Source organism: Pseudochaenichthys georgianus, chromosome 9 (genome assembly GCF_902827115.2).
Source record: "Pseudochaenichthys georgianus chromosome 9, fPseGeo1.2, whole genome shotgun sequence".
Lineage (NCBI taxonomy): Eukaryota > Metazoa > Chordata > Actinopteri > Perciformes > Channichthyidae > Pseudochaenichthys > Pseudochaenichthys georgianus.
Window position 1 is genome coordinate 17,543,036 of NC_047511.1, and position 248,724 is coordinate 17,791,759.

The 248,724-nt window shown below is 40.4% G+C and overlaps 16 protein-coding genes and 1 pseudogene across 27 annotated transcripts; 11 read left to right on the forward strand and 6 right to left on the reverse strand.

Moving 5' to 3' along the window:
- Positions 1–21,598: 21,598 nt before the first annotated feature.
- On the reverse strand, positions 21,599–28,579 carry ptgs1 (prostaglandin-endoperoxide synthase 1). Its single transcript, XM_034091701.2, has 11 exons — positions 28,493–28,579; positions 28,332–28,409; positions 27,417–27,533; positions 26,343–26,483; positions 26,052–26,195; positions 25,800–25,981; positions 25,599–25,682; positions 24,440–24,686; positions 23,880–24,166; positions 23,406–23,553; positions 21,599–22,586 (listed from the first exon to the last, which is right to left on the reverse strand). Exons 1-11 carry the CDS (start codon positions 28,497–28,499, stop codon positions 22,237–22,239), a joined length of 1,785 nt encoding a protein of 594 aa, XP_033947592.1. The 5' UTR covers positions 28,500–28,579; the 3' UTR covers positions 21,599–22,236.
- A 23,402-nt stretch (positions 28,580–51,981) lies between these two features.
- Positions 51,982–53,436, reverse strand: LOC139434458 (MAGE-like protein 2). The gene has a single exon (XM_071204291.1). It carries the CDS (start codon positions 53,434–53,436, stop codon positions 51,982–51,984), a length of 1,455 nt encoding a protein of 484 aa, XP_071060392.1.
- Positions 53,437–55,678: 2,242 nt separating this feature from the next.
- lhx6b (LIM homeobox 6b) lies at positions 55,679–65,550 on the forward strand. The gene is made up of 8 exons (XM_034091723.1): positions 55,679–55,804; positions 56,424–56,555; positions 56,927–57,048; positions 58,487–58,707; positions 62,326–62,426; positions 62,515–62,610; positions 63,480–63,651; positions 64,933–65,550. The coding sequence occupies exons 1-8, from the start codon at positions 55,802–55,804 to the stop codon at positions 65,013–65,015; spliced, it is 930 nt and encodes a 309-aa protein (XP_033947614.1). The 5' UTR covers positions 55,679–55,801; the 3' UTR covers positions 65,016–65,550.
- Positions 65,551–71,993: 6,443 nt separating this feature from the next.
- Positions 71,994–79,736, forward strand: krt1-c5 (keratin, type 1, gene c5). The gene is made up of 9 exons (XM_034091748.1): positions 71,994–72,039; positions 73,756–74,150; positions 74,713–74,795; positions 75,855–76,011; positions 76,805–76,969; positions 77,062–77,187; positions 78,191–78,408; positions 78,889–78,911; positions 79,621–79,736. The coding sequence occupies exons 2-9, from the start codon at positions 73,764–73,766 to the stop codon at positions 79,734–79,736; spliced, it is 1,275 nt and encodes a 424-aa protein (XP_033947639.1). The 5' UTR covers positions 71,994–72,039; positions 73,756–73,763.
- A 13,353-nt stretch (positions 79,737–93,089) lies between these two features.
- LOC117452023 (protein shortage in chiasmata 1 ortholog) lies at positions 93,090–124,525 on the forward strand. Of its 2 annotated transcripts, XM_034090437.1 has the most exons (28): positions 93,090–93,138; positions 93,484–93,559; positions 93,648–93,777; positions 94,193–94,283; positions 94,366–94,556; positions 94,642–94,804; positions 95,458–95,563; positions 95,641–95,782; positions 95,860–95,964; positions 97,727–97,856; positions 99,851–99,945; positions 101,817–102,035; positions 102,459–102,896; positions 103,590–103,805; positions 103,905–104,099; positions 104,302–104,394; positions 104,867–105,048; positions 105,129–105,201; positions 105,425–105,494; positions 105,837–106,012; positions 106,167–106,275; positions 106,819–106,930; positions 107,353–107,474; positions 107,590–107,677; positions 108,302–108,433; positions 122,189–122,338; positions 122,864–123,620; positions 123,963–124,525. In XM_034090437.1, coding segments are annotated over exons 1-28 (4,449 nt in total). In that variant the 5' UTR covers positions 93,090–93,136; the 3' UTR covers positions 124,049–124,525. The 2 variants fall into 2 exon arrangements, with proteins under 2 accessions (XP_033946328.1, XP_071060363.1); XM_071204262.1 differs by lacking the exons at positions 93,090–93,138; positions 93,484–93,559; positions 93,648–93,777; ... (1 more) ...; positions 94,366–94,556; positions 94,642–94,804 and adding an exon at positions 95,277–95,337.
- Positions 124,526–127,544: 3,019 nt separating this feature from the next.
- tal2 (T-cell acute lymphocytic leukemia 2) lies at positions 127,545–129,903 on the forward strand. Its single transcript, XM_034091807.1, has 2 exons — positions 127,545–127,715; positions 128,704–129,903. Exon 2 carries the CDS (start codon positions 128,718–128,720, stop codon positions 129,054–129,056), a length of 339 nt encoding a protein of 112 aa, XP_033947698.1. The 5' UTR covers positions 127,545–127,715; positions 128,704–128,717; the 3' UTR covers positions 129,057–129,903.
- A 4,591-nt stretch (positions 129,904–134,494) lies between these two features.
- LOC117451950 (UDP-glucuronosyltransferase 2A1-like) lies at positions 134,495–143,246 on the forward strand. Of its 2 annotated transcripts, none has more exons than XM_034090335.2 (7): positions 134,495–134,552; positions 135,898–136,626; positions 136,808–136,956; positions 138,156–138,287; positions 140,882–140,969; positions 141,793–142,012; positions 142,790–143,246. In XM_034090335.2, exons 2-7 carry the CDS (start codon positions 135,903–135,905, stop codon positions 143,073–143,075), a joined length of 1,599 nt encoding a protein of 532 aa, XP_033946226.1. In that variant the 5' UTR covers positions 134,495–134,552; positions 135,898–135,902; the 3' UTR covers positions 143,076–143,246. The 2 variants fall into 2 exon arrangements, with proteins under 2 accessions (XP_033946226.1, XP_033946225.1); XM_034090334.1 differs by lacking the exon at positions 134,495–134,552 and adding an exon at positions 135,645–135,805.
- Positions 143,247–143,968: 722 nt separating this feature from the next.
- On the forward strand, positions 143,969–150,986 carry LOC117451948 (UDP-glucuronosyltransferase 2A1-like; annotated as a pseudogene).
- Positions 150,987–158,568: 7,582 nt separating this feature from the next.
- Positions 158,569–167,768, forward strand: LOC117452582 (UDP-glucuronosyltransferase 2A1). The gene is given in 8 exon segments (XM_071204345.1): positions 158,569–158,587; positions 158,849–158,936; positions 158,938–158,992; positions 164,480–164,631; positions 164,718–164,794; positions 166,999–167,218; positions 167,529–167,643; positions 167,646–167,768. Coding segments are annotated over 7 exon segments (804 nt in total). The 5' UTR covers positions 158,569–158,587; positions 158,849–158,874.
- Positions 158,974–161,760, forward strand: LOC117451951 (uncharacterized). Its single transcript, XM_034090336.2, has 4 exons — positions 158,974–159,214; positions 160,060–160,299; positions 160,390–160,465; positions 160,580–161,760. The coding sequence occupies exons 2-4, from the start codon at positions 160,278–160,280 to the stop codon at positions 161,553–161,555; spliced, it is 1,074 nt and encodes a 357-aa protein (XP_033946227.1). The 5' UTR covers positions 158,974–159,214; positions 160,060–160,277; the 3' UTR covers positions 161,556–161,760.
- LOC117451946 (RNA exonuclease 1 homolog) lies at positions 161,848–179,177 on the reverse strand. 7 transcript variants are annotated; one of them, XR_011643830.1, is made up of 17 exons: positions 178,929–179,177; positions 177,041–178,527; positions 176,857–176,952; positions 176,244–176,499; positions 172,534–172,874; positions 172,289–172,426; positions 172,098–172,212; positions 171,933–172,001; positions 171,715–171,855; positions 171,456–171,569; positions 171,287–171,360; positions 171,075–171,179; positions 170,768–170,883; positions 167,678–167,779; positions 163,658–164,043; positions 162,916–163,051; positions 161,848–162,707 (listed from the first exon to the last, which is right to left on the reverse strand). XR_011643830.1 is itself a non-coding variant. In XM_034090331.2 (17 exons), the coding sequence occupies exons 1-17, from the start codon at positions 179,086–179,088 to the stop codon at positions 169,096–169,098; spliced, it is 2,691 nt and encodes an 896-aa protein (XP_033946222.1). In that variant the 5' UTR covers positions 179,089–179,177; the 3' UTR covers positions 168,822–169,095. The 7 variants fall into 7 exon arrangements, 5 of the variants coding, with proteins under 5 accessions (XP_033946222.1, XP_033946221.1, XP_033946219.1 ...); XR_004552748.2 differs by lacking the exons at positions 161,848–162,707; positions 162,916–163,051; positions 163,658–164,043 and adding exons at positions 169,029–169,184; positions 169,445–169,565; positions 170,268–170,406 and having other exon boundaries at positions 167,693–167,779; XM_034090331.2 differs by lacking the exons at positions 161,848–162,707; positions 162,916–163,051; positions 163,658–164,043; positions 167,678–167,779 and adding exons at positions 168,822–169,184; positions 169,445–169,565; positions 170,268–170,406 and having other exon boundaries at positions 177,041–177,456; positions 178,327–178,527.
- Positions 179,178–179,487: 310 nt separating this feature from the next.
- Positions 179,488–185,558, forward strand: poli (polymerase (DNA directed) iota). The gene is made up of 10 exons (XM_034090332.2): positions 179,488–179,764; positions 179,906–180,031; positions 180,117–180,281; positions 180,608–180,754; positions 181,076–181,312; positions 181,743–181,921; positions 182,009–182,100; positions 182,178–182,311; positions 183,063–183,286; positions 183,644–185,558. Exons 1-10 carry the CDS (start codon positions 179,569–179,571, stop codon positions 184,385–184,387), a joined length of 2,244 nt encoding a protein of 747 aa, XP_033946223.1. The 5' UTR covers positions 179,488–179,568; the 3' UTR covers positions 184,388–185,558.
- LOC117451953 (ras-related protein Rab-27B-like) lies at positions 185,163–196,285 on the forward strand. The gene is made up of 6 exons (XM_034090339.2): positions 185,163–185,243; positions 185,977–186,179; positions 186,275–186,360; positions 187,497–187,600; positions 187,760–187,883; positions 192,698–196,285. The coding sequence occupies exons 2-6, from the start codon at positions 186,027–186,029 to the stop codon at positions 192,885–192,887; spliced, it is 657 nt and encodes a 218-aa protein (XP_033946230.1). The 5' UTR covers positions 185,163–185,243; positions 185,977–186,026; the 3' UTR covers positions 192,888–196,285.
- A 40-nt stretch (positions 196,286–196,325) lies between these two features.
- On the reverse strand, positions 196,326–200,691 carry LOC117452726 (alpha-N-acetylneuraminate alpha-2,8-sialyltransferase ST8SIA3-like). Its single transcript, XM_034091462.2, has 4 exons — positions 200,127–200,691; positions 198,203–198,325; positions 197,466–198,023; positions 196,326–197,264 (listed from the first exon to the last, which is right to left on the reverse strand). Exons 1-4 carry the CDS (start codon positions 200,279–200,281, stop codon positions 196,982–196,984), a joined length of 1,119 nt encoding a protein of 372 aa, XP_033947353.1. The 5' UTR covers positions 200,282–200,691; the 3' UTR covers positions 196,326–196,981.
- Positions 200,692–207,124: 6,433 nt separating this feature from the next.
- Positions 207,125–212,572, reverse strand: LOC117452722 (cyclin-G2-like). Its single transcript, XM_034091458.2, has 8 exons — positions 212,404–212,572; positions 211,451–211,574; positions 211,201–211,338; positions 210,630–210,880; positions 210,411–210,489; positions 210,220–210,318; positions 209,387–209,589; positions 207,125–208,711 (listed from the first exon to the last, which is right to left on the reverse strand). Exons 2-8 carry the CDS (start codon positions 211,571–211,573, stop codon positions 208,600–208,602), a joined length of 1,005 nt encoding a protein of 334 aa, XP_033947349.1. The 5' UTR covers position 211,574; positions 212,404–212,572; the 3' UTR covers positions 207,125–208,599.
- A 57-nt stretch (positions 212,573–212,629) lies between these two features.
- LOC117452721 (coiled-coil domain-containing protein 158-like) lies at positions 212,630–231,433 on the forward strand. Of its 3 annotated transcripts, XM_034091455.2 has the most exons (23): positions 212,630–213,036; positions 213,162–213,219; positions 214,569–214,717; positions 215,049–215,158; positions 215,270–215,379; positions 215,458–215,767; positions 215,874–215,929; positions 216,035–216,145; positions 221,454–221,535; positions 221,735–221,830; positions 222,159–222,299; positions 222,411–222,626; positions 222,776–222,944; positions 223,147–223,299; positions 223,626–223,738; positions 225,804–225,962; positions 227,990–228,082; positions 228,476–228,586; positions 228,998–229,125; positions 229,875–229,937; positions 230,145–230,212; positions 230,442–230,584; positions 231,317–231,433. In XM_034091455.2, exons 1-22 carry the CDS (start codon positions 212,937–212,939, stop codon positions 230,534–230,536), a joined length of 2,691 nt encoding a protein of 896 aa, XP_033947346.1. In that variant the 5' UTR covers positions 212,630–212,936; the 3' UTR covers positions 230,537–230,584; positions 231,317–231,433. The 3 variants fall into 3 exon arrangements, with proteins under 3 accessions (XP_033947346.1, XP_033947345.1, XP_033947347.1); XM_034091454.2 differs by having other exon boundaries at positions 230,442–231,433; XM_034091456.2 differs by having other exon boundaries at positions 229,001–229,125; positions 230,442–231,433.
- A 2,895-nt stretch (positions 231,434–234,328) lies between these two features.
- LOC117453036 (uncharacterized) lies at positions 234,329–237,429 on the reverse strand. Of its 2 annotated transcripts, none has more exons than XM_034091879.2 (5): positions 237,269–237,429; positions 235,321–235,672; positions 234,904–235,073; positions 234,631–234,787; positions 234,329–234,505 (listed from the first exon to the last, which is right to left on the reverse strand). In XM_034091879.2, exons 1-5 carry the CDS (start codon positions 237,301–237,303, stop codon positions 234,467–234,469), a joined length of 753 nt encoding a protein of 250 aa, XP_033947770.1. In that variant the 5' UTR covers positions 237,304–237,429; the 3' UTR covers positions 234,329–234,466. The 2 variants fall into 2 exon arrangements, with proteins under 2 accessions (XP_033947770.1, XP_033947769.1); XM_034091878.2 differs by having other exon boundaries at positions 234,631–234,790.
- Between the last annotated feature and the right edge of the window lie 11,295 nt (positions 237,430–248,724).

Consider the following 248,724-nt stretch of genomic DNA (forward strand, 5'->3'; position numbering starts at 1 on the left):
ACAATGAAGGATCAGGCCTTACATGGCATTATTGAGGATCATGAAAGCCTATGTGATCAGACGGGTAGCTCTCCTTGCAGAGGGCCAATAACTGATCTTCATAGTACAAAGCTCGGCAGCCTCTTTTCATGTCACTTTCATTGAGTGAAGGGCCACAGTGCGAGCTCTATAAAGTGGCTGGGCCCATTCAAGGGACTAAAGAGGACAAAGCTGAGCTTGCTGCAGTGCAACAGACTCACAGCCAAAATAGGAATTAAGCCAAAGGGAAAAAGAGGGAGGGGGATTTAAGAACTAGAGAGACAGAGAGAGAGACATTTTAAATATATCTGTTGAATTAATTTGCTAGAAGATGATCAAAAGTGAATCTATGCAAACGGCATCTTCAGTGGTGTTGAAGGGCAGCTTTTGTGTAGGAAGTGGTAGTAGTGCAGTGAAAAATGTGAGATGTCATATTAATGAAGAATATATCCATCCTATATTCCTATAACGCTGCTGACTTAAAATCGCTGGGTTGAAACTGTTGGATTATCTCCCCCAGACTCAAATATGTTATGGTGGCTTCGTCTCATGCTATTTTTAAATATACATGACACTGTTTTTCACTTTTTTTAATAAGTATAATAATAAGTGTCCTTTAGCATTTTACACTATGCATAAATAACAATTTATTTCTAAAACTATTAGCTTTTTCTGTCTAATTAAAATAACCTTTGGGGTAGATATTTAGCAATACCTGATTAACGCTAGACACAGAGTTGTTACATACATGTTACATACTGTAGCAGCCAGTCTACATCAAAGTCCATGACAGCAGAGTTTCAACAGAGTTCAAATGTAACACATCTACAATACGCCCCAGCTGCCACCATGGATGAAGCTGTGTGGAGGTTTCCTCATGCCTCTCCGAGAGATCTGCAGTAGGATGCAGATCTGTGTCTCCATCTGGACGCTCCCACAGATGACTTCCCACCTCTGCTTACTCATCCTGTCCAGCTTTGCTGTCTCCTCTGAACTGGGTGAGTCTTTGTCCTTTTTTATTTTAAGACAGTCCAACATCACACATTTATTCATGCTCATATGTTAACATTATAATTTATCCTGTGTGTTCTAGGTTTGGAGGATGTTTTCTTCAGTCCGCAGGTCCAGACGGTCAGAGAAGGAGAGGGAGTTTTCTTCCAGTGTGTGTCAGGAGAAAGTTCTCCTCCTGCCAGCATCACCTGGCTCAAAGACGGGACATTAGTCACAAAAGGGAGACACATTCAGGTGAGCACTGATTTGAAGAGCACCGAATAACACTTATCTGTAGTTTTATTGAAACTTCTGACCCAAATGTATCATAACTGTACATGTTTAGGGGGAATATGGAGGTGGTAATCAGAAGAAGACCTCAGGCACTCTGCATATTTTCAACGTCACATTAGAGGATGAAGGGATATACATTTGTGTAACGCACAATCCTTTACTGAACATCAGCAAGAAGAGCAAGCCGGCTCAACTAACTGTGCAGGGTGAGTCCTTTATATTTACATGTTTTAGTTTTTATACACATTTATTTATTTATTTAACAGGGACAGTGCACATTAATGAACATTTCTGTAAACGTGCCAGAGTTAGCCAAGAGGCTATTTTTCATCTGTAGTCCCTGAACATGTACATGTTCTACAATTGAAAATATCTCTTAAAACTATTAGGAAACCTGACAAATGATCTGTTCCCAATTTAAAGATTTGTATTATATTTTTAAAAAGTATTTCATACAATCATTCAAACTTTATTTACTTGAGAAAAATCAAGAAGGGTGACCTTCATTTACAATGCCATAATGTCAATTACAAAAAAAACGAAGACAAAAGGTTTAAGATACATTTTTTAAATGTCCAAATAGTAGCCTACAAGTAAATCGATTTCACGGAGGTGCTGTATTCTGTTATTCCGTGTTCAAGCTCGTGAAACATGAAGTAAGAGTGTGTCTGGTGTTGACGGAGCAATTCTGAACAGTTATACGGTGTTCTTCCATATGAGTCACATCTCTCTTGGACAGAAGACCATCCAACTCTATCACATAACATACAATGATGCTTACAAAAGAGATCACTGGTAATACATCTCATGACAGGGTGATTGACTGAGTCTCGATGTTTAAAGATGGAGAGGTTGTGTGCCGAACAACCTTTTTCCTACAAACCAAACTATGGGCAGCATCTTCACACCTGGTGCTACATTAAATGAGATATTTGAATATATTATCTGTTATCTCAAAGCATTGTAACTCTACCTTGCAGGGGTCCCTAGAAGGCTGCAGTTCATCCACGGCCCAGACAGCATCACCGTTGTTATGGGAACAGAGGACTCCATGCACTGCGCTGTCCGCGGCTTCCCTGTTCCCATGGTGCACTGGTTCAAAGACGGCTGCCTCCTGTCCAACTGCTCGTCCTCGTTCACCCTGCAGAACAATGGACAGCTGCTCACATTCAGGTCCAGCACTGCACGGGACGAGAGGAATATTCATTTTTTATTGTGAAATTGTAATGATGAGAAAAGAACCATGCACTATAAAAATGTAGCATGAATATGTTTAATATAAAACCTATAGTTTTCATCCACACTGTGTGGAGCTTTTGTACTGCTGACTGAATTTATTCTGTGTTGTGTGCAGTAACGTGACCCGGGAGCACGAGGGCTCGTATCACTGTGAAGTGTCAAACCACAAAGAGACCATCAAGTCGCAGCCTGCCTTCCTGCTGACCGCCGGTACTGTGCACCACATCTGTAGTAAACTGTTTCATTTTTAATTCACTATTTTTATTACGAGTGAATAATATTTACTGCTCGAACGTGAACTGCCGTGTCAAGTCAAATAACATTGTAGCTGATTTAACTTCTAAATCTAAAACTACACTTAATTGTTCATCTATTATCTGAGAATTAACGTAATGTAAACATTTCCTGTATTAGCCTTGGCTTTTGTGTAATAGCCAAGTAGAAAAAGAACACACATCTGAAACAATAAAAACACTACATGGTTAAATGGTTTTACAGAAATATAAAAGTATCTATTATAGTATAATATATTCCATGTTTTTTTCAACTGTTTACTGATTGTTTTACCTATTTTACAATATGGCTCTTAGACTCTTTTGTTATATCAAACAACTACTCACGAAACATGACTCTTGATGCCTTAGTTGTAACGGCAAAACAGGGATTAGTACATACTCGGCAGGATTGAAACACTCATTTCTAAGTGACACACATGTTGTGTTTCTAGATATGGAATGGAGTTTCGTCCAGCAGCCTGTAAACCAGACGGTGAAGAGGGGAGAAAATGTTACAGTCACCTGCAGACCCCCATACAGCCGACCAGCAGCACAGGTGGCCTGGTTCAAAAACAGCCAGCTTCTCTCTCCCAAAGGCCATCAGACCATGCTGCCCAGTGGAGACCTCTTCTTCTACAGGTGTGTGTGTGCGTGTGCGTGTGCGTGTGTGTACTTATAGTGTTTTTAAAGACATGCCTTATGCACTGAAAAGACTGAAACGTTGACTTTAATTAAATGTATTAAGTCAACACATTTCACATAACCGTATTAGGCTCGTTGAAAGCAATAATATATGATTGCGTCAACTAACCTAATACAGTGACATTTGTTGACATAATACCTTTAATGAAAGTCATAGTTTACGTGTTTTCAGTGCGTGCAGTTTATGTCTGTACATAACCGTATGCAATATTTATGCTCATATTATATAACTAAATGTCAGGCTTGAAACGTTTCTAAAAGTGTATGTCTTGATATTTTTTCTCTGTAGTGTCCAGGAGGATGACAGTGGGAGCTACTTCTGCAGAGCCTCCAACATCCACCTTCAAAGATTTCTCACCTCCAGAAGAGCGACCCTGTCTGTGCTGGGTGGGTAATTTCAAAAAAGCCCCCAAACTGTGCATCTGGAAGCTGAACTTGTTGTGTGTGTAATAACAATCATTCTTTTCTGTTCCTGGCAGCCCCTCCATCAGTGAAACTGCGCCCCCAGGTGTTGACGGTGCCTGTGGGGGCTCGCGTGGTGCTGGCGTGTGAGGTGTCCGGTCATCCTCCACCCTCCATCAGCTGGGTGAAGAGAGGCCACTCCAAGCAGACTGGAGGGAAAATCGTTTTTGGGTACGTCATTGTGTTTTTGTTGAAAAGCAAAAAATGGTTCATAATATTTTCGGTATTTTATAATTTGAGGATGAAGAACTCAGATGTTCATCTTTTTGTGTTGCAAGCTTTACATTTTTTTTTTTTGCTGTGGTACAATTAATTTAAAGTGCTTGGGTTTGATCAGCAACCATTTAGAAATATAGTTGATTGAAGGTACAGTATAAAGTACTTTAAATTACATATACTTAAAGGGATACTTCACTCGCAAATGTATACTATTTGTACATCAATCACCCATTGTTACCTTTGATTATTGAGGAAACTGTGTTATTCTTGCATACCATCATTAACAAAGAATCAAAAATACTTAGAAAAGTCTAAATGAAGTGAAATAAATGACTATTGACATATTTCTCATACAGATTGAGAAATGCCACACTGTACATCAATTCAGCGCGGAGCTACGATGAAGGAGCGTATGTGTGCGAGGCCTCCAACACTCTGGGCCACAGCCGCAACACAGCAATGCTGAAAGTGGCTGGTAATCTTAATATAAACTGAAATGCAATGTATTGTGTCGACTACTCCTCAAAATCAATAGCTGAAGTCCAGGTCAAGTCACTGAGGACCATGTCAAAACTTACTTTTTTTGCATAAATGTTCCAAAATGTCCTAAAACTCTTGAGGTAGGATTGAAAAAAAAACTTGAATACAGACTCCAATAAAGTTATCACTTTAAATCTTGTAGTCAATTTGGTCAATTCAAAGTTGTATGCACAATTCACAGTATAGAGCCCATTGCTACTGAGTAAAGTCTGTTTTTTTTTCTCTAATTGTATTAGTCTTTTAGGGGGTCAAATTCAAATACATTACATTTCTCAACATTATATTATATTCACAATATTCTTAAGAAAAATATTTGATATTGCTTCATGTGTAAAAAAGTGTATTGTATTACATTTGTCTCATCCCAGTGAGTCCCATCATAGTGACCTTCGTAGATCGGGTGAGCTGCAGGATCGGGGGGGCAGTGGACCTGCCCTGCATGGCTGTTGGGCTTCAGCCCATCAAATACAGCTGGACCCAGGGCAGAGCAGAGACATATTCAGCCATCAGCCCCACTGAGGACAGACACATTGATGGTGAGTGAAAGTAAAGGTTAGAGGCACTTTGCCATTATTTCCATCAGGTCTTTCAGTGCAAGCTTTTTCGGAAGCAAACATCCTTGGAATAATCTTATATTTCTTAAATGGATTTGACTTTGTTTGAGCTCTCTGTGATTCATTTTACTTTATATCTTGTGGTCCAAGCAGAAGAGGGAACTCTGCATATTTCAAATGTGCAGTATTCTGACGTCGGGGAATATTTCTGTACTGCTGAGAACCGAGCCGGACGACATCAGAGACGCAGCATCCTCGCTGTCACAGGTGTGTCAACAGAATGTCACTGTTTCTTCTTCAATTGCAGTGTGAAAATACCTCATACAACTAAAAACACAACTTAGATATTTTAACTTTGAAGTACCTACTCTCTATATAGTTATACGACAATGTTGCTTTCTTACTTTGTCATTTTAAAGTACTAAAGTACCTTTAGTTGCCAAGGCATTGGATATGAATTTCTTTTTTTATTGTAAGAAACAGTGCATATGAAATACTTAATTCTCCATGCTGTCTTTAATGCTGTCCTCTGTCTTAAGCTGAACATCGTCCAGCTGATAGAGGCAAACAGACAAGACTGGTTTTGTCTGCTGTGAGTAACCAGGAAATTGTCAAATCTCTGCTCTGGATTGTGTGTGACACTGTTTGGCTCCAAAATGAATGTGAGAACTCTATGTCCAGTTTTCATTCGTGCTCTTTGCAACTTAACATTTTGTGAATTTTCATCACTTCTCTGATATTTGTGTCATGATACATGCTAATTCGTTTTTTCGTTGCTCAGTTCATGTCTGATAGTATCAATGTGTTGTACCAGTCCTGAAACTAAGAGTCTTTCATATTTTCTAGAGCACCAAAACAAGCGAAGATCTGCCAGTGTCCCAATCCAGTGACTCTATGGCTGAGCAACATCTTGGAACAACCCATAATCCACATGTGCAGGCACAGCAACATGAGGCCGCATGTATGGAAACATACTTCTATGGGTTATGACAACATTGTTATAGTCAGGAAATTGCTGAGATCTTGCACAGGATAAAATAAAGGCCAATATTGAAATGGCCACCCAGGGTAGCCAAGCAAATATTATGTTTGTATGTGAAACTTGATTTAGTTACAGCGTTGATGCTAAATATTGCTAACAATTGATTGTAGTTAATAGAAATGTAGAAGTATAGAATGTATTAGTGATAGTTCTGGTCTTTTGGCAGTTTTACATATCTTTAAAGGCATTTTTCTTTTGTTTTTCAAATTTTAGTAAAACATGTTTTTCCTGTCAACTTTTTTGTTCTATTTCCAGGCTCCTTACCCCACTGTGATGCTACAACAAACAGAGCACCTTCTTCGCCTCCACTCTTAAAGGGAGCAGTGGCCGAGCTAAAGATGCCATCCCGACCACTTGGCTGGTTTTTACAGCACAACCCAAATCATCCAACAACCAGTCCAACTCAGTCGTTAGTCACACAGATGCAGCCTCCTATGTTGCTACCCCCTCCACATCCCAAATTCCAGTCAATGGATATCTACTCACCCCTGCAGCATACTAGAGCTCCTCTTATGATTTCAAAAAGTGAACCACCGATAACACTCAGCCAGACATCAGTTGCCACCAACAAAGCTTTGGGTACAACCTTGAAATATCTACTTACTGAAAGTCAGTTCCATTTGAGAGTAACATCACCACATACACAATTTCAGCAGCAAGTCAGTGACAAATTGTTGATAAAACCTGATCCTCAGGGCTCTAACATCCATGCTGTGTCTGTAGCCAGTCATATCATACAGCCCTTTACTGAGACGTCCAACCTTTCATTGGGTGAACCCTTTGGCTTTCTCAAAAAGGATTCATATTCATCGACTACAACAGAGAGTCCTGGAACCCCAGCTAAGATGACCCATTCTGGTTCAGTTACTCAGTCTTCTGCTTCAAAAGCTGAGTTGCGCCAAACAAAAACACACAAACTGACTACCAAAAGTAAAATATACTCACTCTACCATGAGCCAACCTCAACTCACATTTCTCAAACCAAACCCCAGCGCCACAGTCTACTTTTACACCAGAAAACAGATCTGCAGCCATCACCAGCCATCTCACAAATATCTGAATCCGACACACGGCAAACATTTACTCCAAGTCTTTTTCCGAAGTACCATCTTGAGCTATGGACTATCCCACATGATCTGCCTGCCTCACAACCTCCAACTTCTCCGTTCACAAAGCCTCAACAAAACCCAATTCACACTCAGTCAACTTCAACCATGTCTCTGCTTGCTCATTCGTCTCCAACACAACATCCACTGCTCCACTCACAAACTCCTCTGGCACAGACTGAAACTTTTACACTCCAAAACAAAAACCACACTTCAATCTCAACCATCCGTCAAACCTCAGATCCATCAACGCTGGAAACTAAGATTCCTGTTGTCCATCAGGTCAACATGTCTGACCAGGTACAGCGGAATACCAGCCAGCAAGGTGACCCAGTTCAGTCAACTAAATCTGGCAATAACTCAGAACTTACAGAGTGGCTGAAGAGGAACACCTCCCAATCACCCATGACCAGCAATGACCCCAGGTAGATCAACGTGTGTGAGCTATGTGTGAGGCGTGATGGGTGTAGTGAAGATGAAGCTGTACAAAGTGTTTCTTTTTAAAAACGTGAAGACATCATGATGTTTCTGTTTTTTTACACTCCAGAGTAACACAGCAGTCTCCATCATGGCTGCCAGTGCTGGAGAAACATGACATCCCCATTGTGGTGGGAGTGGGTGTATCTCTAGCCTTCATCTTCATCACTGTTACCTTCTATGCAGTGGTACAGAAGAATGAAGCTGCACCAACTGTCCGAGCAGGTCAGAGATCCTCAGATGCATCAAATGTCAGCACACCTAATTCACATTCTGATCATGGTAAACTTCAGAAAAAATCTTTATTCTTCAAAAGACAGTATCACATTTTGGGAAATATGCTTATTTGCTTTAGGGTGGAGAATAAGATATAACATTGATACCACTATCATGTCTTTTAATAAGGTGAATTATATTACCGATAACGACTGTTTACAGGTTTTGGGATATATATCTAAAAAGAAAGTTGTATAAGTATTTCTTTGTGCCAGATAAATAATAATGTGCAACTTTGATAATTAAACTGTATGTTACCCTCCTTATCTCTTATATCTCTGCCTGTGGCTAACAACTCGAAGCTACATTAGCCATTTAGAACTCCAGATCTTTTTAGAACTGTTGGCTGTCCAGTTGCATTGTTGGTAATGTTGACAGCAGGTTACTGTTGAATAGAGAGTCTTGCATAGTATATTAGCTGCTTTTCTAAATGTGTGGAATGCTCAGCAGCCTGGAAACTTAGCTGAGTTTTGCACAAAGACTGAAAACAGGAGGAAACAGCCTGACTCTGTCTCAAAGTAAAAATTCTGAGTGGTGTCAATTTTCTCTCCACCAAAAAGCAAATAAAACATATTGGCCAAAATGCCAAACTATTCCTTTACATTTTGAATGTCTTTGGCAGCTCAGAGGAATCTAGGTATCCCCATAAGACACACTGAATGTCGTGCTGAAGGACGTTCGTATGAAAACAGGTATCTGCATTATTTCCCAGGAATAGAAATACATGAGCGTGGCCTTGCAAGTGATCTCTTTGACTGTTTGTAAGAATGTTGTTTTTATGCTCAGAGCTTTTGAAGATGATGACTGTGTGACAGTGATTGAGCAGAGCCCTAACACATCAGACACCCGAGCCCTTCCTCCAGGCCTGAGCCTGGTCACGGTGAAGATGGAGCCCACATTTGAGGATCTTCAGGAGGACACACAGCCTGCCCTGGATGATTACTCAGTCACTGTAGAAACTTACCCTGAGCCCATTCTCGACACAAAGGTTTGATTAATAGAAACACATGAAAACCTGTCCAGGGAAATTCTTTCTCCGACTTGAAATTTAGGATGACTTGGCATTCACAGATTGAACAAATAATGTAGCGCTGTGGTAGTTCAGAAAATAAAGTGTGAAAAATCTCCTTAAGGTTAAAAAATAAATAAAAACAAAGGGATTCAAAAGAAGTGAGTTTACCAGACCTATAATAGCCCATTGGCCATTTTGCATGCAAATATATTAGATTAGCATACCACATCCAAATCTCAGACTAACCTCTAAGCAACCAAGTTGCATTGTGGGTAATGTAAGCATAATATTAGGAAGTACATGAAGACTTTATGTAATACAAAATATGATGTCTGCAAACTATTTTGAACTGAAATGATTTTTTCTCTTAACTGTCCATCATGACATTGTTGAAGAAATGAAAAGCTAAATTCATTTCAAGATAACCACTGCAGTGACCTTCTCTTGTTCTACATTTGCCTCTCAACTGGCAACGATTTGAAAACTGCATAGCTTTCGACATCTCATGGTGCCAAACTGTTACCTTATAGTTAATTCAATTAGTTAAATGTGCATTATTGTCATTATACTATTTCAGATTGATCCCTCTCTGGAGGAGGAGAAGCGCAGCAGTTTGTCCCAGCCCAGCATCCAGCTGCAGTGTGCTGAGGACTGGACGAGTAGCAGAGGAGATAACCGCTGCAGCCCATGCCACAATGTCCTGCCTCCCCCATCATCTTTACCCTCCCATTCACCTTCCCCCTCTCCACCATCAAGGCATCAGGAGGGCCTGCGCTCCTCATTAACCCTTCAAAGTGCTGAGGCAGGTGGAGCGCCCATCCACCACAGCCTCAGCATCTCACATGGCAACCATCCCCTGCTTCTTTCTCACCAAGTCTCCCTGGGCCTCACTACAGTGGCAGTAGATGTCCATTTTTACCCAGCAGCCACTGCTTCCGTGGCAGTAGGCACTAGCACTCATATCAATTCAGTCTCAAACTCCACTTCAGTGGCTGCACCACCACTGTTCACTTCTCCGTTTGTAAGCAGTCAGGAGAATGACCAAACAGCTGCCAGAATTCAGCAGTTTAAGTAGCAATTAGAACTTAGAAAATACTTTTCTCTTGTTCAAGAGGAGTTTACAGGACCCAGGAGGTGCATAACTATGTTTAGCAAAAAGACTGGATGCTACAAGAAAAACCTACCACTCTGTCAGGGTTTATAATGCACTTACTAACCCATATTAAAACATGATGCAACTCCTTTGTTGGATGTGTTCAACTAAGCGAGTAAGGGAGTCGTAGCTTCACAATTTATTGTGCAAAAATGTATTTATGTTTATCCATTAACCTGACAAATCTGTACAGTGCCTCTACTGCTCCTGACTGTTTACCAAGAGATGTGTTAAGATTGCAAAATCCTCTATTAAAAAAAACAGTGCTTGTTTTCTGTTTTTGTACAGATTAAGTTAAAATCTGGATCCATCATGTCACATTCTTACCACTAGCTGTTTTCTACCTGCCTTTAGTCTTTATGCTTACTGGCTCCCGGCTTTAGCTTTAGGCTAGTGGTATGAATTTTCTCATCTACAACTGAAATGTTTCTCAAAATGTTAAACTCTTCCTAGTCTAACTAGTATAACATTGTCTGTATAGAAATTTGAATATTTCTGTAAATATGTTTTTCATATCTTTAGCACAGCACCTTCTGCTTTACTCCTGTGGTTACAATATTTATTATGGGACTGTGGAGCAGGTGACTTCTGAAAACAGCTACTAGTTGCTTTTATTTTACTTTTTGAGAAAAATCTCAATGTTAAGTAATGATTTTAATATTAGCTGTGTAGGAATCACATGTTTATTCTGATTTATAGAGGGTTATTGGTTATGGTTTACAAACAGTAAGGCCTAAATGTGTGGACAGTATTGACTTATTCAGTGAAACAGCCAAGGATACTTTGTTACAAAATATATGTTTCTTGTTTCAGTGACCTGCTTATTTTTAACTTGACTGTTAAGACCTTTTTGAAACCAAAGCAGCATGGGGCTGTATCAATAAACATTTAAAATATACAACTAAAGTATTTTGTGATATTATTGCTTGTACCTCAAGCATGGCCCGTGGACCTTATATTTGACATTCAGGTCTTTATCGAAAATAATGTCAGTTGCTGCTCTTTAATCTAAATAGAGCAAGATTAAACTTTCTGAGACTATGAATACACTTTCATAAAGGCTGTATGAAAAGTAATTTGTTTCCTGATTGCTTCAACGGATCAGTCAGTGCATACATTTAGAAACTCACTAAACACTGACTAAACTCTATCTAAATGATAGTTAGTAGTTTAGTTCATACTTTTGAAGTTTATTTTTATATAAGATGAAATCATACTGTTGTTGCCATCTAGCAGCTGGAATACTAAAATGAAGTGAGCACACTACACATGCAACAATCTTAAAATGTCACCCAAAGAGGTCAGTGCAACCATACTTTCAATGAATTACTGGTTCAGCTAGACATGCAATACATATTATATCATACTGTAAAAAATGATCTAGCCCTATATAACTTTATGACAATTCACAAAATACAGTATATATTTAAGTTAGATTTGTCTTCACAAAACGTAAAGGACAGTTATCTGTTGTTTGTTACTGTACCAGAAATACATGCTCTACAGTACAGGGTGTTCAGCATGGCTGCCAGCATGACATGGCAGTTTTGCTTCCCTGCATTTCCACTGCAGCGCGTAGCACGGTTTAAGCGTGCCGTGCCAAACCAGACCCGTTTTTTGTTGCGTTTCCACTAGGGGTAGTTTCGGCTAACGGGTACTGTTTCACAGTTTTTCTGGCCCTCCAAATTCCAGGTTCTTTCCGGGCACACAACCGGGCTGAATATGCTAAACTAGAGAGCGAATCGCTGGCATGGGGGCTGCCTACAACTACAACAAAATGAACATATTTTACCGTGATTTAATTGTAATACACGTTTCAAAATGATGCCAAAGTAACAACATACTGATACCGGTTAGTAAAATCCATGAATTAATGCTTTGACAAGTCTGCAGACAGACGGCAGGCAAAAACCTTTTAAAATCCGTGTTTTCTGAATGGAGATCGGCTAAGCTAACGCAGTATATGCTCCGACTGTCCACACTCACACAACGGCCTCTACAGACATAAATAAACCAGTGACTGTATTCACCATTACACAGACAGTCTGTGGTTTGTACTTGTTTAACTTTTGTCTAGTTTTTGAACAGATATGAGGTATAGTATAGTTTACTTTTCATTCATGAAGTATGACGCTGCGTTGTCACTCAGTAGGCTACGCTTGTCCATGTTTGTGATTGGTCAAATGTTGCTCACCCCGTCCCTTTCACGTGAACGTGCTGTCGGCCGGACAGAGAAACCCTGGGTTGATTTACCGAGTTGATAACCAGCGTCGTAGGCATACTTGCCAACCCTCCCGATTTACGCGGGAGACTCTCGATTTCATTGCCATCTCCCGGTTTCCTCCCGGGGTCATATTTCTCCCGCATTTCTCCCGATTTCTGACAAAATCAGATTTACTCACGACTGTTTCCACTCAGACTTTAATACAGGTACACCATTGTTTGGTTTCCATGGTAGCGCGTCTCTTTAATAACACACGCAACTGAAAGTCTGAGAGGGTGTTCAGCATGGTGAGGAAGATACACAGAAAACAGAACAAGAATGGACAACTCTACCCTCTGCTCACTCCTTTCCTGTAAAATACAGGTCCAGCCCACACATATGCTCCATCAAGGATGGTGCTACAGGCAAGCATGTGTCGATGTTCTTTTCATCTTTAAAAGTATGTTTCCTCGCTGCGAGGCTCCGGCGCTAACAGTTCTAACAGCTTGAAATGCTCCCAATTTCTGAGGTCTCAAGGTTGGCAAGTATGGTCGTAGGACCGCTTAGCGAGTTAAGCCAGATAACTCAGAGATATCCAGGGTCTGTTGAACTGGCTTCGTAGTACAGGCCACTGATCGATTAGGCTAAGCTAACCTGTAGCTGCTCCCTTCACACTCACAACAACTGCATACAGACATAAATAAAGCAAATGTATTCGCCATACAGGAAACACACATTCAAAACGGTTTTGCCTGCCGTTTTTGTGTACACAAGCATTCATCAATGGTTCGGAAAGTGGCGCTGTATCTTAATAATATAAAAGATTGTATTTGAGTGCATTTCCTGTTCGGAAAGTGGAAAAGTAGTACTGAGAGTGGAGGTGTCCTGAGATTAGCTCCATGGACCTGTCAGCTCCGGACAGCGCAAATGCATACATGAAGCGCTATGTCATAGAAATCATACCCTCGTTGGGGCGCGCTCATGTGATTGGCTTAGAAGGGAGGAGACATCTGATTGGCTATTAGATAAAAAAAATTACAAGTATGAATCGGCTGACCATCAGGGGAGTCTAAAAAAAAAACACACGAATGCACAGCGATCCGTGCACAGAAAGCGGTTTGTGTTTGCAGGTGCAGAGGTTTTAAACGGAAAACAAATATGTGAGGATCAAAAATACATATGTAAAACTTTTTTCTGTATTTGGATTTTATTTACATGTATATGAAACGGAACACATTTGTGTGTGCATTGAAAAACACAAGTGTGGATCCGGAAATACAAGTGTGAATCCTTCTGTGTGCATTATCAACCCAGTCCCACGGCATTTCGTGTTCACCAACACGATTTTTAATCTATTGATTCGTGTTCACCAACACGATTTGCCCCTTTTTTTCGTGTTGCACAGCACGATTTTAAAAGCAATGTATTTCTACTGCCTGTAGCACGTCTTTTTCTCCGGTCGGGTCGTGGGAGACCGGAAGCTGTGTGGTTCATAAAAACATGTTCTTACTCAATATCAAGCCACAATTATTGCTTTTATTTTAAATCGTATAATTTTGGACTTTTGTTGCCGTCTGTGAGGAAAATAAATGGGGCTCAGACAATAAATGGGGCTCAGAGCCTCAGAATACGGAAATCTGTATTTTTAAATATTTCTTTATGTCAGCTAGACAAGCAGAGATGCATGCGACGACCTGGGTCTCTGAGCGGGGAAAGGACAGAATTAATTGGGTGTCGTCAGCGTAGCAGTGGTATGAAAAACCATGCGGGCTAATGACTGATCCGAGCGAGTTTGTGTACAAGGAGAAGAGGAGGGGACCAAGAACAGAGCCCTGAGGGACCCCTGTAGTTAATTGACAAGGGTCGGACTCCGACCCTCTCCAAGTAACCCTGTAGGTACTGTCTTTGAGGTATGAGGTGATGAGGGAAAGTGCAGAGCCTGAAACTCCAAGTTCTTGGAGAGTGCGAAGGAGGATCTGATGATTCACCGTGTCGAATGCAGCAGACAGGTCCAACAGGATGATGACAGAGGATAGGGAGGCTGCTTTAGCAGTGTGCAGTTCCTCAGTGACAGCAAGGAGGGCAGTTTCTGTGGAGTGACCTGCCTTGAAACCAGACTGGTGCGGATCCAGAAGGTTGTTCTGATGGAGATAACAGGAGAGTTGTTTAAAGACAGCGCGTTCAAGTGTTTTAGACAGGAACGGGAGGAGAGAGAGAGGCCTGTAGTTTATAACATCAGACGGGTTGAGAGTGGGTTTCTTTAGGAGAGGGTTTACTCTTGCCTCCTTGAGACTGTTTGGAAAGTGACCAGAAGTTAGAGAAGTGTTGATGAAATGGGTGAGAAACGGTAGAATATCAGGAGCGATAGTCTGAAGGAGGTTTGAAGGGATAAGGTCCAGAGGGCAGGTGGTAGGGCGGGCAGAGGTAATGAGGGTAATAATCTCACTTGGAGAGAGAGGAGGTTAGTGTGTGGGTGAAAGGTGGGTCTGGTGACCCAACGGTGACTAAAGGTGAGTCAGAAAAAGAAGAGCGAATATCATCAACCTTTTTTTCAAAGTGGTTAACAAAGTCGCTTGACAGAAGGGAGGAGGGGGAAGGGGCTTTGGGAGGGTCCAAGAGGGTGGAGAAGATGGAAAATATTTTTTGGGATTGGAATAGGAAGATTGGATCTTATCTTGAAAGAAAGTGCTTTTTGCCTGAGAGATCGAAGCAGAGAAAGAGGATAGGAGAGCCTGATAAGTTAGGAGGTCGTCATGGTGTTTGGATTTCCACCGTTTCCGCTCTGCTGCCCGAAGGACGGTTCTATTAGCAAGCAGTGCGTCATTTAGCCAGGGAGCAGGAGGGGACTGATGAGCCTGCCGAGATGTGAGAGGACAGAGAGAGTCCAGAGAGGATAAGAGAGTAGAGAGGAGAGTTTCTGCAGCAGAGTTTGGAGGCAGGAGTTGGAACGAGTCAGAGGAAGGGAGGGCTGAGAGCACAGATGAGGCAAAGGTAGAGGGGGAGAGGGAACGAAGGTTACGGCGGACAGGTGCAGGATGAGAAGAGATTAGTGTGTTATGTTTGGAAAGGGGTAGAGAGAATGAAATGAAGAAGTGATCGGATGTGTGGAGCGGGTTTACAGAGAGGTTAGAAGTACTGTGACGGCATGGAATTCAAAGGTGGAAGGAGTGAAGTTAGGTAGCTTGAAGAGGGAAAAGCTCCAGTTGGGAGAGAGCAGGAGACCAGTGCCACCTCCTCTGCCAGTGGGTCTGGGAGAAGGAATATGCTGTGGAGAGAGCTGCTGGGGTGGATGTGTTGGATGGAGTAATCCAGGTCTCAGTGAGAGCAAGGAAATCCAGAGACTGCAGGGAGGCGTAGCCAGAGATGAAGTCAGCCTTAGGCAGGGTCGGCTCTAGAACAAATCGAATGGGGGGGCAATCATTTACCAAGGGGGGGCACACACTGCCGTCAACAAGCAACACGCAAACACCAACGTAACTTCTAAAAACATGCTATAAAGTCTATTGTCTTTCACACACATTGCAGGGTGTAGTGCTATTTTCTAGCACACCTATGACTTGTGCATACATGCACGGTTGTGGCACGACCACCAAAACAGAAACATATGGACATAGGCCACCATATAAAAAGTGTGCAAATGTATTTAGTATCCTATCCATGTGAACATGTTTTAGATGGGGGTGGACCTAACCTCCTCTAGGAGGGTCTGGGGGCATGCTCCCCCGGGAAGATTATTTTTAAAATATTGAAGTTAAATGCATCAATCTGGTGCACTTTGAGAGCAAAATGAAGAGATCTATGGTTAGCCTACATCTCTCAACATCCATATGAAACAGAACTGTAAACAGATTTACTTTTTCTTTATGGATATTTTACTAATCACTCCCCTTTTAAACTGTATTCTTGTGTTACTGTCCTATAGTATTTCATACCAGTTTTTCATTTATTCTCTTATTCTTTAATAACTATAATGATCATATAAAAAGGGTATTCGTCGCAAATACTTGTTTACATAAATGGTGACCAAACAGTTTGAGACCCACTGAGATAAGTTAACCTACACTAAAGTTAACAACCTACACTAAAGTTAACTATCTAAACACAGAGAGTCCTTACCTCACTGAGCTGACGTTATAAGAGCCTCTCAGTCTGACAGGAGAGGACTCTCCTCCACCTTGGTGTAGAAACAGCCCTTTATATCCGTTAGCATAGCTAGCTAACCAGATGCTAACAACAACATTTCACGTTACCACTCGCGCACTCACAAAATGCGCTCCTGCCACACACACACAGAGCCGAGCTTGAATGAAACACAGAGACCCAGAAGTAGGCTACTTGTACTGTACTGTATATCATATTATTTTTCGATGGCTTTACTGTATAATCAGTGTAACAGATGAACAGATTGCCACCGGCTTTCATCTAAACACACAGCCACGTAATGATAACAAAACAAAGGTCGGGGGTCATTGGTCAAGCAACACACCAATCAGAGAGCAGCAGTGAGCACACCTCAGGCTGTGTTTTATATTTGTATTATTTATTTCTAATGTATTTCACACAACACTTTATTGGAAACGTTTTCACTTATATGATTTAAAAATAAAAATAAACGGCAAAGTGGCAAGGCTTGCCCACCCTGCGTTGGGGGGGCACAGTGACTCATTTGGGGGGGCATGGCCCGCGAATGACCCCCCATGACGCCGACCCTGGCCTTAGGAACAGCTGACTGGCAGTTCCACAGGCCACCTGCTGGATCTCAGTGGAGCATGTGGGATAGACGAGAGCAGGCCGGTTATATATCGATTACGAAATACACAGGGCCAGTAATAATTGCGAGAAGACACATAAACAGGAATGGAGAAAATACACATGATTATAGCCTGAGGGGCTAAAAAACTAAAGAAAATAGAACACCAGCGATACTTAGCTCAATCAAAGTAGGATTTGCCTCCTCTTTGCCTCCCTCGTGACTCCCGCAGGACTCTAATGTCTTTGTCAGTCTTACTCCCGCAGGACTCTAATGTCTTTGTCAGTCTTCGTCTGACGCTCCAGGAAAGTGCTACCTAAAATGGACACCTGATTGCTGAGTTCTCACAGCTGTGGGGCCACCTCCCTTTAATTAGTTAACTCTCTGCAGCTGGTGGCCCTCAAAAGGAAATCTAGACTGGCTCCCTCCTGAGTAGTTATTGTCTTTTCAGTGGCCCAATGGTTTTACAATTACATTAAACCCTAAGTTATAAAGTTATGAGTTTAACCCTTAATACAGTTACACCTACTCAATAAAGCTCTTAGTAGTGATGGCGAGATGAAGCCTTATGAAGCTTTGAAGTTTCCAGCCAATTGGTTCGCAAAAGAGTTCATCTCATGAGGCTTCATCATGGGCTTCATTTGAACACAAACCCCCTGTTGGTCAAAGTGTGTAAAACAGGCAGATTGGACATCTCAACAGTGTGCTCTATCTCATACCGAGTTCCCATTGAGTAAAGCCTTAGAATACATCTAAACAACGAACATAAAATCATATTTTCATGTTAACAATATTGTATTTATTCCAGTTTAATGATTGTGATTGAAAGCCTAAGGAGGCTGGTAAACATTGCAAAGAGGGATTTGTATTTCTTAATAATATTCATAAACTTAACCATGTTGTAGCCTGAGAAAGGCTAAACCATATCAAAGAATACATTTGTTAACTACATTATCTCATTTAGCTGTAGCTTTTATAAACAACAAAAAATACGTATTGTTCAGTCGTCGAACCAGGGACCCTGTGGTCATGAGTCAACTGCTTTCCAGCTGAGCCACAGCACACACACTAAAGCTCCCTGAAAACATATGCAACATATTTATTCCTGTAGTTATTGATGTTTTTATTCCTACATTTATTTATGCTTGTATCTATTTATACTTATGACATGTTCCGACCTCTATATAAGTGAGGGTCTGAGCTCTCTTGATTCCATCGTGTCACCGGGCCCGGGTACAGGAGGGGTAATATGGTTCTTATTATACATCCATGGGTATTATGAGCGTTGTGGTTCACCGGTTCAACCGATCTGAATCGCTTCGTGAAGCAGTCACGTGGTATCGACAGGCAGCGAGGCTTCGTTTGTCATCGATGACGTCACTGGCCCAAAACGATACAAGCCTCGATACATGCTTCACAAAAAGCTTCAGGGATTACTCGACACACGCTCCGAAGCCTCGGCGCAATACGTAACATCACTAGCTCTTAGTATTCTAAAAATGTTTAAATCAAAGTTAACCCTAGCAGTCAGTTAGTTCAGTTTTAAGGTTTCAGTCAAATTACTTGTCCCAAGTTTCTGCCTGACAGATACTGTAGCGGTTTTGAGATTTTAAAATCACAATTTCAGTCAGATAAACTACACAGCACACACACTGAAACAGAGAAGTCTAAAAACAGAATGTTACTCACACAATTCTAGAAGTCACCAGTTGTTATCCTTTCAAAAACGAGTTGCACATCCTCCTATTAATATCTTTGTACATCCGGCACTAAACTGTTTTATTGTAGAGATCACTTACAATATCTTCTTGATTTTTTTATATTCTATATTTCTATCATTGACCTTCTACTTTCCCCCTATGAAAGTATGTACTCTTAATATTTTTTTCATGAAATATAACATATTTAAAAAATAATTCAATAACATGCTTTAACCACTAGGCGGTGCACACAAGGTACACACAGCATACAATGCCATAATAACTTTGTATTATTAGTGTAGGACACTTATGTATAACATCTGAAGATGTGTAGTTTTATTCATGTTTTCACATAATTTTAATATATATATATTGCTATATTATTTCACATGTTTTACTTCTACACATTAATATCTGATTTGTAAAACATAGACAGAAAGGTATATCCGTCATTTAATTGTAAGCTAATAAAATTCTGATTCCATAGATGTGTCTCCCATCACCCAAAACCCCTGACTATTCTCTCAATTCAGTATTGACATTCTTATATTCAAAAAAATCAGTAATATCTTTAAAAACTACAAGTCCCTTTCTATCAGCTGTGCACCGTTATGGTGTAAATATAACCTATCTACCAATTGGATCAAATATAAAAGTCAGCCGAATTAATGTTGATACTGCGGAGGAGGAAATTGAAGATGTTGTTTAATTGCTGATATATTTATGATCCACGTCACATATTCAGTTTCGGTGGCAGTTCTTCCAGTTTGTCCAAAGGTCTGCTAATCAGGGCTCTATAAATAGAGAACTACGGCAGATGTCTAATATTTAAAGCAGCCAAACCATGTATTACAATGCCGTTATGTGATGACTTTCAAAGACAAAAGCAAACACCCTCTGATTAAAGTATTATTTTTTGTATTTGTTTATGTGTTTCGGATTTCATATCGCATAAACCCCATATACCAACGTGCATTGCAGCTAAAACATCCAATCACCGAGCTTAAACCATAGCTGAGGATCTTGGGCAATCAGTTCAGTGGGTGTGTATCGCCTACATCTGTTTCCGGTTATTTTATTTTGAAATTCAGTTCCTAACGGATGTCAAAAAAGCCTGAGATTATGGAATTAAACAAATAAATAAAAACAAGGATAATTGTGTGTTATTGGTGAGTAAATAACAGTGTGTTATTTTGAAAAGAATAACAAATTAGAAGGAAAAAAAGATTTAAAAAATACATATTTCAGTATTCTGAGGCTCTGAGCCCCATTTATTTTCCTCATTGACGGCAAAAAAAGTCCGACATTATACGATTTAAAATAAAAACAATAATTGTGGCTTGATATTGAGTAAGAACATGTTTTTATGAACCACACAGCTTCCGGTCTTCCAAGACCCGATCGGACAAAAAGACGTGTTGCAGGCACGAAACATACTACCAATAGAAATGCATTGCTTTTAAAATCGTTCTGTGTGACACGAATCAATAGATTCAATGTTGTGACTATAACACGAAATGCCGTGAGACTGGGTTGAAATGCGCCTCCTTGCATTCAATGGTTGTATGAAATTGGTAAGAGCTGCCACTGAAGTTCATCTTTGATGGAAAGAGATGAGGTTCAAATTCAGATTATATGGTTAAAATATGTTCAGCAAAAATATTTACTAGCTTTTCTGCAAATGTCAGAGCGTGGGATTTAAGGTGAATAAATAGGATTTAAGAATAGAATAGTAGCAACAACTTTGACTTTTGAAAAGTCTTGTTAATCTATAATATTAAGAGGATATTGAGTTGGGGTTTTGTGCTCTATGAAGACAAGTTACTGACAAGTTGTAACCGCTACGTTTAAACGTGAAACAGAGAAGTAAACCTGTGGTTCCCTTTTGGGACATCAACAAAACCACAGTAAAGTGTGATCACTTTTCTCACACATTCAAGGCGATACAACATCCTCTTCCTGTCATTAAGTTGGTGTGAGAACTCAAACTAAGACATCACATCTAGCGACATAGTTTTGTGATTGTATGTTTTTTCTCTATATTCCAATTGTGTAGAAACTCATTAAACAGCTGGAAAAAAAGTAACAATACTAAGAGTCTGTAGACATTATACAGTAGTGCCTGTGTGAGGCTGCTCAGCACAAGCTAGATGGTAATGTCAGCATATTAACGTGCTAATGGTAAGCATCACCTTTACCATCTTAATATCAATCAATCAATCAATGTTTATTTATATAGCCCAATATCACAAATGTTACATTTGTCTCAGTGGTCTTCACAGTGTGTACAGAATATCAGTAGGACAATACGACACCCTCTGTCCTTAGACCCTCACATCGTACAAGGAAAAACTTCCGAAGAAAACCCACAGTTTAAAGGGAAAAATGGGAGAAACCTCAGGGAGAGCAACAGAGGAGGGATCCCTCTCCCAGGACGGACAGACTTATGCATAAAGCACATGCATAGACTCAAAACATCTAAAAGACATAAAAAGAGATGAAGACGTGTTAAAGATCAGTTGCTCAGCCAGAAGTGTTTTGCTCAAACTCCAAATTGCCAAGTGGGTTATCTAAATAGTGACTATATTTAGAAATTCATAATTTATTTTCTCACAGATTATTAACATTCATGTCAATTTAACCAAGATGAATTAATACATTTTTATTCTTTGGACTATTTTATTTTTATAAAAATGTATCTCTTGTAATTGAGGAACAAGTGACCTACATTTTTCATGAATTGCATAACTTCACCGTAGCATATGACATGACAATATATCTTTGAATCTTCAAATCTTGAGTTATGTTTCCATTAACAGGCAACAAGAATGTCTGCAAAATATTTATCATATTTTGTAGAAATGTTTTACTATGACTATTTTAGTTACGTTACATTTTTCAAGAAGATATGGTGATGTTATACCCTCACTGAAAGAAAAGAGAAAATACACCAAAAAAAATTACCATTACCAAATAAAAAACATTTCCAAGATAGTGCAAATATTTTTTCCTGCTCCAGAAACTATGGCATTTGTCACCTGTGTTTTCAGAGGAGGTAGACCTGCTTGGATTCAGAGTATGTCTCTCTCTCTGCAGGCAGGATTGAAACCACTAAATGTCATGTAGAATTAAAATATCCCTAAAGAGAACAATTTGCAACACATTGGCAGCTAAAGGATGTCCCCTGCAGTCAGCATAGTAATAAACTGATTGAGATGAATTGATTAAAGTTCAGAATTTGATTTCCTTGATTTCAGCTCCTCGTCATTTCTTGGAACATGGAAGTCCACGTATGGACACCATTTGGTGTTTAGGCACACCAGTTTCTTCAAGGTGGAAGTTTTGACGATATTGAAGCCCTTCTCTCCCCCAAAGCTGCTGGGCTTCCAGTACTCAGGGGAGCAGATGGGGTTTCCAAGCAGGCCTTTCAGGGAGAAGGGAGCCCCCATCTCCACCATGCTCTCCCCAAATAGACTGTTAGGTCGTGCTTTCTCAAGCAGGACACCGGGGTAGAGCTCCAGAGCATCAATGTCACCATAGAGCTCCTCTAAACCTTCGGCCATTTCAATGTCATCTGTTTGGAAAAATAAAACAGCTGTTAAACCAGCGCTATCAGTCAATACTTTAGTTTAGCTAATATTCGAATATCTGCAAAATGACTGACATTACCGCAATACTCTGCTATATTTTCTATACCGTTTAGCGCTAATTATGAACTTTTGGCATGCTAACCAGCCAAACAGTGGCAAACATGCTAACAATCAACATGTTAACCTATGTCGTGAGCAAGTAAGCATGAAGATGTTAGCATTTAGCTAAAAAAACGCTGTGACAAAGCACTTCACTATTGCGTGTATTTGAGATAACATCAGTTGCTACATTTGACTGCAAACCACTTCAGCCCCAGTTTCCTCCTAAAACAACTTGCAATTTGGGGGAAGTGGCTGAGAAAAGAGACATTTATGAAAAGGGAGAAAGGTTGTGTCTGCTCTCAGTGTGATGTCGACAGAAAATGAATGAAAGAATGTGCCAAAATGAGAACAAAATATGAGAGGCAGCTCAGTTATTCAGGTTTTTGCAACAACCAAGGTGTTGAGTGTATTATGTTACTTTATGTGATAACGAAAAGTGAGTTTTAGTCGTCCTATTTTGCTTACAGAATTGGCAAGAGTTGCTACAGGGTAAAGAAATACTGAGTGATAATATTCTTTTTCACGTTTCTCCTGAATACATTTTATGTTGGGGGAAAAATATAACAAATGAAGACAAAAGTAAATGTGCTGTATTACCCCATAAACATAAAAGAGATTACAACAATTGAAATAAAGGGGGCAGAGCGGTGGTTCAAAAAGTTTCAGAAGCAGGTTGTACTTTGAAAAATATTTCTGCTTACCAGTAAATTCATAAAAAGAGGTGTACGGCTTTAGGTTAAACCTCTTCCTGTATTCATTAAAGGGCTGCACTCGTGTTGCTCGTGACTCTTTGATGACCTTTTCTGTCACCTGAAGCACAACTACATGCGAGTTGTGACCTCCTCCTATCTGAAACGCAGACAAAAAGTTACTTTCATTATGAGTTGTTAGTAATACCATAAGTCAGAACACAATACTAACGTGTTCAGCTTGGCAGGCTACAACATCTAACACCTATTCATCTCATTAAACAGAAATAAAGTGTTGCGTGCACATGATGCTGATGAACGATATCTGAGAAGGTTGCCTCATTTAGATTTAGGAAGCATTTGTAAGGGGAAGTTAACTTTGATGTGGATGACTTAAAAAAGAAAGAGAACCAACTTCACATCTAAAAAGTGTTATGCAGATGGCAGATGATTCCTGTTAACAGTCAGTGGATTGTGCTTATCTACCTGGCCTGCAGGTTGTTTGGAGAAGGCATCCACCATCTTCTCCACCCCGTAGTGCATGAGTAGGGATGTGTTGAACATAAACTGAGGGTATGGGATGTCATCGCCGTCGATGAGGAAGCTGTCAGGCATCAGCGGGTGCCAGTGGTAGATGTGGCAGAACTCCAGAGCGATGCGGTTGCTGTACTGGAAACGTGCGTTGAAGAGCAGAGTGGGATCGAACTTCAGGTCCAACAGGTAGCCACTCAGGTGCTGCACGTACTCTTCTATTATGATGTTGATTGTCTCTCCTGTGGGATACAAAACACTCAAATATCATTGATTGATACACTGAGGCAAACTCATTTTAAGAAGCATAAAGATGGACATTTTAACTTGTACTGTTCAAACAATTAACAATTTGCCAACGAATAGATTAGTCTATTGACTGAAATGTATGGGGCAACCACTAATTTGGGAATCATGTCACTCATTTTGCCACCAAAAAATGTTGGTAGTTCCAGGTTTTTTTTGCTGCCTTTTGGTCTTGAATTATTGTAAGAGTTTGCTCCTGACACGCTCACCAATGATGATGAGTCTGGCGGTCTGAAAGAGCTGCTCATCGTCCCAGGTGGGGTGATCCGCCTTCAGGACGTCACAGACTCTGTTGTGCTCCCTCAGCCATATGGTGGCGTACATGGTGAGGCCCGGCAGGAGGCCAAACACCTCCTGACCGGTGACCAGACGCTTCTCTGGAGGGAAGTGTTCAGGGTAAACCATGTGCACAGGGACCTCTGATACTGTTGGGGGGTACATCTCACCGTTTACTAACTGTAACAAACACAAAAAGTAATCCACATATGAGAGAGAAGCCTTGATTCTGTGTTATTTAAACGTTCTTGTCTTGCATTTTTCTTAATAAAATAATGTAATTCTTGCCAAACGTTTTTGTGCATGTCATTATAGACTTGAGCATAGCTGCTGGTGGTAAAAGTAATACCCAAAAAACTAAAAACATGGTTTGAGGAAGTTTCCTATCAAACCCTGATCACAAGATAAAAGTGTGATGTGCCTTTGAGTGTTCTCTCTCTTTAACCACTTTATGATTATCACTACTATAATATCTGGAAATGTACTACACAATTCTTAGTTATCATGAAACAGGAAGTTAAAGTTATTAAGGGCTGATCTTTAGATATAGACTTCCTTAAAGATGGGGTATGTAATTTATTTCAGAAACACTTTTTGCTATATTCCATGGAATGCTCTTAACATCCCGATAGCAATGAATATATTAAATGCTTTGACAATAAATACATTTAAAAAAAGTCATCTGTGGAAGAGCCGTAGTACTGTAAAAAGCACGACCAATCATTTTAGCCGACCCGGCTAAAATAACTGGATGGCCTACCTGCCTGTCAGCCTTCCATCTGTGCGCTAACTTATCTCGTGACCTCATTGGTCATGTGCGCGTTTGTGTGTGTTGGAGGAGGGGCTCTGTAAGGAAGTCTGAAGGAAGAGGCAGATTTTTTCCGGTTGTGTATTTTCAAAATCTAGTGCACTCGAGCTGGTTTCTCCAAAATTACATACCCCACCTTTAAATGATATGACAACAAAAATACATTTTGGCAAACAACGTTGTTTGCCTTGTCGTGAGTTAGATGAGCAGATTAATACCCCACATTTGAGTAGTATTAATCCTCTTACTCTGCACTCCCAAAATGTCATAAATGTATTTAATACCTGATATTTCATCTTTCCATCTTTATGAAGCCGTAGGTGAAGCTGTCGTATGAGGCTGTCTCCGTAGATATTGCTCGCATCTACCTGGGAATATGGAAATACATACATCTCTTAATAAATTAAAAAGTCAAACACATTCAAAATCAAGAAATAATGAAAGGGTCATATAGTGATTAGCACATAATGTCAGTTTAATCTCACCCCATGTCCTAAAGCCTTGGTGAAGCCACCTTGAACTTCCTGGTTTGTCTTGAAGAACTGGTGAGTGAAGTGTTGCGCCATAAAGGCAAACATCATGTTGGTTCCCTGAGGGTCTGGCCTGAATGTCTTTCTCTTAAAAAACCTCTCGGCCAACACTTTGGGATCAGGAAGCTGAGGTTTACCTGTAGTGAAAGAATTGTTTAAAGTTTTTCTCAGAGCTCAGCCGGCTGTGTGTAGTTTTGCAGGTCTCACCTTTAGCTCCCATGGGCAAAGGGCAGTCCTCAGGAACAGGAGGGAGGAGACGGGTGTAGTAGGACATGTTGGAGTAAGACTCCCAGCTGAGGTATCCATATTTAGTATTGTAGGTTGGAGGGCTTGGAATAAGGTCGCTTCTGACTTTGGGAGAATGGGACAATGTGAAGTTTACATCATATAATTAACGAAGTATCACTAAATAAAATGCTGAGGAATGTTAGCTGCAAGTGAGGTTTGTTGATGTACCTACTGTGGCACTTTATCTTTACCATGAGACTTTTCACCTACCGGTTAGCACTAATCTCATGAACGTGTCTCGCAGGAAAGAGTTGTTTACGAGGTCCCAGAACCAGTGGAAGTGTGTGAGGAAGTAGTGAACCGCCGTAGGCTTCGGCTTCAGCATGAGACGAACTCTGCTCCAGAGCTCCGCTAAACACAAAGATCAAGAAAAAGTTATTTTTATAGCAATTCAAATTAAGCATCCTGTGTAAGGGATTGTGACAAATCCTAATTAATAATGTATTAATGCTTTACAAATGACTAAATGATGCTGTGATTAAATGCCATATCATGTTCCAAACCACATCAAGCATTATTTCTGAAACAGTATGGAGCTCAAATGCTTTTCCTCTTGCAGGTTTACTACAAGGTGAGTACCTTTTTATATCCTGCTTTTTTACACATACTCTCTCCAGAACAGGTTCTAGCATACTCTCTGAGCTAAAAAATTAGCTCTGAGTGTTAGTGATGCTTGCTAATGTAAACAAAGACCATATTACGTCCAAGACACGTCTCGCATTGTTTCTGATAGCGACATTTCTGATAGGGCCGTGGGTGTAAAGCCAGCCCACATTTAGCATATTACGTCATATCAGACACCAATCTGGATCAGCTCCGTTGTACCCCCGTTTTTAGAGATGTGGGTACGGAGGAAAAGAGAGAGGGTTGTATTTTCTGACACTTTGTGAGTTCCCTGACACGGCAGGGACACATATTTATGTATAAAAGATATCAAAAAGTGCATTCTGCATGATAGGACATCTTTAAGGCTTAATGCATTTCTGAACGTAGGAATGAAAACCAAAATAAACACATACCGTAAGTGCAAAACGAATATTCCTTTAGCTACTCGCTATTGAGCACTTCCGTTATGTTTTTTTTTTTTTATTAAAGTTTCTAAATGCACATTACCACAAGCATAAAAATAGATAGATTGGGGATAAGTGTGTACATTAAAGTAGCAATGGAGTTAAAAGGGGTAGATGAGAGGTTGAACAGATATCCACTGTTTTTCAAATAAACCCACACCCAGATGTTGACATGCAGATTTATGTCTCACATAAAAAACGTAGCAGTACTCACGAACAGTGCAGTTGACTCCATAAAAGCCAGTTCGAGTGCAGTCACATTCGTAGCGTTCTGTACCAAATCTCACACACACTCCTGAGTTCTGACAGGGGTAGGAACAACAGGGATTCACTGAAACCGAAGAAAGAAATCATATTACACTTTGAGAATGAATAGATCCCTCAGTGTAGGCCCTGCTTTACGAAATGACTGATAGTTCAGATAATGTATTGATTCTGAACAATATGGAAACGAGAGTCGGACACAGACAACCTGAAAATGTTAAACTAATTCATGGTACTGTGTGTTAAACATTGTGTGTTATGCTATTGAATCTTACACAAAATATACTTTTTTATGCTTCCCCATAAAACTACAAAGTGGTGGTCTAATGATGAGACCTGTGAAACCAGGATAAATGAAGGTTCAAAAGTGGTGCATATTGCTTTGTCTTCACTGAAACTAGTGTACTAAATTAACACTTCATTTCCCGCCCCGCCCCCCCGTATCTTTAACACTATCTGCAGGCTTCCTGTCCTCCGTTCATACTTGCAGAAGTTCAATGAGATAATTGACCACGGCAGCTTTCTCCCTTATTTAACTGTGAATAAGACGAGAGATAAGAGTGGTACTAATAACACATATATTTGTATTTACTATTTACATTTTATTACTTCCAGCATTAGTCTTAAGTAACACTGTACCAAAGGAGCAACAATGGTACATTGGTAAAATAAAGGTCACTTAAGGCCTTAAGAAATTGTAATTTTACAAAAATATGCAACTTTTTTGAAACTGAAACATGTTTATAGCATACGCGCAACAGCACTTTCACAGAGACTGAATCGTAACGTGACATGGGATGAAATATATCCGTTTCGTACTTCAAGTTTTATAAGAAAATAAGATTCATAAAGATGAACTGCTTACCAACACTTGAGTCACCAGCACACGATGAGCTCTCCAGCAGCAACAGGTTGATGAAGCAGATCAAGAAGATACAAAACTCTATAAAAATAATAACGTATATTATCTTGGTGTGAAAACATCATATAACATCCAGCAGGTGTTTCATAATTTGAAGGACTCACCTTTCATGATTCCCACGTGTGGATCGTTCTAGTGTTCCTAGAAAGTCATTTAAGAGATGGGTGTGCTTCTCTCTACCTAAAAGCCCATAGGCCTCTACATGGGCTTTTATGTAGAGATGGCTTTATAACATTAACCATAGAGAATGGGCGGTAACACAGTTTCCTCTACTTCCTCTTTTTAGTCTGCATTATATTTGGAAGAAAGTCTACTGTAACTTGCTCCAAATAATTTGGATTTGTTCCTTTTGAACAATAACTGCTAGGCAATTGTTCTCAGGGTTGTATTTTTAACCTTCTGGGTTCTAAAAAGGTCTGCCTTTAAATGATGAGCATTTTTGGTTTAATGTGTCAATAACATCCTAAGGGTGAAGGGAAACATGACAGGATGCTTTAGGAAGTGCTTTATCTCCACCTGCTGGCAAATACATAAGTCACCCAAGGCTTTACTTGTTAGATGAAACCCCTTCAATATGACATTTAATTCATAACAAATTAACTATTGTTTATCAAATTGACCCTCATACATGTCCATGCTGAATATTCAGATAAAATAATAATCTGTTGAGCTTTTCTCCAAATGCGTGGATCTACTATTGATGTAATAATCCATGATAATATGTTTTGATGAAAGCTGTAATCTTCACCAAGAGGTCAATTTAGAAGCTGTTGTGGAGGTTTTGAAAATGACAGAGTTTTAACTTATTGTCTGGGTAGAGTACCCTTTTTGCACTAGTTTTAGTACTTAAACATTTTTAAAAGAGAACTTTTGCTTTTAACAGAGTATGTAAACTGTGAAATGACTGTGACATTTGATTACATTACCACCACTTCTGTTTACTCGCAGATTATCTTTCTTAGTTATTCTTATAGAAGCAGGGACGCTCCCCTGCAGGAGTAAGCTGAATATGGAAAAACAAAAAGGAACCAAACAGTGCAGTGGAGTTGCCAGGTTTTGATCTATGATACCTTCCCTTGGAGACATTATCTGAGCCAAACCTATGTGAGATGTTTGTCTGTTGGAGTAATTTCCTGCATACTGTAACCATTTTAAGAATAGCTTGTCCATGTGGAGATCAAATCTTGATAATATAATATTTTAAACGTTGCAGACCTCAACTCAGCTCTGTCTACAGACACATGTTACTGAATTAATTGTTTATATTACAGTACATGTTGAAAAATAAAAGATGCTATTCCAAAAAGTTCATGTAAGAAATATAATATCAGATTAAACATCAGCAGATGATCCATCTTGCCTAAACGCAAACACAACAGTTTTATTTTCCACAACCTGTCTTCACTGCTTGCACTAATTAAAAGTGTAGACAAATTTAACATGTTATTGAAATGTATTATACATTTCTCTGTATGTATATTTCCTTAATCCTTAATTCTTTGTTATCTTCCTGTTAGAATCGTACATCTTATGTAATTTACAGTTGTGTTAATAGTCTTGTTCAGAGCCGTATAATAGAAGAGTTACGACAACGGAAGTCCAAAAACGGTTATCGTCACGTGGTTCATGGAGACGAGGATCGTTCCCCGGAAGTTCATGGCGGGCAATGTGAATGCATTGATAACAGGAGATAGAACTACGATTTTTGGTAATTATTAGTGAATAAAGGTTTTGATTTGCAATATGTATACAACAAATCGATATGTGTATGTATTTACATCAATATGTTTTAAAAAATTAAATTAAATTTGCTAATATTAAGTGATAATATTAGGATTAGTGTGAACAACTAGTTTACATGTTACTAACAGTGCCTTGGTTAAAGAGCCTGTTGCTGTTTATTTATAGCTTTGAATTCTTTCAAACCAATATTATCTTCTTAAACTTGTATGGTAGTCAGGAGGATCACTTTCTAATGTTTATTGATACATTTAGAGGGAGGGGATCTAAAGTAATGCTTTAAAATTCAGATTAGATTAATTTCTACCATTTTCTTAAATTCATGGTAGTTTCAGTAATCCCCTGGTAATTGAGGACACAAGTTATCTAAATGACTAATGTCGTCTTTATGGCTTTCAGAAAGGACAGGAGACCGACAGGTGACTATCAAAGGACTAGCAGCAGCAGCAGCAGCAGCAGCAGCATATGATGATGATGATGTTAAATGTGTTGTTTTAGGAACATCCATTGCAAATACATGGAATTCAATAAACATTGAATAGCATATCATGCAGTTTGTCTGTGCCTTTTCCTCCATGTTGTCCTGGTTTGCTGTGCTGCCTCCTAGTAGCCACCATGGTTTGATGTGCTGCCTGGGGATGCTCAAATCGCTCAGAGAAAGGAGTACGAATGTACGGCTTCCCCACTGACACAGAGCGGAGGAAAAAATGGCTGGCTCAAGTCAGCAGGAGCAATTTCACGACCAACAGCAACAAAATATGTGATGTAATTATATACAAACACTGCATTTGCACTTTTTCACAAAACGAAAACCACACCATTGGGAAAGCTTAATGTTTTGTTTAATACAAAAAAACAGGGAAAGGCGTGAAAAACACTGAGAGTTGAGACTCAGGGTGCAGGGTGAGGGTCTCAGTGCAGGTATTCAGGTTCCATCAAATCCCCCTCTGGTTCTTGTGCTGAAAGAGGGAGCAACAGACAGGAGGAAGGGTTATACACACAGCACACCTATTGGATGGGAAATGCCTTGGGGAGATAAGGTGTTTACTTATATAAAACAGTAGTATTAAACTTACCTTGTGTTTTCACTCTCACTTAAGTCCCTCTCCCTTTGCCATCAATTCAGAATCAGCTGGGCTGCAACATTATACAGACAGGTAATAATCAACATAATCACAAGGACACAATATGGCTCTGCTAAAAACACTCACTCTTACACGCACCAAAGTTATATTTATCTAATATTTAACTCCCTCCACCCCCGCATACAATCCCGTTTAGAAGCCCCTCTTCTCTAATTCAACAACGTTGGACGAAATGACATTAAGAGAACGGAATTTACAATTAAAAGGCTGTTCAACGTGTGTTGCTAACTTGCTTCGGTATGCTAGCTTAACCTGTTATCTGTAAACGTTCCCTAAATCTACTAATTTAGGGATAATCCACTGACATCCTTTAATACACATGTTCATTTGAATCAGATGTACTGATAATATCCGCAATATAAATCTTTAAACTTCTTCTTACCTTTAAAAGTCCGTCACGAACGGTGTATTATGCTGCAAGTCTACAGCTCTGCCAGCCTTAGCGCTAACTTCCGGGGAACAATTGAGAGGCTCCACGATCCGCCATTGCTGTAAAAAAGTGGTCCATTGGAGTGAACGGAGATGTCATAACTCTTCTATTATATGGCTCTGGTCTTGTTAACATTTGGTGAAGGGACAAGCATGGAAAAGTGTCCTTTTGACACGTGTGTTTTTTAATGTGCTTGTCCCTGTTTTATCTGCGTCACAATTGTGACAATTTAAGTCTGCGTTTATAAAAATATTCCAGCAGGACCATCAATTCTGAGAGTGTTTTTTGTCTTTTCAGTGCGGTTTTCTAGTGTTTAGTCTTGAAGTTGTACACTGGAAAACCTAGTGTACACAGGGCATACATCACTCTTCAATAGACGTTTAGTATACCAACCAATCTCTCCAGCTTCAAACTGTATTTGAATTGCATTCTGTTTCCTAGACATGATTGATATGAAAAAGAATAGGAGGCATCAGGAACTAATTATCGAATCATCATTTCCCGCCTTACTAGGGCCTGAAAAGGCCTCTATCTGCGCGGGGCTCGTCGACGTGCTGCTGGTTGCCATGGTGCTGTTGGCTCAGGCTGCAGGCCGAGCCTCACTGCTTCCTATAGCACTCCTGCTAATTGAGATCAGATGCTCCTCTGTGTGGAACCTGGACTGGGAGTAACCTGGAAGCATTTATTTTATGGAGAAGATGTTTAGTTAAGCCGTGCTCCCGCTCTAAACCAGCCTCGGCTCGGCTTTGGTGATGAATACGATTGGTGAAAGCACTGAAGGCTGGTTCCTGACTTCTTCCTTCCCCCCGGCTCTGGTTACAGATTAGCAGACTTCCTGTCCAGTTGTTGAACAAGCCGAGCAAACTGACGGAGAGGCGATAGGCGTACAGGCAAAGGCATCATGTGTTATCTCAGATCAAGTTTCCGTCAAAACCACACGGTGGTGGGTCCTTAAACAGCCAGCCAGGTATCATTTGTTAAACCTTGAGAAGAAGCTGATTGTAAAGGACTACAGACCTCCTCTGGAGTCCGCTGGTGGTCCACTGTAAGAAGCCAGGGAAAGTAACATTAACTCAGCTGTACTTAAAGCTGCTCTAGTGGATATTTTCTTCATAAACAATGTATTACATGACCTTTTGTAAAGTGAAAGGTGACAAATCAACAGAGAATAATCATCTGAGCCTGCAGTCTACCTGTGTATGGAGCTTTTTAGTAACATTTAATTCATTGTTTTAGCTATCCGGCATAACATTCTTACATGCCAGCAGTAGCATATTATCATGATGATTATCTAATCTGCAACCTCCGGGTCTGAAAAGTGAAGCCAATGAAGAAATGCCTTAAACCTGCATTCTCTCTAATGGTCAGCAGAGGGCGACTTGAGTCGTTCTGAAAAATAAGTCACATTTTAAAGGGGCCGTATTATGTTCACTTTAAGGTTTTATAATTGTATGTTGTGCCTCTAGTCTACTGTGACATATCTCCATGCTTTAATGTTTAAAAAGCTCTTTATTTTTCTCATACTGCCTGTGCTGCAGCACCTCTTTTCACCCAGATCCCAGCCTGCTCTGATTGGTTAGCTGACCGCCTCTGTTGTGATTGGTCAACTGCTAAGAGCCAACCAGCCCTTAGGGAGGGAAACTCTCTCTGGAGGGAACTTTGGGATTTTAGCCTTTGCATATCATTTACTTGCACAAAAACATGTTTAATACACTACAGGAAATGGAAAACCCATAAAAGCAAAATAAGGCCCCATTTGAGAAAATGATTTTACTTCTGACTTTATTGATTACGTTAGTAAACATGTTCCAGATGATGACAGGTTGCTACCACAGTGTTGTCTATAGTTTAAGTGTTTTTTTCATTTTACAGTTTTAACACTTAGTTAGTCTATTGTTACATTTTTGGTTTCCTCACAATTACTCCACCCTCTAATGTCCGTATTGTTATAGATGCAGCTACAGTAGTAAAGGTGCAGCTACTATCAACATATCCATACAAATACTTCATACATTGATTGTATTTTGCATTAATAATCTGATTCAGTAAATTAGCAAGTAACAAACCTGTCAACAATAAATGACATGGAAAGAGAACAAAATGTACTCCAAAACAGTGGCGTAGCCAAGAATTATTGTGTGGGTGGCCCTGGAGAGATGTAGGTGGGCCAGGGGGAGACATATTAAGCGTGGGGTCTGAGCTGAAACTTCATTAATGATTTTAATGATTTTTTAATGCACTAATAGAACATAAGCATTAATTAGCAGTGAAAACAAAAAACATAGGCACGGCGGCCTCAGAATGTGTGTAAAACTGACATCCACATAGGGATGGGTATCGTTAAGGTTTTAACGGTACTACTACTGTTATCGATACCGCTTATCGATCCGGTCCTTTAACAGTACTTTTATCCGTTCTTTTGGAGAAAAAAATAAGGTAAACAAATTGTGAACAAAACTAACATTGCTTTTTATTTAAATTAAATACATAATATTTCACATAAAAAACAACAATGTTTTAACAAATCGTATTAAATAATCTGATGACAGAACTGTAAACAGAATAGCTGAAACTTTAACAAACTAAATAACTCTGTTACCTCTAATCATTAACCCATGTTTGTATAATGTAGTTAACTCCGTGTGTTGCTGCTAGCATACATAACACCTAACGTGGAAACGTTACTCGTGGACGGGGCTACAGAGCTGCTAGAAAGACAGTCCAACCTGGTGCATTCCTCCGTCTGGATGTGGAGCACTTTTGCAAGATGTTTTGACAAATTGCTCGTGTTACCGCTTACATGCTAAACTCTTATTCCACTTTTGGTAACGAGCATTGTCCACATCGACACGGCTATAGTTTAACCACACCTCGGAGCGCGTTCTCGCCGCCATCTCCTCCGTGTGTGTGTGTTGCTGCATGTAGCAGCTGCGTGTGTGTAAACTGCCCCGCCCCCTCACACACAGACGGGGGAGAGATCTCTTGTCTGGATTGGAAAGATCTAAAATACTAAAAATAATCAGACGCATTTTGCAGTCTTTTTGCATATTTGAAACGGAGTTGGCGACACTTAAACTGCAATGTAATGTTTGTGTAGCAATAATACATACGACATATATCGGGACCACATGTTGTTTATCCTTGACAGTCGCACAGTGGGCACACACTGAGTGTTTTCACATTCAGCAAATGTGTACACGCTAATCTGCAGACCTCAAGAAGAAATAATACTTTCATTCACTCACGGCAAAAGTTACTTTACTTACTATAAAAACTCACGGTAAAAAAATGCACTCTCTATTCCATTGTCATGAAGGTAGAATCTAACTATATCCAGAATAAGTTGTATTGGATCCAGACTAGAAACATGTTTATTTCTGCTGTAAAGTTGGGCATTTTAACATGGGGGTCTATGGGAATTGCTCCTTTTTGCATCCATCCCCTGTCGGCCACTAGATGAACTGCAGTTTGTGGCACTTCCTTCTGGGCTTCCTGGCTCTGCGCTATGAAGCGCTGATTGGCTGTGGGTGGGCCGGACGTGCATGTGGGTGGGCCCAGGCCCACCCGGGCCCACCCACAGCTACGCCACTGCTCCAAAATGTAATGAAGCACAAGAATGAAAACATAAAACGAATATTCAAATAGTAAATGTACTAAGTCACATCCCACCACTGATAAGAGTCTGTTTTGCTGTTATTTCACTTGAATTCTCTCTTATATTGTAAATTATTATTGGTCCCTGAGACTGCATATTGTACTCAGTCCTCAGACCTTTTTAAACTACTCTTGGCAAATAATCTGAGAGCATAGAGCGAGACATTCATCATCTGTCAGAGATTTGGCACAGTTCCCCATAGGAAAAGAGTCCCCTCACTGTAATGTAGTCACTCTGCACACACACCACATCTTAAGTGCTCATGGATTCAAGCGCCCTCAAAAGTTAAGGGTACATGATGAAACACACATTTGTAGCTGAGCATCCATCACGTTTCACTTGACCAGAACCTACCATAAAAATGAATAATGTGCCACAATGTGCAGTCTCTGCTTTATCACGCGTACTCCTGCTGCATGACCAGGGTCATTTCTATCAAAATAAACAGTGGGGGAAACCTGGTTGTGCTCCAGGTTATAGATCCTTTCCAGTGCTCTGTTTCCTGTTCCACCTTCCACACTTCCCCCGGCGGATCAGAGTGCGAGCGTGCCTGACGCAGGCCACCTCTACTTGACACGGCCTGACTACCAAGCTCTGCTCGGATCAACAGAGTGGAAGGATATTGCACTTAGCATCAAACTAAACAAACAATGCGTCCTGCGCAAGAAATCTCAACGTTTGAGCCTATTTGATGTGACAGTTGAAACACTTGAACTCAGAGCTGGCCTTGTCTGGGGGAGGTGGTTTTGCAGGAGGCTGGGTGGTGCCGAGTGTGGGGTGTGCATGTACTGACCTAAAGGGGTCTCCGTGATTAGGAGCCCTGTTCACCTCTGATTGCTCCGGGTCACTGCAGGTGAGTGCAAGTGGTCGGAAGAAGGTAATTTTCCTTCTGGAGCTAGTTACCTGATTGGGTAAGTAGCTGATCTTTGACACTGACCCGAGTCCTCAAACATATCTAGAGTGGAGGTAAAGAGCTGGATCCTGATCAGAGGCAACAAGCTGAGCTAAATCAAAATCACACCAATACGTTTTGCTCATGATATTGAACCATTTGAGTAATATTGTCATATTGTTGCTGCTACATTGAGTGCTGCCCATTGAATTATATTACATGTCATTGCTTATGTAGTATCACAACTATTTCCAATGAGCATTATAAACCTCCATGTTCAAACAGTTCAATGTTTTGTCATGTAAAACTAATATAAAAGCTCAAAGAAATTCTCCTCTGAGATTGAGGGGTCAAATGCACTTCAGCTGTATTAAAGGAGGTTAGAGGTCAGATTCAGCAAAAGATCGGAGATCCTGAATCTGGGAGAGGTTCAGCAACTTGCTAATGGATGTCTAACTTTTTGGCTAGTGAGAAACAGATTGAAAAAAGACAGTCAAGAAATCAAGGGCGTCAGAGGCAGAGATGTCAGGCATTTAGTCCCAAATTCCACACCCCTAACTGAGGATTTATGTTATAAATGTAAAGCCAAAACGATGATGATATTGCTAAGGTTGTTTTCTTAGAATAGATCATAAGAATTAGAAAAGGCTATGTTAGTACATTTTGTATTAACAGTTTATTTTTTCACACATTATAAAATCAAAAATATGGTATACAAGCATTGTTTTTCAGTTGTGACTAAATGAGCCACCTCAATGCTGGTTGTTTCCCAACATCCAGCACATTAAATAAAGATTAAATTAAAACCAGTTAAAACCAAAATATAGCAGTAAAAATAAGAAAAGAAAATCTATAAATTCATTATCATTTTATGTTATCAGTATAATAACAAATAACTGAAGTTTTCATTCAATTTACCATTGATCAATTAAAGTTATTATAGCGGGTTACTGATAGTGAATATAGGACTCTCGTTCATCACGTGGACAGTGACGTGACATGGTGTGTAAATAAGCTATATTTGCTAACAGGTTTGCCAAATGAACCTAACAAGTTAGTGTCAGTGTTGTGTTCATATCTTGTTTCCTGTGCCCCGAAGAGCCAAAGAAAATCAGTTATTGCAGGCCTACTCACATGTGTTAACTTGCACTATAACATTGGTTCTTTGTAAAAATCAGTTTCACCATGAACCAATATCTGTGTGGGTTTGGGATTATCATGACACATCTGCATCTCTAGATACACATCTCTTTTGGTGTGGTGGGTCAAACAAGATGCAGAGGATACACCTAATTCCAGTGCTCACTTGCCACTCGAGGGGTTTTTACTTTCTCCCCTCTGTTAGTGGACTTGATCAGCTGCTTCCTGGCTGTAAATAGGGAGGCATACTGTAATCCACTTGATACATATCAAGCAGAATACAGCAATCAGCTGAAAGCAATTTGCGTGTCTGTGCTCAAGCCAGCGGCTCGTGATTTTCTCTCCTGTCATCTATCATAGACCACACGCTTGGGCCAAAGTACACAATACCTCTAAATTGCTGTCATATGGAGTGCAAGTCCTGAAAAAAATCCCTTCATTTTTCCTTGTCTGTACTTCAAATAAACTTGCATTTGTTAAATAACTTCAGAGGTTTTTTCTTCTCTCCAATGCAACTTTTCAGAGAGAGGGATGGTGTAATGTGCCATTTCCTTTGTTTGTTGAAAGCTTGGCTTCAAGACTGTAATCTAGATGGGTTTGACTTCAGAGTAGATGCAGCCTGTTGAATGTTGGACGATGGGGAGTCTTCAATGTCAAACTGAATCTGCAACAAGCTCCCATAGGCAAACATACACTGGCTGTGTCAATTTTCTTGTATTTATCATTTGCTTCTTCACATCCTCAGCAGTTACTCCCTCTGAAAATTATAAATCTTCTTGCACATATCAACAAAAACGTTTTAGATAAACATTTGGTGAACACACCCTCAGTGTTTACCTCGGTCATGTTTGCTTGCTTAGGCCTACTACTAGGCTTCCACTTTCATTTCAACCATTCATTCATCAGTTTTCAACTATTTAAACAGTTTATTATTGTTAAACTAAACAGTTTGGTAATTTTTAAATGTTTTAACTAGTTCAGTGTTCATCTACACTTTTAGCTATCTGTTTGAACTGTTTGTCTGTTGCTTTTCAAGCTAACCATTTCAAATGTTATCCGTTACTTTTAAGCTAAGTATTTGAAATGCTTATCCGTTACTTCTAGCCATCTGCTTTAACTATTTATCCGTTGCTTTTAGCTAACTATGTTAGCTGTTTATTCATTTGAGGATACCTATTTTAACTGTTTATTCATAGGAACTTAGACCATCCCTTACTGTTTAAACCCTTTTCCATTAGCTTTGGCAAACTTTAACTTCTACTATTGTTTGCTAACCATAGTTGTTGCAGCAAATCGTTTTTTCAAGCCCTGTTCTCACACAGACTGGCCTCAGATCTAACTCTTATCTAAAAACATCTAACAATATTATAGTCTTCATTGGCAAAACCTCTACAAAAACAAGATAAGACCTTGGTGTTGCATTTAGGTCTTGCTCCACCCTTCTCCAAACATTTTCTTTCAGCCAACATGCCAAGCAGAGCATCAGTCATCCCTGCTACGTGGCTTTCTGTCGGTTCTGTAACATGCAATCATTGGAGAAAAGAGTATGAACCCTGCACATCTTGTCTGCACCTCGATTTAGAGAATTACAGAATACTCAGAGCTGGACAAAATCATGAACTGCAGGTAACTGGCAGGCTCTGTTTGTTTGTGCTTTTTCAAATGGGGTTCAACAACTAGACAAACATAAGAATATACTGTATAAAAGCAACAGAACAGATCAAACAAAAATGTGCATGTGTTTGAATATGAATATGTCTACTGTATGTGTCGGCGGGGGGGTTAATTATTTAGGTAAACTATTACTTATTAGGATTATTAGGATTTGAACACTCAAAAACTAATCCAATCTGCACCTTCACGATCATCATGTTTTCATCACCTCTAATTAGATGAGTCATCATCAGTCTGATATTTTAGGATACCAAGATGAATATAGCATGAAAATGTAACATTTCCTCCCATATGCTCTTTGCTGTTATACTGCTAATACAAAATGCTGCAGGTGATTCTCCAAGTACCCAAGCCGAAATCATATTTGGATTAAACGTGCACAAACTCAGGCTGCAACCGTAAGAAAGACTAATACAAAGTACATATTATACTTTATTTAAAAATTGCATTAGGCTTTGTTTTTTAATGAAGGGTTTACCTGCTTTTGTAAACATTTATTTTTGTATATTTTGTAAGACGTCATTAGTACACATTATGTCAATGAGAAATGATAACAAAATAATTATTCAAACTGCTTCCAAAACCCATATAGAGAGCCTTGTTGCTTTCAACAATACAAAGCTAAAAAAAACATTCCTAACTTTATGGAGATTTCAGATGACGTCTTTTGGCTGTTCACATGCTATTCCAAATTAATCCCATGGAAAGGATTTACAGTAGTAGCCAATATTATATTTAAGATTGAATTGAGTGAAGGCCAATATGTTATACAAGCATTGTTTTCAGTTGGGACAAAAGGAGCCACCTTAATGCCGGTTGTTTCCCAACATCCGGCACATTAAACAAAGATTTTGCCCTCATTTTGAACACAGTGAGCGGAGGTCTCACGTCATACATTGTTGTCATACCAGCCATCAAGCTGTCCACTGGGGCCCATTGGATGAGTCTAATATCTTAAGCATGTGTTACAGTTTTTTTTTATTGTGGCAGTGTGCTGGTGGCTCATTGTTTGTGCAGATCGCAGACAAGGGCCGGGGCTGCAGGACTGAGTACTCACACACACACACACACACACACACACACACACACACACACACACACACACACACACACACACACACACACACACACACACACACACACATTTACAGAGCTGTTTATGATGCAACAAGTGACCAATCACTATTGTCAGGTCTTCGAGGAGGAATTGTAAGGGTGAAGTACAGGAAGCATAATGCATATTTCTTTCTAGTGTTACGTTTCCATGCAGCGGGGATACACATCTCATCAGTCTAGGGTTTACTTTCATTTTCCCTCTTGCCACATTTTTTTAAGCTTTTGATTACATCCAATGCAACCGAGTGCATGTACTCAAATACTGTACTATAATGTTGGTACTTCCATTATGTGCTACTTTATACTTTCCCAACATATTGGATGCAAATGTTGTACTTTTACTTCGCTATCATTATTTGATAGCTTTAATTACTCTACTCATTCAGTTAATTAATACAAAGTATAAATCAACTGATTTATGATATATTATTATTAATTCAGGGAACCCAGGTATATAAAGTATTGACAATCAGTACCTGTACAAGCTGCAATAATAAAGTTATGTGTTCACACATTAATGCTCTAAGTATATTTGGATTCTGAAAACGTGTCCACTTTTAATTATGATACATGTTTTATATGCCAAACTTTCACTCAGTCAGAAAGCATCTGACTTTTCTGAACACTGTCTTCATCAGAAAACTGTTCATTGTCATGAAATTGTAAATGTTCCAATTAGCTATTTTCATTATTCAAAAATGTTATGCTAAAAATTGTTATACTTCATATAGAATAATAGACTAATGACAACTGAGTAAAAAATACTGTGATAATGTTTGTGTTATGGTTAAAAACAACATTTGGTTAGCGTGAATATAGTGGAGACTGTTTTGTTTATATTGTAAGACTGAAGGTGTTTTCGAGGATGTGGGTGTCTTGATGAAAATGGTATTCATACTGTAAATGACGTAACAAAGTTGCCTTAATTAAAAAGAATAACACAATTAATTTCATAGTTAAATTCGATAAATAAATAGCTTACTTTATTTCATGTAATATTATAATCGTTAAATATGGCATGATTTAATACAGTTTGTTTTATATGTTAAACCAATATGCGTATGTGTTGTTGTTTGTTGTGCCTAGGAACTAATGTTTGTTCATGTAGCCTACTGGTACTGCGTGTTTTGTTGATACACTGGACAACTCAATGTGGGTTGACGTCTTTATTTGAAGCTCTGCAGAAGTCTGTGACAAAGTTATAATTCTTTAAAAGGTTATATCGGAAAAGTAACTTTTAAGATCTCCTTTCACGACAAGCGGCCAACGAGGTATTTGTTTTATGTTTTCATGTGTAGGCTACTATTTTCATTTATATATTTTCATTCATAGGTATAGGCTATGTGTAGCACAATATGCTAATATATTTGGCTATGTATATGTAATTCGTTGTTGTAGTTCTCACGGTGTAACGGAAGAGGGGAGGCTACAAGATGAAAACTCCAAGAAATAAACACCCGTTTTAAAGAACCGACCCCTGTGTCGTGAAGAGAGCTACAGTGAGAACTCGCCTGCTCAGCGCGGGTGGGAAAGACAACGAGACTGCAGCGAGAGACGACGCTGCGTTCGAGGACCGTCCAGTACATCAAAAAAGCAACGCCAGCGGTGCATTGTCGGCATGACGACCGCAAGCTACGGTGATTAGACTTTGTCAAAGATGCGACATTTCAGGATAAAGCCAGGAAGTGCTCTACCGCATCCTTCAAGTTAAAGGTGGTGTGAGAAGTGGTTAATCAGGAAATTGCAAATAAGAGGCGGAGTACTTTTCCCCGTACTTTTCCCTTTTAGTTCCGATAGTTCCTGGGATTTTGCGTTCACACCAAAAAGAGAACTTAGTTCATGAGATCTTTTACCCACTTTTTAGTGCCTGCTAGAGAGGTGGTACTTTCCTGGGGAGAAAAAAGTACCAATTTCTGATTGGCTGGGCGAATTGAAAACCACGCCCCGTAAAACTCGGAAAAGTTTTGTCAAGCCGCCATTGTATTTGCTGGCATTAGCATTATTAGCATTAGCCCAGCGCACCAACGGAGAGAGAATAACTTATGGCAACACAAAAAAAAACATGGGAGCGGTGGAGATGAGGAGGTGTCGGCGTTCTGGCGATTTACTCGGAAGGTTTCAGTAGAAGCGGCTGGGAGTCCCAGCAGCTTCTACTGAAGCCAGTCTCCAACTCCGGGGACTTCCGACCGGGGACTTCGGATGGCAGTATACGCCGTGAAGTTGTTTGCGGCCTGCCAGTAAACCCAAAGCAGAAGAAGAAGAAGTGACTTCAGCGGCTTCATTTGCGTAATCTTCCCTCAGGGACTTTTTCCGGTGTGAATGTGATCTGCTCTTTAGTTACATGGGGGAACTTAGGCTGCGGCCACACGAGGACGAAAACGGCTAAACGCATAGGATTAACGCAAACGCAATCGCAAACAAGCTTCCGTCCACACGCAATAGTTATCCGGATAGTGTCTGTCCACACGAGACCGCTCCGTTTAGCTCCAACCGCTGGAGAAGCTGCAGTACATATGCAGGAGCCTGTACGTGGCGCTGTAACTTCCTCCACAAAAGCAGCGAAGAAGCATGGTTGTCATGGTTGCCCTTCTGTTTATTCTCCGCGGTGGGGGCCCGAGGGAACCAGGCAGAGTTTTTCGCCGGTCAACGTGTATTAAAGTTTAAATCTTCCGGACAAAATTATAAAAGTGCCGGTCAAAGGTCTTCTTTGTTATTTATTGAGCTTTAAAACAAACGAATAACGAATCTATATAATATAATAATAAAACACGGAGCCTCTCTTTTTCCTCCCTCTCTTCGGACAGCGTCAGTGTCTGTCTCATGCAGCAGCTGATCCAGTAATGAGTGACCCGGCCGACTGTAAAAATAAACATATTTATAACTAGTTTAGGTAGTTTGAGAGGTAATTAAAATAGCTAAGGGTGATGATCTGACTTGAAGTGTGTGTTTTGCTGCAGCGGGAGGAGCTGCAGGTGAGCAGAGCTGCGTGTCTCCGTCCTGTCAGATTAGACTTCACTCGCGTTTAGGTCCATATCGAGAGAAAGATAAATAATCTGAATTCAGTGTGCAGTTTACTTTGACGCGGGGGTGAGCAGCAGAGGTGGGGAGAGGCGGGGCTATTGCCTCATCATTATCAGAAAATGATCGTATAGGGCGTACACACGGAGCCGTTGGACCCCCCAGAGCGTTGCGTATGCCGTTCTATCCACCTTGGGACCTGTTATCGTTTCCTCAGTCGTTTAGTGCCGTATTCGGTCGTCCTCGTGTGGCCGAACGGTCTATATGACACTAAACAGTAACGCAAACGACCGTTTTCGTCCTCGTGTGGCCGCAGCCTAAGTGCTGGGAACTAAGTACGGCAAAGTACTTGGTGTGAAAGCGGCTAAGGACTCAGGTCTATCATCTATGCCAGGGGTGTCAAACTCAAATACACAATGGGCCAACATTTAAAAAACGGTACTAGTCGAGGGCCGAACTGGTTCAATGTTTATTGCAACGTATTGAAATGAACTTATTGTACATATTAAACCTGGAACGAACAAAGCTTAAATTATTGCCTATAAAAACAACATGAAACATTAAATAATCAGTTGCATTCATTTCTTATGGCTCTATCTGCAGCTTTTCTGGAGTCATTTCTTATTACATTTTTCCACAGGCCAACAACAGCTTCAAAAAAACAATTTCCCTTAAAGAAAAAAACAAACATGCCCTGTTGTCACAAGAACAAAAGTGCAGAAGGAAACATCCATTGAAACTCAGTTTGCTGCTCTGTGATGCTAGTTCAAGCCAGATACTTGGCATCTCATCTTGGGTGCAGGTTCATTAATGTTTGGGCTCAGGCTCTGAGCTGAGGAAACCCTCAGGATGGAGTGAAGGTGTGCGTGCAATATACCGGCGGGCCAGATCTAATAGTAATTAGAAATTATCCTGCGGGCCAAAATTAAATCCACCAAGGGCCTGATTTGGCCCCCGGGCCTTGAGTTTGACACTTGTGTTCTATGCTAAGCCTATATGCTGGTGATGAAGCTAATGTGTTGGTGTTCATGAATGTTACATGTCAAAGGGTTTAAAGACGAATATTAATCATAGAAGAAAGTAAAGAAGTTATAAGTTAATAATAAGAAAGAAGATATTATTTATAAGTTCAAGTTAAAAAAGAAGGACATTTTCACATTGTATGAAAGGTATTAAACTTAAAGGACAATTTGCTTAAGCTTTAAAGGGTTATTCCACTGATGAAAAAGACATTTTATTTGGTAAAGTATTTGTGATTTAATGCCTTTCTAAGCATATTTCACTGCATTTAAAGTTTATTAGTACCAAGCTAAATCTTATTCTTGTTATTTTGTTGTAAGCTGAGGTCAAGTTAAACTTGTTAAGGAGTGCATACATTTGATAACCTCACTGATTACTCACATTTATGCCTACTGTAGCTTACATTTATACATTCAGAGATCCAATACAAGCTTAGTAGTTACATATGCTCTATTACAGTAGGTTATAACTTATTAAGTCATCTCAAAATGTCAGAAGCAGGGACTGATACCTGCCTCAAAAATGCCAAATCATCTGTTCAACTTGAAACAACAGAAACAGAGTTGGCAGAAGAAGTGGAAATGCCACGAAGAAGTGAAAGAACTCGAACACTAACAGAAAAGGGAAAATAACTCCAAGCTGAAAAGTTGAAAAGTGTACAACGTCGCTACAGAATCGTCTATGAAAAATGGAGGTACCATGTGAGAATAGGCAAAGAATACTGAATGACGACGCCTCCAAAGATGAATTGAGAGAGCTTATTGCAAATATAGAAAGCACTTGCTCAGATGTAAAAGTCATGTATGAAGAGTTACGTCTCATACATACTCCTGAACCAATCCTGCAATGCAGAGTTGATTTATGCATGTCACTTTCAGGATTCATTATTCGAAAGGCAGAGAGACAGCTTGAAGAGAATACAGCAGACTCAGAGGAAGAATCTTGGCCCGATGTTGGATCTGTTCTAAACTTAACTGACTCTTCATCATCTCCACTGTCTCGTTGATCGAAATGGAGCTCCGCTCATTCTAGTCTTCTCTCCGTCAAAGGATTTGATGCTGCAGCTGAAGCCGCTGCATCTCAGGAAGTCCTAGCAGTTTTAGGTGAACAAGAAAAGGAAGCAACAGAACTTCAAAGGCTGGAGAGTGAAGATAAAAAACAGATGGCACAATTTGAGTTCGAAAAGCAAGCCAGACTTCAGGCAATGCAAGAGAAGCGCAGAAAGCTTGAACCAACCTGATCTCACCAGAATGCGTGACTCCACCACGACTCCTTAACACCACAATGCGTGGTGGAGTCACGAACTTTGTTACATTTGCGTGTCGGCACCACGCAAACAACCCTAATGTAAAGTGAATGAGGCTCCTTTGTCGTGGTGCACACACGCATTTCTACAACGTGCATTGTGTGTAATGCAACTGTTATTTTTATTAAATTAGTTAGTTTTTAAGGAAGGCCAGAGCTTCAGCTGTGTCAAATAGATTGTTCCCTTCAGTTAACGTTATTTAAAAGATAATGATCATGTCCCCTGTATTGTATTACGAGCGTCCATTCCCATTGGATAACGGAGAATTTTACACCCGGAAGTAAGTAGCCTATTCTCCTTACTGTCGATTGATTTTACAGTGATATCTGCACTACTCATCGACTAAAAAACACCAAATTGTCCTTGTTAATTACACAACATTGATTGGTTTGAATTGTGTACAATGCTTTTGTATTTTCCCCCTTCGATTCGGAGAAACAAATATTTTTTCGGAGTTTTGGGACGGCAGAAGACACTACACTACCCAGAATCCTCAGCTATCGTTTGGGACTACACCATGTGCTTAGCTTGACAAACCCCGTGATCAGTCCTCAACCTCTGTGATTGGATGCGCGACGTTTATACAGAGCGTCCAAAAGGACTTTGAAATGGAATGAAACCCATCGACGGCACACTATTCAAAACAGGAATCGAACGTGTCCTACCCCCCTCCCCCCTTAGGTCACAGGCTCCTCCAACAGTGCTACGCAATAAAACAGATACACAGAAAAAATAGTGAAATAGTGCAATAAGAGTCTATATACAAGTGATTGGAATATGATATATTAGATAAATAATTTCTAAGTAGCAGCCAGATGAATGTTATTTCTAAGTTCAGGTGTTTAATAATCGTATAGCCTGTGGGATGAAGCTGTCTCTGTGTCTGGTGGTTTTAGTCCGAATACTGTGGTACCGCCTGCCAGACTGCAGCAGACAGAACCGTTTGTGGCTGGGGTGATGGTGGTCTTTTATAATCCTGAGGGCTTTCTTTAAGGTTAACCTGGTATTTTTAATCCACTACATTTATTTTAGTTACTTTACAGATTTGGATTAATGATGTGAAATATAAACAACCCTTAAATCAGACTTTAGTTACACCTGAGTGAAATTCAGTGAAGGTGATTGTCAAGTGCCAACAATCAGGAGATATTTGATAGTTGGTGCTTGAGAAGACTAAATATTTATCTGCAGATCCGTTTAAAGCATATTCATTACTCGTTATTCTCTAATAGTTCATTAAATACTGTATATAATTGCTATTTTGCACATCCCTTTCAAGATTTCAAGATTTTCTAAGGTTTATTGACATATCATATACACAACAGTGTAGTTGTGCAATGAATGAACAACTTGGGTCACAGGTTCATCAACAGTGCATTACAAGACATCTATCAATGTGTGTATACTTCCACCATTACACTGTCGTATTCTGCACATTTCTTTAATTAAAGCCTTATTAGTTAGCACATCCTCCTATCAGGCACTAAACTGTTTTACTCTAGATATCATTTGAGTATCTTCTTGATATTTTCTATTATATATTTATATAATTGACCTTCTACTTTCCCACTATTTTGTATGTACTCTTAATATTTGAATGTTTTCATAAAATATAACACATTCAAAAGTGCGTTACAAAAATGAAAGACATTAAGAAAAAGGCATTTTAAACAGTCATTAAAAAGCAACACAATCTTCCTGCATTGCAATTACTCTAAACGTGTAATAACGTGCTTTAACCAGAAGGTGGTTTGGGTTAAAAGGCTGTCAAGTTTACAGTGTTAACAAAATAAAATATACTGCTGTTTCCGGTTTAGTTTACGACGAATATTATTTTGTTATTGTTTTGATATTTGTAACACAAAAGCGATGGAAAAAACCCATAGCAACCAAAAAAAGATGGTCTTAACATGACCCAGTCGTCTAGTAGTTAATAAAAAACAATAATATCAAAACAAAATATTACTACTAACTTTATTGTGAAATTAAAACAGAACGGTAAAAGAATAGTTTCCGGTGTATTCTGATGCCCGATCTCTGTAGATAAATAAAGAACTAAGACAGATGTGTAATATTTAATGCAGCCAAACCATTTATTACAATGCATTCATGTGATGACTATCAAAGAGTAAAGCAAGCACTGCTGAATAAAGTATGATTTTCTCTTTTACGAAACGTTTTTTTTCATATGGAATGCAGTTGGAGGTCAACCAATCAAAGAACTTGAGGACTGATCACGGGGTTCATGGTGTAGTCCCAAACGATAGCTGAGGATTCTGGGTAGTGTAGTGTCTTCTGCCGTCCAAAAACTCCGAAAAAATATTTGTTTCTCCGAATTGAAGGGGGGAAATACAAAAGCATTGTAGGCTACACAATTCAAACCAATCAATGTTGTGTAATTAACAAGGACAATTTGGTGTTTTTTAGTCGATGAGTAGTGCAGATATCACTGTAAAATCAATCGACAGTAAGGAGAATAGGCTACTTACTTCCGGGTGTAAAATTCTCCGTTATCCAATGGGAATGGACGCTCGTAATACAAGACATGATCATTATCTTTTAAATAACGTTAACTAAAGGGAACAATCTATTTGACACAGCTGAAGCTCTGGCCTTCCTTAAAAACAAACTAATTTAATAAAATTAACAGTTGCATTACACACAATGCACGTTGTAGAAATGAGTGTGTGCACCACGACAAAAAGGAGCGTCATTCACTTTACATTGGGGTTGTTTGCGTGGTGCCGACACGCAAATGTAACAAAGTTCGTGACTCCACCACGCATTGTGGTGTTAAGGAGTCGTGGTGGAGTCACGCATTCTGGTGAGATCAGGTTGGCTTGAACGCCTAGAAGAGGTTAAAAAGCTGAAAGCCGCAAGAGCTCGAGTCAAGGTGTACAATCGAATAGAAGAAAATTGTGAAGCAATCGATTCACTGTATGATGTTGAATCAGCTAGAGAAACCCAAGCTCTGTACTCGACAACTCCAACATTCGTTTATCAGTCTCAGCCATTAACAGCACAAGTCCTCAATGCTTCAAGTCCTCCATTCATAACTCAACCTCTACAACCTACAAGTCAAGCTTATAGTCTCCACAGTCCACAGCAAGTACCACAAGCTCTACCAACCTCAATACCCTTAGCTCAGATGCAGAATAGTGCTGACTTGGTTAAAATACTAGCAGAACCAATAAGTGCAAATTACCTTCCAACACCAGAGCCTGCATTATTCACTGGAGATCCCTTGAAATTCAAAGACTGGTAACTATCCTTTGCAACTTTAAACATTCCAAAGAATTAAAAACTGTATTACCTAAGAAAGTACATAGGAGGTACTGCAAAGAAAGCAGTAGAAGGATTCTTCCTGTTAGGCACCGAAGCAGCATATGACTCTGCCTGGCAGCTGTTAGAAAAACGTTTCGGAAACCCATTTATTATTGGGAAGTCCTTCAGAGACAAGCTACATGGATGGCCAAAGATAAGCTCTAAAGATGGCTGCGAACTAAGAGAATTTGCAGACTTCCTTAAGAGCTGTGATGCTGCAATGCCCCACATTAAGACTTTGGAAGTACTGAATGACTGCAACAAGAGTAAAAAAATCCTGATGAAACTGCCAGATTGGTTGGTATCCGGCTGGAACCGAAAAGCAATGGAAGCCAGACATGCAGACGCTGGTTACCCACCATTCAAAGTGTTTGTAGACTTCATATCAAAGGAAGCAGATCTCGCATGTGATCCCATATCCTCGATACAAGCTATCAGGAGTGTCGAAAGTGAAAAAACAAAGAATCCAAGAAGCCAAACTATTCAAGCAAAGACACTGTCCACAAACACAACACAAAGTTGCATCCCAACATGCATCTTCTGCAAAGGAACAGGACATGTCCTCCCAAACTGTAGAAGGTTTGTAGAAAAGACAGTTGAAGATCGCATCAAGTGTGTGCATGCAGAAAGGCTATGCTTTGGATGTTTGAATACCGGTCATCAGTCAAAGGCGTGCAATGACAAAGGCACATGTGAAAAGTGTCAGAGGAGAGATCCAACGTGTTTGCATGATGACAAGTTCAAAGGCAAAAGGTCAACAACCTTTAATGGAGACGACATCTCAAAGGACAAAACAGACACCAAAGAAATCGCAGCAACCACCAACAGAGTCATAGGCCCAAGCACACAAACGTCCGCAATCATTCCAGTCTGGGTCTCATCCACAAAACAGCCAGAACAAGAAGTTCTTGTTTACGCACTCTTGGGCACACAGAGTGATACGACTTTCATTCTAGATGAAGTGGCCCAAAATCTCGACACAAACAAAGAAAATGTTCGTTTGCGGCTATCTACAATGTCAACAAAGTCAACCGTCATACCCTGTCAGAAACTGACAGATCTTCAAGTAAGGGGATACGACCTCGAAAAAAGGATTCCTTTGCCACCTCTTTTCAAAAGAGAGTTCATTCAGAGACGGCTCTAAAATGGCCACATTTGGAACAGTTGGCAGACAAGAAAGAAAGGGGAGTGATTTGTAAAATATCCATAAAGAAAATGAAAATCTGTTTACAGTTCTGTTTCATATCGTGCTGAGAGAGGTATCCATAGATCTCTTCATGTTGCTCTCAAAGTGCACCAGATTGATGCTTTCAACTTCAATATTTAAAAAAAAATCTTCCCGGGGGAGGTGAGGACCCTCCTAGAGGAGGTGAGGTCCGCCCCCCACTCATAAAAAACAGCACTTTACCCCTGCCTACATGCCGTGAGCTGATTATGGAGCCAGTAATTCAGATGCAATTAGCCTATAAAAGGCCTCAAATTGGAAGCACTGTCTGGGCCGTCTTTCTCACTCAATTCTGCAATAGGTAGATCTCGCCTTTCACCTAGGCCGAGGTCGGTGAACTTGGGCTTAAAAAGGATGGTGACCACTGCATTAGAGTATAGTCATACACACAGAAAACACTTGACTGTTTTTTTAATGAAAATCCCACATTTGAGTTCATGAGTGATTTGGTGGGAGTGTAAATTATGTAACAAAGTTGCCTTAATTAAAAAGAATAACACAATTAATTTCATATTTAAATTCGATAAATAAATACTTTATTTCATGTAATATTATATAATCGTTAAATATGGCATGATTTAATAGTTTGTTTTATATGTTAAACCAATATGCGTATGTGTTTCTTGTTTTTGTGCCTAGGAACTAATGTTTGTTCATGTACTGGTACTGCGTGTTTTACACTGGACAACTCAACGTGGGTTGACGTCTTTATTTGAAGCCCTGCTGAAGTCTGTGACAAAGTTATAATTTTGACAAGGTTATTCGGAAAAGGAACTTTTAAGACAAGCGGCCAACAAGGTATTTGTTTTATGTTTTCATGTGTCCTATTTTCTTTTATATAATTTCATTAATATTACTTGTTAGACGCTTTTATCCAAAGCGACTTACATACTCAACACTGTGGGCAATCCCCACAGGAGCAATTTGGGGTGAAGTGTCTCAGGGACACAACGACATGCTGGCTGCAGGTCCTGTGACCTCCTGATCCGAACACCAACGCACTAATCCACTGCACCAAAGCTGGGGAACAATGGTCTTGCAAGGGGGGGGGGGGAGAAAGGAGAAGAAGGGGGAAGAAGAAAAAAGAGGGAAAAATAGAAAAAGAGGAGACAAAAACGATTCTCTTGCTCCCTGTTTCCCTTCTGTGGCATTTAAAAGTATTTATATACAGAAGTACTTTAATAAAGATCAACAACATATGCGTTTGTTGACTAATAACACTTGTGTTATGCACAATTCACACATTTCTATTAAATATTAGATATTTCTAATAAATATTAAGTAAAACGTATCTACTTCTTTCAAGTTTATTACATACAATTATTATTATTTTCTTTATCAGGGATAGTTTTGAAGTACCCAATATGGACCTGCTCATGGTTTGTGTGCTGTGGATAAACACTTAAATGTAACCATTACATTTAATATGAACTAAGAAGGTATTGGTGTTATAATGTATTTCTTTTAACAAACAAAAAGAAAACCTATAGAAATTCTAAACATAACACTCCACTCAATTATTGGACAGTCACGAACTTGATAGAACCAAATCTTTATTTTAAAGTAGTTCAACTTAATAAAATGTAAAACAACCCATACAAGTAAGTAAGGTGCAGTATAACAAAATAACACTCTAAATGAGTTTTAACATCAAATAAACATTATCATAAACTAAATAAAATATATACATATCATATATAAATAAATATCAAACTATACACCGAACTATATACATAAATAAGTGTCCAGTGTCCATGCCTCTGGTGGGGGGGATATACATTTTGTTATGTCCTCCAACCACTGCTCCTTTGGCACAATGTAGTTCACTACTCCCTGTACTGGCTGTGTCCAGTGTCCGCTGTCCCAAACCTCCCACACCTCCACACGTGTTGGGCAGTACTTTGCAGGTCAGTGTTTGGCTGTATGGAGCAGGAGCAGGACTAGGAGCAGGAAAAGCAGAGAGAGGCTGGCATTCAGAGCCTGTGGAGCAGCGACCAGGACAGGAACCTGTGAGCTCACTGGAGTAAATATCATGGAGCCCAAAGGTGGAGCAGGGAAGCGCTGCATCACCACCTGAGGGCCAGAGGGTGGAGCAGGGAAGAGCTGCATCTCCACCTGAGGACCTGAGGGTGGAGCAGGGAAGAGCTGCATCTCCACCTGAGGGCCAGAGGGTGGAGCAGGGAAGAGCTGCATCTCCACCTGAGGCCCAGAGGGTGGAGCAGGGAACAGCTGCATCTCCACCTGAGGACCTGAGGGTGGAGCAGGGAAGAGCTGCATCTCCACCTGAGGGTGGAGCAGGGAAGAGCTGCATCTCCACCTGAGGGCCAGAGGGTGGAGCAGGGAAGAGCTGCATCTCCACCTGAGGGTGGAGCAGGGAAGAGCTGCATCTCCATCTGAGGGTGGAGCAGGGAAGAGCTGCATCTCCACCTGAGGGCCAGAGGGTGGAGCAGGGAAGAGCTGCATCTCCACCTGAGGACCTGAGGGTGGAGCAGGGAAGAGCTGCATCTCCACCTGAGGGCCAGAGGGTGGAGCAGGGAAGAGCTGCATCTCCACCTGAGGGTGGAGCAGGGAAGAGCTGCATCTCCATCTGAGGGTGGAGCAGGGAAGAGCTGCATCTCCACCTGAGGGCCAGAGGGTGGAGCAGGGAGGAGCTGCATCTCCACCTGAGGGTGGAGCAGGGAAGAGCTGCATCTCCACCTGAGGGCCAGAGGGTGGAGCAGGGAAGAGCTGCATCTCCACCTGAGGGCCAGAGGGTGGAGCAGGGAAGAGCTGCATCTCCACCTGAGGCCCAGAGGGTGGAGCAGGGAAGAGCTGCATCTCCACCTGAGGGCCAGAGGGTGGAGCAGGGAAGAGCTGCATCTCCACCTGAGGCCCAGAGGGTGGAGCAGGGAAGAGCTGCATCTCCACCTGAGGCCCAGAGGGTGGAGCAGGGAAGAGCTGCATCTCCACCTGAGGGCCAGAGGGTGGAGCAGGGAAGAGCTGCATCTCCACCTGAGGACCTGAGGGTGGAGCAGGGAATAGCTGCATCTCCACCTGAGGACCTGAGGGTGGAGCAGGGAATAGCTGCATCTCCACCTGAGGCCCTGAGGGTGGAGCAGGGAAGAGCTGCATCTCCACCTGAGGGCCAGAGGGTGGAGCAGGGAAGAGCTGCATCTCCACCTGAGGACCTGAGGGTGGAGCAGGGAATAGCTGCATCTCCACCTGAGGACCTGAGGGTGGAGCAGGGAATAGCTGCATCTCCACCTGAGGCCCTGAGGGTGGAGCAGGGAAGAGCTGCATCTCCACCTGAGGGCCAGAGGGTGGAGCAGGGAAGAGCTGCATCTCCACCTGAGGACCTGAGGGTGGAGCAGGGAATAGCTGCATCTCCACCTGAGGGCCATAGCCTCATGTGTAGCACACTATGCTAATGTGTGTTGGCTATGTATATGTGTAATTTGTTGTTGTAGTTCTCACGCCGTAACGGAAGAGGGGAGGCTACAAGATGAAAACTCCCGAGAAATAAACTCCCGTTTTAAAGAACCGACCTGTGTCTGCGTCGTGAAGAGAGCTACACGTACATCAGGCTGATTTATTATTTGTAAACGACCACAATCTGTTCTCACTATATTTTTTACTATCTGCGATTATCTTTCTAAACTTAATCTTGACAAAACCCTTGCCTTAGTTAATGGTGAGATAAAAACATGTTTGCAGGTTTCACAACAGTAACATTTGTGGTAAGGCAAAAAGTAAGGCTTTTTGATATACGTGTGCAGTTTTAAGGATGAAAATGCCATCAAACCCCAGCTTTATTGCTTTATATCTACCCAGGTCCAAACTTCAAAAATGCACATTCTCTGGAAAGGCCTACACTGGGAAGAAAATAGATCAAAACTAACATTCTAAACTGCTCAAAACCCTTCACACGTGCACATCATTATCACTGAAGACTGATGATGATGGAGGTGAAATAACACTCTTTCCTCCTTTAAGCCCTCCTTCATCTTGACCAGCCCACTTCCAGTTGACCCTTCTCCATCTGGTAATTACAGTTAATGCACCTAGCCGCCAAAGTGTGTTACTCTCGCACAATGCAATTCTGCAGTAAGAGATGCTTTTTAAGTGATCAATAAAAATTAAAGTGTCATTGATTTCATGGAAACCTTTACTTTAAGTATATCTGTTCCCACTTAGAAGGTGTGGGGAGTTTCATAATTATAGTGGCTTTAGTGTAAGACCTTTAACACAAAAGAAAAGCAACTTAAAGTTGTTACGAAGAAATCTCTGAAATGTCAACTGTTTCGCTTTCCGTGAAACACAACCTAACTTCTCTATGAATCAGACGAGCTCAAGCTAAAAACGGCACTTAAATCCTCATGAAAGTGAAAGGGACTTATTTGCAAATCCCACGAGATAACAAAAGTATGTGCATTATGTGACACTTTTCCAAACTGAACAGAAAAAAAGTAGATAAGAGTGCTTAAAATCATGTCAAAAATAATTATAGGATAGATAAGCAGCTATAGCTCTCATCATTAACACCACTCACCCTCCATCACTGCAATCAGCAGATAAGTGATTTCAATACACTTGCTCTTCATCTGCAACCATCATGTCAGAAAAAGAATACATTTATATGATGAAAAGTGGGCGTTTCCAGACAGATTTTCCCCCATTATTTTCGTTTTTATTTATTTTATAAATGCAGGTCCCAAATGTGCATGTGTATGGCCCTTCAGTAAAGAATGGTAAACCTGCGGGTCTGGTCCAATGGGCAGCATCACATCCTGTCTGACTGAACTGGGTGTACACTTTGAGTCGAGGCGGGGAGAGGGAACCACAGCAGACACGACAGCTCACACTGGTTTGATCCCCACGAAGTTTATGGAGAACAATGTCTCGCGGAATTATTTGGATCTTTTACCTGTGATGTTCTGGAGAAACTTTTATTGGACGATGTTTTCGCTGCTTTTGGGAGGTTTTCCATGTATGAAGTAGAGGTTTTTGTCTTCCCATATAGGCCACCTCTTCTTATCTCACTGCCTCCAATATTTATACCGTAGCTGGTAATTAACATAATATTGCATTCCTGTTAATTTCAACTGAAGGAAGGACAACACGGACTCCGGATTGCCACCCAAACGCATTTTTTTTTTGGCATTTTGTGAATGCAGCTGTAATCACCAAGGGGAGCCTCAAGTGTTTAAATGGGTCCATCAAGAGAACGAGACAATCAAGCTCCTTTATTCCTCGAGATCAGCTGCAGTTTCTGCACATTGTCTGTTATGAATAGACCGATCTCCAATTGAGCCTCTTCACTTTGGAGATTTTTCGATTTTCGATTATACAGCTATTGAAATTAGGATGTGCCGCTTTTTCTCCTCCCTTAGCTTGGTGGCTCGGTTGCCTTTTCTTGATTGCCAGATGAAATTGACACTCGGGTTGCCACTTATCACGCGAAGCATTTCAATCCACCGCTAATTGCAGATATAGTGCCATCCTTTCTTTTCACTGCGTTTGATTGCATGGGAATACAGCCTCCTTTTGCGCACGAGAGGAATGATCGATCACATATAGGTTTTTTCTTCTTCTAATTGCTTCAAAATCTTTTTTGTTGCCAGGGTTTAAATGCAGGAGAAACTGTTATTCGTTGTTTTGGACCGGATATAGTGTGGGTTGGGGCAGAGATGCGTAATGCGCAGAGCAAGCTCCATCTTCTCTCCAAATAGGCAGCGTTCAAGACCCGAAAATGGTGAGTCACAAACATCTGGACGAGTTTGATTTGCAGCTTTTCACTTATTTGTCTTTCAATCTGTGTAAGGTTCTTTCATTCCTCTAACCTTTTTACACGCGGTTACCTTCCGCAGGACTTTGGATTTGGCAGAGGTTCAGGTTGAATCATGTTAGACTAAAGGCTGCATGCTTGCATTATCGGGAAAGTGGCCACTGAAAATCAATGTATTCACTCCAATTTGCGGATTAGGGTTCACATAATGCAACATTTTAAGAATAAATATTGTTGGCATAATATATATTTTAAACTTCAACATATTGATTTCTCCAAGCGCATGCGTGCATGTGTGCACAAATAATTTAACAGAAAACGCTTAATACATATTTATAATATTCATTGGATAAAAAAGACCTGTAACCTGTGGAAATACAATAATTATTTTTGTATTAGGCTATACTATAGTGTATTTTTTTCCACCACTTGGTCTTTATGCTATTAGGTCTGAAATAGTTAATGTTATTTATTGCAGGGACACTAATGTTAAATATATTAGCCCATCAGGCCTAATATAATATATTTGTTTTAGTTTTCAAGAGACGATAAAATGTGCTCGTCTCTTTCGTCTTTTTTGACTCAGTCTAAATCGGAGGTGAAGAAGGAGTCCGGGGAGTGCAGTCCGTCGGAGGCCGCCTGCCTCTGCTCTCCTCCGGCGGCCAAGAACCAGTGCGCCAGCTGCGGCATGGAGATCCATGACCGGTACCTGCTGAAGGTGAAATAAGAGAAGAATTAGAAGAAAAAATGTATGTGTGAACTAGCTTTGTGAGATTCAAGCTAAATGTTCCTCTCTTAATTTTATTTGTAGCTTTTCTTTTATTCTTTCTTTCATTCTTTACTCAGGTTGATCTCAACAAAAGCGCAACAATAGGCTACACTCAAAATATGCAAATGACTCGATAATTTTACTCAAGCGTTACAATGCATTTCTTTCATCTGAGGTCACTTGCTTTCTTTTGTAAATCTGTGAACGAAACCCACAGTTTTGTTTTTATCAAATAAAATGTATGGTACGATTATCGGCATCACACACACAGGCAGGCGTGCATAACTCTGTTAGTTATTGTTTTTAATCTCCACATGCAGGTCGACAACCTGAACTGGCACTTGGGATGTTTGGAGTGTTCCGTGTGCAGAGCGTCTCTGCGCCAACACAACAGCTGCTACGTTAAAAACAAAGAAATCTACTGCAAACTGGATTATCTCAGGTAGCCTATACAATAAAATGTGTTTACTGATTGTATTTATAGCGCGAGCTTTATGTAAAAATTACGATTTTACAGGCTTTTATTGTAAGATAATCGGTAACGTTCATTTTTAATCAAATGCCATGGCAAACTGTTGAGTGTAATAATAACTTAATTAACTGAAGTCACTGCATATAAAGAAATGTATCATATTATTGTAATAGGCCTCAATATATTCTTATTCAATTTATTTTTAACGTGGTTCAATTCATTAGTGCTTTTGATTTATTCAGTTTTTTTCCGTTCGATTTTTTAACAATGTGTTTTTAACGTATCCTCGAAAATGTAGCTATTAGCTATCGTTCATAGGTGTCGTTTCGAAGCATTTTTTCCCCCGGCAGATGTCTTAAATGTATATTGATATTAGAAAATTAAATAAAATAACGATCTCTGATAGCCTACTGAGTTTTTGTACCTTAGAACAACTTCCATCGAATCCTCACACATCTGTAAAAGCTCTCTGTGACCAATTGGTTTTAGTAGGCCTGCGATGTCTGAAGATCGTCCTTACTTTTGTTTTCATATTGATAAAAAGCTATAGACAAAACAAATGTGCATATAAACACATCATGATTTTGGAAACGATAATCTTTTCTATGCAGGATTGTATTTAAGTGCTCCTATACCTTGGTGTTTATAAAAACGTTTTTTTTTAACTGATACATTTGATCTAATTTGTTTTATTATTCTGGGTGTTTTTACAGCTGATCTTTATAAACATCAACTTTTGGAATCAAGTATAACACACACTGGGTCATGACAAATATGTTCTGCATGGCTATAGGTTTTTGGTTGATAAGATCTTACATAATATATCCCAGAAAACCAAGATCATAGTTTTAACACTGTTTGTCAGACTCTAATATCAAGAAAGACAACCATCCATTTAAATACATTACCAACTAAGCAGAGTGGACTTCCTGTCCTTGAGTTTTGATAATTTGATAGTAGCAAAATGGTATATTTGTATGACCTTTATGTTCTGCACGTTGCATATTCTTTAATTAAGTTGACTTCAATCACATATCACAAACGACATGTGACTGAACTGAGTGCCATACTTGAATACTCAGTCCTCTTCATAGAACTACAAAAATAGTGACTATAGGGAGAATGAATGCATGATTGCAGACAAAGAAACCTAATTTATTAAGAAGTAGACTACGGACAGATTGAGAGGCATATCTAGAAACTGAAAAGGGTTTGTTTTTTTGCAGATTTGTTTGCAATTAGTTTGCAGGATTTAACATTTTCATTGCCATATCTACACTGTAGCATCTGTGCATATGACAATAAAGCGCTTGAACCTTGAACCTTGAGATACTCAACATCCGTACTTTAAGCTGAGCTCTGTAACCTATAGCCGACCTTCACCTGTCTGTTTCCTTCTTCCTCACAGTAGGTTCGGCACTAAGTGTTCCCAGTGTGGTCGGCAGGTGTTTGCCAGTGACTGGGTGCGGAGGGCCCGGGGCAGCGTGTACCACCTTGCCTGTTTTGCATGTTTCTCCTGCAAGAGGCAGCTGTCGACAGGGGAGGAGTTTGGCCTGGTGGAGGGCAGGGTGCTCTGCCGCAGCCACTACGACGTCATGCTGGAAAACCTGCGGAGGGCTGCAGAAAACGGTAACAATCATATTAAACAACATGCTCATGTATTTCTGATGGCCTCAGTCTGGATTACCCGAACAATATTTAGGAGTCAAGAAAGGGAACAAAATAATAACTCTTGATCTCTTGAGCTCCGAGGTTTCTACTCAATAAGCCTTTTTCCACCCTGGATGACATCATCACAAATATTTTAACACAACCAATTTTAGATTATAGATTCAAAATGGTCTCATTTTCAACACAACATACCTGTTTGGTCTTTGTTAAAGGGAAATGGAAACACTTTTCAAACTGCTTTCCATGCGACAATATTCCCATTAGGAAATGTATTTATCTAGTCTATTTCCAATGTAAACGATCGAGATACGCGAATTTACTTTTTGAAATACGTGCCTAATGACCATGGGCGCTTCCATTGCTCCGGGACTTTTCCAGTGACGTCACTGATTGGGTGCGGCTTTCTGGGCCAAAGCTCAATAACAAACAACATGGCGTGCAATGCACCAGTAGTTTACATTACAAGAAAACGGTCGTCGTCAGGAGTTTATTGTATTGCCCCAGGCTGCACAAATGGATTTTATACAAAGAAGGAAGAAGTACATTTCCATAGGCTGCCACTAAAGGATGAGAAGCTGCTCAAAGTCCAGTCTGGATGCCTGGTTCAATACAAAACATTGGATTTGAAGCCAGGATCTGTTCCCACAATATTCGATTTCTCAACGTATGCAGTCGGGAACACCGACCGTCCCAGCACGTCGGCCGCGCAAGACAATGACAGTGTCAACAAACGTGAAGTTCGAGCCACCAAACGAGTTGCTTCAGCTGCCGAGAGAGAGGTAAATATTGCAGCACTACCAGATTACTAGCTCACACATGTATTTACTGACACAGTGTGACCTTATTAATTAACGCAATCGCGTCCAAACTAAATGGTAGCTATTATTATGACGCACAATAGAGAATTGGGGGTGTTCTATAGCTCAACTAATTAAACTGGCATACACACGCTCATCTGTCGAAAACAGCCCTAAAAAGGCTAGTATTGCTATTGATGGACCCAGAGCGCACGGAGCACAGAGCGGACAGCAGATAACGGAATTGCAGTTGTATTGCTTATAGATTATCAGAACATTTCAAAGGGGACACAGCCCCATTGTATATTAACCTATGGATTAACTACATCATCGTTTTTATCGTTGTAATGCCATTGAAGACCAGTTTAGACCAGACAATGAGGAAGGTAAGCCGTTAGCCTGGCGTATGTTAGTACCTAGCGCCACTTGTTTTGATGTACGTTTTTGTGGGTAACCTCGCGAGTTTGTATCTTTCAGTGTTGAGGTGGGCACCGTTAGATTCTGTGTCTCCTTGCGATCATAAACGATGTGTTGGATGTGCGGCTAGGATAAGTAATAAGGGAGCTATCGGTGCAGTAATAGGTTAGCATTTTCGCTCGGGGCTAATTCAGAGGCTCACTGTTAGCATTGTGTTTTTTTAATTTTTTTATTCCGGATCGTATGCCACTCTATTCGACCGAATCGGTTCATAAGCATAGGCCATGGGATGCCTGGTAACTGTAGATGCTTCCACATCAATGTCATCTCCCGACGAATAGTCAAATTCATCGTTCAAAACGTCGATCTCATTGCAAAATTCCTCCATCGCTGCCATATCTGCTACCTTGTGTTGACTTCAGGTGGAGCGAAAACACAGCCAGTGACGTCACCATTTGGGACTCCCCTAATGGCTGCGGCCTGGTCCCGGAATTCCCCACCCGGCCGGCGGATAATTAATTTTCTTTTGGCGAGTAATATCATATACAATAAATATTACGATCAATATCCATTGTAAAATGAATAAACTACCGGAATATTATAACTGTAATTGGTGTTTCCTTTCCCCTTTAACTGAAAGATAAAGTGTCATTCCAACATGAGATGAAATGGTTGAGGTTAACTTAGCTTTGAAAAGAGGAAAGATTTAAGAATGTTTTCCAAAAGTAATCACAGTCAGAAGATAATAATACGCTTTTAGAGAGGAGTATGTGGGCGTAATGGTGTAAATTATTTGGACTGTGCGGTGGTTGGCAAGAAAACATCTTAATTGTGTTGCATTGTTTGTGGCTGTGGTTCAGTGGATAGAGTGCTGGACTTCGACTCAGGGGGTACCAAGTTCAAGTCCCACTGCATGTTGTTGTGTCCCTGGGCAAGACACTTCACCCCAAATTGCTCCTGTGGGGATTGTTCACAGTACTATGTATGTAAGTCGCTTTCGATAAAAGCGTCTAACAAGTGACATGTAATCAGGGTTGGGTTGTAACGGAATACATTTAACGGCGTTACGTAATCAGAATACAAAAATCAAGTAACTGTATTCAGTTCGCGTTACATTTGAAAAACGAGTAATCTGATTACAGTTACTTTCGTAAACCTGAAGTGAATACATTTTGGATTACTTATTGGAATTATTGGTGGAAAGATTTCCTCACAACATTTAATATTCATTACTAAAGGTACAGCGGAATCATCACAGCGCACAAAACCTATTACCGCCGCAGATAGGCCAAAAATGCGTTTGAAAAAAAATCGCGGGTCCGCTCGCTCAGTGAAACAATAACAACGAAACATGGAGGAACACAAGTCTGCGTTTAAATTGTGTGTGTGTGTGTGTGTGTGTGTGTGTGTGTGTGTGTGTGTGTGTGTGTGTGTGTGTGTGTGTGTGTGTGTGTGTGTGTGTGTGTGTGTGTGTGTGTGTGTGTGTGTGTGTGTGTGTGTGTGTGTGTGTGTGGTTAAAACACATCAGCCTGCGGTCGCTCTTTAGCCTTACTAATGATTATTTCTGAAGGTAAACACAGTGAAGGCGGTGCGTGAAAGGCACTGCGAGCTCGTCTTCTCAGAGGCTGAGTTAACCCTCCCGCTGCCTCCTGGTGCTGCAGAGATTTCATGAAGTGAACGAGGTGTTCCTTCTATAAAACAGCTGTGGGCAGCAGATACTGTGAGTGTCACAGATATGAATACATAGATCAAGGCAGACTGGTGCACACTCTCCTGTCCTGTTTTGCCGATCCGGTGCTTAAACAAATATAGCTCTACACCCCTGGCCGAAATGTCCTTAAAATGATGTGCGAGTTCGACATTTTAATTAATGTCCTCCCAACACTGGCAGGACAGAAGGCGACAGGCCCGTTCTAAGCCGTGTCCCTCACTCCTCACATCCCAAGCTGCATCCCCAAAAAGTGTATTATGTTGTTACATCGTTTCAGATGTGATGTTTCAGTTGTGCTCTTGATAAGCCATTAAAACAGTAAAACACGTTCAGTTTCCTTTTGCTTTTTGTGTCTCCTGTTCACCAAAACATACCCGGGAAAAGTAATCTGATTACGTTACTTTTTAAAGACACGTAACTGTATTCGGATTACTTTCAGAGCCATGTAATCAGTAATCAGTAACTGATTACATTTACAAAGTAACCCTCCCAACCCTGCATGTAATGTAATGTATTGTTTAAATAAAGCTCCTGCCTGCAACACGTTCGGCCTGTGAAAGGTATCACTCTGCTGTTTTGTGTAACCTCACGATGACTGAAATGTACTTGTGGGTAAAGTGACAGACCTGTGTTGATTGTGATCTCTTAAAGGCACAGGACTGACTCTGGAGGGAGCGCTGCCCTCTGACCAGGACTGCCAACCAAAGCCAGCCAAGAGGGCGCGGACATCCTTCACTGCTGAGCAGCTGCAGGTGTGTGTGTTTAGTAACTGTCAGTGAAACGCCTGTATGTATGTATGTATGTGTGTGTGGGGGGCATCATGACTGTGTGTCCTTTCAGGTGATGCAGTCTCAGTTTGCTCAGGACAACAACCCTGATGCTCAGACTCTACAGAAACTTGCAGAAATGACGGGACTGAGTAGACGAGTCATACAGGTAGGAAACATTTAACATAAACATACACCATAATGATATTTCAATCGTTTTTAGAGCAATGGTTCCAACCCGTGGGAAAAGGACTAGACTGGTTGTGAGAATTGAATAGGTTGAGAATGAAGAACAGTACAGGATTATCTCTTCAGGACTGAAATCTTTTCAAACTAAACCTTTTGAAAAGGGAAAAATCACTCAGATTATCACAGTTTGTACACACACAAACCATTGTGAGGTTTCCCAATACTCTAAACATTGCTTTGAACACTCAATGCATAACATTATATCTATGCATTATCTGCCACTCACATACTTATTTTTTAAAGCAGATAAAGATGACGACATTTCTTTTTCTAAACGGATGTTCACACTCTTTGAAAATCATTTGAGATTTCAGACAAATACCCACAGAAATGTAGACTTCCCCCAGAGTTCATAATCTTTCAAATCTCGACGAGCGGTTCCCAAATGTTCTCACTTTAATGAACGGATGTTTATCTGTGATTGAGTTCACTTCTGAAACTGCTTGATTTAAAGGGTTTTTAGAATCCAACTGGGTAAAGTATCCAATATTTCATAAGAAAAGTACTCAGATGTGGATGGAAACCAATGATTTTGGCCATTTTAAAAATGTTTAATGAAACCCTGACCAATTATATTGTTTTGTTCTTTGTACATCAAAGTAAGGCAGGTTTCATTTTACGCTTTAAAATATCAAACCATTAATCTGATGGGTAAAGTCCTCTACCACAGACAAACAAAGCAAATGGGGTCTTGTGAGAAGACTCAAACCCTGTTTTGATACTGTTTGTTGCTGGGTTTATTTCCCTTCTGCTTGCTTCTTGTTTACATTGTCTGTATCATTTCACCAGGTGTGGTTTCAGAACTGCCGTGCACGACACAAAAAGCTGCCGCCTCTGAGTGGCTTCTGTCAGGGCGCTCCGATGACCCGGATGCCTCCATCGCTGCCGGACGACATCCACTACTCACCGTTCAGCAGCCCGGACCGACCACATCTACTCGCTCTGCATGGATACCTGGACGGTGAGTTAGGGACTCTATGTCAGTGCCACTTGTGAAGTTTGTTATTGTTGAGGAAAGAAGACAATCATTTGTTTAAAAAAAACAGTACATTCTGCAATATCTTTAAATTAATAATCTGCTGTTCTTCGTACAAATTTGAGGTCCTTTTATCTGTTTTTCATGCAATTTCCTATTGCAATACATTTCTGATTGAAACATCGTCCTTATTAACTCACCCTGCATTTAGATGTTTGCTGTAGTTACAAATAACAGATTTGAATCTTATTTAAGAGACACATGATTAGTTTATAATACCCAGTTAAACATTTAATTACCCTTCCACATACGTGTTTATTATAATTGAATAAAATATCATGGAGCGGTAAAACAATCACTGGAACCATTTTTCTTCATCATGAGTCATTTTGCTTTAATACATTTTACATATCACTTGTAATGTTAATGTTAATGTTGTTGGATTTATAATTGTTTTTCATTTTTATTTGTTCCGCTCATGGTACGCAAAACCCAATGTACAATAATTGCCAACAAAACATGTCTCTACAAGCGCACCATTGAGCGAAAAGGAGCAGGGAGAAGAACAAAAATCTTATATGACCCGCCCCTTTCTACAAAAAAAAATAGAAATAGAAATAGATGGTCTGCCCTTCATATTTTCTTATTCACAGCCAAACGTATTCACAGCCAATCATAACAGTATCTTAGGATACTAAGAGAAACACAAAAAATACTTATTTCCCACTTGACTGTTAACGGAAAGAAACAAAACAACAATAAAAAACAACAACAAAAAACTAAAAACAACAAAACCAAAACATCACATGTATACAGAAAAGGAAAAGTGCAACACCCTCATCCGAGTCCTACTGGAGAAGAAGGTGGAAAGCAGCACATAATAACAATAATAACAATAATAATAATAATAATAATGAAGAATCTTATGCATTATCGTTACTTTTTCTATTGTAAAATATCTCAATGCTTCTACCAACGTTGACAATATGTTTATTAAAGCTGTGATTAAAAGGTTAGAATTCAATAAAGATCACTAGAAATGTAAATAGTTTTTTTATTGGGAGAGTTGAAAGAATTTCCACAAGACATTTTGGACCTGTTGAAGGCCCAAGTTGGAAACACAGCATTATAGTTTTAAAAATGTGCATTCTGAATATATGAATGACTTAGAATTCAAATGTGCCCCTGTTTCTTCACTTGTCATGTAGAGTGTTTTAACCCGTGGCTCCACAAACTAATGTTGCTCCTCTGGTCTTCTCCTTGCAGCTCATCCGTTCTCCGTCCTCGCTGCACCGGGCCACCTGAGCCATCCCTCCATGTCTTTACCACAGCTCCCCATCAGCCGCTAGCCTTCAGCATCTCCTTTTTTGTGTTGCGTCGTCACCACTCTATTGTTGTGAAAAGAATCCTTTGGGACGTCCTGTCAGTAATCTGCTCTGATCCCCCCGGGCATGCAGGACCTCGGCGTTCTGTTCTCAATCATTTGGATTCTTCTTTGCTGTGAGACTGCTGACATGAACTTTGAAGTCTTGGAAAGACAGCAGACTGTGGAGAAATGTTCAGCCTGAATGTCAACATGGGAGTTTTTTTAATTTTGAGAAGACCACTTTTTTTTTTCCTCTTTTTGATGGGACACAAAACATTGCATCAGGTCAGGATTGTTTTCCTTTTGTTTACCTACTCGTACAAAGTATTTTTATTTTGTTGCTGCAATATGAAAAGAGTGTTGTAGTATTACAGTAAAACCTCAGCATTTGTTTTGTGTATTGGTGATGAGCACATTTGCAGCTTTATTGTTGTTTGTTGTTGTAGTGTTGTCAAAAAAACTCTTATTTATTCAGAACAAAACCTTTTTTTAAAAAGCACTTTTTAAATGTGTCTTGAAATGGAATAATTCAGTGATTGTACATTGTAAATACTGCCACAGTTTAATAAAAGGTGTATCCGAGCTGTAAGGAAATGAATAATTGAGGATACATTTACATTTACTCGTGCGTGATTGCGAGCGTGGGTGGCTGAAAATGTCAGGACAAACACACATTTCCACAGACAGATATGCAATTACATATCCATACTATTTTAGACTAAAAGCTACACAAATCTAAAGGTCGCCTGTCAGGGGCCAAGCACCTCCAGTAACCTATAATTAAGAGCAATATCCTGCGACGAACCTGCACATAATCTCCAATTGACATGCTGTACTTGTGATGGAAATGTGATCAATCATATTGTGAAAGCGTGGCCATTGATCGGGCAGCTCGTTGGCTTTCCCAGGGCCTTTTAACACAGATTACCTACAGTTGTTACATTGATTGACAGCACTTAAGTGGCTGCGACGTGAAGAATGAGTGGGATACTTTAAGTTAAAGGATATCATTACATCTGGATTTTTAAACTGGATCAATTCCCCCTTTTTTTTTTTCCACTAATGTAAATTCAAGAGTGGCACACCCCCGTGCACTTCCAGTGTTTAAATCCTGAGAGCAACCCTTAACCGGCATTGATACCGGACCTCTAAGTGAAGCTGTGGCTATGGCCTATTGAGCATACTAGTGTAATTTCAACATGTTGAGCTATTGCTTTAAAAAAACCTAAACTCATCCTTTATGTATTTTGTGTTTTTATGTTTATACAAATCTGACACAGCATCATCAGTTGTTTTCTTAATCTGTCAAGGATCAACATCTGGCTCATCCTCAATTTATCAAAAACACAAATCAGGGGGGAAAAGCTAACCTGGCTCTGGCCAAAGGCACAATGGACAAATCTGCAACCCACCGACTCGAAAGCTCCCAAATCTATCTAACAGGCTTCTGACTCGAGCTTCATATATAATGTATACACATAATAAATATATTGATCCTGTCTTCTGACGCTACATAAAAGTGAAAAGTGTAATTCCTTCTGCAGTGTGCACATATTGTTATTGTGCTACTGTTTAAATCACCCTAGAAACACATTTGTGTGCCTCTACAGATTATTTATAAATGTTTCTCCAATGATAAAACCTTGCAATAGGTTTTGCTTGTGATCTGTAAATCCCCATCTGCTGGCTGCTGAGACAGTCATGAAATGAATTGGCTTACCATTAGCTTGGCAGAAAAGTTGCTTTTGTTGTTATTATTTAGGTTATGATACCTGGGCAAGAACATAATTGAAAGCATCATTCATGAAGATCACGTTACATTTTGATTAGTTTTGAAAACACTGTCTCGAACCCAAAAGTCAGACAGATCACATCTGCATTTTTACAGTTTCAAGTGACAGCAGTGTTTCTCCTGTTGCTTGTGAAGGAGGAAACACGACTGTTTGACCCAGCGATGCCTTCACAGTCACAGCAGAACTACAGGAGAAAAAAACATGCACACAATGGTTCCCTTATACCCCTGGGAGATTTAATTTAAGATACTCACACTGGACCAGGTGTGTTAGTGTGTGTCTGCATGTATCATTGTGTATGTGTTTCTTTCTTTCTGCATGGAAGTTGTGTTTGGAAAGAGAGCATCACTCTAACGTAAGAGGACTCTCAATCTTTCCTAAACTTTAAACCAAACTTTTTTTCCTCCAATCAATCACTTCCAATCAATTCAATCTCCTCCTAGAGAAATCTAAGAACAAAAGCTGTATATACGCTGAGCGGAGAGATGATTATCAGGCTGACACAGTTTGGGCCACCTGCCAGCACTACACTGTGAAAACGCACATTTCTTCCCCATTAAAGTCCCTCTTAGATACAAGCACACAGGCAGCGTTTAGGCATGTCTTCTCTCCATGCACAAGCATCCCTGAGCGTTTAAGCCGCCCCGTTTTGTCATCATGTCATGCGTCCGCCTCGTTGATTGACAGCTTCAAGTGGTTGCAGATGAAAGCGGGCCCCCCATGCTAATGAATAGGCCCCTGATTGCAGAGCTGCTCGCTCTCTGAATTGCAGCGTCTCCCACCTAATGAGCAGATACACTGCAGTGCCCCTTGTCTCTGCACATTCACATCTCTCTCCTTCACGCTGATGAGCTCTCCCCTGCACAACAGTCAACACAACCTCTGTGAAAGATTGCAACGTGAGCCATCTTCATCAGCATCCTCATCCTCCTCAAGTTTACTTCAGACCCTGCCATATGCTGGCATGGTCTTCTCACCCCCCTCTCTCCTCTACCTCACTTGAGGATATGATGATGGCATGCAAACGATCTGAATGCTGCTGAGCATGAAAAAGTCTCATTTTCAATGATATACTAAAGATAATTTGCGTAATACATTTTCAGAATATTCATCATGATATGAATAAAGATATCTAACTGTATCACCAAGCTGACTATGTAGAGGTAAATATATATACAGCGTGGCTTTCTTCATACTCCTATTTTAGGAGTTAAATAATCTTGGGAAAGGAAACAAATATGTATGCAGACAATACACAACTTTGCATTATAATTTCTCCTTATAAAGTAAGCTTTTAAGGGAAAGTAGAGAGGGCCTTCAGTTCCTTTTAATAAAAATCAAGCCAGAAAATCAACAATTGGGAGGAAAAAAAAGAAAAAAACTCAAGACATGTATCAGTAGGGTAAAGGTACATTAATTTTGAATTCGTTTTAAAGATGACTGGAATGTTGCTTCTATTCTGGTTTCTTCTCAACAATATAAATGTTATATTGTTTTCTTCAAATAACAGCTGCTTATTTCTGGAATCACTTAGAACATTGCATTTAAATGTAATGTCATCCATCAGCTGTGACACTCGAGAAAAACCAGCAATTTGAGCTCCATTTAGACAAAAGAGTGACGACATTTGTTGCTATAAACTAGACAATCTGAGGCTTCAGAGCAGAACCACGTCAACAAACACCAGAGGAAGGGTTAACACATAGGCCAACATTTTCAGGTGAAATGTCCTTTCTTTAGGCAAGCAGTAGCTACCACAATGAATTGACTTTGTGGCTCAGGGTGTTTTGTTTCAATGTGGTTATTTCACAGGCCTACAATTAAACCCTGGCTATACAAGTATCAAGTTTCCAAACAAACCCAAGACGAAATGAATTCATTGACTCTCAACTGTGCGTCGGTACATTCTGTGCTTTAGAAATTCTGAGAAATAAACAAGGAAACTTTCTCTTGACTCGTACAGTAGCGCACGAGAGCAGAGAGGAGGTTTTCAAAACGCTAGGAAATGGCTGAAACAGATGATTCACTTCACCCAGGCTGACAGCCAACCGTGCACTATGCAAAAATAAACACGGGTCTCCACAGCAGGTTCCCAGAATGTGTTTATTTGGGGGGGGGGGGGCGACTATTGAACTATCACAGCACTTCAGTTTGATTAACAAGAAGCTGGGACAGGATCTAAATCACTCTCCTGACGCATGTTTGCTACATGTTACAAACAGATGGTGGCGCTAAAGAACACCGAAAGGTGGGGCTTGTGGGAATTACTCACCATTGAGTTTACACAATGGCTCTATTCTCAGATGTTCACAGTGGAAGACAAGCCTTCTTTCAATATTGTAATTAGATATACCCACAAAACTAAGTTACAAGTCAAAGGTCTTGGATTCAAAATCTTTTTTATAAACATCAAAATACCTTAAGCTATATGAATGCATTGCAGTCATTAATGCATACATATGTTTTAATGTTACAAGGTGGGGCTTAATGCCAGGGGGGTTGTAAGTCTCACCCAGTTTACATCATCATTTATTTTTTAGAATGTTGTTAATTTGACTGAGCAAAGCTTCTTGTGAGTTAAGATATGAAATGCATTCCACAGTCTGTAAAACGATCTGCTATTGGTATGGCTTATGTGCAGCATAGGTATGTGCAGTAGATATGTATGTGTATCTGTGTATGTTGCATTATGTACATGCATATGTATCCATTTAACAATATTTCTGGTGAGTATTCGTGTGTACAGTATGAGGCTCACTGGCAGTGAATGTAGGGGATTCCTCTAGCTGATGTAATTGTTTGTTTGTGTTATTCGTTATTTATTTTTCTCTTTGTACACACAATCAGTACAAACCACTGTCTCATTTGTATGCATATACTTTGCTTTCCATTTCTAAATGACAAACACTGGATACGCATTGTCAAAACGCAATACAAATATTTTTGATCTGAAGATATCAAATGCATGTAGGAGCATAATCTATAGGTACAATAGTTCACTAAATGTAAATAACTCTTCTTGTTGTACTAGAACTTACTAATTTTGTCCATTGACAAATCTAGACAAAGACACCTTCATAATCATAATGTCCTGTGCTGATGCAAAATAACTCTAACCATCATAAGGTTCTCAAGGACAGGTATGAAATTGTTAAGCAGAAAAAAAGGGAAATGAAACCAATGCAATTATCTGTGTTAGCCTATCTCACAAAGCCTGTTTATTATTGTCGCCTAACTCTGTAGTGTTATGGATAAGGATCAAGGAGTCTATTCCACATTAAGCATATTATTAATCTTACTGTAAATGCCCAATATGCACATATTACTTTGTATCATAAAAAAAGACAAAATGCTAACATTCTTGGCATGTCAGCATTTGCACAAAGTGTAGTGTGTTTTTTACCCACAAGGTAGCAGTATATCCACGCTGCATCCGAATACACTGCCGTTAAACATTGGAGCTACATGTTGTATTTTACACTTGGTAGGCATTACAAATATGTGATGATGATACACACTATTTGAAAAAGGATATATGTTTCTGATATATGTAATGATGTGTAGCCTCCAGTATGTATTAGATGATATGCAATCCAGCACAATAATCTAGCAATTAACATGAGTTTTTAGAAGACAGGACATTTGTTCTTTTCTTTTGGGACTTTGTTTGAATTATTTAGTCTCAGTTTGACCATGTGAAACACATTTTACTGTAAGACATTGAAGATTATTGTCGGCAGTTTCCAGTTTTGAATGTGTGTGTGTGTGTGTGTGTGTGTGTGCGCGCGCGCGCGTGCGTGCGTGCGTGCGTGTGTGTGTGTGTGAGAGCATGGTATTGGTGGGTGGAGTTGGCTGAAGGCAGTAAACCAGGTCAGTGTCACATGTGAGATCTGATCCTACACAGAGAATAATGCTTGCTGAGGAATTTAACAATACAGTAACATACTGTATGACATACTGTATGACAGCAAGAGTGCACAGAGAGACAGGTGAGACGTATTAAGTGTACAAAAAAAGTTACTTCAGTCTGTGTATTTGTGTGTGTGAATATAAATCAGGTTTCCAGCTCAGCTGGACCTACGCCCTGAATTTCTCAGGGGTCTTCACTTTCTTTTTGTTCTGTCCCTCTATTGTTCCTGTTTACTCCCGCTGGGCTGTCTGCAGGTGAGGCTGGTTTCTCACAGCGCGCTCAGTGCATTGTGTCCGCACTCAATAGGCTCACTGTGGAGCCAGCAGGGTGCCTGTTTTCAACCCTGTTAGCTACACTACTTTGTTCTCCAAGTTTCATACAGCTCACTTTGAGGCCTGAGAAGGTTTACCTCAATGTATAAATATAAAGCCATACGGCTCTAACAGTCAGTCTGTTTGATCGAATTGAGCACATATAACACATGGGAACTCAAGGTCAAACCATTGCTCTTTTATAGCTAGTTATCCACATTTTTCATTTTTATTTCAGACCAAAAAGGATAATGAGTCAATCGAATCACTCGATGAAGTGGGCTTATTAAATGTCTCGATGCCATGGGCCAATGAAATGGTTCAATTCATTGGGCCAATCAAATCGCTCGATACACTGGGCCAATGAAATGGCTTGATACAATGGTCCAATCAAAAGACTTCCTACAATTTCAGTAAAAATAGGCCCATCAAATGACTCAATACATTGGGCCATTCAAATGGCTCTATCAAATGGGCCAATCAAATGGCTTGTTTCAGTGGGCTAATCATAGGGAACAATCAAATTGGACAATGAAACAGCTCCTTACAGTACATTGGGGTCATTAAAATAGCTCAATACATTTGGCCAATCAATTGGCTCGTTACAATGGGCCAATGGAAATACTCGTTACATTAAGCTTATCAGGGGTTCAATCAAATGGCTCAATATAAGGTTTCAATCACATGACTAAATACAATATATTTTGTTGGATTTGCCCTTTGGGTTGATTAATTGAATTATACAGATTGGACAATTAACTTCATGTATTAGTTAACACTGACTAGTTTATGTGCACCACAGCTTATTTCCTGCGCGAAGTGTCAAGTTGCATCCTCCTCTTTGTTGCTGTAGGGTTGGACAAACGAGAAGTGGCTCCTCCCAACAAAGAGAGTGGAGCCACTGCATACAAACTCACCTGTTAAACTTGCAGCATCGGGGTGGAAATCTGACCGAGTAGCAAACAGAAGTCCTCCAGAAGAACTTTGCTCAATGTAAGTATCATGTTGTCCTTTTCTTCTTTGTTTTATTGATAAAATAATGGCTTTAGGTCCCTGAATATGCAATTAAGATTTAAAATGTTACTCCGGAGAAGCATACAAGCATTACATTTCACAGCTATTTTGACTCAGGTGGAGGGATTACTTGAATCCAATAAATACCTCTTTTACTTTGTGCACTTAAAAAGTCACATGAAATGAAAACCTGTTTAGTATTGAGCACTTTTTGTTTTACCAATGTCAAGTTAAGCCAAAAGTTCCATTAAGTAGCTGTCCTGAGAGACGATTGGATTACTGAGCCAGCCTACCAAGCCTCTCTCTGAAATGACTGTTGATGTTTCTTCTTGGAAAGTCAAGCCAATGCCAGCACAGAGGCATCCATTGACTACAGACAGATGCATGAGTACAGACTGTTGCAAAATTACTATAGCGAGACGTGAAACCAAGATCTAAAAAACCCCATTAAAAATCCTTCAAAATGCATTTTAAATGACTTTTTGTCAATGTTTGTTAAAAGGGTTGATTGAAAGTTCATTCTTGACCTTTCCTGTGAGCAATTATGACTGCTATTTTCTAAGGTCAGGAATCAATAACTCATATACAAATTGTTCTTAAAAAACAATGTCTATCAACAACCAGAGTAAGGTAGACAACTAAATACAAGTGGTTATCAAAAAAAGCCTATGCTCGCCTTTCTCTAAACCAAACGCCTTACTCCTCTATCTGCAGCCGGCACTGTACCATTTTTAAATAGAATTTGTGAATGCAGACTTAGTGCTTCTAACCAAACTGAACACTCTGATATTGCCCCGTCTCAGAAGCTAAGCAGGCTTGATCTGGGTCAGAGCTTGGATAGAAGACTGCCTGGGAATACCTGATGCTTTATTAAATTAGCATGTAACTTGTCATTTCACTCACGTGTGCTGAGTGAGACTTGTCAGTGGAAGTCAAAGAAAATCTTGTAGCAAAGAGTAAGCCTGACTGGAATACTTCAAAATAAATGAATTGATTTAAGTTAAGCAGCATCAAGCCGGGTCAAACCAAACCGAATTATTTATACATTTGTATATTATCTTTATGTATCTTACCTGTTAACATAGGATCATATTTACATTTTACATGTGCTACTGTAAGAAATTGCAATTTTCTTATTAAATTAAATTTAAATGCAAAATAGTACACGGTGAGAACAATGTACTGTATACAAATCAATAAATTAGGGTTATTTAAAGGGAAAAAAGGGGAGTCTGTTAAGAAAAAGAGAAACCTAAGAAACGATAAAGCTGGGAGTTAGGTAGAACAGTGAAGTTATTGAATATTTGATACAAGAAATATTTTTTTTTTACTATCTTATTGTTGTTAATATACAGTATGGGAGATTCTGATAGCACTTTACTTTATAACAATGGAGGAATTCAGTGTTTTCGTATAGAAAAATTCTACAAGATTATTCAAATGCTTTTTTGTAATATCTTTTTTTTAAGGATAACCAATGATTTGGAAATAACTGTCTTGTAGCACTATACTCTGTATAAAAGTACACTGATGGAATATTTCTACAAAGGACAAAATACTTCAGAAGCATATTTCCTCAAAAAAAGTATTGTAGAATAACAGCAGGCCACTAATGGGTGAAGTGATTATGTTTACCATACACTGTATAGTGAAGTAGCTTCACCATAAGAGCACTTATTAACGTATCTGCTGCAGTGGACACCATGGCCTCCACCCTCTCTGTGCGCAGTTACTCCGTGCGTCAGCCCTCCTTCTCCAGCATGTCCCAGAGGGACAGCAGTCGCAGCATCCGCTCCAAGTCTGCCGTGTCCTCCGCCACGCTGTCTCTGTCCCGCTCTGTTTCAATGGGCAACGGCCTCAACATGCTGGGCTCCAGTCTGTCCTTCAACGGCTTCTGTGCCGCAGCCAGTGAGAAGGAGACCATGATAGGCCTGAACGACCGGCTGGCCAACTACCTGGAGAAGGTGCGCTCTCTGGAGAGGTCCAACTCCGAGCTGGAGGTCAAGATCAAGCAGCTCATGCTGGAGAGGACCCCCAAAGGGCATGACATCGACGGGATGATGGCCCAGGCACATGCTATCGGGCAGGAGGTCAGTCATTGTAGATCATATTCTCCCAAAACAGAGAATTTCTCTCTAGCAGCATTTCATTGCACCCCGGTGATTGATATTACATTTACATATATGAGGACTTGTAAATATGTTTTTATAATTTGATGTGTAAATGTTGGCATTATTGAGAGACTTGGCTCAAGATAACCTCCCAGCGTAGGTAAATGCACCATATAAAATCAAAAGCAAGGCAGAGATGTTACTCTCTAATGTTAGGTAAATTGAAAATGAACCCTCCTTCAAGTTGACATTAACCCTCAAGAAAGTGCTTCAAAACAATGAATGCAGTAATATTACATTTGGGCATACTTACACACTCAAAATACTAACAATTTGTAGTCATGTGTAGTAGTCAAAGTTACCCTTGAAGTGTTTGTTTGAAGGCAATATTGAGATACAACCTTTTATTTATCAATTTTCAGAGAGATCTGGATGTTAAGACCACTTGATTGCACAGTAAATAAAACAGAGCACAAACATTATTAGAATAATTTCTAGTTATGCCAGATCTTCCTGAACCATCCACTCATGTCCTGCTCAGGTGAGGAAGAAGACGCTGGAGAACGCCCGCATCATGCTGGAGATTGATAATGCCCGGCTGGCGGCTGATGACTTCAGAGTCAAGTGAGTGTCACACAGAGCTTCCTTTCTTTACCTGCCTGTGAGTTGTTAGCATAGAAGCGCCAGAATGCAAAGCCATGTGAATAAGTGATCTTTAAGTCAGGCTGCGAAATAAGAGCTTCATTCCCACGCTGCTGAGGCATGTGCATAGATCTCCAGGAGCACAGGGTGATGGATCGTGCAGGTCAGAGAGACAGCGTGGCTTCTGAAGTCCAGAGCTGGCAGAAGGAAAGATGGGGGAGTCAGGATACACTGCTGATGCTTTTCACAATGTGTTGATGGTATTTCCTGTGACCTGATGTGCAGGAGCGATACATGAATTGGCAGTGATGGATGGCCTTAGCAGCAAAGAGCATGTTTACCTTCCATGCAGATATTTGTATGGTATCTTCACTTGTGTGTATCCACTCTGGGATGATTTCATGAGAAGTTTCATAAATTGTTTGCACGTGTTGCATTACCTCCAGTGTGTGACTTCCATGTCTCAAAGGAATGTTCCAAATAGTTTTACTCCAAAAACGTACTCTGTCTTTTGAGAGAAACATTTAAAATTATTTTTACGGCACATTTGGATCTAAGAATCCTCTTATATTCACATTTGATTTGCAAGTCTAATTTTAATCCAAAAAAGATGGAAGCATGAAGTGATATATATCATCGTTTTGTGTTACACAAGAAAAAAATATATAAATACATATAAAACATTGAAAAATAACCATACGATTTATATTATCATTTGACAAAGTACTCGACTTTTTAGCTTTTTTCTGAGCATCACACAACCTTGAAGGCTATGCGACATGATTAAAAGCCAGTTGGGGAAATCTAGTAAGTAAGGACTTTGATTTGATGACTTTTGCCAAATTACACTGCCCAAAGTCAAGAATGAATTTTAACACCGAACAATAACATAATAGGAAACAAATATTTGTTGATGCACCACAGGAATGCAGCAGACAAATTCACTTCCAGCAGCTATCTTTGCTTGGGTTAAGTTTTATAATGAGTCATGTAATACAAATACATGAATGGCTCCTTTCCTTCACTGTGTTTGTGGTGCAGATGGGAAGCGGAGGCCACACTCTGCCAGTCAGTAGAGAGGGACTGTCAGGCTCTGAAGAGAGCTAAGTCAGACCACGACCAGATGACCGCCACGCTGCGAGGAGACCTGGACAGCCTGAAGGAGGAGCTCTACTTCCTCAAGAAGAATCACGACGAGGTGAGATCCCACCGAGGTGAAGGTCCTGTCAGACATGATCAATGAGTGTTTACTTATCAAGATAATCACCTTACAAGTTGTCAAGAGTCATTTTGTACAAATGTCGGATGTCTTTAAAGCATCTCAAAAGATGAATGAAAGCCTCTCAAAATGACTAATGACTCTACCAGGGAACGTAACAATCATCTAAAACCACAGAGCTGTAACACATTCCAGTTTCATATCAGCAACAAAGTAGCCCAGGGTTTAACATTATTCAGTATCTGAAAGATTATCCTTTACGGATACACCCTTTTTCTTTGGTACCATAGTGCTTCGAGACAACACCTGTGTACACAAAACAGGAGCACTAGAGCCCATCCAGCCACATGTCGGGTGTGTCTAGACTGCAAGGTGTGGTATACAGGATGTAGACTGAACACTTGATTGAGTTTTTTTGATCTAAATTGACATTAATTCCTTTCTAGACCATTTTTTTTCAATAGTTACATACAATTTTCTTTCAATAGTTTTAATAAAATAAAGTTTCTAGGACTAGATTATTTAAACAATAACAAAATAAACCATTTCAAATGACTTTTTTCCATAAAACTAAGTACATTTTGCTGGTACTTTGACAAATGTAGTATTTTTGAATTCACAACGTCTTATAAAGTGGTATTACTACTTTTACTTAAGTTAAGGCACTGAAGTTAGATAGTGCAGCCTAAGAGATGTCCTGGGAGTAAATAGTAACTAAGATTCTGCAACATTAAACACTAATGTTTCTTTTCCTTTCTTTAAATGATCACAGGAGATGATTACAGTGAAGTCTCGTCTGGCCAACGAGCAGGTGAGCGTGGAGGTGGACGCGCCTCAGGGCCCTGACCTGGGGGCTATCATGGCTGAGCTGAGGGTCCAGTATGAGGGCATCGCGCGCAAGAACAAGGATGAGGCCGAGGCTTGGTACCTCAGGAAGGTCTGTCGCTGCATGAATCTATTCCGGTAGTAATACATGTTTATTTGCAATATCATAGACCTCTGTACTGTACATAACACGTGTGTCTACAGTTGGACGCGGTTCAGTCAGAGGTCAAAGAAAGCAACGAGGCTCTGCGTAGTGCCCAAAGCGAGCTCAGTGAGAGGCGACGATTCCTGCAAGCTCTGGAGGTCGAACTTGACAATATTCGGAGGCAGGTAAAGTATTCATAACATTCGAGTGTAATCACATATTTTTCCAGGAAGAACGCTTCCCATGTTGTCTCTCTTTCAGAAATGAACCAAATCTTTTGCTACTACTGTATTTCTCTACTTCTTTGGAGTTCAGCCCCATCCTCACCTCTTCTCTTCTGCACACACATTATCCACAGATTACAGCTGTCTTCTCCTTGTCAACAAAGAGAGTTTAGCACAATGTACACCGCTATTTTATTTTGCTCCGATAATCAATCAGAGTGACAACAAGACGTAGACTCAAACAAGCCTATGTTTTGTCTGTGTCTCCGTTACATGTTAACACAGGTCAAACTAGCATATGGCGCGGTTCAGTGGAGTCAAATATAGCTCATCGATGTTTGCCTTATAGTGAGCACACAGTGTTGAATGCAGAGATATTACGGTGCTGACAGTCTCAAGTATGTGTGGTTGATTGGTGAGGGGGCGTGAACATATGTAGGTAAACAGACAAAGTGATGCTGGGTGGTAAAAGTGTCCATTATGTGACAGTGGTGACGCTTTAGTGGACTTCACAGAGGAACATCGTGTATAGTACAGATAACGCTTATGTGAACAATCTGATAAAGGTGCCCTGTTGAATTTTTTTTATATTACAGTAAATGTATCCATGCATTTCTACAACATAGGACATCGGGACATTTTGAAATGATTTAAAATACAAGTGAAACACACAATGATTTTCATTGTCAATTATTCTATTATCTTGAACAATCCATTAGTTGTTTGGTCTATAAAAGGTCAGAAAGCCAAGGATTCTAGGAGTTGGTGGAGACCAAAACAAAGCTAAAAGTAGAGTTAATACGTTTTCTAGAGCTATTTCAAACATATGGATGTAATTTATAGATCTTAAACTACTAAAGGATGCTTATTTAATATGCTTCAGTGAGTGTTTCGTAATGTAAAACGTTATAGTACGACGTATTACCTACTGTCACTGATCACTCCCTGTTTGTTCTGTTCACAGGTGAGTGTGTTGGAAGGAAACCTGGCTGAAACGGGGCACAAGTACTCAGTGGAGATGGACCGTCTTCAGACCACGCTGACCCAGTTGGAGGACGAGCTGTCTCAGCTGCGTTTGGACATGCAACGCAACAAGACCGAGTACGAGCAGCTGCTGCGCATCAAACAGAACCTGGAGATGGAGATCGCTACCTACAGGAGGCTGCTGGAGGGGGAGGAAACGTGAGTGAGGGTCGCAGGATCAGTGCTCAGAAATACACAGATAGCGTACCTATGTTTATTTCTATAAAGATAAAACATGTTTGGCATGCTCCCCTGAATTTGACAGAGGACAGTTTCAAAATGGGGATTAGTGAGATGGAGGGGTTAGACAAAAGGTCCAAGGCTGCAATGGGCCGTTGTTGTATATGACATGCACTGTAAACATATTATTTCAGTACTTACAAAATAACACTGATTATAATCCAGGAAATAAATGAAAAACATTGTCATTTCCCCATGTTTGCATTTAGCTACAGAGGAGTACATTGAGTGGAGTTTGCTGGGATATAAAGGGCACTCATTCACTTATTCTCAAAGCAAAAGAGAGAATTTGCATATTTCCCAAAATGTGGAACTTTAAAATGTCGTGCATCAGATAGTTAGTTAACATGAAATCTGCTTTATCTTTTGAATGACGTTGTTTTTTCCCTCGGCCTACAGGGTAAAAGAAAAACCTCCTAAAAGTAAGTTCAGTTTTTTTTTATGTCATAAGGACAAAAACTTCTTCGCTAATTTTGAATAAAGTCTTCTGTTTCTTCATAAGGTCTACAATCTTGCTGAAGGTTATTTGTTAAAAAAAAACAACACTAGCTTGTTTGTCAGTGTTGGCTTGTTGTATGAATAACAAAGGATAGAAAAGAGAAAAGGGTTAGTTAGCTTCTAATTTTCACCCCTATCAGATCCTGTGTGTGTCAAGTGACCACACCAGAGGACATACTTCCTGTTGGTTAAATGCAGTCTGCAAAACGTAGGAAGGGATCTGATACTCCTGCAGGACCTGTTTTCTGCTGTGATGGCCTACCATTGTATTTACTGTCTGCACGTTAATACGCGTTACCAATTGATATTACTAGAGCAGACAATATCCTGCAGGAGCATAAAGGAGCTTCCGATCCTTTCCTACATGCAGACTATCCATTTAGGACACTTGAGATTTGGACTTAGCACACCTGCAGGATCTGATAAGAATACAAAGCACACTCGCTGACTCTCTCTCTTCTATTTCATCCCTTTTGTATTTTTTTGCACTGAGTAAGATTACTGGCATGTGTTTTTTTTTTTTAGCTTTACAGCCGTTTATAGTGTTGTTCCATCAGAAGAAGTTTTTTGACAACATTTTATGTACTTTTTGGGACTTATGTGATTAACCCTGATTTGTTTTCCATATCACAGAAGAACCTGATATAAGGACCAGGAAGATTGTAAAAGTCGTCACCCAGACCATGATCAATGGCAAAGTGGTGGATGAGTCCAGTGAAGTGGAGCAGATCGAGGAGCGCAAAAAATAAGCCAAAGTCTTGCAAGAGGAGAAGCAAAGACGTCTATTTAACCCAAAGTTCATCTAATTTCAAAACAACATTCTTGTTGAGGCCACACAATAGACTGATTAATGAGTTCAACCTAAAATAAAAATAAAGTGATTTGCAAGATCATGATATATTTCATTACATACAGTGGATCTCTTGTTGGCAGAAACTCTTACTTATAATGAAATGATTCTCATAAATGTTTAAATAGTCTGTATAATGATGTCCAAATCTTATCTGAAACTTCTGCTGTGACTTACAGTGACTTACAGTAATGCAACCTTAACCTCATTTCATCCATCACATTTTTTAGGGGGGTGGGAGGGTTTCTTATTCCTCGCTTACCTTAGCTTAGCTTAGCATGAAAACAATGGTAACCAGCTAGCTTGGCTTTGTCAACCATACAATTTAACTCTAAAACAAAGTGCAAAGAAGTCTTCATTCTAAGCTAATCCAACCAGCCGCCGGATGTTGCTAGTGCACAGACATAAGGGTGTAACTCTCACCATGAAAGAAAATAAGAGTTTATCCTAAAAATATTTCGCTATTTCCTTTAATACATGCTGAAGCTTTCAGAAAATGTCTTGATCTTGCAACAACATCTACTCTATGTGCATGAGAGTTTGTAGTTGTATGTAAAGAAATAAACCAAAGCAGCTGTACAGTCTCAATAAAACAGGGTTTTAAAAAAAAGTGTCCCTTTCATTTTTCGACAGAAACGTTGGCTGATACTGGAGGAACATAATATTACAGTGAAACAGAGAAATGTGATTCTGCACTGAGAAGGCTGAAACTAAAATACCTACAAACAGTAGTTTCAGGTGACAGGCTTTGTGGCATTGTGTGTGTGTGTGTGTGTGTGTGTGTGTGTGTGTGTGTGTGTGTGTGTGTGTGTGTGTGTGTGTGTGTGTGTGTGTGTGTGTGTGTGTGTGTGTGTGTGTGTGTGTGTGTGTGTGTGTGTGTGTGTGTTTTGCCTCTCACTATGTACACCTGTACATACAATTTACAGGAGTTGAAGTTATATTGAAGTAAAAAGTCACTCATTTCTGAACATGTATTTCAGATGTCAATAAAGTAGAACTACTAGACAACCAAACCAAATGCCTACAGTGCTGCAAGTGAAAACTACTGATGTATCCATCTTCCAATGAGGTGATTAAGTGTTACTGTGTGATTTTATCATTTTACCCCATGTTGAGGTTTTAGTTGACATGAGCAGATTGTCCTGCACATGTTGATCCTCTGAATCAACATTACAATGTCTATTGATAGTTTGATGAGCAGCGCCTCCCTGTGGAGAACATAAGTAAATGCCCTTTAAGAAATCTTTATAATTTACTTTTCAAGTTATCTTGTTATCTTGGATTTTCAATATAGGCCTATGTGGGGAAATGTGTGACATTACCTTTTATACAAACAAATCTGTTGAGGGTACAACATTCTTGAGGGTAAAATATTGACATCTGTTGACTGAAATTGAAATAACAAATAATAATGTCAATCCAAAAACAGGTGCATATGGGGTCTGTACAATAAATAAGTGTTTTAAACGAGCAGGAAATGCGAAACCTTTTTTTGTTTTTTTTATAAATAAGTGGAAATATCAATAAAATATCAATACTTGAAATGTCGTTACTGTACGTTGAGGCTTGACTCAGGTTGCTAGGTGTTAAGGTCCTTACACAGCGAGCCGATTTTCGGCATCGATAGATGTCGGGACGTCGATGAGCATTGTGTCGCCCTACTCAGATTGGTGTGTACCGGCCAAAGAAATCACTCTGATTGGCTGTTCAGCTTAGCGAATCAGTGCATGAGAAGCGAAACGGAATTGAGGGACCCAAACAAACTATTAAGAATGCAAATCTGAGATTTCATTGAACTCCAGCTCTCGACACAGGTTCGGGAAACGAGGCACGAGCGTCATGTTACCATGCTCTTACCATGCTCTTACCATGCTGTTACCATGCCACGCAACCTCTCATTCCCCTGATAGGTGGAGAGTTGCCCATATAGGCGGAGCACCCCGTTTCTGACGTCAGAACAATTTCAAATCTGTATCAGTCTGTATCAGATCCGTTGCAGCCCCGTTTTTAGAGATCTGGGTATGGAGGAAAAGAGAGAGGGTTGTGTTTTCTGACACTTGGTGAGTTCCCTGACACACCGGGGACACATTCACATATAAAAGACGTACAAAAGTGCATTGTGCATGATAGGTCCCCTTTAATAAAATTACTTTTTCCTGGCCGCTTTTTTAGACGATTTGAGCCGTAAAACCACCACAGCTTCATGAACTCACTCTATTAGTCAAGCTGGTGCAGTAAATATCGGAAAAATATTAAATATATTTAATTACAGTAAAGTTGTTGCTGTAAATAACCAACATATGAGGACAGATGTAACCATTTCACATCTTTCAATACTTTTAAAACATTTTGTCCGAGTGATAAAATGATTTAAAGTCTTACACCTTTGCACAATTTTTCAGAAAATTGTTGTTTTACAGACACCATAGAGGTTTAACCTGACATTTGTCTTGATATGTAATCCATATTCAATGATTATTTGATGATTTTAAGGGATTAATACGTCGGTGTTTTCAAATTAAAATTGACATTGCAGACAATTTAAGAAATAAAAAGAAACTTACCTTAATATAAAGAGTAGAAAATAGCTGGTATAATCATCAGGGACATCATTAATTGCAGGTTAAATTAATGATTGTTACGGCCGCCGCCTCCCCGGTCGTGTTAACTCTGTTTTGCCTGTGTTATATGTAAATGAGCTGCGCGGTTGCCCTGATGTCATTGGCTACCCATCTCCTGGTCCGCCCCCGAAGATAGTGATTGGATGTGTTTAGATTAGTTTAGTGTTACATTGACTGTTGTCCTTACGCGTAGCTGTGTTTTCTTACAGCATCCTTTTGTTAGTTTGTTTTGTTTGTTAGTATCTATTCCTTTGTGTTTGATTAGGCTCCCCTTTTAGGCTGCAGCCACACGAGGACGATAACGGAAACGCACCGAAATCGTTATCAAAAAAGTTTCCACACGCAATAGGCACCAGAAACGTGTCCGTCCACACGAGACAGCTCGAACCGCTGGAGACGAACTTCTGCCACAAAATACACCGAAAGCAGCGAAGAAGACTTCTCGCGCATGCATGGTTGCCCTTCTGTTTATTCTCCGCGCTGCCGGATTTAGCAGCAGAGGTGGGGTTTCGCCGGTCAACATGTTGAAAGTTGAAATCTTCCGGACAAAATTAGAAAAGTGCCGGTCAAAGGTCTTCTTTGTTATTCATTGAGCTTTAAAACAAATGAATAACGACTCTATATAATAATATAAGAATAATACACGGAGGACGGAGCCTCTCTTTTCCTCCCCCTCTGCTGACAGCCCGTCAGTATCCGTGGTCTCATTCTTTCACACACACATACGGGTATTGGGCCGAGGGCAAAACCGTACTTCCGGTATCCGCCATTTTACGCGAAGTGCAAGCAGGCCGAGGGTTTAGCCCAAGCGGCAAACTCTGGGGAACAGCCGGGACGCCAATACGGAAGTGCCACACACTGCAGTTCATACATGGGCCGCTAGGGACTGGCTGCAGAAAGGAGCAATTTCCATAGACCCCCATGTTAAAATGCCCAACTTTACAGCAGAAAAAAACATGTTTCTACCCCTGGATGCAATAAATATTATTATCGATATAGTTAGATTCCACCTTCATGATTATGAATCTGTGAGTGAATTGTTTTCTAACACGACCCTTTTATTTATATTAGGTCTTAAAGTGTTTGCATAAATTAGGGCGTGGTCACTTTGATGGACACGTACATCAAAAACGGGCTAAACGGGAGCAAATGTTAATAGGGGACCCAATTATCCCAGTGGTGGCCGCCGGAGCTAACGGAGCCGCAGGGGGCTAGCTCCAGCCGGCGTCCCGGAGCTAGCCCACTGCGGCTCCGTTAGGTCCGGGCGGTGGAGTCCGTCGTTATAACTGGAGATCAAGGAATGCAGCGAAACGCAGACTTGGTTCGCCTGCTGTAGTATTAGCTAAACAAATGATGTTGAACAAGGCTTATTAAGCTGAACATCGCCACAATTGTTCTGCTATGTATCGGTACTTCTTTTCCTAACGTGTGAATGACAACCATTAAGAATAACAAAATATAGCTAATTCTCTTGCAGATGAATGTAACGTTTATATAGGGGAACTACACTGTTAGCAGTAACTTGGTATGCATGTATTTCATGTTCGCTTAGCTTCTTAGCCTGAGCCAGCGCCATATAGATAGTATATATATATATAGATATCTATCTATATGGCGCTGGCCTGAGCTAGCTCTGTTTACTTCCAGTTTGGAGGCAGCAGGTCCAGCCTCGGCTCCGCCTCTTTGCCCTTATTTGGAGCAGGCGGGATTAGACTTTGACGTTGCTGTCAAGCCGTTAGTGGCCGACTCCGCCTACTAAGGGCTTCTCGGCAACTCTGCAGAATCCTATGGGTGACGTCACGGACACTACGTCCATTTATATATACAGTCTATGGTTTAGCGGTACACCGTCTAGGTGTTGCTAAGCTTCCTGTACTGAATATCATAGTCTATTGCCTTAATCAATATCTAGTCAACTCTAAAATACCACAATGGCATGATAATATTATTGTGACAAGTGGGGTATTCACCTGGTGTTTCCAGAAATTAGACGTAGATGCTGCCAAAATCGACGAAGGCCACTTTCGAGGGTCGTTTTTCCATACATCTGCAGGCAGTCTGTAAGGGCAATCCGACAACCCACACAGCTCTAGTTTACGCTGGTAACGACTTAGAGCACACCCCTCAAGTCCAGAGATGTAATCCGAAGACATGCAGCGATTTCTTCGGTCGTTAATTCAGAAAAAAAACCTAGTGCGCTCTGCCTGGTTACGTTAGCTAGCTGTTTATTTGCACCTCCAGGATATTTGCACCTCCAGGAAAATGGCGTATTGTTGCATTGTGGGTAGCTCGTGACGTCACTGTGTGTGAAAGACATTGCTGATCCAGTAATGCGTGACCCGACAGTAAAAATAAACATATTTATAACTAGTTTAGGTAGTTTGAGAGGTAATTAAAATAGCTAAGGGTGATGATCTAACTTGAAGTGTGTGTTTTGTTCCGCTCATCGCTCCATCACAGCGGGCGGAGCTGCAGGTTATCATGCAGAGCTGCGTGTCTCCTGTCCGATTAGACTTCACTCGCGTTTATGTCCATATCGATCAAATCTAGCTGGAAGCTCCTGCTGGGTGCACTGTCCTGCGAGATAACGGGACCTGGCTCGAAACACTGGGGCTATTGCGTCATCGTTATCAGGAAATGATCGTTATAGGGCGTAATCACGGAACCGTTTTGCCCCCCCAGAGCGTTTCGTCCGCAGATCTGCACCTTGGTTGGGACCCGTTATCGTTTTCTGCGTTTCCATGTCGGCCTCGTGTGGCCGAACCGTCTATCTGATAGAGAACTGTAGCAGATACGACCGTTATCGTCCTTGTGTGGCTGCAGCCTCAGAGTCCTCCCTTTGTTTGGTTGCTCAGTTAAACCTGCGCCCTTTTGGCCTTTTTGTTTGTTCCAGGCTGCTTGTGTAACCCCGGTGTAGTGTCCCCTCGGCAACAGATCACTCAGAGTTGGTGATTACTTAAGTTTATTTCCTGCGTTTCAATAGACAACATAAAAAGGACACGTGCGTTCCTCAAGAGATCCTATGTCTTTTACAAAACAAGTGTCCAATAATCAACAACAAAACATCAATGATCATATAGTGGTAGTATTTCCATAAGCAATGTGAAACATTAAACATAAACAAACTGGTGTAGGCTACAAAACTCACAAACCTGCGTTTCAATGGACAACATAACCCCACTGCAGTCAGCATGTCGTAGTGTCACTGGGCAAGACACTTCACCCAAATTGCTCCTGTGGGGATTGTCCACAGTATTGTATGTATATGTATGTAAGTCGCTTTGGATAAAAGCGCCTAACAAGTGACATGTAATGTAATAGCAAATGGGCTTTTCTGATTAAGAAACACAGATTATCTGGTATTTTAACGAGGAAAACTACAAATGTAATATTGAAAGCCTGTGCACCTCAAACTTTTTGATAGTTAGCTGTTTAACCTAAAAATATTCCCTTTCATTTCTACATAAAACAGTGTATTTGCAATGAATTTGGATGTCACTGAAGATATTTGAGAAGACAAAGTTGACATATAGCAATGCCTCAAACTCCCATCCTACTAAATGAGCCTCAGCTGATCTGAAAGTATGAAGCCCCCCCCCCTGCTGGGGACATGGGGGGAGGCAGATTATGTCCCATCCTGGGAGAACACCAAGGCCTACAGCTCCTGACAGGATGTACACAAATCCTGTGAAGTCTCCGTGGAAGTGTGGACACCTTGGTCAGCAGAGATATTCACCTGTTTAACCTCCTCCTCTCATGCCTTAAACTCCTCCTATTGGCCTGTGTCCCCCACCCCCCCAGGAAGGAGCCCTGTTTCTCTGGCTGTTTGTTCTACAGGAAATTGACCGAAGCTGACCCACTGATGTTTGTGCTCCAGCAGGTCTTCACACGCCGCCTGGATGAAGACGTAGCGTTCGGTGCGTTTTGGTTCCGCCTCGGTACGTGATAAGTGAACAGTAAATGTGTGTGGCTGCGAGCTGAGAGAGCGGTGCAATTGGTTGTTGATTGATTGATGGTTGTGTGAAGAGAAGTGTGGAGTGGAAGTGGGAAATATTTTTCTTTAAATTCCATGTTTGAGTTAATACAATTATATTGTATTTTAAACAGTGTGTACAATAATTACATCTAAAGTGCATGCATCAGCAGAGCATTTCTTACACAAAAGAGAAACTTGCACTTTCTGCCATTTTGGATGAAATGAAACTATTCATTCAGTTCCTCTGGAGATGAGAGAAAAAGTGCTAATTTCTTAAAAGTAGAAATATCCAATTGTAAAAATACTCCGTTACAAGTAAATGTCCTGCTTTCAAAATATTACTTCAGTAAAAGTAAAAAATAATTGGCATAGCTCATTTCAGAATCATATTAAATTACTGGATTGTGATGGAGTGGTGTGTCTATCACAGCTAGTTAAGTTGAAGCTCCTCATTTCCTTTGTATGCTGCAGTTGGATATTTTAACCTAGTTATATGTCAATGTTTAAAATCAGTTCATTTATATTTCGTGTCAGCTAATAATTGGAATCTGTAAAGTAATTAAAGATAAATGAAGTGGAATAAATAGTTCAAAAAAGAAAGCTTCTAAAATGTACTGGAGTAGAAGTATAAAGTAGCATAAAATGAAAATACAAAGTACAAGAACTTCAAAATGATACTTAAGTACAGTACTTGAGTAGATGTACTTAACTGCATTCCATCACTGAGGGCAGTGATATTTAGTCTGAGAGGACGATGAGTCTGACCTTCTCCTTCACTTCTCCCTCGGTTCCTCTCCAACAGGCTGCCAGGGGTAGGAAGAGGAGGCAGAGCAGAGGCCCAGAGGAGCCCCCACAGAGACGATTCCGTCAGGGTAGCCCCAGCCCATAGCCCCCCACCTCCACCCCCCCCACAGGCCATGCTGGAGGAGGTCCGGCTGGATGTGAGTCCTCCTGATGTTTAGTTTAAAACCTGCTTCATGTTTTTGTGTCGGTGCAGCCTCTCTCTGTGTGTCCTAAAGGTTCATCCAGGACCCCTCCAGGAGCCTGTGGAGGGCCCCCAGCCTGAGCCCTGCCCCTCCTGCCCGAGCCCCCACTGCTTTTGATGAAGTGTTGGAGATGATCATGGCCTGGGTGTCTCACACTCCCTACAGCAGGGAGATGTGAGCGTCCTGCAGGAGACAGGGCCACTGCTGAGACAGTACCTCACACACACACACACACACACACACACACACACACACACACACACACACACACACACACACACACACACACACACACACACACACACACACACACACACACACACACACACACACACACACACACACACACACACACACACACACACACACACACACACACACACACACACACACACACACACACACACATAATTTCTTAGTAGTTTAAGTCGTTTTTAAATAAGTTTAAAGCACTTTTGAATAGTTTGTAGTTTAATTTCTTGAATTTCTTCTTAGTTAAGAGATATGTTTTAAGTTTAAGTTTCACTTTTTACTATGTGATAAATGTTCCATTTTAATTCCTTATTAATCTATGGATAATCTCTTTTATTCCTTCTTAGTTTTTTAGATAAGCATTAAGTATTTCACTTTTTAGTATGATGATAAGTTTTAAATGTTTTATTTTTCAGTAGTTTGTGGATAAGTTGGAAATGTAAAATGTGTGTGTATGTTGATAAGTTTTGACATGTTTTATTCCTTTTAGTTTTAACTGTTGCAGTTGGTGCAGTGTGAGAGATGATCACGGCCTGGATGTCTGACCTTCCCTTCAACCGGGAGATGTGAGCGTCCTGCAGGAGAGCTGGGCTGCAGTCGGATAGTTTAAAAATCAGCTCCTAAATTCTAACCCTATCGTCTATTCCTTGACCTCTGAGTGAAACGTCACGGGGTTAAGGGATAGTGGATAGGAGAATTCAAAAGGACTTAGGAGAAGAGACTGCGGTACTTTAGAGAATCCGAATGCACTTTCACTATCCGACGTGTTTATGATGCGCCAGCGGACGTCATTGTGTGCGTCTGCTGCTGTGGGGAAACTATGGAAACCACAGTTTTCTATAGAGGCTTCCTAATGACGTCACGGGATTTCGCGGCAGCCATGTTGGAGTACCACTCGTACCACTCTACTGGCGGGAGCGTTCAAAAATGGCGAAAATGAAAGGATACTACGAATCACTAAACCCGGAGGATAAGACCGTTTACAGAGACAAAGGTGCGTCGATTGGTTCGGTGGACCCTTATTTGATTCCCGTTAATGATGACAGCACCGACATAAATTCATGGCCTTCACTTTCCTACTTTGATATCGTGAACTACCTCGTTTTTTCGCCTATTCCATTGTACACCATGGAGGAAATGAAGGCGTACAAGATGAGACGAGATGTGGCTGTAATAGCTGGAAAAGTGAGTAAATATTTCGTGAGGTCCTCTTCAGCTGGCTTTTTAAATATCCCTAAGGTCCCCCAAAATAAAATGGGTGAGGCTGCTTTTATCCACTACGCTACCAAGAAATATCAGAGGCCAACTCAGTGGACATTTTTAAACACCAGCTTTGTATTTATGTTTACTTTAATTTATAGGGATATCGTTGCATCAATAAACTTAGTCTTGTGTCTTATTTATTTGTATTATCATACCTTTTACCTCCTCCTGTCTCTTAACCAAAATGTTATATGTTGTTGCTATGCTGCATGTACCTGTAAAGGTCTTAACATCTGATCTGAGGGGAATTTCTTGTGGTTTATTTTTAACTTGTGATGTGTGCCATTTTGTAAAGCACTTTGAGCTACACATGCTTTATGAAAAGGTCTTTATAACTAAAGCTTTATTATATATTGCAATATATTTTAAATTACAAAAGTTGTGAACCTATTCTTGGTTGTCAGCTTCTGTTATGGGCTACCTAGCATAGGAATATGACAAGAGCTGACCACCCACTGGTTAGGGTTGCCAGAAACTGACCATGATCAAAATCGATTATTCGGCAGCCCTGGCGAATAATAATCGATTATTCGACCGCCCCGACACTTTCAGAGACTTTTAAAAGGAAAGAGAAACTGCCGCAGAACAGTGAAAAGGCCAACACAATAACAGCCAAGATAGCTGAATTCATCGCGTTGGATGACCAGCCGTTATCTGTTACCTTTTTTTTCTCTTAATGCATTGCATAAAGATCGGATCGGGAAAAATCGGTATCGACATATTGTCAAAATCAAATGATCGGAATCGGATCGGGAGCAAAAAAAGGTGATCGGGACATCCCTAACATTAATCTTCCATGCCTGAAAACATCTTAAATAATTGTTCAAACATTCCCCTACACAACCAAACCCCAAATCACTTTTCTGATTATCAAGACATTTAATTGACCAAGTACAACATTGACAATAATGTAATAATAATTACAATACAAACATATCATATTTTTCAATCTGATATGGGTTGATTGGGGTGTAACAGAATGTAAAGGCTCAATCAACGGGTATTACAGTATCACACACATTATTCAGGTCGCAGCACACTTCAGCTATTTTATCCATCAATGTAATCCCATCTACATCTTTAGAAAGTAAAAAATACATTAGTAATATATTACAAGCTTTTCTTTTAAGTTAACATTTTCTGTTGTTACATTATTAATTTCAAATGACATTTTGTCAATCATTTCACCAGTCAAATCAGTCTGAGTTGCAGTGCCAGTCTCTGGTTCAATCATTCCTTCTTCTTCCCCAGTGGCTCCCAGGACCGGTGCGGGCTCTTCTGGAGATGGAATATCAGATACCATGCTGTAGAGATCAAGTGGTGCGATGGATGACCTTTTTCTGGCGCGTTTATACCTGGCATGTGTAGCAGGGGAAGGTGCTGTAATTTTCTCGTGGCCCAATTTGACAGACGTGCCCAGTCAGGATGATTTTTGTCAAAAAGTGCCACTGGTTTACCCGCAAATAAATCAGATTGTAGGTCAGTTATATCCTGGGTGAACTGTTAATTAATACAAATTTGACCTCTTTTGACAGGCGAAGTCAGACTTTAGATATATTTAAAATGCTGGTGTCAAGACATTGGAACATGACAAATAATTGAGGAAACCAAAAGCCTCTGAAAAGGTGCCAGGGACTGTACAGCCTTTACTGTTTACATATAATCAAATGGCCAGTAGGGGGAGGAATTTCTTTAAATTACAGTTAAACGAAGCACTGCAGGGGATTGACAGACTGGTGGGAAGATGACCTGAGCCAAGGGATGACTTTGTTTTGTAGATACTCCACAATCTGATATGTCGATCGATGACACAGACTCCAGGATTCATATGTCCGTGTTAAGATACATGTCTTAGTAAGTGGGTTGTATGTTGATTTTGAATGTTTGTATGTAAAACCTGACACTTACCTGACGTGAAATGATCCCCACAAACGCGAGTATAGTTGTGGTTGGATGGTTTGAGATCCTCCCGTCCGATCCTATTGAGCCATGTTTCCCGTCGACGCTTTGAAAGTGCATACATTGCTTCACCCTGGTGTGTTATAACCGCCGGCAGCCTGTAAAATGATTTTGGCCCCTTGTTTCGATCACCTCTGTTGCCGCAGCCAACAATAGCACAGAAGTTCACCATTATATGTCCGATAAAAAACAGGTAGGCTATGAGTATTACGGTGTCTGTTTTGGTACTCCAGTATGGCCGCTGGGCTGACGCCGCGTCACCCGTGACGTCATATGCAAAGCCTCATGAATGTGCGTCTGCTGCTGTGGGGGAACTATGGAAACTACAGTTTTCTATACAGCGGACTACAACATGGATGTTTAATAAGAACGAGGGACTGCTGTGAACTCATCTAGAGACTCTGCTCCGTGCTCTGATGCTGCTGCTTTGCTTTATGAACGTGGACAACAGAGAAACAGATTCTTCAGGACCAAAGTTGGAATTGAAATAAAAAAGGAAAGTGAAACTTATGCTCGTCACCCTCTCCCTCCGGTCCACATTAATACAAATGATCCCAATACGTATGATTGTATGAACTAAAGATCTTAAAATCAATACAGATGTATTTATTATAAACATTAGTGGTTCTTAACATCTATCACTGTGTATATCACCATTCAAACATCTTTTAAAAGTTGAACAAACCCCACACAGCTCAGTAAAGACTGAAATGTTGACTTTATTTGATCATTTCAGTAAAAACTAACGTTCATATTTCTCTTTTTGATTATAATACTGATGAACGTTCAAAACAAAGCACTTTAGCAACTTACCACCTATGTTTTAAAATGCTTAATAAGCACCGTAACTTTCATGATATCATTTCTCCGTCATAATCGGTTGTTTCCGTGAACGGCCGACTGTTGAGTGACGGCAAATGCTGCGGCTGCAAGGCATTGTGGGGCAGCATTTTCGCTTCTCCTGTCGGTTAGGGAGGTCCAGTGGTTCCTAAGCTAAAGGAGGTTATAAAGGAAGTTTGAAACCTCCTTTCCTATCATTCTCATCATTCTAGAGAATTCGAACGGCACTTATCATGGCTGCCACTGAGGGACTTCCGTGTCATTTCACTCCTTTAGGAAGGTTCCTAAGCTAAATGGACTATTCGACTTCAGCCCTGCACTGCTGAGACATTACCACACGCACGCACATGCACATGCACATCATCTGGAATTATATTTAGGTATTTTAAAAATCTAGTGAGGTCAACATATAATGTCTTCCTGACAGGGTAAAGGGTGTTAGGAGCGACAAACTTAGTATAATAGTACAATATCAGAATATTAACCTAAGTTAAAACGAGCATTATAAAATCCTACACAACTTCCGCCACTAGAGGTCAGGAGTGCACAACACGATAACATAGTATGGCATAAAAAAGCAATGGTCTACTATTACTTAAAAAAATTCAAAACAGTATGTAATTAAAAAGCCATAACAAAAGTGTCATAAAAGTTATTATCAATAGTCTCAGAGTCAAAGCTCCACTGCAGAGTGAACTCTCTCGCTCTCTCTCGGATCATCCCTGCAGCCTCTGCACATTCTGGCCTTTGTTGTTACCGTTGTTACTGATGGACATACTGATAATATGTGGCCTTTTCTTTAAAATAAATACAACTGAATTTAACAGCATCCATTGTGTGTCTTCTTGTTTTTGTCATGGCTGATAAGCCGGTTTTTGGTACAATACAAAAGTCATCATATTTTATTTTACAAGGGGCATAAGTTAAAAAAGATAAGTGACCACAAGTTATGAAAGCATGTGAAATGACATTGTCTTAAAGTCTAATTGCTGCTATAATCATCATACTGAAGATATTACTGTAGATTTGGTTACATTTGCTCATGCTTAAAGTCATACGTCTGTGAGATGTCTGCCTCCACCTCAGAAGTAAGCTGTGCAGACAACGTTACAAAATACTTTCAAAAATAATTCAACAGCAGCTTAGCAGAAACATTATCTCTGCTAGAAGGGATGGACTAGAAATGAAAAACGGCCCTGGACTCTGACCCCTCCCAGCCTACATTTATTGAAGTCCAAAAAGCTGAAATACTTTCCCCTAAAAAACAAAAAGCTCCTCAGCGCATGCGTGGCATTTACACACGACCCGTGATGAAGACGAGATGGGAATCATCTTCAATAAATGATCTTTGACTGATTAAACACCTCGCCTGTCAACAAACACCAAAATAAGCTAAGTCATTATGTAAGTTCTATAATAACAGAAACTGATTAACTCTGGTTATTTTTATTTTATTTGGGATGATTACGTTTTAGGATCACCATACTGCTTTATTAGTTAAAGGACATAGACAATAAGTTAGCTAAATAACGTGAAACTCTGCTAGCTCATCAAGAAGAGATCGCTAAGCTAACTTTAGCTAACCAAAAGCCAAAGGAAATAGATTGTTAGCTTTTGTGAATGACAATTAATTTAGGAATTTGGTTAAAATGACCAGTTTAGAGTTATCTCATCTAGATTTTGTTAAAACATAGATAATTATTAAAGTATTGTTTTCCTCAACATTAGCTGGTTTATGGATTGTTACAGGTCTGAGAAGGACAGTGTTTTTCCGACGCAAACCTTCTCTGCTAACAGATTTAAAGCTCTCGACTATGTATTTGAGGTTAGTTTTTTGTCATTGACTGGAAATAGACTTATTTGTTTGCTACCTCAGAATATTATCATTAAACGTTAAAGCTATGTCCTCTCAGAGCACCACCAGTCTGAAGGTAATGATGAACCTGCTGGCCCTGCCGCCGCCCTACCTCCCAGGCAGCGGTGATCTTTACCCGGACAGAGCAGAGCTGCCCGAGGCCTCCTACCGGACCCCGTGGATCAGAGGTATACATGCCCAACTAAAGTCATATAAGCACTGCGTTCAATGGTGTATTACATTTTCTTTCAAACAATGTAATAAATATGTTCCTAGAGATTTCAAATTATAAGGAAAATATCCAGTAAAAATATATAGGATTATACACATTATTGAACGAACACAAATAATAAAAAATGAACAATCATTAAAAAATAGCTAAATAAACTCCCATTACATAAATGGCAGAAACTAAAATATGAATAATACATTTAATACAAAAATACCTACTGTAGAACTTTTAGAACTCTATTAACTTAATTTATTCTGGCCCAGCTGAACAAACCATTAATGAAAGGAAATGAAAAATGTGTAAAAGGTGATAAAAAAAACTCAAACTGCCCTAAATGAGATCAAAATAAACACATTTCTCCCCTCTCACAGGAAAGGTGATCTCCACATGCAAACTGTTTGTCAGTGGTTCTGTGCTTGATGACCTGGGAGGAAAAAAGCATCCAGTCAATTCACCTGAAAGGTTCATAACTGTCTCATGGTGCATTGTTTCACCCTCATCATGTTTAATTGTTAGAGTCATCATTTTGATATTTATATTCCAGATTTAATGTGACTCTGAGTGAACTGAAAGGGGATTTGGAGATGATACCAAGCTCTAATCCTGACTCAATTAACGATCTAAACCAGGATGAGATTGTAAGCCTTTTAAAAGAGTCACAGATTGAAAATCCACTTCAGGAATCATTTTACAAGTTGACAACTGACCAGATGAAACCTGAAAAGGAGAACAGAGGTAACTCAAGGTTCCTATCAGCTGTTAAATAATATCTGTGACTTTGATCTTCTTTCTCACCAAGAAAAATGTTTATCTGTCAAAGATCTCCTCCTGCCAGAAGAGCTCATGGTTGTTGATCACCTGCTGCACTTTAAGAGACATTTACCCACGCTGAAAGCCAAGATGTCCAGGCTGCGGACGCTCCCTGTGGCCGACCCTCTGCTCTGTTCGACAGGAAAAAAACTCTCAGAGGACGCCGTATTCCGGTGTGTGAGCTGTAAAGATTTATTAATAGATGTCGTGGAGTAAAAGCAATATTATATTCCTTCTGAAATGTAGTGGAGTAGAAGCTTAAAGTAACAGAACATTGATATTCTCAACTAAAAAACTGTCACCTCAAATTGTACTTAAAGTGGACCTATCATGCTAGTTTTGAATAATATAGTGTAGGACCATACCTATATAAGGCATATTTATACTTTTTATTTTTCAAAATACCAAACAGATCATGCATTTTAGCCATTCCTCATTTCGCTCAATTTAACACCGTCTTTTCGTGGGCTGATTCTGATTCTACAGGCCTGGCATATGTACGACAGCGTCTCCAGCGCTTTCGAACGGCAAGGTCCGTGGCTGTCTCCTCCTGATTGGTGGAGTTGGTCCAATAGCCGTAGCACCACTTCTGTGACGTCATAAAAGTGTTCAAATCTGGATCAGTCTGTATCAGATCCGTTGCAGCCCCTTTTTAAGAGATTTGGGTATAGAGGAAAATAGAGAGGGTTGTGTTTTCTGACACTTGGTGAGTTCCCTGGAACACCGGGGACACATATTCATGTATAAAAGACGTACAAAAGTGCATTTTGCATGATAGGTCCTCTTTAAGTAATATGCTTAGTTACTTTCCACCACTGCTTTGCAGGCACTGTGCGTCTTATGAAAAACCTCCCGGTGCAAACACCAGTGACTTTCCGATATGTGCAAACATTCAAGAGGAGTTTGGTAAAGAGTCGCTAATGGAAGAAGAGGTAACTAAAATAAAAAAATGCCAAATGATTTTCTTATTAAGTGTGAAATGACAACATTTCAATGTATTTCTGTGTAGTCTCTGCTGCTGCCGGTTGTTGTGGACACACTGAATCTGAGTTGGGAGAAGTGCACCGCCTTTTCAAGCATTTGTGGTCAGATGGACGTTGCTCCTGAACAGCTACATGAGCAACCTCCTGTTCTGGATATGCTTCATAACGGTAACTAACATTATACAACGCAAATGCACATTAGCAGAGAAAAGTAAACTGACATACCGGAGTCACATTTCTCCCAGCTATCCCTTCAGATGCATCAGTATCGGTGGACATTTCCAAGTATGAAGTACCAAAGGAGTCCGGCAACAAGTGCTGCATGGATGGAGGCCTGATGGAGTTGGCAGGTAAAAGTTACAGAGAGAAAACACAAAGGGAAACTTGTTGTTGATCGTTATGCACAGAAATCTTTACTACAGTTGCTGGTTTACTAAAATCTAACACCTTATACCCTCCACCAGTGATTTGAGTCAAATAATTTACTTACGTGAAAGTGAAATACCACACTATTAAAAATACATAACAAGTAAAAGATTTGCATTCAACATTTTACCAACTTACAAGTTTTAGCAACAAAAAGTACTTTTAAGTATTAAAGGCAAAAGTACTTTTTATACAGAAAGCCCAGTCAATTATATATTTTTGGATCAATATCGATAATGAATACATATTTAAATAGTACTTCAAGCAGGTAGTCGTTAAGGTTGGAGCTACTTGTATCTGCTTATAATAATGCATTATTTTATAAACTGGTAAAAAAAATCCAATTTGTTCTGTAGGTTAAATTTAAATCTGAAAAACCACGTTGGCTGTTAAATGAATGTAGTTTAGAATAACAAGTACAGTATTTGCCCCTGAAATGTAATGGAGAAAAGTGTAAAGTAGCCTAAAAAAGAAAAGGGGTATTTCAAATTCTACTTGAGTAAATTATTACTACTGCCCCCACCTAAATGACTGTCTTCTGTAATGATACATTGTTTTTTGGACACAGCAACAACTCACTTTTAATATATATTTATGGGAGTGGCTATATACAGGACGGTCCTGTATATAAGGTCTCTGAAATGGCTATATACAGGACGGTCCTGTACACAACGCCAAATGGCTATATACAGGACCGTCCTGTACACAGCTCTCTGAAATGGCTATATACAGGACGGTCCTGCACAGAAGCCCTGAAATGGCTTTTTATGTAGTCTACAGAAATATGGATATAATTGGTGTACAATTAACGTTTACAGCAGGATAAATTACAAAAATGTACAGCATACGACATACAATTCAAAAGACAGTTTCTCCGATTTCTAAAATAAAAATGCCGGCGTAACCGATAAATGATTTGTGTTGCTTTCAATGCAAAATCACTACACGTCAACGAAATGTCGGCGTATTCTTTAAAAAAAAAAACTTCAGTTTTAATAAAACCGAGTAGTCTTTAAAGTATGCAGTGATATCCTTTACACGTAAAACATTGTGCATTGGAAAATATAAAGTAGAAAATGATTGAAACAACATAAAAAGATAAGCCAAAAAAAAGACTGAAATCAGCATAAAAAGCTAAGCAATTGGCATGGAAAGAGATTTAATTGCCACAATGTTATATTGAGGGGAAACTCATTGAAAATAATGTTGTCGTGAGAATATTTATCTGTGAATCCTATCCCTACATTACCACCCGCGAAACTTGCTTAAGCATGCTATAATAGCCCGGTCTGTATATAGTCATTTGACGTTAGCTGCAGGACGGTCCTGTATATAGCCATTTCAGAGACCTTATATACAGGACCGTCCTGTATATAGCCATTTCAGAGACCTTATATACAGGACCGTCCTGTATATAGCCATTTCAGAGACCTTATATACAGGACCGTCCTGTATATAGCCATTTCAGAGACCTTATATACAGGACCGTCCTGTATATAGCCATTTCAGGGCTTCTGTGCAGGACCGTCCTGTATATAGCCATTTCAGAGAGCTGTGTACAGGACGGTCCTGTATATAGCCATTTGGCGTTGTGTACAGGACCGTCCTGTATAGAGCCTCGGCCTATATTTATAGCTTCCCTACGGGATTCCTGCTTCCTGTGATTAAACTTCATATTCCTCTAAGGACGAGCGTTGCTTCCGACTGAAATGGAGCTGGATGTGACTTTGACGCTGACTCCCGAGACGAGTCAAATCAAAATCTGTCCGTCCACATGTGACCTGCAGCAGGAAGAGCTGTCAGCGCTCGGCAGACTGTGAGTGACCGTACTCTACCACACAGAACAACACCATTTATATAAACACCTATCATGACAGGGCACCCACAGCCAAGTAACAATTCTAAATGCATTAAGTCGGCACGGCGACCCACATTGAAAATGACTTGGGCCTACCTTCGATCATCAAATCACTTAAACACAAAGTCCATCCTCCTGTCCTTTTGGATGAAGCACTTGATGGCGGGTCATGCAGCTGATCCTTTGCTTTTTTGTAACTCAATGTCGAAAATGACTCGGTTAATAATTTCGCAACGATGTCATCACTATTACTGACGTGAGCCATCATGAACGAATTTATGCTAATTAGCTACTTCCGCCTAGCTTGACCCGTTGTTATTATAACACATGCATAAACTTCACAGCGGGCGGAACGGTCATAAAGTCCACGATAATAAAGCCCACCCATTTAGAGGGAAGATATGATTGGTCAATTGTACTGTCATTTGACATTACTCTCTCGTTCAGTTACTATAGCTGGCCCTCTGTGAATGTAGAGAGGGACTACCAATCAGCTCCTATCTTCTGCCCCTTTCACACCAGCGCCTTTTCAGCTCCGGCTCGGAGCTAGAGCCTGAAAAGCGTCGGGTTTTCCTGTTCACACCGCAGCGGCGCCGGCTCTTAGCTCCGGAATCCGCTTCATTTCCAGCTCCAAAAAATTGTCGGTCCAGAGGCAAGAGCTTCGGAGCTAAGAGGCGACGTCGCTTACGTCTCTCTTACGTCGAGGCGTGCAGGAAACTAAACCCACCTCCCCTGAACATGGGTACTGTTATGCATGCCTACAAGCAGTAGTGCTTATAAACACACTTTATAAAGTCAGGCAACACTAACCAGGCTTCGTGTGATTCTGTTTATTTGTGCCTTACTTTGACCATCCGTTCACTGTTAGCGATCATTGTGGAGAGAGGCAGACGTGTTGTTTTGTATTATTGCAGCTATTGGATGCAAGTAGTCAGTTTAGCTTCGGTTGCTATGCCAACATCACCCGTTTTATACCAGAGAAACTTTCATAACAGCGTTGTGATACCAAACAGTGTCAATTCAGACTGACACACATTCACTTAGGCTAAGGGAACTGGGGATATGCATCAGCTGCTTGTGTGAGTCGGACAGTGAATACTTTAGAGCGGCCGTTGCAGTGGGAGCTAACCGGGAGCTAACGGGAGAATACACTCCCGTGGAAGAGCAGCCAGCACTGCAGCGGTCGGTAAATGCTGCAGAAACACATTAATAAACAATGAACCACGGCACTCTGGAGAAAAGTATAAGGTTGGAGAAGTCGTTATTCAATTTATTCTGGCTTCGTGTGATTAAAAGCAACACGATCATCGACCCGACGCAGTTGTTGTTGTTGTTGTGAGCTGCCGTTGGGGAGCAAATCAGCGATGTAAACGGTGACGTCATGACCCTGCTGGGGCAGCTCTGGGGCGCCAGTGGGCGGTGTGAACAGAGCGGGAGCTGAAAAGGGAAACCGGAGCTGAACCAGAAAAGCTCCCGCTCGGAGCTAGAAACTGAAAAGCGCTGGTGTGAAAGCCGCAGAGGCCTTAAGGAGCTTCTTTCATTTAACCCTTCACATTCCGACAGAAACTAAATAGGCAGATAGGAAGGATTTATTTCTTTGGAAATGTTATTTTAAATACAATTAAATCAAGTTATTTTGGTAAAACTAATGAAAAATATAACTAAAAAAATATTTTATTTTTTATGTTTTTAAATATAATTTTTTAGAATATCTTAGGAGGGCCCTGACGGCTCGCCACTGTCCAACTGCTTATACAACCTGATGAGGTTTTATTGAAATGTCAGTGAACATACATACGAAGGATATTCACAGCCTTAGTTTAAATATCAAATTCTCTTTCAACACATACAGGGGTTCAAACATTATCTTTTAAATCATTTGGAGAGATTATAGCGGATATAATCACTCATCATGTGCAAAAGCTCTTGTAACATCTATGATTGTCCTGTAGGTCTTTGGTGTCAGCGAGGGCTCAGACAGAGATGGAGGCGGCTCTTTGGACGGCGGAGAAGCATCCGTCCTGGGTGATGGGCTTTCTGTTGGCAGGTGAAGGTTTGATAGCTAAAGAGGTGCTCAGCATTTTGTATACATGAGTTGTTAAATACTGAAAATAAATAAGAAATATGGCGACGTAGACAAGAAATAAGGTGATAAAAGTCATATTAGTCTGAACATTAGTTTGAAAACACTACATTGAACGAATATTAAATGACATAAATATATCAAACATTTCACGTGTTTGTGCAGCAGCACCAGGATGGAAAAACATACAGACAAATTATAACAAATACAGAAATATATAAAATAAAGAGAAAATAATATTTTTCTGCGGGGTCTTCAAAAGTATCAAAAGTTCATAAATCAATTTAGCGAAAGTTAAGGCTATTAAAAAGTATTAAACGGCATTTTCCAAGGTATTACATTTTGTAGCTTGTTTTCAAAAAGCATATAAATGGTCCAAAGAGGTTGTATTCTACAGTGTGCCTGAATGTAATCATGGCGTAGGTGTGTAGTGTGATTCTGTGTAGTTTATTGATGGCATCCCGTTGGGTTTGACGTCATCTGAACAGGACATCTCACGCTCACTGCTTGATAGCGCGCGAAGGTCCGTTTACGCCAGTTGTTAAACAACATCGTTATGGGGAAATGCAAGTCTGCGTCCAAATGGTTGGAAGATAAGGAGGAAGGACAATCCATACTGTATATAGTCAATGTGAGGTAAAGTGTGTCGCCAATGTAACCGGTTAGAACTCGAAGTGGCGATGAGGTCTTAAAATGTATGGAAAGGGTCTTAAAAAAGGTCTTAAAAGGTATTACATTTGACTTCAGGATTCCTGCATATACCCTCTGAATATGCCTGCATAAATATATAGAATCTAAATATATTATACTATATATATACTGCAGTTGAATGGGATAACGTTAAAATAATAGTTTTAGGTATAGAAAAATATTGTATGTTTTTTTTAGTCGATGCAGTTATTCATTTTGTACTTCATCATTGCACAGTAACGTGTTTGATACGGCAGCACTTCTAAAGAAGAATATAGAAGACTTAACAAAAACACCCAGGCATCCGGATAAGAATGAAACTCTGAATCAGCAACATTTCGTGGTGCTTTGGCCTTTGTGTTGATCGGCTGCTTTACTTTTATCAAAACAACAAAATGTCTTTGAGTTTCCTCACTTTAAAAAAACCCTGAAGCTTAACATTTGTATTTGTATTCACAAAAAGAAAGCCCCAAAGCTTCATAAGGCTTAATCCGCTCATCACAACTTGCCATTGAAAAAGGTTTTATAATGTCCTCTGTGTGTGTGTGTGTGTGTGTGTGTGTGTGTGTGTGTGTGTGTGTGTGTGTGTGTGTGTGTGTGTGTGTGTGTGTGTGTGTGTGTGTGTGTGTGTGTGTGTGTGTGTGTGTGTGTGTGTGTGTGTGTGTGTGTGTGTGTGTGTGTGTGTGTGTGTGTGTGTGTGTGTGTGTGTGTGTGTGTGTGTGTGTGTGTGTGTGTGTGTGTGTGTGTGTCCGTCTCAAATTGGAGACAAACTAGTGGCAGGAGTTTTGAAGACAGAGCGGTCAAATGATGCTAGTATAAATTATCTGGGAATCAGAGAATAAATCTTTTTTATTCCAACTGGATTATATTCCGGATGTCACTACTGCTACCCTGATTTTGACTGGTTTACTTTCATGAGTCCTCCAAAGTTATGGCAAGCCTTTTAAAGAAGTCATTAAGTACAGTATCAACTTTTTAAAGCATTTCGCTGTGGTTCAATCACGAATTGTAGACATGTAAAAAATGCACTTTGGTAGCCCAAGTTTGATCTAAATCTGTCTCCTGGGCCGTTTATAGAGACACGCACTACACTTAAATCCACAAAGTAGGTTTTTCAACATCGAATCTGCTGTAATTTCTTACAGAGCCTCAGATAAATGAACCAGTCGTGGAGTTTCAGCCGCTGTCTGAAGCCCGGAGAGTCATAAAGTCAGAGGATCTGCAGTCCCACAGGGAGACGGGACCCCCGCAGGTGGATCTGTGCAACAGCAGCCAGTTCACAGAGAGCATGACCTCCGAGGTACCCCCCACCACAGAGGAGAAGATGGAGGAATTCAAAAAACTGTCAACTGAAAATATGGAGAGTGAGTAGTCTGTACCTTTTATTGAATCTTCTGTTTTAGTGTATTAGAGGGGGAATTGTATGTATGATAACTTTTCATATGAACCTGAGTTAAAACAGTGGATTCATTATTAAGTCTTAGGATATAACATTAATTGATTTTTTTGATTATTGATTAATTATTTTATTAGTTCACGTAAACTTGCTAAACCATGTAGATTACAGTTTAATACATGGGGATGTTTGACTTTTTCTAGGAAAGTCAAATGGATTTATTTGCTTTTCTTTGGTGATGGATACAAAATATAGGGTTGGTCATGAACATGTTTCACTATTTCCTTCCTGTTTTGTACACTGAATCAACAGTTTCATTTAGAGGATGAGAGTTTAACACAGTTGCAGCAGATTTCTGACATCACCTCACCTGCTCTGGTCTCATTCACAGTTGGATCCGTAACGATGAATCCAACGGACAAACCTCAGTTCCCTCAGCCGAAGAAATGTGAACCTGCTGCTTTTCTTGCTGAAGCTCCTGCGGAGGACTCTCATCTCCATAGAGAAACTGTTGCCGACACGTCTCAGAACGCCTTCCTGATGCACAAAGCAAACAATAAGGAAGTCAAACCTGCAGCGGTAATATTTTCAGAACCTGCACCCAACACTAAAGATGACGTTTCAGAAAAGAGGTTTTTAGAAGTTGCAGCCATGTTTTCCCCTCGTGAGACGGACATCAACACCAGTAGAGGATACAGTAAGGCGGAGCAGAGCGCGGTGTCCCTTGGACGTCCAGGGGAGAAGGAGATGGACTGTCTGTCCACCTTCATGATCCTGAGGTCTCAGCAGAGGGCTTCGGTGACTGCAACGCGTCAGAGCTCATCTCCAGGTACACCGTGGTATCGTTTGGTTGAAACGACGAAAGATAATGTTTTTATTAGCGTCTCCTCTCAAAAAGCTTCAAGATCATTTTCATTTACCTCCTTTTTGTTTTTGCAGCTGTACTTATTCATATATTTTCTCGCTTCATAATTTTGCATACATGCCTCAAAAAACGTGTGCATTTTGTGCAAGTTGAAGGTAGTCTTAGTTTAATATAAAATAAAACATTACTTGGACATATTGACTTTGGAGTAGCACATGACATCAATATTTGCTATTTGTAGATACATCATTATTATTATTAAATTACTTTATGTAGGATCTATTTCAGTTTCAAAACTGTCTCCATCTAGTGTTCACCTGGTTTATAAAACTCTCCATGTAGTAACTTTGTGTACATCTTTCTATGGTTATTTCTGAACACTATTATGAACAGCATACAGAGCTTGAACCATTAAATAATAAATCAAGTAATTGATCCATAGAGTTTAAATAATGTACCATTTTGATAGTTAATGAATCAGTGATTTATATTTACCCTTCACTGTTGGTTATGGGAATTATTTGGTTCTCTCCATCTCCTGACATTTTATAAAACGATAGATTAATCAGGAACAAAATTGGTACGTTTATATATATACTAACCTTATGTACTCATGGTCTAATGACTCACACTGACATCTCATCCTCTTTCTATCAGCACTAATGGTGGACCAACAAAAAGCACCATCTGAGCATCATCAGCCTCCTCCACATCCTCCGAGGCAAACACCAGATCAGAGGTATTTGAGTGGAGTGGTGTCAGGAAACGCTACCAGAGAGCAGAGAGCAGCGGTTCAGGCGAAGGGTCAAAACATCCCTCAGTCCAGCCCTGAAGGCAGACAGGAACACAGAGTGATACTGGTCCAAGCCAACGGTATGACACCAAAACATGTCTCTTAAGAACAGCATGGAAAAGACGTTTCAGAAGGTGTTTGAAGTTCGTTTTTTTTTAACCCCTTATCCTCCCACACAGCCAGTCAGCGGCACGCCCACTGTGAGCTGCTGGCCTTCGCTGAGCCGTGTTTGATCTCTGCCAGGCAGCTGGGGCTTAACTTCCCGGGGCCGGGGGACTTCAGCTGCCTGGCCCCGGACCAAACACACTTCATCCTCAAACAGCAGGAGAAGGCGCTCTGCAGGAAACATGCACAGAGCACAGAGACGGTCAGAGGTACATGTCATTTCATTATCCAGAAACACGATTGTACAAAGCTATTTGTGTGTGTTTTCTAGTACTGAGTACAAAGCACTTTGAATTGCCTTGTGTTGAAAAGTGCTATATAAATAAACTTGCCTTGCCTTGCCTTACTGATAGATTCATTCAGTGTAAGAAAAGGTGTAAAAGCCCTCTGCCGGCCTTGTGTTGCACACAGATCAGGAAGTACTGTTCAACCAGGCGGCTGTGATTCACGTGCTGGTGACATTCAAGGAGCTGCTGCTGAAGTGTGACCTTAAGACTGCATCGGGTCAGTTTAACTCACTTCAAAACTTGGTCCTAGGGGAGTTATATTTTATAGTTAAGATTTAAATATATACTATACTACATACTGAACACACATTCTTTTGTATTGTTTATTTCATTTTTAAACTTGCGAAATGTGTATCCACATGACGGTGGGTGAGGTTTTATTAGATTTGTTTGACAGTGCTGATATCAAAAGCAAACACCTGTTGTATTTTTGGTTTAAATGTTGCTGAAGATTGAGGCACAAAAATACTTTTTCCAACTGAGACTCTTCCAACACAAACAAATAGGAAAATCATGGGTTAAAAACCGCACTATGTCACGTACATAACCCCAAACTGTTTTCACTTCTGTAACTTCAAAATGTTTGTTCATGTTTGTGATCCATCAGTGTGTGTTCAAACAATTCCCTGATTGTAACATGGTATGTATGATGTTGTGACGTTTGACGGCCTTCTCTTAATCCACTAAAGATTACCTGACGAAGGCAGCGGAAGCGTGTGCGGATCAGAGTCTGCAGCAGCTGGTGAAGAGGCTGCAGATCATCCTCTTCCTCAGTCTCAAGAACCAGGAGTCCGACCTCAAACTGCTGAAGCTGCAGCAGCTGCTGACCGCTCAGCTGCAGGGCAGACAAGGACAGAACACCGTGGAGAAAGTATTAACCGTTGAACCAGCAGCCAACGCGTCTTAATGTTTAGTTGTGAAACACTTATGCTCCTGTTTGTCCTCCTTTAGATTCTCATCTTACTATCAGTCGACTCTGACGACATCAGATCTCTAATCATCAGCAGCTTGAGCCACGTGGCTGGTGAGCAACCCTTGATCTCTTTCACATATCGGCTCCAACACTAATAAAATAAATAGCACTGTGTTAATAAGTGTTGTGGTTAAACACAAACACTTGTGTGGAACAAACTCGCAAATAAAAAGCCAAAAGTAATACTCAGGAGTTTGCTGCATTTTTAGTAAACAAACATATGGTAATCATGCATGTGTTTTACATGTAATCATGTTTGTTGTTGTCGTCCCAGGTGCTGCTGTAACTGCAGTTTGTCCTGAGGGGGACAAGAAGAAGCTGAATGGAGCCAGTGTGGTCAGCAGGTACAAATGGAAAGTTGTTAATTAGTATTTTTGTATAAATATCATTATTTATACAAATATATTTCAACATTACTTGTCAACCACATCGGAATGCGTGTTATCTAAGGAATTATGAAATAAAAGAAAAGCTTGTTTTAATATATTTTTCATTCCGATTTTTATTTACATTATATTATAACAACCAAGTCATCCCTTGCATCGCTGCATACTGTACGGGCAGCTAGAGAGTTTTGGTGTAATGGAGTTAGTGGTAAATGTTTTGCAGTGTTAAAGACATCATTCCATGCTGCCGTGTGGTGATTAACACACTGTTGTGTTCCCACTGTCACCCTGTGGTACCAGAATGCATCACAGTGTGTGTGTGGTGGTGCATGAGCAGCACGTCGGGGCGGACTTCCCCTGGAGCTGCTTCTCTCTGGTTGTGGAGTACGACCATCCGGGACAGTCGCCGTGGGCAACAGTCTGCAGAGAGAGGGGCATCAGTCACCTCAGCTTCAACACCATCATCTCAGACACTGGTCAGCTGCCACCACACACACACACACACACACACACACACACACACACACACACACACACACACACACACACACACACACACACACACACACACACACACACACACTTCACACTGTGGTAAAGGGATGTGTTATATGTTGTGTTCTTCCCCAGAAGAGAACAGTAAAGGCTGGTGGTGCCTGGAGGAAAATGTGCCCAATGTGCTGTTTGTCACAGAGGGGCTTCTCAACTGTCCACTGCTGCTGCAGACCCTAGAGTCAGGGTAAATGTCTAAATACAAAATATGAATAATATCCAGCCCCATTTCCATTCCATATCGAGTGAAAACATCAGGACTCAATAGCAAAGCACCAACCTGCATCATCAATTGATTTTATTTTCCGAACGTAGTGATGAGATACCTGTGTGATGTAGGTTTTGTCCAAATCTGGAATTTGTTTCAGAGTTGAATATGACGTACGATAGAAAAGCAACAAAAAACCTCACATTTGAGAGCTGGAAATTGAGAATGAAAACATTACCAAGCAAAGAAAAACTCAATAATCAAAATGGTTTCTAAGTAATTGTCTATCAAGAATCAGTTTCAGCTTTACTAGTTATACTAGTGTACCTCTCTTTATGGAAGTCCTATCTCGCCTATAGGTAGAATATTTATCCAGAGAACATTTGAAGAAAACATACCTCAAACAATTTACAATCGGGCTTCTACCACACTTGCCAATGATGATAAGCTATCATTAGAACACCATATGGTGAAAGGTGTGTGTGTGTGTGTGTGTGTGTGTGTGTGTTTGTCACTGAACAGATGTAATATAACGGTGCTGGAGAGGAGCCACTGTCCATCCCTCCAGTTCCTCGGAGGGACCCAACACTACTGTGTGATCACGGTGGATGAAAGCACCGCTATCGTCATTCAGGTACCAGGGACACAGATTCCTGCTGCATCCTCCCACACACACACACACACACACACACACACACACACACACACACACACACACACACACACACACACACACACACACACACACACACACACACACACACACACACACACACCACACAGGCACACACACAATATAATACTACCTTTCTGGAAATGTTTTTACTTCCCTCTACTGAGGTTTTTGAGCATTGCATGTAACTGGAAAAATAAGTGTGTGAAGTGTGTGTGTGTGTGTGTGTGTGTGTGTGTGTGTGTGTGTGTGTGTGTGTGTGTGTGTGTGTGTGTGTGTGTGTGTGTGTGTGTGTGTGTGTGTGTGTGTGTGTGTGTGTGTGTGTGTGTGTGTGTGTGTGTGTGTGTGTGTGTGTGTGTGTGTGTGTGTGTGTGTGTGCGCAGGAGGAGGATGAGCTGTGTCAGGAGCGGGCGAGTGAGAGCGTAGTGATGAGGCTGACTGCTCTCTCTCTGCAGTACAACTGCTGTTGGCTTATCCTGCACTGCAGAGAAAGCCAGGGAGGAGGGTGAGAGTCCACACACACACACACACACACACACACACACACACACAAACACACACACAAACATCTTGTACACAAAGGCTCACCATCACTGCTGCCTGTCTTTCTGTCATGGCAGATTTTCTGGCCAAGCCTTCAGCAACTTGGTGTTGGTTTATTCCTCTCTGGTTCTGTTTGGCATGAAGTCTGAGGATCTAGACGTCAAGGTATAACACAAACATCATTTAGTTTCTTTCCTTTAACGGTTTTCCATGCTGTCAAAAAACCTCCGTCAGAAAGATACTGCTAATAAAAAGTCACCATATACTTTAGCATTAAATGTAGTTACTGATATAAATACTGTGGTCAAAAACATTTGAACACCTGACTTTTTCTTTATTAAAAAAATGGAAGGGGATCGAAAATTATTAGATAATAGGTATACGGAGATAATGAAGTCATAAATCTGCAAGTAAACACCCCCTAATTCTCAAACATTTAAGTCATTATTTGCACAAAAGACACGTGAATGATTTATTCTGAATAGGCTCAATTGTTGACGTCTCTTAGAAGTCTAAATAATAAATAAATACAAAAAGCTAATAATATAGTGTGATGAGGTTGATCAAAACCTTGCAAAGTGTTTCCTTGACGACATTCTTTTTGGTAACATTTTTCACTTGAGAATATTCAAGAACGTCAGTTTGAAAGGTCAAACACCTCAAGTAGCCCTAATCTGGTGTATTATGTGATCACTACATCTCTCAAGTTATTTAATTGGTTGTGAGTTTCAACAAGTGGTTGAGCTCAAACCCAATATAAAGCACTAAGTCATTGGCTGTGTTTGTCAGGTGCTGATGTTGTCTGACGTGATGGAAATATCCAAATGGATCAGCCGGATCTGCTTCCACAGCCTGATGGCCAGTGAGAGGGATCCTCACGACTTCCTGGACAGAGACTGGCTGGCTGTGATCCCCTCAGAGGTGATGCCTCCACAGGAAGTTACACAGACTGGTTGAGAGGCTTTTCTTTGGTATTCAATCACCACATCCACCCACCGCATGCATATTTTGTCTTTTGAGTTCAACAACATCTACAAATAATCTCACATTGTACACTTCTTTGTTTGAAAACTAACAAAACCATTAATCAAATAAGTAGGGATGCTCCGATCGCCAATTTTGGGGCCGATCGCCAGAATCAGTATCGGCCGACACTTTAAATCTTCCATTTAAAGTGATGTTTAAACTCAGTTAATGGGGCTCATTCACTGGAGCTTCCACAAACAACAATCAACTTAATTATTCCATTCAAATGATGTACATTATTCAAGTTTACATTCACTTTGGATAATAACACGGGAGAAATTAGCGGAAGCGCTCTCTTTTCCTCTCTCCCTCTCTCTCTCTCCCCCTCTCTCTCTCCCCCCCCTCTCTCTCTCCCTCTCTCTCCCTCTCCTGACAGCCTGTCAGTATCTCATGCGGCTCACTGATCCAGTAATGAGTGACCCGACAGTGAAGAATAAATATATTTATAACTAGTTTAGCTTGTTCCAGAGGTAGATAAAATAGCTAAGTGTGTTAGGTCTAACTCTTGTGTGTTCTGCTCCGCTCACCGGTCCGTCACAGCGGGCGGAGCTGCAGGATTTCTGCTTCACACACGTTGCATACCGCTTTTTACTGTCTTTTTCGGACACCTTAAAATACTGCCAGACCGGTGAAGCCACTTTGGCGAGCTTGTTTTGCCGCACACAGAGAAAAGTGTCATGTATTTTACGTCAAGCGATCGGCTCTCGCAATCGGCATGTTTAGAGAGCACCGATTGATCGGGAGAGAGTGAGTATCGGCCGATCTCGATCGGTGACCGATCGATCGGAGCATCCCTACAAATAAGGAAAAACTGGTCTTTAAATATGAGCAAACCAGGGGGCTTACCTGTGTGTGTTCTGTATGGGTTTATATAAACCCAACTCATCAATTCAAACACTTATCAATTATGATCATGAGTCTCAAAGCAAATGTTAAATCCTCCACTACAAGCATGTCATGCATCACAATGAACCAGTCAGGAAATGCAGGCCTCTTTTTTTTTACTGGCAACCATCATTATTCTAAACTTTTAGGCTTTAGAAAAGCCAAGCTGCTGTCGTGGTAACCTACCCAGGATCTTAAGTTTCTCTTATGCTATCTCGGATTGTCTGCCAGTATTGGCAAATCCCAGAGCATTCCCAGAACACATGCGAGTGATTTACTCTCAGACCCACAGCATGCTGGGAAACATCAAGTATCTGGCCATATTGTTCCAGTTAAACTCCCTGACAGTGAGTTGGTTGAGTTCCATTTCTTATACTTAACGTTTTCCTACTCTTCCATTGATAATGTTTTCCTTGTTTTTCCACTTTTCCTTTTAAGGATGTGTTCACAACGTTCAGCTGTTGAAGGCCCCAGTAGAGTACAGAAACAGTTCTGAGACCTGTAGGCCTTTATGCTGAATAAAAATGTTTTATATTCATATAAATCGATAGTTACGGCTGTAACTACGGTCTATGAGTCCCGGATGACCGCCAGAGGCGGTGCTTTAAGCACTGGATATGTCCACCGCGCGCATGCGCAGCTCGAGTACCAATAACAACAAAGTCACCTGTGACTAGGGGTGTTGAAAATAATCGTTTCTACGATGCATTGCGATGCGGACGTGGACGATTCAGTCTCGATGCAGTGACGGAAGATAATCGGTTATAGAGTAGTAACGTTGCTTCCTGATTTTCCGGCCGCGGCTTTACTATAACGTTTTTTCTGTCACTTTAATATCAAATCGGTCGGTGACACAGAGATCAGGGAACATACGTGACAGCGGCACAGCAACACCGAACACGGAGCAGTCTGCTTTATCCACCAACACAACACCACCAGTCCAGAACCAACAGCAGAAGGAGGACCCGCTCTGAATCACTCCGTGTCGCTGCGGCTCAGAGACACAGACAGGGATTTATGTTTTTCAAAAATAATCGCGTTACAATCATGTCAGGTTTTTGGTGGATTTAATTAAGTCTTGGATTGCAGAGTATGAATGTCCTCTAGCAATTTTCAGACGATATATACGTGTGTAAAGTGTGTGAAGGCAGGAGGAAAAAAGCTTCCGCGATCACCGTCTCCTCCGTTCCTCCAAACCCCGCCCCCTCCCTGCAAATAATGAGTGACAGGCTGATAGTGACCCGATAGAAACTTTATTATTCACTTAATCACTGAGATATAATGAAGCTAATTTAATCTCATACATTCATGGGATTTATGTAACAGTAAGACAGAGAATGTAAGTGTGCACCCACATGCACTATTTTTGTTTGTATATGCTGTTGTAAATACTCCTGTTGTCTGCTGTGTTCAGACTCAAGTCCTGTGTGTGATGCCACATTCAGTGTCCTTTCTTAACAGAAGACCGTGGCTAGAAGCTGCAGCTCGACTGCAGAAGCATTAGCTTTTTGTTTTTGAGGATGGAACAACTTCACACACGGAGGCTAGACCTTTACAATTCATTTATTTTGGTTTATAAATTAATGTCAAGACATTTATGTTATTGATTTCTGAAGCACTTTCTAAATAATAAAAAGAGAGTTAATCTGTATTTACTACATGTATGCATTGATGAAAAATAAGCCATGTGCAGTAATATAGAAAATTGAGGATGCAACGCATTGGTATGAATCGTGATGCACCGTGATGCACCGGGATATCGAACCGAATCGAATCGTTGACAGGATAATCGTAATCGAATCGAATCGTGAGACCAGTGAAGATGCACAGCCCTACCTGTGACCCACGTGACGACGTGATTCTGGGAACAGATCCTCTTAAGCCCAGAGGATCTGTTCCCAGAATCTTCTCGCGAGCACACAAGAATTCTGAGTGACAGGAAACTCTGGCGGTCATCCGGGACTCATAGAACCGTAGTTACAGCCGTAACTATCGTTCTATTTCGTCCCTACTGACCGCCAGAGGCGGTGCTTTAACCTCTTAAGCCCGAGGGTCCCCCCAGTGGACCCCTCCCACCGTTTTTTTATGAGACTATGTCTCAGGGCTTCTTAACATTTATGAAACGATTAATGTTCCATACCCTTTTAACGGTAAGAAACTCAGCTAACTGACAATGTGAACCATTTGTAGCTAAAAGAAACACGAGTAATACCAAGCCTTTGAATTAGCATGGAGCGAAAAAATGCTAACTAATGCTAACGGACTTTTGCACAGCACTCACGGTAGAAATGCCCTTATTACTTATCGTAACTGCACAAACAAGATATCCGATTAAAGCTGAGACTCCACAGATTCCACACATGTAATATCATCACTGTAGGACCCCGAATTCCTGGAGCTATCAGCCAGAAAAGAGAAAGTAAACAACATCCGGTTTCAAAAATATTACAATAATTACGTCTTACCTTTTTTAATTTGTGATCAAAAGTTGTGTTCAACGGAATAAAAACGCCGCTCAAGGTTAATCCAATGGCTTTGTGTCACGTAGAATTTTTTACTGATAATCCATCATCATATTTATGGCAATATACTGGATATAATGTTTTGCCGTCCAGGCTTGTACTTTCAGATATGTTTCGTTTGCTTCTCTATTACGTCCGCAATGGTAATGTTTACGTGGATTTGGGAACTGCCCATCGATTCTATTGGATGTAATGGTTAAGAAAAAGGTGTAAATCACCCAAATCGACCAATGGGTTCCAGAGATATGGTCCTGCGTAAAGTATAAAGAATGCCAGCCAGCTTAAGTACATTACGCAGCAGACTTTACTTATTGTTTACTACGTAAGGAAGCAGGACCCAGAGCGCACGGAGCACAGAGTGGACAGCAGATAACGGAATTGCAGTTTTATTGCTTATAGATTATCAGAACATTTCAAAGGGGACACAGCCACATTGGATATTAACCTATGGATTAACTACATCATCGTTTTTATCGTTTTATGCCATTGAAGACCAGTTTAGACCAGACAAAGAGGAAGGTGAGCCATGTTAGCCTAGCTCATTAGCGCTAGCGCCACTTGTTTTGATGTACGTTTTTGTTGATAACGTCGCGAGTTTGTATCTTTCAGTGTTGAGGTGGGCACCATTAGATTCTGTGTCTTTACTAGGGATGCACGATAATTATCGGCCCGATAATTATCGGTCCGATATTAGGAATTATGACGTCATCCCGATAAACCCGATAACAGTATTAATAGCCCCGATAATATACAATATATTTTTTGGGTAATTAAAAAGAAAAAAATACTGCGGTGTGGGTGGATTGGGATGAGGGGCGCTTGTTTTTCACTCGGCTCCTCCCGTTTTGCCAGTACTGTGGTATTAGTGGTGTAGGAAGAGGGGAGTTCTTCACAAATCCAGCGCTCCCTAATACTTCGAACCTGATCAGTCACCTGAAACATCGCCATCGCTACGATGGTGTGTTAAAAGCGTACGAAGACAATAATACAATACAAAGTGTGTGTGTGTGTGTGTGTGTGTGTGTGTGTGTGTGTGTGTGTGTGTGTGTGTGTGTGTGTGTGTGTGTGTGTGTGTGTGTGTGTGTGTGTGTGTGTGTGTGTGTGTGTGTGTGTGTGTGTGTGTGTGTGTGTGTGTGTGTGTGTGTGTGTGTGTGTGTGTGTGTGTGTGTGTGTGTGTGTGTGTGTGTGTGTGTGCGTGCGTGCGTGCGTGCGTGCGTGCGCGCAACTCAAGGCATATGCTCGAACCGGAGCTGCCTGGAAGCTGCAATCATGTTCATGTATCCGTGCTGAGTGTGCTGACTTTTCGTACAATGTCCCACTGTCTGGCTTCCTGCACAAAGTCAAGTGCTCGGCGCAGTTGTGGCGAAATGTCGCTCCTCTGTTTTCATTTAAACAGCTCCTTATATCCGTTAGCGCAGCTAGCTAGCACCAGATGCTAACAACAACAATGCACGTAAGGTCTCTCTCTCGCTCGCTCGGGCCACACATACACACACCCTGCCGGTCCTCCAGATGGCCAGTCGGTGCCTGCCGGTGAGCGTGGAAGTGTGGTCTGCCACAAGCGGGCGGCAGGAGCGGGGCTGTCAGCATCAGCTTGTAGATGGTATTTTAAACTTGATGCGCTCTGAAACTACGGGGCGGCTAAGGAAAAAAAATACACATGCGTTAAAATAATTAGTGGCGTAATTTTTTTTTTATTATCGGTCTTGATAAGCAGGAAGTTATCGGTATCGGTATCGGTTTCAAAAAACCAATATCGCGCATCCCTAGTCTTTACGATCATAAACAATGTGTTGGATGTGCAGCTAGGGTAATAAGGGAGCTAGGAGTGCTTTTCGGTGCAGTAATAGGTTAGCATTTTTCGCTCGGTGCTAATTCGGGCTCACTGTTAGCATTGTGTGTTTTTTTTTGAAAAAATAAATGAAAAAGATCAGTTAAATTAGTTTGTTCCCGTTATATGGATATAAAATATTCATAGTTTATTAAATATTAAGGTTCCTTAGACGTTGTTTCCTGCAAATGACGCGATTTCGGGTCCGTGGGGCCTAAAGAGGATAACAGAGTATGTTTTTTTTTTGGTTTTTTTTCCCACAACAGTTGTATTTGGATGGAATGAATACCTATAGTGATAATTCAAAGTAATAAAATGATTTTTACAGTGAAAAAGTTCAAATGGAACTGATGGTTCCCAAATTACCCAGAGGTGAGTCCGCCTGGACTTTATATTTCGAAACCTCTCTAAAAAGGTCAAATTTCACTTGTTTTTAGGGGTGTAACGGTTCACAGAAGTCACGGTTCGGTTCATACCTCGGTTTGGGGGTCACGGTTCGGTACGGGTTCGGTACAACAAGGAAAAGCAAAAAAAGTCCCAAATGCATAATTTTTTTTTGCTGTTATTTATTTTTATCAGTAGTGCACGTTTTGGTATGAAAATAAGGAACTCTAACATTTGGAATCATTAACTGTATTACACAGTTAAAAACAAACCGCAAACAGTACCACACACACTCAGATGGCCATATTAGTTATAATGGCTGAGGTTAAATAAGCTGTACAACTAAAAAGAATGTCTTGAAAATATTTAAATAAAGTGTTTCAATCACAATCAATAAAAGGCAATACAGAACTGTATAACATCTCCTGATGTCAAAATATAAAATAAATACAATGATAAATATAAAACTAAATAAAATCTGTACCTTTTTAAGGAGCAATGTCTAACATGTGTAATTAACTTGTGAGTGTGTGAGACCATTATGCCTAAATAAAGGTACTCAAGCTTTACTCTATTTTCAAGTTCTTCTTCAAAAAGATGAGTTTGTCTACGTTGTCAGCAGTGAGGGCAGATCTGTTGGGGGTAACTATGTCACCTGCCGTCGAGAAAACCCTCTAGCTGGGGACTGAGACTGACTGGGATGTGATTGAGCATGTTTGACGTGTTACCACTAGCGTACCGCACCGCTGTCGAACAACGCCGACACACCGTCCTCATCCGATCCACAACTCGCACCCCATCATTATTGTAGTCCACAGGGAACCCGAAATGTTCCCACACAGCTGATTTAAAAGAAGCAGGTGGGTCTTCTAGCTCCTGTGTGTTGTGTGAACTCGCCATAGCTACTAACTGTTCTTCTTCATGTATTGTGTTCGTTTGGTTGTGTTTTGTTCTTGTTCTTCATTTGTTATTTACGGGCGGCTGGCTTTTAGGCGCAATACCGCCCCCTGGATTATATATAGTGTAATACTGCCCTGAGTGACAGACTTTTTTCCCACTCGTAAAAAAAGACGTATTCGCCGTTTGACTGCATGTGCCGAACCGTGACGTCCGAACCGTGACGGTACGGGACGAATACGGATACCGTTACACCCCTACTTGTTTTGCATCAATCTTGATACAGGGTACTTATTATATGTTATAGTTTGGATTCCTAAAGCTTTTAGTCTACTAACCCATCATTCAAGGGTGGTTTTCACTATAAGTAATGGTTTTTTTTAGGCGGACATTAGAATTTACATGTTTTTACTATGTTCCATCTGAATTTACTTTAAAAATAAAAACATCTATATTGATTCTGACACTTCTACATCCAACTCACAGATGTAACCTTGCTTTGAGAGAAAAGATTATTAATTTAACCCTTTTAGAAGTGAAGATGTCGTCTTTGTTGTGTTAGTGGCATTTTCGAGCCTAAAACCTGAAAAACAGGCTCAGGGCTTAAGAGCACTGGATGACTTATACCAACAATGTCATGAAGAATCCAAGCCCTTGCTCACCACTGGAAACAGCGGAGCTCGGCAAAAGGACCACGCCCAAAGAATTGGGGGTGGCGACATTGACCTGATGCCAGAAGACACCCACGACACCGCGGCGCAGATGGTCTCCAGGGGCACCACCCTCAGGGCAGCCCAAGATGTTGAGATGCTCCTTGTAGAGTGACATCTCAGCCCGATGGCAGGGGGCTGCCACTGGCCCCGTAAGCCTGTGAGATGGTATCGACAACCCAGTGGGGCAGCCACTGGTTAGAGGGCATAACCTCCTTTAGTGCCGCCAGGGCAAAATCAAGAGTTGCTCCTACTGCCGTATACAGGCAGTAGCCTTGATATACGCCCTTTGGGCACCCCCAGGACACAGCAACTTCGACGTGCCGTACTCCTGAATGTCAAAGCGTGCCAGCTGGGCAGGCTGATTGAAGTGGGTTTGTGGAAGGACCCCGGGCAGGAATGCCACATTTGCCTAAAGGGCAACGCCTGAGAGTCCCACCTCGGGCATGTATCGTTTACGGAGAGGACATGCAACTCCCCGACTCGCTTCCCTGAGGCTATGGCAAGCAGAAATGCTGCCTTCGTGGGCAGCCACCTAAGCCCCACCTGGGCCAGGGGCTCGAAGGGAGGAGATGATAGGGCATCCGGCAGCAGGGGCAGGTCCGAGCCGGAGCCCTCGGGGTGCTAGGGGGACGCTGCCGTAAAGCCCCTCTCATAAAGAGGGACACCGACCTGTGGCACCCCGCCGTGGCGCCGTCGACCCGAACATGTCGGGCAGAAATAGCAGCCACATAAATTCAGAGTGGAGTGAGAACGTCCACTATCTAGAAGGGACTGTTGTCTAAGCAACAACGTACATGCTGTCCCCAAGGAACACGCACATTCTTGTCCCCCAGTTGGGGTAGAAAGTGCGTGAGTGCGAGCTGCACAGCCCGAAGCTCTAGCACGTTGACCTGGCGCGCACCCTCCTGGGCAGACCGCAGACCCTGAACGGTCCTGCCCTGCCGCACTGCACCCCACCCTGAGAGACATGCACCTATGGCAGTGTTTCTCAAACTTTTTCATACCAAGGACCACTTAACCAATAAGCGGACCACCTAACTCCACAAATATCCAAAAACACATAGTTTTTCTAGAACAGATTACAAATCGCCTGAAAATGGTACAAACCGGCGGCATCATGTGTGACGAAGGTGTTGCGCTGGGCTATATCATGCAATCGAAAGTGAAACTTAAGCTTGCTCCATTGCGGAGATATTCCCGCGACAGTGCGGAAAACTTAAATTAACTTATTTAAAATGTGAAATGTTACCAATATACTCACGGACCACTAGGGGGCGCTCACGGACCACCAGTGGTCCACGGACCACACTTTGAGAAGCACTGACCTATGGTGATGGTCTCCTGGCGGGATGGGATAGCGCCCATGGGCACGCCCATCAGGAGATAGGCCCTGCCCCTCCAGCGTGACAGAGAGTGGAGGCAATGCTGCGACACCCTGACTTCCCTTCAGCCACATCTGCATGGGGCGCAACGACAGCAAGCCTAAGGGCCCAGCGGCCGAGGCAGCCGCCAGTCTGCCCAAGGGCCGGAGGAACTGAATATAAGGCACCATCTAGCCCAGCCCCCGTGGAAGTAGACATCCCTCAAGTCCACGGTTAAGAACCACTCCACCTGTGCATGTGCAGTGGTCAGCATATAGAATGGCAGCACCTTCAGGAATCTATTGATTCCTCTGAGGTCCAAGATCGGGCGAAATCCGCCGACTTTCTTGCTCACGAGAAAGTACGCCGAGTAGTACCCCCTGGGCTAAGCAGAGGGTCTTACTGGCTCGATTGCGTCCTTGGACAGAAGGACGGACAACTCTTGGGCCAGAGGGCCCCTGCCAGATCGCTGACGACTGTCAATTAGACCCAGCCGGAGCTGCGGTCCGTACCCCTGGGTTAAGGTGAGTTAGAGACGAATGCCAGATGCAGCGTAACCGGGAGCGGGTGCGGGAACACAGCCTTCACCAGCTACCTGCTTAACGGAAAAACAAGGCAGTTCAGCGCCTACTAGGAGCGGGGGCGATAACACTGCCTTCACTGGTTGAGTTAGAGACGAATGCCAGATGCAGCGTAACCGGGAGCGGGCGCGGGAACACAGCCTTCACCGGCTACCTGCTTAACGGAAAAACGAGGCAGTTCATCGTCTACCAGGAGCGGGGGCGAGAACACTGCCTTCACTGGTTGAGTTAGAGACGAATGCCAGATGCAGCGTAACCGGGAGCGGGTGTGGGAACACAGCCTTCACCAGCTACCTGCTGAACGGGAAGAGTAGAGCGGTGCTGCTACTCGCCGAACAGAAAAAGGGATGTAGCTACATCCGCATTACCGGCAGAGGGAGCGGGAGCGAGAGCACTGCCTTCACCTAGCTGGGTAAAATAAAGAAGCTTAACAGTACACGCAAGATGTTAGCCGAGCGGCTGCTGCTAACGATCAAGCGAGATCAAGTCAAATAACACACATGTTTATGACCAGATTCCTTCTAAAGAAGAGAACAGCACAGAGCCGTAGTTACAGCAGTCACCATGACCAGTGCTCACACGGCATAACCGTAGTTACAGTAGTAACTATGGCCAGTACTTACACGGCTTAGAACCGTAGTTACAGTCGTAACTATGGCCAGAACTTACACAGCATAGAGCCGTAGTTACAGCAGTAACTCTGGCCAGTACTTGCACGGCTTGGAACCGTAGTTACAGTAGTAACTATGGCCAGTACTTACATGGCTTAGAACCGTAGTTACAGTAGTAACTATGGCCAGTACTTACACAGCATAGAGCCGTAGTTACGGTATTGACTATGGCCAGTACTTGCACGGCTTGGAACCGAAGTTACAGTAGTAACTATGGCCAGTACTTACACAGCATAGAGCCGTAGTTACAGTAGTAACTATGGCCAGTACTTACACAGCATAGAGCCGTAGTTACAGTAGTAACTATGGCCAGTACTTAAACAGCATAGAGCCATAGTTACGGTATTGACGATGGCCAGTACTTACACGGCTTGGAACCGTAGTTACAGTAGTAACTATGGCCAGTACTTACGGCTTAGAACCTTAGTTACAGTAGTAACTATGGCCAGTACTTACACAGCATAGAGCCGTAGTTACAGTAGTAAATATGGCCAGTACTTACACAGCATAGAGCCGTAGTTACAGTAGTAACTCTGGCCAGTACTTACACGGCTTGGAACCGTAGTTACAGTAGTAAATATGGCCAGTACTTACACAGCATAGAGCCGTAGTTACAGTAGTAACTCTGGCCAGTACTTACACGGCTTGGAACCGTAGTTACAGTAGTAACTATGGCCAGTACTTACACAGCATAGAGCCGTAGTTACAGTAGTAACTCTGGCCAGTACTTACACGGCTTGGAACCGTAGTTACAGTAGTAAATATGGCCAGTACTTACACAGCATAGAGCCGTAGTTACAGTAGTAACTCTGGCCAGTACTTACACGGCTTGGAACCGTAGTTACAGTAGTAACTATGGCCAGTACTTACACAGCATAGAGCCGTAGTTACGGTATTGACTATGGCCAGGACTTACACAGCATAGAGCCGTAGTTACAGTAGTAACTCTGGCCAGTACTTACACGGCTTGGAACCGTAGTTACAGTAGTAAATATGGCCAGTACTTACACAGCATAGAGCCGTAGTTACAGTAGTAACTCTGGCCAGTACTTGCACGGCTTGGAACCGTAGTTACAGTAGTAACTATGGCCAGTACTTACATGGCTTAGAACCGTAGTTACAGTAGTAACTATGGCCAGTACTTACACAGCATAGAGCCGTAGTTACGGTATTGACTATGGCCAGTACTTGCACGGCTTGGAACCGAAGTTACAGTAGTAACTATGGCCAGTACTTACACAGCATAGAGCCGTAGTTACAGTAGTAACTATGGCCAGTACTTACACAGCATAGAGCCGTAGTTACAGTAGTAACTATGGCCAGTACTTAAACAGCATAGAGCCATAGTTACGGTATTGACGATGGCCAGTACTTACACGGCTTGGAACCGTAGTTACAGTAGTAACTATGGCCAGTACTTGCGGCTTAGAACCTTAGTTACAGTAGTAACTATGGCCAGTACTTACACAGCATAGAGCCGTAGTTACAGTAGTAAATATGGCCAGTACTTACACAGCATAGAGCCGTAGTTACAGTAGTAAATATGGCCAGTACTTACACAGCATAGAGCCGTAGTTACAGTAGTAACTCTGGCCAGTACTTACACGGCTTGGAACCGTAGTTACAGTAGTAAATATGGCCAGTACTTACACAGCATAGAGCCGTAGTTACAGTAGTAATTCTGGCCAGTACTTACACGGCTTGGAACCGTAGTTACAGTAGTAACTATGGCCAGTACTTACACAGCATAGAGCCGTAGTTACAGTAGTAACTCTGGCCAGTACTTACACGGCTTGGAACCGTAGTTACAGTAGTAAATATGGCCAGTACTTACACAGCATAGAGCCGTAGTTACAGTAGTAACTCTGGCCAGTACTTACACGGCTTGGAACCGTAGTTACAGTAGTAACTATGGCCAGTACTTACACAGCATAGAGCCGTAGTTACGGTATTGACTATGGCCAGTACTTACACAGCATAGAGCCGTAGTTACAGTAGTAACTCTGGCCAGTACTTACACGGCTTGGAACCGTAGTTACAGTAGTAGATATGGCCAGTACTTACACAGCATAGAGCCGTAGTTACAGTAGTAACTCTGGCCAGTACTTACACGGCTTGGAACCGTAGTTACAGTAGTAACTATGGCCAGTACTTACGGCTTAGAACCTTAGTTACAGTAGTAACTATGGCCAGTACTTACGGTATTGACTATGGCCAGTACTTACGCGGCTTGGAACCGTAGTTACACTAGTAACTGTGGCTGGTGCCTAAAAGTGTCAGCCAAACGGCTGCACACTAGATAATATAATATTGGGAGGATGAAATCCTCCTTAACGGCCACACATGCAGAGCACACAGCACACACATTGAAGATTGTTCTCTGCATATCGTCCTAGTGCTAGGAGTCTAGTACTAGGAGCAGTAAATACAACGATATAGCGCTACTGCAACCATACCATGCGTTTACCGGGAGCGGGAGCGAGAGCACTGCCATCACCGGCTGAGTTAAATAATGAAGCTTAACAGTACATGCAAGGTGTTAGCCAAGCGGCTGCTGCTAACAATCAAGCAACCAAGTCAGAACATAATGTTAAGACCAGATAATTAGCTTCTAAGAAAGAAAACAGCCCGCATAGAACCGTAGGCCATGGTTACAGTAGTAACCGCACATGCAGAGCATTAAATAATTAAGCTTAACAGCAAGGTGTTAGACTTTCCATGCTAAACTGAATGAGGGACGCAGCCAAAGCTGGGACTCAAATGCTAATGATATCTCGGGCACAACGCCACAAGCAGAACTTCAAAAGAGCATAAGGGCAACTTTATGGGAGAGGAAGCGGCAATAATGTCGTCACCAGAAAGTCTAAGCCAAACAAAAAATAAGACGGCAATCAGGACAACTTGGCTGGGAGAGGGTGCGGGACCACAGCCATCACCAGCAACACGCTGACACAAACCTGTCTGTCGAGGCTCTGCACAGCGCACAGCCGGCCACAGCTCCTGGAGGACGCGTTTAACGACCCGTAGCTCCGACTGTCAGTCGCGAAGCTGCACGCGGCCAGCTGCTTGCAGAGCAATCCCTCAGATCAAACGTTCAAACCTGAACGCTGTAGGCTACAAAAATGTAGCCACGGTACTCTCGCGCAGCGAGAAGATGAAAGGAACAGATCCTCTGACGACACCGGCTGATATAGCCGGTGTCACGTGGGTCACAGGTGACTTTGTTGTTATTGGTACTCGAGCTGCGCATGCGCGCGATGGACATATCCAGTGTTTAAAGCACCGCCTCTGGCGGTCAGTAGGGACGAAATAGAACTCTTGCAACTTAAAGGCAGGGTAGGTAAGAATGGAGAAACCAGCTCGAGTGCGCTATAATTTGAAAGTACGCAGCCGAAAAATATCTGCCCCTTCCTTCAGACTTCCTTACAGAGCCCCTCCTCCAACACACACGAACGCACACATGACCAATGAGGGCACGAGATAAGTTTGTGCACAGATGGAAGGCTGACAGGCAGGTAGGCCATCCAGTTATTTTAGCCGGGTCGGCTCAGATGATTGGTCGTGCTTTTTACAGTACTACGGCTTCCACAGATGACGTTTTTTTATGGATTTGTTGTCAAAGCATTTAATGTATTCATTGCTATCGGGATGTTAAGAGCATTCCATGGAATATAACAAAAAGTGTTTCTGAAGTGAATTACCTACCCCACCTTTAACAGTAGATGGCTTTCATGTTTACCCCCTGACCCCAGAGAAGTATTTCCAATATGAGTTTGTCTTCTGCTGTGGTTTTCTCTCCCTGTAGGAGGAGAAGTGCCTGCTGCAGTTCCCCTGTATTAACCCTCTGGTGGGTCAGCTGATGCTGAGGAGAGCCCCGTCAGTCCAGTGGCTCCTGGGGGCCCCTCTGTCTCAGCTGAAGGAGCTGCTCCCTGAGGTTCCACAGAAAGTCCTCAAGGTGATCAGAAATATGAAACCACACTTATAAATCACCCGTATACTGTATGATGGTGTTTTTCCCTTAAAGCTCCCCAGAGGTTTATAGGATCAATACATTCCTTAATGGTAACACGTAGTTTTCCAGCGTATACTGTCAGTCTGATTATCAGACCAGTCGTGTCATACAATGCACTGTTTGGTTTTCTGGATGGCGAAAACAGCCATGAAACATTCACACTACTCATGACACGTTAATACATTTAACATGAAACACTCATTTATGGTATTTTGAAAAAGAAGCAGGGCTGCAACATTGTCTGGATTAATCAATTGATCATTTGAAAATAGTGAAAAACATCCTAATAATAATAATAATCATAGTCTTTCAAAGTCCAGTGGGATTTCTTGAAATGTATTGTTGTCACTCCTCCACCTAAAGATTGATAGCAGCAGAATTGAAGTACTTTAAAATATCTCATAGTAAGGAAAATGTAAACCTTTTAGTGACATCTCTAATGTTGCCCTCTTCTCTTCCTGGTTTCAGCTGTTCAGTGACACCACCTCCCTGTACATGGAGTCTCAGGCGGTCCTGACTGAGACAACACAACACCCCAGCCCCCCAAACAGCCTGTGGACCACCACTGATGACCCCGAGCACAACGACTCTGAACCTCAGCCAGAACTGTTCTGTAGTGACGGCAACAGTAGCTTCCTGTTCGGAGCCGATCGCAGCTTCTGTGAACCAAACACAGACTCCATGCAGGAGGGCCACAGAGACTTTAGAATTGACGTGAGTACTTCCTTTAGCAGCCAAGAGGACCTCCACCCCCCCCAGAGGAGCTGGACCAGCAGTGGTCAGTGGAGAGAGGAGGACAGGGAGGAGGGGAAGTTCTCCGGCTGGAGAAGCAGAACTGGAGCCGTGGGGAGAGTTGTTGGAAGAGTAAACAGTGAGTGGACACCAAAGGTTCCAACAATCCTCAACACCCATACTCCAGGATGCAAAAGTCCTTTCGAGCTGGACTCCACGCTCAGCTTCAGCCCCAACGCCATGCAGAAGCCAGCCCACAGTCACATGTCCAGGCACTCGCCGGTCTACAGTGTCCAACACCCTGACAACCCCCACGTCACCTACAGTCTGAGCCCCCCTGCAGAGGTCACGCTGTGGGGTCAAGGCCAAAGTAGCAACGACTTTCTCACCAACAGCAGAGACACCGCGATGATTCCCACTAACTACGGCTCCAAATGCTGGATCGGACAAGAGAGGAAGAGGAGGGGCGAGGCTGCAGGGTTAATTGAAACAGGTGAGTGTTAATTGTTATAGTTTAGGTGTGTCATTAAAGCAAATTGGGGATGATGGAAACAGATGAATAAATCACAACGTCGACAAAGCATGTGACTTAAAGGTCCACTGATGCTTCTTCTCCAGCTAAGAGACTAAAAAGGACTCCTTGAATAAATACATTGCCATATAGGCAAGTTTCATCCAAACATTGTAGAGAAAGAGAGGGCAAAAACAGGATGACATCATCAAAAAGCGCACCAGGAACACTGGAGATTTTTGTGTTTATCTTGATAAATCATTTTGTTTTCTTTGCATAATCGGTTAATACACAGATTGATATATTTCCTTTTTTCTTTTGCAGTGATGACACCGCTGAAGAGGGGGAAGTTAAGCTATGAGAAGGTGCCCGGCAGAAGTGATGGACAGACGAGGCTTAAATTATTCTAAATGACTTGAATGCCTTGTTCCTGTGGCCTGTTTGCAAAGACATCGTTTTGTCGGATTCAAGTTATTAATTACATCATTCAAGTGTTTGTTCAGGTAGAATTACGTTTGACTTGGTCTGTTTGTTCTGCCAAGAAGTTTCTACGTCAAGCATTTTTTGGAAAACATTTCTATACATACATTTTATTTTTCCCAAGCAGCAGTTTTTGTCCTTAAAAAATATGTGTGTAAAGGAAAAACATGAAATACCAACATTTTACTATTGTTCTAATAATATTTTTGTAAAGTTATATATGTTAAGTATTTCTAATGGCTTGTTTTAAAATGTTATGCTTCTATTTCCAATTAAAAACATATTTATTAGTGATTTTTAAATAAAACCCACAGGTTGTATTGTTATTATCCTCAACATCTGTACCCTACTTGTTATTCTCCTGTACTGTTAAACATTCACAACCGGATGCTGCTGTGTAAACTCATAATGAATGCCAATATAAACGTTTAAATGTGTTCAAAGATGAAATTGTATATGTTGAAAATACTGCATATTATTAAATAGTTTATAGATTATTAGGTGCTATAAACAATCTATGTCTATATACTGCTTCTAAGTAATACATATTTTTACAAAATAGGACTTAACTGTGGGCACATTTAGCCTTTGTTTTCCTCCACACAGAGCAGGCCTACTGGTGAAAAACAAATAGTGATTTATGGCTGGAGGAGTGGGATCGAGAGGGTCTTTCCCAGCTAAACTGATAAAGCGTCTCATTTTAGCAGCTCCAATGGTGGGGATATTTCTTCTTTTTTTTCATTTAGTGAAGCAATCCCCTTATCATCGCCTCTCAGCATGTGGAGAGAGTGCTTATCTTCACGAGCCAGCAGAGTGAAGCCAGCTCCCCGAGGAACCATCCCCAGACAAAGACAACCCCGAGGGACATGGACTCGGAGCCTCCCTCCTCTGGACAGACACATCCAGGCCTGGCTAGCCACCATCAATGACCCACCAAGCTTTTTTTGTTGTCTTTTAAACGTCTCTGTCTCTCCGGCCTCTGCCTTCTCGCAAGCAGTGGACAAACAAAGAGACAGAGTAAATGGTTTGTTTTTGTTAATGGCACAGGGACAAAAGCAGGATGGTCAAAGGAGCCCCCGTAAGAAGGCTCGGTAAACAGCAGCCGTAATGGTGCAGTAATTGCCCCCGACTATCCTTAAAGAAGAGACTGAATGGGACAGGGGAGATATTGTGGGAATTAACAGGCTGTTTAAACCAAAGCTATCCTTTAGGTTGGGATGCTACAGCTGTAAAGGTCACATAGCTGTTATCTGTCATCACAGGCAGCAGTTAACTGTGTCACCTGTGTGCTTCCTCACACACATAAAACACGCAGCCCCAGCAGAGGCGAGATTTCCTGTGTCTTAGGTGCACATTTGTTTGCCTAACTGATTTAAGATAGGACCAATGACATATCCCTGAAGGAAATCAATATCAGCCGAAGCAACACAATGTTTTTTTACACAATAACCAACACTGTAGAGCTGCAACAAAAATAAGCTATTTTTTTTATAAATAATTAATTTTAAGATTAGTTTTCCATGTAGCTGTATTCAGTCTCTGAAATACAGAGAATTCTTGCATTTCTCTTTTTACATATTAAACTCAATATATAGATTTAAAATACATCATTGTGGACTTTGATAAACTGGGAGGATGTATCCATTTATCTTGAATGAATAAGATCTTTATTTGCAACTCTCAACATTGCATCATCTTCGTGGACAAACAGCATTTGGTCAATATTGCCCTATAATAAAAGTCTGGCTCAAATCAACATGATTATTATTTGGACTGCTTAGAATGGCTTCATTTTGTAAACAATATCAATTCAAGGTCTGTTCATCTACTGTGTTTACAATAAATCTGCTGGTGCTGTAGTTTCTGTTCATTGATGGGAACTAGTCCATTTGCAGGAAATCTCCCTGCATTTTGCAAGTGGCAATAGCAACTTTTGAGTGATTATTATTTGGAGAATAAAAACATATTTAATACATGTATTTATTAAAAGTTGGCTTTTTAAAGAAACATGAAAACCAGACCTGATTTACATGTTGGATACACAAAGCCAGTTAACGATAGTCCCGCTTGGTCAGAAGTGAATCAGATAAAGGTTGTCAATGATGATTTTCTAACTGTTGTAGCTCTTCTCTAAATACAAATTCTGTATCCCAGAATTGTCTGCACTTATAAACAGTGTGCAATAATAAATACAGCAGTAACCTCTGTTATTCAACAGACCTGACCTCATGAGACTGGCTTTATGAGCCATCTCATTTTGTCTCTCACGGTGTGCAAATCAAAACGCTGCACTTGCAACATTTAAATACCACATGGGGCTTCTTAGCTCGTCATTCTGCTGTTGCCCAAACATGCATAATAGATGACTCACAACCAATCAGGTATAATCAACCTGGCCTTGTAGGTGTGATAAAAAGTGAACAGATTTGACACCAGCGAGTGTGTCTGCAGACTCTGCAGTGGAGGCTGGATGGAGGCAGAGAGCGCAGGCCTGCAGGTGCAGCCTCTTGGACGTGCAGCGGGGCCCATGAATGGCCGATTCAGAAAACGGCCCCCATCGGGCCTGTTCTCCAGGCTCGGGGCTAATCCCAGCCCCTAATCGGATTATGTAAATTCCTACTACACACAGAGACTTTTATGGAAGGCTGCGTCTTTGAAACAACACTTGAAGGGTGTAAAAGGAACAGTGACAATTGGTTAAACTGGACTTGTTTTTTTATCGGAACGGAGGTTGAAAGTGGGAGGCAGAGAAGGGGGGAGAAAGAGGAGTGAGGAGTGGTAAGAGAGAGGTGAGTTAGGACGCTGTAATTTATGTGTGGCCCCTTGGAATGGCTCAACAAGATTACCATAGTCATAACAAAACACATATTGTTCAACTGTCAATCTGGATATGGTATTTTTACCTTTTGTGGCCCAATCAGGCAGAATTCAATAGCAGAGCAGGCAGTGATATCAAGGTCTTTTCCACGGTGCAGGAACGGTGGGTTGTCCATGCCTAATGTCAGAGAAATAGAAAGGAACAAGTGTCCACAACGTCTCAGTTTCACTTCAATGGGAATGTATTTGTCTCCTTTAGTGCAAACCTTCAAGGATTAAATGAGCAATGAATCATAAAAGCTGCACAAATAGTCACTTAAAAGGCTGTTTAGTGGGGGGGGGGGGGTGACCCAGAATCCCTTCAATTATTGCACAGAAATACCTATAAAAATAATGTAAAGTGATATATGGACAATATCATCATAAAGCCACCTCCATTGGATCTAAATAATGAAAAGGGAGGGGTGTGTTTTAACAATCACTCCTCAGTTAACACCAACCTCACACACAATGCCAGAGGCTCCACGACGGCATACGTCACACAAAAGGGTTCACCCTGCTATAAAATGTGGGATGCGAGCATGCGGCAGTCTTACCCCATCCCTCCCTCCCTCACACCCTCTCTCTTTAGCTCTTTCCCTCCCTCCTGCTCACAAGGATCTGTCATCGAGCATGAGAAGACACAACTGAGTGGGCATTCACAGCGGACCACTGGACACTGGTGACCTGCGGAGGACCACTCTCAAACTGACATCTCTGCACATTTCTACACACATACAGGTGAGGCGTTTGATGTGGATTTCGTTTCTCATTCAGGCCACGTGTTTCCAATTTGGTCAAGTAAATAATTAATCAGCCAGAGTGTTAAGATGATGATTTTCTATACAACACTTTGCATTGACCGGAATATCAAATGATTTATTTATAATGATTATTTTCCTCTAAGAGCTGTTTGTTATTAAGCTTTTTAGAAAAAACAATTTGGTTAAACTCTATTTCAACCCATCTATTTCACAGCTAATATATTGCAGAGTAATTGACAACAACTGCATCTCTTTTGAATTGTTTTCTATTTACTATATTGTCGTTTATCATCTATGCATACGCCAGCCATAAATGTGGGTGCCTACAGGAATTGTTGTGGACACATATCTGTCGCGTACGCAAGGTGAAAAGCCATCTTTTAAAGCCATTAGTAATGTATATACTGCTTATAAACACTTAATAATGCAGTATGGTTAAAGCATTTCCAAAATAAGCCTTTAGAATATGAAGGAATGTCTGTTTGTGAGAAAAAGACAATACATTAGAGTTGTATTTTGCAGTAAGGAGCAGAAAACAGCGACACAGATTCTGGTAAATATTCTTGAAGGATTTTGTAAATTGGTGCAATCAAAATGTATCGTTTTGTGAAAAGTACTACAGTACCTTGTCCAATATTCCATCCTTTTCCTTTCCGTCAGTCACTTAAGAACTAAGATTGTTTACCGTGATTCTGCTCATTACTCTTATTATTATTCTTTATGTAAAACAAGTGCCCTTTCTAATTTACCAAAGATGACATCTTGAAATGTCTGATCAAATGAGTTTACTATCATTAATGACAAAGATAAGCCTAACATATTCACATTAAAGAACCTGGAATTTAGGCATGTTTGGGAATTATTTTTGCTTTAAAAAAATAGACTAAAACAATTTCTAAATTATGAAAATAGTCTGATTTATTTTCTACCAATCGACTAATCAATAATTCGATTAATCGTTGCAGCTCAACTCAGCACCATGACCAGGAAGGTGTTCACCAACACGAGGGAGCGCTGGCGGCAGCACAACGTCAACACCGCCTTCACGGAGCTCCGCAAGCTCATCCCCACCCATCCTCCGGAGAAGAAGCTGAGCAAGAACGAGATCCTGCGCCTGGCCATGCGTTACATCACCTTCCTGGTGCAGCTGCTGGAGAGCCAGACCGGTCTGCCGGCCAGCCACTCCCCCACCGCTCTGCTCACCTTCCTCAGAGGAAGCATGGAGCAGCTGAACTCCCCTCCTCACCCCTGGGCCATGACCAGCGACACAGAGGTCCCGTCACCTGACTCCAGCTGCGACAGCTCCGAGGCCTGGTAGAAAACACAAAAAAAGGAAACTCTCGAGTGGACCTTCTGACCCTTTATGGGGTTTTGACAAACTGCTCTTGTTTTTTCTCAAGACTCTTTTTGTCTCTGCATTTGTCACCTGTGCGTGTTTCAATGCAGAAGACCCAATATTGTGTGATAGATGTGGGCTCCAAACATGGCTGAAAATGTTGGTACAGCCTCCACGCTGATCAGTGTTCAAATATGATTTGCGGGTGAAAATGAATTTGTATTCTGCATGGATGTGTAAAAGCCTGGATGTACAATATTCCCTTCATGTCTTCATGTTAATGCCCGCCTGGAACTAAATTAGTTTTGCAATGACAGGGTGTTTTGCCGATGAGGAAAATGGAGGGGATTAAGGAATTTCTCATTTCAAGCAATAGATTCAGCACTTGAATAGATAATGGCTCAGCCAATTCTCCAGACTGCAATCGTCTCAAAATAGCCACGGGCACTTTTTTTCTCCTTTTTTCTACGACATGCTGTTTTTTGACGACTAAATCTGACCTTTATTTTTGTTTGTAAAGGTTATGTGACTTCAGAAGACTTTTGCTGTTTCTCACACATACAGTATTACACAACAGTTATCAGTGTTTCTTGAAGACCAATTTGTTTTCTTAGGATTGGGTTGAGAAATTTCAAAAATGACAATCCGCTTTCGATGAATTACATCCTTTACAACGCATATGTTTTCTAATTTAAATGTGTTTATTTGAGCTTTTGTAAAAATACGCATGTCATATAGCCAAAGATTATGAATTGATTGTCTACTGTGAAGAGTGCTATTTATCTTCTTATACCTCCTTTTTAAGTTATTTTGGTGTGCTTGTTAATATATACAGTATCGTATTTATTTGAACTATTTATTTAATAAATGATTTGTTAAAAAAACACTTTCTGTCTAATTAAAGAGGTCACTAATGGTTTGTAATTCTTACAGCTGGAAACTTCAAGATCTACGAAAGATTACATTTTTGGGTAGAGTTTAAACTACTTACTGAATCTGACACTTTTTAACCGTGGTGTTATATACAATTTGAAATGCAATTATATGTATATGTTATTGCCCAAAACTCCCATTATACATACTAAAACAGCCTATTTGTGTTGAAGGACACAATTGTCCCACAATTTTGGGTAAAAAGCGTTTACCCAAAACAAGTGACAGGTGAAATAGCGTAGTGACTGGAAAGAAAAATGGTGGTAAAACAAGACCAGAAACACCTAAAAATAAATAAAATAAAGTACCAATTAAATCCTTGGATAAACAACCTCAGTAACAGTTTGATTGATGTGCATCAACAGCAATATTGTGTCATTTCCTATTTGTATAGACTTGGATAAAATGTAGATTGCATAGTAACAGCAAATATGTAATGTACTGAGACATTTACAATGAGTACGCAGTGTGGAATTGGTACATCATGTTGGTCTCCAATGAAATCATTTCCCTGTGTAAAACACAGCTGATGTGAAGTTAAGAGCGGAGCTACCGCCTCTTTGTTCATGCTCAATATCCCAGAAACATTTGTCCGCAGGTCGTGTAATGACCGTGTGGACACAGAGCTGACCTTCGCTCTCTGTCCACTGACCAGAGGTCTGTGAGAGGAGCGCTGAAAGTGACAGCTTAACTTGTGCCCCCGGGAGTCGGAGGTCACTCTGGAGTCAAACACTGTCCAGTTGACCAATGTGCAGATGTAGTTCGCTTCAGGACAACGTAGAAGAAGCACTGTAGGCAGAACTTTGAGTGTAACTTGTTTTATAAAAAGATAACTGACGGAAGCCACCAGTTCATTTATTTTGTATGGGAATCATCCACAAAAGGTTACAAATCCAATGCATCAATATACAAAATGTTACTGTGCATGTTGATAAATGTTCCTATAGAAAAAAACCTCAAACTATAAAAATAAATAAAAGCTAAAAATCAACCAAAGTTCAAATTGTGCAACCAAGTGCTGATTGTTTTTCATTTTTGATTTAACCATTTTTTTCAATTAATTGTTGAATTGGTAAGTAAACATTATAATTTGCCAAAGTTAAAATGTCAAATTACTTTCGATGTATATTAATTTCAAAAAGGGAGAAAAACACACATGGGTAAAGCCCTATGGTAAAACCGCTACCAGCAAACATTTGGCATGTTTTTTTATTTGATAATTAATTATCAAAACAGTTGTTGATTAATGTTTTGTCAGTCCAGAACATGACGAACGCACTGTAATGTAAAGTATTTTAGCTTTAGTTGGAATATCAGCAGGTTTGTTTGCACCCGTCTTCTTGTTTGTTTTCTAGACCTGAGGTCAAACATCGACATGCCTACTCGTCTATTGTGCCTGTGGAAAATGTGCCACATTTTAAGCCAAAAGGGTGCAACTTTCTGAGCTGAAGAGTAAACACCGAGTTGGTTTGGAGCCCTTTCACTGCCACTGTTAAACTCTGGCTAATGGTGTGTAAACGGAGCAGAGGGCAGCTGGATACACTGACTGGAGGCCTGTGGGAACTGACAGGTGACTCTTTGTAATGCTGCAAACACACTAAATAAATCATATTGGGAGAGTGAAAACAACTGTACAGCATCGGTGTGCCTCTCGCCCAGCATCAATTTGGGAGGTATTTACCTCTTGTGCAATTTCACAGTAAATCGAGCAATTTCATGGTGAACTGAAATAAAACTACTCTGGTTATTAATAACTGAACTACCAGGCAATATGAGATACTATATTTGTAATACCTGAATCCTTTGTATGTTGAAGGTTTTGTTGTATTTTAGACTTAAATATTCAGTCATGTTTAGAAACGGGATAGCATGTGACAGATTTTCCACACATCCATGCTGTCAGGCAGTGTAATGCATTTTGCTGATACACCTTATTTACAGAAATCACCCAATCACAATATGAGAATTACCCTGACCTCAACTTTTGCAGGATTATGAAACCCTGCATTGAAAATAATAACAAATCTGTACGCTTCTCTTTCCCTCTACCAAGTATATTTGCCTGATTGACTATTCTCTCCCAAGTATGTGGGTAATCGTCTATTGAGAGCACATTTCCTTATCAGCGTCTAGCACACTGTCTGAATCTGTTATCACAATGGACCAGATCAGTGCAGGCAGCCCCTCGCTCTCCCGGCTGAGGCGCCCATGAAAAAGAATTTCTGGAGTTGGGTGCCAACCGATAGGCCCTGAGCTCTTTATCCCCTTAAAGCCAATTCACACTCTGCATGTTTAAATATCTCAGCTCAACCCCTGCCCTCCCACTCCCGTCATGCACTCAAACCCCCTCCTTCTTCCCTTTTCCTCCCACTCTATCTCTCCCGCTCCATGGCTGCAAGACCAAGCGTGCACTGCCGCCACGGCCGACCATGCAGCAACCCGGGTGGCTGGGTGGGATGCAGGTGCAGGCGGGTTGGAGGGTGAGAGAGGAGGGGAGTTATCCATTGTTGGGCTGGACAGCACCCTCTCTCCTCTGGAGCACCCTCTGATGGGGGAGCCCACTGACAATCACGCATCCTAATCTGATTATGCAAATATCTACTTCAAAAAGCAATGCGCTGTAACCCTTACCCTGTGGTGGAAAGACAGAGCAGGGAAGGAAGGAAGCAGCAGGAATGTAGAGAGGGAATCATAGCATTTTACGCTTGTATTTCATTTTTCTCTGGAATTTTATATTTAGACTCAATGATACCCTGAACAAGATGTTATACCGACCATTACTTTCTCTCACACATCCTCTATGCCACCAGGGGAGTTCTGAGGACGTTTCACTTACACACTCTGAATGGCACTGACTCCCTCAACAGGGCATTGAATTCAATATTCAAATGCTTATTGTTTTCCCAGACGCTCCTGAATCCAGCGTCAAAAGGGATCTACAATGTTAATGAGGGGGCCTGAGTACCCAGAGTTTATATTTAAACACCCAAAGAGTCGCTGGTGACATTTCCCAAGAACAGCATAGACTCAACGCCACTGATTCCTAAAGGCATGGTCGACCACCCCCGCCTCCCGAATATTAACACCGACCTGACCCCTGAGCTGAAATCAGCTGCCTCTTCCTACAGCTAAATACATTTTGAAAACACGCCACACTGTCAATTGTGTGAGGCTGTACTTATGCACAGCAATGAATAGAACTAAATGCTACACGTTAAAGATCCCATGACATGCTTTTCTGGTTATTACCCGTCTCCTTGTGTGTTTTTTCTGCATGTAAACGGTCTGCAGAGTCACAAACCCTCAAAGCACACCCTGTAGCGAGTAAAACTCTAACACAGAAAAGACCTGTCTCTGCTGCCCCAGAACGCTGAGTATAGTGACGTAACGGCTCCTCTCACACACACACACACACACACACACACACACACACACACACACACACACACACACACACACACACACACACACACACACACACACACACACACACACACACACACACATATACCATGTATACATCACTTCAGGGGACATTACATTCACTTACATGCATTTCCTGGAGACTTATCCTAACCTTAACTATGTTGTCAGAGCCTGAGAAGTGCAACTCAACATCTGGCTCCGGTCCAGCAGGTGGAGACAGGGAGCCTAGGGTATGTGATTCCACTGAGAGGTGGCTCAAAGGAAGAGTGAGGCCCATTCCCAAACCGCCCCCTACACCCTACCCCTCCGTTTGCGCGTTCACGCGGAGGGTCCGCCATATTGAGGGCTGTTCCAAAGCAACGAGTGTGGAGGGGGAGTGGGCTATCAAACCCTCAAACAGCGAGTCTGCAGCGGTGCTGACTTGAGACCGGTCTCTACCTGACCGGAGTCACGCTGTGTTTGTCCGTCAGGAAACACGCTGTTTACAAGTAGTTCCAGCAAACATCCACTGATAAACTGCGATGTTAACAACCTCATGATGACCTCATATGTTTTTAACTTAGGATCATACCTGTGTTTAGTCTAGAAAAAGGTAAATGTGTGCATTTTATTATAAAGTTGTGTATATTTACAGACCGTTGAAAAAACTAAGAAGCTTATAAACATCAGGTTTAAAACTAAAAGAGCTTTGAAACACAATGAAAGATGTTTGGAGTTTTATTTGAGTTATTAATTTAAACTTTTTGTCTAAGAGATGCTGATTTGAAACCGTTGTTACATACAGTTAGGGCATTTCCTGTTTCTGCCGGAGAGAGGGGAGGCCGTCCCAAAGCTTGCTGCTGTATTTACTCCCTCCATCTGACAGGAGGAGCCTCGTTGAGCTGCGAGTGTGGCTACAGACGGAGTTCACTCCGTCACGGAGGGGTAGGGTCGAGGGAGTGGTTTGGGATTGGGCCTGAGTCTCCTATTTAATGAGCTAAATGCAGCACAGGAGAGGAGAGGAGAGGAGAGGAGAGGAGAGGAGAGGAGAGGAGAGGAGAGGAGAGGAGAGGAGAGGAGAGGAGAGGAGAGGAGAGGAGAGGAGAGGAGAGGAGAGGAGAGGAGACTCAGACGCTGCTGGTGAATATTTGTGGATGTATTAGTCTGGTTTAACCATGTTTGATTACATGTATTATTATTTCTAGTCTTATTAAGTAAGAAGCTAACATAAGATGCTGGAATATAATTTACTTTGTTGAGATGCAGTTACTTTTGATTAGATGTTAAGTTTAATTGTAAACTTGATTTTCTTTCAGGAAAGAAAGTGCTTGTTAAAGGATGGCATGTTTTTTATTGAAATGTTTGTTTGCCTAAAATGAATGAAAATATGTTTTGTGTTAAAGGTTTTCAACCTAAATGACTAAATGAGCATCAAGAGGCTAACAAGAAGCTGAATGAAGCAAACGGGAATCTGCATCACACAAATAAAGAGGAAAAGATTCAAGTCTGAGTTGTCCCATGTGTCCGTTTGGAAAGAATCAAGCCATTTTTCAAGGCAGGAGTCAGTCAATCAAACCCAATCACAACTTGACATTAACCATAACCAACACATGCCTAACCCTAACCCTTACCCTTACCCTTACCCTAACCTTAAACCTAACCAAGTCTTCACCCTAAAATTAATGATTCCCCTTATGGGGACCTCCAATTTGTCCCCATAAGGGAGGCGAGTCCCCACACGTGACTGTGTAAACAGATTTAGGTCCCCACAAGTATATTAATGCTTGGCCACACACACACACACACACACACACACACACACACACACACACACACACACACACACACACACACACACACACACACACACACACACACACACACACACACACACACACACACACACACACACACACACACTCAGCCAGAGAAGAGTTATAACAAAAAAGGTATTTGGTCATGCCCCTAACTATTAGACAAGAGAACATTTGAACTGATGTGTTCACCAAACTTTAAAACGTATTTACGTAAATCCAAGAAATGATCCAATAGTGGACAATACATTTCAGAACAAACTGCTATACATAGATACACAAAGTTAGTGTTGCAATAAATATCACAACTAAGAAAAAAACGTTGAGGAAGCTGCTTTTGAAATGTTTCCCCTCCCACAAAAAAAAACACATCTGTGGCCATACTCTCACTCCTACAATACAGTGGTATGTGGGGAAATTCTTACGCAAGAAAATACAAGCTCACACACGTACTTAAATTACTTCAGTGTGTCGAAGTTCACTTGGCTGGAATCCTTATCTGTCTGTTATTTCATTCAGTCTCTCTGCAGTAACAACTAGTTTATGTTTTTACTTACCGATTTAGGATATGTAGTACAGGTTAGAGACCGTTTTTGTTTTCAACTCTGAACGTTAACTAGACAGTCACTGCTTTTTTTACCTCTAACCAATTGCTTGGTTTTCACAAACAGGCACCATGAAGCCGGAGCAGCATGTCTCCGTTTGTGTCCTGCTGATCCTTTCTGTGACATGGAGCGCAAATGGAGGGAACATTTTGGTGTGGTACACTGAAGGCAGCCACTGGATTAACATGAAGCCTGTGCTGGAGACGTTGGTCGACAGGGGACACCAGGTGAAGGTGCTGGTGCCGAGCACCTCCATGTTCATGAACTCTAGTGAACCTTCTCGCTTTGGCTATGAACCCTTTAACGTCTCCGTCTCAAAGGAAACCATTGAAGAGTTTTTTGAGGAGTTCCTTTACTTCTCTGTCTACGAGATGCATACTATGAGCTATGTTCAGCTTTACATCAGATTCATAGATGTGATGAAGCTTAACATGCATTATACTTTCAAGGTCTTGGATGGCGTGCTGAAATCAGAAACCATCATGAACAAGTTGAAGGAGGGAAAATATGACCTTCTCCTGGCTGACCCAATTTACCCCGGCAGTGACTTAGTAGCAGAGATTTTGGGCATCCCCCTGGTGTTCTCTCTGCGTTTTTCCATTGCCAATATCTGTGAAAGACATTGTGGTCAGCTCCCTGCTCCTCCCTCCTTTGTCCCTGGAGCTATGAGCAAACTGACCGACAAGATGGACTTCTCAGAGAGAGTGTGGAACTTCCTCTTCTACGCTTTGCAAGACATTGTGATGAGTAACATTTTTTTTAAAGATATTGATAAATACTACTCCGAAGTCAAAGGTAAGGAAAAATGTTGTAACAGCAGATTTTCTTAATAGCCTTATGATGTCTAATGATGATTTGATCAAATGCAATGATAAAATATGCAATAAAAGTTACTTATATATTATTTTTCATATGAAATATAAGAATTAGCTTCATAAAATGTGTTTTATAAATATTAACTGTTGCATTGTGACAGGAACACCCACCAGTGCCTGTGAGACGATGGGTAGAGCAGATATCTGGTTGATGCGATCCTACTGGGATTTTGATTTCCCTCGTCCTTTCCTTCCCAACTTCAAATTTGTTGGTGGAATCCACTGCAGACCGGCTAAACCTTTACCAGAGGTAGGGCTATCTCCAATATCACAGACATTTATATATATATATATTAGGCGTGGGAATCACCAGACTCCCCACGATACGATACTATCACGATACTTAAGCCACGTTACGATAGTATTGCGATTCTATGATATGCTAAGTATTGCAATACGATATATTGCGATATTGCAAATCACATGGGTCATATCCATGTCCGTCTTCCCTTCCTGGTTAAAAAATGTATTTGCAATATGAATAGTTTATGTAAATAAATAACCCAATTTGTGTTCTTTGAACCTGAAAGGAGATGGCATAGTTTTTGTTACTTTCATTGTAATTGTATACATGTCTTAACGTAACTTCCTGATTTATATTATAGACATGCTTTTATTTTGAAGGCGACTTTGCGCAATTGGCAGGAAGTTACCGTTTCCAAAGCAAAAACTTGACGGAGAAAAATAACGGAGATAAAGTATATATTAACGGAGATAACAACATTTCAATTTATATATATACTGTATTATAACTTTGTTAACTATTTGAAGTTCACTTTTTGAATGGTATGCTCATATGGATGTAACTTAAATGTATTTGTTGTTTTGTGTCTTTGTGTAGCTCTTAGGCTACGTTGGTTTTTGGAGTTTTCAATAAATTAGAAATCATCAGTCAAGTGTACGACCATCTTTCGGAGGGATATGGTACAGTTTATATAATAATAAAAAATGTAAAAAGTTTATATAATAAAATATCGATACTTGGCATCCGTGTATTGATACAATATCGCCACGCAAAGTATCGCGATACTATGCTGTGTCGATTATTTCCCCCACCCCTTATATATATATATATATATATATATACATATTATGTAGTATTTCCTAAAAAACATGTAGGCCTATAGACTTACACAACAATAATTCCCCTTACTCATCACTATCAGAAGTGTGTCACATGCAATTTCTTCTTATTTTACTTTATTTGAAGAAAAGTAGAAAACGTAACCGCTGTGTATTGTTTTATTTGATCTGATTCACTGCTTTGTTCCTGACATGTCTCCTTATTTTTCACTTGTGGAGCTGGGCAGAAGAGGGCAACTTTGAGTGCTGTGTGTTTACAAACAATAACAACAACATTTGATTCCTTTTAAATGATAAAGAACACAAAAGAAAGAAAAGAAAAAGCTGGATGGTTTACACATCAAGATGATGTTTCTCTTTTTGCAGGATATGGAGGAGTTTGTGCAGAGTTCTAGAGATGCTGGCATTGTGGTCTTCACTTTGGGATCATTCATCAAGAACATTACTACAGAGAAGGGAAACATGATCGCCTCAGCCCTCGCTCAGATCCCACAAAAGGTAAGAGGACAATCTGTGTGTGCCAACTGGAATTCACTTGAATGACTTCTAGCTACTTGTAATCCTTCACTTTGGGTGAGGACTTACTCCAAAGTAGTAGTAAACAGTCCTGCTGAGAACCATAGTCTCAGATTTAGAGGAGCTGATCCTTATCCCCACACTCAAATGCTAACTGATGTAATGAGTGCTGAAGGTTGCAAACCAGTGATGCCTTCAGAACAACATCATCTGAGCAGAACTGCAATAACTAAGTACACCAAACTGCAACTCCCCTCCCCATGAATTGCGTTGAGTTCCTGTCCATGAAGTCAATGGAGAGAGAAAGATTATCTTTCGATCCAGTTTGAATTGTGCCACGAATTACACATGTGATGTTTGTCAATCTTAAAAAATAATGTCCATCTCAAAAAAGTCAGTTTGTCGTAAAACTGTTGAAATATAAGACTATGAAAAATACGCAACTAGAAAGACAACAAATCCCGGTCCCGCATGCTGGCTCTTACGAACCGACTGACTCCCCTTTTGTGTATGTACAGCTCTCAATATGCTCTTGTAGTGATTTTCACCTCTTTTAATACTTTTCGCCTCATTCTGAAAGAAAGAAGTGAAATGTGCCAACGAGACGGTCGTCTTGGTGTGTGGTGCGAGACGGGAGATGTAGTTCATTGAGCGTTTCACACAAAAAAAGGGTTACTTCACAGTTTTACGACACATTTAAAAAATGTTGACTTCTAAAATGATCTTTTAAATTGACAAACATCATATGTGTAATTCGTGGCACAATTCAAACGGGATCAAAAGATAATCTTTCTCTCTCTATTGACTTCAATGCATAACTTTTCCGAAATAAGGTCCCATGGAAAGGAGGGACTTCGCCTCTCTATAGCAGCAGCTCGATTCTGTTTGGCTTGAAGGGCAGTCGTGTGATTTAAAAACTAAAAATATTAAAAGATTGGCATCAAAGGACAGATAGATTGATAGATATGCAGTTATTAATAACATCTAAAAAGAAAAAATATGTAACTTAAAAATCCCCCTTTCCCTCACACTTTGCGTGACCCCCCTGGCGCCCCCAGGCGACCCCCCGGGGCGTCGGGGCCCCCACTTTGAAAAACACTGCCCTAGATTACACTTTTACAGGTTGAGTAATGTGATGCCTCTGTAGTCGGCATCCACCCTCTGGGCCTCATTTTGGAATAAGGAAACCACCATCTGGGTCTGACACTTCTTAGGTACTTCCACACAACGTTTGTGAGCCGTTACATCTATGAGTCTCATAAAACCTAGAGGTTCAGCAGTTCTGGATAATCTCATCAACACCCGGGACCACTGAGGAGTTGTTTACCACAGTGACCTCCTCCAGGGAGAAAACTTTTTGTTAATTCCATTGCCCTATCACCCTATAATTTGAGTTCCACAGTGTCCCCTCCTTACAATACAGCTTAGATGATTCCCTGTTTCTCCCTCCTGTGGTGTCCAACCGTTTTCAGAACTGCTTTGGTGCTGACCGACTCCGAACTCCCACATCCGCTACTATAGTTTTGCTACGGCTATGGCTGCTGTCCTTCGGGCCTGTCAGTACCTTGCAACCACCTACAGACTCCTCTTGGATAACATACGGCGGAAGACCTCCTTTTTCAGTGCGATGGGTTCCCTGACCACCTTTTGTCCACGAGGATGTTCAAGGGTCACTGCACCTTCAAACCACAGCCCCCAGCAGAACCTTCAGCATAGAGGCCTTTAAACGGTCACAGTTCACCCGCACTACATGTTTGGGCTTACCAGGTTTGCCAACTGCCAGCTTCGCCCCTCTCTTCACACAAGTGTCCAAGACATACGGCCTCAGTTCCGATGATGCAATCGATCATCGGCCTTCTGCCTAGGTTGCCGTGGTACTATGTACAATTATGAGCCACCTTATGTTCGAATGTGGTGTTTGTTATGGCCAATCTATGACTAGGACGGAATATTAATCCACTGCTCGGGTTCTGATCAGGGAGGCTGTTCCTCCCAATCACACCCCTTTAAAAGTCTACATCATTGCCCACATGATCATTGAAGTCTCCTAACAAGACTAAGTAGTCCCCTTCAGGTGCCCCATACAGGACTCTGTTCAAGGTCTCCAAGAAGGCCGAATACACAAAACTGCTGTTCGGTGTATAGGCAAGGACAACAGTCAAAAGTTTGCCTGCAAGGCAGGATTGGGGCCATCTGCTGGAACTGCTACCTTTGCGACCAGACTTCGTTTAATGGATGTTGACAATGGATGGATGGATGGATGGATGGATGGATGGATGGATGGATGGATGGATGGATGGATGGATGGACCCCAATCCAGAACTAAGGTTTAATGCATAGGTCCTGCCGATGTGTAGGGCATAAGGTAAGGAGGAACAATAAAGTCTTAACAATAATGTAACATTTAGGAAGATGTTGGGAGAGGTTAAGATGAAGTTAAAAAATGAATTATGGTACCCGTCCCACTAACTATATCTCTAAAACCGCCAAGTTAAGAATCAAAGATCAACCATTGCTAATTCAATGTTTTACAATGTTGAGATAAATACAACTATTTTACTTTAAATTGTTTTAAGGTGCTGTGGAAATACAGTGGAGAAAAACCAGCGACTCTGGGTGCCAACACTAGAATATACGACTGGATCCCACAAAATGATCTACTGGGTAAGTAAAGCTTTAATAAAATCCTTTGACAAAGAGATTCATGACTTTCACATTTAAATGGGTATCCACCACATTTGTTGTCATAATTTCGTTTCACAGTACAAAATCCTAAAGAGACATACACTAGGACAGAAAACATAGTAATAATATTTCGGTAAAGGTTGTCCTTTTGAATAATGGATATTTCAACCCTTACAAATGTATTAAATGCATAATTAATAACTTTTATTTATCCAGTGAAAAGTTACCTATACAGTACACGTAGGTCCACACAATTTAGGCTGTGTCCCTTTCCCTATTTATCATACAGTAGTATCAAACATTTTTGAACTTCATATACTACAGAATTACTTACCAAACGCCAAATTAATTTTGCATGTTATTGGTATTTATTCCATTTCTTTTGTACATTTCTTTATGATAAAAAAAAATGTACATCAACAGCACACACAAAAAAAATTCAAAGGTTGTTGAGTTAACATTATATGTTTTTGAGAATACCTACTCACTATCTCTTTGAATACCATTCAAACTCAACCGTTAGTTTTACTTAATTGGAACAGCTTATATGCCTGGGTTGGACCAACAACCAGAGTGTCTCAAAGCTGTACTAAAAGCACAAACCATGAGGTCCGGTCCTGTGTGCCTGATTGTTGTTTCTGCAGAGTTTGTAAAATCTCTTTGGGATCTAACCCAAGTTTTTTCAAATGTTCAGTTTGTATAGTATAGCAGTCACATCATAAAGAAGAGTAGAGATGTGCTCTAGAGAAAGTCCTGAGTAAAGAGAGTAACACATGTTTCATTCTTTTTGGTAAAATATCAGGTCACCCCAAGACCAGAGCTTTCATCACCCATGGTGGCGCAAATGGGATTTATGAGGCCATCTATCACGGTGTTCCCATGGTGGGCATCCCCTTGTTTGGTGACCAGCCACACAACATGGTCCATATGAAGACGAAAGGAGCTGCACTTTCTGTAGAATTTAACTCAATGAAGACCGAGGACCTTAGAGATGCAGTCAACACTGTCATCAATGAGAAATCGTAAGTTATTTTATATATCTTGGTATGTTTTAGTCTAATAAAAAGGCATTGAAAGAAGATAGCTTTTTGAAGAGAATACATTTCATTCAGACAACATACCTCGAAGGAGCTATTATTGCTAGGATATCAGTTCAATGTACACCAGTGTTTCAAGGTCATTAAGACAATACGAAATCATGGATGACCTTTTCCTCTCATCTATTGGCATTGTTGTTGGGATTAGGTTTTAAAATGATGACACCAAAAGTCGAGTTAACTGAAAATTCTGAAGGCTGTATGTGATTTTGAAGGGTAAAAACACAGACTGAGGCCGATCTCTGGTAACTCAAAGTAATTCACAGGGCACGCAATGCAGCAGGATTTACTCCCTTTGAATCAATTGTTTTTTAGATATTCGTTTGTAGGGCAAAAAGGCTGCTTCATTTGGCCTCTGCTGCCAGTGCAGGGAAACCCATTTATTATCTGTATCGTGTGTTCACATGAAAACTGACCGCACAGTCTATGTTTATCTTTATTCTTCATGCACTTATATTTTATATTCTAACAGCTTGTTTTGTAAAAGAAATATTACCAAAAAAAGGTAAATTAATTAAAAGCAATGCAATGCTTTATAATATAACCTATTGAATAACAAATTGACGGGTAATAAAAGATAATGAAGGATATTCTATAACCCTGTCCTTCAATAAGTCAGTCAACAAGAGAGTTTAACACTCTTTGTAAGGGGAAGAAACGTAACAATCCAATAGTAATTGATCTGTATGTCCACACTCACAGGTACAAGGAGAATGTCATGAGGCTATCCAGTATCTTCCACGACAGACCAATGAACCCTCGGGATGAGGCGGTGTTCTGGATCGAGTTCACCATGAGAAACAAAGGAGCAAAGCACCTGAGGGTCCAGGCCCATGAACTCACCTGGTACCAGTATCACAGCCTGGATGTCTTGGCCTTCCTCCTCGCTATTGCTCTGTTCTTCATACTCCTCTTCATCAAAACCTGCAGTTTCTGCTTCCGTAGGTGCTATGGCAGAAAGGGAAACACAAAGACGAAGGCTGAGTAAACGACTGAATTGAAATGTAGCTGGTAAAGAACAGATGAATACAGAAATCTGCCTGGTTGTTCATTCTTTTTAGTCTAAAACATAAAATGTTAACGCTAGCCCTGGGTTATAAATAATGGCCTATTCTTAAAGACGTTGAAACAACTAATAAAAGGTTACAAAAAAGTGTTATTTTATATTCTCATGTTTAATAATTATTTTGATCCCACACATACACTGCTTGTGAAGACAAAATGAAAAAATATGATTTAAGAAACGAAATACTTGTCAAAATCATCAGACATTCACCCTTTGGTCAATGTGAGGAGATTTTAGGAGAGAAACAAAGTTTGCAATAATCTCTCACTCTGTCTTTACCTACCTTAAAATACTGGACATTCTGGTGCTCTCATGACTTTCACACAGCATCTATCCTCTCACTACTGGACTCTGTTTAGAGTATAAAGAAAAGCTATACACACTCGAGATATTTAGGATGTTTTTAAAGCATAAATCTATGGTATACTAACCTTACGTGGTAACTGCTTCCTAGAGTGGTAATTACACTTCTCCTTACGCTCACATCCTCCAGAGGGCTTTAACCAACAAAAACAGAAAAGCCTCATTGCAACTACAGCACAGGTGAAGTGTGCCCTGTATTGATAAAATGTTAGAATAGCTTTAAATGTTAGATAAAACACATATCTTTTTTTTCCCTATGTCCTGGGTTACCTTTTCAATTGTCAACAATAAGAGTAGCACAACAGCATTATCACTCTGTGACATTTAACACAAATCTGGGGATCTGCAGTGTGTATTTAACAAGAAATCCAATAAGGAAATTTCTGGTTTTATTGCTACTAAAACTACTTAGTTTTGTTAAGCCCCATAACCGTTTACCTCTGACCACTGCCTTCAGTAGGGTGTTATCTAATGTGCAATACAGGAAAAAGAGAAGATAAGAGCCAGAGTTCAGCTTTGTTTGGTTAATGATTACTTTTCTAGTAGCATGTTTGAAAAGGGTCAGACTTCAATGACCTCACAAACAGGCACCATGAAGCCGGAGCAGCATCTCTCCGTTTGTGTCCTGCTGATACTTTCTGTGACATGGAGCGCAAATGGAGGGAACATTTTGGTGTGGTACACTGAAGGCAGCCACTGGATTAACATGAAGCCTGTGCTGGAGACGTTGGTCGACAGGGGACACCAGGTGAAGGTGCTGATCCCAAGCACCTCCATGTTCATGAACTCTAGTGAACCTTCTCGCTTTGGCTATGAACCCTTTAACGTCTCCGTCTCAAAGGAAACCATTGAGGCATTAATGGAAGAGTTCCTTCAATTCTCTGTCTACGAGATGGATCATATGAGCTACTTGCAGATTTACATTAGATTCATAGATCTGATGAAGGTCAACATGCAGAATTCTTTGAAAATGTTGGATGGCGTGCTGAAATCAGAAACCATCATGAAGAAGTTGAAGGAGGGAAAATATGACCTTCTCCTGGCTGACCCCGGCGTTTACCCCGGCAGTGATTTACTTGCAGAGATTTTGGGCATCCCCCTGGTCTACTCTCTGCGCTTTTCCATAGCCCACAACTGGGAGAGACATTGTGGTCAGCTCCCTGCTCCTCCCTCCTTTGTCCCTGGAGCTCTGAGCAAACTGACCGACAAGATGGACTTCTCAGAGAGAGTGTGGAACTTCCTTTACTACGCTTTGCAGGACACTGTACAGCACCACATTGTTTGGAAATAACTCGATAAATATTACTCCGAAGTCAAAGGTGAGCTTTGAAACACCACTTATTTTAATGGAGTCTAATGAGGATTCGACCATATGCAATATTTCACTTCCAATCGTGGTTGTTCTCACTTTGGTAATTATCACAAAGATGATACTAAGCTGTATAAAAATCAATATCAATATCCTCCATTCCGACAGGAACACCCACCAGTGCCTGTGAGACGATGGGTAGAGCAGATATCTGGTTGATGCGAACCTACTGGGATTTTGATTTCCCTCGTCCTTTCCTTCCCAACTTCAAATTTGTTGGTGGAATCCACTGCAGACCGGCTAAACCTTTACCAGAGGTAATTGATGACTAAAGCAATGAAGATAATTGACCATTACAATGCTGAGAAAAGACGGAGCTGGTTGGTTTGCATCAAGAAATGTTTCTCTTTTTGCAGGATATGGAGGAGTTTGTGCAGAGTTCTGGTGATGCTGGCATTGTGGTCTTCACTTTGGGATCATTCATCAAGAACATTACTACAGAGAAGGGAAACATGATCGCCTCAGCCCTCGCTCAGATGCCACAAAAGGTAAGAGGACAATCTCCACGGAACTGGAACTGACTTGAATGACCTCTAGATAGACATTGTTTTATTTGTTGTGAAGCAGTAGCTCAGTCTGTTGGGAGTTTACTTGGGAATCAGAACTTTGCAGATTCAATCTCTGCTTCACTACTACCCAGCGGCCCATGAGGAAGGTATTGAAACCCAAACTGCTCATGGCAGACCCCTTTTCATACATGTATGTGTGTATATAGGCCCTGCTTGTAGTGATGCTCTGTACAATAAGAAACTAAAACAAATAATTTCTCAGAAGAGCTTTCAAGCCTTAATTTGATTTAATAAAATGCTTGGCTTTAATTAATCCAACAATTTATCACCTTTGATAAGGAAGGAGTTCAGGAGCAACATGTGATTTGGATTAAATGGGAGTAAAATTCAGGCTACAGGAAACGTTTTATGGTTGAAAGTGGAGCAGGAATGAGTCCTAAATCCATAAAATGAGTTAGCATTTTATCACCTTTTGGGTTCTTGTTCTCAAAGTCAAGTGGGTTTTTGGTTAGCTGCCTTAGATAATCTGTCTGGTTCACAGATGTTTAACAGATTAGCAATTGTTAAGGTTTTGCTTCTATGGCCGTGTCTCAATTCACTGCATCCTTCGGAGGACTACGCGGTCCATGAAGGATGCAGCCCACGTAAACCGGGTAGACTGGACCGAGCGGCCTACGAAATGAGATGGTCCAGCCTACGGATCACTTCTTATTTACGTCATGTGATACGCGCTGTTCTGTTGCGCTGCTCCAGCAGCCTGCTAGCAAATTAGCTTACAAGCTAACTCAGCTGAAAAGGATCCAGAAACTTTACTTTCACTTTAACCATTTTTTGGAGATCACCGACAGCGATGAAATAAAGAGGACCATGGCCAGGTAAATAAGATTAAGCTGTTCCTTTAGCCCCCAGTAATGTTACATTAGTAAATTAACAAGTAAATTATGTATAGCTGATGTAATTTAATCATATTATTTAATATTTAAAATAAGTCTTAATTTTTCTGTAGCCTACTAATAAAACAATATGTTTTTTTAAATGAACAAATGCATGTTGTATAGATTGATTTTTAACAATATTACTTTTCTAATCTTAATATCTAGCTTTGGTTTATAACTGTTTACATTCTCCCTCTTCCCCTAAACCAGCCCAGATGATATCCTACCTACACCAGGTCAACAGCACCATGACCCCCTGCTCTGCTGAAATATACAATTAAACATTTTCTATGGCCTATGTTCTGTATTGATATAACTAAACAGAATTTAAGACAGTTTAATGACGTAGAGATATCCTATTATTCCACTGCTTATGTACACATGTTGGAAATAATGGATAAAATCTCAGTAAATGAAATAAACAATGTGTTTAACAATTACTATTTTCATTCAATTTTGTATTTTCATCTTATCACAAAGTAGAGGTAAGAATATATCCATCCTCTCTCTGCAGCTTCATGTATTCTATTATTATAACTTTCATCATTGAGACAGAGGAAATCAATCATGCCATTTAACATCAACTGCAGTAAAAAAAATATCAGCAGCAAAAGTGTGTTTATCGAGTTGTTTATTTGTATTATATGTGCAGCAAGTATAGAAGCAGCTGTTTCGGGAATAAGACAGACTCAAGCTATAATCATTAAATATCTATTAAAAGAAAGCACACAGAAAAATTCTAATTCTGAAACTAAGACACAGAAAGGTGCAAGATAAAATATAGATAAATATAAAAGAGCACAATTTAGATACATTAATATAATCTTAATTGTAGATTAAATCTAGACAGTATTGCAAATAAATTAACTGTTAACAGCAATGTAATAAGTATATACAGTATGCAAAATGAGAAGTACTATATGGCACACAGATGAAATATGTTAATTTGAAGTAAAAGTATGTAAGGCTAAAGTGACAGCAGTGTTGAGCTCTACAGTTCTGCACTCCTACGTCTGTAGGAGTGCAGAAAGCAGAGGTTTGGGTGGAGGATGTTCCTGAACGCCGTTCTGCTTTCTCCAACACCACGGGGGGCAGTGCTGTCCTGCTGATTTGTCGTGCACCTTTCAGGTCTATTTCTCCAGAATTGTCCTAATCACAGAGAAAAACAAGAGAAATTAATCACATTAAACACAGAGTTGTACAATTATTATTGCAATAAAATGTAACTAAGCATTACAGACAAACAATCCCTAAAGGATTATTTAAAAATGATGTACTGTTTTTTTTTTTTTTTAAACTAAAATAGATTAAGTGACAGTCACACTTGCATCCCTTTGACAACACTGCAAAAACAAAGATCAAGCAAAAGGCTGCTGTCCATTTTTGATTTTCTTATTATTATGGGATTAGGATACATTAAATAAACTTTAACCTAAATAAAAGATGATCAAATCTGGTGGAAATATTTAAAATAGGCTTTTTTTAGCCCTACCTCAAAGCAGCATGAGCTGAATACAAAGGTTGTAATTTTGTCCCCAAGTTTAATAAACAGTAAAACATAGAAATAAAATAAATAAATAAAGCAAACAGCAGCTACACGTCAGGGTACCATTTTACAAATCCCACCGTACTGTAGGCTATACCGGTCTAAATATTTTCACTTTGGTCTATGTATGTAATATAAAGTATAACTTATCTATAACAGAGCCAAGATCTCTGTATGACTTTAGTAAACTTCTGAATTGAATTAAAAATAAGTGTAAAACAACAGTGCAGCACGTCCAGCTACATAGTTAGCGTCACTAACGTCACGTATTTATCCGTATTATTTAACGAAAATGTACGTTTTAATGCACCTGGGCTTGACGTGTGTTAGTTGAAACCCAATACTCACATTTATTAGTGATTCCTCCGCTTGCTGCTGCTTTTAAATCCACTCTGCTGGATTTGAAAAAAACTCACTCGCCCCCACCGCGCATTGCATCCTGGGATATGGTAGACCGCGGAGGATACATCAGATGTATCCTTCAAATCACAGAGAATAAGGCCGCATTCGTGGGCCTGCATTCGGAGGAGTCTTGTCATTTTTTTTATTGGGACAGCCTTCTTTCGGCGGAAGTGACGTATGCGGTCTACAAATGCAGCCTCCGAAGGCTGCGCCCCCTGAATTGAGACACGGGGTATTTCTCAATGTCGAGGAAGGCTCCCCCAGAGCCACTATTTCAAGGACGCTACGTCATCGACTCCTGCCGAAGGACTGTTCCAATGTCCAGGATCCTTGGAATTCCACCGAGGCCGGCGTCCGTCGTTGCGAGAAATTTCGAGAATGCACCTGTGTATCCTTCGCTGTCTTAAAATCCCCACAATGCTTTGCACACAGACCAATTTCCAAAATCTTTAACGGAAATCACGCTCCATTTAAGGCGGGGCCTCGCATATGACGCACACCTGCACACCTGTTAGCCTGTTCCAACATTCTTTGTTTTCCGAGGCTTGGAAGGATTCTTGCCTCGCTTCTGAAGGACCTGACTCGGAAGACATGTCCTACCAAGGAAGCGTCCTCGACATTGAGAAACACCCACGGCCTCCGTGTTTTTAAAACCACTGTTGCTATTTAGTGGGTTAATGAGACTACTAACCATGCTTTAGAGACTAATCTGCCTTAAGCTTACAGGTGTTGACGTAAATCCATGCGACTATGATTTGGTTCGTTTATAGCATTAGCTATATTAATATTATTATAATTTAAGAAGTTTTAAATACGGGGGATTCAGATGGGTTTTTTTAAATATATGAAAATCACTTTAGATAGATTGCCTCACAATTTTCCAATCGAAACGTACTAACATTTTAAAAACACAACTACTTTTCCCTAAATATATTATCAAATATTTTGCCATGTGGAAATGTGTGACATAGAGTTGGGATCTAAAATAGTTGTTACTGTTGGTTTCAGGTGCTTTGGAGATACAGTGGAGAAAAACCAGCAACTCTGGGTGCCAACACCAGAATATACAACTGGATCCCTCAGAATGACCTGCTGGGTAAGTACAACTTTAATAAAGCCTTTGTCCATAATCGTCATGACTTTTACTTTAAAATAAAATAGGGTATCAACCACCCTTTTTGGTTTGATTTTACAAAATTCTAAGGAGATATACAGTAAGGGAAGAAAACAGTCATATTTTTTCGGTATGGTTTGTTCTGTGGCTTGATGAAGGATAATTCTACCCTTAAACATTCATATTATACACAATTATAAACTATCCAGTGATATACCTAATTATGTAAGTAGGTTCACATAATAACGCATGCAAATGATATACTACTCAATATTCCTATAAATTCTCTTTTTATCTTTGAATTGCACCTTTTTGAATTAAATATATAAAGATACAAAAACAAATCAACTTTCCAAACAAACATGAGATGATCAGATACTTGGCATAAAATAAAATATGTGGCATTAGATGCAGCTTTGAGATGCCTCTGCCAACTCGCTATTGCTCTGTTCCTCATACTCCTCTTTATCAGTTTCACCAACATCCACAGTTACATTTTGCATTAAGTGTGTGTGTCACATTATACAAGAGTGAAGAGATGTGCTTTGAAGCCAGTCCTTCTGGGAGAAAGTAATGTATGTTTCATGAATTTTGGTTCCCTATCAGGTCACCCCAAGACAAGAGCTTTCATCACCCATGGCGGCACAAATGGGATTTATGAGGCCATCTACCACGGCGTTCCCATAGTGGGCATCCCCTTGTTTGGTGACCAGCCAGAAAACATGGTCCATATGAAGACTAAAGGAGTTGCACTTTCTGTAGACTTGAACTTCATGAAGACCGAGGACTTAAGAGATGCTCTCAGAGATGTCATCAATGAGAAATCGTAAGCCCTTTAATCTTAACTGTTATAGTCTATTAAAAAGGTATTAAAATAAGATTCATTTTCTTTTAATAGCTCACATTATTAATGCAGAAAAAGATTGACGGCATGCCATAAAAGAGGCATGGTTAATGTAGTATGTCAGTTAATTAACACCAGGGTCACAAGGCCCCTCAGACATTTAGGAATTTCTGTTGGATACGTTTTAAATACATAAAACATAACAAATGTAACCATATCCCCATTTTGTTGAAGCAAAGAAACTTAAAAATAAAAATATAGATTGACTTAGTTCATTGTTTGAGATTGTTGCCCCTTTATGTCCACACTCACAGGTACAAGGAGAATGCCATGAGGCTATCCAGTATCTTCCACGACAGACCAATTAATCCTCGGGATGAGGCGGTGTTCTGGATCGAGTTCACCATGAGAAACAAAGGAGCAAAGCACCTGAGGGTCCAGGCCCATGAACTCACCTGGTACCAGTATCACAGCCTGGATGTCTTGGCCTTCCTCCTCGCTATTGCTCTGTTCCTCATACTCCTCTTCATCAAAACCTGCAGTTTCTGCTTCCGTAGGTGCTATGGCAGAAAGGGAAACACAAAGACGAAGGCTGAGTAAACGACTGAATTGAAATATAGCTGGTAAAGAACAAATGGATACAAATATTTTTAGTCTAAACATGTCATCACTATGCCCTGGATTATAATGTATGGTCTTGCACTGATAATACCCACAATGCTGAAACAACTAATTATGGTTAAAAAAAGCTATACAGTTATTATTTTGTACAAAATGTATAAGAATATCTGATAATAAACCAAAGTTATATTGTGTTAATTAAAACCATATCACGTTTGTGTTACTTAAGATTTCTCTGATCAGCACCATGCCCGAGGTTAAAGATAAGATAAGATGGAACTTTATTTATCCCCGTGGGGAAATCAGACGTTTATAGCAGCAACTGGGTCAAAGTGAAAAACAGGATTCACACAAGGTAATAAATATAAAATATGATAAAATAATATAAACATTTAAAATAAAGTAGGGCTGTCAAACGATTACAATTTTTAATCAGATTAATCACAGCTTAAAAATTAATTAATCATGATTAATCGCCATTCGAACTATGTCCAAAATATGCCATTTATTTATGTATATTGTTGGGAATGGAAAGATAAATGAAAGAAGGCGGATATATCCATTTAACATACAGTATCTATGTTTATTATAACATTTTTCTGCGTGTCAAAATAAAAGACAGCCCACACACCTCATCAAACCGTGGGTCTTAATTCATTACGTGTTGATTTCTATCAACGGGGGAGTACTTCAGGAAAGTCGACAGGTGGGGGGGGGGGCTAGTGGAGTACTTCGTGACCACAGAGTGTGAACGTTGTGATCAGCTGTTTTAGCGCAGTTCTCCAGTGAAGGGGAGAGTCTCCCTCCGCAGCCAGTTGGCGTAGTTTTGGCACAATTCCGTTGTACAGACCGACGTTAACAGCAGCCCTGTCTGTGCACACGGAGACCGACTCTGTCGTCCGGTGATCTAACCGCCTTCTGGAAAAGCTTCACAAGTACATCGGTACGCAAATGCGCTTTGTGACACAAGTGCTGGTACGCATTTCAGATTACGCACATAACCTGCGTACCAGTTATGTGCACCCCTGTACTACAGCAAAAGTATTCTCCGTCGGGACTTCCTGCAACAACACCACACCGTTATCTTGATTCTGATTGGCAAGAAGACATTATCAAAGATGTTCTATTGAGAAGATGATCACTACGTGACAAAAGTTTTCAAAACCGTTTCTGGTCTTCTGTATTTCCAGACAAGTGGCTACTGAAATCAATCTTACTAACTGCTGTCTGTGCAATTCTCGGCGCGAGTTGGCAGACTTTATTTTGCTTACTTTAACATCATTTTTCATGGTGGGGCTAAGCCATTTCTTGGTATGGGTGTAGCCTACCCCAGCCATACCCTGGCGCTGCCACTGGTGGGATGTATGGGGCGGGCCATTCTGCATGCGTTAAATGCGTTAAATATTTTAATGCAATTAATTCAAAGAATTCGCCGTTAACGCGATAATTTTGACGGCACTAATTGATACATATTAAAATATCATCAAAAGTTTCTAATTAGATCATATTTAGATGTTTTTCTTAGGTCCTGTGTAGCATTTCCATCTATTTTATTAAAATTAAAAAAAGAGCAAAATGTGATGAGAAACAAAATCCTCATTCCAAGTAGACATAAGAGGTTTCTCAATACTCAAATTTCCCCTCCTCGACTCCTCGGTCCTCCGGTAGTGACCCGGAAATGAATTTCAGCGCGCCATTTTGAAAGACATTTCATTTCTCTAAATGCACTTCGAGGACCGAGGATCGAGCATCGAGGAGGCTCTCTGGAGGAGCTCTAACCGAGGAGACACGGTTCCTCCGCGGATGCATTTCCGGGAACGGTGGAGGCGTTACGCACGGCCGGACTTATCTCAGCCAATGACAGCTCTGCATGCATCCCCTGGATATTATTTTAGAAACTGCTTTCATCGCGACGCGATATTTACAGTGAGAACTGTGAGGTCCGTGCAGAAAGCAGAGCAGTGTGTATAATATATATCACTCAGTATAACAGGCCTACATTACTCTCTGTATTTGTATGCTGTAGTTTAGTAGATATCTACAAACAAAGAGTCGATATTTTTCTAAGACCATTTAGTGCTTCACATAATAAAATACACAACGGCTGTAGCCTGATTATGCTTTATGAGCTAGATGTGTGTGTTGTACAGTGTGTAGATGTGGCGGACAGATGGGTCTCAGTTGGTTTGGTGTCCTATGCTTACTTTTAATACTTGTAAATACAACTTTTGGCCCGTAATTTCAATTCCCCATTTCAGCCACCAGAGAGAGGGGGGGATATATCCAGTCTCTGATTGTGTTACGTTATTATGAGGGTCATTCCAGAATTGGAGGACAATTTAGACACCAACATTTTTGAAAAATGAACCTTTTATTTTATAATTTTTTTGTATGTATTTAGGAAAAACAGATAATAAACCATCAAAACAAGTGATTTGCCCAGCTAGGCATCAAATGTATATTTTCCAATGAAGAATTACCCCTGTTACTCTAATTATAGTAACAGGGTTGAAAATCAATGCTAATTTGAGCTTTAACCTCAGGAATTATTGCTAGATGTAGCATGTAATGCTACTTTCAAGGCAAGGACAAACTTGGATATCTAATGCAAGAAAGATAACTTTGAAATGAATATGCTTTATTCTGATAATATCAGTAACATGGTTGAGTGGGTCAGAGTGCCACACTCTTTTAAGACTGAAAAGATTGTAAAAATATGAAAATTAAAAGAGAGGACTTAGTTTTGGGCTACCCATGGCACTAGCACATGGCTTGCTGATGTCACTTCCACTGTGTCATCTGATTTACAGTTTTTTCACTTCCTGTGCCAATCTAAAAAGGTTTGGGTAACAGGGTTGAACCATAGGGTTGAACGCATGTTGAGGGACACACCTTCTGTGCAAAATTACTGTTATTTAAAATATGTTTATGATTTAACAAATTGATTTTACCATTACAAGAGAAATATATCAATAGAATAATACCAAAAAAAGTAAATAAAATCCCTATTTTAAATGTTATATTTGACATGCAAGTTGATCACCAAGAAGCGGGGACAAGAGAAAAATGCCATTTTAGGGGATGTTCGAGAGCTATTTGATAATTTAAATAATATTTTGAAAATACTTTTTCTACAACTTTATATACATTTTGTCTCAAGACAAGTATGTTTAACACAACAAGTGCATGTTTTAGCATTTTGGGCATGGATTATTAGATTTTTTATATGGGGGACATGAAACGTCCTCCAATTCTGGAATGACCCATGAGAGTGCTCTCATACTTGTTTGATTCTGAAATTGTATATATATATGTGTGTGTGTGTGTGTGTGTGTGTGTGTGTGTGTGTGTGTGTGTGTGTGTGTGTGTGTGTGTGTGTGTGTGTGTGTGTGTGTGTGTGTGTGTGTGTGTGTGTGTGTGTGTGTGTGTGTGTGTGTGTGTGTGTGTGTGTGTGTGTGTGTGTGTGTGTGTGTGTATGTCCGCATCTGTAGCCTGTTATTGTCTCATTATACTGCACTGTCAATGAATTAAAAGTAAATATATACGACATCATGAACACATCTGTCCATCAGACAGTTGCTGTGCCTCTTGTCATCATTAATGGACGTCTCTTTAAAATGACCGCTCAGAGGAGAGGAGTTCTCATTTCTCTTATCGCCTGCTGCTTCCCCTCCTCTCTCCTCGGTTCCCCTCCTCAGTCCTCCGCTCGCATCTCCTGTGGGCGGCACCAAGTCTCGAGGATAGGAGTCGAGGAGGGGAAATTTGAGTATTGAGAAACCTCTAAAGAGAGGTGAAGTCCCTCCCTTTCCGGGGGACCTCAATGGGACCTTATTTCGGAAAAGTATGTATTGAAGTCAATGACGAGAGAAAGATTATCTTTCGATTCTGTTTGAATTATGCCACAAATTACACATATGATGTTTGTCAATTTAAAAGATAATTTTGCAAGTCAAAAAAATCAAAATGTGTCGTAAAACTGTGAAGTAACAATTTTTTTTTGTGTGAAACCGCTCAATGAACTACATCTCCCGTCTCGCACCACACACCAAGACGACCGTCCACATTTCACTTCTTTCTTTCAGAATGAGGCGAAATGTATTAAAAGAGGTGAAAATCACTAGTCATGTTGAGAGCTGTATACACAAAAGGGGAGTTAGTCGGTTCCGTAAGAGCCAGCATGCGGGACCGGGATTCTGGGATTTGTAGTCTTTCTAGTTGTCTATTTTTCATAGTCTTATATTTCAACAGTTTTACGACAAACTGTGACTTTTTTGAGATGGAAATTATTATTTAAGATTGACAAACATCATATGTGTAATTTGTGGCACAATTCAAACTGGATCGAAAGATAATCTTTCTCTCTCCATTGACTTCAATACATAATTTTTCCGAAATAAGGTCCCATGGGGCGGAAGTAGATGGGCGGGACTTCGCCTCTCTATTAGGTTGAGTGAGTCCTCTAGCCCTTTAACTGCCAGTGCCACCATTTGGTAGAGCACATTTTGAAGGCTTCTCATTTCTCTAATTTCCCTCTTCGACTCCGATCCTCGTGTCTTAGTCCCGCCCACAGGAGATGCGAGTGGAGGGGAACCGAGGAGAGAGGAGTGGAAATAGCAGGCGTTTAGAGAAATGAGAACTCCTCTCCTCTGAGCAGTTATTTTAAAGCGACGTCCATTAATGATGACAGGAGGCACAGCAGCACTCTGTCTGATGGACAGATGTGTTCATGACGACTTATATATTTACTTTTAATTCATTCACAGTGCGGTATAATGAGACAATAACAGGCTACAGATGCGTAAAAATACACACACATAATTATATAAATATATACAATTTCAGAATCAAACAAGTATGAGAGCACTCTCATAATAACGTAACACAATCAGAGACTGAAAATATCCCCCCCCCCCCTTTCTGGTCGCTACAATGGGGAATTGAAATGATGGGCCAAAAGTTTTATTTACAAGTATTAAAAGTAAGCAGAGGACACCAAACCAACTGAGACCTGTCTGTCCGCCGCATCTACGCACTGTACAACACACACCTACACACTGTACCACAAACACACACCTACACACTGTACAACACACACCTACAGCTCCTAAAGTATATAATATATCAGGATACAGCCGTTGTGTATTTTATTATGTGAAGCACAAAATGGTTTTAGAAAAATATCGACTCTTTGTTTGTAGTTATCTACTAAACTACAGCATACTAATACAGAGAGTAATGTAGGCCTGTTATACTGAGTGATATATATTATACATACTGCTCTGCTTTCTGCACAGACCTCACAGCTGTTCTCTCTGGAAACATCGCGACGCGATGAAAGCAGTTAATAAAATAATATCCAGGGGATGCATGCAGAGCTGTCATTGGCTGAGATAAGTCCGGCTGTGCGTCACAACTCTTTTAAACATCACTGTTGCCGGAAATACATCCGTGGAGGAGCCGTGGAGGAACCATCAGTGTATCCTCGATTATAGCTCCTCCAGAGAGCCTCCTCGATGCTCGGTGTGCATTTAGAGAAATTAGATGTCCTTCAACATGGCGCGCTGAAATCCATTTCCGGGTCACTATCGGAGGACCGAGGAGTCGAGGAGGGGAAATTAGAGAATTGAGAAGCCTTCTTTGTGTCTTGATATCTTGTTGAAAAAAAAAATTAAAAGTTGAACTCCATCTGATTTAGCCAGCTCTACCATTTGGTTGACATGTTATGCACAAAACAACCTCTAGATGTCACTGTGGTTCGAACAGAAAGCCCTTCAGCTAGCTTCCACTGAGAAAGTTGGCATGCTAAAAATCACTGCTGACGAAAACACTCTTTTTGGTCAACTTTGGTAAAGTAACCATATCATTCTTGACATATGTTAGTGTCAGAGCACCAACTGAACATAATTAGATAACTTGATGCACAAAAAAAGTTTTAACAAGGATGTAATTATTTTTTGGAAAATATGCTCAACCAAACGGTTGAATTGGCCTTTTATGATAAGCTAGCAATATGACTTTCAGAGATGTTTTCCAATAAAATATGGTAAATAAATAGCTAGATTCATGGTAATATTACTAAATCTAGTACTGCCTTATGAGTCTCAGAGTGATAATAATTTATATAGCAGCTTTCATGCATGGCATTCAGCCCAAAGTTGCACACAGATGAGCAAGTTAGGCCAACACAGGATATAGACATTTTCCGTTAGGCCAGTGGTTTCCTGTTAGGCCAATTCAGCATATACAGTAAGATGAGCAAGTATTTTTTTTATTATGAAAAACACTGTACATTACTTCTTTAAATTGTTTTGTTTTTTACAATTATAATTTATTATCTTTTATGAATATATCTGGTTGTATATATTGCTCATTTTCCATAAAAGAAACAAATGTATTTGAGTTTTTGTTTTATTTGAGTTTGATGCATACAAATACTGTACTGTATATGATGATTGTTGAAAATGCACTTTTACCATAAAAAGCCAGCTCGACCAGTTGGTAGAGGCTCATAAAACAAAACGGTGTGGTCAGTCAAAGAAATACAAATGGTTATTTGTGTCCCATTTGATAAAAAAATGCAAACAAATCATTTTTCCATAGCTTTTTTCTTGGTCTGGCCATTAAAAGGGCTAGAGGTAAGATAATAGACAAACAAACACAAATTATTTTCCAAAACATTTGTGATGTTTTTACTTAACTAAGCATAGCACAACCAGCTTTATTTGTCTGTGGAGAGATGAGAACACGCAGGTAACTAAATCTGGGAATCTGAAGTCTGCTTTAACTACAAGTTTGTGAATCTCTAGTTTATTCACTTAAATTGTCCACCATTACCATTTCCCTCTGGCTTGGTCTCAGAGAAGCCAGGGCAACAGTACACCCGACCCGGCGTATTACAGCTCACTTCAGTGACAGCACAGAGCCTGTGCCAGGGTATTAGGACCATTACAGACTACAAACCGCCACCACAGACCTGTGACAGTGACACCTCTCTGCTGAACAACCTCAACAGCTTCTCCACACGCTTTGAAGCACAAAAGACCACAATAACATCCAGGCTATTTTTCTGTCACTAGACAGAAGGAGCACACTGTTAAGGATTAACCCCTGCCAAGCTTCTGGACCTGACAACATTCCTGGTCGTGTGCTAAAACAAACGCTTCAACTTGTACAATTTTGAATCTGTATTTTTGAATATCGATCTTAAATTGGCGTGGCATTGAAGTCGTGCGACCCTGCTGTAGTTCGTTTATAGCATAACGTTAGCATTTTGCTTCTGACGATTAGATTTATGATTAGAAAATTATAAAAATAGGGTAGACATGTGGATATTATCCGGCTGAACAAAACGTGCATTCATCAAACAGGTTCGTTTTCCACAGACCTTATTTCGAGCTATTTTCCAAAATGCTATGGAGAAATCCCATTGCTTTTTTGTTGAGGGAACCGATGCGCAGCTTACTTCCGGGTAAATACGTCATCTCTGCACCACTCTATTGTCTCGAACATTTGTTGTTCCAGGATGTTGGTTCAAGTCTTTACACAGTTCACCTGAATCCTGTGTGCATTGTCTTCTTCAACCGTTGTAACCGCTCTCAAGGTGTCAAAAACCACAAGACCGACAAGATGGACTTCTCAGAGTGTGGAACTTCCTCTTCTACGCTTTGCAAGACATTGTGATAGGTAACGTTTTTTGGAAAGAACTCGATAAATACTACTCCGAAGTCAAAGGTGAGTAACTCAGAAACAAAAACCTCTGTGAAACACCACATTTTAAAGTCAATTCTATTAGCTTGATATAACATCAAATCTCTACAGAAGTTAAGACATGACACATTTTATACAGATCAGGTCTGGACTGTTCACTTTACTTTAGTTAGAACCAATATTCCCCAATGAGCAAGAAAAAATGCCATGTTTAGCTTTTGCATCTTATTTATTGAGGATACTTTTCAATGGGCAGCTGTATCCATAACTTTTGCATTGTGACAGGAACACCCACCAGTGCCTGTGAGACAATGGGTAGAGCAGATATCTGGTTGATGCGAACCTACTGCGATTTTGATTTCCCTCGTCCTTTCCAACTTCAAATTTGTTGGTGGAATCCACTGCAGACCGGCCAAACCTTTACCAGAGGTAATAGGCTACATGCACAGTCACTTCCGCATTCTACTCAGAGCTGCTGATGCATTTCCTGTTGATGAAAAATGACGACCTTCTACACCCGCTGCCTACAAGAGCTTCCGAAATTAAAAATGTCGGATGTTCATCGGATTTGCCGGACGACTAAAGCCCCAGCCAGCAAACTCGATAAAGGCTTCAAATTATATGCTGCGTCATATATACACAACTATGAAGGTAAGAGGTACTAACCAGCTAGCTTATGCTCCGGGTTATGCTAACGTTAGCTGTCAAAAGCTAGGTAACGCCAGAGCCCTATAGTATAACTACTATTATTATTATACTATTACTATAGTAGACTACTATAGGGCTCTGGGTAACGCTATGTACTGTTTCTGGTGTTAATTCTTTAAAACATTAGCCATTTTGCTAACAAATACTATCGTTTAATAGCCTTATAGCCTAGCCAAGGTTGTCTTGTTGTTAGCCACACTGCATAATGGTATCGGCTTTTGTAAAGCAATGTTGCCATAGATGTTTTGACGTGAGTATAGATCTAACGCTGTTGCTCTGTTTTTTTTCATTCAGTGTCCAATAAAGACAGGCTGACAGGGCAGGTCAGCGTGAGAGCCTTGTGCTACAGGTCAATGAGGAAGAGCGAGACAGCACACAGTTTGAGTGTAGGCAGGCAACATTGCCACTGTGTTCCCCCCTGTTTATTGAGTTTCAGTTCAGTTAAACATTAGTTTACCTTAAGGGAATCTCAACAGTGTCCTACAGTGTCCTACTGCTTTATCACAGCTGATTGGTCAGATATTATTACATTGATTATGGATGTGTAAGTATGGGGGTTCAAATATATAGTCAAAACTGCTTTAATACAATTGTCAAGGCATCTTAGTTTCCAAAGAAAGTTCATTGTGGTATTGTAGGGTAAGAGGGTAACACTAAGCATTCAGGAATACATGCTTCTTCTAGGATAATGGGTCAGTAAAAATAACCAATAATTCTACTCATAACCTCCTGGCTCATTTGCCACAAGTGAGGTTACTAATCACTAGTATTTCTTCTCTCTTTTTTAGATAACGCTTCGTGACTCATCACCAGTGGTGCTCACGCACAACCAGTGCTCCTGTGTTGCAGGAACTGTTTTGTGCAATCACACAGTAGCATTGCTGTTCCAAACAGCAATGCTACTGTGCAATCACACAGTAGCATTGCTGTTCCAAACAGCACATTACACTGAACTGAACATGTCAGTTGTGCCACCTGTGCATAGCTGTACTGAATCGGAACAGCAATGGCACAAGCCGCGAACAATGGTAATTTCAATGAGGTTCAAATACTTGTAATCTTTCACAGAGTTTTTGTTTTAAAGTGACTCAACGAACAGTACTTGTCTTTTCCTTAAGGGTGTGAAGCCAGGGCCATCAACTCCATGGTCTTCACCAAGCCTGTACCAAATAGGATGGTGCAGACTGGAGTAAGGTCAGTTTAGCTGGAAAATTGTGTTTCCTGTGTTTTTTAAATTCATAATTCTGGTGCTGTATTTCTAACCTTTGTCACATTAATGTGCTATATTGTCTTTGCCATTCTTTGTAGGAGTGGATTCTACAGAGGCATGGTGGGGCCATTACCAGATCCCTGCCTGTTCAGAGTTACGGAGGCATACTCAGCGTTCAGCATTGAAGACAGACCGCTTGTGACCACAATGAACATGAGACCTGACGAGCCCCTTGTGGAAAGTGCCTTCGGGATTGTGCAGGAGGGCAGTGTTCTGTCCTATCAGATGCCTGCTTTGACGTCTCGGTACACCACACTTCACACTGACACACCACCAACACCCCACTTGCCCATAGAGGGGTATGTGATCTTGCCATGTGATTTACCGCTGGTGTGCTCAGAAGAGGAGCAACTGCATATTAACAGCTTATCTGTTGATTTAGAAATGTCTCACAAAATTGAGGAGGCTACCCGTGAGCAAAGCTCTAGCTCAGAGTGGCATCTGCTCTGCAAACCCAGGGTTACTGCCTCTAGGTTTAGAGAGATTTGTCACGTCAGAGGTGAGAGCTCTGCTAACTCTCTTGCAGAGCGAATACTCAAAGGTACAAGGCAGACTGCAGAAATGAGGAGAGGTGCAGAGATGGAGCCCACAGTAGCAGCTGAATACAGTAGACTGGCAAACGTGAACTACTCCCCTTGTGGCCTTGTCATTCACCCCTCTACGCCCTGGCTTGGTGCCTCCCCTGATGGAGTTGTATTTGACCCAACAGAATATCCCCAATTTGGCCTTGTTGAATTCAAATGTCCCAATGTCCCAAATTATGTCGACTGCAAATATGTGCAGATGGAATGTGGCTCCCCTAAGCTCAAGAAAAGCCATGCCTATTACTGGCAAGTACAGGGTCAACTTCTTGTGTCTGGGATGCAGTGGTGTGACTTTGTAGTGTGGGCACAGGAGGACTACCTGGTGCAAAGAATATACACAGATCCAGAAGTGCAAAGAGCAATCAGAGAAAAAGTAGACTTATTTTTTTTTTACACATACATGCCGAAGTACCTGTCATTACAAAAGTAGTGGGCACTGCAGCCATTGATAACTCTGTGAGCAGTTAGCTGCTAGACCCTGGCTCAGCCGCCATTGTTTTTAGGAGGCAATCCCTCAATCATGTGTTCTGAATGACAACAAAATGTGAATTTAATATTTTGTTTTTGATATATATTGTATATTGTTTATATTGTTTGTTTGTTCACATTTCATATATGTAAATAAATATACAATTGTATTTAAAAAGACAATAAAGTGAAGTGATTTTTTTGTAATGAATAGTAAATCATTGCATTTGTAAGAAATCATCAACGCATTGTAATTTGCTATTTACCATTTATTCAAACAAAACACTAGCGTGTGTCAGGCAACACGGTGTGCTCACCCAGCTTAATCACAGCTACCTGCACAGGTGTCATCATCTTGTCTTATTTCACCCATTTCTTGACCAGTGCTTTGTTCTGATAGTTTGACAGCATACATGCTACTGCAAACAGCTGGGTGATGTTGTAGGCATGGGACAGGAGGATGACACCATCAAAAAGTTTGTTCTCTTTTATCCTCCTGATGACACGCTCCACATGAACCCTCAGTCTGGCAATGGCCTGTGTCTCCCTCACCTGATAGGCCGGCATTTGCTTCTGCTTCGACAGAAAAGGTGGGCAGTACACTTTGCATTTGCAGCAATCGCTGATCAGGAAGCCCTTATCTACCATCACTGCCATGTTTTCAGTCAACAACGCAGCTATTCCAGACTGTTTGAAAATCTCCTTGTCGCTGACAGAACCACCATACAGACTGGAAACAAATGTCACTGCGCCATGTGGGGCTATGCCAACCAGGGCTTTCATGGTGCAGTGAGATTTGTATGTAGAATACATTTCACTTTGGAGGAGGAGTGAGGATGGTTTTTTGACACCTCAGCTTTGTGCAATCCAGGATCACCTGTGTGTCTGGGAAATCTTTGAAGGCCTCTGGGAGGTGGGCTTGAACTTCTGCAGGTGTAAGCCAGATGCACTGTGACCCCAATAAAGTTGTAAGAAAACTTGTCCATGTTGCAATGATGCGGCTCACAGTGGACTGGTGTATGTTGAAGCGGTTTGCAAGGTCCCTTTCTTTCAAACCCACCGACAGGAAGCAGAGAAAAAGGAAGAACTCGTCAATTGGCTGAAGCAGCTGTCTCTGGAAGATAAAAACAAAAAAAGGGTACTATATTAATGTCATGAGTAGCACACGATGGGAAAAACATTAAGTTGTTTTAGTTCTCTGATGTATTCAAAAATGATTGAGTACTACAGCCTTTTAGCCTACACAAAAGCAATGAAATGTCAGAGAAACATTTTCCCTTCAGTTTGTGTTTAGAGTGTGTGTTAAAAGAAACGTAGCCTACCGTTGATGGACGTGCGTGTGTAACCACTTCTTCATTCCTCTTGGCAGCTGATATCGCTCTTGTGACATGAACCATTTTATAAATGGAAGGCTCAATCAGAAACCAGAAGGCCATCAGGTGGTTATAGCTCGGGAATCTGTACACAAAAGACACATGTCAGTCATTAATGACTCGTTAACTGACACACATGGGCTAATGCTTTCCTCTTGTTTGCTATAATACATTACAATTCAAATAGACTGATTAAGAAGGCACTTGGTGCAGGTATAGTAATATACAGCAGTAACATGTAACAACTACATTAAAGCAGCAGTAATAATCTAAAACATAAAGGGAACATTTTACACAGAATGACTACTTTTACTCTTCATTCTTAAGTGTGCAACTGGGAGAAACGCAGTGGATATTGACATGTACTTTTACTTTGGTAAGGTTTTGAAGATTTCCACTTGTAGTAAAGTATTATCAGTATGTTGTTAGTATTAGTATGTTTTACTCCACCACATTTAGTTAACCTTCATAGTTTCTAGTTACTTATAAAAACACATGATTTATGATTCTACATGTTCAGTTCAGGAGTATTTTCAAACCATAGTATTTGTACTTATACTTCAGTTAAGTTGAGTAGCCTACTTATTCCAACACTGCATGCATATAGTCAGCAGTCAAACGGCAGGTAAACAGGATTCTTTATAAGCTAACCCATCTCAAAAACTTGGATAGAATTTAGCCAAAACATTACCTGGTATAGAATCGGATGTTGTCGTCGGAGCCAGCAAACCGCTGTAAGCAAAACTCTCGCTGGACTCTTAACTCCTGCAGTTGCTTCTGCAGATCCTCCACTGTTTTGGAGTTGTCTTCTGTAGCTTGAGAGGACATGTCCAGTGAAGCTGGTTCAGGGGCTGAGCAGTAATCATGGTCACGGACATCCATGTGCTCTTCCTGCTCCTCCCGAGAGACTGGTTCAGTGGGCCGCTCCCTTCTCTCCCAAACACTACCCCGCGGTGTTTGAGCAGTGAAGTGATTCCACTCAAACAAAGTTGGTACAGCACCTTTCACAAGCCTCCTACGGCCATCAAGGGTTTTTGGCTCTATTAGTTGATCCGTAGCGAAGTGACGACTGCAGACCTTGGAGTGAGAGGAGATTGTGAAGTTATCGCGTCGTATTTTAACCAGCCACTGTCTTCGCAGCTCGAGTTCGGTCGGAAAGCCATGGAAACTTAGGACCCCGTTAAATTTAGCTGATGCCGTACAAAGTGGGACACAGCAGTGCTCGGAGTAGTTCTTTACTTGTCTTTGCAAATGCTCCGTTTTGAAAATCTTCCGTCGACTCATATTTAAACCATAGATTTAAACAGTAAAACATTTGTGGACGCTCAGCTACGCAGACCGGAAGCAAACCGGAAGCTCCCAAGCAGTATTACGGCTAAGGCGGAAGTACGTCTCAGACCCTAGTGCATGTAGCCTATTGATGACTAAAGCAATTTAGAGAATTGACCATTACAATGCTGAGAGAAGACGGAGCTGGTTGGTTTGCATCAAGAAATGTTTAATCTTTTTGCAGGATATGGAGGAGTTTGTGCAGAGTTCTGGTGATGCTGGCATTGTGGTCTTCACTTTGGGATCATTCATCAAGAACATTACTACAGAGAAGGGAAACATGGTCGCCTCAGCCCTCGCTCAGATCCCACAAAAGGTAAGAGGACAATCTCCACGGTACTGGAGCTGACTTGAATGACCCCAAGCACTAACCTAACCCTTGAATTAGCACAGGGTTTAAGTGTTTTTACTATGGTTTTAAGGTGCTGTGGAGAAAAACCAGCAACTCTGGGTGCCAACACCAGAATATACAACTGGATCCCTCAGAATGACCTGCTGGGTAAGTAACATTTTTATAAAAAAATTTTTATAAAAACCTTCGTAATCAGTGATCCATATGACTTTTCCTTTACTATTAGAACAGGGCCACATTGTGTTGCTTTTTTGTTATTTAATTTGAAAGTAAACAATCATAAAAGGGACATACAGTAGAGAGACAGATGCATCGAAACACGAGTGCTCTTTGCACATCAATTTAAAGACGAGGGAGAGCACATTATCATGAGCTCGATTTCAAATCCATCTGAGAGCTTATTCTAATTATTGTTGTCATCCTTCTGACTTTTCTCTAACACCACAATGAGTTTGACATTTATGGCACTTTTTGTCACAGTACTGTTTTCTGCAGTTTTACAAAAAAAGATATGCGCTTTATATCTCTTGCATCTCATCAGACTCACTAATGTCATTTTTTGATACCAAGATACACAAGATTCATCAGCAACTGACTCATAACACCTCCTGCAGTGTATCTCTTCCTGTTCTCTCGGAACCTCGCTCGTTCACTTTCCCGTTTCATACTTCCCTATGTTGTAAATTGGACCTCATATGGAAATCCAAGCCATCTACTGTACCTGTCAGTTAGACCCTATTCCTACTCCCCTGGTAAAAGCCTGTCTACCCTCTCTGTCCTCCCTAATAACTGTCATCATACACTCTCCTCCCTCACCTCTGGTCTTGTTCCCTCACCTTTCAAAATCAGCCACCATCATACCCATACTTAAGAAACCTGGTGCAGACCCCAACAATTTCTATAACTTCCGTCAAATCTCTAACCTACCATTTCTTTCAAAAATCCTGGAAAAACCAGTTGCGTCCCAGTTCCATGCCCACTTGTCTGACAATAACCTCTACGAACAATTCCAATCTGGTTTCCGCCCCCATCTCAGCACAGAAACAGCACTGGTGAAAATTACTAACGACTTCCTCATGGCTGCTGACTCAGGACTGTTAACCATTCTCATCCTCCTTGATCTGTGTGTGGCTTTTGACACCATTTCTCACAGCATCTTTCTAGACAGACCTGCCTCCATTGTAATCACTGACACACCCCTGCACTGGTTTAAATCACATCTCTCTGGCCGCACTCAGTTAATCCAACTGAAAACTTTCAAATCACAGCCATTTCCAGTAAATACCGGTGTTCCCCAGGGCTCTGTCCTGGGGCCTCTTCTTTTCATCATCCATCTACTTGCTCTTGGCCATATCTTCCGTAAATCAAACATTTACTTTCATTGCTACGCGGATGACACCCAGCTCTATTTGTCCTCCAAACCAACCTCCATCCTCCCTCCCACCTCTCTCTCTGATTGCTTACAGGAAATCAAATCCTGGTTCTCCAACAACTCCCTCAAACTTAACAGTGATAAAATCGAGGTTCTCCTCATTGGCAACAAATCCAAACTAACCAAACCTGACAGTTTCTCCATTTTCATCAACTCCTCAGTCACACCCGCCTCTCAGGTTAAGAGTCTGGGTGTCAACTTCGACAGCACACTTTCCTTCAAAACTCACATCAGAAATGTCATTTGGTCTGCTTATTTCCATATACGTAACATCATCACCAGAACCCCCTCCATTAACCACATCACTCCTGTTCTTCAGCAATTTAACTGGCTGCCTGTCAAATACCATATAGAATAGATTATAAGATTCTGCTACTCACCTTTAAGGCTATCCACAACCTCACTCCTCCATACCTTTCCGACCTCCTGCACATCAACAAACCCACTCGCAATCTCAGATATTCTGCTTCCATCCACCTCACTGCACCACCTTTCCGCTTAACCACCATGGGGTCCAGAGCCTTCAGCCGCTTTGCACCCTGCCTCTGGAACTCCCTCCCACCTGACATCCGGAATACTGACTCTCTCTCCATTTTCAAATCACGTCTCAAAACATATCTTTTCATACTGGCATATCCACCCTGATCACATCACACGTCCTCCGTTTTTCAGTTTTTATTGTTTGATTATATTGTCTTGTTTTTGTACTTTTGTTTTGTGTATGGCGTCCTTGAGAGCTTTGAAAGGCACCTTTTATAAATAAAATGGATTATTATTATTATTAGAGCCAGCTTCACTTACAAGCCCAATGTTCATATGTGTGTATTAGTCAACATAGAGAAGTAGAAATATGTGCATAAACACCAATTCTTGTCTGAAGAAGTAAATAATTATTCATGATTTCTTGGAACCCTGTCAGGTCACCCCAAGACCAGAGCTTTCATCACCCATGGTGGCACAAATGGGATATATGAGGCCATCTACCACGGTGTTCCCATGATGGGCCTCCCTCAGTTTGCTGACCAGCCAGACAACATGATCCATATGAAAGCTAAAGGAGCTGCCATAATCGCGGACTTAAACTTCATGAAGACTGAGGAACTTAGAGATGCATTCAATACTGTAATCAATGAGAATTCGTAAGTTACTTTTCTTATCTGCACTTGGTCTATTTCAGTGAGTTATTAGAGCTATCACAATGTCCCCACAAAGAATTGGCCTCTTAACCTGGTGGAGGGTTTTCTGTGTCCCTGTGACCATGTAAGCAATAGTTCCTGCTAGGGTCTTTCAAGGGATAATGTTACCAAGGAAGCGGCCAGACTGAGAGCAAATGAGAGACTCCTGACTTAAAATACATATAACTAAAATCATTATCCCTTTTATCCTTATACTTGGTATGCCATAGAAATTAAGAATGAAGATTTAACCTATTTATGTCCACACTAACAGGTACAAGGAGAATGCCATGAGACTATCCAGTATCTTCCACGACAGACCAATTAATACTCGGGATGAGGCGGTGTTCTGGATCGAGTTCACCATGAGAAACAAAGGAGCAAAGCACCTGAGGGTCTGAGGGTCCAGGCCCATGAACTCACCTGGTACCAGTATCACAGCCTGGATGTCTTGGCCTTCTTCCTCGCTATTGCTCTGTTCCTCATACTCTTCATTAACACCTGCAGTAACTGATTCCAGAGGTGCTGTGGCAGAAAGGGAAAGACAAAGAGGAAGGTGGAGTCAACGACTGAATTGAATTGTAGCTGAAGGTAAAAAAGGAAATGGTCATGGCATAAACATGGGTTCACTAGTATCTTTTTATGTTCCACAATGGATTTATTTGTGGCTTAAGAAGAATAATTAAGACATCAGAAATTAAAGCAATACATTGAAAAGAGTAAAACAATTCAAATCAGTTTTAAGCATAGTAATGAAACTCCTATGTGCCATGTGTTGATCTATTCACGTGTCAAACTCAAGACCCGGGGGCCAAATCCAGCCCGTGGTGGATTTAATTTCCCGCAGGATAATTTCTAATTACTATTAGATCTGGCCCGCTGGTATATTGCACGCACACCTTCACTCAATCCTGAGGGTTTCCTCAGCCCGACCCCAAACGTTGATGAACCTGCACCCAAGATGAGATGCCAAGTATCTGGCTTGAACTAGAGCAGCAAACTGAGTTTAAATGGATGTTTCCTTCTGCACTTTTTCTCTCACGACAACAGGGCATATTTGGTTTTTTCATTGAGGGAAATCGTTTTTTTGAAGCTGTTGTTGGCCTGTGGAAAAATGTAATCATAAGAAATGACTCCGGAAAAGCTGCAGATAGAGCCATAAGAAATGAATGCAACTGATTGTTTGATGTTGTTTTTATAGGCAATCATTTAAGCTTTGTTAGTTCCAGGTTTAATATGTGCAATACGTTCATTTCAATACATTTTGCAATAAACATTGAACTCGACTAGTACCGTTTATTTTAATTTTGGCCCACTGTGTATTTGAGTTTGACACCCCTAATCTATACATTTCAATGAATTCAAGTCAGCATAGTCTGTACAAAATCAATACAATCTTAGCCTTCACATAGACAAACACCATGTATTTAAATCACTAGTAATTACTTTAATTGCATACAGGTGTGCTCTTATTTGTAATGGCACACCTGAGGCTAATTAGATATAAAATGGTGAATGCCCATTGGCTATTGAGAGCTTCTTTAAAAAAAAATATATATCACACAAATTGATTTCATTATGTGCCTTTACTTGGAAAATATTGATGACACCCCATCCTACAGGATTTCACAATTATGTATACAGGCATGGATACATGGGCTGCAAATCAAAATGTAACATACAGAAAATACTGTAACTAACATAAATCAAGTGATGTAAACAAATAACAGAAACAGCCCTCCAATGTTTTTAGAACAAAATAGATGTGACATACTTGCATGACAGCATGCGTTTTATTATTCATGTATGAAAAGTGTGGCGATTATCATGGTTTATTTCCATCATTTTTTGAATTTTCCATCTTCTTTGACCCTCCATAACATAAGCTCCATGCAGGCAGCAGCATCATCTGCAGTGTCATGGCCACAAACTGGGAGAAACATGAACACAACGTATTTTAATAAACGTACACATTACCAACACGCATTAGCCATTTAAAAACATGAAACTGTTGCAATTACACACATTTTGATATTCTTTACGCTCAAATGTTCTATTCCCCATCATCATTTGCCGATCTTTATTTATATTACGTTTTTTTCCCATATTTAAAAAAAGAGGTCAAATTTAAATTGAGTAGACATAAAACAGTGATTTGTGTGGTGGCTGTGGTTATCCATGATGACCCACCACTCTCTTGGATGATTCTCCTGAGGTAATCAGCGGTGAGTTTGTTGAGGGTCAGCTTGTGAGGGAGGCCCAGACGATGTGGGAAGACCACTGATGTGTCTACCACCGTCCCATGGAGCAACTACAGCAAAAAGGAAAATATCTGAGGCTTTTATGACTGGGTCTAGCCTCTTTGTTCCACTGATGGTGATTCAAAGTCAAACCAGTTGTATAATAGTTGAAACAAATAGTATACCTGATGAAAAATTAACAGACTTTCAGAACTTTGACCTAAGAGTAATATAATGTTGAATGCTAACTATAAGTTATTGATTATACAGTATAAAGCTGTTCCAACTTGTGGCCACACTTCCTCTGGTTTGTCTGGTGCAGCTGGTCAGACATGATTAATGAGACTTTCCCTTAACAGGTAACAGTATATTCAGAGTTTGAATATTTCTCATAAGGTAACTCTTTATAAAAAAAAAAAACACCCTCTACATTCAGGTCATCAATAATCCAAACACTAATTTGCCATTAAAAATGCACTATTTGCCTTTGAACATCATGCTTTGAAAATGTGGCATGGCAGTGAAATGAATATATCACAGCATGAAATAAGCAAAGGGATACTATGAAGTGACATTAAAAAAGGGCTCTTTGAAGGGAAATGGCTTGGAGCATAGCATGTGATCTTAATGAATATTACTGGCTTTGCTTAGTTTCAGCTTTGTTTTAAAAATCATGGACTTCACTGGTTAGTCAGGATTACAAATACGACATGTTGTGGAAGATTACGTGCCAAAGAAGACCAATAATGTTGGAACAAAGTTATAGACGTCACCTTCAAGGCATAGTGGTCTGTTTCCATGCCATGTCCAATAAGAATGGTGTCAGTGCTGATGAAGCTCAATAAGGTCTCCTGCACCTCTCTGAGGGAGGTGTGGTTCCCTTTAAGATCTTCTTCACTGATGCCTGAAAACCTTTACAAGTAAAGTGTCACACAGGCTTCTAATAGAGGTTGCCAATTAAATATAAAACACAATACAGTTTTACTATTCTTTTCCAATTACAATACATTGAACAGTAGTTGAACCTTATCGTTTCAATGATGATTAGACCTTGCATCTTTTTCAAATGTATAATGATAATGTCCAGTCTCCATGGTAAGACCATTTGCTTTAACTGCATATATATTTGCTCATTTAAGAACCAGTTGGGTTGGTTCTTGCCAGTTTCCATATTAGTTTTACAACAGATTTTAAATTGGTAAACCAGAATGTGTTTGAGCCTATAGAAAAAAAAAAAAGAACGAAAACAAAGCCAAGTATCTTTTAACATTACCTGGTGTTATAGTCAATGACTTCATAATCAGGTCTGACGAAGGCATCATAGACAACTTGCAGATTACAGTTGACTACAGTCACTCTGGACAGCTCCAGGCCATGAATGGTATAACACTGAGGAGAAAAATGAACACAACATACATTGTTCTTCCCCCAATACTGACTCAACGCCAGCTATACATTCAAACGGCAAAACAAGAAACATGTTCATTTACATTGTAAGAATTTCTGTGGTCATATTGCTATTGTAAAAAGTCCACAAATGTCTTTGGTAATCAAATGGAGATTTAAAAAAAGCCGATTACCATTTCACAATCCAAGGAGTAGACCCCAGGACAGCTCGTATCTGAGGGACATCTGGGGACGGTCGACACAAACCCATCCATGCTGATGAAGTCATGGACATGCAGCTGGTGAAGACAAAATACAAATATCAGACATTTACCTGCCAATTCATTTTGGGATGTTTTAGGGGGCATCAAGTTTTGGAATAATCTCCCAATCCACCTTTTCTTACCTTAAACACCTGACATCCAGGTGCTCCCATGACTCCCTCACAACAGCTGTAGCGCGTCTCAACTCCACCTGGCACTAGTGACATCAAAGTGTGTACAATCATCCGTTGGTGTAACTTGTAAAGTAACATTTACAATGTTTTTCAGAGCATTAAACTACAGTAAACTCACCTTTGTTTGTAACTCCTTTCCCATAGTGGTAGTTACACTCCTCCTTACGAATGTGCTTGCCCGTTTGGCTCACAGAGTACGTAGCACCACATCGGCAGCAGATCCTCTTGAGGGCTTTAACAAACAACCAAAAAAGCACATCAGTAGAGTAAAGTGTGCAGAGCAAATAACCCCTCATGGCAAATACTGCACAGGTATCTTGTGCCCTCTAGTGATACAATATGAGAATAGCATCAAGTTGTGCTTTGATTTCACTTACGGTCTGCGTGGCCTTTCTTGTTGTCAGCAAAAAGAACAGCACAGCCAGGTTTCTCTGGGTGCTGGACAGGAAAGTTGCTCTCAACCAGCGTTTCCTCAGACAAAACATATTCCTTCAAGCTCTCATACAATGCCGTATCATCTGCATGAAAAACAAATTCTCTGAGAAGCTGTCGAAATATTTGAAAAAGGCAATTAAATAATAAAAAACATTCTTACCGTTTCCTTTAAACTTCAGATTAAGGGGAATGTTGCCTTTGGATTTTGGGCTGTTAACTTCATTTTCATCTGCACCAGAAAAAAAGGGTTTAAATATAACAAAAATATAGCTTTGACATTTTATGACGGTTTCACGGTTATAAATGGGTTTGCAAAAATGCTCACCTTTATCAGCAACAGCAACTTGGTTCTTCAGCTTCTTCAGTGCATTTACAGCAACACTCATATATTTGAGTTTGTTCATACTGCGATTATACACAGCCTTCTCTTCAGCAAGTGCCTATAACCCACAAAAGGGATAGAAATTCAAATGTAAACTGTGTAAGTGAATTTGACATATAGAGGCACAAGCTCACCTTTTCAAAGGCATCATTAACATTGGCTGTTGTCTTGAGGAACTCCGCTGTGAACAAGTTGACATAACGTTGTCGGGTGTCATGGGGAACTTTGACCGTCTCGCACTGCTGCTTCATCTTACGTTTAGTAGGCACCAGCTTAAAAGGATAAATTCATTATAGTATATTTAAAAGATGAAACATGGAAACAAGTTTAGTTCAATTCTTCAGTTCAGACACAACAAATGCTGCTTTGCATACATCACCTTAAGGCCAGCATGGACAGCAGTTTGAGAGGTAGTGGAAGCGGCTGGACTTGAAAGTGTTGCTGCAAAGGCAGAGGTCAGTGAAGGTTTACGTGCTGGCGCCGGGATGAGCACAGGTGCTGTTGTGCGGTATCTTTGCATGGGGGTTACTGCAGGTAGATGGTACATTTGTCTTACAGCGCCATAGCTTGTAGGCAAATGACTGATTGGGGTTAGCACTGAAGTAACTTGGCTGGAACTGGAAGTGACAGGCAGAGGAAAGGTGCCTTCTGGGAGGATCAAGTGCAAGTTGTTGCCCACTCCAATCACAGCCGTTCCCAAAGATATGTAGTTCATGTAAGCTGTGGAATAACACAAAAAGAAAAAACACATGCAGATATTATGCACTGGGCAAAGCTGCTTTAACAGGATAACCATTTTACTCAAGATTTTGCACAAAGAAACCCAGAAATTAAATACTACTTGATCTTCATACAGTAGTGAAATAGCATGTCTCAAGATTTTTTTTACTGGTAAAATGTCTATTGCAAGGTTTTCATTCAAATCAGTCATTGTTGCTGCTATAAACGCCTGAATTTCCCTACGGGGATAAATGTAGTTCCATCTCATCTAAACCCAATGTCGGCGAATTCAGTAAAAGCAAATGAATGAATGCTTGTTTCCATCAGCTAACATGATGTGATCATTAGGAATCGCATCATTAAGATAAGCAGTAGGTGGCGCCAATTCTCTAGTCTGAAAACGATTGCCGAAGGGCACAACAAGACATCCTTTAAAGTGGACTAATGGGACTTCAAACAGTGAGAAACAATGAAGAAACCTGGAAAAACAGGTGGATGGAAACGCATATATATTCTAACATGCCCACTGACAATAAAAGCACGGGAGTAACAACATTTGACTATCTGTGTGTGTTTTTCTTTTAAATGACTTATCTCAGCTGCCGGCTACCAGAAAAGACCTCTATGCTGGCCTTACGGCTGCCAAGAAATTGGTTGCTATGAGGTAGAAACAACCCGACAAGCTCTCAGTGACCTGCTGGTTACCAACGGTTCTTGACAGTCTACATGGCGAGGGGTGAGAACCAGAGGGGCGTAAGTGACATTTGACCAACTTTACAGGAGAGCCAAAACAAAAAACTACCATACTTTGTCTTGACTTGTTTATTAAATTCAATCTTTAATATGAAAACTTCATAAACATGTGGATGACAATATACTTAATGAACAATATTTTGACTTTCATTGAAAAAAATATTCTTCCATCTTTTTTTTTTATTCGGAAGAAAGTCACATGCGCCTTTTTGGAACTAAGATTTTATCACATAAACTAAGAAAAAGGGCGTATCTGATCAAAATAGGAAAAAGGCTTTACATTTATGAGTTCAAAAGTAACAGTAATCAATTGTTATAATAACAATATTATATGAAAATATCCTTATATCATATTAGTTCATTGAATGCAATTATTTAAAAAAAAAAAAACATTAATAACCATTTTGCCAAATAGTTAATTGTTTAGCCATTTCCCCAAATAACCAATTGAAAATAGGCTACAGAGTCCATTGTGATCATATCAAATATCAATATCACATTAGTTCACTGAATAACAATACATTACATTAAACCTGGCCTAATAACTGTTTGGCAAATCAAAAACTACTTTAGAACATTGTATAGCAATATAATTATATACGACAACAGCATATTTCATGCAGATCATGTACGTTTCAGATTGATTTGAAAGGACATATAGCCTACTCTGCCTGAATGACTTGCAAAGACTGGTATAGTCCACTTAGGAGTGAGGGATACTCCCATGTGTGTGAGTACGTCTTTCTTTTTCACAGCAGTGATCCCAAGTGGACCTGTGTGCATCTTCTTTGGTTCAATTGCATGAGCACCTCTGGTCTCCTGCTTTCCAACTTGCAGCTTGGTCGGACAGCTCATATTTGAACTGAGTCCTTTTCGGATCCTCTTTTGTGTAGCACAGGCACAGCCATTTCATTTTCTGCCAACTAACTGTTTGTCCCTCTGTGTCTTTGGTTTTGTTTCGGACCGTGTGTTGTAGGGCTGTGCAATTAAATCGTATTTTAATCTCGATTACGATTTTGGCTTGAAACGAGGTCCACAAGTCGACGCTGGTTAATATCAAGTCGGTAAATCAAGTAGCCAGGGCTTCTCACCCGCTGAGAGCGCGTTCACGTGAAAGGAGTGGGGTTAGCAACATTTGACCAATCACAAACAGGGACAAGTGTACTGACAGCGCAGCGTCATACTTCATTAATGAAAAGTAAACTAATATTAGACAAATATGAACTTTAAAGTTCATATTTGTCTAATATTAGTCATCCATGACTTAAACATAATAATCCAGGATACAAGCCACCTGCAAGGTGAATACAGAACTGGTTAAAAAATAAATAAACTACCGAGTGTTTGAAAGCGTAACAGGTTTATGATATCACTGCCCCATCTAAGACACGAGTGGATCTGACTTTACTTACATTTGAGTTGAGTGTTTCGTCAACCTAATGTGTTGCTTAAAATAATACTTCTGCATACAGTACAGTATGTGACACAGTGAGTGTTGCACGGCCAGATACGGCTCAGCTGACTCAGATAAGGAGATAATATGGCTATGATATTATATGATTGATGATCTGATTGAATGTGATATGAATGATAAGTGCGACACGTCGGCGTCTTCTCTGCATACAGCAGTTTAAACTGCATTTCCTTTATCCTGTAATATGACTTGATATATTTAAACTCCGCACACTGAGCTCTGATTGGTCAGCAGGCGGTGCTTTCACTGAGTTGATATCTTTTCTATAGACACCGGAGGCGGGCAGCGTCAGGTAAAAAAAGTGATTTAGCCTTCCCAAACCTGAGCCTCACGCGCCGCCTATGGTAACACTTCTTCAGCAGTGAAAAGCTTTCTTCTCATGGTTGACCTGGCTTGCTTACATATGGTGTCAGCCATTTTGACTCAAGTGCTATCCAAAGGCTTTACCCATAATACATTTCTCAGGGCCAAAAGGGCGTAAGTGCACTTACGTCCTTTTGGCCCCAAATAGTTCAGTGTGTTCCGTGTTAGGTCTTTTGGTTTTTGATGAATAACTCTGGATTGGTTTTGAATTCACATGCACCCTTTTGGCAGTAGAAAGAGCTCATCGAGAGCTTTCATTTGATATATATAACTCATTTTTGACCAAAATGTCACTTACGCCCCTCTGGTTCTCACCCCTCGATGGAACTGTTGGAGTTAAGGAGTTCAATATCGGTTTATGGGTGTCGACAGCTGAAAAATTTAAGGAGCGGATCTAGCTATCTTAACCGATATATTTGTTTGCAGTCATTGGTCCTGAGAGGTCCTGGGATTGGGAGGGTTTATTTATTTTTTATTTTATTCCTTAGTTTTGTCCTCTTTTCTGATTGTTGTTTGTTTTTCTGCATTTTTTGTAATTTGTGTTGTGATTGTAATTTACTAAATGTGTGTGAATAAAAACATTTGATAAAAAAAAAAAAAGGAGTAATAACATTTAAAAAGGCTTCAACTTGAGCAATTAAGTGAATAGTTTTCCCTACATTTTATTTAACTTTTTTTATATGGAAACCATCTGATGTTGACGTTTAAAATGGTAATCTTTCAACAGCAAAAAGAAAAAAACGTAATCAAACCCGTCCTCCACAGCTGATGATACTTACTATTTTGCACAGGAGCAGGCTGCAGGCTTTCAGGTGTTTGAATTGAATGCAAAGGTGCAACCTGGGTCTCTAGCCTCCTCTGAGAGTTGGAGTGAACCAGAGGCTGAACACCTTTAACTGAAGCCGTCAGCATGGAGACTCTCTGCTGTACCTGCTGGATCTCAGGGGTGATGGAGGGCTGGGAGGCAAATCCTGACACCGCAGGCCCACGCAGGGGAACCAGCACCTGGGGTTGAGGTCTGCTCTTACTCGCTGGCTGAACAAATCAGATGAATCAAAAAATTATGCTACACATATATGTTTGTTATGTCAAAAGGGGTAATGGCCATTCAAAAATATTTAGATTTGTGTACATGTGCGGATATCTTGATTTGTTTGATCAGTAATAGGGAATTTACATAAATGATATCTTAATTTTCATATGGTAAACGTTTATAATTTCCAGAATACTTGTTTGAGATAGAAATGAGCCTACGACAAAAATCATATATTGTAAAATGTTTGCTGAATCTTATACTATTTAGTTTGAGTTCATCTTTTTAGCTTTTGTTAAAGTATTCCCCTCCAGTTCAGGAGTGCCTCCCCCAACATCAGCCATGACATGCGCAAGTACCTCTATACGTTTGGCTTCATGAGCCAGCCTCTTCTTTCCTGGCAATGCTTGTTGTTTGACATCTAACTTCGTCTTCTCTTCTTCCATAGCTCCAACCTAAAAATGACAGGGTGACGGAAAAATAGTTTTATACTCCGGGAGACATTTCTTTATCTTGGTTCTGGAGTGAACACAGCATACATACAGATACATCGGGCTGCTCCTCATTTCCATTATTCTCGTTGGCCTCCATGAAGATCCTGTAGCATTCCTCCATTGGGTCACTGTCCGACAGCTCCACATCCGAATAGTTCAGTTCATCGTCATCATCAGAGCTAGAAATAATGAGTATTTCCCCCACAGTCTTTTCTTTCACCAAAAGCTGTTCATTGGATGGGGATAACGATTCAGCTCCAGTGATCATATTTGATGCTGATGACTCATGCCAAGCTTGACCGTTGCCATGGTCTGAAGTGGGCTCTGCTGGCTCCAGGTAGTTTTCAGGTGCAGCAGCTTGACCCTGCATCTGTCCTGGCTGATAACCAACCCTGCTCTGAGCAGGCTGCTCTGCTGCCTGGGCTTGCATAGTTTGTTGCGTACACAGAGAACCTGAATTAGCATCTGGAGCATTATAAAAAAAGGAATTATTTGGTGGAAAATTATGCGACTGCAGTAGAATCATTTTATCAGCAAAATTGGGGAGCTCACACTGAGGAAATTCAAACTGAAACATGTTTTCTTCCTTTTCAAACACCAGATCGTTCCAGTCGTTAACTTGCTGGTCTAAGTTGACAGGACTTGCAGGTCCAGTAATTTTCTCAAATACTTCTTCTGCAGCCTGAAAGTGAGTCATTTCCTGAGTTTCACATCGCAGGTCTTCTGAAAAGCCAGTTAACTCAACCACACTCCTATCAACTGGTATATTTTCACATTCTCTGTTCTCATAAACATTAATATAACTTTTCGTGTTTTCAGCTACGCAGTTACTAGAAAGTCTATTTCCTTTTATCTTTGATGCGGGTTGAGACGTTACTTTGCACGCCTCAGCGTTTAGAAGTAAAATATGTGGTTTTTTAACCTCCAATTTGTCTGCTTCTTCCTTGAGGTATTTGCCAGCAAGAGAATCACCAGATTGTTGAGCTCTCACTCTTTTTTTGTCAGGCGAGGGAGGAATATCGATAATCAGGACGCTGTCTTCATTAGAGTCATCAAGGGGATCTGGAGAAGGCGAGCAGGAAGGCCCAGGCTGACATAAAACTGGTTTATTTTGGTCACAAGGAACAGCATTTCTTGCCCTTTTCAAACCTTGTCCATTTTTCCCTTTTTGCTCTTTACCTGCTGAGCTGTAGGACCGTATGCCAGCAGAAAAGTTGGACAGAGGGTCATACTCCAAATCAGTCCTTGGTTTTGACTGGTCAACTACGTACTTCCGTTCTCGGGAGTACGTTTTTGTAAAGGTTGTGTATGAAGATCGCCCACAGGTACCTTTACCTTTAAGTTGACCTGCAGTCTCAGGCGTGGAAAGAGTAGCAGTGTTTTTGCTGTCTGCCTGTACGGTCTGGTAGCGTGACAGTCGCTTTTGCTCCTGCTCTACCTCATGCCTTACAGTTTCAATCTCCTTGTTGATCCTCTCCAGCTCTTGGAAGCAGTCATCTTTGGTCTCATCATTCACTGCATAGCCATTTTGAACTCCTGTACAACAGGGAAATGAAACAGGACTTAGAATTAGCACCAACATGTCAACAATTAGCATTGTTGACATGTTGGTAAATAATACAGAGCTCTTTCAGAGTTAAAGATAAATGTGTGAAAATTGATAACATTTACAAATAAAAATACAGGGAACAAGAGTGGCCACTGCTCTTAAAGTGTTCAAGTACATTTCTAACCCTTATTTTAGGAACGTAATTAACATTACACAATTAAGTTGAGTCATCTTTAAAAGTTACTAGTTTAAACCTTTAAAAGCACATCATTATTCAACCCACTTACAGTTCAATTACTTTGGCATTGTAAAAGCGCAACAGGCAAAGACAACGGGTTAATGCACACCTGCACATGTTGCTAGGATAACATTAGCTTAAACCACTGACCTGCAAAATCAACTATCGATGATTTATAGTTGGCAGACTTGGCACCAAACTTATCCCGCAGTTCCGTGGCATGTTTGTACAAACAGTGAGGTCGCTCACAAAGCCCACGTTTTGAGAATGGACATTTTATATAAGCAAAAAGACCAGACGAGGGAAACATCAGCAAACACAACACTTCTTCTCGATACGCAACAAACCGTCTGTGACTAATGAGCCGTCAACAGGTGCAGGCTCCTACTGAAGCTGGGTGACGAGCCTCCAATATATCTACCAGTCAGGGCGCGAAAATCCCCTAAAATATATATTTCCAGATGCGAAATAAAAGGTGTTCTGTCCATAGACTGTATATAAAGGTTCTGTCCCTGAATATGTATACTTTTGTGGAGTAAAATGTCATACATATTTGGCCGGACCGGCTGTATTTGATGTATAATCCTCATACAGGATCACGTGTGCTCTATACTGCACTGTTAGGGTACAGTTGTATTATTATTCCTGTTAATATTATTTGTATTAGAGTACAATTAATTGAGTAGGCCTACTCGAATTAATATAATACATTTCAAGGCTGTTTTGTAGTTCCTTGTTTCGCCGCAAACCCGCCAATGGCGCTACTGAACAGAACTGATCTGGAACTAACATGAAAAAGTATTTTCATTGTTTTGGTGCACTTTCCAGGTCGCAACCAACCACAACCACCTATTTAATCCACAAAACGCACACACCATTTGAGTTGTATAAAATGGCTAACAGCGAGGATGAAAATGAAGAGGATGACACCGAGTGGAAATACAGTTTCGTGGATTCAATCCCACTCATTCCCGCTGCTGCTTCTGGTAAAGGGGGAATGTTTGGCTAACTGCAGTTTATTTCCGCTTTCATTTTGCTTTTTAACATGCATACAAAAAACGTCTCTGTTTCACACCTATCTATGTGTGTTAAATGGGGAATTGTGTATGACTAATGTCTTGTTTCAGATCCAAGCCTATATAGGACATCAGGACCAACGCCTGCACACAGAGTCATTTTGCATTTTGACTTGGACTGCTTCTATGCTCAGGTGGAAATGATCCGAAACCCTGCACTGAGAGAGGTTCCTTTAGGTAAACAGATTCACTACAAAAGATCCTCTGTGGTGGAAGAATACACTCATTGTGCTTCAATAACGTATATATCTTAAATAATCAGGTATTCAGCAGAAATACATCATAGTCACCTGTAACTATGTAGCAAGAGATCTGGGGGTCTCTAAACTGATGTCTGTGACTGACGCAAAGGAGAAATGTCCTCAGCTAGTGTTGGTTAAAGGAGAAGACCTGACACACTACAGAGAAATGTCCTATAAACTGACAGGTAGGCACGACTTCCCTCAAATAAAGCTGTAATCTAAATATGAAATACTGTGTTTAGTATTAAGAGTGGGCTATAATCCAACACAGAACACACTTAAACTCATGCCCCATATTAATTTATCATGTTGATCTATGGCTGTTAAGTGGTATAAAATAATAGTTGAGTGAGATTAAAACGAGTTGGATACATGCTTTTGTGGTTCAAATGGGCATTTTAACAAGCTCACTCTATTATCTGATGATTGTTCTATGCTATTTTATATTTTAGCTTGCATCATTTTTATTGTCTGTTCATATTTACCTTGTTTTTCTCTTGTCTTCGTTCAGAGCTGCTCATGTCCTACTGTCCACTGGTAGAGAGGCTTGGATTTGATGAAAACTTTGTAGACATTACAAAGATTGTAGAAAGAAGGCTAGCAGAGACACCAGAGTCTAACAACTTTTCATTTAAAGGACACGTCTACAACCATACTAGTAAGTAATTTTTTGTTTCTCTAGTGTGTAAATGTCTTGTTCAAAATGTGTTTGTATTTACAGAACAAATACAACAATCGGTGCTTACCCCAAGAATCCCAAGTCCAGTATTGACTCAAGATTTTCCACCTCATTACATCTTATACATCTGGCTCTTTGAAACCAGGAAATGAGTAGTGAAAAAGCCAACAAATAAATAAAAAATATTTGCATTGCACTCTCAGTTTCTTCACCTCATGAAACGTTTACTTTTGTATTCTCATGAAGAATTGTAGGTTTTTACACCCACAGATGTAATTCTGTGTTTCTTTTCCTGCCCAGGTGCAGAACTTGAAGCCCAGGATCACCCAAGGTTGGCTTTAGGTTCACACATTGCAGCAGAGATTAGAGAAGACATCAAAGGCAAATTGGGACTCACTGGCTGCGCTGGCATCGCCACCAACAAACTACTGGCCAAACTGGTGTGTGGCACCTTCAAACCCAATCAGCAGACCACCCTGCTGACAGAGAACATTGATGACATTATGGGCTCCCTGAGCAGTCTCCGTAAAGTACCAGGTATAGATTTTCCACTTAAGTGTAAAAACGAATTACTCATCAATACATCTATATTTAACCTTTATATATATTTAAGATATTATTCAGGGGCAACCATCATTTTCACTGACATCACGTAAACTACAAAAAATCAAATAGAGAAAAACAACACATAGAAATATACCAATAGAAAGAAAAGCAAGCCAATAATACAATAATAAAAGCTATTAAAAGTTTCCATATTGTGAATATAATTTGATAGATAAAAAAAGGATAACTAAGATTTTTGCAATTCTTGTAGATCATTTAAGAGATGAAAATGTAAAATAGAACCGTTAGAGATGCTATTGTTTAAGATTACATTTCTGAAAGGCCCAAGATATATGCGTGAATTTATTTTAGAGGATTTTAATTGGTTGCATTTGGACTAAAACTATACATATTTTTTTAGGTGTGGGTTATCAAACTTCTAAGAGACTTCAAGCCCTGGGATTGGCCAGCGTGAAAGACCTTCAGCTCTTCCCATTGAATGATTTGGCGAGAGAGTTTGGAGCTCCCAGCGCTCAGCGCTTAAAGAATCTGGCCCTAGGAGTAGATGAGTCACCTGTCACCCCTACTGGGGCCCCTCAGGTAGGTCTGGACATCCCAAAAAAGAAAAAAATATATATAAATGTTTCACCTTAGTTTACCTTAATGAGTATCATTTTCTTGTTTCAGTCTCTTAGTGATGAGGACTCTTTCAAGAAGATATCATCAACTAAAGAAGTTTTGGAAAAGACTCGAGAGCTCCTGAGCAATCTGGTGGAGAGGTGAGATACTTGTCTTTTTTTTAATTATTTGCTCAAGGCCATTACATCTAAACTGTTATCATCTTTTTCAAAACTAGGATGCGGAGTGATGGCAGGCAGCCTCAAACCTTCAGGCTGACCATCCGTAAATACTCTGCCACTAATAAGTGGTTCAACCGGGAGAGTCGGCAGTGTCCGATCCCAAACCACGTTGGACAGAAGATCCCCTCCGGTAAGCTCCAGCTCCATGAAGGACTGCAAGAGCTCAGGATGGCACATGGAGAAACTTTATTAGGGCCTCCACTCACTTTAAAAATACCTGAAAGCATATAAAGCAGTATGGCTGTATGGAATAGTTTAAAGTCACATTCATCACATTGACATTCAAAATCAATATTTGATCAATATTTTTTGTATTTCTATTCATTCTGTTTAAAGCTGGTATTTTTGCACAATCCTATCAATTAGTTAGGGTAGAGCCTTTAGAAAAACAGATTTGAACTGCAGTCAAAACCCTGCTCTCCCTCTTAATGTACACAAAGAGAAACACACATACCTGTATTTCAGGGGTAGTTTAGCAGCCTGGTAACAACACCATTTCATTATTCTTCATTTCATTTTTTATTTTTTTTGTTCCGTTCATGGTATGCACAAACTCAATGTATAACAATTATTTACTTAACATGTCTCTGTAAACACACCAAACCCGTAAAGAAGCAGGGAAAATAAATTAATATTACCTGCCCCTATCTCAAAATAAAAAAATATATAAATTGACAGCCAATCATTATAGTGTCGTGAGAAACACAAAAAATGCTTTGTTCCCACTGGACAATTAAGGGACTACATTACATTTATATAACTACAAAAAACGATTTTCTTTTGTTATTTTAGGGAGATGACATCATTCAAATATGACAACAGACATGCAGACTTATTTCAAAAACCTGCATATAAGTATTTTGTCTGTAATGTTTCTACAGAGAGCAGTGAAGATGCTCTGGTCCTGCTGCTCCCTCTGGCCATGAAGCTCTTCCACAAGATGGTGGACAGCAGCGCCGCCTTCCACCTCACCCTACTTAACGTTTGCTTCTGCAACCTGCAGACTAAGGGGGCTGCCGTCAGCGGAAAGGGCTCGATAACATCCTTCTTCACACAAAGCACGTCACCCGGAAAAACACAACAAATCTGCTCATCACAAATCCAGGTAGCACAGTGAATAATCCTGTATTATCTTTCTTTTAAATACTGATAAGATCATTTCCATTATGGTATCTGGAGGACCTTTTCTAGAAAGCATGGAATTCGGGATTTATTCCTTCCTTACCTTTTTTGATATAAACATTCCAGGCCCTCCCTACTGGTTTCCAACACACATTCATACTTTAAGCGGTATGCAGGTAATAAACTGCATTTATGTGGTACTAAAAAGATCTTCAAAATTCTTACATTTCACACTGTGCTGGTACATTATTCTTACAGGATTTCCTCTTCTCAGAAATTGTGTGTCAGTACTTTGAAATTCCTGAAATAAATCAGCTCCTCTTTTTTGATTCTCCATTAGGATTCCTCCTCTCAGAACGGGGGTAGTCACTGCTTGGATCATCCGGTTAGCACACACAGCGTGATTACTCAACCTCCCTCAAAAAAGACAGTAACCACTAAAAGGTCTCGTAGCTCTGAGGCAGCATTACAAGGGACTACAATAAAACGGAGCCCTGTTGTTGCTGTAGAAGACACTCGGAGAGTATCCTGCATGTCACACAGTGAAGAACTAGATGTACCAGGGACACATCAATTGCCCCCACATTTTGACTCTGAAGTGTTCAGGCTTCTCCCTGTGGAAATCCAGAAGGAGCTGTTATCCCCTGCCTACACAAACTCTCACCCAGGTACTTCAGTGAACTCATCAGCTCTTATTGATCCCCCCTGCACAACACACAAGTCGTTTAATGACTCGCAAAAAGACATAAAAGAGGCTTTGAACAAATTAGGTTCATCTGATAGGCCAACCACCGTCAATCACCAGAGGCCTGCGGGCACAGTAGAGAACGTCATGGAAGAAGGGAGAGTGTCATTTGCCCGGTCTTCTGACTGCGATTTTCCAGGAAATGTGGACCCTAAGGTGTTTTCAGAGCTTCCACCGGATGTTCAGAGGGAGTTGATGTCTGAATGGAAGCAAAAGAAGCCGGTGTTGAAGACGCCCTCATCCAAGAAACCAGGAAGAAGCCTGACGACCAAAGACAGAAAGGCTGCAGGCAAAGGCAGTCAGGCAAACAATCTGTTCAAGTATTTCAAACCCAGTTAGAGAGGGACTAGTTACTTCTGCGTAGGGTAACTTATTACAGTCATCTCTTGTGATCTATTTTGTCATGTTCTATTAAAAAATATATTTCCATTTGTTCAAAAGTAATACCACTGTAAATTAAAACATGACAATAATAATGTAATGACGCATTAAAGATAATATATCAAAATTACGTACAGTATTTCTTTAAGTAAAAAAATCATAGCAAAAATAATACACAGTAAGACCCACAACAGCATATCATTACACAGTTAATTAATGCGTCATTGATTTTGTCTATTAATGGCATATAAGAAACTACAGACTTATGAAGTCAATAAATAATGCTTAACTGTTGAATTTGAATTTCAAAACGTTTACAAACGGCTTGATTTGTTGCTGCCTTACACATAATGTTTGTAATCTCATTTTACCTAAAGTAATCTTATGTGACAATATGCAAACATGGATAAAAGTCCTTTTCAAAATTATAAGGGCACCCAAATGAAGTCTTGTTTTTGTATTTCCCCATTGTTTATAGAAGCAGGATTACTTAGGGATGGCTTAGCCTCTGGAAGTGGGGGCCCTCGTTCCTTGGTTGGACGATTTCCACTGAAATCCACAGAGGCTTATATCGTCCACATCAAGTTTTCAAAGAGCCCTTTTTTCCCCCTTTCATGAGAAATACCAGAAAACACAAGGTCTGTGAGTGCAGCCTCGCTGAGTTCCTGCTGATCTGAGACTCCTCCCTGGATCACATGTAAGAAGGGGGAAAGGTTCAGGATGTGCCATAGCATCATGATAGTGGATACGTTATTCTGTCAGGACGAGTTGAGTGATATCTGAATGGGCATTGGCACTACCTACAGATAGACTGGTAAGGTATATTACTTTTTTGTCATTTTAAGGTAGCTTTATTTGTCTCAATGGGTATTTGAGGAAAATCGTTTTGATAAGGTTCTGTCAGATAAAGACAGGGACTGTTGTTTCTGCAGTTTATGGTGTTGATTACTCAGCCTCTCCTCACTCATCTGATTCAAAGAATACAATACCATGTACATGGGAAATAACTCCAAATGTCATAGTATCCATTTTCACTACTGTGGTGTTGAAATCTGAGTTAACCCTATATATTTTCTGAATGCTCCTTCGCAAATTGAAGTATTGAATAAACTGAAGGAAATAAATGCTATTTTTCTCTGCCTCTGAGCTGAAAGTGTAATCAAAGCATTGCGGTGACTTCAGTGGTGTCACGCACCGTTTAGCAGTCTGACTGTGGCTCTTAAAGTCAATCAAAGGAGTTCTGTCTGCTAAACAAGCCCCTGTTTTTTTCCAAGCAAAGTCTGAGAAAACTGGCAAAACATTTGACTGCTCATGTGGAAGCCAGCCCTGGTCATGTGCTCACCCCTCTCTGATCAGAGCCTAATGCATTGTGTGGAGGTATGCCGTCTTGCTTTAATCCTGTGTGATGTCCTGAACCCTCGGACTGAAAAATGCAGTTTACGTGGAACTATTTCACCTTCCTCTTCTAGTTTACTCAACCTGGAAATGTTGACTTATGCCAGCTTTCTCTCACCTCTTATGTTACATGATCCATCAAACCATTATAGCAGTGTACTGCGAGTTCACTTCTGTGGCAGGTTAGGCACTCAGCTGCACAATGGCTGACTGGGACTATGACTATCTGATCAAGCTGCTGGCACTCGGGGACTCAGGGGTGGGGAAGACCACCTTCCTCTACAGGTACACCGACCAGAAGTTCAACCGCAAGTTCACCACCACAGTGGGCATTGACTTCAGGGAAAAGAGAGTGGTGAGTGATGCCTATAAGTGATGCATCCAAGCATGTTTCTTCATATAAAATAATATGTAACTGAGTCAAAAGATTTTCTCCCTGCTTTGGTTCAGATGTACACTGGGAAAAGTGCTGATGGGGCATCTGAGAAGAACTTCAATGTCCACATTCAGCTTTGGGACACGGCGGGACAAGAGAGGTAAACCTAACCTTGATGTTTACTATATATTTTACATTAGGACGTGTTCATTTAAACGGAATGAAAGCCTTATACCTTCAGAATTATTTGAAAAATGCTATAATCACAAAAACAGTCTAATGCTATGCTATCAGCTCTGTGAGTGTGGACCTTGGACTACATACTAACATAGTTCAGTTTAGCATATTAGCATTCAAACATTATCCAACTTAACACAAACTGCAGTTGAGGCTGAGGGGCATGTCATTAGTTTAGCTGGTATTGGATAACAAAGTTTTGGACGTGATGGACATTTGCATGGTGACACTTACATTTTGGGTTTCTAGAACATGTTTGCATGCTGAAAATGTGTCTGCCTTTAGATTAGAGCCTAATTGACCCTCAAATTATTTTGTTTTCATATTTAATAAAATAGCCAAATGTTATACAGCCACGATACAATACAACGATACGATACGATACAACAGCCTCTTCCTTTTCAACCCTTGCTTTGAATAAAGAGAAACCCCCCAAAAACGTTTACTGGAACAGACAGATAGCCAATACATAATAAAACAACATCGTAAAAAAATGTTTCATTAATTGTAAAACGCACCAACACCAAGAAGACAGAGAGTTTGCCAGGGCTGCTGATGGTCAAGCCTGAGTTAACAGAAAGAGAGAGGGAGACACACACAGCAGTGCTTCTAGGAACACAAACAACATATGTTATAGATATAGCAGAGTCTTATAGAAAGGACTGCTTGGCTTTATTATACATTGAGACTGAGACTGAATCACTAGCCTGAGGTAAAAAAGCTGTTAAGACATTTGACTTAAAAACTAGAAATCTCAAGCCATGGGCTGTCAAAATTTAAAGGAAAAGTTGTGGGGTCGCCAAAGTTGGTAGGATGTATCTAATTTGCTATATGATAGATGTGGATTCAATTTCGGAATAAACTGAACGTGTCAACCTGCTGGTGGCGCTAGAGAAGCCAGGGTACCACCAAAATTAGTAGGATTCACCCTCTATGAATGTCTGTCGAAAAATGTCATGACAAACCCTCCAGCAGATGGTGAGGTATTTCTATCTTGACCTAACGGTGGATCAAATCTCCACATAGTAGCTTCATACTGTGAAACTAATCTTTTTCCAGGTTCCGCAGCCTCACCACAGCTTTCTTCAGGGACGCCATGGGCTTCCTGCTGATGTTCGACTTGACCAGTCAGCAAAGTTTCCTAAACGTCAGGAACTGGATGAGTATGTGTCATCTCAGCATCACTGCTTTGCTTCAGATAAATACTCTTTTGGATCAATGTTCTCTCTGAGAGTTGAGAAAGTCAACTAAGAGAGTTTGAAGCTCATGTGTGTCTATTTGCATTACAAGGGTGTAAAAGGACTTCCTCTGTGTTGGTTCAGGTCAGCTACAGGCCAACGCCTACTGTGATAGTCCAGACATCGTGTTGGTGGGCACTAAGGCAGACCTCCGGGATGTGAGAGACGTTCACGGAAGACAGGCCAGAGACCTGGCCGACCGATACGGGTGAGGCTTTGCAAACAGCACTATAGTGTTTTAGTTACAGAACATTTTGCTAGTGGAGCCTCGCAGATGGGGGTGCTGCAGCCCCCTCATGTTACTTCTCTCACCAGTACACCACAGGATGGTGGCAGTGAGCTCTTTTTAACATGGATCTTCCTCCTAGGGTTTTGTAATTTTATTGAGCACAGTAGTTTCCCAGTGTTTGGGTCAGGGCCCCAGCAATGGGTTATAAGATACAAGTTTGAGGATCATGAGTTTATAGAAAACGGTAGATAGTAGGAAAACTCAATCTTAGAACATTGTATGAGAGGTTAAAAGCCGAAAATGGCTTAAGAAGATACCTCCCTATTTATTAAATGTCAATAATAATACGTACAAAGAAAATGGATACTTAGAAAAACAAGAAAAAGTAGTCATACAAAATGTATAGTAATGTAAAATATACATTGAAAGATATTTTAAGTTGAGGTGCTTTTAAAAGAAATCCATCAAGTTGTATAAATTAAAGGCCTTTTCAGAAGTTTGGAATACTATTTTCGTTGTTCCAGGTAGGGATGGGTATCGTTAAGATTTTTCTATACTCTTATCGATACTTTTCAATAATTTGGTGCTCAAAATTATAGACATGAATACAAGATGTGAAAATTAAACAGTCATTTTATTGTAATTTTCTTGCAGAAATAACTGTATAACTTATACATTACACAAATAAATTAAATAACTTAAAGGGGCCTGGCTCGCCCTATCATGCTTTTTGGTGTTTTCCCTCAGACAGAGGATGAAAAGAGGCATTTTTTAACATTTGTAAATCAGTTACATCTTCATCCAGACATTTCAAACTGACAACTTAGCTCGACAAGAGATCCTTAAAACATTGTCCATCATGCAAAACTGTGATATGAAGAAATTGGTAAAAAGGCTAAGATGGCAAAAAGATAAAGGCGAGTACGTATATTATTCTGGATTGTTACATTACATTACATTACATTGCATTTAGCTGACGCTTTTATCCAAAGCGACATACAATAAGTGCGTTCGACCAACAAAATACAAACTTGAAGAAGACAGAATCATAAAGTACATCAGGTTTCATAGAGCAAAAACATTTCAAGTGCTACTCAACTGGCTATAGATAAGACAGCCCTTTATTAGTATAAGTGCTTTGTTAATAGTTCTATCGCTCGAAGTGGAGTCGAAAGAGATGAGTTTTCAGTCTGCGCCGGAAGATGTGTAAGCTATCTGCTGTCCTGACTTCAATGGGGAGCTCATTCCACCATTTTGGAGCCAGGATAGCAAACCCACGTGTTATTGCTGATGGGAACTTGGGTCCCCCTCGCAGCGATGGTGCAGCGAGCCGTTTGGTTGATGCAGAGCGGAGTGCACGTGCTGGTGTGTACAGTGTAACCATGTCCTGGATGTAGGAAGGGCCAGATCCATTCGCAGCATGGTACGCAAGTACCATTGTCTTGAAGTGGATTCTAGCAGTTACCGGAAGCCAGTGGAGAGAGCGGAGGAGCGGCGTGGTGTGGGAGAATTTAGGAAGGTTGAAGACCAGACGAGCCGCTGCATTCTGGATGAGCTGCAGAGGTCGGATGGCACATGCAGGTAGACCAGCCAGGAGGGAGTTGCAGTAGTTTAGGCGTGAGGTGACAAGAGCCTGGACCAGAACCTGCGTGGCTTTCTGGGTCAGCTGGGGACGTATCCTCCTGATGTTGTAAAGCGTGTATCTGCAGCAGCGGGTTGTAGCAGCGATGTTTGCAGTGAAGGACAGTTTGTTATCTAGGGTCACACCCAGATTCCTTGCAGTCTGAGTCGGGGAAACAACAGAGGTGCCGATGTTGATTGTTAGGTCAAGAGTGGGACAATCTTTTCCCGGAATTGTACTTTTAAATCATCACAAAATAAATGATGTGCTGAACTGAAACACGTCAAAATGTGTCTGAAGGTTTAAACATAGAACAAAGTATTTGAGCTTAAAATATGTCAATTCCTAGTAAACGACCAACAATTGCTGAACCATACATTGAAACGTTGACCTTTAACAACATTTAAATGCAGTTTTCCAATTCACAATGATATCTGTAAGTTTAACTTCTTTATAAAGTATTCAATGAAAGGCCAAATTATTATAGGTGTAGGAGCTCACATTAATACACTGTCAGTGTTAATAAACTAAAAAAAGACAAGGCGATGTGCCTGCAAGACTCCACTCAGGTAAATAAAACATATTACCCGTGCGCAGCAGCTAACCTGCCTGCGAGCCTTCGCTCAGGTCACATTACACACGGCGCGGCTGAAGCCCGCTATCGCTTGCAGCCACATTGTCTTTAGGCCAGGGGTCTCAAACTCAAGGCCCGGGGGCCAAATCCGGCCCGCGACTTCATTTTATGTAGCCCTGCAAGAGCTTGCAAAGAATATAATAAGTGTATTATATATACATGCCACTTTACAGAAGAAGGTTGCCCATAAACTACATGTCCCACAATGCATCTCGTTTTGTGACATGCGCACTGAAGAGACTTGCAATTATTTGCCCTGGACTTCTGCTTTCAGACGTAGTTAATTACTAAGTTAGTATCCTATCCGATAACAATCCAATTCAGAGGCAATAATGTAATATAATACATTCTTTTATATATATATTTATATAGTTACAACCGGCCCTTTGAGTGCAACCTTTATACGAATGTGGCCCGCGATGAAATTGAGTTTGACACCCCTGCTTTAGGCTGTCAAATATGCTGCACCGTTTTAGATTCAATGATTGTCTCATTTGCCCCCTTTACAAGCAAATAATTGAGTACTGTTGGGGCAGATATCTCTGCTCCGCGCCGATCGTATATGAGTTTGTTTTAAAAGAAGGAAAACTCAAAACAACCAGGATAGGGGTTAAACAATAATCTGTTTCTGAGGAGTTCTCATTGCTTTAAACGTCTGCTGCTTCCCCTCCTCTCTCCTCGGTTCCCCTCCTCGGTCCTCCGCTCGCATCTCCTGTGGGCGGGACTAAGTCTTGAGGAGGGGAGTCGAGGAGGGGAAATGTAAGAATTGAGAAGCCTCTAGGGTTGAATGCTTGTTGAGGGACATACCTTCTGTGCAAAATTACTGTTATCTAAAATATGTTTATGATTTAACAAATTGATTTTACCATTACAAGAGACATATATCAATAGAATAATACCAAAAAAAGAAAATAAAATCCCTATTTTAAATGTTATATTTGACATGCAAGTTGGTCACCAAGAAGCTAAAGAGAAAAATGCCATTTTAGGGGATGTTCGAGAGCTATTTGATAATTTAAATAATATTTTTTAACCACTTTTTCTACAACTGTATATACATTTTGTCTCAATACAAGTATGTTTAACACAACAAGTGTATGTTTTAGCATTTTGGGCATGGATTATTAGATTTTTATATGGGGGACATGAAATGTCCTCCAATTCTGGAATGACCCAAAAACAACAGGAGGAGCTGTGTGGATGGTCCTCCCATACGGGTCATCTATTGGCCCATATACAAACGATGGGCTTTCGTAGCGTATCAGCGCGCGCCAGCCGAGATGATCCGGAAACAAGAGTCCCTTAGTTTGAAGCAAAACAAACACATCTGGTATTCGCTGTCTCGTATTTCTGCAGCTTTCACACACACACACATTCTTCAGAATTCCCTCTCTGCTCCCCTCCCCCATCATTTCTAGTCTCCTGTCATGTCAAACCTGCTCCTTATTTCCCACAGAGTAATTTAAGCACATTTAAGCCAACTTCTTCACAATGTTGCGGCAATTTAGTCCCCACTTCATGAAAGAATCAAACAGAGAAGTCAATAAAACACAAGTACAGGTATCGTTTTGAGCAGTAATCCCATCTAGCTGCTGCAATAGACACACTTCTTCCCCAAACATCTTTAACGCACACACATCTTTATCATGAACAGAAGTTGATTGTTCTTGTAGCCTAAGGGCTTCTGTGAACTTCCCTCACCTCGGAGTCTGCTTTACTGGACTGAATACATTTATTGATAATTCAGAAGGACTATTGTCTCTCTTAACTGTGTGACTCAATTCTCAAGGCTTTTTCTGGGTCTGCAGGACATGCATCATTAACTACAAGAATGTAACTGCATTAAATCTGAGGAAAATCCCCCTTTGGCTTGCCCTGTCACTTGCCCAGACTATTGATAATTAACAGAGAAACTCAAGGGGCCTCCCTCAATATCTGGAAATTGCAACAAGACTTTCTGCCATTCAAACGTAACACACTTCTTATATATCAGGTGATAAAATCTTCAATTCTCCACAGTACATAGATTGCACCTTGCACTATCGCCACTACATTTTTTTAAAGTGCACCCAGACCTTCGATCGCTTTGCTCTGTCCGCCATGCCTGCGGGAGTCTCACAACAATAATAAGAGCGCTGTTGAGAGATGACGAGTGGCATTTACAGTGGCCAATCAGAGGGCTCTCAACCGGATACATCACACGGGATGAGGGTTCCCAACCAACCAGAATGGTTTAAAGATAAACTAAGGAAGTAGACGTAACACATTATAGTATATACCGATAGCAGCACCGTTTGTCCAGCGGCTTAATGGTATACCGATACCGTCCAATCGGGTACCGGTATTGACTTAGTACCGGTTCTCGATACCCATCCCTAGTTCCAGGCCAATTACTTATTTGCCCCATTAAGTACATTGAGAATACTTTTTAGTTTGAACTACTCAACTTGAACTACTCAAGTCAGTCAGCAGCAGCAACACACTAAAATCCTCTCTGGGTAAAACTGGCACATTAATCTCTCTCTCCGTTCTCATCAGCATCCCCTATTTTGAGACGAGTGCAATGACTGGTGATGATGTTGACCAGGCAGTGACCACGCTGCTGGATCTGGTGATGAAGAGGATGGAGCAGAGCATTCCCGGAGGCCCCAGCTCTGAACCCAACGGCAGCCCCATCAACAGCCATGAGGTGGAGGAGGCTCCTGTAAGGAGGACGTGTGCCTGTTGATGTTACCACCAGTACACTCTTCTCACGTTTGCCCCAAATAACAATATTTTCAAAATGCTGCTGTTTTATAAAGCCTAACTTGGGTGCCTAATAGGTGAGGCCGGGATCTTTTAAGATCTTAAAAATTAAATTAAAAAAAATTTTGGGCCCAATATTGTTGTGACAATGCGAATTCCCCTCGTAAAAATTGCTGTTGTTTATTCACAGTCTGTGAGAAAGTGGAGTACAAGCCCCTAGAAACTGTATATAGTAATAATGTACAGGTATTGTTATAAAACTTGGATGTTTTAGAGACACCATGTGTAAAACAGTCAATTATTGTATTAAAATGAGTCATCAAAGAAAAAGAAAAGTTTTTATTTGACACATTGATGGAAGAATATGCAGGCACATAACGTATATTTATCATGGAGTATAATCCAAAAACATTTAAGACATGGTTACATTTCTTATATGGATGAAGTCATTTATATGATTTATGAATTGTATACGACATGTACATAAGCAGCCAAGCTTTTTTATGCATTATGGAACATATTTGCCATGCAGATCAAACACAAGTACAAGAATGTTAAAGGGTTGTTGGAACGAAAACCTGTATAGTGCTGCGTTTGGAATAAAGACATGTTATGTTTATGTACATGTCACTGTCTTGTTGTTTAAATGTAATGCACACAAAGATAAACTGCTAATCTGACTGTAATACAATCCTCGCAGACTTTGTTAGCATTGTTATTGTTTACACACATTCTACACATTGATTTTAATTAAATAAAGAGAGAAACTTAAAAATGTCCCGCATTCATGTCAGTGGATTTTTCAAACAAATCTGTCTAGGACATTCATGGAGTCACAAATAAATTCCACCACATTAATTTGGCTGAAGCCAAGAAACAAAAAGTTTGAAATCATTGATGTGCCACAAAGAATGATATTCAACATCAAATTCAACACCATAAAAAGGAAACTCTATTTCTGTTACAATAATACTTGTTAATTGTCATTTGGCTTCCTTAATCCCAAACCAAACCTTATCCAGCCAAACATTTCGTCTTTGGTGTACACATTTCTTATGAAGGCTCTACAGAAAATATCCTTTTATGTAGACATAAATGACATCAATACAATTCAGCTAAAGTTCAAACATCCGATATGTGGTTTCATGTTTGTTACTGCACTGTTATTCGGAGACGAGACACAAAGGTCATCTGAAATGTTTTACTTGCCAAAATGAGACAGCAAAAGGAACTCTAGTATGACAGCATGCCAATCAAATGCCTCACATACTATCTAAATGAGCACAAAAGCACACATCTGGAAGTATGAATGACTGCGTAGCTCGATGTTCCAAACCTCAGTCTCAGCCAGGGTATTGCAACCAGGACCACATTGTAGAGTCATGAGACGAGTCATGTGGCCAGCTTTAAACCCCCCCCACCCCCCATGTCTGCATCAGTGAAGCATGACAGCGAACACTGTTTTTGAGAACCCAAGAGTATCTAGAGTTACAAAAAATAAAGCTTGTTCATTTTTAAGTTTATCTATAGGTTTTGGTCCCGTGTAAAATATATTAAGGTTCTTTCTTTAGCCTTCGGAAGTATCTTATACAAAGACACTGGTGTTATCCTTGAGGAATACACCGTCAGGAGTACAAACAATAGCAAATAACTACATTTTTACCCTCAAAACAATCTTCAAAAAGGTTGTATAAAACTAGCCTAAAAGATTTGTTAGTGCCTCACATGCAATGTCATTTAAATGGATCATGCTCTTTGTACGAGATGCACTTAAGTCATATAACATTCACTAAATTCCTTGTTTTATGTCACAAATATTGGAATGATATGGTACATGATGGATGATTAACCCCCCTCCAACTAAAGATATGTAACAAATAGTGTATTTTCCTCTTGATATATAGATATATTTGGAATAGTGGTAAACTTTAAGTTCCCTTGTTGTTATTTTAAAAAAAAAACTGTCCAAAATGATTTATTTTTCTATTTATAATTGCCACGCTAGCGCCGCAATTTAGCTCACAAGATGGTCTGGTACCCTCTGGATTAACTTTAAATGTTCTGCCCTGTTATTGGTAAGAATTGTAAAATAGTGTCTCCATTTTTCAATTATTCAACAGCTTTGTTTTCTGGAGCTGGTTGCAGCTGTTCGTAAATTCAAACTTAGCCTTTTTGATCATTTCAAACACATGAGCTTCAAAAAAGTATGTATGTGTTGTCTTACGTATTAATATAAAATACTACTTGTATATACGCTGACTTAACTGCAGGTGCAGGCTAACTTCAACTGAACCAGCTGACAAAGCTAACGTTAGCTTGCTAACAAACATCAGTTTGAATTAAGCAGTAAAAAAGATAGTATTGAATTTGACACATCTAAACTGTGTTAAAATGTAAACTTTATCAAATACTTCAAATTACAAAACGATATGCCAGGAAAGTCAGATTTAAGGACTGAAAAACATGCTAGATTAGCATGATCGGACATTTGACAATCTGCAGTGCTAAACTGCATTAATATTACTAGCCTTACTTAAAAACATACTTATTTCTGCATTATGTTGTCTTCTATGTAGGCAATGCATGTGACAATAGTCATACCAACGTTTACACAGGATTGTCAGTTTTTTGACCCCCTAACACATTTAAAAGTATTTATTAGCAAAGATATTGGGTTTTAAACGATACATAGACCTCGTTTGTTTAAATTGTACAAAAAAACGTGCAAAAAGCAAAACAAAATTAGTTTTATGGGGGGCTACTTTTTTAGGCCTTCTTCCTGAGTTTTTAAACTAGCTATTAGTTAATTAAGACAAACTGAGAAATGAATTTACGTAGAGCTGGAGCAACCTTAGCCCCACTTTGTGACTCTCATGCATTGACACATTCGCTTCATAGAACTAAAATTGTAATTGACAGAAAAATAAATACCCTGTGATCTTTAACCCAACGTACTGCCTTTAAGATATATTTTAAATATCATAAAATAACCTCTAGAATGGTCCTTGCTCAATTGGTGCCAAACTCAAATAAATGTATGAAAACGTTGTGTTGGTAAACAGCATTTTGGGTATTTATTTTTTTGGAAGTTCAATGACTCAAATGTAGCCGCTAGTATGGCTGTGGACTTGCTAATGGTAGATGTTTTTAAATGTCGCAGAACCTAATGTAGGTCAATACCACTTTCTAAAATGCTGTATTCAAGTGACAACGCACTGTCCATGAATGTATGGCTTATTGTTGGAATGTCAAATAAGTAAAAAAATTGTAGAATCAAAAGAAAAATTGAACAACAAAATTTGAAATGGTATATGTTTGTACGTGTGTGTGTGTGTGTGTGTGTGTGTGTGTGTGTGTGTGTGTGTGTGTGTGTGTGTGTGTGTGTGTGTGTGTGTGTGTGTGTGTGTGTGTGTGTGTGTGTGTGTGTGTGTGTGTGTGTGTGTGTGTGTGTGTGTGTGTGTGTGTGTGTGTGTGTGTGTGTGTGTGTGTGTATATTTATATGGGGTGTAGTCTTGTAAACAAATACCATCTTCTAGAGCAGTGCAGATTGTCTGACACCTCATGGGGAGAAAAAGGCCTGCAAACAGAAACTGCACCTCTCTTGAGGCATTTAATCTGATTACAAAAATACACTGATCTAACTCTTTCCCTGAGATTAGGCAGTGATTTCAGTGTAAAGAATCAGTATACTGCTGTAAAAGGCGATTAATAAATCAATACTGTGTTAAACTGAACGGTATGATTTGACTTTGTGTTGCATCCCCCTGCAAACCTCATTAAAAAATAGTTCAAGCTGGGTCACCACGGCCAGCAGCCATGCAAAGGAGAGTAATGTAAGCAACTGAGCGACGTAAAAAGCCCTAACTGTGCAGTGCTGAAGACAACAATATACCAATAAATGAGTTACAACGCTGTGATAAGTCTGTGACATCGTCATGTGAAGTTACAGCGTGATGTGAATGTGTGTTTGTCGATTGAGGGTGTATACATTTGCATTAACACTTATCATGCATTGTGGTTCACAACAGAAGTGAGCTGAGCGGCTGTATCTGGTCTCTGGACTCATCCATGGCAAATCTACGAGCAGTGCGTCACGCTGAGTTTGATCACACCCTCCCTGTGCAGCTTGTAGAGCAGCTTGAACTCGGTGGGCAGCTGGTGGGTCTCCTGCCACTTGGTGGTGAATTTGGTCCCTTTCTTATCGTAGTAGTGGTACGGCAGATCGTTGCCTGTGTTGGGGTCCCATCCAAAAGGCCAGAAGCCGTAGAGATGGATTTCGTCGCACATGGCGGAGGCCAGCGTGTACATTAGGATTCCAGTGCTGAGACGTTTGGGGGAGAGGTTTTTAGTCTTCCAGTATCTGTAAGAAGAAAAGACAAGTAAGTCATCCACAATCAGAAATTACATGTTAAAGAATAAGAATAATAAAAAGGATTAATCTTTCATCATTATGACACACAATAATCCCAATTCACGTATGGTAAATTGTATAAAAACACAATCACTGCAATGTCCTGTTGGTTGACAGTAAATGAACTATCAAGAAGATCTACACTCTTACTTGTTGACATCATGCATGATGTTTCCAGGCCAGGCCAGTTCCACTTTCAGTTGTCCCTTATGCTCCACAAAGAAGTCCACCAGGGTCCTGGTAACTATGGCTGAGGTGTGAAGGAAGAAGGCAGGGATCCACAGGATGGCTCCCTCCAGCTTCTTCAGGTTGAGGAAGAAATTATTCCTGTCCTGAATGGTCAGCAGGTTATTGTAGTACCTCTCCAGGATGCTGGGGTTGAAGGTGGTCAGGTTGGTCTTTTTGCCCACGTCCTTGGAGTAGATCTCTGTGGGGGCGAAGTTGCAGCGGAAGACAAAGTCGGCCTGGTCGATCTCGGGGCCACAGTGGCTTCCTGTTAGGATACCGCTGTTGCCCACCACGGCGCACATGCTGTAATGCTTGTTGCGGATTGGAGAGGTGTCTGGGAGCAGGGACTTCAAGTTGTTGCTGATGGAGAAGACGTACTTGTGGCTGGAGTAGTCAAAGTGCATCAACTGGCCGACACGCACACTGTTCTTTGTGAGGGAGAAGTTGGTGGGAATGTCAATGTAGCTGAAGATATCTTTCCTGAAGAAAGAAAATAAATGTGACCTCACTCTCTGCAGTGTTACAGTATCAAAGTGGGAAGTGTAAAAAAATAGCTTTTACAGAGAAACCTTACAAACGTATCCTGCAGGGTGACATAAACTAGGCCTACAGTATAAGTAGAAGTAGGGTTGTAAATAGCTAGAATTTCAATATCTCACCTCTGCTGATAAAAAGCCGTCTTGTTGAACTTCCATTTGGACGATTTTCCCTGGAGCTCTTCGTTCAGAGCGTTAGTTAAGGGGATGAAAGAGGGGTCCAGGAAATTCAAGGCAAACTGAGACCTGTGAACAACAATGATTTAAAAAATATGATTCTGAGACAGTGTTGTGTGCCATGTGGGAACTGCTCTCGCATTTGTTTATGTTTGATATTGTCTTATCATTGAGGTATTTGAACAATAAATCCACGCAGATCTGGTGTGGTCATTCTGGGAAAATAAGGAGTTTTTCCTAAAGCCACAAACAGGCATTAATGTCGGATATGGTTGCGCTTTGTTGTCTCCATGTTCTTGGAAAATGTTTAAATTAAATGTTTCTTTATCCTTTCAAATGCAACAGAAAACCTGAACACATTTTATATATCTGAACAGATAAATGCATCAGTTAATTATTAATCTGATCTTTATCGTCAATAACTGTAGGTAGCCTGGTTGTAAAATAGTCCTTTATCTGGTAGGACTGTTCTAGAAAAGGTCTGCTTTGGATCTGCACCAAAATCCATTTATTGAAAATATACTGACATTTACAATGGCAGATTAGATTAATTTAAAACTCTGTCTTAAAGTCATGGACAATGTTGGAGCTATATATATATATATATATCTTTATATTATTTAATAGTTTAACATTTATTTTCTTGCTGTTTATAGTGTTTATTATTATCATTTATTTATATGTATTCTTAGTTAGCGTCATAAATTAAAGTAGTTTCTATGCTTTTATTTTGAAGGCATGTTTTGGGCACTGGGTGATCAGAGCACCTGGTGTAATTATATAATATATACAATTACACCAGGTGCTCTGGCTCCCACCACACACCTGTCTCCAATAATATTGGAGACAGGTGGGTTGTGGGAGAGCACTAGTAGGCAAACGGTTTTTTACCAGGGTGTTTCAAGCCACACAAAGGAAAGCCATAGGAACGGCTTGAGGAAAAGAGGTATAGGAAACCTGTTCATTGTACTATATTATTGGAATAAAATGCACAAATGGAGGTTCTTGTCTGGACTTGGATGATCATTGCCCTGCGTAAGATCCGCTAACTAGTGCCTCGGCGGCTGTTTTAGTTCTATAGGATTTTGGCCGCTACAGACAATATAATACCAACATTTGTATTACACATTTAGTTAGAAAGGGCTTTAGCTGGATGAGGTAAAGCCAACTTTCACCACTTTGCATAGAGTAATATTATGTATTTTAACTAACAAATCCATTCAAGAGTAATTTAATGTTGTAACTTGTCAGTCGAGCTCATTTTACATGTTTTAAATACCATAGGAAAGATTACTACTGTATTGTATCAAATTATATACCATATGTTTTATTTATGTAAAAGGTGAAATAAATGGAAACATGGAATGGAAATACTCAAGTACTAGTACCTCAAAATGATACATGTTACTTTCCACCACTGTAATCTGTTATGGTTATGTAATGGTCTTCAACCTAACAAGTCAGAACTATAACTGTCCAATAAATGTAGCAGGGTAAAAATAAACAGTATTATACTATAAATAAACATACAAATGTGCATGTGACTCAAAAATAACCCTCGAGCACAGTAATTGAGTAAAAGTACTTTTGAGCTCAGGATGTGGAGCTGCTGATGATGCAAACGTTTACAGTGCAAGTACTTTACTTCACTGTATATCACGACATGCATCGCCCAGGGAAACAACATCAGCATCTCAGACAGCTCACTGTCTGATCGACAGAAGGTATTTCTTTAACCAAATTGAAGGGAAAGTGGTGGGGTGCGCTTGTAAGTGCATCACATTCAAGTTGAATCGTCAATACAAGGTCTCAGTGTTTATATTTTACCCCAACAATAATTCTCTGCATCACATCAACAAAAACTACTCACCTAAATCCTGCGTGGAACATAATCCTCGGGCCTCCAATGAAATTAGAGGAGGCAAAGACGCTGTCTTTTCGGAGAGACACATAGCTGATGAGCGACAGTATGAGCACGGCGACGCACAGAATAACCAAACCCAGGGCCTTGGCGATGCGGACCATCTTGGGAGCGTTTTCATTCCCTGTATGTAGCTGCAGCGAGGCGTTGGCCTATCTTGTCATTTTAGGGTCTTCTAAAGACTGACTGGCTGTCTGCGGGACACAGATAAACTGGCGCTCCTGGGCTCATATAATCGTGTAAAATGGACGGCTGGTGGTTGGAGTAGGGTGCATGATGGTGAAGATGCCTCGACTCGATCAGCTCTCATTCCCCCTGACTGCTCCTTCTCCTTCTTCTTCTTCTTCTGCTGCTGCTGCTGATGCACCCTCCGCTGCGACTCCCCTCCGAGCTGCCGGTGTAATCATGGAGATGGAGCAGAAATGCACGTCAACACATCCAGCCAGCTAAAAGAGACAAGCCCCGTCGTCCACTAGCAGCAGCAGCAGCAGCAGCAGCATCATCATCATCATCATCATCATCATCATCATCATCATCATCATCATCACCACCACCTCCACCCCCTCTCTCTCTCACACCCCCTCTCATACAAATATTGAAATGATAATACATTTAATGGGAGAGAAAAAGGGAGATGAGGGAGGAAAGATCTACTGTCAAATCCTCTGGTGTGACCTGTGATCTTTAATCTGAACATTACTCAAACAATGTATTTAATATATTTAGTGAAATAACAAAGGAACAACCTACTTCCATCTCCATTATTGATATTAAAACAATCTAAAAAGGACCTTCATTATTAAGGATATCAAAACCTATTTTAATGCACATGAGCAGCCTTTCTTTTTAATCTTTTATTCTTTGTTAAGACAATGTTCATACTTTTATATATTAATGTGTATTTGTGCAAACAACCAAATATACTTGGGGTATTTTACTTGATTTATATTCTATAATCCTACTTTCCATTCAGAGGCGAACATTGTATTTAGTAAGAGAGGACATATTTTTGCAACACATGCCAAACTTCTGGTTTCATGCATGAATTACCATGGATCTCAAATACATTCCTGTCACTAGAGTATGTGTTTTGTACCAGATGTTGGTATGTAATTAGTGCGAATGCTGTTTACAGCATTCCACTAGTACTTCAAATCTTTATTCTTCCCCTTATTATTTCAGCCAATACTTTGGCACTCCATAACTTCAGCTTATTTTCAGCTGCAGAAACCATTCAAATATTAAACTATTCAGCCTTTTCAGCAATTGATGAGAAATTTTCAACTTTTTCAAAATATTTCATACCTTTTGAAATATTCAGCTTTTTAAACTATTTTTTTTAACATTGAAGTCAATGGGAGATGCCTTCAAATCCTGTTTTCCTACACCTTGCGCCAAATGCTACTCCTTCCACATACTTTCAGCTAGACACTTCATTCCAACTTTCAAATGACCACAAGACCTTCAGCTATTCAAAATTGACTTTTATTTTTGATATCTTTTAAACTTTTTGAGATATTGAATTTAGTTTGGAGCTTGGTAGAGAGGCCTTTTTCAGATGTTAACATTAGAGTTAAATATTAAATATTTTAAACGTGCCATAATTCCCAAACCCTACACTCCTCAGACATATTTTTTCATGAAAAACGTAGGAAAACCTCTCCTAGGTTGGAAAATTAAAAAAATTAAGAAAAAAAATTAAACAAAATGCCTCTTGAGGGCATGAAGAGAGAAAAAGTCCAGCTAGCTCCCAATTGATCCCCATGTTAAATTGTTTTCTTTCTTCAGAGCAGAGAGAAGTACACTTTAGACAAACTGCTCCCATCTCCACATTTTACACACAAAACCCAAAAAAACAACATATTTCAGTTCATTGGGGTTCCCTGATGCTCACGGTCTGGTCCTTTTTTGATAAGAGCCATATCGTTTTTGAACAGGTGGCAAAATGGTCAGATATAATCAATGCATTGTTATGGGACTCAGTGTTGCAGTTGGTTGTCATGGTGTTGCTGGGCAGATTGGAGCCAGACACACACACGTGAGTCACATCATCCAATCAGAGCAGACACCATGGAAACCTTTGATCTCTGGGTTTACACACACAGGTGTTTGTAACAACCCTGTCTCCTAAAAATTACGTTCCCACAGAACTAAACTGCATTCTCAATTACGTTTAGCTAGAAACGTATTTTCTCCCACGTTACGTTAGTTATGAACGTATCTCTTAAACTTAAATACGTTTATTTTCTACATATCTTTGCCATTTATTGTCTTGCTTATAATAATGATAATTAGTTATTTATAAATATCATTTTAGAGCACACCTTTGAAATCGACAATCGGGCTCGATATATGGTTAAATTAAAATCAGTAGGCGAGGCTGTAATTTCGCCAGCTGTTACTCTCATGAGCGAGGCAGAACATAATAGTTTTAACATGCCAAAAAGCTGCTGTGTCGTTTATTGCACCTCAAACATTAAAACAAATCCAGAGTTACGTGTTTCTGTACTTCCTCTAAGAAGAAAGGACAGTAACAGAAGATCTCTGTGACTTCAGGCTTGATCGCCGTTCAAATGACAGCGCTGGTTTCCCCAAAAGTGGGCGGGGCTGTAAAGTGAAGTAGATTTACTCTCTATTATTCAAAACCATTCTATTTATTCTAACGTAAATTACATGCCAGTGTTTTATCTTTTATTTATTTGTTTTTATTTTAAATCGTATAATGTCTGACTTTTTTTCCGTCTGTGAGGAAAAGAAATGGGGCTCAGAGCCTCAAAATACTGAAATCTGTATTTTTTAAAATCTTTTCCTTCTAATTTATTATTCTTTTCTAAATAACACACTGTTATTTACTCAACAATAACACACAATTATCCTTGTTTTTATTTATTCATTTAATTCTATAATCTTGGGCTTTTTAGCCGTAAATAAAGTCACCGGAAACAGACGGGACATTTTGAGCGATACACACCACAAACCCACTAAACTGATTACCCAAGATCCTCAGCTTGAAGCTTTTTGATTGGATGTTTTAGCCGCAATGCACGCTGGGATATGGTGTTGATATGATATCCGACAACGAAAAATAAAATAATACCTAATTCAGAGTGTGCTTGCTTTTCTCTTTGGAAGTCATCACATAACGGCATTGTAATACACGGTTCGGCTGCATTAAATATTACACATCTGCCGTAATTCTTTATTTATAGAGAGAGACAAACAGGAGAACTGCTGCCAAAACTGAATACTTGATGTGGATCATAAATATATCAACAATTAAACAACATCTTCAATTTCTTTTCACAAAATACGTCTCCTTGCAGTATCAATAGTAATTCGGCTGACTTTTATATTTGATCCAATTGGTATATAGGTTATATTTACACCATAACGGTGCACAGAGGATAGAAAAGGACTTGTAGTTTTTAAAGATATTACTGATTTTCTTTGAATATAAGAATCTAAATACTGAGTTGAGAGAATAGTCAGGGGATTTGGGTGATGGGAGACACATCTATGGAATCACAATTTCAATAGCTTACTATTAAATGACGGATAGCCTATGCCTTTCTGTCTGTGATGTTTTACAAATCAGATATTAATGTGTAGAAGTAAAACAAGAGAAATAGTATAGCAATATCCTGTAAAATTATGTAAAAACATGAATAAAACTACAAATCTTCAGATGTTATACATAAGTGTCTACACTAATAATACAAAGTTATTATTAATATGCTGTGTGTACCTTGTGTGCACCGCCTAGTGGTTAAAGCATGTTATTGAATTATTTTTGTTGAATAATCTTATTTGATCAAAACAATATTAAGAGTACATACTTTCATAGGGGGAAAGTAGAAGGTCAATGATAGAAATATAGAATATAAAAAGTCAAGAAGATACTAAGTGATCTCTACAATAAAACAGTTTAGTGCTGGATGTACAAAGATATTAATAGGAGGATGTGCAAAACAGAAAAACGAATTAACCTTTATTAACACATTAAAAAATACTTTAGGTTAAGGTCTTCTTTTAAACAAGAAAAAAGCTCTGGGGGTATCTATCTACAGATGAATATTAAGCCTGACAAAGTACTTAACGTCTAAAATATTGCTTTCCTGCAATGTTAACTATGTTGAAACACTTATTTTAAATGATATTATACACATTAATTATACTCTTATGTATGTAGATAGAATAAGAAATGTGCAGAATATGACAGTTTAATGGTGGAGGTATACAGTACACACATATTGATAGATGTCTGTTGAGGAACCTGCGACCCAAGTTGTGTATAAGATCAATACACCTTAGAAAACCTTGAAATCTTGAAAGGGATATGCAAAATAGCCATTATACAGTTTTTAATTAACTATTATAGAGAATAACGAGTAATGAATATACTTTATAAAGATCTGCAGATAAATGTTTAGTCTTCTCAAGCACCAACTATCAAATATCTCTCCTGATTGTTGGCACTTGACAATCACCTTCCCTGAATTGTATTCAGGTGTAACTAAAGTCTGCTTTAAGGGTTGTTTATATTCCACATCATTAATCAGAATCTGCAAAGTAACTAAACTAAATGTAGTGGAGTAAAAATACCAGGTTAACCTCTGAATTGTAGTGGAGTAGAATAACAAAGTAACAATGAGCTGTCGTGTGGGTATATATTAATGCTGCCCATTATGGATACAAGCGATTTTCACCCATTTAGTAATTACATGTTTTAAATGTGTACACACCAATGTGTTTCCTATCGCCTAAACCTCCAGGGCTGTACACAGTTTAATACTGTCAACTTCTACATTTGGGAAAAACGTCTTTTAAAACTACAATTCCCAGTAGAGACGTGCCATAGAGAACATGTTGCGAAACACAATAGCCAGCATGTGTAGTTCTGGTGGGGCGTTCGAGTCCAGTTTTGAATAGTCTGCCGTGGTTTCGTTCCATTTCAAAGAGCTTGACGCTCGGCGTAACCTTGGCGCAACATCACGGGGTTTGTCAACGGGACTGTAGTCCCAAACGATAGCTGGGGATTATGGGTAGTGTAGTGTCTTGGGCCATCCTAAATCTCGAAATGTCCCGTCTGTTTCTGGTGACTTTATTTACGGCTAAAAAGCATGCTAAAATGCCCAAGATTATAGAATTAAATGAATAAATAAAAACAAGGATAATTGTGTGTTATTGTTGAGTAAATAACAGTGTGTTATTTAGAAAAGAATAACAAATTAGAAGGAAGAGATTTTAAAAAATACAGATTTCAGTATTTTGAATCTCTAAACCCCATTTCTTTTCCTCAAAGACGACAAAAAAAAGTCCGACATTATACGATTTAAAATAAAAACAAATAAATAAAAAGATAAAACACTGGCATGTAATACGTTAGAATAAATAGAATGGTTTTGAATAATAGATGACAGTAAAATCTACTTCACTTTACAGCCCCGCCCACTTTTGGGGAAACCAACGCTGTCATTTGAACGGCGATCAAGCCTGAAGCCACAGAGCTCTTCTGTTACTGTCCTTTCTTCTTAGAGGAAGTACAGAAACACGTAACTCTGGATTTGTTTTAATGTTTGAGGTGCAATGAACGACACAGCAGCTTTTTGGCATGTTAAAACTATTATGTTCTGCCTCGCACATGAGAGTAACAGCTGGCGAAATTACAGCCTCGCCTACTGATTTTAATTTAACCATATATCGAGCCCGATTGTCGATTTCAAAGGTGTGCTCTAAAATGATATTTATAAATGACTATTTTCATTATTATAAGCAAGACAATAAATGGCAAAGATATGTAGAAAATAAACGTATTTCAGATACGTTCATAAGGAACGTAACCTGGGAGAAAACATGTTTCAAGAAGATATGTAGAAAATAAACGTATTTGAGATACGTTCATAACAAACGTAACGTGGGAGTAAATACGTTTCTAGCTAAACGTAATTGAGAATGCAGTTTAGTTCTGTGGGAACGTAATTTTTAGGAGACAGGGTTGGTTTGTAAACATTCAATCACTACTACTTACATTTGATATCTTTATTTAACTCCTTCAGCCTAATTTCAGCTGCAGGAACCATTCAAATATCAAACTATTCAGCCTTTTCAACATATGATGGGAAACTTTCAACTTTTTCAAAATATGTTTTTTAAAGTCTTTTTTTTAACATGGAAGTTATTGCAATGCATTTGAGCTGTAACAATTAACACACACACACACACACACACACACACACACACACACACACACACACACACACACACACACACACACACACACACACACACACACACACACACACACACACTCTCTCTAACACACACACTCTCTCTCTCTCTCTCACACACACACACACACACACACACACACACACACACACACACACACACACACACACACACACACACACACACACACACACACACACACACACACACACACACACACTCTCTCAAAAAAATATTCTGCTGCTTTCCCAAGCCTTTTTACTTTCTTTTCTCATCTTAATACAAATGCATTCACTACTACTTACATCTGATAATTAACTCCTTCAGCCTATTTTCAGCTGCAGAAACCATTCAACTATTACATTATTCAGCTATTTCAGGACATCAAGGCTATACATGTTGTTGTTTATACCTTTTTTTAAACCTTTTCTTTGAAATATTAAGCTTTTTCTGCATTTTTGTAGCTAACAGCAGCTACCATTCAGCTAATAACACATTCAGCTTTTTCTGCATTTTCAGCTAAATTCAGCCATAAATGTTCACAGTTTACAGCATTCGCACGCATTTTCTGCAGGAAATGCATTTTCTAGTTGTATTCAGGAAACATTTCTGTTGTGATAAAGCTGCCTATGACACCTTCAGTATATTAGTGTGAGCAATGCTCCAGTTCACCACCAGTTGACAATTCAAAATACAATCAAGTGAATTGAAGCCAAACATGTATACAAAGCTTTTTTTATTTGGAAGTATTGTTTCTGAACCTTCCAACACACTCACACGTAATCAAATACAACATTCATAATGTAGCATTCACAAAACATACCATTTTTTCCTTCTTTTTTTACATGATATATACATTTTTTTTAAACTTTTAGCTTATTTTGGTAAACATTCATTCATCATCACATATTCTATGATTCCATGCATATACAGTCTGGTATTTTCACACTACAAAGGTCTATTTGCCATATTAGGATTGTGTACATAACATACACTTGCAGAATACTGTGTATATTTAAAGTAATGATTATAAAAACAGGTTCGATTTTTTTTTGAGAATGTCTTATGGCGCGTTTCCACTGCAGCGGTAAGCTCGCTTTAAGCGTGCCGAGCCGTGCGGGGCCCGTTTTTGGTTGCGTTTCCACTTGGCCTAGTACCGGCTAGCGGGTCCTAATTCACAGTTTTTCTGGCCCCATAAAATCGTGGTTCTAGGGCCAGGAACAACCAGGCTGAGTCGGGCTGAGTATGCTAAACTAGAGAGAGAATCGCTGGCAAGGGGGCTACAACTACAACAAGATGAACATATTTGACCGTGATTTAATTGTAATACACGTTTCAAAATGATACCGGTTAGTAAAAACCATGAATTAATGCTTTGACAAGTCTGCAGACAGACGGCAGGTGAAAAACCCTTTTAAAATGCGTGTTTTCTAAATGGAGCTTGGTTAAGCTAACGTTATATATGCTCCGACCGTCCACACTCACAACAACGGCCTATACGGACATAAATAAACCAGCGACTGTATTCGCCATGACACAGGCAGTCTGTGGTTTGTACTTGTTTAACTTTTGTCTAGTTTCTGAACCGATATGAAGAGCTGTGAGCTCTGAGTGCTAACAGCTAACGGCTGTGTTGTTTTTCTGGGGCTCTCATTGAAGATGACGTCACGGCTCCGCCTACACTGCGTTACTATAGTAACTACCCCAGTTCCTAAACTGTAATGGAAGCGCAGCATTAAAGTGAGCCGGGCCTAATAAGGCCTAACCAAACCGAGCGAGGCCTGCAGTGGAAACGCGCCATTAGTGTGTTAGCTGGTATTCAACAGTGAGTGTACCTCATGACTGATATACACTATTTCTCCGTTGTGCTTCACTGATTTTCCTGGAGTATGCCCAGCTTGGACACAAACAAACACAAAAGAGAACGTCTCGGAAAAAGACATTCAGATTACCATCAAGCTGCCAAGATATTGCAATTTTCCATTTTGCATTAATGCGATATGTTTTTTATAACATAAAAAAAGACGACAGTTAACTGAATCAACACAGGCACTTGATTGAAACATGTCACTTGTCGTACCTTTGGTGGTATGACGAGTGAAACACGGGTTTGCTCAGAAACATGAGGACCACCTTAAATCAGATACAGTTCAGGGGACAAACACACTTCTGACTACTTCACAATGAGGACTCGTTACTTTTGGCGGTTGAGAAAGGCAGAGGAGAAGAAGGCTCCTTCGCCGTCACTTCCTGGCGAGCCGCATGGGCTGTCTTCTCCACAGCTCATGTCCTCACAAGAGTCCTCGCTAGGGGAGTAAAAGATGCCGTTAATACTGAGTGCTGATTAATCAATGAGTGAACAGACACAACATGTTGTGTAATGGAAATGAAGGATTCAATTCAAATCTACTTTTTCATCGTCAAAGCACAGTGAAATGTAGACTCTGCATTTAACTTTAAGTTTGAGGAGCAGTGGGCAGTTGTTATGTATGCAGTTCGCCATGGAGCAGTGTGGGGCCTTGCTCAAGGGCAGTTTGGCAGAAACAAGGAGGGGAACTGGGACCTCTCAAAGTACCAGTCCACACTTCGTATTTGGTCCATTCTGGGACTTGAACCAGCGACCCTCCGGTTCCAAAGCTATATGTGCTCTGCCTTAAAGAAAAATAACTATGGAGTTTTTTCGGCTTTGGCTAGGAGACACATTTTCAAAAACAGAAAGCATGTGTTGCAAACTTCAAGTGTGAAGTATAAAACATGTGGCTATTTACATGAAAGATCTAAAAATGCTATTGAGCCAGGGCTAAACATTCAAATGTAGAGTGTGTATTAAATTAAGGCTTGGATTGGTAAGACTGTCTTTTCCAGCAAACATGTATTTAATGTTAGCAGCTGTGATTTGCCCAAGTCATGAATTGGAGGCCTCCATGAAACTTAAAAATGTGTGTGTTGGCATTCTGGAAAAAGAAAACTGGAATATTAACCTTTCACTCTCGTCCCAGCTCCCCTCGGGAATCGTTGGCAGGCCGGGCACGGAGAAGTGATTGGCTTGAAGATTCTGAGCCGTCCTCCTCGAAACGATCCAAACAAGCTTTTTGTTGTCTGGTTTGTTACATTCACTTGAGCGGTATTCAGTCATGCATTTTGCCACAAGTTCCTTCCAGTGGAGAAGCTCGCCTTCACTGATCTGTGAAAAAAAAAAAAAAAGGAAACATCTGAGAGGCGGCAAACAGAAAACAGTCTTAAAAGTCATCAACAACAGTTTTCCCACATACATGTTGACGTGGTATGGCGGTGACACTGAGATGCCACATTGTGCAATTTAAACTCAAGTACTTATTGTACAAGGCAGATGTAAGATTGTTGTAAGAAGTAATGGAGTAAAGGAAAAAAACAGTAAAATATGAGCCATATAAGAGAGCTAAATGCTGTGAAATATGTCTTTCAACATAATGTGATAGTGAAAACAAATTGAATCCAAGAGTCTGACAGCAGTGGACAAAAAAGTCCAGAAAAACATAGAGGAAAGAAGTTGGATTATTTATCAAAAATATTGATTTCACATCAGACACTATGAAGCCTAATGAAAGCGTAACTTTAAAAAGTGCGATTTCATTTAGTCTATAACTAATCTATAGAATATTTGTAGTCATTTTTTCAAGTGGTTTCAGATTATTTCTCAGACAAAACAAGACATTTTAAGACACCAAGGTCTATAAGGAGATGTGATGGCCATTTTACACTATGTAGATATTTGTACAGCGTAAACATCAGTGATTAGTGAAATAATGAGTTGTGGCAGCCCTATACTAAATACCTTTAGGTGTCTTTGGAATTGCTGTACAATCTTCAACAAGGCGATGCACTGGAGGCCTTCGAACTCTTGAGCAATGAGGGACAGTGCCAGCACTGATGGCTGTGAAGAAGGAAATCAGCAAATTCATAAGTCACATGACACAGTGTGAAGTCTGCTATGCTATGAAATGTTCTCCGGATATCAATCCTTACTTTTGCTTTAGAGAAAACAAGCCGGCATAAGCAGGCTTTTAGCTGGGCTTCCAGTCTCCCAATGCTTGGGATCTCCTCCCTTAAAATATAGAGGGAATCCTAATGTGATCCGCCAGTAAAAAGCTCATAAGGCAGCATGTGTTTGACCAACTCAATGCAAACTGGAGCAATGTATCAGCAATAATAACAAGAGTAAGCAAAAGAAAATGAAAAGCTTACCTTCCAGCTGAGAGGGATGTAAAGGCTGGGTAGTAGAGGTGCAGAAAGGTTATAGCTGTCACTGCCTCGGGCTCCACGCTCAGCTTCTCTGAGATGATCTTCTCCATACGACACAGGTCAGACACCGTGAACTTGCTTTGGCTGATGCGAATGAGTTCATGGGTGGGTGAGACATTGCTTTCTTCCTCGACCATTTTTGCTGCAATGTGAAGGCAGCAGACTCCAATGCAGGGCAAGTGTTTGGGCTGCACCTGACACCATAACACAACAGTGATAAGTGTGAGTCAACATCCCATGATTCAAGGTCATTGTTGTTGTGTTTTCTTCTGTTTTGTGATCGTGAGATGAAAACATGCAAAGTTTTAACTTGTAAAAAACACATTATAGTTAAATTATTTAATCAGAATCCGAATCAAGTTTATTGCCAGGTATGTTTACACAGACAAGGAATTTGCTTTGGTGTCTGGTGGTGCAAACATAATAATAATAAATAATAATACATGGGATTAGTATTTTTCATAACGCTCAAAGACGCTTCACATGAAATAAAATAACAACAATTTATTCCTACCTTCATAGTGGTGAGGAATCTATCAAGCAAATTGACAGCTTGCACAAACGTTTGAGCGCTGTATCCAAAGAAACTGGTCAGGCCCCACAGTTCTTCCACTCTGGTGTTTCTGCATTTTTCAGACACTCCACTGTGATTCTAAAAATAAAGCACAATATATTAGACATTGTTGGGAATATATCATATTTTTTTTGAAATCTTAAAACATCTGCGCAGACAGCCCAAAATGTAGAAGTAGTTCAGTTGGTACCTCTGTGGAAGCCGACTCCATCAGCTTCAGTCCAGCCTCTCTGGGAAGGAAGTTGTACTCTTTTGCACAACATGCCTTCAACTCTTTCAGGAGCCAGCTGTCAATGGCTTGATGATCCCTCATCCTAAAACAAAACATATTTCAATGGTTATGCATTGAAGTGCAAGAGAAAGTATCCAACAACTGTTTCCCCAGGTTATAGAGAGGAGGAGAGGGCTTATAAATGGTGTCTCCTAAACCAGTGTTTTTCAAAGTGGGGGCCCCGACCCCCCGGGGGGCCGCCAGGGGGGTCACGCAAAGTTTGAGGGAAAGGGGAATCTTTTTTTTTTTTTAAAGTTACATTTTTTTAATTTATTTTTTAGACGTTATTAATAACTGCATATCTATCAATCTCTGTGTCCTTTGATGCCAATCTTTTAATATTTTTTATTTATTAATATTTTATTTTATTCTTTTGTTTTTAAATCACATGACCACCCTTCAAGCCAATCAGAATCGAGCTGCCGCTGCTGAGAGTGAAACTGAGTATCTTCTCAGCTTCTGGAGCAAGTGAGAGCGAGTGAATATTTCGCTCTGCAGCTCGATGAGAGCACAGATGTAGCAAATATTGATGTTTATATATATGAATATAAATATGTTTATTGTTAATATTACTGTTGAGTATTATATATATAATATTATTAAGGCATAAGTAGCTTTAAAAAATGCTAAAAATAATTTTTTTGCTAAAAAAAAGCAATGTTGACAATAGTTTGGATTAAATGTAGATGTCTGCTAAACAACACGAACAGGTCAATCATAACGGGTCACTGTTACACATTTCAGAAAAGGCTGAATTAATAGAATAAGGCTGTTCACTTGTAAATACCAAAACGCTCAATGCGTCTAACACAAAATATGTCAATATTACCTAAGCTAGCTTGCTAGCGAAAATCAACAAACCGTCGTCTTACCTTGCCCAGAAGCCGCAGACGTGCAGGGTAATGAAAGTGATGCAACTGAATTGCACCTCTTAATACTTCATGCTTCCATTTTGATGCAATGCAGTGAATGTTAAAAGAAACGATCCCTGAATCCCTGCAGAAAAGAGAGGGTCCGCCCTGAATAAACAAACAACTGCTGATCTGCTGATAAACTACAATGACCATCATCCATTGCTGGAAACGCCTTTCCGGTGCACGTTTGCGTCACAGGGGGGGGGGAAGCGGATGTTGACGGAATGTTTCAAAGTGTCGGCGCTAACGTTACTTTTGCTAATCATTTCAGCTTCAGGTTAACCTAACGGAATACAAGACTAATATAGACAGCCAAACAATGTTAACTACGTTTGGGTTTAACGCCAACACGATACAGCAAATGATCAATAGCATAAAGCTAGCTAGTAGTTAGCCACTGATGTAGTTTCCATGGTGATGGAACATAGCTTAACGATAACTCACTGTCTAGCTAGCTGTTGATGTTAGCTTTGAGGAGATTGTGAAAAGAGATGTCATCAGGGTTTCAGTCCCCCGACCCTCAGAGTATTCGACTTTCTTGCAATAATGGCGCTAAAGTTGTACAAGGCGTTAACCCATCAGGAACTGCTGGTAAGTTACAGTAAACAAGCTAAAGCCAGTGAAATCTATGTTGGCTTACTTGCTAAACCTCCAGTTTTGTGAACTTGTTTTGAATAGTTCAGTTCCTAAAGTAATTTGTTTAACTTCTTCTACAGAGACCCGTGACGCCCCTCGTCGGCTGAGATTGAACAGCTTGAATCTGGATGAACTGAGGTAGTTACAACCATTGTGCCTAAATGCATTACTAAACATAGCTCCTGTTTTGTAGCCATCAGCCTATGTTATGTTAACCTCAATACCAACTCATGAGCAGCCACTGCTTTAGTATAATAATAGTAATGTCTTAATATTGGATCTACAAATCATGCAATCAAAGGGTAAACACTCCTATTTCTAACTTGATATCAAGTAATTCAAAGACAGTCACTCACAACAAATGCGCCATAACATGTAGTCAAAAATAAAAATAAAACAAATCATTTAAAGTTAACAAAAATAGATCTGCATTGAAGGATTTACTGTAAATAACACTAAAACCAAGTGATGACTCAATTGATATGTCATTAAAGAGGTACTGTTGCTCCTGAGCTGTGAAATAAAGATATGTTTATGTATTAAAAGAGAAAGTGCTGGTGTGAACATTGATTTTCTTACCAATTTTTTATAAAATTGCCTTTTGAAATCGGATCAACACACCATTTACTGTTTTAAATAAGCCCTGACCCTTGCAAAACAAATGCTCGCTCAACAGGTTGGGAACTATGTCCTGAGAGTTGTATATAAAAATAGTTGTATGTACAAATAATTGTATATAAAAAGAATGTTAACCTCGTCTCGCCAGACCTGGGGTGATGTTACACAACCTCTCACTTTACTAATAATAGTGTAACCCTGAACTGACCTTGAGAAGTCTTTCTTATTTGTGTCTTCTTTATGTTTAAAAGAAGTTTCCACAGTGGTATGGCATCACTACGAGTAATACTCTCCATATATCCTGGTTAATGATACCTTTAAGTCCCCTCTAGGGCCCTATGCCCCAAGAGTGCAGGTCTGTTAGTGGTTCCCAGAGTCCGCAAAACTTGATCAGGAGTCAGAGTGTTCAGCTCCCTTTCTCTGGAACCAACTTCCTGTTTTTATTAGGGAGGCAGACGGTGTCCAAAATGTTAAGAGTGTGTTGAAGACCCTCCTTTTTAATCAGAATCAGAAACAGGTTTATTGCCAGGTAAGTTCGCACATACTAGGAATTTCACTTGATGTCATGGTGCATACATAAAATATAAATAATATAATAAAGCCTATAGTTAGAGACGTCTAAGATGACCCTATGTTTTTCCTCCTGAGTCTTACATCTGATAGTTTTATTGTATTTTCTCTCATTTTATTATTTATCAATTGTATTTGTATTTCACCTTCTATCTAGTTTAAAAAAATATATTTTCTTGTAATTTTATTTATCTTTTAACACTGTCATCTATGTTTGTTAATCTGTAAAGTCTACTGCAACAAATGTGTTTTGTGATATTGGGCTTTATAAACTCAGATTTGATTTGTTTGTTTTACAGTGAGGAGCTTGAAAGGCGCACCAAAGAAACCCAGAGGCTTCAGGAAGAGGTGGAAACCGCAACCAAAGAAACTTTGGAGAGATTTGGCTGCACATTTGGCATCCACAGCTCACCAGGATGGAGCAACCACAACTACAGGTTTAATGAGTGTGAGTGCAAGCAGCGTCACACAACATTTTGCTTATGTGTCAGCAGCAAAAAAGATGAACAAATAATGTGTTAAGCAAGGGCTTATTTATTTCACAACACAATAAAAACCACTCAATTTGGTAAAGTTCATCTAAAATAAATCCTCCTACTAGATATACAAATGTGTGGGTAAAAAACATTTGAAAGCATAGTATTTATAAAAAAAAGTATGAAACATAAGCCAAGAGCCCAGCACATCTACCTGTTGTATCACAAACGCATGTTTTACCAGCCCTTAACTTTCACAACATACACAGTGTTTATTTTAAACATCTTTTGATTTTTTGGCAGACGATGGAGGTTCCTCTATTCTTTCAACTCAGCAGCAGGCAGTGATTCAGCCACTGGTCTGTGATCTGGATATTTTAAACCAAACGGATATCAGCTCTCCTGGAAAGAAGGTGTTGGAAAATACAATAGATCATTCTCTTCAACAGCTGTCTGACCTGCAGCTCAACAAGGTTCATCATTTTCTTTATTATTATTGTATTATTTGACCCTCTCAAACACAGACGCATGATGAACCAGAACAAGAGACGTTCAGGTTTGACAAAGCCATCGTGAACCTGCAGACTAAGTTGAACAAAGTCCAGAAGGAGAAGGACGGCCTGTCTGACATCAGGTAAAGACACTGATCAAGTTTTACTCCTCTAAATAAGTGTTTAAATTACTTTGACCCACAGACCTTTTTTATTTGTAGATTGAAGGATTCAAGGACACACGTTGGTCAGATGGAAAAGATGCTGTTCATGTTGGAAGAGATCCAAAACATCAAAAGGACCAAGGACCAAGAGCTACTTGAGACGGAAGATGAGACATTGGCACTTAACAGAAAAGTAGAGGCATTGGAACAAAATGTAGAGCAGATGTACTCACTGTTATATCAGGAGACACAACATGGGGACAATGCAATCAGCAGTCCTAACTTCCATACAAGTTCAACACCGGCTGCTCGGTTTACTGATACGTTTAATGATGAGACAGAGGAGCTACAGGAAAGACTTTTTTTGGTAAGTAATAGAAGTCATCTACAGGTCACGTTCAGTTTACTTTATGTTTCGACTCACATATTTTCTCCTATTATGCCTGAAATATATTTTCTTCTGTTATTGGCAGTCAATTAACCATCTGGGGAGTGAGGGACGCAGTGGAGTACATAAGCAAAAAGAAAGGTAATTTAAAGGAGAACTGCAGTGTATGGATTGAGACAGAGAATGGAGTAGCATTGTATTTTATAAATAGAATGTGACCGTATTGTTCACATTTCTCTGTCCTAGAATGGAAGGGCTGATATCTAGTCTTGGCCAGGAGATGGCGCTGTTGACTGACAAACTGACCTCATCAAAAAACAACAGCATCAGCCTGAATGTCAAGTTAGAGCTGCTAAAGTAAGTATCTTTCCAAAATCCTTTTGTGGCTGTTTTATTAGTGACGTTTTCATTCTATTTACAGGGTTCGTACGGGTGCTTGAAATCCTTGAAAATGCTTGAAATTTGACGTGGTGTTTTCAAGGTTGGGAAAGTGCTTGAATTTTGGGAATGGTGCTTGAAATTGAGATAAAGTGCTTGAAAATGTAAATGCTTTACTTTTACAATAAATTGCTGTCTGACTGAATAGTTCGCTTTTTAGATTAAAAGAAAAGAATTGCTTCGCTTCTCCATAAAACATCTCCGCTGCGGCCTTCCCGCGCTATGCGCGCGACCTGCAAGTGTTTGTGTTACGTGTGACCTGGGCATACTGATGAGAGTGATGGATGACTGTGTGCCAGGAGGTTGCCGTTTCAACGAGCGTTGGCTAGCAGAAGACAAATACAAGCCATGGCTAAGACGAGGGTCAAGCCCACGAGTAGCCTCCTGCAAAGTTTGCAACAAATAACGATGCGAGAGTCTGCGCTGACGAGCCACATGAACGGTACGCCGTAGAAGAGCATTTTAGATTAGGCTAACGTTGCATGTTACGTTTGTTTAAGCTAACGTTAGCGAGCTGAATAGCGAACTCGATTGAGGGATAATAATAATAATTGCAGGGGACAAACATTTCAGAGGAGCGTCCCTATGTTATGTGCGTTACAGTCGCCATCGTGTGGTGTTCAGAGGACGAAGCACTCACGGCATTTCGTGTTATAGTCATGAAATATAATCTATTGATTTGACACAGAGCGATTTTGAAAGCAATGTATTTCTACTGGTAGTATGTTTCGTGCCTAAACCAAATGTGATTTGCTCTATCGAAATCAGTCGCATTGACCCGAAGACACATTTTCGTTTGTATTACTGGTCTTGGGGAAGCTCGCGAGTGTGTTTGTGTATTTTTGCGTTTGTGTACCGGGGAAACACTCACAAGAAACACCGGCTGTTGTTATGCTTGGGCTGCAGTCGGATAGTTTAAAAATCAGATCCTAAATTCTAACCCTATCGTCTATTCCTTGACCTCTGAGTGCAACGTCACGGGGTTAAGGGATAGTGGATAGGAGAATTCAAAAGCACTTAGGAGAAGAGACTGCGGTACTTTAGAGAATCCGAATGCACTTTCTCTATCCGACGTGTTTATGATGCGCCAGCGGACGTCATTGTGTGCGTCTGCTGCTGTGGGGAAACTATGGAAACCACAGTTTTCTATACAGCGGACTACAACATGGATGTTTAATAAGAACGAGGGACTACTGTAAACTCATCTAGAGACTCTGCACCGTGCTCTGATGCTGTTGCTTTATGCTTTATGAACAACAGAGAAACATATTCTTCATGACCAAAGTTGGAATTGAAATAAAAAAGGAAAGTGAAACTTATGCTCGTCACCCTCTCCCTCCGGTCCACATTAATACAAATGATCCCAAGACATATGATTGACTGTATGAACTAAAGATCTTAAAATCAATACAAATGTATTTATTATAAACATTAGTGGTTCTTAACATCTATCACTGTGTATATCACCATTCAAACATCTTTTAAAAGTTGAACAAACCCCACACAGCTCAGTAAAGACTGAAATGTTGACTTTATTTGATAATTTCAGTGAAAACTAACGTTCATATTTCTCTTTTTGATTATAATACTGATGAACGTTCAAAACAAAGCACTTTGGCAACTTACCACCTATGTTTTAAAATCCTTAATAAGCACCGTAACTTTCATGATATCATTTCTCGGTCATAATCGGTTGTTTCCGTGAACGGCCGAGACTCGAGTGACGGCAAATGCTGCGGCTGCAAGGCATTGTGGGGCAGCATTTTCGCTTCCCCTGTCGGTTAGGGAGGTCCAGTGGTTCCTAAGCTAAAGGAGGTGATAAAGGAAGTTTGAAACCTCCTTTCCTATCATTCTCATCATTCTAGAGAATTCGAACGGCACTTATCATGGCTGCCACTGAGGGACTTCCGGGTCATTTCACTCCTTTAGGAAGGTTCCTAAGCTAAATGGACTATTCGACTTCAGCCTTGCTGTGACGTTACATTAGTCCGTTCTCTGCTTGTAATCATGCCGTTACAAGCTTCAAAGTTGTATTTATCATCTGAATTTGCCGAAACAAGTTTAATATTCTGAAAGCCAAGACTTTGTTTATTTAAAAACAGATAAAAACAAACTGTCTTTTATATAAAATTGAAGTATTATACAAGTAAAACTACATTTTTCATGTTTTAATCCCATGTAATTGTAGAATGAACAGTCTTCCTTTGAAGATGTATAAGTCAGGTGTCTTGAGTAGTCAACATTACCTAAAACCATTGGACACATTTGTAAATATTATTTTCCACTTGTTACCATTGTGAGTCTATTTCTATGCAGCTCTGCGTGATTTTGTGGCTACAATTCAGGCTAATACACCACACGACGCTGAAGTTGGCTTCCGATTCAGAGCATCCGATTCGGCAGTTAAGGGGAAAGTTAAGGGACATTTCATTTACAGCGCTGAGCGAACAATCCTCCGTGTTTGAACCTCTTAAATCGCTGCATAGCAGATTTATTTGGACTGGATTATCCCAGAGAGTCTAAAGATTCTTTATAACACAGTTTGAGATCTGTAAAACCTTTATTCTATTTGTGAAAATTAAAAGAGAGATTTCAGTGCTTTTTTCGCATCTTCACCATATTAGACCAGGTCCTGATCTAAAACCACTAGACCGACACTCATCAAATCTGGACCGGATTATCCCAGAGGGTCTAAAGATTCTTTATAACACAGTTTGAGATTTGTGAAACCTTTATTCTATTTGTGAAAATACAAACACATGTGGAAGGCTGAGGTTGCTGCAGCAGGACAGGATCAGGATCAGAAAGTGAACCTCCCAGCTGGGCAAGCCTTTATACCTTCTTGAGGCTCCGCCTCTAGATGGGCGGGCACAAACAGGACGACACTCCCAGTACCTGCCAGAGGACAGCAAGGCAGGGAGCACAGACAGGCAGAAGGGGGGAGGGGTCGTCACAATATGTTCTTTTGTTTTGTTTTATTGTTCTGTCTTTTTATTTATTTAAGTATTCCAGTAATATATGTTGCATGTTTTAATTTGATTGTATTTACTTGTTTAAATGAAATTAGTTTTAGGTTCACTTATAAAATCTGTCCAGGGACAACAGATGAAAAATAGCCTCTTGGCTAACTCTGGCACATTTACAGGAATGTTAATTAATGTGCACTGTCCCTGTTAAACGAATGAATAAATAAATAAAAATAAGTGTATGCTCCTCATTTAGGTGATAATTCTTTATCTACAAAGTTTTCGTATCTTAAATACTGTTTCATAGCAAACAAAAAAATGAAAGAGATGTTAAAAGAATTCAGGTTCATGAGATAAAGAAAAAGGCTAACCTTCAGTCTTTCATCCACTTTGAACAGCTTCTGCTGCTTTGTCCTAAAGCAAAATATGAATAGCAATTATTTTTCTGAGAGAAGACAGGATTACAATGAACCAACTTTCTCATACCATTGTTACCAAAGTGTTATTTTCTAATCTTGCAATGTTTTTCACATTCCAAGCAATTCTAGTACTCAAGATGACATACTGTAATTAGGCAAACAAAGCTTGTTACTTAAAGTAAACTTGAACAATGCTAGTTATAGACTATATTTAATTTCCTGTTGAAATGTTTTGCCTGCAACTGTAAATACATTACTGTAAGTTTATATAAGTATACCTACTTATCTGTTGAATTTTTATTTGCAACAAAAAATTATAATACATTTGAGAAGTGAATACTTTATTCTTCCTTAATTAGCTGTCCATACTTACCCGATTTGATGAGTGTAGGTCTAGTGGTTTCAGATCAGGACCTGGTCTAATGTGGTCTACATGTAAAAAAAGCACTCCCTTGTTTGTATTTTCACAAATAGAATAAAGGTTTCACAAATGTGAAACTGTGTTATAAATAATCTTTAGACTCTCTGGGATAATCCAGTCCAGATTTGATGAGTCTAGGTCTAGTGGTTTCAGATCAGGACCTGGTCTAATGTGGTCTACATGTGAAAAAAAAAGCACTGAAATCTCCCTTGTTTGTATTTTCACAAATAGAATAAAGGTTTCACAAATCTGAAACTGTGTTATAAAGAATCTTTAGCCTCTCTGGGATCATCCAGTCCAAATAAATCGACTATGCAGCGATTTAAGAGGTTCGGAGGATTGTTCGCTCAGCGCTGTAAATTAAATGTCCCTTAACTTTCCCCTTAACTGCCGAATCGGATGCTCTGAATCGGAAGCCAACTTCAGCGTCGTATACACCACCAGAGGTGGAGAAGTACTCAGATATTGTACTTGAGTAAAAGTAGAAGTACTCAGATATTGTACTTGAGTAAAAGTAGAAGTACTCAGGTCTTGTACTTGAGTAAAAGTAGAAGTACTCAGGTCTTGTACTTAGTAAAAGTAGAAGTACTCAGATCTTGTACTTGAGTAAAAGTAGAAGTACTCAGATCTTGTACTTGAGTAAAAGTAGAAGTACTTAGATCTTGTACTTGAGTAAAAGTAGAAGTACTCAGATCTTGTACTTAGTAAAAGTAGAAGTACCAGAGTGTAGGAATACTCTATTACAGTAAAAGTCCTGCATTCAAAATGTTCCTCAAGTGAAAATAGAAAAGTATTCTCATCAAAATATAGTGAAAGACAGTAAAAGTAGTCGTTGTGCAGATTGGTCCATCTCAGAATAATATATATGATATGTTTTATAATGATTGATCATCAAAGTGTTCTCAAAGCTGGTGAAGGTGCAGCTAGTGTACTTTGTATACTGCAGGGTAGCTGGTGGATTTACTCCAGTTGGAACTAAAATCTGATTCAACACTTGATTAGATTTACCATCATTCATCCACATCTGTGAAGTAACTAAAGGTGTTAGATACATGTAGTGCAGTAGAAGTACACCATGTACCTCTGAACTGTAGTGGAGTAGAAGTACACCATGTACCTCTGAACTGTAGTGCAGTAGAAGTACACCATGTACCTCTGAACTGTAGAGGAGTAGAAGTACACCATGTAGCTCTGAACTGTAGAGAAGTAGAAGTACACCATGTACCTCTGAACTGTAGTGTAGTAGAAGTACACCATGTACCTCTGAACTGTAGAGAAGTAGAAGTACACCATGTACCTCTGAACTGTAGTGTAGTAGAAGTACACCATGTACCTAAATAAATGATCAGACAATGATACATTTTCTGAATTAATGTATATGTGTCAAACTGTCAAATAAATAATACATACCTTCTACCCAGGAAACTTGCAGAGAGACAGACATCACTGCACCAGGGTCAGATCAGTGAACTGGAGTCAGCCCTCTGCAGCCACAAAGATCAGGTAAGGAAGAATGTACAGTAAGATGATGAGCAATAATGTGCGCAAACAGATAATGAGGCTGATACAAGTTATTATTAACCAGCCATATGGATCCACCTTGGTTTGGAGATTAGACAAACACAATATGGAAAAGTAGCACTGATTCTACCTCCTATACCAGAATGAAAACTAAAATGAAATTTGATTTGTGACATTGTAGATTTGTCGTCTGGAGCAGCAGCTCATTCAGGCTCAGTCGCAGCTGATGGACGCCCAGAGTGAGAGAGAGCGATCTTTACAGCTTGGCCAACTGAAGGTGATTTTTTAGCATTCTATTGTTATAAAACTGAAAGTCCTAATACAGATACCTGTGTTGTGTTCATTGAATAAAACGCTTTAAAGTGCAGGTGTCAGGTGAACTTCCCATCATCAAAACACTTAGAATATTGTAAATTAAATATTTTATTATACAACTTTAGAATTGAAGAAAGCACTTAGTAATTTGGAATAACGGGAAATAAGATGTCATTTCAAGCCAGTTTCTCTCCCTTTCAGTGAGATCATATTTCTTCCCACTGTCAAAAGATTATTGTTTTTGGTCCTTTACAATCATCCCACTATGTCTCCTGCTTCATCCTGTACAGAGGTGTGGTTTGCCGCAGCAGTGGGAGCTCCAGGAGGAGGTGGAGGCCCTGCGAGGACAGCTGGAGGCGGGGAGGACATCCCAGAAACTCCTGGAGGAGAAACACAAAGACCTCCAGCTCAGACAGCAAGAAGCACAGCTCGTAATGTTCTAGAGGAGATCAAGCATTATGAGTCGATATGGTTTTTACAACATGATCTGGTAACCTGTGCCTAATTTGTAGTCTCATTAATCTGAAACTTTATTTCTCCAGCATCTTGCCAGGTTGGAGGAGGCCCAAAGCAGAGGCCAGGCCCTGCAGGCAGAAGGAGAGACACTGAGGCTGAAGCTGATTGACAGGGAGAAGATGATAGAGAGCAGCGTACAGATGACTGTGCAGCACGGCCGCACTATCCACGACCTTCACCAGGAGAACAGCCTCGTCAGCAACCAGCTCAACCTGCTCAAGATGGAGATTCAGCAGCTCAGGGTCAGGAGAGAGGAGGGAAACTTTATTCAAATAGGATGAGATCTCTTAAGGAAGCTTTTCCTTATCACATCTTATCAAGCCTTCCCCCACCAAACTTCATAACTTACCTGACGCTCTCTGTTTCTCCTCCTTTCTATATGCTTATTTAGGCAGAGTTAGACTGGCACAAGTCAGCCGATGCTGCTGCAGAGCACGAGCGGCGGCAGCTACAGGCCTCTGTGGCTGAACAAAGGCAGCGTGTCCAGGAGGAAAGTCTTGAGAAAAAGCAGCTCAACATCCAGCTGGAGCTGCTGCGCATGCAGTTACTCAGCCTCACTCGTGAGTTTAACTTTACTAAAGGAGTATCATCAACCACAAACAAGATCAATATCCATCATTTAGACAAGAAATATAACTTCATTTCCCACTAAATTAATAAATGAATAGTTTTCATACATGCAGCTTACATGTCTTCCTGGGATTGTTCGGTCACATCGTGAACAAACACGTGATTTGTGTGTTTGTGCGGGCTTGGTTTCAGAGGAGCACATGGAGCTGCAGCAGCTCCACAGCTGCAGGAGTGAGGAGCAGGAGGGCGCGGTGCTGAAGCTTCAGAGTCAGCTCCGAAAAGCCCGGGACGAGCGGGACCAGGTCGGGAGCACCCTGAGGACGCTGGAAGGAGCTGAGGGACACGGTTAGATACATGACATCACTTAATCTGAGACTTAATTAAAAGATCTCATGTATAAAGAAGAAACATCCTCTGATTTAACTCCGTCTGTGATGAAGTAACAAGATAACAGTCTGATTCTTGCACAAAACATTTAATTAAATATTTGATTAAATTGCAACATTATTATAGAACCTTCTCTGCGGTATTCCACTCTGAGGTATAATCCTGTAACTACTAACACATGGCCAAAATTAATGTTCTGAGATTATATGTGCATGATGTACTTCCTACCTAGCTTGATCACTTCCCCGCTCTCCTTCTGTCCTCTGGGTTTGTCTCCACTTTAGGCCTCCAAGTAGCCCTGGACATGCAGAAAGAGATCACCGCCCGGAGACAGCAGGTCGACTCCCTGCAGAGCAAAATCAAGCATTTGGAGGAGATAATGGACAAGCTGTACCAGGTAAAACACTTGGGGCCCAATTCCAAACCGCCCCCTACAACCTACCTGAGTGGTAGTGGGTTATGGAGCCCTCTAACAGCGAGTCTGCATGGCACCTGACTTCACCTGCTGCACTACCTGACCGACTCAATGCTGTGTATGTGGGTGTGTGTCATGAAACACACTTCTTACAAATATTTCCGTGCAAACATTTACTGATATACTGCAAAACAATTTCTAGCTCCGAGCGGGAGCTTTTCTGGTTCAGCTCCGGTTTCCCTTTTCAGCTCCCGCTCTGTTCACACCGCCCACTGGCGCCCCAGAGCTGCCCCTGCTGCGTCATGACGTCACCGTATACATCGCTGATTTGCCCCCCAACGGCAGCCATTACGGCGCTCACAACAACAACAACAACAACTGTGTCGGGTCGATGATCGTGTTGCTTTTAATCACACGAAGCCAGAATAAATGGAATAACGACTTCTCCAACCTTATACTTTGCTCCAGAGTGCCGTGGTTCATTGTTTATTAATGTGTTTCTGCAGAATTTACCGACCGCTGCAGTGCTGCTCTTCCACGGGAGTGTATTCTCCCGTTAGCTCCCGGTTAGCTCACACTGCAGCGGCCGCTCTAAAGTATTCACTGTCCGTCTCACACAAGCAGCTGATGCATATCCCCAGTTCCCCTTAGCCTAAGTGAATGTGTGTCAGTCTGAATTGACACTGTTTGGTATCACAACGCTGTTATGAAAGTTTCTCTGGTATAAAACGGGGGATGTTGGCATAGCAACCGAAGCTAAACTGACTACTTGCATCCGATAGCTGCAATAATACAAAACAACACGTCTGCCTCTCTCCACAATGATCGATAACAGTGAACGGATGGTCAAAGTAAGGCACAAATAAACAGAATCACACGAAGCCTGGTTAGTGTTGCCTGACTTTATAAAGTGTGTTTATAAGCACTACTGCTTGTAGGCAGGCATAACAGTCGACCCATGGGAGGTGGGTTTAGTTTCCTGCACGCCTCGACGTAAGAGAGACGTAAGCGACGTCGCCTCTTAGCTTCAAAGCTCTTGCCTCTGGACCGACAATTTTTTGGAGCTGGAAATGAAGCGGATTCCGGAGCTAAGAGCCGGCGCCGCTGCGGTGTGAACAGGAAAACCCGGCGCTTTTCAGGCTCTAGCTCCGAGCCGGAGCTGAAAAGGCGCTGGTGTGAAAGGGGCAACAGAGACACGAGGAGAGCTGGAGCTTTGATGGCAAACACTGACGGTTTATTTGGAGCTTCGGCCGGAGAGTTGACAAGACATGTCTTGGTCTGACCACACGGTTGAGATGCCACATCAATTCTGAAAAACCCTCCTGTAGTTCCAGGTTTTAACTAGTTCAGAGTGTAATAATCAACATTCTTCAATAGAACAGCTGGTGAAACTGAATCCCATTTGTTGTCGGTTATGGCTCGGGTCATCAACACCCCGAGAAGGATGTGTTCCAGGTATCCCAAAACAATAACTATCTCTGACCGAAGTTGCCCGGTCATAAACTGGTAACAACAACAAAATGCTAGGGCAGCCCCTCCTTAAGGGAGATAGCGGCTGTCCAAGGTTGGGCTTCTGCGTCAGAGGGCAAAAGGTAAACATGTATACAGAATTATTCCCTGACATTAGTTATTATTTGTTATTGATGATTTGAAACCATTGTTATGAAAAGTTACAGCATTTCCTGTTTCCTCTTCTTGCTTGTCGCTGTATTTACCCTCTCATTCTGAAAGAAGGGAGCCTCCTTAAACTGCAAGTGTCACCCTGCCACGGAGTGGGAAGGCTGTGGTTTGGATTTGGGCCTTAATGTTCAGCACTTCTATTGATTATTCACTTATTCTTCTCTGATCAAGTTAAATACATTTTTTATTTGTGAATGTATTTTAGAAACCAAGAAAAGTCAAGTCTTTTGAGCATATTTTTTATAGTTCTGGTTTTATTTATTGGACACCAAATCTTCTACGCAGACTCTTTCCCAAAACATGATAAAATTCATTTTTGACATGCCAACATCATTTGTTCCCATCATCTCCTCCCAATCGTGTCCAGGAGAAGCGCTACCAGAGCCTGGAGAACCAGCGGCAGCTCCATGAGCTAACCTTCGTCAGGGAGGAGAAGAAACAACTTGGCATTGAGCAGGAGGCCCTTCGCTCCAAAGATAACCAGCTGAGGGAGCGGATCGGCCAGCTGGAGGCCATCCTTACCAAGGTGGGGCTCATCTACACTTTCCCTTTGTGATTACATTACCACCAAATCACCTATCACCTGTGATAGGATGGTTACACACACACCTGAAATACATGTTGAAAGTTACAGGTGAGAATTACGCATGTGATATTCTTCAACAAAGATCTGTTTGTGGTTTCCAGTTCTAAGTGCACATACAGTGGGGCAAAAAAGTATTTAGTCAGCCACCAATTGTGCAAGTTCTCCCACTTAAAAAGATGAGAGAGGCCTGTATTTTTCATCTGGTACACTTCAACTATGAGACAGAATGGGGGAAAGAATCCAGGAAATCACATTGTAGGATTTGTAATGAATTCATTGGTAAATTCCTCGGTAAAATAAGTATTTGGTCACCTACAAACAAACAAGATTTCTGGCTCTCACAGACCTGTAACTTCTTCTTTAAGAGCCTCCTCTGTCCTCCACTCGTTAACTGTATTAATGGCACCTGTTTGAACTTGTTATCAGTATAAAAGACACCTGTCCACAACAGTCACACTCCAAACTCCACTATGGCCAAGACCAAAGAGCTGTCAAAGGACACCAGAAACAAAATTGTAGACCTGCACCAGGCTGGGAAGACTGAATCTGCAATAGGTAAGCAGCTTGGTGTGAGAAATCAACTGTGGGAGCAATTATAAGAAAATGGAAGACATACAAGACCACTGATAATCTCCCTCGATCTGGGGCTCCACGCAAGATCTCACCCCGTGGCAAAAATCCCAGAACCACACGGGGGGACCTAGTCAATGACCTGCAGAGAGCTGGGACCAAAGTAACAAAGGCTACCATCAGTAACACACTACGCCGCCAGGGACTCAAATCTTGCAGTGCCAGACGTGTCCCCCTGCTTAAGCCAGTACATGTCCAGGCCCGTCTGAAGTTTGCTAGAGAGCATTTAGATGATCCAGAAGAGGAGTGGGAGAATGTCATATGGTCAGATGAAACCAAAATAGAACTTTTTGGTAAAAACTCAACTAGACGTGTTTGGAGGAGAAAGAATGCTGAGTTGCATCCAAAGAACACCATACATACTGTGAAACATGGGGGTGGAAACATCATGCTTTGGGGCTGTTTTTCTGCAAAGGGACCAGGACGACTGATCCGTGTAAAGGAAAGAATGAATGGGGCCATGTATCGTGAGATTTTGAGTGACAACCTCCTTCCATCAGCAAGGGCATTGAAGATGAAACGTGGCTGGGTCTTTCAGCATGACAATGATCCCAAACACACCACCCGGGCAATGAAGGAGTGGCTTCGTAAGAAGCATTTCAAGGTCCTGGAGTGGCCTAGCCAGTCTCCAGATCTCAACCCCATAGATACTCTTTGGAGGGAGTTGAAAGTCTGTGTTGCCCAGCGACAGCCCCAAAACATCACTGCTCTAGAGGAGATCTGCATGGAGGAATGGGACAAAATACCAGCAACAGTGTGTGAAAACCTTCTGAAGACTTACAGAAAACGTTTGACCTCTGTCATTGCCAACAAAGGGTATATAACAAAGTATTGAGATGAACTTTTGTGATTTTCTGGATTTCTTTTTTTCTCATTTTGTCTCTCATAGTTGAGGTATACCTAGGATGAAAATTACAGGCCTCTCTCATCTTTTTAAGTGGGAGAACTTTGGTACAATTGGTGGCTGACTAAATACTTTTTTGCCCCACTGTAAGTAGCTAAAACATACTTAGTTGAGTTTTCTTGCATTCAATTCCTCACCCTATTTTCCACTAATTTACTATCACCTATTTACTGTCCGCTATTTACTTAAAGCATACAATACTCAAATATTTGTTATAGAAGGTTTTAAAATGGGCTGATAACCAGCTTAATAATAATATGACACAATCTGAAGAACTTTGTTTAACTATTGATGTTTGTCACAGTTATCATTTTAAACTGGAACAAAAACGAAATGTTAGTTTGTGTTATCGGTTAAATAAAGAACCTTATCTGTCCTGTTCTTGCTCGGTTTGTGACCATCACTGTTACATGTGCTCTGTATCCTTCCGAAGTTGTCAGAAAGCTTTGCAGACTGTCAAGATTTCATCCAGCTGCAGGAGCAGGACTATTTCCGTCTGAAACTCCGACATGCCCTGGACTTGAAGGTAGGGCTGTTTACAGACAAATGTCTGGAGTAGGACATTTCTACTTATACAAAGTATGTCTATATTTGTAAAAAGCATACTTTTATCGAATGTTGTGCTGTTTTCTTTTCATCATACATGTCAAAGTCAACCTTATTGTCAATCTTTCAGTTTGTGTGTACAGACAGAGAGATCGAAATACCGTTTCCCACAATCCTGAATACAAAAACAAATATATATAAAAATATGTATGCGCTATGCAAATATGTATATACATATATATATATATATATACACAAACAATCAAAGACCTAAATAAAAGCACAACAATCTGTTTGACCTAATCAGACTTACTCCAAGAGCTTCATTACATCTGAGCTCCTTACTGTATAACCAATGTTATCTTTTCAATAGGAGCTCCAAGGTCAAAACACAGCTCTGAATGTACATCCACCTGTCCTGGACTCCCCATCTGCACTCCCTGCTCCACCCTGCTCCCAGCATGCCTCCAACGCCCAGATCACGGTACACTCAGGAACTTCTTATATCTTGCCTGCCTATCCCGAACTGTTCCAGCCCATCAAGTGAATGTGTGATTCATTGTTTATTTGGCTGCACAGACACAAGCTCAGCACATCTGCTCAACCTTTAAATCAAAAACATGCACACCATCACATTCCTGTGGCCAGGCAATAAAACCTCAATATTAATCATCTAAAAGAAAAGCACCTAATACTATTTGTGGTTTTGTCCTAAACTGTCATATTCAGTTTTATATGTTACTACTGACTTCAGAATAAATGAACTTCTTGCTAATTGTCACAGAAATGCATTATCCTCTGTTTCCTCTGTTTGAAATACAAGCTTATCAGACCAGCTTTTTGTAATATAGACATCACAACTGCACTGGGTTGACATTGTCTTTCTGTCTTCCAGCAGGAAAGCCCCTCCCCAGAGCTCAGGTCTCTGGTCAGAGGGCTTCGAGGAGCGGTTTCAGGGAAGCACAGACCACACACCGATAACAGCAGGAGGTCTGCGCCGGAGAAAGTGCACAGAACCACATTGTACGCCTGGCTCCGTTCCCACACTGCAAGGATTAGCTTGGTTCTTAGGCTAGCTTAGGTCACATCTGAAAATCATGTGATGCTACTAAGTGAACAGGAAGTCATTTAGAGTTGAGGAGGAGGGGGGCTGTATACTTGAGTGGATTCGTTACCCACACTTTCACGGCTTTTACTGTACTACTGTAGATCATACAGGCTGTTGACCCTGTCTAGTTTTTTTACATTACCACACAATTAACAATTAATGAATTTAAAGGGAAAAAAGGCACCGATCATGATGAATACAAAAACGTTTTGAAAAAAGAAGAGAAAGAGTTGTGTTCAAACGATTAGAACAATCCCACTTTCCCATTATGTATCTCCTTATTCTTTTGGAAGAAGTGGAATTGATTTTTGTCCATTGAGCTATAGAGTTGATTGTGTTGATAAGGAGGAGGATAGATGGAGGGTTTGTAATTGTTTTTCTTTATTTGTAGCGAGAAAGTCTTCCAGAGGTATGTGTTGCTTCTACTGAGACCTATTAGGATATTTCTTAGGTACTAAAAGATTAAAGAGAAATCGTATTTCGGGTCCACAACCATTGGGACTTAATGGCCTACTGCTCTCCAAATAAGCTTAATCGTGGACAAGATAAAAACGTATACCTCTGACGTAGTATAGTTAAAACTTAATTTGATATGATAATAAGATATATTGTGGACTCCTGGAATGTGTCTTACTTATACTTAATTATTCTTCTGCACCCACAGCAACATTGACAAGGAGGAAGAAGTAAAGGTCGGCTCAAGATTGAGAAGAAAAACCTGCGGCAGGTAGAGAGCGCACCCAAACCTTACCCCCTCAGTGTCGTCTTTTTTGTTTATATGTCATGATTACGACTTGTCTTGAGGATAAGAGAAGCTCACACCATCTTCCCACGTGACCTTTTACCCTTCATGCAACATGCAAAGCACCACAAAGTGCTACAGGCTGTGTAATGTGATGTAATGTGTGTCTGTTTGTGCATCTACTGTGTACAGCGAGCCACTTTTCCTGAATGCAGCTGAGCTCAACGGGGAAAAAATCAACAACAAATTCTTCAAGGAGAGTGAGTTTTTGTCTACTACCTTGTCATTTTCATGCAAATCAAGTTTTTCTAAAATATATGTCAGTGTACGCTTCATCTATTCTAAACAGTGTTCCTCTGCCATAAAACGTAATCAAATGATTAGTCAATAAACAGGAAAATAACCTGCAAATATTTTTAAATAATTGATGTCGTACAAATACTCTTGTTATTTTCTGCTTTTCTCTTCTTTATGTCATTGGAAACACAGCGTCTGCAGCAAGGTACTCTTCCTTCCCGCAGCTGCTCTCACTGGGCCGCAGGTCGCCCGTCCACGCTCTGCTGACCTCTGACCCGAACAGCTGACGGTGACAACCATAGACTGTGTTCACATCGGCCCTCAGACTCTTATCAGTGAGTTGCTAATAATGTGAATCATATATTTACTGACTGAGTCGTTCGGAAATTCTTCCACATACTGTATCATTACTGCAGCGATTTTCAACCACTGTGCCGTGAGTGATCGTCAGGTGTGCCGTGGGAAATTATCCAACTTATATATATTATATAAATATTATTTAGTTACTGTAATAATTTGCCATGGTTGTGCGTGTGTTCCTGCAATGTTCCTGCAACTAGCAAAGCAATACTCTTTCATGCACTGACCTGCCCAGTGAGTGGCAGTAGCGCAATAATTACCTTGTTAATTTAAGACAAGAGATGTAGTGATGCGCACGAGAGGTGTCCGTGACAAGACGTGCAGCGATGGATAAATATTTGAAAAGGAAAAAGACTCTGAACTGGGCCCTCTACAAAATTATAACCTAGATGAAGAGAGTAATATGAGTGGTGGTCAAAAGAAAGCAAAAACAGTGAGTTGAAAAACACTGCGTTACTGAACAACAATGACACAAAAGTCAATTATTTTAATACAATGGATCAAAAACTAATTATAGGACACAGAGACATTCTCTGATATTGATATTGGATCAACTATAGCAATTCAAAAAATGTCACATTACATTGTTACACCTGTCCTTCAGCGCCTCACAAACATTTCATACAATTGTGTTAATGTTGTTTGATCAAAAACCTCTGTAATCACAATTCTCAGAATGAATTCAATTCAAATGTTTTGTCTTTCAGGGAGCTCCTCTTGTACTGCTTTTTTTTTAAGGCTCCCTAGATGAAGTTTTCAAAAAGATTCACTGTTTTTGTTTTTTCTAATTTATTGCTGAAATAAAGTTTGATTTGATTTTACAATTGATGTGTATGTCTAGTTTTATGATAAATGTTTATTATATGTTTTAACATTAAGTTAAAGGTGGTGTTTCGACTCCACTTCGAGCGATATAACTATTAACAAAGCACTTGTATACTAATAAAGGACTGGCTTACCTAAAGCCAGTTTAGTAGCACTTGAAATGTTTTTGCTCTATGAAGCCTGATGTACTTATATCAGGGTTCGTACAGTCATTGAAAACCTGGAAAAGTCATGGAAATTCAAAATGCAAATTCCAGGCCCTGGAAAAGTTATGGAAATATAACTAAAGTTGCGTCAAATATAATTTACATTTGATCTAATCGCCAAAATAATCTGCGGTCGCGAGCTGTTATGTGCCATCATGACGCGCATGGTGTTATTTTTTAATATATGAAGCGCGAGCTGTGTGCTCGAGTCTTCCTGCCTGTCGGTTGAACTCTGCTGCTCCGGTATGACGGTCAGCTACATTATCTACGGTGCGTTCGTTAACTGTGCGGAGTCACTGTGGCACAGACTGAGCCGCTGGTGAACAGCTGTTAGAACGGGCCGTTCAGGTGTTCAGAGCAGAGCGGCAGAGCGTGATGTGAACTGAAATGTTTTTCTGTCACAATATCATTAAGGAATCGTTGAGCTAGCTAGCTAGCATACATTGTCACTATCTGCTAACGTTAGCTTTAGCCTTCGTTTTCTAATAGTTTTTTTCATAGGCTATAAACGGAGGTGGTATAAGTATAGATATTGTGCTAGAGTAAAAGTAGAAGTACTCAGATCTTGTACTCGAGTAGAAGTACTCTGATCTTGGACTTTAGTAGAAGTACTCAGATCTTGTACTTTAGTAGAAGTGGAAGTACTCAGGTCTTGTACTTGAGTAAAAGTAGAAGTACTCTGATCTTGTAGTAAAAGTAGAAGTACTCAGATCTTGTACTTGAGTAAAAGTAGAAGTACCAGAGTGTAGGAATACTCTGTTACAGTAAAAGTCCTGCATTCAAAATGTTACTCAAGTAAAAGTAGAAAAGTATTATCATCAAAATAATGTGAAAGTAGCGACAGTTAAAGTAGTCGTTGTGCAGATTGGTCCATTTCAGAATAATATATATGATATGTTTTATAATGATTGATCATGAAAGTGTTCTCAAAGCTGGTAAAGGTGCAGCTAGTTTGAATGACTTTGTATACTGCAGGGTAGCTGGTGGATTTACTCCATGTGGAACTAAAGTCTGATTTAACACTTGGTTATATTTACCATCATTCATCCACATCTGTAGAGTAACTAAAGGTATTAAATACCTTTTTAGTGGAGGAAAAGTACACCATGTACCTCTGAACTGTAGTGGAGTAGAAGTACACCATGTACCTCTGAACTGTAGAGGAGTAGAAGTACACCATGTACCTCTGAACTGTAGAGGAGTAGAAGTACACCATGTACCTCTGAACTGTAGAGGAGTAGAAGTACACCATGTACCTCTGAACTGTAGTGGAGTAGAAGTACACCATGTACCTCTGAACTGTAGCGGAGGAGAAGTACACCATGTACCTCTGAACTGTAGAGGAGTAGAAGTACACCATGTACCTCTGAACTGTAGTGGAGTAGAAGTACACCATGTACCTCTGAACTGTAGAGGAGTAGAAGTACAAAGTAGCAAAACATTGAAATACTTAAATAAAGTACAAGTATCTCAAAATTGTACCCACGTATAGTACTTGTTGAGTTTATGAACTTAGTTACTTTACACCAGTGGCTATAAAGATAGAAAGACTAAGCCTTGCACAGGCATGACAATACATTTTCAAAATGCTCAACAGTGCTGCCAGAATTATAAACTGACTGCTACACAATTAAAATAAATGCTTTTATATATTTCTATTAGATGTGACTCTTTGGCGTTTCTGTTATTATTGACACTGCTGCTTTCAGGGGGTCAGGGGTCGGGTCCTTGCCACCTTTTTCATACCAGCCTCCCTGACTACAGTTGCTTTAGTGTGTAGAAGCTAGTAAGCCTACTATTTGATTTGTTTTAGATAGGCACAACATGTTTCATAATGCAGACCTTATTTTCCTGTTCCATGTTAAAACAAACCATTTTCAGTGGGAATTTTTTTTTGGTCATGGAAAATGAGGTAAAGGTCATTGAGAAGTCATGGAAAAGTCATTGAAAATCATTGGTGAAAAAGTGTATGAACCCTGTTATATGATTCTGTTTTCTTCAAGTTTGTATTTTGTTGGTCGAACGCACTTATTGTAAGTCGCTTTGGATAAAAGCGTCAGCTAAATGCAATGTAATGTGTTAGACTGGACTAAATCGTATTGCGACGTGTTGGGTCTTTGCTACAGGAGTGGGCTGACAATTAGAAACACAGATAAATACAATGCAATTGAATATAGGACCTCAATAATAAATACATAATGGTCAAAATATATGATATGATAATGTCGACAAACTGAACATGATCAAATTTGTCAAGGCAGGATTTATGCCCGAGCTGCAGGTGTTCCTAATGAAGTGTCCACTGAGTGCATATTGGCTGTTCAAGATCATTTTAGTCACCCGTTAAACATAAAACCTCCACTTACGCAAGCAGAAGTGGTCATGTTTCCTTGAGCACTGACACACTTCTTCTTTTGCTCCTTTTTTACAGTGTGGTTTTGAAGAGCATTTCTGTGCTTTTGAACACTCCATAGAAACCCCTCCTTTAAATGTAAAGTCTTGCCTTTTAGCCTTGGTCCATTGTGCATTACATAACTCCTCACAGCTAAGGTTACATACATCTGTTTCTGGTCCTCATTCTGTCAACAAACCAACTGTTCCACATCGCTTCCTGTGTCTGGACCCAACAGGGTCTTCACTGTACATCTTCTAAATCAGAAGCGATTTAGAAATAATATTTTGCTACTCTTTGTTCGTGTTAAAATCCTTTATTATCCCTGAGGGATTATTGGCTCTGCCGCCGTAGCAATAAAGACAGGGAAACAAACAGATAAAGTAATTGTTGCTGCCCTCCGCTTGAACAGGGAATCGTGGTGAAGCAGTGGCTCAGTGTACTGCAGATTCAGTAATATTGGTCTCTTCATCCTGCAAAAGTGAAAGTGTGTTTTATCATTTCTTTAACAATATACTGGTTCTTGTGTAAGGTCTGATAAAACAGTACGATGTATGTTATCTTTTCCTTAGGTACTGTAGTGTCTGTGGAGACTTACGGGAGAGGTAAACCATCTGCTGAATATGGTGGCGGCTGCTTTCATGTCCTTGTGTTTGCTGAGTTGATATAGTTTGCCCGTCCGGCCTTTCTTGGAGCCATTCTCATTCATTTGTAGGATATAAGGGTTTCTGTGACTTTCATGTTGGACAGCAGGGCTGCTTTAAAATGATTGACATGTGTAGCCTTATTATAGCATACAGTTGTTTCTTTTCCAGTTCATTTATCAAAATAATTAAGATGATACTGATACCATGAATCAAATAATACTTGCATTGTATCAGCAGAAGATCCCTGTTTTACTCTTTTCCCTTCATCCTTCCTTGGCACTGTACAGCTTTCTTCACCTTCGTCCTCCGCATGGTCTCCTGTAGGCGTAGGAAGTGCAGAGGCACTGTATTCGCCTATGTCTGGGTCCAAAACGGATACCACATTATCGAATAACTGGAGAGAAATGAAGATACCCTGTATGTTTGAGCACTTTTAGCACAAGCCTCCTTGTGCTGATACATAACAGTGTCAGGTAATCAAGCAGGAGGGAACAAAGAGACAGGAAGCAACAGACAAGACGGGGGGTGATCACATTTCAAACTAAAACAGGAAAACAAAGAGATCTAGACAGGACAAAATAAAACACAGACAGATCTTGACAAACAGGTTGGTAGTCCAGACTGATGTTGTGTCCACTCACCTCTGGGGTCATGTGATCTCTATAGTGCGGGAACATAGCCAAAGGATGCTGTTTGAGTTTCTCCTCCACAGCAGCCACATAATCTCTGCGAATCTGTTTTTGGATCATCTGCTTTGAAAAGCAAGTGTGTTCTTTAGAGAGGCCCTTTATATGCTTTTGACTGCTGGAGTTGTGGTTTGAAGTGTCACGCTGGAAAATAACCGATGAGACAGCTCTCTGGTTCCTGGATAAATCTGCCGAGCACTCACTGAAGTCATCGAGTCTCATGTTGGCCAAACGGCAACAACTGCCGACCAAGAAAATCTTGTTTGCTGGGGCTTTAAGATACTTGGTCTCCAACCTCTCCTTGTACCTAAGGATTCACAAAAGGTTAAGGACTGTATTAATCTTATAAAGCAGTTACAAAAATTACATGGATAGAATACAAGTTTGGAGTTAACTATTGATTTCTTAATGAACATATTCACACAGTAAGATTATGAGTTGCTGCTTATCATTACAGTTGTAATTTCTGTTAAAATGAACATAATGGATAAAACAAAGGAACAAACATATCTGACTGCACCTCAGAAGATTCTGAAATAGTTTTTTGTTTTACTTTGCATTGAGCAGATAATTTTTCCTTGTTTGAGCAGGAAGTGCGTCTCTATTTTAACCACATGAAAGTTGCTCTGTGAGCTGTCTATTTATATCCTCCTTCATGTTTGGCCAGTTGGACACCCAGCCAGTACTTGACTGATGATCATTCACTGAGTTGCATCTCTTACAGAAGAGGAGAAGATAAGACAATTGATATCCTCTATCGAGGGCCTGATAGCAAGGCTACTTTGACGTGTCATCTCTTCATGTTGTTTCATTAATTGGATCTATTCTGTCAGGATCCAATAGATGCATATAACCTCAAACACAGATGTAATGTTAATCTTTGTTAACTTGTACAGAGAGAAGACTACTGTAGTTCTTACAGATATTATATGTTGCAGTTTCACAGGACAGTTTGAACTCAGGTCACGTGTTAGTTTTATCCTGAAAGAAAGCAATGGTCGTGTAATTCCCCTTTACCTGTTCTCACCAGTTTGTGAAGAAATGTGTTTTCAGATTTCTTTTCTGAAGTTTGAGGTTTTTTATCATACCACAGATATTATACAGAACTTCCGCTTATGTTTTGGACAGCAGTAAAAGAGTACACAATTGTATAAAATAGATTGTGGATTGATCATGCAAAACACTCAAATTATTTCTAAAGAACTTTAGTACTGTAGAGGAATACATCAGTCTGCCCGTTGACATGAACACACACAGCTGTTCAGTGATCATTTTAACCAGCAGTCTTCACTTGCCTGCAGTTGTATACTGTGATAAATGTGTCTCATCTGTTTCTGCCTCTCCCTTTGCCTCCTCCTTTGAATTTGAAGTATTTCTCCCCTCCCATCATTGCAATATTTTTCGTCCATCCTTATTTTTGGTTCAGTTAGGGTGAGCAAACAGATAGCTATAACTGTTCTCCATCACATTGTTATATAAACACACTGAACAGTAAAGTAATAAAGACACAGAGATACCTAAATATCTTTAAAGCTGATATGCTATGCAGTTTCAACATTACTATTACTGAAATGTAATTTTGAGGTTATTTTCTTAACTTTTTTTCTTTAGAATGTACTTTTTAAAGTGCTGAACACATGAATCCATCAATAATAATAATACCAATCCAATAAAATAATATATTATTTATTTTCTTAAATGGGTTGTTAAGCAGGATTTAACTTGCATTTAGATGTTTATACAGTTATACTTTAATACTTTACATGAGTTACATTTTGAGTACAGGACGTTTACTTGTCTACGGTCTTCATTGAAATTCCCAAATAAACGACTGCTGATTTTTCTTCAGCCAAAATGTAGTAGTGACTACTCTGGTAAAACAAATACATTAAATGTAACTCACCATGGGAACATTGGCCGCGTGCGTTCTGTTTCCATCACTCCTTGGAGTTGTCATAGATCATAGATGGATGAATAAAGGACAAAGGCTTCAAAATACAAAATAATGTTTTCTGACTTGTTCCGAGTGTTTTGCTTGGTACGTGGTAACTATGGCAACAACTGCGGGAAAGAGCCTACGGGTATGGTAGTTGTTTTATTTCTTCAGTTCATAATCGTTTCACAGTTAAGTAAATGCAGTCTTTCCGGGTCTGTGTTTATAATCAAAGTAATATCTAACATATCTTCTTAAAGGAATATACATTAACCGTAAACTGATGATTTACTTGACTTAAAAACTAGTAAGTATGAGTGGTGATATTAGTGGCGTTTAACAATGTGGTTACGTTGTCATGTGACAGGTGGCCTATATTGGGCTACATAGTTAGCTGCTACTTAATTTTAGCCTACAGTATGAGTGCACAAGCCTGGAGCATTTATAAAAGTTAGAATAAACAAATAGATCAAAATTCCTCATTGTTAACGTATCTGAGCACTAGGGGGCTCTTCTTGTTAAATCTGCAGTTTAGTTAATTCCAGCCTGAACCACAGCACCATGCTACCACCAGTCACTCTTTAAAACACTATTAAATTCAGAAATCCACTACTTAAATAAAAGTGTTATTAAAGCCTGCTTAGCTTGAATACAAGAATCAACATATAGCCTATTACAATTTGCAAGTATTATCAGTCTGTAGCCAAATGGTAAGTAAAATATGTGCCTCTTCTCAAGTACAGCAAAATGTAAACTAAAATACACTGTACTTATATAACCAATGCCCTTAGTTATATTCCACTAACTCTATGTACTAATTACATTAAACATTCTCACTGTGAACTGTTTCTTACATAGCAGATAGAACCACTGAGTTTACTATAATTGTGTGAAATTGCAAAGATTATGAAGAAATTCATAACAACTTCTCCAGCATAGAAAAGTGATTGTTGTTGACTGGATTTAATCACATGTCCTTCCCTACAGGGCCGATGAATTAGCTAATTAGCCTGAGTTCAGATCCCCGGACTCTCCGGCTGTTCCAACACCAGGGAAAACACTGCTGGGACAGAGAGAATAGTGTTTCCTCTCCGCAAAGCTGATTTGCTATTTATACCAACAAACTAACGTGGTAAACAGTTTCAATGCAGTCAGTGAACTGTCTAATGCGCGGTTCCAGATCATTTGTTAGCCAGTGACACAGCCAGTTTGAGTGCAGGCATAAAACCAGTGACATTTGAATACACATTTGAGATTTGACAGCTGAAGTTCCATGTAAACTGAGTAATAAACTTTGCATAAAGCTTACAAAATCATGTTATTAAGGAATTGTAATAGCAGTAGCATTTGTTGAGTTCTTCCTAGTTTATAAACTGTGTTGAAAGACCTTTTTTTATACACAATTTGTTATGCTTTTGAAAAGCCCCAAAAAACAAGCCATCAGCTGATTAAAGGGCAGTATATGTGATTTGTAGTTGGTCACAAAGCAAGCATGAACATTTACCAAACAGTATGTTGGTATTTCTGTGCCAGCTTCCAATAAGATCTATGTCAAGCTTCTGTTGGCTGTGAATGGGATTGTTTATCACTCCAGACGTAGAGTTTCTTCCTCTTGCCTATAGATTCCTCGTGCTGTCACGGGGTTGCTCTGAGCTGCTGACATGATGCAGCAGCAACAAAGCAGACCTACGAATGCATAATGTAGGCAAAACAGTGCTACGTCAGTGTGGCGCCATTTCCCTGAGGAATTTCCTACTTTATATTGAGGATGGAGCTTCAATCATGTGACTACAAACAAAGTGTTTTAACAGCTTTCTACCACATACCTCAACTAGTCTGGGTGACATATAGTGACCTGCAAAGGCCAAGTGTCACGCCAGGCTTTCCCTTCTCCTTTCTGGTCTGCTGACTATTTAGCTATTCTCCTTCTGTTTTTAAAACTTTAAAACTAGCCACATTTGGAGATAACTCTATTTAACCTAGGGCTGCTACCCCTTTGTTGATTGTTCATCTATTTGGTCTTATGAGTCTTAGTCCTAGATTTATTTAGTTCATTGTACAAGATTTGAAGTGACAATCTGGCATGATTCATTGTTTCGCAGATCAAATATTTGACTAAATTGTTTGAGTTTTAGTCAACTTAAAATGTCTTTAGTTTAGGACAACCATGTATTATTTGTTTAAACCTTGTCTTAAATGTTAAACTGCGAGGTTATGCCTGCTCTTAACATTACTTAAAATAAGGTTTTCGCTCACAACGTTTACCTCTGATGCAGGTTATTCAGTATTTTTAACCCTATATTTAACCGACCGGCCTTCTGAGAAATCGGGAAATATATGCAGTCCTTGCGATATTAGGAATGTAATCCTGTTTGTATAAGCCCAAACGTACACGCAGTTATGTGCTCCGTGCGTGCACGCAATGTGCTGATCAGTTGATAGATTGACTGTTATACTCGTTGCCATGGTCTTATCCATCTTATCTACTAGATTGGAGTGAGAAAATGCTTGAAACGTTGTGTACTCCCGATTTGTACCTATCGTACTTTCCTTTCCTCTTCACAAGGATTTCCTTTGTGTGCATTCTGATTTATAAGCATTGCAATTTGACATCTGTGTTCCGAGTCATTGTCTCCAAACAGCTCTCTTACTGGTTGCACCATGATGGCGTGACTGGGGAAAGCTCTGCCCATTTGGGAAAATATGTGAGAGATGTGGGGGAGTGGGTCTACTAACACATGCTAAATTCTGATGTTTAATTAATAAAATGTGTACAATTTAAAACCAATCCCCTTTTTTTATAATTAATATACTAACACAAAACTCTTCTTCAAGCGTTTGGATGCACTATTTCAGCTAATGTTGTATATTTGTTCAAAGATATGCGTTCATTTATGTTGTTTATTTATTCCACACAAGCACAATAATACAAAAACAAAGACCATATTAATTTTCCTCCAGAGACTTTCTACTCAGAATACGTACAATTGGGGGAAACTGATGTATTACACAGGAAATGTTGTTGTTTATGGAAAATCAGAGAGTTTGGCAGCATGCTGGTTACTTTCTTACTCACTGACAATTTTAACATTATTTTACCGCCTTTAGGATATTGAGCAACTGTGGATACAATACCCTTGAAAGGATGTGCAAACCTCGAAACACCTTATCTGCACAGGATGTTTTACGGATTGGGCACAACAGGTTTCGTCAATGTCCTGTGGTCAGGGTCCGGTCAATTTTAGGTGAAATACAATTTAATTTCATTTTTATTTGTTCCGTTCATGGTATGCACAACTTAATCTATAACAATTATTTACAAAACATGTCTCTATAAACACACCATACCCAAAAACATTCAGTCTTCAGTAAAATTAGAGTCACAACAAGCTATTTGAATAGACTGGTTCAAAAATAGCTTCCTTAAGTATTAACTTGAACGGGAACAATTTGACAAAGTAATGTTATTTAGAACCTAAAAAGTCAAGGCCCCACAACGCCACTTGTCTTGTGTGTTGTTTTCTGAACTGTGGTAACGTTAGTCTGCCCTTTATTTTCAATGGGGTTGTTTCTCAATGTGACTATAAGAAATAAGGTAAAAATAATTGGGCCTACATAGAATTAAACTTAGAGATTTAGCTGTGACTAACAATCATTGTTTGATTGTCCATCACAATTTCCCAGAGCTCAAATCATGTTTAAAGTGTGTTCCAGCAGTATCCCAAAACCCAAAAATGTACATTGTTTGCAATAAGACCATAAAGAAAGGACGGATGCCAACAATTCTCACATTTGAGCAGCTGAAACAAGATTTCAATTTTGACTAAATAAATTGTTTAAACAATTAATCCATAATCAAATTGTAGCCATTTATTATTCTGCAATGAAATGGCAGATGTATCAACTTCTTACAGCAGTGACTATTAACAAACTGCAGCCAAATAATATCACAAAGGTTTTAAGTCTTTGCCACAGTTTCTAGCTTTGAGCTTTTTACCATTCCTACTGCCTCCACATGACTTTATTCATAATTTACTCTCATTGTTGACTGTGATACAGCCTCCTGGGTGTCTTGCAACCTCACTTTTTACCTTACATTTGAATGAATGAAGCATAATTGTGTGCCTGCTTGGTCAGACTATGCCTGATGAACAATGCATACATTGTTGCATAACTCTCAAGACTGGGGACAGCAGGGCAAAACGGGGTCACCGGGTAAAATCACCATGCATATGTTCTCAGAACAACATTATGGAGATCATTTGTTGTCTGATATTGTAATATGGTTTGAAAGCAGTATCTCCTTGAATTCTCACATTACGCTTTTTTTCTCCATGCAGGTACAATGAGTCACTGTCCCCTGTCACCATACATTTTGCTGAATGGTGGGAAATGAACCACACCTACGTAAACAAAGGAATTCTAAGTTCAGTCCATCACTTAGGCCCCGGCCACACGAGGACGAAAACGGTCGTTTGTGTTACTGTTTAGTGTCATATCGACCGTTTGGCCACACGAGGATGACCGAATACGGCACTAAACGACTGCGGAAATGATAACGGGTCCCAAGGTGGATAGAACGGCATATGCAACGCTCTGGGGGGTCCAACGGCTCCGTGTGAGGCAATAGCCCCGCCTCTCCCCACCTCTGTGCTCACCCGCGTCAAAGTAAACTGCACACTGAATTCAGATTATTTATCTTTCTCTCGATATGGACATAAACGCGAGTGAAGTCTAATCTGACAGGACGGAGACACCTCTCAAACTACCTAAACTAGTTATAAATATGTTTATTTTTACTGTCGGCCGGGTCACTCATTACTGGATCAGCTACTGCATGAGATAGACACTGACGCTGTCCGAAGAGAGGGAGGAAAAAGAGAGGCTCCATGTATTTTATTATTATATTATATAGATTCGTTATTCATTTGTTTTAAAGTTCAATAAATAACAAAGAAGACCTTTGACCGGCACTTTTCTAATTTTGTCCGGAAGATTTAAACTTTAATACACGTTGACTGGCGAAAAACTCTGCCCGGTTCCTTCCATAGATATATATAAACACTAGATGGCTCATGGGAGATTTTCCAGCGTAGCTGACCGGCCGCCATCTTGCTACAGTCAACAGTTACTCTGATTCGCGTTACGGTAGCTGTTGTAAGGTGAGTGATCTGCACAAAAATACTCTTAACTCGCTGAAATCTTGACTGATTTACAAACAGTTTGGTTTATTATAAACATTATTAGCGTGGCTATGATACAGGATGCTTGGACATGTTGAAATTGCAGCTTTTCTTTGTGTATGTGGTTGTATTTATTAGCTGGCTAATAACAAGAGGCTGTGAGTGAGACCTAGTATTACAAAGTTCACCCAGCAACTTTACACCAGTGGGAGATGCAGAACTGCTCTTTCTTTTCAACATATCTTAAGTTACACGTGATTTCTTCCAAGTGGTTTGGCTTGTTAAAAACATCTTGCATTATGATACAGGAATTTGCTGGCTTTGTGTTTACAGAAGTACCTGACTATGCCGGACTTTTGTGCAGCCTACGGATGCTCCAATCGCCGCTGTCTGCAAACAAGAACCCGTGGGATCACCACATATGTTTATGTTTGCTCAGTCTAATAAACCCATAACATGGTTGTGAAAGAATACCAAAGCTGAGGCTGGACGATGATTGATTGTTGGTGTGCCATGTGTCACCGTGTGTCTTATTGGTTTTGTGTTATACTGTATTGTATTGTGTGCAGCTGGTCCTTATCTCCAAGACACATTTAAAACAAATAACCTTGAACCTTGAAGCCCCATCTCTCCCCACCTGCTCCTGCTTCCTACATCCCTTCCACACCACACCAAGTTGTTCTTCTTAATAATAATAATACATTTATGTTGGGGGGAAGCCTTTCATAACACCCAAGGACACCTTACAGGGGCATAGGGGCAATATAGGGAACAATTTAAACAGTGGATTTTGTGATATATCAGCCGGGGTGAGACAAGACAAACCACAAATGGACTACAGAAGGACACATGGAACAGTTTATATTATTCTTGGTCTTTTTTCAATAACATATTTCAAAGGTTCTGGATTTGTTTACAAATCTAGAAACTAAATACAAAACTAGGATGATATGAAGATCTCATGTCAAAAATAATTGTGATAAATTAGACAGAACTGGCTGTCTGTGAGCACATTTTATGTTGGTTTGGTTCTTCTGATAAAGGTGTGAATATCTAAATAATACCAACATATGCTATTGTCATTAGTTGTGTCCCTGTTCTTCAAGCTAAGGCATTGCTAAATTAACAACTGTTGGCTTACAGAGTGGTAACATGAGACCGATTTTTATATATAAAATATAAATGTATTTTAATTTTATAATTTATTTATAATTTATTTTAAATATTAACAATATAATAAAAATAAATGGAAATATATACACCGGCAAATATTTAATATAAATACCGTGTGTGTGTGTGTGTGTGTGTGTGTGTGTGTGTGTGTGTGTGTGTGTGTGTGTGTGTGTGTGTGTGTGTGTGTGTGTGTGTGTGTGTGTGTGTGTGTGTGTGTGTGTGTGTGTGTGTGTGTGTGTGTGTGTGTGTGTGTGTGTATAGCTATTGCTTTATCTGATTTTCATATGAAAGTCCATGATTATAAGTATGCAGTATCATAGCTACATCTTTGATGTTTATACAAAACCAAACCGTTTGAAAATTGGTTGAAAATTGAGCAAGCTATGGTTATTTAAATAGTAAACCATAATGTTATGAATGAGAGAACTGCCTGTGGCAAGATGGCGGCCAAGTGGCAACGTCGGTCTCCATTGGCCAGCAGCGCGGGTGAGTCATCTAGTGTTTATATATATATATATATATATATCTATGGTTCCCTCGGCCCCAACCGCGGAGAATAAACAGAAGGGCAACCATGACAACCATGCTTCTTCGCTGCTTTTGTGGAGGAAGTTACAGCGCCACTTACAGGCTCCTGCATATGTACTGCAGCTTCTCCAGCGGTTGGAGCTAAACGGAGCTGTCTCGTGTGGATAGACACTATCCGGTGAATATTGCGTGTGGACGGAAGCTTTTTTGCGATTGAGTTTGCGTTAATCCTATGCGTTTAGCCGTTTTCGTGTGGCCGGGGCCTTAATCGCTGTTGAGTAAATAATAAACTAGTAAAAGCATACCATGAGAAAGCATATAGCCTACATACAATGAAAAAAAACACACCTTGATTGTTCTTTAGTACAGAGTATGTCATGTTGTAGTTACAGTGTTAGGTTAATACAGTAGCAGTGGAGTTACTACTGAGATCATGTAATTAAAGGTGGGGTAGGTAAATTTGAGAAGCCGGCTCGAGATCGCTAGAATTTGAAAATACACAACTGGAGAAAATCTGCCACTTCCTTATAGAGCCCCTCCTCCAACACACACGAACGCGCACATGACCAATGAGGGCACGAGATAAGTTTGTGCCCCGATGGAAGGCTGACAGGCAGGTAGGCCATCTTTTTACAGTATTACAGTATTAGTATTTTACAGTATTACGGCTTCTACAGATGACGTTTTTTTATGGATTTTTTGTCAAAGCACTTAAGATATTCATTGCTATCGGGATGTTAAGAGCATTCCATGGAATATAACAAAAAGTATATCTCGAGCCGGTTTCTGAAACTTACCTACTCCACCTTTAAGGTAGAAAATCTAAATATATTGGTCTAAAGGGATGGTTCTTCAAGAACAAGCTAGGGTCATTTATTAGGTTTATATTGAAGGTAAATTTGAGGTAAAGCAGATTTCACTACTTGAATATACAGGTGATTTAGTAGAAGTTCCAAGCTTGAGGATCGGGCCCTTTCAAAAGGTTTTAGGAGTCATGAGGCTACATTTGGTGTTTCAACTCAGATTAGTTTATTCGCAAAAGGAACATTTGCATTGGATGGAAATGCCATTTACCTATAGACATCTAAAACATGGTGAAGCGCCAAAACCAGAGGTTGCTAGATTGTTTTATTTTATAAGAATATGAGTGACATTAACGTAAAGTTTCATACTGAAGAAGAAGTATAAAGAAAAAAAGTGCTTCAAAATCATACTCAAGAAAAGTACATGAGTAAAATAATCCAGGTTAGGCTATTTCCCACAACTGCAGTATTGTTGAAGTTTTGGACATTGTATCTTAGATTTCTCATATTACCTAAGATTTATTTTTTCTGCAACAGCCCAGCAAGTTCTTTCGGTCACTGTGATACTCTCCAAGGTGAGAAAGGAGTGGTTTAACCCAGAAATAAATTCAGTGTACCATAGAGGTTTATGGCTCTGTTTGCATTAATCACCTCCAGTGAAAAGGTCTGCCAGGCCTCACAAGTCTCCTTGTCCACAGCTTTGCCTGTATATCAGTCTGTGGCCTTACAAAGACTGTCTCAGCCTTAAAGTACCGTGACTTAATGTTCGGTACCAGGCTCCACCGGGGTGCAGCCGCATGGGTGGGAGTACACCGATTTCCAAGTGTTTACAGAAAGAGTTAATGTTTTTGCTTTTGTGTTGATATAAGAAGCGAGCTGCAGATGGGGAGGACAGCTGATGGAATGTGAGTGGATGTTTTTTTAGATCTATGCTTATTCTAAAAGATAGTAGCAATGTTGTTCCTCACAATTTCATTTTCCAAAAAAGCTTTCTTGATATGTTCTTCATTACCGTGCAATTTTAATATGGTTTAAACACAGGATTTTAAGGCTTTTCTATGACAACATTTGTACGATTTTCCGAATGATTTTTCAATCATGTTTGCAGTCAAACAACTGGATAACAACTTTCTATTCACCAAGTGAGTAACTGAGTCTCAATGCACTCTTCTTATAAGTGTTGGGTGTGTGATGATGAGGACCTTAAACACAATGTGAAGTGAAGGCCACAGCCCGTAGCCATGTTGCACTGTTATCAGTGACGACTCTGAAAGCTGACTGTGCAGAATGTGTAAAACATTTAGAGAACACTTTCTTTCCCAAACTCTTGAATAGCCATTTGTGTCTTGCTCTTGGGCCACAGCTGCACTTAAGTTTTGTCTTCAAAGCTATGGGTGCACACAATGAGTTACTTGTGGGGACAACACACACAAGTTCAAAAATGATTTACCCTCTGGATAAAAGTCTCCTTGTTGTGGTATGCATGAATGCTCGCCTTCCATGAATCCCTTTCATGATGCTGTACATAGAAATATTCACATAAAAAAAACAATCCCTAGTCATCAAATAGCTTTGTGTAGGCCTTCAAAGCTGGGTGTCTTCAGTTTCCAACAAGTCCAACAACAAGAAATCTGAAAAAAAATCAGTGTCGCTCTGCTGACCAAACATAAAAAGAGACCATTACAAAGGTTGAACTGTTTTACCCCTCTTCGCCCTCCCGTCCTTTCTTTTGGCAGAAACAATGTTGCTGCATTACTTGTCTGTTATCCTTCCCCCCTGATGATTTTCTTTAGCATGTTTTACTTCTCTTGTTTGAACAGATGCCGCCCCCCCTCCTGCAGCCCCCATCCCCTGGGATTGCTCTAAGGCTTTGTACAATGAGGTGAAACTCAATTACATTAATGCTAAGAGTCCAGCCCAGTCGGTTCCTTCCAATAAACAATATCAAACGTTATGATGTATATCGCTTCCTGAGGAAAATGTGTAATTCTTTGTTTCAAGTTATTTATGAATGGAAGAGGGAGCTGCATGAACTTGCTCACTTCTCAGTCCGTCCATTACTATTTTTTTTACAGCAAGATATTTTCTAACCTGTAGGCCACCAACCAGACCCCATATACACCGACGAGTTTGGTGAATATGGATGATGGATAGTGGAGACACATTTAGCCAGCCTTTCTTTCCTTCCTCTTATCTTTACTGGCATCGTGTCCGCTAGAATTCTTGGTAAAGGCTCTTGAGATAAGCAGCTGGTGTTGTCTGTAAATAAGGACAGTGGCTACTCAATGTTCAGCTTTTCCAGCTTTACCTCTCTGACATGCTTCCAATGCCAGAAATTCACTTTTTACCTCTGCTGAAACCAAATTACTTCAACTAAAAATATTTCAAGTACATTGGTAGGTGGTTGCTACCATATATACATTTTTCCAATTGAAGAAATCTAAATTGCATTTTATATTTGTGCCATTACCATTGTGAACAAAGTATCCCTCAGGAGCTACTGCTGCTGGGACCAAATCATATACACTGGACCAAAGCTTTGGGAGAACAGATCTGTGTTTGAAATTGATTTTTTTGTGTGTAGCATGCAAAGTTTACGTCATGGCTATTTTCCTTCTGCAGGTCACATTGAGATGTTATACTGCCTCTGTTGATATTGAGATACTACTTATATTAATGACATATGTGGTAAAAGTGATATAAATATTTAACTGTCAGTTCAAAACAAAGGCTACTGCATTCACAGTTGTATTTGACATGCCTGTTGCACATGGACAGATTATTAAACAATGTGCCCTTGGGCAAAGCCATTTAAGAAGGTGCAGCATGGCTGCATCATAATTGCTGGGCCCGTCTTTCAGTAAAAATTGGCAGCCAAGCCAAGCTTTTAAGCATTTTTAAATCTATGCTGTGTCTTTAATGCTAAGTGATGCACAGAAATGGCATGACATTACATTACATCACCAGTGAGAAGAACTCATAGAAAAACCTGAGTTCGTATAGGGACATTATGGCCCAAAGAAGAGAGACTGAGAAAATAGGTTTTCCAGGGCCTTTCAGAAAATGTTACTGTTAAAATGAATACATATTGGCCTGGATTTAGCTGGATGGAATATTGAAAGACTTGATCAGGCGTCTCAACTTTTACTTTCCAAAAAGAAATGTCAACGAGTCAGTTCAATTGAAATTACTGCAACATCCGGTTTTTGTTGTGTGTTATTTGCTTTACTAAGGTACATAGTGGGTGTTTTTGCGTTTGTCTGCTAACACCTCCTCTCAAGGTTACATTTCTCTATTGACAGCTTTGCAGTGAAATTGTCCCTCCATGAATAAGACTTTCGATTCACTTTTTGTCCTTTTAGCTTTTCCATGATGGCTAGAATGCAGGCCGTTATCTTTCACATGTTTCTGTTATTCCTCCACAGCATCACTTGTGGTTGAAGCGGCAGTCACTGAACATCGTCTCTCTGCGGGTGGAGAGCATCAAGCCGTCGGTTCCCCCTTTATTGGAGTCCCGCCCCGAAATCAGTCGATCAAATTCAGCGTCACACTCGCGACTCTCTGACCAATCAGCGCGCAGAGGAGTGGTCTGGTTCGGTGGTCCGGGAGGGCAGCAGCCAATCAGAAGCTCGCAGTGGTCGGACAAAGGAAAACACGTCGTGTCTGATGGCACATTATTCATGTCCACGCTGAAATTATTTAAGGAGACGCGATGAGGTGAGATAGCGGAGTGCAATAA

Excerpts from the sequence above, each read along its gene's own strand:
- LOC139434458 (XM_071204291.1), bottom strand. The coding sequence starts at position 53,436 with ATGCAGCTATTCCCTGCTCCACCCTCAGGTCCTCAGGTGGAGATGCAG.
- LOC117452721 (XM_034091454.2), top strand. The coding sequence starts at position 212,937 with ATGTCATCAGGGTTTCAGTCCCCCGACCCTCAGAGTATTCGACTTTCT. Across the intron at positions 213,037-213,161 it reads TAACCCATCAGGAACTGCTG|AGACCCGTGACGCCCCTCGT; the intron begins GTAAGTTACAGT and ends CTTCTTCTACAG. Across the intron at positions 229,938-230,144 it reads AGAAGAAAAACCTGCGGCAG|CGAGCCACTTTTCCTGAATG; the intron begins GTAGAGAGCGCA and ends TACTGTGTACAG.
- ptgs1 (XM_034091701.2), bottom strand. Across the intron at positions 26,484-27,416 it reads TGGAGTCAACTGCACTGTTC|CGGAGCTCTGGAGCAGAGTT; the intron begins GTGAGTACTGCT and ends CTTTGTGTTTAG. Across the intron at positions 25,683-25,799 it reads CCAAGGCTTTAGGACATGGG|GTAGATGCGAGCAATATCTA; the intron begins GTGAGATTAAAC and ends CCATATTCCCAG.
- LOC117451953 (XM_034090339.2), top strand. The coding sequence starts at position 186,027 with ATGGCTGACTGGGACTATGACTATCTGATCAAGCTGCTGGCACTCGGG. Across the intron at positions 186,361-187,496 it reads GACACGGCGGGACAAGAGAG|GTTCCGCAGCCTCACCACAG; the intron begins GTAAACCTAACC and ends ATCTTTTTCCAG. Across the intron at positions 187,601-187,759 it reads AAACGTCAGGAACTGGATGA|GTCAGCTACAGGCCAACGCC; the intron begins GTATGTGTCATC and ends GTGTTGGTTCAG.
- LOC117451946 (XM_034090327.2), bottom strand. The coding sequence starts at position 179,088 with ATGTTTCCCTCGTCTGGTCTTTTTGCTTATATAAAATGTCCATTCTCA. Across the intron at positions 178,528-178,928 it reads ATCGATAGTTGATTTTGCAG|GAGTTCAAAATGGCTATGCA; the intron begins GTCAGTGGTTTA and ends CCTGTTGTACAG. Across the intron at positions 171,180-171,286 it reads CTGGATGTCAGGTGTTTAAG|CTGCATGTCCATGACTTCAT; the intron begins GTAAGAAAAGGT and ends TGTCTTCACCAG.
- poli (XM_034090332.2), top strand. The coding sequence starts at position 179,569 with ATGAAAAAGTATTTTCATTGTTTTGGTGCACTTTCCAGGTCGCAACCA. Across the intron at positions 180,755-181,075 it reads ACACGTCTACAACCATACTA|GTGCAGAACTTGAAGCCCAG; the intron begins GTAAGTAATTTT and ends TTTCCTGCCCAG. Across the intron at positions 183,287-183,643 it reads TCTGCTCATCACAAATCCAG|GATTCCTCCTCTCAGAACGG; the intron begins GTAGCACAGTGA and ends ATTCTCCATTAG.
- LOC117452726 (XM_034091462.2), bottom strand. The coding sequence starts at position 200,281 with ATGGTCCGCATCGCCAAGGCCCTGGGTTTGGTTATTCTGTGCGTCGCC. Across the intron at positions 198,326-200,126 it reads ATGTTCCACGCAGGATTTAG|GTCTCAGTTTGCCTTGAATT; the intron begins GTGAGTAGTTTT and ends TGTTGTTCACAG. Across the intron at positions 197,265-197,465 it reads ATCATGCATGATGTCAACAA|ATACTGGAAGACTAAAAACC; the intron begins GTAAGAGTGTAG and ends TTCTTCTTACAG.
- LOC117451951 (XM_034090336.2), top strand. The coding sequence starts at position 160,278 with ATGGCACAAGCCGCGAACAATG. Across the intron at positions 160,300-160,389 it reads GGCACAAGCCGCGAACAATG|GGTGTGAAGCCAGGGCCATC; the intron begins GTAATTTCAATG and ends CTTTTCCTTAAG. Across the intron at positions 160,466-160,579 it reads ATGGTGCAGACTGGAGTAAG|GAGTGGATTCTACAGAGGCA; the intron begins GTCAGTTTAGCT and ends CATTCTTTGTAG.
- tal2 (XM_034091807.1), top strand. The coding sequence starts at position 128,718 with ATGACCAGGAAGGTGTTCACCAACACGAGGGAGCGCTGGCGGCAGCAC.
- lhx6b (XM_034091723.1), top strand. Across the intron at positions 62,427-62,514 it reads TCACTGCTGAGCAGCTGCAG|GTGATGCAGTCTCAGTTTGC; the intron begins GTGTGTGTGTTT and ends GTGTCCTTTCAG. Across the intron at positions 62,611-63,479 it reads TGAGTAGACGAGTCATACAG|GTGTGGTTTCAGAACTGCCG; the intron begins GTAGGAAACATT and ends TCATTTCACCAG.
- LOC117451950 (XM_034090335.2), top strand. The coding sequence starts at position 135,903 with ATGAAGCCGGAGCAGCATGTCTCCGTTTGTGTCCTGCTGATCCTTTCT. Across the intron at positions 136,627-136,807 it reads ATACTACTCCGAAGTCAAAG|GAACACCCACCAGTGCCTGT; the intron begins GTAAGGAAAAAT and ends GCATTGTGACAG. Across the intron at positions 140,970-141,792 it reads CCCACAAAATGATCTACTGG|GTCACCCCAAGACCAGAGCT; the intron begins GTAAGTAAAGCT and ends GTAAAATATCAG.
- LOC117452023 (XM_034090437.1), top strand. Across the intron at positions 95,783-95,859 it reads TCTGGATATGCTTCATAACG|CTATCCCTTCAGATGCATCA; the intron begins GTAACTAACATT and ends CATTTCTCCCAG. Across the intron at positions 122,339-122,863 it reads TTCCACAGAAAGTCCTCAAG|CTGTTCAGTGACACCACCTC; the intron begins GTGATCAGAAAT and ends TCCTGGTTTCAG.
- krt1-c5 (XM_034091748.1), top strand. The coding sequence starts at position 73,764 with ATGGCCTCCACCCTCTCTGTGCGCAGTTACTCCGTGCGTCAGCCCTCC. Across the intron at positions 76,012-76,804 it reads TCAAGAAGAATCACGACGAG|GAGATGATTACAGTGAAGTC; the intron begins GTGAGATCCCAC and ends AAATGATCACAG. Across the intron at positions 78,409-78,888 it reads CTGCTGGAGGGGGAGGAAAC|GGTAAAAGAAAAACCTCCTA; the intron begins GTGAGTGAGGGT and ends CTCGGCCTACAG.
- LOC117452722 (XM_034091458.2), bottom strand. The coding sequence starts at position 211,573 with ATGAGGGATCATCAAGCCATTGACAGCTGGCTCCTGAAAGAGTTGAAG. Across the intron at positions 210,881-211,200 it reads GATTCCTCACCACTATGAAG|GTGCAGCCCAAACACTTGCC; the intron begins GTAGGAATAAAT and ends TTATGGTGTCAG. Across the intron at positions 210,319-210,410 it reads TTGTTTTCTCTAAAGCAAAA|CCATCAGTGCTGGCACTGTC; the intron begins GTAAGGATTGAT and ends CCTTCTTCACAG.
- LOC117453036 (XM_034091878.2), bottom strand. The coding sequence starts at position 237,303 with ATGGAAACAGAACGCACGCGGCCAATGTTCCCATG. Across the intron at positions 235,673-237,268 it reads ACGCGGCCAATGTTCCCATG|GTACAAGGAGAGGTTGGAGA; the intron begins GTGAGTTACATT and ends GTGAATCCTTAG. Across the intron at positions 234,506-234,630 it reads GCAGATGGTTTACCTCTCCC|GATGAAGAGACCAATATTAC; the intron begins GTAAGTCTCCAC and ends TCACTTTTGCAG.